Source organism: Oncorhynchus mykiss, chromosome 5 (genome assembly GCF_013265735.2).
Source record: "Oncorhynchus mykiss isolate Arlee chromosome 5, USDA_OmykA_1.1, whole genome shotgun sequence".
Classification (NCBI taxonomy): Eukaryota; Metazoa; Chordata; class Actinopteri; order Salmoniformes; family Salmonidae; genus Oncorhynchus; species Oncorhynchus mykiss.
This window is the reverse complement of record NC_048569.1, coordinates 26,174,569-26,436,548: the sequence shown is the minus strand read 5'-3', so window position 1 is coordinate 26,436,548 and position 261,980 is coordinate 26,174,569. Positions and strand designations below refer to the sequence as shown.

The following is a 261,980-nucleotide window of genomic DNA, read 5'->3' as shown; positions in this document are numbered from 1 at the left end:
GAGAAAAGGAAAAGAGACAGTTACTGTATTGGCCTCAACCATTGACCGACACCAGACCTTTCACTAAAAGCAGACATGTATGTGTCTGCCAGAGATATATGTATATCCTTTGGCCCCAAAACCACTCAGTGTTTGACTGAAGCAATTGCTGATCAATATTGGAGTCTGTGGAGTAGTTCTACCAGTCTAGTGCATGGCTGAAGTGTCGCTCTCACTTTACTCTGCCCCATTGAGTACTTTGAAATGACATCCATCCTTCCTCCTTCAACCAAGGTGATCTCAGATCTAACATGATCAGACATTATGGGGAAAATCTTGCTCTCAACCATACATCGTAATTAGATTTGGGAGAGCTGAGATGATCTCATTGCCAGTAAGAAATTATATGTCGCTCTCCGTGGTCCTGAAAAGAAAGAGCAGACGCATTTATTTACTTGATCAGATTCTGTGAGACTGGAAGAAAGAAAGTATAAGACAATTTCCCAACAAAATCCAGACAGACCCACTTGGCTATATGGTGTGTCACTCTCCATGGTGCTGAAACAACAGGTCTAACTGACTTGGGGAAAGAATGTACTGTATGTCGCTCTCTGCGTTCCCGAAACATCAGTTCAGATGTACCACCAGGATGAAATGTGTTTTTCTCTCCGTGGTCCTGAAACATCAGTTCAGATGTGCCACTAGGAGAACATGTGTCGCTCTTTCCATGGTCCTGAAACATCAAAGTCCAAACGTAATACTAGGAGAAAAGTTGTCGCTCTCTGTAGTGCTGAAACAATACATACAGGTCTGATAGCTACTCTACTGTAAGTGCATGTTGATAGCTACTCTACTGTCAGTGCATGCCTGCCACACGGTGTTCAGACAGACAGTGGCATGAGAGTCCCACAGGACTGAACAAGGACAACCTTGATCTCCTGGCAGTTTTAATAGGTTAGGATCACCAGAGCGCCACCGCTCTATTTCACTCAGAGGAGCTGCTCATGCACATTAAGGTCATTGTCTTTTAGTTAATAACAAAGCGATCCTCTAAAGAGTATTGTGTCCATATTAGGGCAGTCTCTGAAGAGTATGGTTTACATATTAGGACAGTCTCTGAAGAGTATGGATTACATATTAGGGCAGTCTCTGAAGAGTATGGTTTACATATTAGGACAGTCTCTGAAGAGTATGGTTTACATATTAGGACAGTCTGAAGAGTATGGTTTACATATTAGGACAGTCTCTGAAGAGTATGGTTTACATATTAAGACAGTCCGAAGAGTATAGATTGCATATTAGGGCAGTCTCTGAAGAGTTTGGTTTACATATTAGGACAGTCTCTGAAGAGTATGGTTTACATATTAGGACAGTCTCTGAAGAGTATGGTTTACATATTAGGACAGTCTCTGAAGAGTATGGTTTACATATTAGGACAGTCTGAAGAGTATGGTTTACATATTAGGACAGTCTCTGAAGAGTATGGTTTACATATTAAGACAGTCTGAAGAGTATGGTTTACATATTAGGACAGTCTCTGAAGAGTATGGTTTACATATTAAGACAGTCTGAAGAGTATAGATTGCATATTAGGGCAGTCTCTGAAGAGTTTGGTTTACATATTAGGACAGTCTCTGAAGAGTATGGTTTACATATTAGGGCTGTCTCTGAAGAGTATGGTTTACATATTAGGACAGTCTGAAGAGTATGGTTTACATATTAGGACAGTCTCTGAAGAGTATGGTTTACATATTAGGGCAGTCTCTGAAGAGTATGGTTTACATATTAGGACAGTCTCTGAAGAGTATGGTTTACATATTAGGACAGTCTCTGAAGAGTATGGTTTACATATTAGGGCAGTCTCTGAAGAGTATGGTTTACATATTAGGACAGTCTGAAGAGTATGGTTTACATATTAGGGCAGTCTCTGAAGAGTATGGTTTACATATTAGGGCAGTCTCTGAAGAGTATGGTTTACATATTAGGACAGTCTCTGAAGAGTATGGTTTACATATTAGGGCTGTCTCTGAAGAGTATGGTTTACATATTAGGGCAGTCTCTGAAGAGTATGGTTTACATATTAGGACAGTCTCTGAAGAGTATGGTTTACATATTAGGGCTGTCTCTGAAGAGTATGGTTTACATATTAGGACAGTCTGAAGAGTATGGTTTACATATTAGGGCTGTCTCTGAAGAGTATGGTTTACATATTAGGGCAGTCTCTGAAGAGCATGGTTTACATATTAGGACAGTCTGAAGAGTATGGTTTACATATTAGGACAGTCTCTGAAGAGTATGGTTTACATATTAGGGCAGTCTCTGAAGAGTATGGTTTACATATTTGGGCAGTCTCTGAAGAGTATGGATTACATATTAGGACAGTCTCTGAAGAGTATGGTTTACATATTAGGACAGTCTCTGAAGAGTATGGTTTACATATTAGGGCAGTCTCTGAAGAGTATGGTTTACATATTAGGACAGTCTCTGAAGAGTATGGTTTACATATTAGGACAGTCTCTGAAGAGTATGGTTTACATATTAGGGCAGTCTCTGAAGAGTATGGTTTACATATTAGGACAGTCTGAAGAGTATGGTTTACATATTAGGGCTGTCTCTGAAGAGTATGGTTTACATATTAGGACAGTCTGAAGAGTATGGTTTACATATTAGGACAGTCTGAAGAGTATGGATTACATATTAGGACAGTCTCTGAAGAGTATGGTTTACATATTAGGGCAGTCTCTGAAGAGTATGGTTTACATATTAGGACAGTCTCTGAAGAGTATGGTTTACATATTAGGACAGTCTCTGAAGAGTACGTGCTCATATTAGGACAGTCTCTGAAGAGTATGGTTTACATATTAGGACAGTCTCTGAAGAGTATGTGCTCATATTAGGACAGTCTCTGAAGAGTATGGTTTACATATTAGGACAGTCTCTGAAGAGTATGGTTTACATATTAGGACAGTCTGAAGAGTACGTGCTCATATTAGGACAGTCTCTGAAGAGTATGTGCTCATATTAGGACAGTCTCTGAAGAGTATGGATTACATATTAGGACAGTCTCTGAAGAGTACGTGCTCATATTAGGACAGTCTCTGAAGAGTATGGTTTACATATTAGGACAGTCTCTGAAGAGTATGGTTTACATATTAGGACAGTCTCTGAAGAGTACGTGCTCATATTAGGACAGTCTCTGAAGAGTATGTGCTCATATTAGGACAGTCTCTGAAGAGTATGGATTACATATTAGGACAGTCTCTGAAGAGTACGTGCTCATATTAGGACAGTCTCTGAAGAGTATGGATTACATATTAGGACAGTCTCTGAAGAGTATGGATTACATATTAGGACAGTCTCTGAAGAGTATGGATTACATATTAGGACAGTCTCTGAAGAGTATGGATTACATATTAGGACAGTCTCTGAAGAGTATGGTTTACATATTAGGACAGTCTCTGAAGAGTATGGATTGCATATTAGGACAGTCTCTGAAGAGTATGGTTTACATATTAGGACAGTCTGAAGAGTATGGTTTACATATTAGGACAGTCTCTGAAGAGTATGGATTACATATTAGGACAGTCTCTGAAGAGTATGGATTACATTATAGGACAGTCTCTGAAGAGTATGGATTACATATTAGGACAGTCTCTGAAGAGTACGTGACCATTTTAGGACAGTATCAGCAGGAGTTGTAAAATAGGGTATTTTTGAAATGCAGGTAATAAAGAGGTGGATGGAATTAGAGAAGACTGAGAAAAAGACTCAAAGGACAGACTGTGGTGTAAAGAAGCATGTGCCAGAGAGTGTGACATTAAATATGAACTGCCATGCTTACCAGCATAAGTTAGAGTTCAAATCTCTGAGGTCCTGTGGGAGTGTTGGAGAGAAACATGATATACTGTATATGTATATACTGTATATATATATACATGTGTGTATACTATATATGCCTTAGTGATGACTTGTCTGGTTTTGTTTATTGTTCAATACCTCTGTTCTGCTATTTTTCCTTATATAGAAATATCACAAAGGAATAAATAAAGGATGCAAATGAAGATATCTACCTCATCATAAATGAGGTAGAATGCAGTTAAATGGTTCTTTACCTACATGAAGAGAACGATGGATGTATTTCTCTCAGAGGGCAGAGGTCACCTGACAGGAGAAAGAGAGAGGGGATGGCCAGAGGAGATAGATGGCAGCAGGTAAAATTACAGAAAAGGAGGGATGAGATAAAAACGAAGTGTGCCCAAGGAGGAAAGATTTTCTCAGACATGATGGATAGTGCAATCGGCGGGCAGGAAGTGAGAAAGTGATTTTGTGCATGTGTACACAGTGCAATTCGGAAAGGATTCAGACCCCTGGACTTTTTCCACATTTTGTTACGTTGCAGCCTTGTTCAATCATTTTTTTCTTCATCAATTTACACACAATACCCCATAATGACAAAGCAACAAACAAAAAAACATACACATTTTTCAAATGTAAAACAAATACACAACACAATATCACATTTACATAAGTATTCAGACCCTTTGCTCAGTACTTTGTTGAAGCACCTTTGACAGTGATTACAGCCTCGAGTCTTCTTGGGTATGATGCTACAAGCTTGGCACACCTGTATTTGGGGAGTTTCTCCCATTATTCTCTGCAGATCATCTCACACTCTGTCAGGTTGGATGGGGAGCGTTGCTGCACAGCTATTTTCAGGTCTCTCCAGAGATGTTCGATCTGGTTCATGTCTGGGCTCTGACTGGGGCACTCAAGGAAAGAGACTTGTCCCGAAGCCACTCCTGGGTTGTCTTGGCTGTGTGCTTAGGGTCATTGTCCTGTTGGAAGGTAAACCTTTGCCTCAGTGTGAGGTCCTGAGTAATCTAGAGCAGGTTTTCATAAAGGATCGCTGACTATCCTGACTAGTCAGTCCCTGCCACTGAAAAACATCCCCACAGCATGATTCTGCCACCACCATGCTTCACCGTAGAGATGGTGCCAGGTTTCCTCCAGACGTGATGCTTGGTATTCAGGCCAAAGAGTTCAATCTTGGTTTCATCAGACCAGAGAATCTTATTTCTCATGGTCTGAGTGTCTTTTTGACAAACTCCAAGCGGGCTGTCATGTGCCTTTTACTGAGGAGTGGCGTCCGTCTGGCCACTCTACCATAAAGGCCTGATTGATGGAGTGCTGCAGAGATGGCTGTCCTTTTGGAAGGTTCTCCCATCTCCATAGAGGAACTCTGGAGCTCTGTCAGAGTGACCATCGTGTTATTGGTCACCTCCCTGACTAAGGCCATTCTTCCCCAATTGCTCAGTTTGGCCCGGGCGGCCAGCTCTCGGAAGAGTCTTGGTTCCAAACTTCTTCCATTTTAGAATGATGGAGGCCACTGTGTTCTTGGGGACTTTCAATTCTGCAGAAATGTTTTGGTACCCTTCCCCAGATCGGTGCCTTGACACAATCCTCTCTGAGCTCTACGGACTGTTATTTTGGACCTCATGGCTTGGTTTTTGTTCTGATATGCATTGTCAACTGTGGGACCTTATATAGACAGGTGTGTGCCTTTCCAAATCATGTCCAATCAATTGAATTTAACACGTGGACTGCAATGAAGTTGTAGAAACATCTCAAGGATGATCAATGGAAACAGGATGCACCTGAGCTTAATTTCGAGTCTCATAGAAAGGGTCTGAATACTTATGTAAATAAGGTATTTCTGGGTTTTTTTCCCCACAAATTTGCAAAAATGTCTAAAAACCTGTTTTCGTTTTGTCATTTTGTTGTTATTGTGTGTAAAATGATGTGTTTTTTTGTTATTTAATCATTTTTAGAATAAGGCTCTAAAAAATGTAGAAAACTAGAAGGGGTCTGAATACTTTCCGAATGCACTGTATGTGTGTGTGTATGTGTGTGTGTATGGAACCAGAATTCTATGCTTCCAGTTGGCCTGTCATCTGTTCAAGTATGTTTGCTCTACTTCCTCAATCAACAGTCAAAAGTATAAGGGAATGACATGCAGAAACACACACGGAAGCACGCAGTGCACACACACACACTTTCCATCTGTATTCTGTAATATGAGAAGGCATTGGTGAATGTAGAGGAGACAGGGCTGGTTGGCTGGTCTCATCTCCCTGGCTATGCCTGCTCTCCTCTCCATCGTGCCAAAGCTGCTAGAGAAAACAAACAGCTAAACCAGGTCAGCCAACAGCCTTTCATCCACTTCCCCTGATAGCATGGCCTAGACATGGCATCAATCTCACTGTAATAAGGCTGCTGTGAATGTAATTACAGTGCCCAGGCATACTGTAGATAATCAACTGCTATGAGCACATCCAGAAGCGCTGATGTGGTTTTATGCAGCATAATCTGCCAGTATCACAATGTCTCTCAGTGCTCTGTCTTTCTCTGGGCTGGACCAGATGTCAACCTTCTGATATTTACGCTACCAACTGAGTCAGACAAGCTGCCAATAACTCCAACGAACCGTTTGATTTGCATAAGCAAATAATTGGCAATTATGTTAATGTCATCCAAACAAGCTTATGATTTAATTGAATGTGTCAGTCAGTAGTTTATTTATTCGATTTGGAATGGGATGGAGATGCCTTCTCTCAGGTGGAAATCATTTTGTCTGTGATGTACTTTATGATGAATACTAATGCTGGGGTAACCTACTCATCAACGATAGATAGGCCTGCCATAGCCTCAGCTGACCTGACCATGTGGAACTGCGGATCAGGCTTTGGTTCTTAGAGAGGTTAGCAGAGTACAATCCTACTGGACTACTGAGCCACAATTAGGACAAGAAAGTTGAACCCAAGACATGGAAAAAGAGCAGAATAAAAGAAAGAGATCAAAGAGAGGATAACTGGAAGTGAAAGAGGGAGAGAGCGACCAATCGTAGAGATAGATAGAGGACTCTACTGCCCAAAAGCCCATTTTAGTATGGGCAGTGCCATTTAGGACTGTAACTATTTTGAAGTAGTCAATTGGGTGGGACTTCCTATGGCTTCCATCCAGGTTATCAGGAGGGATCAGTCTATGAATTATACTTGTGAACAAACATTCCATAACTGCAGGTGGTAGTAAATTGCCAACCTCTAACTATCTCAATGGGACAGACTGAAATCGAGACAGGTGGAGAAAGAGGGAGAGAGGAACAGGTGGAAAGAAAGATAGGGAATAGAGAAATGCTTAAAGGGGTTAAAGGTATTTTATAGATAAAGGAGTGTGTGGTGTGCCCGCTGTTCACATGCCCCATTCAGCCGTGTCGTGATGTGGTGCCAGAATGTGATTCCCACATTGGGACAGACAGGTTAATTTATTTATGACTCATGGACAGCCACCTCATTAGAAGGCTAAGCACTGCCACTGACCAGGCCAATCCCACCCCAGCCCCATGTCCTTCTTCTGGGTGAGTCATCCCCCTACGCCCCCTCTACACCCTCCACCCAGCAATCCTCTCCCTCTCTCCTTTAATCCCTCATGCTTTTACGCAGAATGCCAAGGTGGTGGGCAGATAATTGTAAATCTGGGTGGGTTAACAGGAATCCTCCTCTCGCCCCTGTCGTGACATGACTTTAACATTCATCTGAAGACTGTTATTTATCTAATTAACTAACTATGTTTAATTGTGACCCGATTAAATTAATTATGTAACAATTAACTCATTAGGATCTGGGGCACCACAATAGCGTTTTTTTAAAGAGTTACCTTCTCCCGAATTACACTTGGAAAGGTCTTTACTTATCACATCTATAAACAGTCAATTTATTAATCATAACCTTGTATCATATCATCATTCTGAACAGTCGTAACTTCCTTGCCACTGCAAAAACCCAAGCCTTACTTATGATTAAGTACTACACAAATTGGTTTAATTATTTATTTACTAGCTAATTAAATGGGACCACAGGATAAACATACATTCTGCATCGGTTATTGACTGTAGACTTAATACGCTGAAAACAGGTCCCTAGCGGAATGACAACAACATGGCTGCTTATTACAAAAGAGATGGAGAGGGAGAAAGAGAGGGACAGAAACACTTAGCATTGGTACATTCAGAAACTACTCTCACCTACAGTAACCATATACTTTGCAACCGAACCGCCGCCTGCTTTGAGTAAGAAATCATGAATGTATTTACGTGAAATGCCTGGGTTTGCTGGGGATCTCTCGGTGAACAGGGCAGCCTTGGAAAGGGTGTTGGGCCGTTTCGCGGCACGCTTGTAAGGCTTTGATTGTCCCAAATGGTTCCAACAACTCTTCTACTGTTGTTCTTCTTTGTGGTTGTCCGGTATCCGGTGACTTGATGTGTAGTCCTGAACAGAACTACAGAGTTGACTTTCCTTCCATTCACTCTTCTTTGAAGATAGGCTAGCCAGCCGTATGGATAGTTTGAGCAGAGTAACAGGATAGTGCTACTTAAATTCGCTTTCGAAGATACTTTACTTAGGACAGCTAATCAGCCATACCAGTGATCGTCCTGGAGATGAGTTTAACTTCTCCACCTCGTGTTGAGATTAAAAGTTAAAAGTTCAAACCACTGTAAACCTGCAGCTACAGCTTCACGGCTTTCTGGTCAGATGTATTTTTTTCTTAACCCATCATTTATACATTTTTCTCAAAAGGGATGGTTCCAGCAGGCTGACACGCTCCTTCACCTCACACCAGGCGGTAACTACTCACTGTGCAAAGTTAGGTAAAACAATCATCTCTTATAGCTTCTTAAATCACATCCCTCTCTTAACAAAAACACTTTCATAATTGTTTATTTTATATGCACAACACGGAGTATGTAAACTTCATATATGTAGTGTGTATACTTTCCAAGTTACAGTATTTGCTTTATAACATTTTTAACGTCATCACAAAATAACAAACAAAATGGCATTAGTGCTCTATAGATTGCTTCTGACCATTCCCCATGTTCTATGTTAGAAGTATTGTTCCAGTATTCGCTTTTGAACATGTTAGAGTTTCAGCAGGAAAAAGTCTGTTGAAACAAGCACTTTGGTGAATCATGAGAGCGCACACTTGAATCTTCTCCCTTGATTTACAACAGGGTGGGATTTGTTGACCCCCACTAGTTCTTTACTTCCCTCTCTCTAGGGTGAGAGGGGATCTGATTGAAGTTATTCATTGCAAACCTGATCTGACCCATTTGGATTCTCGTGGACAGTCATGACAACCCCTGTCCTTCCGCCTCCCTGTGATATTCTCCAGTGTGACAGTGGTGGATGGGCTGGAGGTCCTGGAGATGATGAGGGTGGTTAAAGGTCTAAATTGCTTCTCATGATGAGAGAGAAAAGCCCACAGCCCCGCTGAGCACTGACAAAGCCCAGGATTCCCCTCCTCACCACGCCAGCTGGAACTCTGTCTTTGTCTGTATCCCTATATAATGGCCTACTTTTGAGCACAGCCCATAGGGCTCTGGTCAGAAGTAGGGTGCCATTTTGGATACAGCCTGTATTTTTATCACATACTGTAGAATCAAGATCCCTTTAAATTGGGATTTGCTTTAAACCGGATAAAACTCAGAGTAGAGGCTAAGCTCCTTGAGGTAATGTCAAACATTCATATCCCCACTCAGACTTCTCCTCGCCCCAACACTCGTATTCCCACTGTCTTCTCCGTGCCTCCAAATCAAGTGACATAGACACTGGCGCAGTGCACCACGTCGGCAGGCAGAAACACACACATTCACACACAGACCCCTAGATTATTAACAGCACAACACCTATCAATACCTGTGTGTGTGTGTGTGTGTGTGTGTGTGTGTGGATTTGTGGCTGTGCTTGGAGGGGTTCAATTACATGGATGTGTCAGGTCCAGTAATGGAGAGGCCCTGCAGGACAATATCAGCTGTTACTCACTGAGGCTACGTTCTAAATGGCACCCTGTTCCTTATGTTTGAGGGTATGTCAAAGACTATACGGCCCTGATCAAAATCAGAGCATTATATAGGTAATAGGTTGCCATTTGGGACGTACACTGGATGTATGGCTAGGCCAGGGAGAAGGGCTGATTGAATCTTTAGCTACCATAGTTACTCATGACCACCTCCCATTGACACACATTGTACCAAATAAGCCTTTCTCCCATCTACTGTCTATAACATCACACACACACAATTAGATTCTGTCTCATATCAAATACTATCTCTCAATAGAACAGATAGCGTTCTACAACTGTGTTTATGTCTGTGTGTATGTGTTTTCTAGACGATTATGACACTGTGCATACATGAGCATACATGAGCATACATGAGAATAGAGGTGACATCATTAACACACAAACTGTATAGAGGAACTTTGGTTCACATCACCAAGACATACACACCTGTCTACATAGCAAAGGTTTTTAACTCATCCTTTCCATACGAAACAAATTATACATTTAAATATATTTAATGTAATGCAAAATGTATTTCAGATACATGTAAATACATTTGCATCTTTACTAATATTGCATGTGATGCCTGACAATGTTCCAGAAATGCATGGCTATGAAATCTAGTCTACAGGGTGGCCAAAGTGGTTCCTAATTCAGCTACTTAAATTATTATTTACATATTGGTCAATGGAGATACTATTTTGAGCCACAAAGCCAAAACTTTGGCAGTGATTTTAAATTGTGATGGTGAGTAAAAAAACAACTTTGATTTCACCTAATTTTAACATTGAGATAAAGAGCACATGTTCAACTTCATAAAAAAAATATTTTTCTCTTCAGCCTAATAAAATAATGAACAAATCTATGAGTGGTATTATATGGCTACAGTGGATGGTTAGCCATGTCATGGTGCGTTCGTAACTAAGTGGGAAGTGAGAATTTACCACATCTGGGGATTTTTCCCAGATTTTGAAAGGCACTCCAACTGGTAATTACTAGTTAAATCATCCGTGATCCCTTGAGACAGGGTGAATGGAAGCTTGTTGTGTGCAGTGGGGATGCGCAATTGAATGCAAGATTCACAAAAATTGTTGAATTGTTAAAACATTTCTAGCCTGTCTATCTATGGGTAACAGGGTGTTAGCCTGTCTATCTAGGCTAACAAACACCCTGTTACCCATGTCTATCTATGGGTAACAGGGTGTTATTCTCAACTCGCTCAGTTTTCTCTCAGTTTTCACCACAAAACACACGGAAATTGCCAAAAAGAGTAGAACCAGCTCATCTACTTTTACACTATGATTTGACTATTAGACTCATGTTTATATTGAAATAAATATTTTAAAAGGAATAGTTTCACCATATTAAAACGAGAGTTCAGTTCATGTAACAGTGTTGACCTTAAATAGTGAGTTTAGTGAGTTAGAATATTCCTAGAGGTCACAGAGGGTGCACGTCAAAATGTTGAATTTTGACACTTTAGCATGTTTTTTTTTTCATATTGAAAATCAGATTGATTAAAATGGGGACATGTCGAAAAGCATTAAACATTTATGGCAATTTAGCATTATACATTTATGGCGCACGCACGCAGACGGTTTGGGTTCCAATAATGTATCATGTTTGCAGTCATTTTTGTAGTAATTTAAAAGCATTTAAATGCATGTTAGTGATTTTGGTATGTGTCAAGCACAATAAAAATGCATTTCGACAAAATATATTGTAGCCACGGCAGCCTATTACAAGACTTGGAGGCCTGTCTTGTTGGGGGGCGTGGCTTTGTCTTACTTTTTGGCTTGATTGTGACACCAGTTAATGTGTTATGTTGTGTTCTGTGATTAAAGGTTAACCTGTTCTGCAGTCTTAATGAGACTGACATAAGAGCATGTGATACCAAAGTTCTTTACAATATGATTTGGCCAATATTTTATATTTACCATACATTTTAATAAATAAAATATATTTCTTACAAATACATTTAAATGCAGACAATATTCACACCCCTTGACTTATTCTAAATTTTGTGACAAACCTAATTGACAGAGTGAAAAAAAGGAAGCAGTAAAGTAATACTGCAAAACATTTTTTTACATACGCTTATAAATACATTCGAACATATATTATGCAATGTTTTTAACATGTATATACAGTATACTATATAAATGTATGTAAAATGTATATCACAATATATGTTAAATGCAGTGGATTTTTTTTTAATACATTCTGAAATACAACATTTTGTTTATTTTAGAGAATATTTTCACATGTATTTAAATACATTTTGAAATCAATAAAAAAATCATTTTTTTGGCCAATTTCTAATATTTCATGTATTTCCCCCAAAAATGTATCTAAAAATATATTTTTTATTAATTTTTTCCCCGTATGAGTTAAGTATGCCAAAAAATATTTGCATGGCTCTAATGCATGGGTGTCAAACTCTGGCCCGTGGGCCACATTTGGCCCGCGGGGTAATTATATTTGGCCCGCGAGACAATACCAAATTACTACTAGAGCTGGCCCGCCGGTATTATACAGCGCATTCACCACTAATACTACAAATCCCATAATGCTCTGCTGTTTTCGCGCGCCAATCAGGACAGGACCCAGAAACGCTCTCTCCTCTGTGACAGTAGTCATAGCAACATAGACACTACAACTGTCAGCGAGCTAACCCTTCCCAAAAATGGCGAAAAGAAAGGCAGAAAACAGGAGCTTTCTGGACAAGTGGGAGGCAGAATATCTGTTTACATATGTAAAAGACAAACCTGTTTGTCTTGTTTGTGGAGTCAACGTGGCTGTAAGTAAGGAGTACAACATTAGACGACACTATGAAACGAAACACCATGACAAATACAAGGACCTGGACATGACTCAAAGGAGCCAGAAAGTAGAGGAGATGAAAAAAAAGAAGTTTCACAACAGAATATGTTTAAAAAAGCCACATCACAAAGTGAGGCTGCTGTAAAGGCTAGTTATATAGTGGCAGCAGAGATCGCAAAATCAGCCCGGCCCTTTAATGAGGGAGAGTTCATGAAAAAGTGCATGATGAAGGTTTGTGACCTCGTATGCCCAGAGAAAAAACAAGCATTTTCAAACGTGAGCCTGAGCAGGAACACAGTAGCTGATCGCACATGTGATCTTGCCACCAATCTGTATGACCAGCTGATGGAAAAGGGAAAAGATTTTGTTGCGTTCTCCCTCGCTGTGGATGAGAGCTGCGACGCATCTGATACTGCTCAGCTGTCAGTCTTCATCCGTGGAGTGGACTCAAATCTGTGTGTTACGGAGGAGCTATTAGGATTCAAATCAATGCATGGCACAACCACAGGAAAGGAAATCTTTGAGGAGGTTTCCAAATGTGTAACTGAAATAAAGCTGCCGTGGGATAAACTCGTTGGATTAACGACAGATGGTGCGCCAGCGATGTGCGGTAAAAAGAGTGGACTGGTGGGCATGGTTCGGGAGAAGATGCAGGAAGAGAACTGTGCAGGTGAGCTAACTGTTTACCACTGCATCATACATCAGGAAGCACTGTGTGCCAAAGCCCTAAAGATGGAACATGTTATGACCACAGTAACACAGGTAGTTAACTTTATAAGAGCCAAAGGTCTAAATCACCGCCAGTTTAAATCTTTTCTGGAGGAGTGTGGTTCGGAATACGCAGACGTGCCGTATCACACAGAGGTGAGATGGCTAAGCAGAGGAAAAGTACTGAACAGATGTTTCGAGCTGCGTGAGGAAATATGTCAATTCCTGGAAACCAAAGGGAAGGATACAGCAGAGCTCCGGGAGCAAAAGTTCCTGTGTGAGCTGGCCTTTCTCTGTGACATCTCGAGCCATCTCGATGCGCTGAACCTGCAGCTTCAGGGGCGGTGGCGCATCATCACAGACATGTACGCTGCAGTGAGGGCCTTCAAAACTAAACTGTGCCTGTGGGAGAATCAGATGCTGCAAGGAAACCCTTGCCATTTTCCCTGCTGCCAATCCATAAAAGCGCAGATCTCTACCGCCGTGTTCCCATGCGCACAGTTTGCTGAAAAACTCAGTGTTCTCGCCACTGAGTTTAGCCGGCAATTTGCCGACTTCGATGCCCAGAAATGCAAGTTTGAACTGCTTAGTAATCCCTTCGCAGTTGATGTGGAAAATGCACCAACCAACATCCAAATGGAGCTGATTGAACTCCAGTGCAACGACACGCTGAAGTCAAAGTATGATGCTGTGGGCGCCGCACAGTTTCCACGGTTCATCCCTGACACAATGCCTCAGCTCCGCACCCAAGCTGCTCAGATGCTCTCCATGTTCGGCAGCACTTATCTATGCGAGCAACTTTTCTCCTCGATGAAGATGACCAAAACAACTCACAGGAGACGTCTGACTGATGAACATCTTCGCTCGATACTGAGGATTTCTTCAGCTCAGAGCTTGAGCCCAGACATTGATGAACTAGCATCCAAGAAGAGATGCCAGGTATCTGGCTTGGGCACATCAGATTAGACCAGTGTGCAATAATTAACGTTTTCTTTATGCACTTTTTCTTGCTACAAGGCATGGGCTTGAATGGTTGATTGATTTATTATCATTTTATTTGTAAAATTATTAGCCAGTGGAAAAAGTTTATTTTGGTATTTAAATCAGAAGGCTGCAAATAGAAAAGAGGCATACAATTTTTATTTAAATTTTATTTATTTAATAAATGAATGCCATTGATGTGTTTTTTCATTTGAAATTCGATTTTGCATGTCTCCACTATTAAATTATATATTGTATGGTAATAAGCGATGCTTGTTCCATATTCAATGTTAAAGCAAAACTTGTTTGGGTCCATATTAAAAGGTTAATTTGTTCAATGTTGGCCCGTGACTTTGTTCAGGTTTTACATTTTGGCCCACTGGGTATTTGAGTTTGACACCCCTGCTCTAATGCATGCATTTCCTTTATGGCCCTCAGTCATTATATTCTGCGATGTAGAATAAGTTATAAGGTCTGTGAACATAGATAAAACATCCTCATCTGAATAAGCTACATTTACAGCATTGTTAGCAGCATAACTCTAAGGCAGTCCACCAATCTCATTACTGCCATCACTTGGGATTAATGACATTCCCGCCGAGGATTTAGGTTCAGCGTGTGTGAGAGGGAGGCCTTCACAATACGTGACGTCCATGCCTTTCCCCACCTTGTCTCACCTTGCCACTGCAGCGCCCAGCCTTCCTTCCTCCTCCCCCAATTCCCACTAAATCTCTCCCAACATTGGCTCTCCAGTGAGGATTCCCGCTCCCTCTCTTATTAGATTCTACTGCTCACCGGTTGGCTGGGAAGAAATGGCCTGATTCTCCAAGAGGTGAACTAGAGCGAAAAGGAACAGTCAGGGGAGGGAAGGAGAGAGGACTGTGGATGGAGAGGCATAGTAAAGAGATAGAGAGGAGGGGTAGATGATGATGGTGATAGTGATAAGTGAATTTAGCTGTCTTTGAACAGTTTGGGTGAAGATTAGGTGAACTATAATTTCTCTAGTTCCAGTCTTTCTCTCCTTTATAAGGACAAACCCTCTCTAAGCATCTTCACTGCCAGTGCTGTGTCCTGACTGTTAATTGGTAAAGGACGACAGTGATTAGTTTGCTATTGGATGGTCCTGCCCAGTGTGAATGGGCCCAGCCACAGTGTGGAGTCTTGCTGGGGCTGTGTGACTGTGGCTGGCTGTCCTCCCATGTTGACAGATTTATTATGGTCTGTTTGCCTCTGTTTACCCAGACAAACATTCACTCTGACTGGAACCGAAGTAAACACATTTCCTTGTGTGTGAGTAGCTGGCAGCTAAGGCTGAAATGGAGCTTGATGACATCATCAGATATCGGCTATACATTGAGTCTGAAAAACTCACACACACAAACACACACACACACACACACACACACACACACACACACTTTTTGCCCTGGGCACATAGAGCTGGGGACTCTGGGTCCAGCAGTACAGGGTCCATTAGAGCTGGGTCCAGCAGTACAGGGTCCATTAAGAACAGCATGTTCTTTTGGGGATAATGTTGTTGGGAGCAACAGGTCTACTATGAGACAGGTCCAGAACCAAAGGAGCACAAAGGAAGTCTGTGCTGACCCAGATGTGTCCTCCAGGCAGAGGGGCGGACAGGGAGGACAGGGAAATGACAAAGGGCACGGTGATCCGATTAAACCTGGCCTCAACGCTCCACTCACCGGTAAAGGCCAGTTCTGTCTACAGTGTCTCGCTCTGTACATTGACTCCCTGTGACCGAATGTGTCTCTCTCCTGCTAAGCAGCAGACAGAAAGAGTGGCACGAGAGAGAGGTAGAATGGGAGAGAGAGAAGGAGAGAAAGTAAAGCGTAAGAAAGAAAGAGGGACATGGTCCAGTCAGCTGAAGAGCGGGATATACAGCATAGAGAAATGACAGGCCATCCAGAGTGGAGATGAATGGAGAAGCATATTAAATGAGGGATGAAAGAGAGCGAGAGAGATAGATAGATTAATGAGTGGTCGTTGTGCTGTCAGGAGCATGAGATATGGGAGATTCTGGGGGTGACTGGTTGTACGGTCCCATAGACCCTGAAGGCTTGGCCTGGCTGCACACAGATGGCACCCTATTACCTATATAGTGCACTGCTTTAGACCAAGGCCCAAAGGGAATAGGAATATGGGTGACAATTGGGACACAGACATACAGTATACAGTACCTGTCTACAGGCATAGAGAGAGACAACTCCCTACAGAAAGCCATGTCTGACAGTGACACATACTGTACAACAGAACTGGGTTCAAATACTATTAGGGTTTGCTCTAACATGCCTGGAGAGCCAAATGGGCAGGTTTTGCTGGTTTTGGCACTATTCTATTGATACATTATCTAGGCAAGCATAATCACGCAAAGATAAAGTATTTAAAATGATTTAAAATAGTACTTGAATCCAGGTCTGCAGTACAAAGGTTATCATATTGACCTGACATGTCGAACTACATACATGGCATATTCATTAGTGTAGTTTATTTGCATTATACAGGCCATGACATGTCCCAGACATGCATATTAATACATCTAACTCATTCTTCAATCATATCAACCTTTTAATATTGTTATTGGAAAAGTGCTTCAGCTACAGTGCCTTGCGAAAGTATTCGGCCCCCTTGAACTTTGCGACCTTTTGCCACATTTCAGGCTTCAAACATAAAGATATAAAACTGTATTTTTTTGTGAAGAATCAACAACAAGTGGGACACAATCATGAAGTGGAATGACATTTATTGGATATTTCAAACTTTTTTAACAAATCAAAAACTGAAAAATTGGGCGTGCAAAATTATTCAGCCCCCTTAAGTTAATACTTTGTAGCGCCACCTTTTGCTGCGATTACAGCTGTAAGTCGCTTGGGGTATGTCTCTATCAGTTTTGCACATCGAGAGACTGAATTTTTTTCCCATTCCTCCTTGCAAAACAGCTCGAGCTCAGTGAGGTTGGATGGAGAGCATTTGTGAACAGCAGTTTTCAGTTCTTTCCACAGATTCTCGATTGGATTCAGGTCTGGACTTTGACTTGGCCATTCTAACACCTGGATATGTTTATTTTTGAACCATTCCATTGTAGATTTTGCTTTATGTTTTGGATCATTGTCTTGTTGGAAGACAAATCTCCGTCCCAGTCTCAGGTCTTTTGCAGACTCCATCAGGTTTTCTTCCAGAATGGTCCTGTATTTGGCTCCATCCATCTTCCCATCAATTTTAACCATCTTCCCTGTCCCTACTGAAGAAAAGCAGGCCCAAACCATGATGCTGCCACCACCATGTTTGACAGTGGGGATGGTGTGTTCAGCTGTGTTGCTTTTACGCCAAACATAACGTTTCGCATTGTTGCCAAAAAGTTCAATTTTGGTTTCATCTGACCAGAGCACCTTCTTCCACATGTTTGGTGTGTCTCCCAGGTGGCTTGTGGCAAACTTTAAACGACACTTTTTATGGATATCTTTAAGAAATGGCTTTCTTCTTGCCACTCTTCCATAAAGGCCAGATTTGTGCAATATACGACTGATTGTTGTCCTATGGACAGAGTCTCCCACCTCAGCTGTAGATCTCTGCAGTTCATCCAGAGTGATCATGGGCCTCTTGGCTGCATCTCTGATCAGTCTTCTCCTTGTATGAGCTGAAAGTTTAGAGGGACGGCCAGGTCTTGGTAGATTTGCAGTGGTCTGATACTCCTTCCATTTCAATATTATCACTTGCACAGTGCTCCTTGGGATGTTTAAAGCTTGGGAAATCTTTGTGTATCCAAATCCGGCTTTAAACTTCTTCACAACAGAATCTCGGACCTGCCTGGTGTGTTCCTTGTTCTTCATGATGCTCTCTGCGCTTTTAACGGACCTCTGAGACTATCACAGTGCAGGTGCATTTATACGGAGACTTGATTACACACAGGTGGATTGTATTTATCATCATTAGTCATTTAGGTCAACATTGGATCATTCAGAGATCCTCACTGAACTTCTGGAGAGAGTTTGCTGCACTGAAAGTAAAGGGGCTGAATAATTTTGCACGCCCAATTTTTCAGTTTTTGATTTGTTAAAAAAGTTTGAAATATCCAATAAATGTCGTTCCACTTCATGATTGTGTCCCACTTGTTGTTGATTCTTCACAAAAAAATACAGTTTTATATCTTTATGTTTGAAGCCTGAAATGTGGCAAAAGGTCGCAAAGTTCAAGGGGGCCGAATACTTTCGCAAGGCACTGTATTTACAATAAACTCCATGAGCTGTGCAAGCAAAAGTCAAATAAGAAAGTCAAAATGATGAGTGTAGGCCTTAGTGCACATGGCTCAGTGTGTGTGTGTGTGTGTCTGGGCCTATGCTGTGTTCCTGACAGAGTTCAATGCTATGTTTATCTGTGCTTGTGTATATCAGTGAGTGTGTGTGTCTGGGCCTATGCTGTGTTCCTGACAGAGTTCAATGCTATGTTTGTCTGTGCTTGTGTATATCAGTGAGTGTGTGTCTGGGTCTATGCTGTGTTCCTGACAGAGTTCAATGCTATGTTTGTCTGTGCTTGTGTATATCAGGGAGTGTGTGTCTGGGCCTATGCTGTGTTCCTGACAGAGTTCAATGCTATGTTTGTCTGTGCTTGTGTATATCAGTGTGTGTGTGTCTGGGCCTATGCTGTGTTCCTGACAGAGTTCAATGCTATGTTTGTCTGTGCTTGTGTATATCCGTGTGTGTGTGTCTGGGCCTATGCTGTGTTCCTGACAGAGTTCAATGCTATGTTTGTCTGTGCTTGTGTATATCAGTGAGTGTGTCCTACATGGCACCCTATTTACCATACGGCTCTGGTCAAAAGTAATGTACTATATAGGGAATAAGGTGCCTTATGTGTAATAGAAAGAGATTCCGTATTTAGAAGCTCCTGAACCCCAGTGACGCACTTGGACAAGGACGAGCTCCCACCCACCTCCCGTCTTCACTCAGCAACACCAGTGGGTATAAATAACCAACCAGGAGCTTTGTTTAGTCGCCCAGCACCACACACTCTTCCACCAGCTCTAATTCCGGATCAATCAGTAACTCTGACTCTCATCTAGCTTTAATTTTCCAAACACTCCCACTCTCTTTCTCTCCCTTCCTCCCTCCTCATTTCTATCACCTTCCCTTTCATCACTATTAAATGGGTGGTGAAAGTTGTTCGACCAGACCAAAAGTTTATAGACTCACTGTGGAGTCAGAACCGCTCCATGGGTGTTAGCAGAACCTCTGTGCAAGGTGTTCTACTGGTCTCTATGGAGACATCAGACAACTTGTCTTCATCACATCTCCACAGGGGACCAGGCATTATTCATTGCAACATTGATTTGAAGAAACCACTTTGGAAAAGATGCCAAAAGAAATAGGTCTCTCTCTTACTGCTGTGCTGTGTATGCAACCAGCCAGAGCCGACTGTACCAAATGATTTAACCTATCAAAGTGTCACAAAGAGGTCACACAGAGATGGGGTTAAAATGGTACTGAAACCTTCAAAGACCCATGACATAAATCCCAGTGTCATCAAGTTTACACTGTTAACGGAAAAGGTTGCTCAAGATATGTCAGTTGAAATACTTGCTGTCCATATCTAACAAAGAAAATACTGACATGAGGGGATGCAGTGGTATTATATAAAACGATAATGTGGGATACTACATGAAGGAGACATAAGCAACAAACAACAAACTGGACGCGATCAAGGCAGCCATTTTGAGCTCAATGCTGAGTCACTTTGTTTTTTCTGAGGTCAACTCTGTCATTTTCTACTCTCCATGGCTCTAAATCTGTCTCCCTCCTTCTCCCCTCTAACTCTCCCCTCTCCCTCGTTCTTTCTCGCTCTCTACTCAACGAGAGTTGATTTAGAATTTTTTTACTTCTAATCTACTCCCATAAGGGAGAACATTGCATCGTTAGCTCTCTGAATACTGTTGGTCATTGCCTAGGGTGAAATAAGATGACTGAATAAAGAGGAAATGAAATGCGAGAATACATAGTTTCACCACTCATCTGGCTGTATACCACATACTGAAAGAATTCATTTTAAGCAAAAACAATATATAAATACAGACCTTGCAGAGCAACAGTTTCTTAACTGACCCGTCATCTGTTGTATATTACTTTGACCTGCAAAATATTTTACAATTCATCAATGGGTGATCAATAAATCAATAGCAATACCATTACCACTTGGATTTGACGTACAGACAGACATAAAACACAGAACGTGAATAAGACAGGCTGTTTATGAGGGGGAAATGATTGCTTGACCTGGGAGTCAAGGTTCCTGACACTGGCTGCTTTACTGCACAGTTGCTTCAGGTCAGGGTCAAACAATAGAATCTCTGGGTCTTCTTTATTATGATGACTCAGTGCCCTGTCACATCATCTAGAGAGAGGAGGGATATACCCAGAGTATACCAAATATTAGGAACTCCTTCCTAATATTGAACACACAATTCGTAGGGGCATGAACTCTACAAGGTGTCGAAAGCATTCCACAGGGATGCTGGCCCATGTTGACTACAATGCTTGTTGTGTCAAGTTTGCTGGATGTCCTTTGGGTGGTGGACCATTCTTGATACACACGGGAAGCTGCTGAGCCTGAAAAACCCAGCAGCATTGCAGTTTTGACACAAACCAGTGTGCCTGGGAGCTACTACCATACCCCGTGCAAAGGCACTTAAATCTATTGTCTTACCCATTCACCCTCTGAATGGCACACATACACAATCCATGTCTCAATCGTATCAAGGCTTAAAAATCCTTCTTTAACTTGTGTCCTCCTCTTCATCTACACTGATTGAAGTGGATTTAACAAGTGACACCAATAAGGGATTATAGCTTTCACCTGGATTCACCTGGTTAGTCTATGGTATGGAACGAGCAGTTGTTCTTAATATTTTGTGTACTCAGTGTATTAGGTGACTTGTCCAGTAATGACCTAATCACACCTCTGAGCTCAGACTGAGCCAGGTTTGCTCTGGGGTTGATTTAATCTTTGTGCGAACAATGCAATGCTCTCTCTAGCTCGCCAGCCAGCCCATAGAGAGAGTGGATTTTGTAGTCGACTTGAGTTGCAACAGATTTCCACAACTATTTCCACAAGGATTTTCCACGTTGCCTTATGACCATCTAACCTTATGAAACATTCATTCACAAAAAATATTGTTATCACATAGTGTTATTTAAGACGGCAAATTAAAGAAATTAGTGGTTTTGGGTGAATTACTCCTTTAAGATTTTGGCGTTAATGCCTAAACTTAACCCTAACCTTAAAAATGTGGACTTAATGCCTAAACGTAACCTTAAACACTTTGGAATTTGACATTTGAGAAACGTCTAATTCTGACTTGAGATTGTAAGAGCTTGTTGGGACTATGTGCATTGACCCTTTTTTAACCTAACTCTCTTGCACTGACTCTATCCACACACACACACTGGACTCTACTCACACACACTGTACTTACAGTGACATCCCAACACACATATACTACATATGCCCACATATACATAGCACACACACGCATACTGACGCCAGACAGACACACACACACACACACACACACACACTGCTTCTACTGTCTATTATCTATCCTGCTTATTTAAGCCTCACTTAAATAAACAAACAGATCTGAATCCAGTCAAAAATGTAAGTCAATTTGAATTACCTGCAGCACAACAAATCCATGGAGCAGACAGAGCAGGCTGCTAGGCCTCATAATGGACAACAGCAAAAGTCTGGTGGTAAGTTGTAACAAATCTTATAGTGCTTTGGCCTGGGCCATAATGCTAGAAAATAATAATAATAAATAAAATAAGCTATAAAAATAGCTATAAAACAAGAAATTATACAAACAACTATCTGTATCTCATGAAAGAGAAAATAATCAGTTATGATTTTAAAGCGGATGTTGTAATATATATACAGATATGGCCGCTGCCAACTAATCTAATCTCAGTGCTTAACTTGGACTGAAATAGGTTATGGAAATCATTTTGGGTGCCAGTACTGTTTATATTTAGTAGCTCCACAATACGTTTGAACTAATATTCTGAGATGAACAGGAGCTCAAGCAGTAGAACATTTGAGGTGCCGGTACTCAGCTCCGGTGAGCTCCTGCCACAAGTCAAGCACTGTCTAATCCACAACATGTTCATCTAATGAAGTGAAGTATTGAACTCTGCAGACAAATGGGAACCTCAACAGCAGCAGAACAAGCTACACCCGTCTACAGAACCATGCACTATTATAGATGAATGGACTCTGTCTTGAGGCAAACAGGCAAATCAATACACCCATCCTCTCAGAAGAAAACATTGCAATCAGCTTTTGTCACAACACTGATTCCTTCTGGTATCTGTCAAGTGATGGGATATTGGTGTCATGTTATCACTAATACAGACAATAAGACTGTGTCCCAAATGGCATCCTATTCCCTGCATAGTGCACTACTTTGGAATAGGGTGCTATTTGGGACACAACGAGACACTGGGAGAGAGAGTCTTACTGCACAGAAGTCTGCAGGCAAATTGCCAGATGAACTGTCAGAGGACAATGTTTACATCTTACAGATGAGATGAAGTGACTTTCCCAGCCGACCTTAACTCTGGGCCTAGGCTCAATTTCACTCAAAGCTCCTTGAAGAGACGCGGTCAGTCTGCATCTTTTGAAATGTCACATCTAATCCTCCCCTGAGTAAGTGTGCAACAAACACGTGCAGGCAAGCGCATACGCCAAGGTTTTTATAGTTTTGGGGTTTTATATTATTTACTAGAATGTATATCTATTTTTTACCCCCTTTTTCTCTCCAATTGCGATCTTGTCTCATCGCTACAACTCCCCAACGGGTTCGGGAGAGACAAAGGTCGAGTCATGAGTCCTCCAAAACATGACCCGCAATGCGCCGCTTCTTAACACCCGCCCGCTTATCCCGGAAGCCAGCTGCACCAATGTGTCGGAGTAAACACTGTTCAACTGATGACCGAGGTCAGCCTGCAGGCACCCGGCCCGCCACTAGGAGTTGCTAGAGCGTGTAAAGCCAAGTAAAGCCCCACCAGCCAAACCCTCCCCTAACCTGGACGACACTGGGCCAATTGTGTGCCACCCTATGGGACTCTGGGATCAAACCCCAGGCTGCGATGCAGTGCCTTAGACCGCTGCACCACTCTGTGGTTTTCTTTCTACTATTTTGTTTCTTTCTTTTTTCTTTGAAATTCAGTTTAGTTTCTTTCAGGTTTCAGGTATGACCCAGATGTGTCGAAGAAACAAAAGTTTATTTCTAGTACAGGGGCAGGCAAACGACAGGTCAAAGGCAGGCAGAGGTCAGTTATCCAGGGAGGCTGCAAAAGGTCCAGAGCGGAAGGCAGTCTCAGGGTCAGGGCAGGAAGAGGTCAATCATCCAGTGAGGTGGGGCAAGGTATAGAACGGCAGGCAGGTTCAAGGTCAGGGCAGGCAGAAAGGTCAAAACCGGGAAGGACTAGAAAACAGGAGCAAGAACAGACAGGAGCAGGGGAGCAAACACTGGTAGGTTTCACTAAACAAAACAAACTGGCAACAGAAAAACAGAGAACACAGGTATAAATACACAGGGGATAATAGGGAAGATGGGCGACACCTGGAGGGGGTGGAGACAAGCACAAAGACAGGTGAAACAGACCAGGGTGTGACAGTCTCAGTTTGTTTTTAGACCTGATTTGCTCATTTTTATATTGTTTTAGTTGTATACAAATATTTCTGTTTCATTTTTATATTATTGAGTTACATGTTTAGTTTAGTGTTATGGACAGAAAGCGTAGGAGGCTAGGAGACAATCAAGTTAGTTACCTAGATTATTTTTCCCCTTTTAGTGATAGCTAGTTTCAGAAAACTCAGACTCTTGGCAAAAGCAGTGACTGGGGTCTGGGATTAATGACAGACTTTCTTGGTAACTTCGAAAAGGGGAAGAAAAGCATTTCCGGAGAGGGTCCACTTCAGACAGACAACTCCCCCTACAAATCATGAGGCAGACATGCCAGAACATCACGACTCAAAAAAAGTTTGCAGGCAAAACCTGAGGTGGTTTAAGTGAAGATAGCTGATGCAACTAGGCACTTGCAAAATGCACAATTTTAAAATAACCTCCATGATCACCATCTTGCTAGCTACTATTTTGTGTCTGGGGGATGTGGGAAACAAGGTAGTGACGTAGGCAGTGACATAGTTCCTCTATGCCAAACTGTATCTGTACAGACGTGTACGCCGGAACATTGGCACATTGTTTAATCAAAAGTCATTTTGTTAGGAAAAATACTTTCCCCATTCAAACTCCTGAGAAGGGGAACTGCAGTAGGACATAGAACAGATAAAAACTAATTACACACAAACAATGGCTGTGATTAAACGAGAAAGATTGAAGCACATAATAGTAAAATACTTAATACCCCAATTAAACCAAGAAAAATGACCAACATTTAGACTGAAATGAAAAACCTATTAATTACCTTCAAAACAAAAATGGTTTGGTTTAAACTGAACAGAATATGGTGCGGTGCGTAGGCGATTATGTGAGTAAGACTAATATAGAGAAGGAGGTGTGTGGGAGTTTACCTGCATGTAAACATATGGACATACTGTAAGTGACAATGTCTGTGTAGGAGGTGAGTGATTGAGGGAGAATGGGTCTGTGTTTTGATATTTGTCTTCATGCGTCAGAATGAGGTATTAAAATACCTGAAGCATTGAAAGGGACCCACCTACCTGTTTAAGTCATCTGTGTCCCAGTTCAAAAAGTCTCTGCCTGAGAGAGAAATGTCTGACCATGAACCATGACCTTCCAAAAATCATGGACCCCCAAACCCCCATTTTCCCATAACTGACTGTTCATTTGGCTGTTTTAATACCTTCACGTTTCACCCTCTGATTTCTTTGCTCTGACATATTGATCCTGTCTAGGTCATCCGCTCTGCTTGCTCTCCATCTCTTCTCCTCCCCTTTTCTCTCCCTCTCTCTTCTTTCTGGCCCAATTTCCCCATCAGATCCTCATCAAATTCCCTTGTCCCTGGGGAGGCGAGTGTGAAAAACCTCATTACCACACATCAATAATACTGTGACATCATGTGATACATGTGTGAAACCTCTCCCTCGGCAGTGCCCGATTTATCCTCACATTACACCAACTTGCTTGTGTCCACTATGATAGGAAAAAAACAAGCTCTTTACACATCCTCATCTCGTTCTCTTTCTCTCTCCCCGTCCCTCCCCCCACTCAGGACTATCACTATGTGGCACAATGTCTCCCCCTAAAGGGAAACGGAGAAGAAGTCTGTAACTGGAGGAATGGAATCGCAGCCTACATTGCATTACAGATGTAAGAGATAGGAGACACTGATTTCAAAACTGAATCGAGACTAAGAAAGGCTCGAACTGTCTGATCCAAATTGAGCCTCCTGTCAATCATGTCTGCCTACCCAACCAACAGTAGATACTATCAGTAGAACTGAAATGGACAAGAACAATACAAACCGCTTAGTTGAATCTTGATTGCCCAGTGCAGTCAGAAATGTGATTTTCCTGTGTTTTCAATATATTTCCACACTCTAAAAGGTTGGAATAATACTGTGAAATTGTGAATAATGACCTTTTAATGTAAGAGCTGTTTGAAAAGACTGCATGAAATTTCAGCCTGTTTTGGTGGGACGGAGTTTAATCCTGCCTGAATAGATCAATAAGAAAGAGTTCCAAACCTAATTTATGAGACCACTCCCAGACAGTCCTAGCAAAATTATTGCTTGAGAAAGCAATCACAGTAAGGTACTTAATTGTTACCCAGAAAGTATTTCATAACAGCTGCATTGGACCTATTTCATAACAGCTGCATTGGACCTATTTCATAACAGCTGCATTGGACCTATTTCATAACAGCTGCATTGGACCTATTTCATAACAGCTGCATTGGACCTATTTCATAACAGCTGCATTGGACCTATAAAGTGGTTTCAGTGTGTTTTTGAAGTCTACCCAGGCCAAATCAGGGGAGACATATTTTTCCAGTACACTTGATGAGAAATGCAGCATCTCCAATCCCAGTGAATCCCTCACTATTACGGAGGAACCCAGACATACAGGGCAGCCCACTCAGCATGCAAGTGTGTGTGTGTGTGTGTGTGTGTGTGTGTGTGTGTGTGTGTGAGGGGTGTTCAATGGTATCCCTGTCTGTAGTGAGGGAAGTCTTTCATGTTTAAGGTGTGTTTTCAGCAGTCTGAGGACATCGGTGTGCTGGTTCCAGCTTTTCAGTTGACAGTCAGGGCTCTTCCTCACTCAGTTCTGACAGAAAGGCCTCTCTGTATTGCCCCATCAGATATAATCACAGGTCCCACCAACCAGAGAACAGAGCATGTGTACACACACAATGGGGAGGTTTGATTAAACTGAACTGTGGTGCACCAGACTATGGCCCGCCACGTGACCGGTCTAAACCAGTGATGGCGTAACGTCTTGCTCAAATCAAACTAGTATCTGCGCCACCACAGATAGTCATGCAAGGCACCATGACGGCTCTTTTAGAAACATATATCATATGGTTGGGAGGGAGGGAGAAGGACAGATCATTCAGAAAAATATAACATATGGCTGATACGGAGGCAGAAGGACGGATCATTCAGAAACATATAGCATATGGCTGGGAGGGAGGCAGAAGGACAGCTCATTCAGAAACATATAGCATATGGCTGGGAGGGAGGCAGAAGGACGGATCATTCAGAAACATATAGCACATGGCTGGGAGGGAAGGAGGCAGAAGGTTGGATCATTCAGAAACATATATCATATGGCTGGGAGGGAGGGAGGCAGAAGGTTGGATCATTCAGAAACATATATCATATGGCTGGGAGGGAGGGAGGCAGAAGGCCGGATCATTCAGAAACATATAGCATATGGCTGGGAGGGAGGGAGGCAGAAGGTCAGCAGAAGTTTTATATGCATGTTTATCAATGGCATGTGAAAACCTTTGAATTCTAACTCATTTCTCCACTTGCGTGAACATACCTCTCTTTGTTTTGAGCCGACATCACCATCGGCTTTGAACAGGGCAGCCGGCTCATGCCAGGGAGGCAACCAGGTTACCAAAAGAATGGAATCACTTTGAACCTGGTGCAAACTTCACCCACCCAGTGCCACGGACCAGCTTAAACAAATCAGGACAAAGATCAAATCAAATCAAATGTTATTTGTAGACCTTACAGTGAAATGCTTACTTACAAGACCTCAACCAACAATGCAGTTAATAAACATGTGTGTTAAAGTATTGTTGAAATGGTCAAGTTGTCCAGTTTAGTTCAGTAAGTCACAAAAAGCGTTGTTGCATTCACTGAGCATATATGTATGCATTTTGTAAAACGTGGTACCACATTCATATATCTTTAATTGTTTCACTGTAGTCAATCATTATCCAACAGCACTTTCCATGTAGCTAATTCATTCAATATGCCCTTGTTTATTGTACCACATGAATTGTGCCTTTGAATCGGACCCTATCCAGAACTGTGAGGTTGACCATACATTGACCCTACAGTAGTATCAACTTCGCCAACCGTTAGAGAAATGCCACACTAACACAGTCATGATACATCCTCCTTCCGGTTCTGACATGCTCTCACACACAACACATGCTGCCTCTTTGCTTCTTTCAGACTTTAGACAGGTTGCGTCTCTTGTGGCATCCTATCCCCTACATAATGCACTGAAGTGAATAGGGTGCTATTTAGGACACACTCCTACAACCACATGGGATCTGTACGATAGAGACGTTCCATTTACTACAACACAATGCAAGGCTTTTGGTGGTAGCATCAACATTAGCTGCGATAAAGGCACTGCTTTATACTGCACTGTATGGATAAACACACATGCAAAAATATATACTGCATTGATTGGCTTAATGTCATGTCAGTACATCTTTTAAGCTAGTTCTAGAGGTAAGTAAAGGCTAATGATTCATTAGTCAAATCAGCTGTGTTTTACAGCTGTCTTGGATGTGCCTGCACATAAGCACCATATAGAATCAGTTCACATTTTACCCCTCCCCCCACGAATGCCTCGGAGAGGATGGCGACGTCCAGCAGATCTTCATCCTGAGGAAGAGGTGGAGCTACAGTGGTTAGGTCATAAGGCTGATCTCAGGCTTTAGTCTCAAAGGAGAGAGAAAGTGATGCAATACCGAGATAAACCAAGAAGAAACATCGACATTCAAAGCTTCACTGCACTGTGTCAGCAGTCTCCTCCCCCTTAGTGGTGTGTTCGCTGTAGTGATTGGATAGCTCAATGTCTGAGTAGGCACTCCCCACCGCCTCCTGCTATTAGTCTGTGGGGTAGTCGGACTGCTCTGACATATGGAAGAATGGAAAGAGGGAAGGGAAGAAAGAAAGGTAGTGAGAAGAAGAGTTGATAGGGGTAATAAAAGAGTGAGGTACAAGTACAACCGGAGGGAGGAAGGAAGGAGAAAGAGAGGGAAGGAGAAGTGTAAGTAGAGGAACTGTAACAAAATGCCACTCTAGTCATAGCTGCATATTCATCATCATTTAACCAACCACTTCCGTGGCTCTGCTCTGTGGCAGCATAAACACAACCCATCTCAGAGCCCAAACAATGTTCAACAATAACAAGGAAGGAGGAAGACAAATAAAATGATATTTTATTTTCCCCAGGACAGCAATGTACTGGAGGCAGCGAGCCAATCCCATGAAAGAGAGACGAGAGGGGGGTCAAAAGCTAGCAGAGCGGCACTAAAAACATAAATATTCAACTACTCCAGCTGTGATGGCAACAGAAAAGTAAACAGCTAACTAGCTACTGGCTCGCAGCCTCTTCCCAGCTGGCAAAATAAAATACTTTTTACAAAGTGGTGAAAATGTTGCAGTGAGGTTGTGAAAAGAGGATGGCACTTTTGTTGCCAAATAGCTTAGGTCTCAGAGGTCATTTGGTATTGTGGTCTTGTTGTTGCCTACACCTTGATGCCTGTTGGACCTCCATGACCTCCACAGCACTCTGCTGCTCTATGTGCAGATAAGATAGGATCAGCAGCCTCACCGTCTACCAGAGCAGGTTTGGCCAGCTCGATGCGGGACGCGATCTCAGCCAGGTCAGTGAAGGAGGCGTTGGGACAGGTCACAGGTCTCTGCCTGCAGGACACATGGGACAGACAGTGCACAGGTATATTTGAATAGGGGCTTCATACAGAAATCATTCAGAGCAATTGCATTAAAATACACAATTTTACAATGTCTAGTCATATACAGGTATGGAGCACTCCGTTAAAAACAGTATCATCAAAACTCTGTAAATGTCTGCCATTCCATCTCTAATAGTGAGTAAGGCTTTTCTTCATTTTAATACTCCCTCCCTGATCCTCTCCCTCACTCCCTCACTCCCTGATCCTCTTCCTCACTCACTCCCTGATCCTCTCCATCACTCCCTGATACTCCCTCCCTGATCCTCCCCTCACTCCCTGATACTCTCTCCCTCCCTGATACTCTCTCCCTCCCTGATACTCCCTCCCTCCCTGATACTCCCTCCCTCACATTGTTGTTGCTGTGTGTGTTACGAGACTCCTCCTGATGGTGGTCCTACAGCATGATCTCCACCACTCCACTGCGAATCCACACATCGAACACAGTGTTGCCATGCTGGTAACCCACCTCCTGCACACACACATCATTCTCACACACAAACAAAGGCTGAATCTAATGTAGCTAATCTCCGGCAATCCTTTAAATCCTTTTCACACTTTTGACTAAGGAGGAGGAAAGATAGATGAATGGCGAAGTGTGAAGAAGTGAGGTCTAGAGTAAGAGGAAGCAAAAAAGACACTGAATGACAGACCTACTCTCCATGTCGAAGACAAAGAGTGAGACTCACAAGGATCGTTTTTAGCAGTTTATGGGCGGTCTGATGTACTCGCAGTAGTCACTGCTCTTCACTGATGCACACAACACACGTAGGGCAGCCACATCTACAGGAGTCAAAGGTCAAATACCACCCTGACAGCTGAACTGTGCTCATACCTCCAGTGTCCTGTTGTTGCGTCCCAAATGACACCCTATTCCTTACAGTGCACTACTTTTGAAAAGAGCAAAAACAGTGCACTAAATAGGAAACAGGGTACAATATGACACATCCTAAGTAATCCTATACATTTCAAGTAATTATTTAAAAAATGGCTTGTATATTCTTAGTAACCAAAAACAAACTTTCACTCCGATATGAACCCAATATCAAGTCATAGAAATTAATTGCAAATTAGCACAAGCCATTAAAGGTGTATTAATAAAATATATTTTGGTTTACACAGCACCTGAGGCTGTGGAGGAGTGCTATACAGTGCTGTGAGAGAGGCTCACATTCACTTTCTCTGCCAGTTAGTCCCAAGACTAACTCCAGCTGTGCTGTGAAGATGTCTCGTCCTCACCAATCTGCTTGCCCTTGAACACTGTAAATGCTGGAGTTGAAGTCAGCGCCAGAGAACGTAGAAGTGATGGGGTAGGTCAGGTCCAACACCTTTTTAAAATCTGATGTCATCTCCTGCAACATACCATCAAAAAGACTGCGAACAAATCGATGAGAGCCCTTATAATTCACCTTTAATTTTATCACTTTGTCCCATTGAGGTCACAAGACTTCTTAGACCATCCTGGCCAAAATGTAAACACTTGTGTCACGTTCTGACCTTTATTTCCTTTGTTTTGTTGTTATTTAGTATGGTCAGGGCGTGAGTTGGGGTGGGCAGTCTATGTTTGTTTTTCTATGATTTTGGGATTTCTATGTTTCCGCCTAGTATGGTTCTCAATCAGAGGCAGGTGTCATTAGTTGTCTCTGATTGAGAATTATACTTAGGTAGCCTGGGTTTCACTGTTTGTTTGTGGGTGATTGTCTATGTTAGTTGCTTGTGTCAAGCACAGTCCTTATGATAGCTTCACGGTCGTTATTTGTTTATTGTTTTTGTACAGTTTACTTCGTGTTTTTTGTCATCTATTAAATGATGCATTCACACCACACTGCGCTTTGGTCCGCTTCTTACGACGATCGTGACAACTTGCCAATAGGCGACAGTTAAAGGTTGAGTGAAGATCAAATTAATATTTCTACATTTGTCTTTCCTAAATTTCTTGCGTCCTCTCTCCTTGCCTCCTTCTCAAGGTAATTTGGACAAAAATATCCAATCTCCCTCCCCTTTGACTTTTTCTTCCAATGCATTTTGAGAAGGAGGCGAGGACGGAGGACGCAACGAATTGAGGAAAGAAACTGAGAAAGAGACTAGATGAGGTGTTGTGGTTCTTCTCACCATGGCCCACTCTCATGCCCTCTTTCACATGCGGCTGTGGTCCTCTGTGTACAGCGCCCCCATCAGGGAGCCAATGGAAACGCCACCCACCAGGTCCACAGGGATCCCTGCCTCATTCAGAGCAGAGCGAGAGAGACTCCCTCATCAAACTTAAAGGAATGTCGATTGACGTAATGTCTCGGCTTTCATCATGTTGGTGGTTCTGATGACAAAACTAGTACCACATCACTTCACAGGGGGAACAAGACACATAGTTCAAGGCATTTAACAAAACACAAGAGAGAGACGAGGAACCAACCTTGAAACATCTCCTGAACAAAACATAAAAACAGCACAAACAGAAGGAGAAGAGAGAGGAGAGACATGAGAACAAGATCAAATTAAAAGAGTGAGAAATTACATGTGGAAGCAGTCAGTGATTTGAGTGTATCATGGTATGACTTCACAGAAATGACTAGTGACTATATATAGTGCTTAGTGATGTAGAAGTCAGAGATCAGGTGTCATTGGGTCGTACCTGTCGCCCCCTCCCTCATCTGAGGGCGATGGCATTTCCGGTCAGCACCCTGGGCAGACGTGAAAAGCCTGAATGGCTGTCAGCTGTCTTTTGGAACACAAGCGGGTACATCTCTATCTGCAGAGGAGAGACAGACACTCAGAAGAACTTAACACACTACTTCCTGAGTGGTTGGACACTAGAAATAACAGCGGGGTTATCTGGCAATTCTACCTTGGTTATGGTTGGTGTCTGATTGTGCAGTTTTGGCAGATCAGATGTGTGTGTTTGCGTGCGTGTGCATACCAGTTTGGGCAGGCTCCTCTTGGAGTAGACCCTGCATGGGCAGGAGAGGTGCAGGTGTCTGGAGATCCAGCTCCTCATGTTGAGCCACTCCACAGTGCCTTGGATCCTCCCTGTGTAACAACACCAGCTGCTTCTGGGCCCTCACCGCACTGCCCTCCAGCATCTGCTCCAACTACAGGGTCAAAAAGAAAAGGTCAACTAGAGAATAAAAGGTCATCGAGAGGTCAGACAAAGGGAAGTAGGGCACAGTTTGTCTAAAACTAAACAAACAGACGTATAATGCATACAACAGCCTGTATGCCCATTTCTGTATATGAGAATAACATTCAACAAGCATGGTGGTGGCAGCATCATGTTGTGGTGATGTTTTTCAGAGGCAGGGACTGAGAAACTAGTCAGGATAGAGAGAAAGATGAACAGAGCAAAGTACACAGAGAGCCTTGGTGAAAACCTGCTCCTGAGTGCTTAGGACCTCTGTGTCTAAGGTTTACCTTCCAACAGGACAACAACCATAAGCACACATCCATTCACACATCCATTCTAGTTCCGACAATGCAGTAATAACCAACAAGTAATCTAACCTAACAATTCCACAACTACTACCTTATACACACAAGTGTAAAGGGATAAATAATATGTACATACAAATATATGAATGAGTGATGGTACAGAACGGCATAGGCAAGATGCAGTAGATGGTATAGAGTACAGTACATACATATGAGATGAGTAATGTAGGGTATATAAACATAAAGTGGCATAGTTTAAAGTGGCTAGTGATAAATGTATTACATAAAGATGGCAAGATGCAGTAGATGATATAGAGTACAGTATATACATATGAAATGAGTAGGGTACAAAGGGTATGTAAACATTATATTAAGTGGCATTGTTTAAGTGGCTAGTGAAACATTTTTACTTCAATTCCCATCCATTTCCATTATTAAAGTGGCTGGAGTTGAGTCAGTGTGTTGGCAGCAGCCACTCAATATTAGTGGGGCTGTTTAACAGTCTGCTGGCCTTGAGATAGAAGCTGTTTTTCAGTCTCTCGGTCCCTGCTTTGATGCACCTGTACTGACCTCGCCTTCTGGATGATAGCGGGGTGAACAGGCAGTGGCTCGGGTGGTTGTTGTCCTTGATAATCTTTATAGCCTTCCTGTGACATCGGGTGGTGTAGGTGTCCTGGAGGGCAGGTAGTTTGCCTCCGGTGATGCGTTGTACAGACCTCACTACCCTCTGGAGAGCCTTACGGTTGTGGGCGGAGCAGTTGCCGTACCAGGTGGTGATACAGCCCGCCTGACTGGATGCTCTCAATTGTGCATCTGTAGAAGTTTGTGAGTGCTTTTGGTGACAAGCCAAATTTCTTCAGCCTCCTGAGGTTGAAGAGGCGCTGCTGCGCCTTCTTCACAACGCTGTCTGTGTGGGGGAACCAATTCAGTTTGTCCGTGATGTGTACGCCGAGGAACTTAAAACTTACTACACTCTCCACTCCCGTCGATGTGGATAGGGGGGTGCTCCCTCTGCTGTTTCCTGAAGTCCACAATCATCTCCTTTGTTTTGTTGACATTGAGTGTGAGGTTATTTTCCTGACACCACACTCCGAGGGCCCTCACCTCCTCCCTGTAGGCTGTCTCATCGTTGTTGGTAATCAAGCCTACCACTGTAGTGTCGTCCGCAAACTTTTTTATTTATTTTTTATTTAACCTTTATTTAACCTTTATTTAACCAGGCAAGTCAGTTAAGAACAAATTCTTATTTTCAATGACGGCCTGGGAACAGTGGATTAACTGCCTGTTCAGGGGCAGAACGACAAATTTGTACCTTGTCAGCTCCACTTGCGGTTACTAGTCCAACGCTCTAACCACTAGGCTACCCTGCCGCCCCGGTGATTGAGTTGGAGGCGTGCATGGCCACGCAGTTGTGGGTGAACAGGGAGTACAGGAGAGGGCTCAGAACGCACTCTTGTTGGGGCGGTAAGCAAATTGGAGTGGGTCTAGGGTGTCAGGTAGGGTGGAGGTGATATGGTCCTTGACTAGTCTCTCAAAGCACTTCATGATGACGGAAGTGAGTGCTACGGGGCGGTAGTCGTTTAGCTCAGTTACCTTAGCTTTCTTGGGAACAGCAACAATGGTGACCCTCTTGAAGCATGTGGGAACAGCAGACTGGGATAAGGATTGATTGAATAAACACACCCGCCAGCTGGTCTACGCATGCTCTGAGGACGTGGCTGGGGATGCCGTCTGGGCCTGCAGCCTTGCGAGGGTTAACACGTTTAAATGTTTTACTCAAGTAGGCTGCAGTGAAGGAGAGTCCACAGGTTTTGGTAGCAGGCCGTGTCAGTGGCACTGTATTGTTCTTAAAGCGGGCAAAAAAGTTATTTAGTCTGTCTGGGAGCAAGACATTCTGGTCTGCGACGGGGCTGATTTTCTTTTCGTAATCCGTGATTGACTGTAGACCCTGCCACATACCTGTTGTGTCTGAGCCGTTGAATTGTGACTCTACTTTGTCTCTATACTGACGCTTAGTTTGTTTGATTGCCTTGCGGAGGGAATAGCTACACTGTTTGTATTCGGTCATGTTTCCGGTCACCTTGTCCTGGTTAAAAGCAGTGGTTCGCGCTTTCAGTTTCGGGAATTCTGACATCAATCCACGGTTTCTGGTTTGGGAATGTTTTAATCGTTGCTGTGGGTATAACATAGTCAATGCACTTTCTAATGAACTCGCTCACCGAATCAGGGTATTCGTCTATGTTGTTGTTGGACGCAATGCGGAACATATCCCAATCCACGTGATCGAAGCAGTCTTGAAGCGTGGAATCAGATTGGTCGGACCAGCATTGAACAGACCTGAGCGCGGGAGCTTCTTGTTTTAGTCTGTCTGTAGGCTGGAAGCAACAAAATGGAGTTGTGGTCAGCTTTTCCGGAAGGAGGGCGGAAGAGGGCCTTATATGCGTCACGGACGTTAGAATAACAATGATCCAGGGTTTTACCAGCCCTGGTTGCGCAATCGATATGCTGATAGAATTTAGGGAGTCACAGTCTCTGAATGTCCTTGAGTGGCCCAGCCAGAGCCCGGACTTGAACCCGATCGAACATCTCTGCAGATACCTGAAAATAGCTCTGCAGCAACTCTCCCCATCCAACCTGACAGAGCTTGAGAGGATCTGCAGAGAAGAATGGGAGAAACTCCTCAAATACAGGTGTACCAATTATGTGGTGTCATACCCAAGAACACTCAAGGCTGTAATCACTGCCAATGGTGCTTCAACAAAGTACTGAGCGAAGGGTCTGAATACTTATGTAAATCTGATATAAACCTGTTTTTGCTTTGTCATTATGGGTTATTGTGTGTAGATTGAGAGGGAAAAAAACAATTTAATCAATTTTAGAATAAGGCTGTAACGTAACAAAATGTGGAAAAATTCAAGGGGTCTGAATACTTTACGAATGTACTGTTTATAGGCACACTTTATGCAGAAAAACAACCTTTTGAACCACAGTAAAAGCTACAGTAGCAGTTAGGTAGAGAAGAGACTATTACACAATAATATCGAGCCACTTGAGTCTGTCTGTGTGTGGTTGGTATTTTTCTCCATCTCAGTCGATATCATAATCAGGAATAAGTGGTCAGTGAGGTCGACCCTGCCACCAAGCCCCAAGCCCCACACTGTATGATCGGTTCTTTAAGGTTCTTTAGCACAAGGTCTCAATCTGTGTCTCAAATTACACCCTATTCCCTACATAGTGAACTACTTTTGACCAGTGCCTTTAGGGTTCTGGTGAAAAGTAGTACACTATGTGGAAAATAGGGTGCCATTTGGGATGGAAACCCAGTGTTTGAGCTGATGAGGGAGGGTGAAGAAATACAATCAACCAGAAGCTATGACTCATTCTGCTGCTTGAGCAAATATTGATCGAACTCTCTCCAGTTCAGTCTACACTTCCATTCTTTTCCTTTTTTCTTTCAATACTTTTTCCCCTTTGCCAATTATTTATCATCCACCTGACCGATTTAGACCCTTTTTCCCTTCCCCCCACAACCCACTCTACCTTTTCATTCTCTCCCTTTCACCACCCCCACTTCTCTGAGGTTGAGGAACATACCATGCATTGTAGGTTTGGCCATTGAGCCTGTTGAAACCCACATCAAACACATGATTAAAAAACCTAATGATCTGCACTAAACTTAATCCCACATCAGGGGCTTTCTCTGCCAAGCTCCATGCTAACCTCTCCCCAAGCACCATGCTAGCACGCTAAGCTAGCTAACCTCTCCCCAAGCACCATGCTAATACGCTAAGCTATCTAACCTCTCCCCAAGCACCATGCTAATACGCTAAGCTAGCTAATCTCTCCCCAAGCACCATGCTTACATGCTAAGCTAGCTAACCTCTTCTAAAGCCAATGCTAGTTTTGCAATGAAAACTATTGTTTCTATTGGACAAATTCAGGTAGGTTATTTCCTGTTTTGTTTGTTTGTCTGTCTCTTGCTCACTGTCTGCCATTATGTCCGTCTCTGTCAGTCTGCTGATGTACGAAGGGCTATATAAATAAATTTGATTTGATTTGAATTTTGAGGATCATAGCAAAGGGTCTGAATACTTCTGTAAATAAGGTATTTCTGTTTTTTATCTTAAAAATTTGCTCAAATTTAAAAAAAAAAAACTTTCACTTTATCATTATGGGGTGTTCTTTGTAGATTGATGAGGATACATTTAATTTAATCAATTTTAGGCTGTAACGTAACAAAATGTGGAAAAAGTCAATTGCACTGTACACTCTTCCTCCCTTCCTCACACACTCTCTGTCTCCCTCTCTCTCATAATCACACACCACTCTCTCCTACAAACATACATACACTGCTCCCAACATTTAAACAGTTAGGTATCAAACAACATTTAAGGAGCACCAGAAATAAATACATGTATATAGTTTAGGTTTACTTTAGGCCTATATGAATCCTGCGTTTGAAGAACATCTCAATCAAATTTGCCTCGATTTACCGTCAAGTTACCAGGTTGTTAGCTGGCTATGTATCATGATTGAACAAGTTTTTTGGTTATCAAAACAAGAATTAGCCGCCCAGGATTGGTTTAAAATGGCCCGCGACATTGTTTGTGAAATTACATCAAATGTGCGGGAATCCCGATAGAATGAAAAAAAAAAAAGTATCTCCGGTAATATGGGTCATATGTTTTTAACCATTTAGGCTAGAAACAAGACATTTTCTTTGCTGGAAAGCTGCAAGCATGGCTGTCGCAAAGTGGTGCTCCCTTTTCCCTCTCTCGCACTCAGAGGCTGCATGACAGTAAACTGGCAAAGTCTACACAGGCTGGTCTGTGCTCTTGGTTATAACAGGCGAAGAAATAATACAAGTGAGCGCTGTGGGGGATGCGGAGAGAACCAGGTGAGTGAGGGCCGGTAGGGGATGCGGAGAGAACCAGGTGAGTGAGGGCCGGTAGGGGATGCGGAGAGAACCAGGTGAGTGAGGGCCGGTAGGGGATGCGGAGAGAACCAGGTGAGTGAGGGCCGGTAGGGAATCCGGAGAGAACCAGGTGAGTGAGCGCCGGTAGGGAATCCGAAGAGAACCAGGTGAGTGAGGGCCGGTAGGGAATCCGGAGAGAACCAGGTGAGTGAGGGCCGGTAGGGGATGCGAAGAGAACCAGGTGAGTGAGGGCCGGTAGGGGATGCGGAGAGAACCAGGTGAGTGAGGGCCGGTAGGGGATGCGGAGAGAACCAGGTGAGTGAGGGCTGGTAGTGGATGTGGCTGGCTGATTACAGCTGCCACATGTAAAATGCGCGAAGTGCATGAAAGTGAAGTTAATATTATTGGATCTGCTTAAATTCAACAGAACTTTTAAACAAAACTGACTTTATAAACATTTTATAACAGGCGCCAGAAGATTCATACGGTGTTCTAAAATGTTGCTATCATGACGTTTGGCACCGTGATATTACCGTTGTCCCGATATACCGTGCAACACTAATTCGATTACCATATATACTACGTACATATTACTGTATATTATACGTCTTTATGGTACTCCCTGTCCGAAACTGCTCACCTGCAGCTTGATGATGCCCCGCAGGTCTGGACGATGGCACTGACCTTGCTGGGGTGGACGTTGTCAGAGCATCCCTCACTGTCTGTGTAGTGGAACACTGCCAAGGGTGTGTGCTGCATGGTCACACTCTTCTTCAGGATGGACTGGAGGACAGATGGGAGGACAGAGAGGGAAGGGGGGTGATTCAGACATTAGTGAGGCAGACGCAGGCCCAGAGGCAAAGCTATTGGTGACCCAAATGGCACCCTATTCCCTATATGGCATGTAGGGTATAGTGTTTCATCTGGGTCACACAGAGAGGTGTAAAGGAGAGGGAATGGAGGAAGAACGGAGGCTCACCTTAGAAATGACAGGGCTGGAGGGGTGTTCGTCTACGGTGACTCTGGCCCGCTGGTACGGGGGGGGGGGGGGGGGGGGGGGGTGTGACAGGGTCCTCCTGAAAGCGGGGTCTGCGTGGGATCCTGACCAGACCCCCACTCATACAACCCTGTGTGAGGCGTGTGTGAGGCGTGTCAGATGGAGCGGAGAAAAAGTCTTATCCAAAATGACAGCCAAATCCCTATATAGTGCACTACTTTTGACAACAGCCCTATGGCCAAATGTATTGCACTATAAAGGGAATAGGGTGCCATTTGGGATGAGACTATATTTCCACTCCATCTGATGTCCAGAATACTGAGTAGGCTATGAACACTGTCCCCCGGGAGCACGTCCTTTCACAACTGGCTCTGTACCATCCTGTACCGCACACAGAAAGCTAAATTCCCCTATGTGCACGGAATGACTCATAAAAATGTCAGTGGATGCTGGTGTTAGGGTTAAGGCTAGCTCTGAGCATGTGTACACTGGGTTTATTGGTGTATTCCCAGCAGGTATTCTAGCATGGTCTTCTGTCTTTGTGGATACAGTTACAGACGTCCGTCCTGGACCACGTAGATTCTATTGTAATCATCTCCCAGCCGGAACAGCCCCTCCCCTTCATGTAGCTCCACAAGACCATGTGACAACACAGCTCCAGGAACTTTTCAAAGTGGCCAAGCACCCTGAGAGCAGAGGGAGACAACATAGAGTTAGACAGAGAACACACACACTGCTACTGGTGTGTGAGAGTGGAGAGTGGAGTTGTGCACGTCAAACTCAGTCAGGTCGGCCTCCAGTGGGGATGGAGGGGGCTCCTTGGCCTGAAGGGTGGGGAGCTCCTTACGGATACGCAGGATCCTAGAACATACACACACATTAGATGGTATAGACTAGTGCGCCCTTCTTAAATGTAATTTCCTCTTTTCTGAGTAGTGGTGTGACAGCCTCTAAAGATGGTAGCCTACCTGTGAGCTATACTCAGGACTTTGGGTCTCTTCCGAGGGCACTGCTTGGACACTCGAGGTAGAGGACAGAGGGGAGGACAGGGTCTGGACCTGTAAGTAACCGAGAGAGACAGAGAGGGAATCCATGGAAGGAAGGGGATGAAGGGATGAGTTACGAAAGGTACAAAATGCTACTTTGCTCTGCGTTCTAGATGGGAAACACGTAACATTTCTTATCATCAGAAGACAAATCACAGGAGATTCACACTCAATTCCAAGAATTGGTATGTAATATTCTGAAATTATAACGGCGTCAGAAATTCATTTCAATTCAAAAGAATGGGAATAAGGATTGGCATGCTAAACTCCAGTGCCTCTTTTCATAAAGTGTTTCATAAAATAAATAATTGCTGATTTAGGATCAGGTCCCCCCTGACCATATAATCTTATTCGTTTGAATTGAAATGTTTAACTAACCCTAAATCAGCCCTCCTACTCTGAGGCACTTTATGAGTACGGGCCCTGATAAATAATGCATGCAATGGAGATGAGTGACTTGGTGAAGAGTCTCTTCCATTTCCCAAGTAAAAGGTAGTATTCTAGTGAATTCAGGAGGAAACCCCGACTGGGACTCAATCCTAGGTCCAGTGACTGTCAACCTAACACCTTGTGCCAGGAGATCTGACCCTCTTGACGAGCTCGCTGGGTCTTGGGTTAAGGTCGCTACAGTATGCATGCCTTTCTGTCAGTAGGTTGGTAAGTAGGAGAGTGAACAGATTTGTATCCCAAATGGCACCCTATTCATTGGTGCACTACTTTTGACCAGAGCCTTATGGGACCAGGTCAAAAGTAGTGGCACTATAAAGGGACTAGGGTGCCATATTGAACACATTTTAAGAATTACTAACCTTCCTCGTTATCTTCCTGCCGTAGAAGAGCACCTTGTCTCTCTTCCTGAAGAGACAGCGGGGAACAGCCTGCTGTCCACCTTCCAACACAGACAAAACAGGCTATCAACATAGATAACATCGTTTTTGTGAGCAATAGTGGCTAGTAAACAGAGTGCAAAATACAACTAGGCCTATATTGTATACAGCACAGATGTAATGAATGTCCTGTGAACAAGGGTTCTCTGTTCAGGACCAACAGTTATTATTCGCCAATGCTGGTGTGGTCAAATTTCGCTCATTGTCCCAATATGTTTTCAGTGTATAATGTCAAGTTCAATATCAACTGTGTTCTTGGTCCACATGCTTGTCCCATGAAGCAAGGAGGAAGAGGATGGATGACTGTATATTCTATAGATAAAGAGCACTACAATGCCAATTAAAGACTGCCACCACAACCCCGATCAGCACGACAGACAACTGGACAACAAAACAGGGTAATTACCATGAAGCTACATTCAATTACAGTGTTCTATTCAATTCGCTTTTGCGCAATTTCTTGTCCAATATGAACCAGTTGAAAAAAACGTTTCCTCCTGGCTGTCCCACCACCAATTTACATCACTAGCCAATCAATGTGTCCCTGATCTGTTTCACCTGTCCTCGTTATTGTCTCCACCCCCTCTAGGTGTCTCTTGTTTTCCCCAGTGTATTTATCCCTGTGTTTCCTGTCTCTCTGTACCAGTGTATTTATCCCTGTGTTTCCTGTCTCTCTGTACCAGTGTATGTATCCCTGTGTTTCCTGTCTCTCTGTACCAGTTCGTCTTGTATGTTTCCAAGTCAACCAGCGGTTTTCCCCGTTCTCCTGCTATTTGCATTCTCCTTTTTCTAGTCCTCCCGGGTTTGACCCTTGCCTGTTTCTGGACTTTGTACCCGCCTGCCTGACCATTCTGCCGGCCTTGACCACGAGCCTGTCTGCCACTCTGTACCTCCTGGACTCTGATCTGGTTTTGCCCTTTTTGCCTGTCCACGACGATTCTCTTGTCCTACCCCTTTGGATTAATAAACATTGTAAGACTCCAACCATCTGCCTTCTGTGTCTGTAGTTGTGTCTCGCCTTGTGCCTTGATACAATGCTGCTTCAAGGAAGGGATTTGATTATCTGGCCCGGATTAACGTGGTGGGATCAGTTTGCGCCAGGTGAAAGGTGATTGGACACTACCCTGGTGTCAGAGTTGGGTATCACCACTCAACCACTTAACCCCTTTCCATTCCCATGGACGTCAGAGCGCTGGATGGGCACTCTATAGGCAGTCACCCACAATATAGTTCCTATCAACCTACGAGTGTCAGGGAGACACAGTGAGTCTTTGCAGTTTATGCTCATCAAGTCTCCTCAGGTACCCATGGTGTTGGGGTTTCCATGGCTCCAGCAACACAATGCCCTTATCGACTGGACTGCTGGTGCTATCATGGGCTGGAGCCCGTTCTGCCACACTCATTGCCTGAAGTCGGAGCAGCCTGCCCCGGGATGTCTTCCTACCCTACGATTGCAGGATCGACCTTCGCCCGGGCACTACTCCACCCCGGGGGCGGCTGTATTCTCTGTCGGGTCCGGAGGCCACGGTGATGGAAACGTACATCAAGGACTCCCTGGTTGCAGGGTGTATGCGTCCGTGTATCGACTACCGGGGCCTTAATGACATCACGATTAAAAAATGTTACCCGCTACCACTCATCGTCTCAGGGTTAGACCCGCTTCAGGGGGCTACTATTTTCTCTAAGTTGGACCTTCGGAACGCCTACCATCTGGTGCGGATACGGGAAGGAGACGAGCGGAAGACAGCCTTCAACACTCCAAATACCTGGTGACACCATTCGGACTGACCAATGCCCCTGCTGTGTTCCAGGCCCTGTTTAACGGCGTTCTCCGACATGTTGAATCGGTTCGTGAATCGGTTGAGAGCATGCTGGATTGACCTCAACCCACTTCCCGAGTGTAGCTGCAACACTTCCTGGGGTTTGCCAATTTCTATCGCCCTTTTATCCAGGGTTACAGCACACTGGCTTCCCCCCTTTCAGCACTCACCTCTCCCAAGGTCCTGTTCGTGTAGTCTCCAGCTGCTGACCGGGCGTTCCTGGACCTAAAGCATCGATTCACTACAGCTCCCATATGAATCCATCCTGCTCTGTCCCATCAGTTCGTGGTGGAGTTCGACACCTCGAACATCAGAGTGGGGGCTGTCCTGTCCCAGAGTTCTTCCCAGGACCAAAAGCTGTATCCCTGCGTCTGCTTTTCCCAGTGGCTTAAAACTACTATCTGATGATGATGATGTGGGAAATCGAGAACTTCTCACGGTGAAGATGGCGTTGGAGGTGTGGAGGCACTGGTTAGAGGGGGCGGAACATCCAATCATTGTGTGGACTGATCACAAGAACCTGGAATATCTCCGCACAACCAAGCATCTCAACTCCCGGCAAGCTCAATCGGCCCTGTTATTCACTTGTATTAACTTTATCATCTCCTACCGCGTGGGGTCCAAGAATGTTAAACCGGATGCGTTTTCGCTAACTGGATGTTTGTCCCAGATGCTGCCCTTTCCCCGGTCCTGAAATGGGCTCATTCCTCCAGACCTGCTACCCTGGGTCTAGTTGGACCCTGGCCTTTGTGCAACAGCGTTTTTGGTGGCCCACCATGGTTCCTGATGTCTCCGCGTTCCCCGCCGCCTGCACTGTTATTCTATGCTCAGAATAAGAATCCGCGGTAAGCTCCAGCTGGCCTCCTTCAACCACTTCCTGTCCCTCACCGCCCCTGGTCTCATATCTCTGGACTTCGTCACTGGTCTCCCCCCATCTGATGGCAACACCACTATCCTTACGGTGGTGGATAGGATTTCCAAAGCCGCCCATTTCATTCCCCTTCCCGAGTTACCCTCAGCCAAGAAGACGGCCCAGCTCATGGTGCAGCAGTCTTCCGGCTCCATGGACTTCCAGTGGACATGGTCTACGACCGCGGTCCTCAGTTCTCGTCCCGGTTCTGGAAGGCGTTCTGCACACTCATTGGGTCGTCGGCTAGCCTGTCCTCCGGTGTTCACCCTCAGTCTAACCTAACGGCCAGTCGAAGAGAGCCAATCAGGACCTGGAGACGACTCTTCGTTGCCTTGTCTTCACCAACTCCACCATCTGGAGCCAGCAACTTGTGTGGGTGGAATACACCCACAACACCCTTCCCTGCTCGGCCACTGGTCTCTTGCCTTTTGAGTGTTCCATGGGATATCAGCCTCCGCTCTCGCTGAGCAATTGGAAGGGGTCAGCATACCCTCGGCCCAGATGTTCATCCGCCGCTGTCTCTGTACCTGGAAGAGTCTTCCCAGTTCTGACATTTTCTGATTGTCCTGACTCTGATCCTGCCTGCCGTCCTGTACCTGCCTGATTCTGACTTGGATTACAACCCCTTGCCTGCCTTGACTTGCCTTTTGCCTGCCCCTTGTACTATAATAAACTCTGAGATTCGTACTATCCGCCTCCTGTGTCTGCATCTGGGTCTTAGTCTGATAAAAGATCTCATTAACCAGGAGTTAAATCTCTTTCCAATTTTCGCTACAATAGAAGAACAATTTAAGTTGGCCCTTTCTTTCTGATCTTTTCTAACTTTAATATGTGATAACAACTTTTACAGGGATATTACATATTGAGTTTAAGTCACATCTTTTCAAAGCAAATAATTCACATTTCCTAATATTCAGTGATAAACCAGAGACATGTGAGAAGACATTAAAACACTCAATAGCTTTCCTGACTTCATTATGATCTTCCAAAAATGGTGGTGTCGTCAGCCAATTGTGAACATTTTATATCTATCTTGTATTTGAATACCCCTGTAACGGTTTTCTTCTGGTGAAAGAGAGGAGGACCAAAATACAGCATGGTTATCTTTATACATCTTTAATAAAGATGAAAATAGAACAATATACAAAACAAGAACCGTGACAAACCGAAACAGCCCTATCTGGTGCAACAAACACAAAGACAGGAAACAACCACCCACAAAACCCAACACAAAACAGGCTACCTAAATATGGTTCCCAATCACAGACAATGACTAACACCTGCCTCTGATTGAGAACCATATCAGGCCAAACACAGAAACAGACAAACTAGACACACAACATAGAATGCCCACTCAGATCACACCCTGACCAAACAAAACATAGAAACATACAAAGCAAACTATGGTCAGGGTGTGACAACCACAAAAACGATCCTTATTGATGTGAAGTGCCATAACTTGTGTGACCAATAAAAATAATAAAGGAGAAATTGGGCATCCTTGTTTAATTTCGCGTCTAATATCGAATCTCTGAAGTTCCATGGGATAATTTAACAGAGCTGTTACTATTATTGTAAAGTGTCTTAATTACACTTTGAAAATATTGACCAAATAATCAGTCTCAAAGAAAATTATCAAAAGCCTTGTAAAAGTCTACAAATAAAATAAAGCTATCTTCCATAATGTGCTCATTGTTGTCTATCAAGTCCAATACTAGTCGAATGTTATTACATATATGTGTGACCTTCATAAAACCAGACTGGGTATCATCATTGATTTGGTCAAGACCTTTAAGTCTTTTTGCAAAGGTGGATGCAAGTAGCTTTCCATCATTGTTCATCAATGTGATTGGTCTCCAATTTTCTAACATCGTATGATCTTTGTTTGGGGATTACAGAAATGAGGCCTTGTTGTCGTAGAAACAGGTAGGACCCCTAAATCAATTGCCTCCTTAAAAACATCAGATATAAGTTCAACAATATCCTCCTGAAGATATTGAAATCCCTGGAGATTTGTTCTATTTTAACTTGCTGATACATGTTTTTATTTCATTGAGAGAAGTAAATTCATTCCAATACCTTTGGAAGTCTTCATCTATGAATTTTGTATAGTCTTTGACAGAGTCTAGAAAGGCAGACATGTCACTAGCAGGACAGGCATTACTGGTGTAAAGATTACCATAGAATTCTGAAACATATTTTGAAATGTCTTTGTGTTTTTCATATGTTAAGTTATATTATTTTTCTCTCTAAATTTGAAAAGTATTTTGTATTTTTTTCACTTTCCTCCGATCACCTCCTTCTTGCTCTCTCTTCATACATTCATTCAATTTCTATTTGTAAAGAAAATAAATGACCCTTATCTTCTTCATCAAGGTCCTCCATAGAAATTTCGTTAACAAGTTTCTCTTCCCTCAATCTTTGAAGTTCAGCAATTTATTTACCTCTCTTCATGGCTGTTTGTCTTATTTCATACTTCATTCATTCCCAATATTTTCCATAAGCCTTAAATAGTTGGACTTTCCTCCAGTTTTCTTGTATAATATCTTTGGCATCATCTTCCAACAGTCTGCTATTGAGTTTCCAATAACTCCGATTCGGTTTATTAACTTCAGAGCCATTCATATTTAAAGATAAGAGTACAACTTTATGATCCATAAGATTTATGGTTTGATGGATACCTGGAATACATTGTTATCTAATTAATTAAAAATCAACCAGAAGTCAATTCTTGACTGTCTGAACAGTCCTTTTCATCAGGATATTTAGATCTCCAAATATCGAATAATCCAAGACCAAGACATAGATTATTAAACTCAGGATTAACAATGCTGGATCTGGTAGGAGGAGGACATCTGTCAATCATTATATTAGATACATCATTTAAATTTCCACCTGAGATCATTTTGATATCCTGAAATACACCTTTAACTCTATAAATCTCTTCTTCTAATTCTTGAAATAGTATCCTGTTGTTTTGTTTGTTGTTGGATGGATAGATATTCCCTAATAAAAACATTTCACTTTTCAAATTCGGTTAAATTTAACCAAAGCCAAGAGTGTTGAGTCGTACTACTGATGACCTTCCCTTTAAATGCACCTCTTAAAACTGCTAAAACTGCTACACCTGCAGAGTGGCTGTTGTCAGATATCGTTACCCCATTGATTTTTCCAAAAAGATAGATCGGAAGAACAAGTATGAGTCTTTTGTAGAAAGTAAAAGGCTGCATTAAACCGTTTGCAATACAGGGCAATAGCCTGAGGTTTGAGTAAATTACGAATGCCCCTGACATTAATTGAACAAAGAGATAAAGTCAAACTTCAACCAACAACCTTGTTATGCTAATATAAGCTTTTCCTAAGGATATGTAACTCAGAAGGATGTCCATCTCATTATTAAACCCTCCAACAAAAAACAAACACAGGTCATAAAGTAACCAAATTATTCTTATTCCCACAAGGGGGAGACATTGTGTAGACATTACAATAAGCAGTAATTCACCCATAGTTAGTGTTCAGTTTACCAGTTTTCAGGTGAGCCTTTTCTCTTTCAAGTGGTTGTATAAATTCTTTACAATAAAAGGCTGCTTCTCACCTGACAATTAGGCCGTTTCTAGGCCTGCCAGTTCTGGCTGAGTCAGACTCTGGCTGTCTCTCAAATGTTTGGATTTTGCCACATTTCTTTCTCATCAATGATCACTCTTGCACTGACAAAATAATGCAGTTTTCCCTTCCTTTGGAGCTGCAGCCACCATCGGTCACAGTTTCTCCTGTGCCACTTTGTCCGCAGAGATGAGATCCTCCGTGAACCTCAATTTGTGCTTGATGAAGAACTCACGTGTAGATCTGTTGGTGAACCAGATGATGGTTGTCCTTGGTCTCTTGTCTTGATCCTTGACTCGTCCGAAACGATGAACGATGTCCACATTTTCCTGAAGTTTGGCTTTTGATTCGGGAATGACAGCTCCACAGATGTCAACAAAGTACTGAGTAAAGGGTCTGAATACTTATGTAAATGAGATATTTCGGCAAAAGTCTATAAAAACCGGTTTTTGCTTTAACATTATGGAGAATTGTGTGTAAATTGATGAGTGGAAAAATGTATTTAATCCATTTTAGAATAAGGCTAAATGTGAAAAAAGTCAAGGGGTCTGACTACTTTCTGAATGCACTGTGTATTATCACCTTCCTCCCTCTCCCTCTGAAAGGTCCTCTCAGTTTTTGTTGGTATCTTTCTTTGACCTTAGTATTTCCCCAGTTGAAGATTCACCTCCTGATACTTTTGTCTGTCTTGTTCTTTTCTTCAATGATGTTTCCAACGACATCTTCCTCATCAGTCGCTTCTGTCCTCATCTCCTCTTTTGTCTCTCTCCACTTCTTTACTCTCTTCTCTTTCAATCTCTCACAGTCTTTCTTCCTTCTTCTCTATCTATTTGTTTCTGGCCCTCAGTTTCTTTCCACGTTCTTTATTTTCTTGCTCAAATGCTGTTTTTCTACCTTTGCTTGTTTTGCCTTACTGTACTGCTTTTCCATTTCTTTGCACCAGAAGTGCTCTCTATCTTTCTATCTCTGACTCATTTTGTTTCTTTCTCTCTCATTTCTCTTCATCAATTTCCTGTTTTGCTACCTTCCTACTCTCATTCTTTTTGTCTTGTAGGTCTACTCTCTTTTGTCCTCTTCATTGCTTTTTCTATCTCCTCTGTCTTTTCATTCGATCAATCCTCTCTTCGTCTTTCCTTCTTTTGCTCCTGTCTAAGTTTTTTTTCTCCTCTCCATCGCTCTCTATCTCCGACTGGTTTGGTATTGACAATCTCTGTTTTTCCTCCTTTTTCCTCTCCATCTCCCTCTATGATAAAAGTGATTCTCTTACAAAATATATGTCACGACTTCCGCCGAAGTCGGTCCCTCTCCTTGTTCGGGCAGCGTTCGGTGGACGACGTCACCGGCCTTCTAGCCATCGCCGATCCACTTTTCATTTTCCATTTGTTTTGTCTTTGTCTTACACACCTGGTTTCAATTCCCCAATTACTTGTTCGTTATTTAACCCTCTGTTCCCCCATGTCTGTTTGTGAGTAATTGTTTGTATTTAGTACGGTCCGTTAATGTGGGCTCTCTTTTTGTATTGCATTTGTATATGTTGAGTAAAGTACGTTTATTTACTCATATCTGCTGTCCTGCGCCTGACTCCTCTACACCAGCTACACACAGACCACATTACAATATAAGAGAAGTTCAGTGTTTCTTCCACTGAATTGACTATCTGAATCATAGATAATATATCTATGGACTGTATTCTGTTCGAACCAAAACCAGGGTTGGGTAGGTAAGTTTCTTTCTAAATGTAATCTGTTACAGTTAAAAGTGACCTGTCCAAAATTGTAATTAGCAACATAACTTTTGGATTACCCAAACACAATAAATTCTCTGATTTTCTTCCGTTAATTTTGGATTACTTTCCCCTCAAGAGGCATTAGAAGAAGACAAAAAGGATCCATCAAATGCATTTGGTGTGTCATCACAGTGGTCTCTGACTTGTGATTATTCCACCCATAGAATTGATCATTCTCATTTTATGATTCCACCCACAGCAATGAAAACAAGTTGCAAGGCAAACACTTTTAGATAAACCAATTCAAATGAGGTTTAGGCCGACTAATATTTATCTGGGCCTAGCTATGATAGTCATTTCAATATGGCACATTTCATAAATGAAAAACCTATCAATCCACATACAATAGTACCACAATTATCTTTGTTTACTTGGCATTTGACATCATGCTTTCTCTTTGTCTCTCAGGGATAGAACATCCAGATCCTTACAATTGCCAGACAAAGTCTGCACATTGCTAGGTTTTTAAAGTGAGCATAAAATACATTGAAAGATTATTAAAATTAATGTTTTAACAGTTGAGTATAATTCAAGGAAAGCAAATATCTACAGAAACTAAACAAGCAGCACATAATTGTATTGCACACACATTGTAACTGTACATATACGAGCAGACCTTCACCCTGTACACACAGCGTTATACACAAATATGTTACTGACAGAAGACAGATATGCCTCATTCTGAGGCACAGGCAGCAGGCTTATTTTTCTGCTCCTCTACACATAAATCATAAATCATGGCTTCATAGCCCTCTTTCCCTTTTTACATTTATTCTCTTGTCTAAACATACCTTCTTCAACTCCTCTTTTACCCTGTCTGCCCCCCCCCCCCCCCCCCCTCTCTATCTCTCATTGCCCTCCTCTCTCCCCCTCCTTCTCTCCTGATCTACTTGTTGAGGTATTTGGCTACCGAGTGGTAGGCCAGCAGGATCTCGGAATCCTTGTGGCAGGTATTGCGGAACTCGTCCTGCTGGTAGGCCTTGGTCAGGTAGCAGGTCAGACCGGTCAGAGCCGCAGGCATCTCAAAGTCACAGTACTTCCTACACACCACCTGTGGTGAGCAAGAGAGGGGGAAAGGGAGTCAACATGACAGACACACACTGAACCACACTGAACAACATGTTCATCTGTTTACGAGTAGCACAGGGGTGCTAGTGGTACTTGCAATCATACAGACTAATAAAAGGCACAATATTACCATTGCTTAAACCATAGCTACACATCTGAGTGCACCTTTAAATACTGTAAAAGGAATAGACGTTCGCCCTTCTTGATTGAGATTGAGATGGTTCCAACAAAGAGGAGCAGACTAGAGGAAAGTACAATAGATGACACTGGCAAAGGTAATGTAATCTAGGACTTCCTGGAATGCTTGATCTGATAACCTTGACTATATTGAGCTTGGGCAGCAGGTTACAGTCAGCCAGACTGAGGGAGTTCCCGTCCAGATAGTGCCGTGATGACTGGGGGACGTCTGGGTTTTGGTCCAGCTCGTGTAGGAGTGGCGTCAGCAGGTACTGATCCAACTTCATCAGGCTCTTCAGAAACTTCTTCTCAAGCACTCAAGCACTAAAAAAACAGAACTACTGTTTCAATGACTGATACATCAATTTCTAACAAGGAGGGGCTCTTACTATCGTTGAGTCCAGGGTTAGGGTTCTTGATGTATGCAGAGAACGTGGAAGATGTCATCTCCAGCACCATTCGACTCCTTGTAGCGACAGCACAGCTTGGGGTACCTGGAAAGGTATTGCCATTAGCTCTCAGCTTTCTGAGTTAGTAGAGCCAGTGGAGGATACGTTTGACTGCAAAGATGTTAATTGCCCTGTAATAAACTTTTATTAATTAATGACTTGTCTCTTTTGGCGTGTGTGTGTGTGTGTGTGTGTGTGTGTGTGTGTGTGTGTGTGTGTGTGTGTGTGTGTGTGTCCGTGCATTTATGCCTGTTGATGTTCATCACACACTCACTGTGGCGGAGCCAGTGCCTCCTCTAGAAACTCCTCGATCTTGTTGGTGTCGGTGCGCACCTCGCCGCCGAAGATGAGGAACGGGGGCTGAGAGCCCGGGGCAAGGTCCTTCAGCACTTCTGGAGCCCTGACAGCAAGGGGACCCGATAAAACACATGGGGGAGAAAAGCCTTTAATTGCACACTTCATCTATCACACACAATTCTCTAGTTATTCTATCAGTGTTAGCAGTTCATAAGTAGTTGTTACCTGGACATGTATGGACAAGTGCTTCGATTCATGCCTGGCTTGGATGGATTGAACTGTGGCATTAAGTGCATCATTGTGGAGACTGTATGTGCGTGAGAGTAAAAAGCCACATTTATAGCTTTTCATGTCTACTGTGGTGAGGGTGAAGTTGGCCCTTTCAGCCAGAGGATCATAAAGAGTCGCTGACAGAAGGGACAGTTCCCCACACTCTCCCCATCATCACTGGCCTATCGGGTGGATGGGTGGAGGTTGGAGGGGTGTGCGATAGAGAAGGAAAATGGACAGAATAAAAATGTGGTCTCTTCAATCAGTCAGTAATTTGTTTTGTTCAACTGTTTCATAATGTAAGTACAGTGTAAGAAAGACGATTAATTGCTATAGTACTTTCTACACTTTACTTGTTTAATAATAATAATTACACAGATGTTGAGAAAAGGATGGACGGTACATTATGACCGTTGGTGAAGAAAAATTATAAAAGGAGACGATAAAAATAAAACAAAATCGATACCTACCAAGTTTCAAAGGGAAATATCATTTTTATTTTATAAGAGAGTTGTTATAATTTTGATAAGAAAGACTTAGTAAAGACTGAAGCTACCGTCTCATTGTATTTGGGTATTTGACAGCCTTGAGGTTAGCCTAGCATCGTGTGACGCCGAGAGAGAATTGCTTGGGAAAAGTTAACGAGGTCATGTTCCCATGGGATATTGGTTACTGCTAAAGAGTACTCTCTGAATTGACAGCTGTGCTTGCTGTGGATCTTGTCAGGAAACCTGCAAGGAACTGCCATACTTCCCTGAGGCAATATCCACGAGTAGTGAGTAACCACAACGGTGGGGAGCTTCGGGACTTCATGTGTGTCGTCATTTTATTTTAGCTCCAACGCGCGCCTCCGGGTTATTAAAACAAGCTTGAAATCGTTTGGACATGGGTTGTGCACGACTCATTGGGGTTTATTATTTGTATTTCTTTTGATGTGGTGCTTTGAAAATGTAAATAATACACAACTTGTTGCCTTGGTGGAGTCATTTACTGTTTCAATTTAATTGAATGCATGGGAAAGTATATCCTTATACAATAACAAAAATCTATAATCATTCCATCTGAAGTTGATACCCTATTTGTCATCACCCTAGATAGTTTACAATAGGGATTCTTATTGGAGATGTCCTTCTCAGTCAAATTCGAGCCTGGTGAGATGGTTACACTACAATGTAGAAAAATAGAAAAAATGAAGAAAAATCCTTGAATGAGTGTTGTAAAACCTTTGACTGGTAGTGTAGCAGAATGCCCTGGAACATGTATGAGTGTTGTAAAACGCCCTGGAACATGTATGAGTGTTGTAAAACGCCCTGGAACATGTATGGTGTACTAATGGCAGCTGACCACGTGCTAATTTTCTTGTAGTTAAAGCAACTAGCCATGTGATTTACAAATACACCTGGACTCACATATAATAAAACGTTTGCTTTTCTATTAGGTTTATTTACAGATGTAAGGATCACGCTGTTGCAGGTGAACTTTCCTGCAATGCAGGACATTGAAAATATGTAGTGTATTTGAGGTTTAAAAAGGCTTCTGACGTTTGCGATTTCCACTTTGACATTTTTGACTTTATTTCCCATACAGCCTTTTTTATCAACCCCTACAAAAATGTCCATTAATTATAATCCACATCATAATTCCCATTTCCTGTTGCTTCAGGATCATTTTCCTGCTGTAGCAAACTGGCTCAATTTAAGATCCTAAATTTGTATGAACAAATATTTATTCCTTCCTTGCTATAAGCTGTCTCTGTAACTAAAATGTACAACCTGTTGTTCTAAAACAGGACTAAAGTTTCAAATACAGTAGGCCTAACACAGGCTCCATTGGATTCTGACTCTTACCTTGATGAAGAGTTCCTGTTTAGGTATTCGTGATTTGAATTTGTCTCTGTTAGATACTCTTGAACTGTATTGTTATTCTCTCTATAGTTCATGGGCCCTTGATATGGAATCACGTTTTAAGCTAATGTCACAGCTTTAACAAGTGACCTGATCTCTCAAGCTTTCTAAACTAAACTCATTCTCTACATGAATGTTTGCTTTTGTAATAGAATGATTGTCTTTGAAGTCAAGGTAAGCAATAGGTGCTTTCCAACACACTGTTTCTTGGCATACAGAAGTGTATGCCTGGGCCCCTCTTGGTTTCCTGTTTTTTTAGAAGAGTTTAGAGAAGTGTAGCATTACATTCTGCGGCTTTAGTTCTGTTGGAAGACACTATTGTATTGGGAAATCAGGGAGAGATGGATGGTCAGTTTCCTCTGTCTGACATTGGCCCTTTCTGAACAGTACAGAACTTGATCTCTTCCCTTCTGATAAACTGATAAACCTATTTTATCATACAATTTGTGTTTAAAAAAAGTGTGACTTTCCCCAAAGTCTCTTTAGGGAGATTTCTCCCCTTCTTAGTGGTCTATCTCAGCCTCCTGGTTTCAGTCAATCGGTGTGCACAAATGGACATTTGGATTCTGGCCCTACCCACTTCAGAGTGGTTATCGTCTTCAGCTGATGAGGATGCAAAGTTAGGCTGGGGACCAGGTTTTCAGTGTGTTTTCTAGAAAGCTGTGAGTGCATCGACATAACCACAACAAGTAAGATCACAAGTCTTTCGGATTCAAATTCCTTCATAAAAACATCTTCAAATGGAAACAACTGTGCTGAGCTCCAGCTAGCCATTTTTACAAATTGACTCTAGAAAGGCTGGCTAAAACTTTTACATGTGCAACTTTTGAAAAGTCCTCTGACTTAACCGAAAAAGCTACTGTATCTGAAAACAATCTTCCCTACTAATAAGGTATGTGTTAGGTCAGTTGTGTAAAGTACTTAAGTAGTATTTTAATGTATTTTTACTTACATAGTTTTTTGGGGGTATGTGCATTTTACTTTACTATTTATATTTTTGACAACTTTTACTTTTACTTCCTAAAGGAAATATTGTACTTTTTACTCCATACAATTTCCCTGACACCCAAAAGTACTCGTTACATTTTGAATGCTTAGCAGGACAGGAAAATGTCAAGAGAACATCCCTGGTCATCCCTACTGCCTCTCATCTGGAGGACTCACTAAACACAAATGCATCATTTTTAAATTATGTCTTAGTGTTGGAGATAGCCCCTGGCTATACGTAAAATTAAAAAACAAGAAAATGGTTCCAATCTGGCTTGCTTAATATAAGGAATGTTAAATAATGTATACTTTTACTTCTGATACTTAAGTATATTTGAGCAATTACATTTACTTTTGATACTTAATTATATTTCAAACCGAGTACTTTTAGACTTTCACTCAAGTCATATTTTTCTGTTGGGGTAATCATCATGTACAATGAAATACAGTCTCTGCTAACCTATTTGTCTTCATCACCAATATGGCCACAGCAGAGCATGGTAAACACCAGCTCAATGTTAACCACTGTAAACACACAATGTATTACCACCAACACTGTAGATGGTAGAGATACTGTGTCCTAACAGCCCTCTGACTAACACGTCAAATCATTTTTTTACACTAACTTGCACTATGATGGTCCCAACAATCTCCTCCTGCTTAGTAATAGAGAGAGAGAGAGAGAGAGAGAGAGAGAGAGAGAGAGAGAGGGAGAGCATAGTGCTGCTGTGCACACTGAGTACGTACATCCCGTTAAAGTTATCTTTCAATCATCAACACAGAGCATCACAACCCTTTTCACCTCTGCCTTCTGTGGACACTTAAAGCAGGGTCCGCATCAACAGGAGCAGACAAGACAGGGACTTCACATCCACGGACCCACAGCCCACCTCCCAGGTTAGTGGATAGAGAGGGACACAACTATTGTGCTGTCCATGGCATGTTGGAGAGGGAGGGAGTTTTTTAAACTATTTATTTTACTCTGTATTGTGAATTGGTTAGATTCCAGTTAATCACGTTAAGATTCTCCTAATCTCAAGAGTGAGTGTGTCACTCTGGTCCTGTGTCTCTCTGTTCCTGCTACTTTCAGTTACTCAGACTGCTCGTATCTGAGTCTTGTGGTCGGAACTACACAGACTTCTTGTCAGAGAGGTTGCATGTGTTACTTCTTGTCACTCTAATCTACTGTGCAACGATCTAAAAACTCAATTAATCCTTTACACTTGTGAGAATTGGCCTTTATTGATAGGGCTAAATTGAAATGTTTCTTACACAAGAAATATGAATTAGATAACCATGGTATAGCAGCAATTGAAAGGGAACAGTTTCAAGAGTAAGGGGAATTATTAGTCAACAGTTCACCTGACACAAGGCTGAATCCAAACGTGAAACTGTTTATTTGTTGATAACAACATCTGAAAATACTCTGACAAACAGAAAGTGTTTTTTGTTTAAAATCTATTAATTATTTTAAATTAATGGCTATAAATAGATCTCTGAATGTGCTACCGTGTTGAAACCACTCCCTCATGCTGCACTACGATGTAATGATTTTTAGTGCCCAGATTCAAATACTTTCAGATTTCACATCCTACATCAGACAGGCCCAGAAAAAAATACTACTTTGTCCTTGGGTACCAGGGCTATCAATCAATCAATGCAAGCCATTTCGATCTGCGGTATCCACAGATCAATTTATAAGCAAAAAAGGACGGTAGGACCCGATACCAGAACCACGCAGGCCTCCTAAAAGCAAGCTGTCGGGCACGGTTTTCTCCAGTACACGGGAGGTGTAGGCAACACTGTGTGCTAGCTAGCTAACTAGCAACACCGGTAGATAGTGTCCTTCGCCCCCGCCTGTCGGCCCAATTTTCTCTCCAGTACACAGCAAACGGAAGGTGAGGCCTACACCATGTGCTATCTAAAAAGCAAGCTAGCACACGGTGTCGCTAACTAACTAGCTAGCTAGTTAGCACATGGTGTCGTACCAGCCTCTTGCCACTGACCAACAAGGTACAGTGGGGCAAAAAAGTATTTAGTCAGCCACCAATTGTGCAAGTTCTCCCACTTAAAAAGATGAGAGAGGCCTGTAATTTTCATCATAGGTACACTTCAACTATGACAGACAAAATGAGAATAAAAATCCAGAAAATCACATTGTAGGATTTTTAATGAATTTATTTGCAAATTATGGTGGAAAATAAGTATTTGGTCAATAACAAAAGTTTATATCAATACTTTGTTATATACCCTTTGTTGGTGTTGGATTCTGTATTTTACATTATAGGCATTAGCATATATATGATTACATATTATCTGATGTTGGTTGTGTGAGGTGTCTGCATTTGTGCACTGGAGCATCATTATGAGATTAAACAACTGCTTGCTACTGGCCTGTTTGTGTGTGACAAGAACTGAGTAACATGGTGTGACCTGCATGTTGCAAAACTGTAGATAACAGCCCAGCAGATGCTTTGTCCTTGTTGCGTCCATCAATGTAATTGTCTGCATCATTTCCAATCCCCCATATATTTTTGGGGTAAACATACATACATACATACATACATACACACACACATACATACACACACACAGTTGAAGTCGAAAGTTTACAAAAAGCCAAATACATTTAAACTCAGTTTTTCACAATTCCTTACATTTAACCATAGAACAATTCCCTGTTTTAGGTCAGTTAGGATCACCACTTTATTTTAAGAATGTGAAGTGTCAGATCAATAGTAGAGAGAATGATTGATTTCATATTTTATTTATATCATCACATTCCCAGTGGGTCTGAAGTTGACATACACTCAATTAGTATTTCGTAGCATTGCCTTAAACAATTTAAACTTGGGTCAAATGTTTCAGGTAGCCTTCCACAAGCTTCCCACAATCAGTTGGGGGAATTTTGGCCCATTCCTCCTGACAGAGCTGGTGTAACTGAGTCAGGTTTGTAGGGCTCCTTGCTCTCACACGCTTTTTCAGTTCTGCCCACAAATTTTCTATAGGATTGAGGTCAGGGCTTTGTGATGGCCACTGCAATACCTTGACTTTGTTGTCCTTAAGCCATTCTGCCACAACTTTGTAAGTATGCTTGGGGTCATTGTCCATTTGGAAGACCCATTTGCGACCAAACTTTAACTGACTGATGTCTTCAGATGTTGCTTCAATAAATCCACATAATTGTCCTCCCTCATGATGCCGTCTATTTTGTGAAGTGCACCGGTATCTCTTGCAGCAATGCACCCCCACAACATGATGCTGCCACCCCCGTGCTTCACAGTTGGGATGGTGTTCTTTGGCTTGCAAGCATCCCCCTTTTTCCTCCAAACATAACGATGGTCATTATGGCCAAACAGTTCTATTTTTGTTTCATCAGACCAGAGGACATTTCTCCAAAAAGTACGATCTTTGTCCCCATGTGCAGTTGCAAACCGTAGTCTGGCTTTTTTTATGGCAGTTTTGGATCAGTGGCTTCTTCCTTGCTGAGCAGCCTTTCAGGTTATGTCGATATAGGACTTGTTTTACTGTGGATATAGATACTTTTGTACCTGTTTCCTCCAGCATCTTCACAAGGTCCTTTGCTGTTGTTCTGGGATTAATTTGCACTTTTCGCACCAAGGTACGTTAATCTGAGCAATATGGCTGCTGCGTGGTCCCATGGTGTTTATACTTGCGTACTATTGTTTATACAGATGAACGTGGTACCTTCAGGCGTTTGGAAATTGCTCCCAAGGTTGAACCAGACTTGTGGAGGTCTACAATATTTCTTTTGAGGTCTTGGCTGATTTCTTTTGATTTTCCCATGATGCCAAGCAATGAGTCACTGAGTTTGAAGGTAGGTCTTGAAATACATCCACAGGTACACCTCCAATTGACACAAATCATGTCAATTAGCCAATCAGAAGCTTCTAAAGACATGACATCATTTTCTGGAATTTTCCAAGCTGTTTAAAGGCACAGTCAACTTGTGTATGTAAACTTCCGACCCACTGGAATTGTGATACAGTGAATTATAAGTGAAATAATCTGTCTGTAAACAATTGTTGGAAAGATTACTGGTGTCATGCACAAAGTAGATGTCCTAACTGAAATGGCAAAACTATAGTTTGTTGAAATGTGTGTAGTGGTTGAAAAACGAGTTTAATGACTCCAACCTAAGTGTATGTAAACTTCAAATTCAATTGTATGTATACATAAACATTCATACATATACATACTTTCCTTAGAATATACCTTTATTATTCCCTACCACCCCTCCCCAATTGGAGTAAACTAATAAACAATAGCACTTATGCTTCTACCTTCAGTTTATACCAATTAAATACATTTTACAGACAAGTTTTTTTAGTCCTTCCTCTATTTCTATTTTCCATCCAGTTTGGTTTCTATTTCACAACATTTCTGAACCTATATACATTTTACAAACCCTGTATGTTTTTACATTGGTTATCTTGTTGTTATTAGTCCCATCATTCAGCTCCATTCAGCCCCTCCTATCTATCTCTTAACACCATCTATTTTGGATTTCTATTTGCCATATATTTTTCAACTGTGCTGTGATGCTTCACAAAAGTACTGAACCTTTTATTCTCATGACTTCTACAGATTGTAAATTAAAAAAGCAATAATAATTATTGATTGTCTATGACTTTCCAGATCACCCAGTATTGCTATCTGCAGAGTTAGTTCTAGGTAAATGTTGCAGTTCTTTAGCTGTTCCTGGACCTGTGACCAAAAACAAGCTACATGTGGACAGTACCAAAATAAATGATCTAATGACTCTGCCTCCTCACAGCAAAATCTGCAGAGCTGATGTTCTGACTTTATACACTGCACTCTTTGAGAGAGGTAGTTAGCAAACCAGGCCAAAGACCCCTCAGAGACACCAACACTCCTTAGCCAGCCCACAAGAATGGAATTGTCTACCGTATCAAAAGCTTTGGCCAAGTCAAAAAAAAAATAGCAGCACAACATTGCTTAGAATCAAGGGCAATGGTGACATCATTTAGGACCTTTAAGGTTGCAGTGACACATCCATAACCTGAGCGGAAACCAGGTTGCATACCCGAGAGGATACAATAGACATCAAGAAAGCCAGTGTGGAAGATGATGCAATGTAACTAGGTGCAGTTGCTATACTGAGAAAACAACATCAAGCCAATAATTCCATTGGCCGGACGCAGAAATGATGTCATCAAGTGCATGACTCCAATATTAGAAGGCAGTATTTAGACTGTCCACTTTGAAGAGCTAAGACAGAATGGCTATATAAAGAATGGAACATATAGGACCAGGGCCCCGCTACCATTATAACCTATACAGCTGTAAGATGTGGGCGTTAACAAATCAAATGTATTTATATATCCCTTCTTACATCAGCTGATATATCAAAGTGCTGTACAGAAACCCAGCCTAAAACCCCAAACAGCAAGCAATGCAGGTGTAGAAGCACGGTGGCTAGAAAAAACTCCCTAGAAAGGACAAAACCTCAGAAGAAACCTAGAGAGGAACTAGGCTATGGGGGGTGGCCAGTCCTCTTCTGGCTGTGCCGGGTGGAGATTATAACAGAACATGGCCAAGATGTTAAAATATTCATAAATGACCAGCATGGTCAAATAATAATAATCACAGTAGTTGTCGAGGGTGCAACAAGTCAGCACCTCAGGAGTAAATGTCAATGTCGCTCCTGCTGTCTCTAGAGAGTTGCAAACAGCAGGTCTGGGACAGGTAGCACGTCCAGTGAACAGGTCAGGGTTCCATAGCCGCAGGCAGAACAGTTGAAACTGGAGCAGCAGCACGGCCAGGTGGACTGGGGACAGCAAGGAGTCATCATGCCAGGTAGTCCTGAGGCATGGTCCTAGGGCTCAGGTCCTCTGAGAGAGAGAAAGAAAGAAAGAGAGAATTAGAGAGAGCATACTTAAATTCACACAGGACACCGGATAAGACAGGAGAAATACTCCAGATATAACAGACTGACCCTAGCCCCCCCAACACAAACTACTGCAGCATAAATACTGGAGGCTGAGACAGGAGGGGTCAGGAGACACTGTGGCCCCATCCGATGATACCCTTGAACAGGGCCAAACAGGCAGGATATAACAAGCAAGAAGTGAGGTGGAAAGATAATGGTGGAGAAAGGTTAAGGGAAGCTATTTTCATATAGAGGGAGGGGACTCTATACGCTATGCAAAGACAGAATACTATAAAGGCAGGACTCTGTAATATGAGAATTTAGTATTTTCCATGGAGGGGCTCAGCTTTGTTACATTTGTAATTAAGTCTTTTTTGAATTCACAAGTTCTAGTAAGAGTGTTATATTTTTGAGTCAATATTCCACCACACCAGTCAGTTGATTATTGACAAGTTTTTCCAACACTTTTGATGAACAGGTCAAAATAGAAATAGGCCTGTAACAGTTAGGATCCGCTTGATCTCCACCTTTAAATAAAGGACCCACTGTGGCTGCCTTCCAAGCAATGGGAATCTGCCCAGAGAGGAGAAACAGGTTAAAAAGGTCAGAGATAGGCTTGGTGATGATAGGGGCAGCAACCTTAAAGAAGAAAGGGCCTAAACCATCTGAACCAGATGTTTTTTGGGGGTCAAGTTTAAGGAGCTCCTTTATCACCTCGGACTGAGTGACCGCCTGCAGGAAAAACTTTGTAGCGGGATAGGGGGAAAAGTGGGAGGAGCATCGGGGATAGTCGTATTAGAAGGGGTGGAAGATGAAGAAATGTTGGACATGCAAGGAGGCATGGCAAAGTCAAAAAGGAATCTTGACTTAAAGAGCTCAGCCATGTGCTACTTGTCCCTTAATGTGGTTGTTACTGACATGGGAAGCTGTGAGGAGGAGGGTTTGTACTCCAGGTCTTTAACCGTTTTCCAGAACTTCTTGGGGTTAGACCCACAGAGTGAGAACTGGTCCTTAAAGTAACTAACTTTGTCCTCCCGGATTGCCTGAGTGCATTTATTTATAATTTGCCTGAATGAGAGCCAATCAGTCTGAGTATGTGTGTGCCGAGCGATTTGCCAAATGGAATTATTGAGGTGGAGTCACTACCAGATCACAGTCGAACCAGGGGCAGAACGTGTTTTCAATTCTCATTTTCTTTACAGGTGTGTATTTGTTAACGATAATAATAAATGGAACAAACGGAACATCATTTACTTTAATGTTTACATATCTTGCATTACTCATCTCATATGTTTCTACTGTATTCTATACTATCTACTGTTTTTTAATCTATGCTGCTCTGACATTGCTCATCCATATATTTATATATTCTTAATTACATTCCTTTACTGAGATTTGTGTGTATTGGGTATATGTTGTGAAATTGTAAGATATTACTGCACTGTCAGCGCTAGAAACATAAGCATTTCGCTACACCCACAATCTGCTAAACACGTGTATGTGACTAATAACATTTGTTTTCATAACACTGAAAATATTTTTTAAAAGTCAGAGCGTCTTCGACAGAGGGGATCAAGCTGATTCTATACCAATTAGAGGCCAGGTCATGGAGGAAGGCTTGCACATTAAAGTCAGCACAGGTCGTTTCACTGAGCAGCCATTATTAATACAGGCACATAATACTAAGACAATACAAAACGCATAAAGATGTCTCTCTTCACAGTCTCCGTCTTGCCGTAAGGTGTTATTTTATTGCTAGCTTGAGTTACCTGGAGTGCATGGCAGTTACATTTAGTCATGGCTCTATTTTAATAGTGTTTTTCCCAGCCTCTGTTCTGCACCTAATGACATTGAAGAGACCTCTGGTCGCATGTCTTGTGTGATACTGATGAGTGTCTGAACAGTTTGCCAACCTCTTGAACAGACAGTTCAGTACCTTCAACACCTTGCACAAAGATCAATAGCGATGCAGTCAATCTCTCATCAACTTTGAGCCAGAGAGATTGACATGCATGGCATTGACATTCGCACTCCTTGTACATCTAAGTGCAATATATGTGCTGCTCCATTTTGGACAAACGCAATTTGCCCTTTTTTGCCACACCTGACCACGCAACTGGACAGAAGTTCAGGTGTGACAAAACTATGGCCTGTGGGACCTGATTGATTGACTGAGATATCAATAAATCAGAGCAACGCCGTATCATGGACAGACCTCTTCCCATTACAGTAACCATTGAGTCTATATGTTTTCACAATGATAGCTTGCTATCTAAGGTGACACCCAGCAGTTTAGTCTCTTCAAATGACTCAATAGCCACATTCAATAATAGATCCAGATGAGGCTTAGGGTTGAGCGAGTGACTTGTCCCTAGAGATGCTTTTCATCTTTGAGATATTTAGCAGCAGCCTATTGCTAGTTACTCATTCTAAAACTGACTGGAGATCTATGTTAAAGGTGTCAGTTATTTATTTTACTGTTGCAGTGGGAGGTTATTAGTAAAAAATAATGGCCCAAGCCGGCTGCCCTGCAGTACATCATACTCAACAAAATAATTTGCATGGAAGAAAACCCTCTGTGTTCTATTGGATAGGTAACTGCCCATCCATGATAAGGCAGAGGATATTAATCCATAGTACAAAAGAAGTCTAACAAAACAGCTCCCACAATCTTATCAATTTCTTTCAGCCAATCAGTCATTTGTGCCAGTAACGAGCATGTTGAGTGCCCTTCCCTAAGCATGCTGAAAGTTTCGTTAATTTGTTTTCTGTAAAATAACATTGTATTTGGTGACATGGGGACAAGCACAGAGTTGGGAAGGATAGACAACCACAATACAGGAAGTCAAATGTAACACGCAACACAACCAAAATAAGAATGACAAAGCATGTTTAGCAGTAGCAAACAAATTCAATCTCCAACTGATCAGTCCTATCTTTGACCAAACTACTCCCAACATGTAAATTGAGATGGTAGAGATGGTGACAAACAAACATGTACATCAACCTGTTACAAGGAGATGCATACCGTAGCCATTATCATTCAGCCATTTATCAACCGCTCCCTGGGTGTCTAATAATACCATGGGATGGATGGTGTTCCAATAAAATAAGTGATAAGGCCAGTGGGCTACTGGGTACAGATACAGGCTGGTCTAATAGCCTAGAAGTAACATAGTAAACGATAATCCTGGACACTCAAATCAGTATGATATGTTACGTTTGGTATGAATACATAAGACAAAAGGAGGGTGGTTGGTAGGGTGTATGATATGAACGTCTAGCAACCAAAAGGTTGTGCATTCTAATCTCAAGGACAACTTTAGCATTTTAGCAACTACTTACATTTGAGCTACTTTGCAACTACTTAGCATGTTAGTTAACCCTTCCCCTAACTCCTAACCCAGCTAACATTAGTCCAAAAAAAAAATGTAATTCGTAACATACGTATTGCAAATTTGTAATTGTATGAATTGTAATTTGTAACATAGCCTATCATACAAATTAATACGAAATGTAACAATTTGAATGTCTCAGATTTGTTTACCATGTTATGTTTACCCCTGAGTCAAGGTTAACAGAAACTCAATCCTGTTTTCTCTGCTCATTTCCCTGCAGTGACAGAACCCTGATGACAAACAAGGGTCCAGCTCTACCATGAAATCCCCCTCATTTTGCCTCAGGCTCTTCCTCCTCATCTGCCTGGCCCCTCTACTGTTCTTTCTGGTGGGACAGGGGAGTGGGGGTGGGTGGGGTCCAAACTCTGACAGAAGCCACAACAACATCACCATCCTGCTGTGGCACTGGCCCTTTGGCCCCTCCTACAATTTGGAGGGAGACGTGTGCTGGAACCGGTACCGTATCCCTGACTGCCGCCTGGTGGACCAGCGCTCTCTCTACCCCAGTGCTGACCTGGTGGTCTTCCACCACAGAGAGCTGATGAACGGCCAGGAGCGGCTGCCCCTCCACCTTCACCGGCCAAGGCACCAGAAGTGGGTCTGGCTCTCTCTGGAGTCGCCTGACAACAGCAGATACCTGAAGCCCTTCAATAACGTGTTCAACTGGACCATGTCCTACCGCCGCGATGCCGATATCACCATGCCCTATGGTAAGCTGCTGCCGAAGGACTGTGATACTGGTAATGATAGCAGCACAGAAGACATTCCCAAAAATAAGTCCATTCTGGCCTGCTGGGTTGTTAGTCACTATGAGCCTCAGCACAGAAGGAGCTTGGTGTACAAGAGCCTGAAAAGAAGCATCCCCGTGGAGGTGTATGGTCGCTTGAGAGGGAGTGTTTTGGCCTCCATCGACCTGCTGCCCACCATCTCAAGCTGCTACTTCTACCTGTCCTTCGAGAACTCCATCTCCAAGGATTACATCACTGAGAAGCTCTGGCGGAACGCTTACCAGGCAGGGGCGGTGCCTGTGGTTCTGGGTCCACCTCCAGATGACTACATAGCCGTGGCGCCGCCCAACTCCTTCATCCACGTTGAGGACTTTCCATCCACCAAGGAGCTGGGGAACTATCTCCGGCAGCTGCAACTGGACAAGGAGAGATATGCTGGGTACTTTGCGTGGCGGCATAGCTATCAGGTGAAAGTGTATACAGACTGGAGGGAGAGGCTGTGTAGCATCTGCCCCCAGTATCACAGCCTGCCTGCTCAGAAGGTTTACCATGACCTGGAAGCCTGGGTCAGGAAGTGAAACCACACCCATGGTTCACTTTGGCAGCTCCTCAGACTTCTGCATCCTAAATAGCACCCTTTTCCCTATGCAGGTCCTTACATTTGACCAGGGCTCATAGGGTCTGGTCAAAAGTAGTGCACTATACAAGGGGAGTGACATTTAGGACACCTTTTAAAAATGTGAAGGTGGTCTTCTCTAGGACCAGCTCTTTTCACATACATGGACACTTCAGCAATAAACCACCTCCCCACACAACTAATGTGTGAGAAACAGGGAAAGTGGTTGAGCATTTATGGGTGATCTGTGTTACACATGCTGCATTTCTGTACACAATAGCATATTCACTAATTGTTGTTACGACACAGGTTGGCATGGAAAATAAAAAATATTTAATTGTGTGGTGCAAAAGTTACAAGTAACATCTTAAGGTTGCACCAGAGAAATAGCCAGAGTTTCAATAAAATTATCAAATATGCTTTTATTTATAAACATGGGATTGTGTAAAATCTTTAGCCAAGAGATTTGAGTCACATAGAAGATGAAATGACTTCAACTACACAAGGCACTAGATTGTGCCTGCGCTGGATGGCCATTTCAGATTTGTTTTGATCAAGTCTTTGTATAAGAGTGGTGATGTAATCAGCTCTGTAACAGTGACAACCATTAACAACACAGGTCCCTGATCATGTTAACATAAGTACCACTTTGGTTAATCCCTTTACCGCAATGGCTACCATTAGATTAAAAACAGCTAGTCAACATATGCAATACAGGCATGGATAACAAACATAGCAAGATTTTTTTAAGACAAATCAAAAATTGTATCATACTTCCACTATGAGAGTATACCTTCTGGACAAGACTGCAAAGAATATTTAAAGAAATTGTATGTAAGACCTAATAGATAACCTCTGGACGAACTGCAACAAGACAAGGATATTCAAGATAAAGGGGAAAAAATCTCATTTTTAAAATATCAAAAAAAGGTCAGACAACTTTGTGCAAAAACAATCTCACCGCAGATATTCAGAGCCAAGGGACTGGTGGAATGAAGAGGTAGAAAATAGCTAGTGGGGAGAACAAGTATTTGATAACCTGCAAAATCGGCAGTGTTTCCTACTTACAAAGCATGTAGAGGTCTGTTTTTTATCATAGGTACACTTTAACTGTGAGAGACGAAATCTTAACCAGAAATCCAGAAAATCACATTGTATGATTTTTAAGTAATTAATTTGCATCACCTACCAACCAGTAAGAACTCCGGCTCTCACAGACCTGTTAGTTTTTCTTTAAGAATCCCTCCTGTTCTCCACTCACTGCACCTGTTTGAACTCATTACCTGTATAAAAGACACCTGTCCACACACTCAAACAGACTCCAACCGCTCCACAATGGCCAAGACCAGGGAGCAGTGTAAGGACATCAGGGATAAAATTGTAGACCTGCACACGGCTGGGATGGGCTACAGGACAATAGGCAAGTAGCTCGGTGAGAAGGCAACAACTGTTGGCGCAATTACTAGAAAATGGAAGAAGTTCAAGATGACAGTCAATCACCCTCGGCCTTCCCTCAGTAAGAGCATTGAAGATGGGTCGTGGCTGGGTCTTCCAGCATGACAACGAGCCGAAACACACAGCCAGGGCAACTAAGGAGTGGCTCCGTAAGAAGCAACTCAAGGTTCTGGAGTGGCCTGGCCAGTCTCCAGACCTCAACCCAATAGAACATCTTTGGAGGGAGCTGAAAGTCCGTATTGCCCAGCGACAGCCCTGAAACCTGAAGGATCTGGATAAGGTCTGTATGGAGGAGTGTGCCAAAATCCCTGCTGCAGTGTGCGCAAACCTGGTCAAGAACTACAGGAAATGTATGATCTCTGTAATTGCAAACAAATGTTTCTGTACCAAATATTAAGTTCTGCTTTTCTGATATCAAATACTTATGTCACGCAATAAAATGCAAATTAATTATTTAAAAATCATACAATGTGATTTTCTGGATTTTGGATTTAGATCCCGTCTCTCACAGTTGAAGTGTACCTATAATAAAAATGACAGGCCTCTACATGCTTTGTAAGTAGGAAAGCCTGCAAAATCGGCAGTGTATCAAATACTTGTTCTCCCCACTGTATGTTGGGTGGGAATGGGAGGCCATATGGCCAGAGCTGGTTTAGAGAACTGGAACACATTTAGCTGGTCAGGTGACCCACCAGTCCAGGGTGCAGGGCCTGCTTAAAGACTTCTGGCCTCTGGAGGGGGGGCATGTAGAAAGTGGGGGCCCCGGTGTGGCTGGATAGGTGGTACCCCTGCCCAGGGAGGGGGGATTGGGTCATATGCGGGGGAGGTGGACTCTGTTCGTAGTACTGTTCTTCACACTCCTCGTCGAAAGGGAGGGCCAGGCGCTTGCCCTTCTGTCTGCGGTTACAGAACCACACACGCACCACCTGCCAAACACAAGTCACATGCTGTCCAGAAAACACCACATTTCCCCACTTCCTTAATTTTAAAAATATAGAACCTGGCAGTGTCAGACGAGTCATCACATACAGCACTGAGATACAAACCATGGCAACACGGGAAAAGCATATTTACCATAAATGAATTTAGGGTCCATTTCATTTAAGAGCCAATTAGACTAAACAGCCATGCATGGTTGGGGAAATAAAGGCCAGTAGGCGACAAAGGAATTGAGGAAAGGCTGTATCAGTGTGGGACTCACATCTCTCTCCAGACACAGGTCATCTGCAATGTGTGTGATGTCCTGGGTGTTGGGCTTGGGGCACTTGACAAAGTAGGACTCTAGAGCCGTGCGCACCGAACCCTCCAGACTGGTCCGCCGCTTCCTCTTCCTGGTGTCCACAAACACCCGCTCGATCTTGTACATCTGGGGATACAAGTATACTCACATTCAGACTGGGACATTACAGTGTACTTTGGTCCATTGCAGAGGACATAACTATATTGGTCCCCCCCAAAAGGGCCTCCCCTCAAATACCAAATGCAAAAGTTGAATAGATAACATTTGGTGAACATTTTCTAATAAATGTTACTCTGGTTGGCCATGGGAAGTTCATGGCCAACAAGATGGAATCCTAGACACGTTGTGCAAACCTGATGCTGCTCTGTACCAGCTGTGATTCTAAGCAAAACAAAGATATCTGATAAAAAGTTCGATTAGAAGAGTACTCACATCCTGGGGGTTGTCAGAGGTCTCAGCCTCATTCAGCCATCTCCGAAGCAGGGGCTTCAGCTTGCACATATTCTTGAAGCTGAGCTGGAGGGCTTCGAAACGACAGATTGTAGTCTGGCTGAACATCTTGCCTAAACAGAGAACGAGTCATTGTCAGCAGTTGACACTAGGGATTAATATTTTCCCAAAAATCTACCAAATCGCAATACCAGGAATAATTCATATGTATCCTGGGAAATACGCAAAAATCGGAGCGTTTAAAACCAAGATATGGTCGCTCAGGATTCTCCCTAAATAAGATTGTCGCTGAGCCAAATTGGAGTCTTGGCTGCAACACTATTGAAAGATTTCACAACCAAGAGAAACTAATATTTTGTAATGATAGAGTAACAGTTCCCCAATAACATTATTGCGAATTAGGTAGTTGATCAGTTAAGAGCATTATCATGTTCCGCAATTAATTCAGCGCATTTCATCAGTATGCCTAGGCTACCTCGACACAGACATGTACTAACAGCAGCCAAACAAAGTCAATGATCAAAGTGATTAAGCTTGCTAGATAAACGAATACCAAAACTTTATTTGGCAAAATCGAGTGGATTATACAGATGGCAGGTCAGCTCATGAATAACGGGAGATGAAGAGGAACTTGTTTAGATATCAAGGCATCTTAACCGGGACCGACTGTGTTGTTTACACACTCTACCGAAGCTCTCATAGAGGCAGCAATACGAGACAGCGCAGAGAAGAGGGGGAAACTTTTTTATTTTATTTACATTCGTATGCGAGAAGTGATTTGGTAATTCCACCTATGGATTACAGAAAAAAGTTAGAGGGACGTTTTGGAAAAAAACCTAAACTCTATATAGGGCTACTACGTGAGTAAATAGAGCAATTACACTTGATTTAGGCTACATTATTGCATGCTAAATGTTTGATCAGTGAGAGGAGCAAACGAATAAATGAGCTACCATTTCCACTTGTCCAGCCAGATATAATTGAACCAAATATACAGACCTTGGCTTTTGGTCGGGTGTAGAACAGGCTACTTACTACGCGAGTGAAGGGCAAAATCCACTTGTATAACATTCTAGCAAAATGTTCTGATCAGCTAATATATGAGCAAACTATCAAAAATATGTTCATTAGCACAGACTCCAATTTAGCTAACATTTCCCCAGTTTGAATTGTTACCAAATATCTAAACGGAGATTCAGTGAAAACAAAGATCTGACATTGACTAGTCCCCCACTCTTCTCAAATCAGCGACATGGCGCTGTCCCAATGAAAACGGTGCTGAAATCATAATTTAGTTGACCACACACGAGTATAGCTTAAAACATTTTGTATAACAGTTTTATATCACTTTGGGAGTTTCAGTATGAGCAAGAATTTGACAAACGCCTTCAATTGCATTAGCCTACTTAATTCCAATATTTTCATCATTCGGCTGAACATAAGGTGAGTTTCCTCTGCACTTTTTCTTGGCCCAATGGCTGTTTCCTGTCTCCCCACTCAGCTGCCGCCCGCCACATTGTTTTCATCACCAGTTCGAATCAATATAGTGTATGGTTGTCCGGTTAGGGCTCATTTAATTTATGTGATGTTGAACCAGTCCTGGGCTTCAGCTCACTGGTCTTGGTTCAGAACGGGATCGAATGTTCAGTTCTGATGAGAGGTCTAAAGTGCATTCGGATCTGGTGTGCGGTCATTTGCCGGGATCCAAGTTAATCCCTAGTTGACACTGCAACAACTACAGTAGATTTCAAACACAAGGACCATAGTATTCTATGCCAATTTAACGGAACACTCAGTAAGTTCAAAGACCAAGCATGCATTAATATTCACCAGCTCACATTGGCAAGGTTAGGCTGTGACATAGGTTAATGGTAGTTTTAGTGTACGCCTAATCCAAACTCACCATAAAGGTTGCCTAGAGCCATTCCTACATCTGCTTGTGTGAAACCCAGTGTTATACGCGTGTGCTTCAGCTCCTTGGCGAACTGTTCCAGCTCCTCAGTTGAAGGGTTCTCCTGTTAAAAAGAGGCACACTTACCAAAGACTTTAGGAAACATTGTCCATCCCTTCACTTTTTTAAAATTAATAGGCAGGCTCCAGGGTAAACACAAGCTAATGGGACATCATGGGGATAACGGTACATAGGCCTATTTTCAGACTCACCTCTTCCTCCGAGTCGCTGCACCCACCGCTGGCGCTGGAGGATCCATTGCTTTGAGTTTGCGCCTGGGGCGCTTGGGCACCTTGGCTTGCGCTCCCGTTGAACGTGATCCCGGGTAACCCATTGCTGGGGGGTGACGGCGAGAGCGATGGGGATGTTGAAGACGATGTTGAGGGTATGGAGTTGAGGTTTTGAATATTGGAACTCTCAGCAGTGATGTGGGGAAGGCCGGGCCAAAACGAGGGGTTCCATGGGGTCGAGTAGTAAACCCCGTGAGCCACAGCGGACGACGGAGTTGGATACTGTTGAATCTTTACCTCATACTCGTCATTGACATCCTTCTCAATCTTTATATCAGGCATTTTGATTTGTTCCCTGTCTTCGGCAATGGGTGGGCTCAGGTTTGTGGCCTGCGTAGTCACTGCAACCCTCGGTACTTGGCCGGTGTATTCGGGAGCGGCGATGGGATACCAGTGTTTGGGTTGGCAAAAGTCACCGGTTTGTAAATCTGAGGCCCTATAGTCACCACCGACTGGTGGGAATTGGAAAAAGGTTTGAGGTGTTGGAGGCAACCCATTGTATGCAGTCTTGTTGAATATAAGACTGTGGTGCTGTAGAACGCCGTGAGGGATCTGGAGCGACGTGCCTCCAAACGCTTCTTGACTCAAGGCCTGGGCGTACATGGGTCGGCTGAAGTCATCCGTCCGGCTGTTGCAATCCGAAAGAGGGCTCTGAGATCGCTCCGACATTCTCCTTTATTTGAATCTCAGACAATGTGGTTCAGGCACTTGGTTATAGTCAATGACACGCTTGTAGTCTATACCGTCTATATACCCATTACGCAAGATAGAACATCGTTTCTGAACGGCCTGTCCTGAACACTTGAGGGTGGCAAGAAAATGTCCAAACGCCAGCGTTCTTTGAGCAATTCCTTAAAGGGTAAAAATCAATCCCGAAAGTTTCTCTTCGAGCTGTGTGGAAACAAACCTGTACAGAAATAGAAGCCTGTGTGCGAGAGACCCATCAACTGTAGTCCATTGAGTCTCGAGTTCACCACCTACTTCACCTTCAAATGGCCGTCTCACAACACCCCAGCTCCACAGTTTTTTTTAATCAATCGGTGTTGGGATGTTAATTGCCTCGCCTCCCATTGGCCGAGAGAGACAATCAAACACAGCTGATAGTGAATTTGCGAACGAACTTGATTTTTTCCTTCACAGCGAGATAACGGTCTATGCTATCCGGGATCATTGGGACGTCCCTACCTCCCACTGAAGTTGAAATGTAAATGGTTAGGTAAGGGTTGTTTAAGGTTAGGTTAAGGGTAGGGGTTAAAGTTTGTTGTAGGGACGTCCCAAAGATCCCTGATAACACTGACCGTGAGATAACAGGTAACGTGCTTTCCCATTGAAAACTTGACTGAAAAAAATTGATACTAAATATTCGTCTTCCTGAGAATTTAAATAACATATCTAATATGCATGTAGCGTTGTGGACATTGTTTAAATAATTTACCTTGACTAGCTTTCATCGATATTAAAAGTGATTTGGGATAGCCTACATGCAGGCAGATGTATTTAAATACATACCAGAATTACATTTTGACTATCACTCATTATAAAATGTTGGCCTATAGGCCAAGAAAGTATACGCAAAATTGTGTTCAAATCAACAATAATATTTAATGTAACAACATTTGGGCAACCTTGCTGATCATGCTCAACTTATCCATTTTATATTACACTATAAAACAATAGGCTATATAAAGATTTTTTTTCATAGCCTAAAAAGCCAATTTTGTGCAAAAATAATTATCGAGTAAGTGACATTCCATTCGATCAAAATGTAAATAGCATAGACCCATATATTCGCTTGCTGAATTTTCTGGCTAATTGTTAGAATTTAAAATGTAAAAAAAAAAGTTTGGGAAAAATCTTTCAATTTGTTAAATGGAAATTATAACCGACTCAATGCATTTCCATTGAGGTTTAGACTTATACACAAACCACATTTGCCTCATGTGACCCACAATCATTAATGAAGTTAAACAAAGAATTAGGTTCATGTTTTGTCATATTTCACAATGTTTGGACCATCCTTTTGGCCGAGAGACAATGCCTATAATGTGATGGCGCTGTAGCCTAATTACATGGATATCAGTAAACTGAGAAGGTCTCCTGTTTCAGAAATACATGTGAAAGGGTCAGTAAGTCTAGAAATTAAAAGCAGTCTTATGACATTTCAAAATAGACAATTAACTCAACGAATGATGCACATAATGGTTGAACTTTTCTGAAGTGACAACTTTACGCTCAATTTTACATACAGAAACCAATTTTTGCCCATGTAAAATCAGGACAACGCAGAGGAAATTACTAAAACTAAAAGCATCCAGTCGAATTTATACTAGCCTTGATGGGTGTATTGAAAAGAGTGGATGGCCGTCGCACCGATACAGATACGCACCCCCATAGCGAGTCGTTTGCTTCAGATTGTGGCAGGAAGACGCGCCGCGGGAGGAGTGGGGGTGTCATTGTGCGACTTGGCCCGGGGGCACCCCGCGGCTTTTAGTCCTTGAGTAGCGATGGCCGACCATTAGCTCCTTTTCAGACACGAACAATAAGTCGAAACCCTTTGATTCCGGCCCACACACACCTACCCCCTACCCTGAATGAAACACTCATGTCCAGAGAGTGACTTATTTGAGTAGGTGGTTGATGATGTTATTATGAAAGTTATAGCATTTGTACATTGCTATGTGCAGTGTGAATAGGAGATGAATGAACATGGTGTCGGGGCATCTCTACACCCCCCCCCCCCTCAGAGCATGTGCAGACCAGGTGGTTGGATTGTTTAAAGACATATTCAATCTTTCCCCATCCCAGTCTGCTGTTCCCTCTTGCTTCAAGTTGTCCACCATTGTTCTTGTACCCAAGAAAGCAGAAGTAACTGAACTAAATGACTATCACCCCCTTCTGCCACTATGAAGTGCTTTGAGAGGTTAGTGAAGGATCACATCACTTCCAACTTACCTGACACCCTAGACCAGGGGTGGGCAACTCCAGTCCTTGATGGTCTGATTGGTGTCACACTTTTTCTCCATCCCTAGCAAACACAGCTGATTAATCTAATTGCATTCTAAACTGAAGATCATGATTAGGTGATTATTGGATTAAGGTGTGTTAGCTGGGGCTGGGGAAAAGCTGACACCAATCAGGCCCTCTGAGGACTGGAACTGCCACCCCCCCAGACCTACTGCAATTTGCATACCGCCCTAATAGATCCACGGATGACACAATCGCCATTGCACTGCCCTATCCCATCTGGACAAGAGGAATACTTATGTAGGAATGTTGTTCATTGACTACAGCTCAGCCTTCAACACCATATCACCCTCCAAGCTCAGGGCCCTGGGTCTGAGCCCCACCCTTTGCTTTTGGGTCCTGGACTTCCTGATGGTCCGCTCCCAGGTGGCAAAGGTAGGTAACAACACCTCCACTACGCTGATCCTCAATACGGGGGCCCGCCAGGGGTGTGTGCTCAACCATGACTGCGCGGCCACGCACAACTCCAACTCAATATCCAAATTTGCAGAAGACACAACAGTGGTAGGCCTGATTACCAACAATAATGAGAACCTACAGTGAGCAGATTAAAGCCCTGGCACAGTGGTGCCAGGAAAATAACCTCTTCCTCAAAGTCAACAAAATCAAATCGTATTTGTCACTTGCACTGAATACAACAGGTGTAGTAGACCTTACAGTGAAATGCTTACTTACAAGCCCATAACCAACAATGCAGTTAAGAAAAATGCCTACAAAATAACAAATAAAAGTATAAAATATTAAAGAGCAGCAGTAAATAATTGAGGTAATATGTACATGTAGGTCGAGTTCTTAAAGTGACTATGCATAGCTAATAAACAGAGACTAGCAGCAGCATAAAATAGGAGGGAGTGGGAATGCAAATAGTCTGGGTAGCCACTTGATTAGATGTTCAGGAGTCTTAGGGCTTGGGGTAGAAGCTGTTTAGAAGCCTCTTGGACCTAGACTTGGTGCTCCGGTACCGCTTGCCGCAGGAGCTGATCGTGTACTTCAGCAGAGAGCAGAGGGAGCACACCCCATCCACATCTACGGGGTCGCAGAGGAGAAGGTGAAAAGCTTCAAGTTCCTTGCAGTACACATCAGTGGCTATCTTAAATGGTCCAACTACACAGACAGTGCAACAGCGCCTCTTCAACCTCAGGAGGCTGAAAACATTTGTCTTGCCCTCTAAGACCCAAACTTTTGCAGATGCCCCATTGAGAGCATCCTGTCAGGCTGTATCACCACCTGGTACAGCAACTGCCCCCTCCGCAACCGCAGGGTACAATGTCGGCCCTCCAGGACATCTACAGCACCTGGAGTCACAAGAAGACCAAGAAAATCATCAAGGACTTCAGCCACCCGAGCCACGGCCTGTTCACCCTGCTACCATCTAGAAGGAGGAAACAGTACAGGTGCATCAAAGCTGGGAACAAGAGAATGAAAAACAGCTTCAATCTCAAGGCCATCAGACTGTTAAACAGTCACCACTAGCCGGCCTCTGCCCAGTACCTTGCCCTGAACTTTAGTCACTGGTCACTTCAATGTTTAAACTGTTTTACCCATTTCATATGTACACTACCGTTCAAACGTTTGGGGTCAATTAGAAATGTTCTTGCTTTTTAAAGAAAAGCACATTTGTCCATTTAAAATAACATCAAATTGATCAGAAATACAATGTAGACATTCTTAATGTTTTAAATGACTATTGTAGCTGGAAACGGCTGATCGTTTATTAATGGAATAGGTACATACAGTGGGGCAAAAAAGTATTTAGTCAGCCACCAATTGTGCAAGTTCTCCCACTTAAAAAGACGAGAGGCCTGTAATTGTCATCATAGGTACACTTCAACTATGACAGACCAAAATGAGAAAAAAAATCCAGAAAATCACATTTAAGGATTTTTTATGAATTTATTTGCAAATTATGGTGGAAAATAAGTATTTGGTCAATAACAAAAGTTTATCTCAATACTTTGTTATATACCCTTTGTTGGCAATGGCAGAGGTCAAATGTTTTCTGTAAGTCTTCACAAAGTTTTCACACTGTTGCTGGTATTTTGGCCCATTCCTCCATGCAGATCTCCTCTAGAGCAGTGATGTTTTGGGGCTGTTGCTGGGCAATACGGACTTTCAACTCCCCCCAAAGATTTTCTATGGGGTTGCGATCTGGAGACTGGCTAGACCACTCCAGGACCTTGAAATGCTTCTTACGAAGCCACTCCTTTGTTGCCCGGGCGGTGTGTTTGGGATCATTGTCATGCTGAAAGACCCAGCCACGTTTCACCTTCAATGCCCTTGCTGATGGTAGGCTTTGTTACTTTGGTCCCAGCTCTCTGCAGGTCATTCACTAGGTCCCCCCGTGTGGTTCTGGGATTTTTGCTCACCGTTCTTGTGATAATTTTGACCCCACGGGGTGAGATTTTGCGTGGAGCCCCAGATCGAGGGAGATGGTCTTGTATGTCTTCCATTTCCTAATAATTGATCCCACAGTTGATTTCCTCAAACCAAGCTATTACCTATTGCAGATTCAGTCTTCCCAGCCTGGTGCAGGTCTACAATTTTGTTTCTGGTGTCCTTTGACAGCTCTTTGGTCTTTGCCATAGTGGAGTTTGGAGTGTGACAGTTTGAGGTTGTGGACAGGTGTCTTTTATACTGATAACAAGTTCAAACAGGTAACGAGTGGAGGACAGAGGAGCCTGTTAAAGAAGAAGTTACAGGTCTGTGAGAGCCAGAAATCTTGCTTGTTTGTAGGTGACCAAATACTTATTTTCCACCATATTTGCAAATAAATTCATAAAAAATCCTACAATGTGATTTTCTGGATTTTTTTCCCCTCATTTTGTCTTTCATAGTTGAGGTGTACCTATGACGAAATTTACAGGCATCTCTCATCTTTTTAAGTGGGATAACTTGCACAATTGGTGGCGACTAAATACTTGTTTGCCCCTCTATATACATACATTCTGTACCAAATATTAAGTTCTGCTTTTCTGATGTATCAAATACTTATGTCATGCAATAAAATGCAAATTAATTACTTAAAAATCATGTGATTTTCTGGATTTTTGTTTTAGATTCCGTCTCTCACAGTTGAAGTGTATCTATGATAAAAATTACAGACCTCTACATGCTTTGTAAGTAGGAAAACCTGTAAAATCGGCAGTGTATCAATACTTGTTCTCTCCACTATATACAGTGCCTTGCGAAAGTATTCGGCCCCCTTGAACTTTGCGACCTTTTGCCACATTTCAGGCTTCAAACATAAAGATATACAACTGTATTTTTTTGTGAAGAATCAACAACAAGTGGGACACAATCATGAAGTGGAACAACATTTATTGGATATTTCAAACTTTTTTAACAAATCAAAAACTGAAAAATTGGGCGTGCAAAATTATTCAGCCCCCTTAAGTTAATACTTTGTAGCGCCATCTTTTGCTGCGATTACAGCTGTAAGTCGCTTGGGGTATGTCTCTATCAGTTTTGCACATCGAGAGACTGACATTTTTTCCCATTCCTCCTTGCAAAACAGCTCGAGCTCTGAGGTTGGATGGAGAGCATTTGTGAACAGCAGTTTTCAGTTCTTTCCACAGATTCTCGATTGGATTCAGGTCTGGACTTTGACTTGGCCATTCTAACACCTGGATATGTTTATTTTTGAACCATTCCATTGTAGATTTTGCTTTATGTTTTGGATCATTGTCTTGTTGGAAGACAAATCTCCGTCCCAGTCTCAGGTCTTTTGCAGACTCCATCAGGTTTTCTTCCAGAATTGTCCTGTATTTGGCTCCATCCATCTTCCCATCAATTTTAACCATCTTCCCTGTCCCTGCTGAAGAAAAGCAGGCCCAAACCATGATGCTGCCACCAGGGTGATGAGCTGTGTTGCTTTTATGCCAAACATAACGTCTTGCATTGTTGCCAAAAAGTTAAATTTTGGTTTCATCTGACCAGAGCACCTTCTTCCACATGTTTGGTGTGTCTCCCAGGTGGCTTGTGGCAAACTTTAAACAACACTTTTTATGGATATCTTTAAGAAATGGCTTTCTTCTTGCCACTCTTCCATAAAGGCCAGATTTGTGCAATATACGACTGATTGTTGTCCTATGGACAGAGTCTCCCACCTCAGCTGTAGATCTCTGCAGTTCATCCAGAGTGATCATGGGCCTCTTGGCTGCATCTCTGATCAGTCTTCTCCTTGTATGAGCTGAAAGTTTAGAGGGACGGCCAGGTCTTGGTAGATTTGCAGTGGTCTGATACTCCTTCCATTTCAATATTATCGCTTGCACAGTGCTCCTTGGGATGTTTAAAGCTTGGGACATCTTTTTGTATCCATATCCGGCTTTAAACTTCTTCACAACAGTATCTCGGACCTGCCTGGTGTGTTCCTTGTTCTTCATGATGCTCTCTGCGCTTTTAACGGACCTCTGAGACTATCACAGTGCAGGTGCATTTATACGGAGACTTGATTACACACAGGTGGATTGTATTTATCATCATTAGTCATTTAGGTCAACATTGGATCATTCAGAGATCCTCACTGAACTTCTGGAGAGAGTTTGCTGCACTGAAAGTAAAGGGGCTGAATAATTTTGCACGCCCAATTTTTCAGTTTTTGATTTGTTAAAAAAGTTTGAAATATCCAATAAATGTCGTTCCACTTCATGATTGTGTCCCACTTGTTGTTGATTCTTCACAAAAAAATACAGTTTTATATCTTTGTTTGAAGCCTGAAATGTGGCAAAAGGTCGCAAAGTTCAAGGGGGCCGAATACTTTCGCAATGCACTGTATATATACACACACATACATATGTATGTATGTATGTATGTGTATATACACACCTATACACATATATATATATATATATATATATTATACGCACACACACACACACATATATTTTTTCTTTACATAGTTGAATGTGCTGACAACAAAATCACACAAAAATGATAAATGGAAATCAAATGTATCTACCCATGGAGGTCTGGATTTGGAGTCACACTCAAAATTAAAGTGGAAAACCACACTACAGGCTGATCCAACTTTGATGTACTGTCCTTAAAACAAGTCAAAATGAGGCTCAGTAGTGTGTGTGGCCTCCACGTGCCTGTATGAACTCCCTACAATGCCTGGGCATGCTCCTGATGAGGTGGCGGATGGTCTCCTGAGGGATCTCCTCCCAGACCTGGACTAAAGCATCTGCCAACTCCTGGACAGTCTGTGGTGCAACGTGGCGTTGGTGGATGGAGCGAGACATGATGTCCCAGTCATGCTGGAGCATGTTGCAGGCAGCAGAACGTTCTCCACGGCGTCTCCAGACTCTGTCATGTCTGTAACATGTGCTCAGTGTGAACCTGCTTTCATCTGTGAAGAGCACAGGGCGCCAGTGGCAAATTTGCCAATCTTGGTGTTCTCTGGCAAATGCAAACGTCCTGCACGGTGTTGGGCTGTTAGCACAACCCCCACCTGTGGACGTCGGGCCCTCATACCACCCTCATGGAGTCTGTTTCTGACCGTTTGAGCAGACACATGCACATTTGTGGCATGCTGGAGATCATTTTGCAGGGCTCTGGCAGTGTTCCTCCTTGCACAAAGGCGGAGGTAGCGGTCCTGCTGCTAGGTTGTTGCCCTCCTACGGCCTCCTCCACGTCTCCTGATGTACTGGCCTGTCTCCTGCTAGCGCCTCCATGCTCTGGACACTACACTGACAGACACAGCAAACATTTTTGCCACAGCTAGCATTGATGTTCCATCCTGGATGAGCTGCACTACCTGAGCCACTTGTGTTGGTTGTAGACTCCGTCTCATGCTACCACTAGAGTGAAAGCACCGCCAGCATTCAAAAGTGACCAAAACATCAGCCAGGAAGCATAGGAACTGAGAAGTGGTCTGTGGTCACCACCTGCAGAACCACTCCTTTATTGGGGGTGTCTTGCTAATTGCCTATAATTTCCACCGGTTGTCTATTCCATTTGCACAACAGCATGTGAAATTTATTGTCAATCAGTGTTGCTTCCTAAGTGGACAGTTTGATTTCACAGAAGTGTGATTGACTTGGAGTTACATTGTGTTGTTTAAGTGTTCCCTTTATTTTTTTGAGCAGTGTATATATGTGCATATACACAATAATATTTGTATGTGATCAAAATTGGATTTGTACTCATTTTTCTTTCCATTTCTAAACCCCCACCCCACTCAACACTCCCTTTACAGATGACTGTTTCCCCTCTCCATTCAGCCTGCCCATTTTCAAACGCAATGACCAAGCAGATTTAACCAGGAGAGCTGTGCTCTCGCTCTCCCCATTACAAAGCCAGGGAGAGGGGACCTTGGAGGCCACAGAAGCCAGTCAAAGGCTTAAAAGACATCAAACTCAAGCTACATGCATTGTCCTGTGCCATGGACTTGGGAGGGAATTGTCATGCTAAACACACAGGGAGAAAGTAGAACCAGGCAGGGATTCCAAGAGGACAGGGGTCCGGGGGCAGGAGGGATCCAGTGGGGACCTGTATGGGCTGGACAGTGAGGGGGTAGTAGGTACAGTCAGGGTGGGAGGGAGGGTGCTTGGGGATTAGGCTGAAAATCCTCCAGATGTCTTTTTTTAGATCTTGTCTAACCTCTTTTAAGTGGCCTCTTCATCGTTCATAGTCCCCTTCCTCAAGGGAGCTCTGTATTTCTCTATAGGAGAAGAATCTATCTGATCCCACTGTGGACTGGGTGAGGGGCTTTGCCCTCCTTTCGCTGAGCTTTAAATAAGAGAGGAGGTAGTGGAGACGGTAATGGTATCACAGCACAATGTAATACCGATTTTGTAATAAAGTCAAAGCTGAGACAACTCGCACATATCAAGTCTGTCTAGCACCATGTCCAAATAAGCTCCCTGTACTACAGTGTGAAAGTAGTGTGGTATCAGCCATGAGGAAGTGTGAGGGGTGTGAGGGAAAGTCACACATAGCTGTGTGGGTAAACAATGTAGTTCAGACACACGGTCACCACTCACCCACCCGGGTGACTGAGATAGGCATAGGAGGACTGCCTAGTTTCAATCATTTAAGTCTTTTTTTAAATTCCATTGCCATAATAACATTTATCTTGCCCTTCTGACTCTGTCAGTGGAGAGATTTCATACAGATTGACTTGCCCAGAAACATTTGTTCATTTGTCTTGAGAGGCCATGATAGGGGGGTGGTGTAGTTTATATACCCATAAATTCTTATTTTAACTAGGCAAGTCAGTTAAGAACAAGTTCTTATTTTCAATGACAACCCACTGTTCCTAGGCTAACTACCTTGTTCAGGGGCAGAACGACAGATTTTTTTTGCCTTGTCAGCTCGGGGATTTGAACGTGCAACCTTTCAGTTATTAGTCCAACGCTTTAACCACGAGGCTACCTGCCACCCCGATTATTCAGGCCAACTCTAAAAACACTAAGCCTTAGTTATAGCCTATATACACAACCTCTAGGGCTCATAGTTTTTTCTGACCCTTCTCCCCCTAGCATCCAAGGTAGGCTCACAGTCTGCACCTTTTTTTCTCCCTGACTACCTTCCCCCACAAATGAGTCTGATGGCTTTTTGATTTTCTCCCTAACAGCCCTGCCTTTGACAGTCAACACCATCCCTCTACCCATCGCAAACCTTCAGCAGCAGACCAATACCGTCCTCCCTACCACCATTCACAGGGACAATGGGCCTTAACAGCCCTAGGCAGGCAGCTCAATAGCGTGAGTTACAAGAGCCCCCACCCCCACATACGTTTGTTTTACTACCCTTGTGGGGACCAAGCAATTGATTCCCATTCAAAATCCTATTTTCCCAAACCCTTAACTTAACCCCTAACCCTAATTGTAACCCTAACCCTGATTGTAACCCTAAAACTAACCTCTAAGCCTAAAATAGCCTTTTTCATTGTGGAGACCGGTAAAATGTTCCCTTATTTTACTATCCTTGTGATGACTTCTGGTTCCCCACAAGGATAGTAAAACCAAACACACACACACACACACACACACACGGATGTAGGCCTGATAACCAACAATGATGAGTCAGCCTGTAGGGAGGAGGTAAGTGAACTAGCATTGTGGTGCCAGGACAACAACTTTTCCCTTAACGTCAGCAAAACAGAGGAGTAGATTGTTGACTTCAGGAAGCAGAGGGAACATGCCCTGATCCACATCAACAGGACTGCAGTCGAGAGAGCAGAAGTTTTAAGATCTTCAGCGTCCACAGCCCGAGGACTTGACATGGACCAGCACCACCACTGTTGCCAATAAAGGCACAACAGCGCCTCTACTTCCTAAGGCCGCTGAAGAAATTTGGCGTGCCACCCCGGGTCATCTCCAAATACTACTGCTGCATCATTGAGAGCGCCCTGACCAGTTGCATCACGGCCTGGTATGGGAATTGCTCCGTCCACGACCGCAAGGCCCTCCAGCGGATGGAAGATGAAGACGGCCCAGTACATCACCCATCCAGGACATCTACTTTAAACGGTGCCTGAGGAAGGCCCATTAAAGACCCCACACACAAGCTGTTCACTCCCTTACGGTCTGGCAGACGGTATTGGAGCAGGAGGTCTGATAGAAACGGTCTCTGAGCCTGTTGGTATCTACAAGCCCTTAGACTGCTGAACACTTGAACTGGACTGACCACTTGCTCTAATCCTCCACACCTTAGCACCCAGACGCACACAACACAACACACACACATTAATGCTGCACACCCATCACAAATGGTTGCTACCAGACTCTTATTGTGATTGCTAAATACTGCACAATTTAAATACTTGCCCCCCAATCCCCCCTTCCCCTAAACACATGTAAATGGACATTAAATTGTGCCTTCCTGTATTATACTTGTGCTAAACAGTTTATTCTATTCTACTGAACCATTTACTTTATGTTCGTGTTGATATATTTTATTATTTCTTAATGTTGTTGCTTTGTCCAGAATCATTTAGTTGTGCGGTGTATACCATGTGTATTCCCTACATATGACTAATACAACTTGTAACACACAAACAGAAAGGTTAAGGAGGGAGGAGAGCAAAAATGACTCCAGTCCAGTCCACCAAAGACACTTGAGAAATGTCATAGAAAGTGTGATTCAATAGGCGATGAAAGTTGAAAACGAATGAAACGGTCTTTTATTTGGTGTTGGTGTGTGATGCGAAACCGACAACACGGCACGTCATAGAGAGCTGGATAACAGAGTCAGGAATGGATATTTCCAGTACCTACTCCAAGCCCCCTCCCCCACACACCTCCCCATTAAGGATCAACTAATAAAACTGATCCCCAGCACCCGCTCCAGCCACTCCTATAGCTTCATTTACTTCATTTCAGGGTCAAAAGTCATGTAAAGAGCAACATCCTTTCGAGAGAGAGGGAGATAAAGAGAGCGTGAAATCCTTTAGAGAGAAAGAGAGAGACAGAGCGACAACAATGTGCATGGTCATTTTGCACATCTCACTTGAGTTAACAACATTTAGTTCAGATGGCCTGCATGTGCAAATATATAACAGAGAACACTCACTCTTTGTATGTTCATTTTGCAACACCAGAGTTGGAACAGAGGGATATATCTTCTTTTTAAATTTTTATTTCACTAGGCAAGTCAGTTAAGAACAATTTTTTTTTATTACAATGACGGCCTAGGAACAGTGGGTGCATTGTTCAGGGACAGAACGACAGTTTTTTTCCTTGGCAGCTCGGGGATTCGATCTAGCAACCTTTCAGTTACTGGCCCAACGTTCTAACCACTAGGCTTCCTGCCGCCCCAAACAGAGGATAAAACAGAGACAATACTAAATAGTGATATTTACCATACATCCACCACAAATCCTATAGATATTCAAGTGCATATATATCACTTTACATGTCTCCTTCAGTTACAGGATCCTTACACATATGAGACTGAATCAAAGTCAAACATGTCGAAATCACACAATTTCCGTGGGCATAAAATAGTACTTTAAAGATTATATCACAGTATATCATGACAGTGTCCCCTTGTGTTCCTCTCGCTCCTTAACCCAATACTAAGCACATTTCATGAAAACCCCTTTATATGTACCTATAATGAACTGGGTTTAGCTACTAGATATGCATGACAAATACAGTAAGGGACTTTTTTATTATATGTTATATTATAAAAACTGCACATCTCTGTTCTGTATGCAATCTATACATGTTTGCTCATTGTAACATTCAAACAGAGGCTTTGGGAGATCACTGCACAAAATAATGAGCTTTACAAAGGCAAGCAAAGGAAACATTGATTCTAAGAGGGGGGGTAATAATATCCAGTTGACACAAAAGGGGCTATATAGTGCACTACTTTTGACCAGGACCCATAGGGCTTTGGTCAAAAGTAGTGCACTATATAGTGTCCCATTTGGGACACACAATGAGTTTTACACATGGCTGTAGTTCCCATAGAAGAAGTCCACAATGGCTGTGAGTGATCCAGAGTTTATCTGTCAATCAACATCCCTCTTCATTTTCTTCCAAAAAAATATTTGATTCTACTACAGATGTTGGATCTTAACTTGATTACTCTTGTTGCGGAACATTTTCCTGATTCAGTCATTCAAATGAGCCTTGTGATTGGCTAAAAATGAGCAGTAATTTCTCTCTCCATTCGTGGACAGTCGAGTTATTGGGATCAGAACTCGCTACCTTAAACAAAAATTCTCTCCAGCTCGCTCAAATGCTATAGGCCTAGGTCCTGTCACTGCAACATTCAAATATACAAAAATGTATCTGAAATTCAACCATATACATCAACAACGTTTGTTTTATATAGCTTAACACAAGATAGTTATTGATCTCCACTAGGGTACGACATACAAGTGTCTAGTGCTAGTGTATCCTAAGGTTACAAATAAACCAGGGGCGCAACTTTGGTTTTAGAAGTGGGGGGGGGGGGACATAATTATTCTTATTATATATATATTTTTTATCCAGTCAGATAAACACTCCGAACAGGATACCCGACCGCACGGAGGTGTCCGCATGGTCCTAGAGCCCACCACTGCCTCGTTTTTTTTTTTGGGGGGGGGGGGGGTGGAATAAACTATCCAAATTGAGTTCAATTGTGGTCTAGTGGTTAGCGCCACTGCCTTCAGCTTGCACATATAGGCCTACCGTGTTGGAGTGCGTTCGATTCCAGCCCAAATAATGCAATCTCCAGATTGCCTTGATGTAGTTAGACATTACAAATATGGACAGTCCAGGGTAATTTCTTGATTAGAAATGACCATACCAGACACTTTTGCATAACAAAAATAGTAAATAAATAAAATAACCATAATACACCAACATTAGTTTCCATTCATACAAAGTGTTGGGGGAATTGCCACAGTAGATTTGCCATAATAAACGAGGAAATACTTTATTTCTATTGTACAGAATTGGTTGTAAAATAGATAAATCACCCGTAGTCTGATCAAAAAGGACTAAATTGTTCCGATCACAATACAAACCAGATGGCGAACATATCTTGAAAGACTTTGGTTGAAAGCAAGGACTAAGGTAGAGAGGAAGAGGTGAATATATTCTGCATATTCTTAATATGCAGACCTAAGCTTGTCGTCTGCCTTTGGGATGACTCCCATTGTTAGGGCGGAGACATGAGCATCTCGTCATTATATACAGATCTCTGACTAAGGTAACACCGCCATCATCTTTTTGCGGGCCTTAGAGGTAATGGTTGGAATTGAGATCAGCTGTGTGGGTAAATTTAGCGCATATTGATAGTTTAACGAGACCTGTAGCCGTGTTCACATTGGCAGTTTGAAATTACTAAAATCCTATTTATTTGCATTTTCAATTCGATCTGTTATTTTCCCTGCTGTCTGCAGAGCCAAAAAAACACATGGAATCTGATATTTCAATCCGCATTTCAAACCACCTTCCTGGCCATGTGACTTGTCTGAACGGTCAAATCTGATTTATTTGCCCTCAAGTGGTTTTTAAACTGTTATATCTTATTGCTTGCTAGCTACTCTGTTGACAGTTTGACAAGAACATGTGGGAGCTACCTAGCTTGTTCATTGTTTACAAACAAACTAGTGAATATGCTAGAAAGCTAAACAGCTACCCAGCTAGCTAGTTGACTGCTGTGGCTAGCCAAAAATGACTCGTTTTGAAAGTGGGATCATCTTGTCCTTTGAGGCTTTAAAAGTGTTCTTACCCTAATGATTTTAAACATTCAAAGCAACTGGGACACGTCCATGGAAGGCATTGTTGTCACCTTAGCTTACTACATAACGTCTGAGTGATAGGAAGCACAAGCACCACCACCAATCAGCCTACACCACTGTGCACACACACCTGTCATTACTATGACAACTAGCGTAGCCTTGCCAGCAAATGACTGCTGTCTGAACACACAAAATCCGATTTGGTCACCTTTAGCTTGCTGTCTGGACAGTCAGTAGCCCAAAACAGATTTGATAACCCAAACTGATTTGCGCATTAAGGCCTGCAGTGTGAACAAGGCTTTAGTTGGCGATAATCTAGTGCCATCAATGGTTGCAATAGGCCCCTTGTTATTTGATTATATTTCTATAGGCTACATTTTGTAGGCTAGCCGTTAGCCAATCAATAGTCACTAAATAAAAACCGATAATCTACTGTTTGTGTTTCCCTGGCTAAATTGATGAGCTGATTTGGAGCATCAATTGATTGACAGATGTAGGCCTACTGTAGAACGATAAACTTTCCTCCAGTGTGTATGCTCACCCATGTTTTTTTAGTTAGGCTATGTATAATTTGCAGCGGTGGGTAGAGTACTGAAAATCTGTATTTAAGCACAAGTACTGTTACTTAGATGAATGAATTACAAAGTAAAATTTGCCTTCTTGAGAAACTACTCATGAATGAGTAAAAAAGTATCCGGTCAGAAAACATTCATTTATAATTAAAGCCTGCCAGCACCATCTTGCAGACGTCCCCCAGCACAGGTACTCTCCAATGAAGAGTAACATCAAACAAAGTCGGTAGGCTGTATAGTTTCAATTAGGGTCATGCAATGTTGACTTAATATCTAGCAATGTGCACAATTTCATAAAAAGGTATGTGGTACTCGAGGCATTGGAATAATTGCACAATTTCAATAGCATTAATGACAATCATATCATTTCAAGTACATGTGAATATGCATACAAAAATATTTACACCAAGTGTGATGTTCAATTTCCCACTCAGAATGGACAGGTGTTACAACAGTAAAACAATCAATACCGAAATGTCATTATCCAATCGTGTTGCTAGTCTGCAAATCAGACACATTTTACCATGGAATTAAATTTATGTCAAAAGTCTATTTTTGTTGTTGTTGCCTTTTAGCTATTCCTAACACTTTTACTAACCTTAACTTATTCCTCCTAACCTGTTATGAAAAATGTATATTTTTGACAAAAGCTTTATCCCTTCTAGACAAAACAGTATTTATACTCCATCCCTTCCGAACCTGTCCTTTCCACTTTCAAGAGTATTTTCTTCTCTTGGCTGGCTCATTCTCCTATCGCCTCGGTTCTGCCGCTACAAGCTTTAAATAAAAAGACAATCTATATGATTTCTATAGGGCACAAAAAGCTTACTGAGATGATACACTGACTGTATGAAAGAGGTGCTTATAGGCATTTTCATAAAAACAGAATGACACACACACAAACAGGGAGAAAAATGTGTGGGAGGATGCTGCGGTGGACTGACCTGTTGATCTTGCTAATGTTAGCTAGCTACATCGTTGACGCTGCATCTAGTTTAGACAGCTTGTCTTGTAATGGCGACCTAATGTGATAGCTATACTGAGCAAAAATATGAACGCAACATGTAAACTGTTGGTCTCATGTTTCATGAGCTGAAATAAAAGATCCCAGACATTTTCCAGACAGACAAAAAAAGTCTACATAATCTACATTTTCTTCCACAAATGTATTTACATCCCTGTTAGTGATAATAATCCATCCACCTGACAGGTGTGTCTTTACCAACAAGCTGATTCAACAGCATGATCATTACACAGGTGCACCTTGTGCTGGGGACAATAAAAGGCCACTAAAATGTGCAGTTGTGTCACACAACACAATGCCACAGATGTCTCAAGTTGAGGGGGTGTGCTGACTGCAGGAATGTCTACCAGAGGTCATATGGGGAGCTAAAAACATGAGATTAAACTTTTTCTGTCACAGTCTGGGTCAGCCAATGCTAGCTAGTTAGCTAATATATTCATATATTAGAAATATAGAAATGAATTAGAAATGATTTATCTTACTTCAGAAATATATAATATTACAAAGGCAGAAGGTAATTAAAGTGCAACTTACCTCTGATCGAGTCTGGCTAAGAACCCAAGAACAAAAATATGAAGACGTGCGCTTCCCTTAGAGCCGTGGTGGAGATAAAACTGGGTTTGATGGACAACTTTGAGAGACAACGGACTAAAGAGTTTTGATGACAACCTATTTTGAATACATTTCATTGGTCAAGTGGTTGTGAAACGTTCATACAGACGTATCGAGTCATGTAAAAAATGTCATCCGACAGCGACAATATTATATTAAAAATCTATGTAACTAAAGTAATTGGGTCAAATGTAATGGAGTAAAAAATAAGTTACTTCCTCCAGAAATTACCTGAGTAAGAGTAAATGTACAGCCCACAGAGATTAACTAGAAATGTACTAGTTTCTCAAAGGACATTAGTGGACCAGATTCAAACCCATGCCTACTCTAGCATATGTTTACCGTTGTCAGCGGCTGTACCCACTGGACCACACAGGCTCTGTGATAACCACCAATTTATTTTGCTTATTGTTTGCCTTGAACATATAATACAACAATTAGTCAGTGGACCTACAGTCTAAATGATTGTATAGCCTACAAAACACTGCTTCAAGCTGCCCCCTGGTATTGATTATCAATATTAAATAGACATTCAATTCCTCCTGCTGCAGATAATTTTCCTTCTGCAACAAAATGCATCAAATTAAGATCCAACATCTGTAGAAGCCTGTCCAGTTTTGAGAGAGCAACCTGATTGGAGAATTAAGGTGATCTTTTCCAGAGTAAAGAAATTGCGTGTGTGTGTGTAGGTTTGTATTATGTTTTAATTGGGTGTATGTTTCTGTGTGTGTGGTGTCTGCGTGTTCCAGCATGCATTAAAGCCTATGGAATTCCCTTGGGATTCCCTTGGTAGTATAGGGTAGAGTCGTCAAACAAAGGATTTTTCACTTCCATCTCTCCAGTCTGCAATGAAATAAAAACTGTTGTTAAAAGCCAAACAAATACAGTCATCAGCAATATGAATATTGTGTGTAAACAAGGACAGAATTTGTAAGAATATATTATGTGTGTGTGTGTGTGTGTGTGTGTGTGTGTGTGTGTGTGTGTGTGTGTGTGTGTGTGTGTGTGTGTGTGTGTGTGTGTGTGTGCGCATGTCTGAGTGTGAGTGCATGTGTGTGTGTGTCCTAGCACACCCACCGGTGCAAGGCCAGGGCACTCGTACACAGTGAAGTCTCCGCCCACTTCTTCCTCATCTGTTGTGACTTCTGAGTCAGTGACTTTCGTCTCCGATTTATGTCTGAAAAACAACAGAATGCACCAAGATGAATATGTGTGTGTGTGTGTATTCATATTTGAATGAAACTGAATTGTCGGACAGGTAGGGAGAGAGAAAGGACGCGAGACCGAAAAGGGCAAGAGGAGGAGTAGAACTCACTTTTCCATGGAGAGCATCTGCTGTTTCTGATGCTGGTAGTGGTACATCTGAGCACTCTGGGCCAACTTCTTATCCCCCGACTGAGGAGAAAAGGGAGAAGGAGAGGAGAGACCCATGAAAACCACCCTCAGCGGGGAGGAAAAGCAAAGAAGAGGCAAAGCCTGAAAATCAGATGCTTACGTCACAGACATCCTGTGGTCAAATCACATTGACAGAAGGAAATTAATCATACAAAAAAATAGTCTAGTCCCTTATTTACACACATGTTTTGAGCAAAACTTTGTTTTGGGACACAATTGCAAACTTCAAGAGTTGGCCATTCAAGGAGCTGGTCTGATGGGTTTACTCTGATGTCATCAGCCTCCCCACTTGATTGTGGAAACAACAGAGAACCAAAGAGAACAGGGTCTAATCTGGGTAATTTGGAAAAGACACCTAACGTATTTAGCTGAGGTGGATGTATTGTGCCCCATGCGGAACAATGCACTTACTGAAGTCCTGTTGGCTGTTCCATTTCCATTGCTTCCAAATGCAGGGTAATCTACCTTCTGGGCCAGACGTGATTCCTTCTGCAACCTGTAGGGGGCAACATTATTCTGAGCCATTAGAGACTAGGGAAACTGGAGCAGGAACAGTAGGTAAAATAAAATAAAAATTAAATCTGCATTTTGGACACTTCCCAATAGCGCGATATTCCCTATATAGTGCACAACTTTGACCAAAGCTTTATGGATCCTGGTCCAAAGTGCACCATAGGCAGTAGGGTGCCATTTGGGATGCATCATAACAGTGCAGTGCTTAAATTGATCCTTTATAAAATGTGTTGGAAAATTATTTAACATGCTCTAACAAAAACACTTGACAGTAAAACAATAGAAGGGAGTCTAGCACATCTAAGTTGTCAAATTCAATAATAACATATTGATATTGTTACTGTCTGATGTCTTACCTTACCCAGCAAACTGTAGCCAAGATCAGGGCCACAGTGCCAAAGATGATACACACAGAGATCATAACTGCAGAGGTCAAAACAAACAGAGAAGAGGATAGAGTGAAGACAAGATACCCATAAAAGGAGGAGAAATTATGAAATTGTGTGTGACTGCAGATGAAATCTAACCACTTTCAAATCTATTCCCTTCGGAAAGTATTCAGACCCCTTCACTTTTTCCTCATTTTGTAATGTTACAGCCGTGGTAAATTCAATTGATTGGACATGATTTGGAAAGGCACACACCTGTCTATATAAGGTCCCACAGTTGACAGTGCATGTCAGAGCAAAAACCAAGCCATGAGGTGGAAGGAATTGTCCGTTGAGCTCCGAGACAGGATTGTGTCGAGGCACAGATCTGGGGAAGGGTATCAAAACATTTCTGCAGCATTGAAGATCCCCAAGAACACAGTGGCCTCCATCATTCTTAAATGGAAGAAGTTTCGAACCACCAAGACTCTTCCTAGAGCTGTCCGTCCGGCCAAACTGAGCAATCGGGGTAGAAGGGCCTTGGTCAGGAAGGTGACCCAGAACCCGATGGTCACTCTGACAAAGCTCCAGAGTTCCTCTGTGGAGATGGGAGAACCTTCCAGAAGGACAACCATCTCTGCAGCACTCCACCAATCAGGCCTTTAGTGGCCAGACGGAAGCCACTCCTCAGTGACGGCACATGTCAGCCCCATGACATCTCCTTTTGGAGTTTGCCAAAAGGCACCTAAAGGACTCTCAGACCATGAGAAACAAGATTCTCTGGTCTAATGAAACCAAGATTGAACTCTTTGGACTGAATACCAAGCGTCACGTCTGGAGAAAACCCGGCACCACTTATCACCTAGCCAATACCATCCCTAGGCTGCATCATGGTGTGGGGATGTTTTTCAGCAGCAGGGAATGGGAGACTAGTCAGGATTGAGGGAAAGATGAAAGGGTGCAAAGTACAGAGAGATTTTTGATGAAAACCTGCTCCAGAGCACTCAGGACCTCAGACTGGGGCAAAGGTTCACCTTCCAACAGGACAACAACCCTAAGCGCACTTAGTAGAGCTGGCCTGGTCTTACGCCATAAACGTGTCACTACTTTCAACTAATAAAGACACTTACTGACAAGGAGACTGTCCTTGGAGGGGTATGGGATGGCTATGGGGCCTCCAGGTCCCCCCGGTCCCACCCTCTCCAGAGCCCCAGTGGCAGGCTGCGGGGTCCGGGTAGAGGGGTGGGCGGTAGTGGGCTGCTCCGCAGAAGGTTGGGCCTTGCCTCTCTGTCTGGGAAACTTTGTCTGAGTCATAGGAACTGCCTTGGAGGGGGTGTCTGGGAGAGAGAGAGAATAAGAGAGCAGAAGAGAGAGACAGACATTGTTATTATTGTGGTGTAGATAACGTTTTATATATAGCGACACACATCTATGGAAAAGTAACTGAAATTTAATAAAATTCATAGGCTCACTTGATTGTTTGACCTCTGACACTTCCTGTTTGGCAATGACTGAGTGAAGGAAGTCAATCTCTTCATCTAGATCAGAGAAGGCTGTCACTTGACCTGAGGAGAAAGACATTGGCAGATTTAAGAATGAGTCCATATGCACATCATGCCTTTGTTCAGATTAAGATTAAGTTGAGATTTAGAGTTTAGTGAAGGATTTGTCCCAAATACAATACTACATTTTTGAAATAATTAGGACTAACTTATTTCTTGCAACCCATTCTGAAACTAACTGCCGCTCTTTGTCACTCGCTTTAGTAGCTGAAGTGTATAGTGTTGAGTCATCCGCATACATAGACACACTGGCTTTCAGTGGTATGTCATTGGTAAAAATAGAAAAAAAGTAAAGGGCCTAGACAGCTGCCCTGGGGAATTAATTATTCTACCTGGATTATGTTGGAGAGGCTTCAATTAAAGAACACCCTCTGTGTTCTGTTAGACAGGTACCTCTATCTACAATATAGCAGGGGATGTAAGGCCAAAACACACAAGTTTTTCCAGCAGCAGACTATGATCGATAATGTCAAAAGCCACAATGAAGTCTAACAAAACAGCTCACACAATCTTTTATCATCAATTTCTCTCAGCCAATCAGTCATTTGTGTGTATCAATGATGTTGCTCTTGCTGCAGGGGCGATTCCCTGATCCACCTCTACGCAGACGACACCATTCTATATACTTCCAGCCCGTCCTTGGACACTGTGCTATCTAACCTCCAAACGAGCTTCAATGCCATACAACACTCCTTCCGTGGCCTCCAACTGCTCTTAAATGCTAGTAAAACCAAATGCATGCTTTTCAACCGTTCGCTGCCTGCACCCGCACGCCTGACCAGCATCACCACCCTGGATGGTTCCGACCTTGAATATGTGGACATCTATAAGTACCTAGGTGTCTGGCTAGACTGCAAACTCTCCTTCCAGACTCATATCAAACATCTCCAATCGAAAATCAAATCAAGAATCGGCTTTCTATTCCGCAACAAAGCCTCCTTCACTCACGCCGCCAAACTTACCCTAGTAAAACTGACTATCCTACCGATCCTCAACTTCGGCGATGTCATCTACAAAATTGCTTCCAACACTCTACTCAGCAAACTGGATGCAGTTTATCACAGTGCCATCCGTTTTGTCACTAAAGCACCTTATACCACCCACCACTGCAACTTGTATGCTCTTGTCGGCTGGCCCTCGCTACATATTCGTCGCCAGACCCACTGGCTCCAGGTCATCTACAAGTCCATGCTAGGTAAAGCTCCGCCTTATCTCAGTTCACTGGTCACGATGGCAACACCCATCCGTAGCACGCGCTCCAGCAGGTGTATCTCACTGATCATCCCTAAAGCCAACACCTCATTCGGCCGCCTTTCGTTCCAGTTCTCTGCTGTCTGTGACTGGAACGAATTTCAAAAATCGCTGAAGTTGGAGACTTATCTCCCTCACCAACTTCAAACATCTGCTATCTGAGCAGTTAACCGATCGCTGCAGCTGTACATAGTCTATCGGTAAATAGCCCACCCATTTTTACCTACCTCATCCCCATACTGTTTTTATTTATTTACTCTTCTGCTCTTTTGCACACCAATATCTCTACCTGTACATGACCATCTGATCATTTATCACTCCAGTGTTATTAACCTGCAAAATTGTAATTATTCGCCTACCTCCTCATGCCTTTTGCACACAATGTATATAGACTCCCCTTTTTTTTTCTTTTTTTTTTTTTCTACTGTGTTACTGACTTGTTAATTGTTTACTTACTCCATGTGTAACTTTGTGTTGTCTGTTCACACTGCTATGCTTTATCTTGGCCAGGTCGCAGTTGCAAATGATAACTTGTTCTCAACTAGCCTACCTGGTTAAATAAAGGTGGGAAAAAAAGAAAAAAAGAAAAAAAAAGTGCCATGCATGTTGAATGCCTTTCCCTAGAAGCGTGCTGAAAGTCTTTTGTCAATTTGTTTACTGTAAAATAACATTGAATCTGGTTCAACAGAATTATTTCCAAAAGTTTACTAAGGGTTGGTAACAGGATGATCGGTCTGCTATTTGAGCCAGTAAAGGGGGCTTTACTATTCTTGGTTAGCGGAATGACTTTTGCTTCACTCCAGGCCTGAGGGCACACACTTTCTTGTAGGCTTAGAATGAAGATATGGTAAATAGGAGTGGCAATATCGTCTGCTATTATCCTCAGAAATGTTCCATCCAAGTTGTCACCCAGGTGGCTTGTCATTGTTGATAAACAAAAATATATTTTCACCTCTTCCACACTCACTTTTCGGAATTCAAAGTTACAATGCTTGTCTTTCATAATTTGGTCAGTTAGTGTTTACCTATTTAGTAGTGTTTGTTGCTGGCATTTCATGCCTAAATTTGCTAATCTTGCAGATGAAAAAAATCATTAAAGTAGTTGGCAATATCAGTGGGTTTTGTGATGAATGTCACCTGATTCAATGAATGATGGAGGGGAGTTTGCCTTTTTGCCCAAAAATGTAATTTAAGGTGGTAACCATATGACAGAACAGAGTGTGGGCGCGTGTGAGCAAGCATTAGAAGAAACAGGACATCCTGTTGTGTGACTGCAAGTGCATGAAACAACCCATGAGAGAGCCAGAGAGCCAGTGAGTGTGTGTGTGCGCGTGTGTATAAATGTGTTTGTGTGTGTGTGATAGAGAGTGTGCCGGTGTGTTGTTTGTTTGGGCAACAGTGAAAGAGAGACAAAGCCAGGGTGTTGTTTAACAGCTCTTTTGGCCAGACAGTAGGCCACATTCCAGGACTAGGGCACAGTTCTCCCTGGTTACCGGTATACATAGTGTGTGTGTGTGGCCAGGGGTTGAAGCACCGCAGGGGGCTTGTGCAATCACCCCGCCCCTCTGTCTCGGCCCTGCTCCCTCTCACACACAAGTCCCTAAATCTCACTCAGCTGAGTGCTAATGGTGATAATCTCTCCCTCCCCAAGGTTACTCTAAAAGACCAGGTAATTCTACACTGTTTACGTGATAAGCTAAATATGATTCAGATTCAATATTTAATTACTATAGTGAGACATCATGAGCCATATCACCAACTAAGCCACTTCTTTGAAAATGCTTAGTAATGTCTCATTGTGTTTGTATTAACGTGAGCGCCATGTTATTAATGATTAAGGTGTTGTCCTCTACAGAAGGGTGGCCATCTGGCGGTGGTAATGTGCGTGATATGATGTGACGGCACTTTCAGTCTGTGCTTTGTTACTTTCTCACCCCATTCTATCCCATTTAGTGTGATCCACAGCAGGTGTCAGTGGGGGTGGGTCATGCCATCTGTACTTTGCAGGTGGTGGAGTGCTCCAAGTGTGCCAGTGTACCTGGCACTTTATACCCTACTTTGTTAGCTAACTTAAACAACATTTGAGGAAAATTTCAACATTTGAAAGAAAAAGAGAACATTCCTGAGATTTTGTGTCGGCATGAGTACTTGAGTGAGAGGGTACATAGAAGAATCAGTGAGCATGAACCACAAAAAAGGGAGCATAAGGGTATGTATTTATATATGTTTGTTTGAGTGGGAGTGTGTAGTAGATAGAGAAAATAAGAACGGGGAAATTGGTGTGTGTGTGTGTCAGTAAACCCTCACACACTGACTAAGCATACACCTCTCCATGCATCAGAGAGGAGGTTTTGGCACCAGGTTGATAATTAACCATAACCCAAGAGGTGCCAAGAGGGATGTAAGGTGCACTAGCCTTGAGCGTGGGTAAGAGAGGACTTGACAACGGGCTGGGTTGGAAATGACAGCGATTAGTGTGGACAAAATGGAGAAAAAGGTGGGGGGTTAGTAGTACAGAACTAGGCAGACCATGATTGATTGCACACTCCAGCACAGTAGGTGGCGGCATGCACCTTAAACGTTTGTTTGCGGACTGCCATGATATCATAGAAATAGAAGAAGAGGGATGTAAGTTTATGAAAACAAACACTAAACAGTCAGACTCTTTTATTCCTATCATCTCTATCCACCCTTTTCCCACCCTGGCTGGGCCTTAGTTATACATCAGTACAACACATTCAGTTACCTATCATTTCCCATCACAACATAACGACCAAATTTGTCATTTGTATTTACAGTCAAAGGGGCTGCCCTGCTCTTGTTTGTGAACTGAAGGAATGGGTCTTGAAGGTGAATAAAAGTATCTAATGGATATGTAAATTAAACTTATTGACACTTTTTTCTAATTGTTTACCAGATTGAATGAGTATAATGCCTGACTGAATAGTTGAATTCAGACCCACACATAACCAATCAGTATGCATTATTTCATCAATACATAGCTTGCAATAGTACAAAAAGATATTAGTCTCACTAGCTAGGTTTCCATCCAATTGGAGACAGATTTTCATGCAAATATTTTAGGGTCGGCATTAAAAAAAAAAAGAGCAATATTTTACCATTAAATGTCAAATGTGCCTACTCTGGTCCTGGCACCTGCGCTCTAGCCAACAGCTCACAGATACAGTGTGGGTAGGCTGTGCTAGTCTACACAATGAAATTATTATGGATAAGAGCAAGAATTTTTTTTTGTTGTCAAATGGCAGTCAAGCATCGATCACCATGTCAGCGGAATAAGACCCTCGAGATTTATTGGAAATCAGCATCAAGCGAATCATAGTGCTCTTTCACCACGCTGTGAAGTGCATCATAATTTATTTCATTTGTAGCCTAATAAACTGCATGGATTCCCGAGTCGTAGTGGTAGGATCACACCCCATATCATCGCGTGACTCCAAATTTACTTCGATATGATGGTTATTATATCAGTATTTGAGCATAAAGGCATTTCCACCGCCATTTCCTGCATAATTAATTTTACAGAAACAAAAAGATCCCATTTCGAACAAACAAATTCTGTCTAAACTTATAAAATGACACCGAAACTGCCTGTTTCCGTCACAGCTGTCATTACTTTTTTTTATATATAAGATATGACTTCTCACATAAAAACTGGACGGAAATGTGGTTTCCTGACTAATATTTCTCAGGGGGTGGGGAATTTCTCAGGGGTTCATTCTTAGGGTCTACTGCTGCCCTCTTGTGGCTATGAGAACAATGTGCCGGTGAGTATTTTCAATTGGACCTCTTCCATATTTATTTTTAAGGCAAGTCAGTTAAGAACAAATTCTTATTTACAATGACGACCTAGGAACAGTGGGTTAACTCCCTTGTTCAGGGGCAGAATGACAGATTTCTACCTTGTCAGCTGGGGATTCAATCTAGCAACCTTTCTTTCTAGCAACCAACTGGCTCAATGCTCTAACCACTAGGCTACCTCCATACAGTGCACTAGGTTAGATGGGCAATCATTTTCACCGGAATGTTAGCAGCTATAGCTTCTTCTTGACCACAAAGCTTGTAAAGCTTGTTGACCCAAGCCTATATTTGGGTCAGAGGTACTTGGTCAACATCCATAACATGTCTTGGTTAACTATTCCATCCTCAACATTGCAACAACCCATTTTTCTCTCCATGGTGACACTCATCGTAGCTACATAAAACACATTTTCAAGTGAATAATTCCTGAACACCAAACTCCCAAGAGTATTGTCCCTTGTACAGGTGTCTATCAAATTCCATCAACCCTAGTAGTCACCATGTTAAACAGAATATTGAAATAAAGGACTGCACTATTTTTAAATGAACATCACTACCCCTCAACGACACCTCGACCCATTTCCCATCAGGACTAACATAGTCAGAGCTCCACACTGAATCAACCAATAGCATGGCATTGAATAACATCCCTGATTCCTAATGGATTGTCAACAGCTGTCATTAGGCTCCATTAGAGAGCTTCATTAGCTTTGCTTAGCCCCTTATGCATCATCCCTCCCCGCACCCCATCTCTAGAGGGTCTCCCTGTTCCCCATGTCCAGCTCCTGATCTATTATTAGCCTCTATGTCTGACTATGGAGGGGTCAGTTTGACCACAGCTTTACCTGCTGTTGATGACCACACGTCCCTGTTTCTGAGTAGAGCTCTGCCCTCAGTACATACGGTGTGTATACATATCCACTTCTCCTGACTGGTTGCCAGCCTTATTACCAGACAGGGCCCATAGCTCCAGTGTTTACCTATGGAAGTGTATGCCTTGATGTCAAACACAGGCTTGTCTTACACACACAAAGAGTACTGTTCACTAACTGTACTGACTTAGCTATTGTAATTGACCTACCCTCTCGCCTCTGCTCCTCATGGCGGCCACTGTAAAACCAGTGAATAACAGTACTACTCTTCCCATTCTGAGAAGATACATATTGTACCTACCACCGGTGGCTGGTGGCACCTTAATTGGGGAGGGTGGCTTATAGTAATGGCCGGAACAGAGTTAATTGAATGGTATCAAACACAGTTTCAAGTGCTTAATACCATTCCATTCACTCCATTCCAGCCATTATTATAAGCCGTCCTCCCCTCACCAGACTCCTGTGGAACCTACCCATGACAACTTTACCTACAAAGCATGGCACCTACACTCAAATATCTGTGTATTAGTGTGTGTGTGTGTGCGTGCACGTGTGAAAGAGAAAACAAGAGAGTGTATGCTCATGTATGCGAGTGTGTTTGCGTTTGTGTCAATTTGTAAATGTGTGTATTACATGTTGCTGTGGAGAGTGTATTTGCTTATTTTGTGTATACCAGTGGAGGCTTCTGAGGGGAGAACGGCTCTTAATGACTGGAACGGAGCCAATGGAATGGCATCAAACCATGTGATTGATTTATTTGATACCATTCCACCTATTCCCCTCCAGACATTATCACAAGCCCGTCCTTCCCAATTAAGGTGCCACCAACCTCCTGTGGTGTATACTGATGTGCATCCTGTTGCTCTCTCATACATAATCTATAACATCCGAGTTGCTAGATTTAATAATGTATCCGTTTCGGCTCCACTGGGTCACATAAGCCTCTCCCTGGTCCTGCTGTGTCTGGATGGGTTCATCTCTCCATGGACAACAGCCTCTGTCTACATGTGTACTGGAAAAAACATCCATAAGCTTCCTCAATAGACACAGCCTATGGAGATAAGATCATGCAAAAAAATAAGCACAAATATGTTTAGCACATAAAAGGAACATAAAAGGTAAGGCTTTGGATGGTGACGTGTCCAGGTTGCTCTGATTAGGAGCACATCTCCATTGATGTACACCTCATCCTGTACATAGGGGCTGCATCCCAAATGGCACCATATGGGCCCTGGTCAAAAACAGTGGGCTATATACAGGTTGTCCTGGATGCAGAACTGAGCGATTTCCCGTTAGATAGGCCAGTCAAAAAAAAAAAGTCCAAATTGGCTATATTTTAAAGATTCATGAAAAAGTGGTCTTAATTTAAGGTTAGGGTTAGGCATTAGGCTTACCAGTGTGGTTAAGTTTAGGGTTCAGGTGAGGGTAAGGTAAAAAAATTCTGAATGTATAATTTTGTGGTTGTGCCAGCTAGTGACCACTCTGCAGAGCTGCTTCCAGAACAAGATTCATGACAAAAAACACTAACTTGTGCACGATATAGGAAATAGGGTAGTATTTCAGACATAGCCAGCAGTCTCTGACCACAAGGTAGGCTCCCCACAGGGTCAGTTTGTTCTAGCCAGCCCTCACAGGTTTATGTAACCTAGCCCAGTGGTCTGTAGCACTCATACCACACCACCACAACGACCTAGCCTTCACAGTACACACTTCACAGACATCGCTTCTGCTTTGTGTCAGAAGTTCTGCGAATTAGATGCTCCTAGGTTGATAAACTCCCTCCACAAAGTTCTCGCTCTCCTTTTCATCTGCTCTTATTTTTCTTTCTCTCATATCTCTCTGTGTGATGCCGTGACCCCTAATCTAATGTCCTCATATCTCTCTGTGTGATGCCGTGACCCCTAATCGAATGTCCTCATATCTCTCTGTGTGATGCCGTGACCCCTAATCTAATGTCCTCATATCTCTCTGTGTGATGCCGTGACCCCTAATCTAATGTCCTCATATCTCTCTGTGTGATGCCGTGACCCCTAATCTAATGTCCTCTGCTGCAGACCCAACTAAATTATTAATCCTGGAGAGAAACACACACAGAGAGAGAAACACACACACACACACAGAGACAAGGTAGAGGTGGCAGGGTAAGAGATAATATCTCCCTCTTCCTCTCTATTTCTCCTCTCCCTCAATATCTTTCACAAACCATGGCATGCCTTGTAAAATCACTGGGCAATAAAAAAATGTTATTTATTTCCACGGAGCAACGCTTTTACAGAATGAAATTAGATTGTATGAAGGAGCCAGAGAGAGTGAAAGAGGGAGAGATGGAAGGGGAGAGTAACAGAGAGAAAGGGAGAGGGAGAGAGATAGAGAGAGAGTGAGATATGCAGGAGAGAGAGATGCATGCAGTAATCTGGGTGATTAAATGCGGTGGTCATCTGTCTGTGGGCAGCAGGAGCAGGGATTAGAGAAACACAGGATCAAACTACAGCGCACAGAGAGAGGGAGAAATAAGGACAGATTGATGCAGAGAGCTGAAGAGATCGAGGGAGAGAGAAGAATGGAGAGATCAATAGGGAGAAGGAGGGAGAGGAATTGATAAGGAAGGCGATAGAGTAAAAAAAAAAGGGGTATCAAATAAATATAGAAGAGGGAGATTGAGAGTGAATGCTGCAAGCAAGGAGGGGGACTGGGAGAGTGAGGGAGGAGGAGAAAGAGGAGCAGTGAGGGTTTCCTGTCTGTGTCACTGTGGCTCACTCTTAAAGCACAGAGTTAGTTACTCATGGCTACGCCACGAACAAAGGCACACGTACACACACGCATCCAATTAAACGGCAGCCTCTCTGCATCAGCTCATGAACCACTGCGTTTGACCTAACCCCATAACCCATGTCTGGATGCTCAGAGATCTGTAGCTTAACACAGGTTGTGTCCCAAACAGCACTCTATTCCCTACATAGTAAACTACAAAGGGGTCAACGTAGTGCATTATGTAGGGAATAGTGTGCCATTTGGGATGCAGTCACAACCAGGGAAAGGATGATGATGGATGTTCATTGAACATACGTAGAAAATGACCCTGTGCTGTTGAAGCAGCTTCATCAAATAAATTTAATAACATATTTCGTAAATTACCCAAATCCCCTTGATTTCCTACATTATAATGGAGATTGTGTTTTTTTTTGAGTGTGCATAATGTGTGTGTAATATCTAGACCAACATACCATGGTGATGGCGCCTCTTCCTTGCTACACACTGTCCTTCCTCGTTCTCTTCCAATGGGGTGAGGCAGGGGCCGCAGTAGGAGGTGCCAGGTTTGCAGAAGTGCCGCCCCTCACGGGCACAGTCTATGTGGTATGGGCACTTACCCCCAGCTAAATAGAAAAAGAGAGCCAGGCGTTAGATAACACTTTTGCTCACCTCCTCTAACAGGACATACTGAATTATGGTCATCATGATTCTTATGAAGTGTGTGTGAGAGGACAGGAACATGAGTGTGTCACATCATCCCCCAGGTGTCATGACAAAAGAGGCTGCTTGGAGATGACAAGATGCCATGTAGTCATGACAACTGATTGAATTAAAGATGAATTGACGCACCAGTGGCAAACAACATTTTATTATGTACAATGTAGAGGGATTTCGAATAGCAAAACCTTCTGACTGTGCTATTGTCTTCATTGCATGAACATAATGTATTGGTTAGAACTCTGTTTTCAGACACAGACCCAAGCTATTGTATTCACATTGTGCTGAATTTAAAAACAGTTACCAGGGAACTGAGGAGACCTGCTGAGGGGAGGACGGCTCATAATAATGGCTGGAACGGAGCGAATGGTATTTCATACCATTCCACTTATTGCAGTCCAGCCATTACCATGAGCCCATCCTCTCCAACTAAGGTGCCACCAACCTCCTGTGACACTCAAACATCTTCACCTGTTCCCTGGCTCAATTGACCTTAGAAAAGGTTGTCCTTCCAACCTGCAGTGTCATCTATCAAAATGATTGAAAGAATATACAATTATACCTTCAAGGCCTAGATCATGATGTTCTGATGATCAGGATTATAAACCAGGTTGACAGCATGAATGCTTGAATAATTCTCCAATCTGTGATTATCAACATCCCTATCTAGCCATACAATAGATATCTAAAGTGTAAGCATTGGCTTACACGCTTACACACACACACACACACACACACACACACACACACACACACACACACACACAGAGAGAGAGAAAGTGGGTCACAAAGTGCATTTTGTTGTAGAGGGTAGGCAAGGACATAGCAATAGACTTAGCAGCCTATCAGGGCTTAAAGAGGCAGAGATTAACAATAAAAAAAAAAAACTTTATTTAACTAGGCAAGTCAGTTAAGAACAAATTCTTATTTACAATGACGGCCTACCGGGGAAGAGTGGGTTAACTGCCATTCATGGGCAGAATGACAGCTTTTTAACTTGTCAGCTCAGGGATTCGATCCAGAAACCTTTTGGTTACTGCCTCAATGCTCTAACCACTAGGCTCCCTGCCGCCCCAGAGTGGTACAGTAACCATGGGCTTTTACAAGTGCACAGTACAGAAGGAGGGTATTCATAGAAACGCATGCCCCCTAGGCTGCTGCAGAACTACATCTGTTGCCATAATGACCTCCATGGCAACAGGATCTCTGACATCAGGAGGTGTTAGTCACAGTAGTGTTTATGTTAGTGTGTATTGTATGTCAGTGGAGGCTGCTACGGGGAGGACAGCTCATTAGAATGGCTATATAATGAGTTCCACTTATACCGCTCCAGCCATTAACATGAGCCCGTCCTCCCCAATTAAGGTGCCACCAACCTCCTGTGCTGTATGTGGGTATGTCATAGGCTGTGTCCAAAATCTGGATTGCCCACTACTTACTGCATACTGTGTACTAATCTTACAACATATTATTTAGAACATACTGTTTAGTAAAAATGAATGCAGTAAGAAACAAATATCAGCATACTAGGCTCATCCTACTGACAATGTGTCATCTAATCCGCAATCGCCTTGATTCCCGCCATTCGTTCATTTTGGTATAGCGGGTCCCCTCAGCTGATTGTCAGCCGTTGTCTCGAAAGACGATTCTATTCCTTAATAGTGTGTAGCGAATTCTGCTAGATGTGTACGACATCCTGGCATTTATATCACTTAGATCGCTCATGTTCATGCATAGGCTATTTAGAATGCAAGTACGGGTTTTCGGACACGGCCTGCGTATTACGTGTGTGTATAAAATAATTGGTGTTTTCACTTAAGGAGTGCACCACTAAGCCACCCACCTCCAGCTTGCCTGTCTTCCCTACTCACTGGCCTGTCCTTCTGAAGGTGGCAGTGCTTATGTTATCCAGGCCACACTGGGATCATGCACTGTTGACTGCTCCCACATGTGATGTGGCTTTGGAGGCCACATATCCTGCCCTTTGAAGGATTTTAATCCCAACTTCCCTCCATGTATATATATCTCTGTCTGTCCACTTCTCTCCATCCATGGTTCTTTTCATCAAATTGTACCAGATCATTTTTTTATTATTCTCTGACTCTGATTGCTCTTCCTTGATCTGAGGATTTGTTCAGAGTGCCAAGGTCACCTGGATCATTCACACAATGGGACCCAGATCAGGACAAAAAAATGCAGTGCGTCTTCAGACAAGGAACTATTTACTTTATAAAATGACACCCATCTCTCTTTACTGCTCCATATCACATCTTTCTGTCTGGCTTGACTGATGTCATTATGGCAGCATGTAGTGATTCTACTGAGAATAGACTAAGAATACACTGAGTATACAAAACATTAAGAACACCTGCTCCTCCCATGACATAGGCTGATCAAGTGGATCCAGGTGAAAGCTATGATCCCTTATTGATGTCACCTGTTAAATCCACTTCAGTGTAGATGAAGGGGAGGAGACAGGTTAAAGAAGGATTTTTAAGCCTTGAGACAATTGAGACATGGATTGTGTATGTGTGCCATTCAGAGGGTGAATGGGCGAGACAAAAGGTGTTCCTAATGTTTGGTATACTTAGTGCAGTACCAAATAAATATATCTGAAAGCATTGTTCAGATCATTATATCTGTGTTGCCTCTGTATGTTCTGTGGTGTAAGTATCATTAGCCTGCAGTTCTGCTGTAGTTTTTTTTTAAGCAGGAAGTTCATGGTTGCACAGAAAATTGCAGCCCTGAATACGGATCTTTAAGCTTTACTAACACACACACACACACACACACCAAGTGCATCTTTCCCAGCTGAAGCACCACTTCTTCGCTGTGGGTCATAATGGTAGTGAATTAAGAGGTAAGTGCATCATCAGCCCAAGATACCACAGCATGAAGCAATTAAAGGAGAATAGTCTGAGTCACACCTAAGGCACTTCATTAAACCTGCGACTGAGGTGGGTGGAAAGAAAGAATGGTGAGAGAAAGAGAGGAGGGAGAGGCTTAATACAGAAGAGCTCATTGCTAGAGCATCGCTAATGAGGCATGTGTGGAGACACTGAAAGGCTCTAGTCAAAAGAAGTGCACTATGTAAGGGAAAAATATGCACTGTCTATAGGGTCTTCATGACACCATCACCATTGTGAGACAGCGTCCTATACACTTTCCCTTTTTGTCCTCATCTTGTCGATCGCCACAAACACAATGTGATTACAGAAGGAGAGAATATCAATAAACCATAGGCCAGGTTGTCACCTCACCATGCCTCATACACCACTCACTAATTAGGAAACATGAAGATCTCTGAGAGAGAGAGGCAGAGAGAGAGAGGCAGAGAGAGACAGAGAGAGGCAGAGAGAGAGACAGAGAGGTAGAGAGAGGCAGAGAGAGAGGCAGAGAGAGAGAGAGGCAGAGAGAGAGAGGCAGAGAGAGAGAGAGGCAGAGAGAGAGAGGCAGAGAGAGAGAGAGAGGCAGAGAGAGACAGACACAGAGAGAGAGAGAGAGAGAGAGGCAGAGAGAGAGAGAGAGAGAGAGAGAAGCAGATAGAGACACAGAGAGAGAGAGAGAACCATTCGGTCAGGTGGGACCAGAGGTGTAAATACAGTTATGTAACGCCAGAATAAGTCGATATGAGACATGAAAAATGACTATTCTAGCCATCTGCTGCCTGCCAGGCTGTGCAATCATAAACAGTTCCAAGAAGGGCAGACCAGCAAACAGTGCCATGACATGTGTACCACAGATGGTGAAAAACACTGATGTGGCAATGTTGACCGTTTATTGGCTTAAGGTGGTATCATCAGAAGTCACGAGAAACGCTGGCAAATTACACCAATCAATGCATAGGAGGAGTGGAGTGGGCCTCCTATACAATTACATTTTTGTCATTTAGCAGAAGCTCTTATCCAGATGAAGTGAGACATACTGTATCAGTCATAGTAAGTTTTTGGAGGAAAATGTGCTATCTATCGGCAAACTCAGTGCTACTGTAACGGATGTGAAACGGCTAGCTTAGTTAGCGGTGGTGCGCACTAAATAGCGTTTCAATCGGTGACGTTTCAATCGGTGACGTCACTTGACTGAGAACTTGAAGTAGTGGTTCCCCTTGCTCTGCATGGCCCGCGGCTTTTGTGGAGCGATGGGTAACAATGCTTCTTGGGTGACTGTTGTTGATGTGTGCAGAGGGTCCCTGGTTTGAGCCCGGGTATGGGCGAGGGGACGGTCTAAAGTTATACTGTTACATTGATGCTGGTGACCCGGATCATTGGTTGCTGCGGAAAAGGAGGAGGAGGTCAGACTCCAGTCACCCAAGTCATAGACAGTTGTCTGTGCTACCGCACGGCAAGCGGTACCGGAGCGCAAAGTCTAGAACCAAAAGGCTCCTTAACAGCTTCTACCCCCATGCCATAAGACTGCTGAACGATTAATGGCCACCGGACTATTTACAGTGGCTTGCGAAACTCCCTTGGCATTTTTCCTATTTTGTTGCCTTACAACCTGGAATTAAATCTGAGGTGAAAGATCTACAGCGGTGTTTATCAGTCCATGAGACATCTCAAAAAACAGTCTTCTCACGGTTTGGCCTAGAAAACTGTTATGACCTTCTGTGGAAAGACGAGACTCATGAACAAGATGGTGTTCTCCGTTTTGCTCTACGACCCCCACAAGCGTCTTGGACTTGTCTGAAGTCAGAACAGCCGATCTGCCAACTTCTGTCTGTAGCGTCCGAACAGTTTGGACTACACACTAATATGACCCCTCTGCGTAAAGGTGAGACTCTCACAAACATGTACATGTCGGTTAGCTTGCACTAGAACGCCCACACATTTTTTTACGGAAGTATAGTATATATGGAGATGGTTTAGTGACACAAATAAGGTGTTTAATACATGTAAAAAAATATATATTAAAAATCATGATCTTTCTTGTATCTCAGATATAGGACAGACACTTCTGAACATTTGGGGGGACCATCTGTTGTTCCATGTAGTGAATATGTTATTCAATGCATTTGTATGGGCTAATATCTATAAGGCCAAAAATGTTTGATACTTCAAGGGGTTTTACAATTCCAAATCAAATAGTAAAATGATCCTTGGTATGATCTTCTTAAAACAATTACATATAGCTTAGTAGTACACCTCTGACATAGACAGGGCTTAGACTCTTGCATGATCACTACAGAGGTGCACCATGTGCTGGGTACAATAAAAGGACACTAAAATCAGCAGTTTGTCACACAACACAATGCCACAGATGTCTCAAGTTTTGTGGGAGTGTGCAATTGGCATGCTGACTGCAGGAATGTCCACCAGAGTTGTTGCCAGATAATTTAATGTTAATTTCTCTACCATAGAGAATTTGGCAGTATGTCCGACCGGCATCACAACTGCAGGCCATGTGTAACAACGCCAGCCAAGGACCTCCACAGCCGGCAACTTCACCTGCTGGATCGTCTGAGACCAGCCACCAACTGTGGGTTTGCACAACTGAAGAATTTCTGTACAAACTGTCAGAAACTGTCTCAGGGAAGCTCATCTACGTGCTCGTCATCCTCACCAGGGTTTTGACCTGACTGCAGTTCGACGTCATAACCAACTTCGGTGGGCAAATGCTCACATTCGATGGCCAATGGCATGCTAGAGAAGTGTGCTCTTCAGGGATGAATCCCGGTTTCAACTGTACCGGGCAAATGGCAGACAGCGCGTTTGGATGTTTTCTGACGTCAACGTTGTGAACAGAGTGCCCCCATGGTGGGGTTATGGTATGGGCAGGTATAAGCTACGGACATTGTTGTGCCATTCATCCACCGCATAACCTCATGTTTCAGCATGATAATTCACGACACCATGTCACATGGATTTGTACACAATTCATGGAAGCTGAAAATTGTACAGTTCTTCCATGGCCTGCATACTCACCAGACATGTCACCCATTGAGCATGTTTGGGATGCTCTAGATCGACTTGTATGACAGCGTGTTCTAGTTCCCGCCAATATCCAGCAACTTCGCACAGCCATTGACAAGTAGTGGGACAACATTCCACAATCAACAGCCTGATCAACTCTATGCGAAGATGTCGCGCTGCATGAAGCAAATGGTGGTCACACCAGATACTGACTGGTTTTCTGATTCACACCACTACCTTTTTTTTCTTCCAAAGGTACTCGTGACAAATAGATACATATCTGCATTACCAGTCATGTGAAATCCATAGATTAGGGCCAAATACATTTATTTAAAATGGACTGATTTCCTTATATGAACTGTAACTCAAATCTTCGAAATTGTTGCATGTTGTGATTATATTTTTGTTCAGTGTAGTTTTGCTTGTTTCTATAAACGTCAGCTAGAATTGGACTTGTAGGGACTTGGGAGTGTTCAGAATCGTTTTTTTTTTTCAGACTACAAAAGCAATACTTTTGCTTTAACTGTCACCCTGGCCTGATATTATCAACAATATCTAGCTACTTCCCTCTACAGTAAGTTACTGCAGGAGAGCAGTGCCCGGCAAGCGGGACTGATAGGCACATTGTTCCATGTTGTTTTGCTGGCTTGCAGCGCAAACTCTTCCCATTGAGCAGTAGACTGTATCACGGTGACATCCAGGTGGTTACTACCAATATTACAAGTTATTTCTTGTGATATTTCTGTAATCTTACTCGAAATAAAATCAAGTGGGATGGAACAACATTTCCACATTAGCAACCTACAGCGACACAGCTGCCCGGTGAAGCAACTGCTACCGAGTGGAAAGCAGCAGTGAGAAGCACCTCGATACAACACCGTTACACTTGTCATTACATTAGCTAATTGGCATGTAACTACAAGTTATTTCTCCCTTGTCCATTGAAATAAACTACTTTCTTTTACCCGTTTTAACTAATGCCATGCTAATGTTGTTGCCAGTTAGCCAGCATAAACTAGCTATGCAGCTGGGAGGGCTCTTCAGGACGACTAACAGAACCGAATCCATTCGTCTCCACTCGACTCTCAGTTGCGCGACATACGTCATCAATTTGGGCACCGGGGGTGCCCGTATAGCCCTTCCCAGTAAGGAATGTCCAGAACTCTATGTGCCCTGGTCAAAAGTATTGCGCTATACAGGGACCCATTTTGGACAGACGCCTACTGTAACTGTACTTTCCCCCCCACCTGGTCTCAGAGCACTTCTTATTATGTACTCTACCAGTGTGTGGGGGTTGAGTATAGACTGGTGCAGTGGCGTGAGAGGGGGTGCAGGAAGCTGAAAGGGCAGCAGGGTTATGCTGTCCCATTGTGTGGAATTCCTGTCTCTAGTTAAACAGGAACTGAGCCATGCACGTCAAGTGGCTACAGCCAGCAGCCTCATGACGAACTGAAGATACCTTTGAAATGGATATGATTATCTGTTTCAGACAGTCTCTTGGATACACACTGTATGATTACATCTGTATATGAAGTGTCACTTTTATATTTTACACAGCAAGGACGATCAAGTCGTTGATCGCAGCCCAATTTAAATTGATTAAGAAAATATAGATAGCCCATGTAACAAACAGCCAGTACTCAGAGTATTATTTATTTATTTAAATTCTATAACAATGGTCATGTCAAAGACATGTTTCAACCAGAAAGACAAAAAAATGCTATGAAATAGAACATAAGAACTACCCACATAAAAATACTAGTTTACTATAGTACTTATACATTTGCATAAACACTGCCCATTCCCCTTCCCATATTACAATTTGTGTCACCTATGAGTGAGAAACCTACATGCCAAGCATATACCAAATACTGTGTTCCCTAACTTTTGACTTCTATGTTAAAGATAATAAAACAAAAACACTATAGTAAACACTACAGTAATGTCAGCGAAAAAAACACTACAGTAAATACTACCATATATTACCGTAAAGTCAGCAAAAACACTACAATGAATACTGTAGTATATAAATATAGTAATACTACAGTATTTATACCCTTGCATACTATAGTATTTTTTCATGAAGGTAGGCCTAGCTGTATTTGTTAAAGCTGACCGTCATTACACATTATAGTCCTAGAAGGCCGGACAATTTCGCTTGGTTTACTGGGGGGTTTCAAAACTCAGTGCAAAAAAGTCCCTATCAGACCAAGCTGTTCCTATTTTCATGATTTAGGTTCAGTCTGGTGATTCAACCATGACCCTGAAAAGGCCTGACAAGAGTCTGTAGCAATGGCACTTTCTTGTTAAGTCCTTCAAATGTGTCAAAGAAGCAAAGATAGCCCTTGAGGCTCACACAGCACCTGTTTAAATACATTTACAGTGCAAGCACATACTCACGGTCACACATAATCTTACAACATGACTAAAAACGACAAGAAAGTGAAAGAATTTGTTCCTGAATAGTGGCCTTTTCACAATTTTATTCCAACCCCATAGTGTGGAAATAAACAGTACCAGTCAGAAGGTTGGACACACCTACTCATTCAATTGTTATTTTTTTTTATTTTTATTTTTTTACAATTTTCTACATTGTAGAATAACAGTGAAGACATCAGAACTAAAACTCAGCAAAAAAAAGAAGCCACCCTTTTTCCGGACCCTGTCTTTCAGAGATAATTACTAAAAATCGAAATAACTTCACAGATCTTTATTGTAAAAGGTTTAAACACTGTTTTCCATGCTTGTCCAACGACCCATAAACTATCAATGAACATGCACCTGTGGAACGGTCGTTAAGACACTACCAGCTTACAGACGGTAGGCAATTAAGGTCACAGTTATGAAAACTTAGGACACTAAAGAGGCCTTTCTACTGACTCTGAAAAACACCAAAAGAAAGATGCCCAGGGTCCCTCCTCATCTGTGTGAACGTGCCTTTGGCATGCTGCTAGGAGGAATGAGGATTGCAGATGTGGCCAGGGCAATAAATTGCAATGTCCGTACTGTGAGATGCCTAAGACAGCGCTACAGGGAGACAGGATGGACAGCTGATTGTCCTTGCAGTGGCAGACCACGTGTAACAAGACCTGCACAGGATCGGTACATCCAAACATCACACCTGCAGGACAGGTACAGGATGGCAACAACAACTGCCCAAGTTACACCAGGAATGCACAATCCCTCCATCAGTGCTCAGACTGTCCGCAATAGGCTGAGAGAGGCTGGACTGAGGGCTTGTAGGCCTGTTGTAAGGCAGGTCCTCACCAGATATCACCGGCAACAATGGCGCCTGTGGGCACAAACCCACCATTGCTGGACCAGACAGGACTGGCAAAATGTGGACCAGACAGGACTGGCAAAAAGTGCTCTTCACTGACGAGTCGCGGTTTTGTCTCACCAGGGGTGATGGTCGGATTCGTGTTTATCATCGAGGGAATGAGCGTTACACCGAGGCATGTACTCTGGAGCGGGATTGATTTGGAGGTGGAGGGTCCATCACGGTCTGGGGCAGTGTGCCACAGCATCATCAGACTGAGCTTGTTGTCATTGCAAGACATCCTCTTCCCTCATGTGGTACCCTTCCTGCAGGCTCATCCTGACATGACCCTTCAGCATTACAATGCCACCAGCAATGCTGCTCGTTCTGTGCGTGATTTCCTGCAAGACAGGAATGTCAGTGTTCTGCCATGGCCCGCGAAGAGCCCAGATCTCAATCCCATTGAGAACGTCTGGGACCTGTTGGATCGGAGGGTGAGGGCTAGGGCCATTCATGTCCGGGAACTTGCAGGTGTCTTGGTGGAAGAGTGGGGTAACATCTCACAGCAAGAACTGGCAAGTCTGGTGCAGTTCTGGTGCAGAACTGGCAAATCTGGTGCAATGCCAAGAGTGTGCAAAGCTGTCACCAAGGCAAAGGGTGGCTACTTTGAAGAATCTCAATTATAAAATATATTTTGATTTGTTTAACACTTTTTTGGTTACTACATGATTCCATGTGTTATTTCATAGTTTTAATGTCTTCACTATTATTCTACAATGTAGAAAACAGTAAAAATTAAGAAAAAGCCTGGAGTGAGTAGGTGTGTCCAAACTTTTGACTGGTTCTGTATATACTGTAAAACACATGGGAATCAAGATTTTTACTGCACTGGGCCTTTAAACCTCAAATAGACAGCAAGTTTTACATTTCCTGCATAACTCACTCACTCACTCAAATTAGTAGAAATCATACAGCACAATATAGACAGCATTGAATTAAGATGCAGTGGGTTGAGTCTGGTTAAATGTCTCTGGATCAATATTAGGCATCCCATTGCCAGCTACACTACTGTTTTCCCTTGGGCTGGCTGGGAGAAACTGGCTTGCTTCATCTGAGGCTTCAGAGTTGTCATGGCAACAAGTCCCTGCCAGACCAATTGTGTTGTGAAAAAAAACATCCTTTCTTCCTCCTTGCCCCTTAGTCCTATCAAACAACATCTGTTCAGGAGGATTGGAATCAGGAAAAGGAATCAAGGAAAACAGATCATTATTAACTCCTTTCTGAGTGCTACTTAAGAGATTTTGAAAGCCTTTTTTTCAAAGGAATCTTTCTGAGAGCAACACCCTCCAGTGTATACTATAGACCATTTTAATTTCTCTCTGCATCTATAGACTTGTACTACCATTAGTATACCTAATCTCGAAAAGGTATGACATTTATAGCTCACATTTGGCCAGGTTAATAATTATCTATGAGTTCTGGCTTATAGTTGAAACATCACATTGAAGCACTTACAATTTCAGAATACAGATGTAGGATCTTCATTTTATCACCCTGTAGCAGGAAAACTTTTCTGCAATACAGGATAATTCAAATTTGTAGTGTATTGTTTAAAGGCCCAGTGCAGTCAAAAACTAGATTTTATTGTGTTATATATATATATATATCCTCATTGAGGTTGGAATCATATTGTGAAATTGTGAAAATTATGATAATGTAGTGTAAGAGCTGTTTGAAAAGACCACCTAAAATGTCAACTTGTTTTGGTGATATTGAGTTTTGGCCTGCCTGGTGACATCACCTGGGGGTAAATTAGTTAATAGACCAATAAGAAAGAGTGCCAAAACTCTCAGTTGGATTGCAGAGTGAAGGACAACAGCCAACAAGTGCTCAGCGTATGTGGAAACTCCTTCAAGACTGTTGGAAAAGCATTCCAGGTGAAGCTGGTTGAGAGAATACCAAGAGTGTGCAAAGCTGCCAATAACAGTAATTAACTCAGACCACTCCCAGACAGATCTAGAACATTATTGTTTGAGAAATTGCTCTTTGCTAAGAAGCTATTTTTGTTCTTTATGACCACCAAGCAATCACAGTAAGGTACTTACTTGTTACCCAGAAATTATTTGATGTTGAGATTAAATAAACAAAAACAGCTGCCTTGCTGTAGCAAACTGGCTAAAGTTAAGCGTAAGGTTTGCTCCCAGCTGCCATGTGGGTTCAAGACCAGGATTTGAGTAATTTCACTGCCAAGTTCCTCATTCCATCTTTTTACTGTAATTACATATTCTTCTGACCCCTCCTGAACCTGTAACTGATCTCAGAGCATAGAACAGCATGTGGCCACTTATAGTCCTTGTATGGAGTACACATACAGTGCCTTGCGAAAGTATTCGGCCCCCTTGAACTTTGCGACCTTTTGCCACATTTCAGGCTTCAAACATAAAGATATAAAACTGTATTTTTTTGTGAAGAATCAACAACAAGTGGGACACAATCATGAAGTGGAACGACATTTATTGGATATTTCAAACTTTTTTAACAAATCAAAAACTGAAAAATTGTGCGTGCAAAATTATTCAGCCCCTTTACTTTCAGTGCAGCAAACTCTCTCCAGAAGTTCAGTGAGGATCTCTGAATGATCCAATGTTGACCTAAATGACTAATGATGATAAATACAATCCACCTGTGTGTAATCAAGACTCCGTATAAATGCACCTGCACTGTGATAGTCTCAGAGGTCCGTTAAAAGCGCAGAGAGCATCATGAAGAACAAGGAACACACCAGGCAGGTCCGAGATACTGTTGTGAAGACGTTTAAAGCCGGATTTGGATACAAAAAGATTTCCCAAGCTTTAAACATCCCAAGGAGCACTGTGCAAGCGATAATATTGAAATGGAAGGAGTATCAGACCACTGCAAATCTACCAAGACCTGGGCCTCCCTCTAAACTTTCAGCTCATACAAGGAGAAGACTGATCAGAGATGCAGCCAAGAGGCCCATGATCACTCTGGATGAACTGCAGAGATCTACAGCTGAGGTGGGAGACTCTGTCCATAGGACAACAATCAGTCGTATATTGCACAAATCTGGCCTTTATGGAAGAGTGGCAAGAAGAAAGCCATTTCTTAAAGATATCCATAAAAAGTGTTGTTTAAAGTTTGCCACAAGCCACCTGGGAGACACACCAAACATGTGGAAGAAGGTGCTCTGGTCAGATGAAACCAAAATTGAACTTTTTGGCAACAATGCAAAACGTTATGTTTGGCGTAAAAGCAACACAGCTGAACACACCATCCCCACTGTCAAACATGGCGGTGGCAGCATCATAGTTTGGGCCTGCTTTTCTTCAGCAGGGACAGGAAAGATGGTTAAAATTGATGGGAAGATGGATGGAGCCAAATACAGGACCATTCTGGAAGAAAACCTGATGGAGTCTGCAAAAGACCTGAGACTGGGATGGAGATTTGTCTTCCAACAAGACAATGATCCAAAACATAAAGCAAAATCTACAATGGAATGGTTCAAAAATAAACATATCCAGGTGTTAGAATGGCCAAGTCAAAGTCCAGACCTGAATCCAATCGAGAATCTGTGGAAAGAACTGAAAACTGCTGTTCACAAATGCTCTCCATCCAACCTCACTGAGCTCGAGCTGTTTTGCAAGGAGGAATGGGAAAAAATGTCAGTCTCTCGATGTGCAAAACTGATAGAGACATACCCCAAGCGACTTACAGCTGTAATCGCAGCAAAAGGTGGCGCTACAAAGTATTAACTTAAGGCGGCTGAATAATTTTGCACGCCCAATTTTTCAGTTTTTGATTTGTTAAAAAAGTTTGAAATATACAATAAATGTCGTTCCACTTCAAGATTGTGTCCCACTTGTTGTTGATTCTTCACAAAAAAATACAGTTTTATATCTTTATGTTTGAAGCCTGAAATGTGGCAAAAGGTCGCAAAGTTCAAGGGGGCCGAATACTTTCGCAAGGCACTGTAACTGAATCTTATAAAAATGGTCAAGCCCCAAGACACACTTAAAAAAAACAGACATGGATAAGAGACCTGAAGAAGAGGAGTACATTATTGTCCATTTTCCTTTCCAAAATGTGTCTTATTTGGTTTCAAGCCAACCTCCTGAGAAACACGCACATACACCCAAGGGGTTGGAAGCTAGGGTCAGCCACAGTGCAGGGCCCCTGGAGAAGATTGCATTGTCCGTACTCTTCTAAAAATACTCATAAGTATCTATCTAGGTTTCCATCGAACTGGGAACAGATTTTCATGCGTATAAAATGTATATGCGCATTTTCCCACCAGATGTGTGTTTCAATCAAACTGACTTTTTGTGGGTAAAATGCTGTGCGTGATGATGTAGTGCACATCAAATAAATGTTTAACCTTTGTAACGATTGTCCTTATGTTCAGTGGTGGAAAAAGTAAATAATTGTCATACTTGAGTAAAAGTAAAGATACATTAATAGAAAATGACTCAAGTAAAAGTCACCCAGTAAAATACTACTAGAGTAAAGCTAAAATGATTTGGTTTAAAATATACTTAAGTATCAAAAGTAAATATAATTGATCAAATGTACTTAAGTAACAAAAGAAAAATGACAAATAATTTCTAATTGCTTAAATTAAGCAAACCAGACATCACCATTTTCTTGTTTTTTACATTTACGGATAGTCAGGGGCACACTCCAACCAAACCTCAGACATAATTTCAGAACTAAGCATTTGTTTAGTGAGTCCTCCAGATCAGAGGCAGTAGGGATGACCAGGGATGTTCTCTGTTTAGTGAGTCCTCCAGATCAGAGGCAGTAGGGATGACCAGGGATGTTCTCTGTTTAGTGAGTCCTCCAGATCAGAGGCAGTAGGGATGACCAGGGATGTTCTCTGTTTAGTGAGTCCTCCAGATCAGAGGCAGTAGGGATGACCAGGGATGTTCTCTGTTTAGTGAGTCCTCCAGATCAGAGGCAGTAGGGATGACCAGGGATGTTCTCTGTTTAGTGAGTCCTCCAGATCAGAGGCAGTAGGGATGACCAGGGATGTTCTCTGTTTAGTGAGTCCTCCAGATCAGATGCAGTAGGGATGACCAGGGATGTTCTCTGTTTAGTGAGTCCTCCAGATCAGAGGCAGTAGGGATGACCAGGGATGTTCTCTTCATAAGTGAGTGAAAAAAAACTAAAATAGTGCCGGAGCAGACGTTTTACGTGCCCACAACCGATTGTGTTATTTTGTTAGTTTATCTGCGTTGTTTGTAACTTAGTTTTTTACTATTTTTGTACATAATGTTGCCTCTACCGTCTCTTATGACCGAAAATAACTTCTAGACATCAGGACTGTGATTACACACCATGGACTAGCAGAATCCTTTTTCTTCTTTCACGACTCTGACGAGCCTGAGGATATAGGGCTCCATCGGGAACAGGCCGCGACCCCAGTGATCTGCGTGAAGAGGAGGCGGAGAAAGAGAGTCTGGAGGGCGGGCTGCCTTCTGAGGAGTAGGAGGTGAGCGAATAAACCCCCACTCCCCTCAATTCCGCTCGCAAACATGCTATCTTTGGACAATAAAATGGATGAGTTATTGGTAAGATTAAACTACCAACGGGACATTAAAAACTAACATCTTATGCTTCACAGAGTCGTGGCTGAACAACGACAATCTCAACATACAACTGGCTGGTTACACAATGTACCGGCAGGATAGAACAGCGGCGTCTGGTAAGACAAGGGTCGGCGGTCTATGCATTTTTGTAAACAACAGCTGGTGCACGATATCTAAGGAAGTCTTGAGCCATTGCTCACCTGAGGTAGAGTTTCTCATGATAAGCTGCAGACCACATTACCTACCGAGAGATTGTGTCTATATTCTTTGTAACTGTTTACATACCACCACAGTCAGAGGCTGGCACCAAGATAGCAGTGAATGAGCTGTATTCCGCCATAAGCAAACAAGAAAACACTCACCCAGAGGCAGCATGTCTAGTAGCTGGGGACTTTAATGCAGGGAAACTTAAATCAGTTTTACCTCATTTCTATCAACATGTTAAATGTGCAACCAGAGGGAAAATAACTCTGGACCACCTATACTCCACACACAGAGATGCATACAAAGCTCTCCATTTGGCAAACGTGAGCATAATTCTATCCTCCTGATTCCTGCTTAGATCAATAAATAGTGACTAGATCAATAAAAAAGTGGTCAGACGAAGCAGATGCTAAGCTACAGGACTGTTTTGCTAGCACAGACTGGAATATGTTCCGGAATTCCGCCAATGGCATTGAGGAGTACACCACATCTGTCGTTGGCTTCATCAATAAGTGCATTGATGACGTCGTCCCCACAGTGACAATACATACCCCAACCAGAAACCATGGATTACAGGCAGCATCCGCACTGAGCTAAAGCTGCCACTTTCAAGGAGCGTGACTAACTGAGAAGCATAAGAAATCCCGCTATGCCCTCCGACGAACCATCAAACAGGCAAAGCTTCAATACAGGACTAAGATCGAGTCGTACTACACCGGCTCTGATGCTCATCGGATGTGGCAGGACCTGCAAACTATTACAGACTACATACGGAAGCACAGCCAAGAGCTGCCCAGTGACACGAGCCAACCAGATGAGGTAAACTACTTCTATGCTTGTGTGATCACGCTCTTCACAGCCGATGTGAGTAAGACCTTTAGACAGGTCAACATTCACAAGGCCGCAGGGCCAAACAAATTACCAGGATGTGTACTGCGAGCATGCACTGACCAACTAGCAAGTGTCTTCACTGACATTTTCAACCTCTCCCTGTCCGAGTCTGTAATATCAACATGTTTTAAGCAGACCACAGTAGTGCCTGTGCCCAAGAAAACTAAGGTTACCTGCCTAAATAAATACCGACCCGTAGCACTCACGTATGTAGCCATGAAGTGCTTTGAAAGGCTGGTCATGGCTCACATCAACACCATCATCCCAGAAAGACCCACCCTAGACCCACTCCAATTTGCATACCGCTCCAACAGATCCACAGATGATGCAGTCTATTGCACTCCACACTGCCCTTTCCCACCTGGACAGAAGGAACACCCATGTGAGAATGCTATTCATTGACTACAGCTCAGTGTTCAACACCATAGTGCCCTCAAAGCTCATCAATAAGCTAAGGAACCTGGGACTAAACACCTCCATCTGCAACTGGATCCTGGAATTCCTGACGGGCCTCCACCAGGTAGTAAGGGTAGGTACTACACATCCGCCACACTGATCCTCAACACAGGGGCCCCTCAGGGGTGCGTGCTCAGCCCCCTTATGTACTCCCTGTTCACTCATGACTGCACGGCTAGGCACGACTCCAACCCCATCATTACATTTGCCGACGACACAACAGTGGTAGGCCTGATCACCGACAACGATGAAACAGCCTATAGGGAGGTGGTGAGAGACCTGGCCATGTGGTGCCAGGACAACAACCTCTCCCTCAACGTGATCAAGACAAAGGAGATGATTGTGGACTACAGGAAAAAGGAGGACCGAGCACGCCTCCATTCTCATTGACGGGGCTGCAGAGTGGAGCAGGTTGAGAGCTTCAAGTTCCTTGGTGTCCACATCAACAACAAACTGTCATGATCCAAGCACACCATGACAGGCGTGAAGCGGGCACGACAAAACCTATTCCCCCTCAGGAGACTGAAAAGATTTGGCATGGGTCCTCAGATCCTCAAAAGGTTCTACAGCTGCAACATCGAGAGCATCCTGACTGGTTGCGTCACTGCCTGGTATGGCAACTGCCTGGCCTCCGACCGCAAAGCACTACAGAGGGTAGTGCGAACGGCCCAGTACATCAGTGGGGCCAAGCTTCCTGCCATCCAGGACCTCTATACCAGGCGGTGTCAGAGGAAGTCCATGAAAATTGTCAAAGGCTCCAGCCACCCTAGTCATAGACTGTTCTCTCTGCTACCACATGGCAAGCAGTACCATAGCACCAAGTCTAGGTCCAAGAGGCTTCTAAACAGCTTCTACCCCCAAACCATAAGACTCCTGAACATCTAGTCAAATGGCTACCCAAACTATTCACATTGCGCCTCCCCCACCCCTCTCCACAACACTGCCACTTTGTTGTCATCTATGCATAGTCACTTTAATGAACTCTACCTACATGTACATACTACCTCAACTAACCGGTGCCCCGCACATTGACTCAGAACCGCCACCCCCCTGTATATATTGTTATTTTTACTGCTTCCCTTTAATTACTTGTTACTTTTATCTCTTATTCTTATCCGTATTTTTTGAACTGCACTATCAGTTAGGGGCTCGTAAGTAAACATTTCACTGTAAGGTTGTATCTGGCGCATGTGAATAATAAAATTGGATTTGAATTGGACCATTTTCCTGTCCTGCTAAGCATTCAAAATGTAATGAGTACTTGTAGGTGTCAGGGAAAATGTATGGAGTAAAATGTACATTATTTTCTTTAGGAATGTAGTGGAACAAAAGTAGTCAAAAATAAAAAATAGTAAAGTACAGATACCAAACAAAACTACTTAAGTAGTACTTGAAAGTAGTTTTACTTAAGTACTTTACACCACTGATTATGTCCTTGTCACCTAAGCTAAAGTTAGGCCTGATTATCAATAACCAGACAATGTTTATGAAACTGTTTATGAGAGGCACATGTATTTATTGAATATAATGTGGGATTAGGGATGTATTTCGACGTCTTGATTGTTGATCGCCTGCAATTGAGAGGAGACTTGTGTGAGAGTTGGTGGTCGCATGCCGTCAATGGGTTTGTGCGCGCAAAACCTATAGTTGTGCATCGCCCACTATATAACTTAATGCTCATGTATTTATGACTCGGAAGTACAACTGTGATGTAATCATGTTTGAAGATGAAATCATGAGCGTTAAGCTTAAATTTAGATTCTTAACTTGTTATCCTCGTTTATTGAAGAGAGTTCCGGTTATTTCCTGGTCTGAGAATTGACGGCCAAACGGTGCTCGGTTGAGCACAGTTAATGAATGGTACATGTAAAGCTTACCCCGGGGGATGTACATGTTTATATCCCAGGTTGTATTTATGCTTAAAGCAAGTGGAGCAGCTTTATTGGCATGTGTGCTGGCATGAAAACATGTTTATGAACTTATTAACATGTTCTATTGAATTTCCTGCATTGTTAATGTTAATTGATCATGATGTGATACGGTTCATCCTATTGGCTGATACCCACAATGCATGTGTATCTAAACCCTGTCATTTTCATTGTTTGGGATTGGACAGGGAACTGGTTGGCATGCTGCTGGGTTACAGTACATTTGGGGCCTGGGTTTTGTTTGAAGCGCTCTATTAGGTTGAGTTTGTATTCCTGTTGCAACATCCAGTTTGTTATTTTCTTATGTAAATATTTGTAGAGTTCCCTGGCTATCTTCACTTTTGCTAATAAAAGCCTCACTTGGGGCAAGAAAAGTAAAGACCTGCTGTTTCCGCCTTACTGTTAAAAATTGAACAGAATGGTCAATCTCACAGCCTTAAAGGAGAATTTTGGTTTTCTTCAACCAAATCTCAATTTTTTATGTAAATGGGGTGTTAGACATTTCTTTTTGCAATTTCACTTGTTTTTGAGAAACTTACCCCAAATACGTCCTTTTAGAAATGGACAACATACAATATACAAAATTACAAAACATATTAAGAAAAATTAATTTATCAACATAGGAGGTATCCAATCATTACTCTGAACTGATCAAGGGGGACCAGAACATCTCATATCAGAGAGCTCTGGAAGTTGTTCCACATAACGGGCACAAAAAACTAAAAGCAACTTTACCCAACTGTGTGGAGACCAAAGGGGCCTCCAGTGTTATCCAAGCCTGGTTGTGGTCAGTTTCTCAAAAACAAGTAAAATCGTAAAGAAAATGTGTCTGGACACTTCTATAACATTTCATTTACATAATTAAAAAAAAAGATTTGGTTGTAAAAAAAAGCTAAATTCTCATGAAAGTTTCCATGTACCGAATTAAAAGCAAACTTTCCCTATCTGGTTTCGGCACATGTTCTCTAGACAACAGTTTGCTGACAAAGTGGACAGGGTAGGTTATATGGTGAATTATAAATAAGAGCAATATCATTTGTATTTGATAATTGCCAGCCAAGCGTCGATCATCATGTCACCAGCATTCATATAAAACCCTCAATAGTTATAGAACATTTGCATTAAGCTCATCACCATCCAGCACTTAACCGCCATGAAGTTCATCATAACTTATTTCATCTACCTATAAACGCATAACGCTTTTCCACGTCGTGGTAGTACAATGTATAGCATATCACTGCGTGACTCCAAGTTCACTTCAACATGATGGTTTATAATATAAATATTTGAACATGAGTTCCCACCGCCATTGTTGCATAACTGATTATACCGACACAAAAAGATCCCACCATGTCGAATGAACAACTTGTCTGTTGACATTTCTGAAATTGTACCAACACTTCATGTTTCCACCAAACCTGTCATGGTCATTTTTCATACAGCATGACTTTACTGTCATAAAACCTTCAATGGAAACATGGTTAGAGAGAGAGAAACAAAGAGAGAGAGAAAGAGACACCCCTTCAGTAGTGCAAGTCAGTGGTCTATGTGGGCCTGTCACAGTGTCAGTTCAGACCCTTAACTATTTCCATCTGCTCTCTCTGCCTGGCCCCAAAGGTGCTGCAAAATCTGGACAGTATCTGGGTCACAAAAGTGTGCGTGCGTGCGTGCATGTTATTTGTGACTAGCAATAACAGTTAAACTGTAATCTCTCCCTCTAACACAAGCAAGCCTCCAGGCGACTGATCACTGAATAGTGACAAGATTGCCAGAGAACCACACAAAGGCACTGCCTTTGCAATGACAAACCTGACATTTGAAAATAAAACACTGATGACAACATGGAGAATCAGCTAAAAGTAGGGCCTGAGAGAGAATATGCTTTTTATGTGGTGTTGTTCATCAACAGAAGCCAGTTGAATAAGACAGCCGGCATTTTTACAGTGGAGAAGCCATCAGAAGACAAAAGTGGTGCCAATGCAAATACAGTTTGATTTATATGATGCATTTCCATCCCTGGCTTTCATTCTCTTTGACAGTACTTGGCTTACATAACATGAACATGTTAGCAATTCAACAGCCTGCTTATAGTCAATCAGGATGATGATACATCCATAACAACACCTAATGGTAAACATTGTCCGAATGCCTGAAGCCTTACTCGGAAACTTCAATAAGCAGTACAGGCCAACATACAGGAGGTCTGTGTGCACATGTATTGTAGAGATATACATCCCACCATTTTGGGATTATACTGTATATGCCAGAGTAGAGTTACACTACACTAAAGAGTGTATGAGTGTATTTGAGTTATTGTGTGGAACTGCATGAGTGTATAAGATTTAAAGAGTGGATGCATGCCACTGCTAATGGAGGGATGTGTGTGATTAGTCCAGCAAGATAAAGAGATTGTGTGTGTTAGTGTCCAGCTTTTGTGTTGCTCATAGGGCCTCAGTGTGAATAGCTCTCTCATCACCAGTCAGTCAGTCAGGTCCTCTCATCATCAGATAATATTCATTCTCCAATTCATCCTTTTCAACCTCATCTGTCTCTTATAAAAAGGTGTCTTTATGTCAGTAAAATAAGGCCTACATGTTCAATATTTTCATGGAAATTACAGTTAAATTCCATTTGATTAATTTGATTATATTTACTAAATTAAGTGTCTCCCCCCAATTACAACCTGCAATATAGGCCAAGACTACACAATGATTTACTTAAAATGTATACATAGTTATATGAATTACATCAAATAATATAATAATAATATAGACCCAATAATATAGACACATCCATTTTTTTATTTATTTAACCCTTATTTAACTAGGCAAGTCAGTTAAGAACAAACTCTTATTTACAATGATGGCCGGCCAAACCTGGACGAAGCTGGGCCAATAGTGCGCCACACTATGGAACTCCCAAACACGGCCGTTTGTGACACAGCCTGGAATCGAACAAGGGTCTGTAGTGACGCCTCTAGCACTGAGATGCAGTGCCTTAGACCGCTGCGTCACTCGGGAACACCATTTGCTAGGGCAAACTGTAGAGCGGAAACGCTTTGAGAAATTTAAATTACGAGTTAGGGAATTAGTGGGGAATTCTTGAGAATGTATTTTTCTCGATCCCTTTTGCTAGTTTGCGTAGAGACATATCTAGACTTAGTAAACCTGACTAAAAGTAGACTGTTGTCTTGGTAGAGAGCAGCAGCACCCTGTTGCATATCAGATGTCAACTCTTAGTGAAGCAAAATGTTACCGTCACGCACTAAGTAGTAAAGTACAGTGAGCGTTAAACACAGTTCATTGATTCAACTCACAATTAGAAATAAACATTTACATTTCAGTGGCCCTTGGACAATTTTCTCCATAAAATGACCAAATAATGTCATGTTTTTAATGTTATGTTTGTTGTTTTTAAATTGGATGCGGGCTGTTTTTAAAATGTGAAGACATTAATAGGGCATAGGCTAATCATCATTCTATACGGGACAAAAGAAAATATAAATCTGCCTTAAAAAAAAGAATCTGTTTAATTTGTCCTAGAAGTAAACTATATGCTTACCTGGCATGCTGGCACTGACAGTGGCGAGAATGAAACATAGGAGAACCACGGGCAGGAGCGAGGGCCGGGGTTGTCGTTCGATCCGCTTCGAAAGCAGCATCCTTGAAAATGCTTCTCTAGGAAAAAAAAGCCAGAAACGGGTACATGGGGTTTGTCATCATTCCCCCCACTCGATTTCCGAATCCGTGCCAAGTGGTTTCCGTGACAAGTAACTCACCGAATGCACCGATACCGAGCGAGGTCCTACATACAATGCTTATGGACAGTCCGGTTCACGGTCTCTGCGCCACTTTACATTAATCCGTGGCAGTGCTAAAAATAGCGGTGCGCTCGTTGAAAAGTGGGGAGGCGGGGAATTCAGCATACACAGAGAGGCGAGATTAGATGGAGGGGCACTGGTGAACCGTGGAGGTAGGCTACGTCAAATCTTGGTGTTGGCGTCATAACGCGTTTACAAAACAGGCTTGGGCACTTTGACAGACAGCGCAGGCAGGTAAGCGAACGCCAGGTGTGTGTCTTGTGTAGCCTGTGGTCTGACCAAAGACGGTGTATTCCTTTGTCTCTGGTTTGACCACTACCAGTCACACAAAAACGTAGGCTAACTATTTTTTTCCTTTTCGTTTCACTTCACCAATGTAAATCACTGTACACTGTAAATTATATACTCTGGGAACCATATATACAGCAAAGTATGAGGATATAGCCTTATCAGAATTAGGAGGGAAAATATTTACAAAGCTTCCTGATGCATATTTGTTGGTAAGATATGCAATGTAAAGTCCATGTTTATGCCAGAGACAACGTGTAGGCCTAAGCAGCTCCTTTGAGTTTCCACTATTACCCTGGTTTTACCCCTTTATTTAATAAGTCAATTAACGTGCTATCACAATATCAATATAACCCAACCTCTCTATTTTCTGAGAAAATAACATTGTTAATAACAATAGCCTATTTTTGTGCTATAAAAGTGTTGCCCAAAATACCAGAAAGTGAGTACAGCATCGGGTGAATGTTAGTGTCAACACCGGTGAGGAAGGTGACATCTGTCTCATAAGGGTCCCAGTTGGAGCACTGCACATCTAGAGTTCCACTGTCAGGGCTGATACAGCTGAAAGGCTTCAGGCCTTCTATCTGATGGCAGCCAATGGGAATAGTTTTACTTCAGCCAGCAATAGTGCCTTGCGAAAGTATTCGGCCCCCTTGAACTTTGCGACCTTTTGCCACATTTCAGGCTTCAAACATAAAGATATAAAACTGTATTTTTTTGTGAAGAATCAACAACAAGTGGGACACAATCATGAAGTGGAACGACATTTATTGGATATTTCAAACTTTTTTAACAAATCAAAAACTTTGGGCGTGCAAAATTATTCAGCCCCTTTACTTTCAGTGCAGCAAACTCTCTCCAGAAGTTCAGTGAGGATCTCTGAATGATCCAATGTTGACCTAAATGACTAATGATGATAAATACAATCCACCTGTGTGTAATCAAGTCTCCGTATAAATGCACCTGCACTGTGATAGTCTCAGAGGTCCGTTAAAAGCGCAGAGAGCATCATGAAGAACAAGGAACACACCAGGCAGGTCCGAGATACTGTTGTGAAGAAGTTTAAAGCCGGATTTGGATACAAAAAGATTTCCCAAGCTTTAAACATCCCAAGGAGCACTGTGCAAGCGATAATATTGAAATGGAAGGAGTATCAGACCACTGCAAATCTACCAAGACCTGGTCGTCCCTCTAAACTTTCAGCTCATACAAGGAGAAGACTGATCAGAGATGCAGCCAAGAGGCCCATGATCACTCTGGATGAACTGCAGAGATCTACAGCTGAGGTGGGAGACTCTGTCCATAGGACAAGAATCAGTCGTATATTGCACAAATCTGGCCTTTATGGAAGAGTGGCAAGAAGAAAGCCATTTCTTAAAGATATCCATAAAAAGTGTTGTTTAAAGTTTGCCACAAGCCACCTGGGAGACACACCAAACATGTGGAAGAAGGTGCTCTGGTCAGATGAAACCAAAATTGAACTTTTTGGCAACAATGCAAAACGTTATGTTTGGCGTAAAAGCAACACAGCTCATCACCCTGAACACACCATCCCCACTGTCAAACATGGTGGTGGCAGCATCATGGTTTGGGCCTGCTTTTCTTCAGCAGGGACAGGGAAGATGGTTAAAATTGATGGGAAGATGGATGGAACCAAATACAGGACCATTCTGGAAGAAAACCTGATGGAGTCTGCAAAATACCTGAGACTGGGACGGGGATTTGTCTTCCAACAAGACAATGATCCAAAACATAAAGCAAAATCTACAATGGAATGGTTCAAAAATGAACATATCCAGGTGTTAGAATGGCCAAGTCAAAGTCCAGACCTGAATCCAATCGAGAATCTGTGGAAAGAACTGAAAACTGATGTTCACAAATGCTCTCCATCCAACCTCACTAAACTCGAGCTGTTTTGCAAGGAGGAATGGGAAAACATTTCAGTCTCTCGATGTGCAAAACTGATAGAGACATACCCCAAGCGACTTACAGCTGTAATCGCAGCAAAAGGTGGCAAAGTTCAAGGGGGCCGAATACTTTCGCAAGGCACTGTTCTCTAGTTTTTGTAGCTGTATGGATCATAGGGTGTGAGAACCATTACCAAAACACTACAATAACCCCTATCACATGGCTACATATGACCTCCAAAGCGTTACCCCTCTTATCTCAGAACACTTTTCTGATACAGGGGCAGATTCCCGGACACAGATTATGCCCCGTCCTCGACTAAAATCATTTTCAATGGAGAATCTCCACTGAACTTACTTTTTAGTCCGGGGCTATGTTTTACCTGTCTCTGGGAAACTGCTCCATACACTCTTAGAAAAAAAGGAGAACCCTTGGAATAACTCCTTTTGGTTCCAGGTAGAACCCTTTCCACAGAGGGTTCTACATGGTACCCCAAATAGTTCTATCTTATAGGACAGCCGTAGAACTCTTTTCGAACCCTTTTTTCTATAACATAGAGTGACTACTGGCCTACTTCATGGCTTGGAGGACTGTTCTGCTGTTTCTGTGCTTTCATCTTAGTAGGGTTCCTCTGGGAGTGACGGGAACGCTCAGACTGGCCCGACGTGCAATCATTGGAAAACAAACTGGACGATCTACGATTAAGATTGATAGGACAACGGGACATTAAAATGGTAATATCTTGTTTCACCGAGACTTTGCTGAACGAAGACATGGATAATATAGTGCTGGCTGGCTTCTCCGTGCTTCGGCAGGACAGAGTAACTATGTCTGGTAAGGGGTGTCTATTTGATAATAACTGCTGGTGTGCAATGTCTAATATAAAAGACGTCTCGAGATGTTGCTCACCTGAGGTAGAATTCCTTATGATAAGCTGTAGACTACATTACCTACCAAGAGAGTTCTCATCTATATTACTCGCAGCTGTCTATTTACCACCACAAACCGATGCTGGCACTAAGACCGCACTCAACAAGCAGTATAAGGCCATTTAAAAAAAAATGTAACCTTTATTTAACTAGGCCTTTATATACCGATTTCCGATTCTTATGAAAACTTGAAATCGCCCCGATTTATCGGCCATTCCGATTACTCGGTCAACCTCTAGTTTGGAGTGGCCCAGACTGGGCAAGGAGAACGCGTGGGTCTGGGAGGACATCTGTGATTGTGAGAGAGGGCGCAGCCTGCTGACCATTGTAGGAAGCATAAGCTGCAATACAGATGTATTACTAAAACTATCACCAGAGTAATAATAGGAGTAGCAGTTTACATAACCTGGACCCAGGGGTAAACATAACATAGTAAAACTAAATCCAGGACTATCCATTTAGTATATGTTACGTTTCGTATAGTATATTAATTTGTGGATATCCATCATCCATTTTGTATGATACTTTACAAATAGCATTTTTTTGTGGCTAACGTTAGCTAGGCTATGAGTTAGAGGATAAGGTAGGGTTAATGTTAGCTAACATGCTAAGTAGTTGCAAAGCAGCAAAAAAGTTATGTATTTGAGATGTTCCTAACTTTCTAAAACGCTGAAGTTGTCCATGAGATTTGAACACTCAGCCTTTGGGTTGATAGACGTTCGCATTATATGCCCACCCATCCACTCTCCCCTGAAAGAAAAGGATTTTATCAGTCTCCAAACCTCACAATAAAGCAGTAAAACAAGTAGGCTACTGAACTTAAATGAAAAACTGAGATCATGATTCTTAATTTATTGACAAGATCAAGTTGCTTCAGCTCTCAAAGAATCTTCACAAAATACAAAGTACATTAGAATCTGATACCATGTTACCAGCATTAATCACTTTGGCACTTTTAGGAGCTTCAGCTATTCCTATCAACATTTCCAAAAGGCAAATAATATTTCCAGAATAAATATAAAAAGTCAACTTATGTTTAATGTCTCATGGCGCTTTCCTCTCTGAGTGGAGAGTAATGGTCATAGATGCCATAGATGTATACAGGTAGACTTTGCCTTGAATACACATGTATATAGATGGCAATGTTGGAATAAGATTTAAAATGTGAGCAGCAACAATGACCGGTCTACTACACTGTTAACTGTTTGGAATACACTCATGACAAAACACTGTTTTTCTTTACAAACCATTCCCATGTTCACACAGGGATCCTTGGAATATAACCCACTTTTACACCTTAAAATTATATATTACACATGAAACCCATGCAAAAATTATTCAACATCTGGCAGATAAAATTGAGACTCAGGAATGAATGATAAAATACGCAGATGTGAGTGACTGCATTTGACCATACAAATATAAACGTTATGGCTGTTATGGCTGTATGGTACACACAGACACATTCATGCCTAGGTAATCTCACACTGCAAAAATAAAGATAGAAAGAGAAAAAGAAAACAATGGAACAGTCTGATGTTTTTAAACGGTCCACACAGACATTCATACAAAGGCTGTTTGCAATGAGACACCAAACAGACAAAACACAGACATACACTGTTTAGTGTGCTGTGAGCTGTTTGAGGAGCAGTCCCTGGGTGTGGCCCCACCATGACAATAGCTCTAGTAGGAAGATGCACAGTACCAAAGTGCATGGCATTATAAGACTCTGGTGGCAGTGGTGAAGACAGGAAGAGTACAAACCTAGAGCTAAAACCATCCGATAAAGACCTAGAAGAGGCATTGGTGTGAACTTAAAGGTAGACTCAGCGTTTTAAAGTTGCAACGAGCAGCTTCGCAGATATTGAGTTAACTGCAATGCAAGACCTTCTTCTCACACAGTATCTGCATATCATGCGCTGGTGTGCTTCACACTGCTACAACATGGTAGCTACGGGTCCAAAACAGCAGAGAAGTTTAGTTTGGCACTTAAACGGTCTTAGTTGTTACGGATATCGGCCAGATATGATGTTTACTTCGTGTATCGCCGAGTCTACCTTTAATAATAACCAATTGACATTTGAAAAATGGAATATGCAAGACTAAGGTCGATACAAGGTCTTGATTCGGTAGTGTAGTAACGATCACACACATTCAAGTATTTTTCACTCTTAAAATTCCCTGATTTACCAGTACAAAATAAATAAGACTGAAGTCATCAGTTCACCGAAATTGGCCCCTTATCGAAAATCATTATAGTTTGTTATTCTTGTGAGAGATAACGCATCCCTTCAAACAGCACTACTTGCCACAATGTGGAAATTAACACACATCATTGTATTGACAGGACACCATCTTGGTACAGGGGACAATAAAGAAATCCCCTCATCATTGCAGTAGCTCAACACATTCTAGCCTACAGTACAGAGACTCAAACACAAGGCTTCAGACAAAGGTGCCCTATATCAGCCTAATATCCCCTCCTCTGCTTACCTCAGCTATTTCTCTGAAATGTGCACATCATGAATTCTCTTACAAGCATCTGACTAAATCTATGTCATCACCACAATACAACTGGGGATGAGGCTACAGTAGCAAGGTAAGACTAACAAGCTGTTTGTGTAGCACTACCCCTGCCCAATGCCCATCCCTTCCTATACATGAATACATACTGCAGTCCCAATAACGATTAACTATAAGAGAAGGGAGAGTGAGTGAGTCAGTGGGATTGACTGTCATACTAAGCTCCCCTCTTGGTTAAAACGATCAATTCAGTCCAGTCCCGAGCGTGCGGCAAGGCAGTGAGGGCTCTCTCTTGGCACAGCAACATGCCTGTAGACACTGACCAGGGATCAGTGCTGGGGAGCCCAGGGCTTGTGGTCAGTGGGAGGGGGTTGAGGAACCCGACTGTCCTGAGATCCGGGGTCTGTATTGGGGTCGTTGGGGCTGTGGGAGGGGGACGAGGCAGCAGTCTGTCCATAAGAACACAGCACATCGCCTCCAGGTGTTAAGCAGCTGTCTCCTTGCTGTCTGTACTCCTCTTCCTCCAACACCACCTCTCCCTTCTCCAGGACAAACTTCAGGGTGGGGCCTCTGGCGTCCCCCTCCTCTAGCTCCCCCTCTTCTGCCAGGCGGAACTTGATGTTCATCTTCCCCAGGGGCTTATCTGCTTTGTCTGGAGTAGTGATCAGAGAGAGAACAAGAAAGAGAAAGATGAGGACAGAGGGAGCGAAGAAGACAGTGTAATCTGTTACACCTCAAACATGTAGCATTTAAGTTACAGAAGTGTTTTTGTCATTGAACCCCAAAAAACGATACTAAAGTTCAGAATGAAACATGAGTGAGGTTTTTGGGCTGTTTGACCTTTGCTAAATTTAGAACCCTTCATCCTCATAATGAACCCCCATATCCAGGCCGCCACTTTTTACATTTTATTTATTACATTTTACTCTTTATTTAGACTGTTGGCGACAGATGAGGAGACAAGCAAATTGGAGAACAGCAGGAAGCATAGATGCGGTAATTGAACCCTGGTCTTCGGTGGGGAGCATTATATTTGACTGACCGCTAGACCACAGGCCCCCTCTCTTACCTAGCTGTCTCTCCTTGGGCAGCATCAGTACATCTACGTTGCTGTGATCCTCCAGAGCAGAGGTGAGCAGCGCCCCCTCCTGGCTGAACAGGAAAACCAGAGGGATGGTGATGTCAGCCGTGGGCCCTCCATCTCCCACCATCTGGAACAGGGGCGTCTCTGCACTGTTACTCCCTTCCCGGTGGTCTAGGAGGGACGGTGAAACATGGGAAATTGAGTTTTGTATCGATGCAATCCAATGTTAATTGTTGCCTAGACTTTACTACACTCAATTCTTGAGAAAACCCCCCACTAATATTGCAGTTAGCCATGACAGCATTTATAATAGAATGCTTGTGACCACACACATAAATATTGCACTTGGGGAAAAGACATCTGTAAGTAGAAATAGAATTAAACAAACAGGCATTCTATTTTTGCTCTATTATAGTGGCCACTATGGTAGACATCGATCAAGTGCACAAGGCTACATGTGTGCAAAAATAACGTTCAATGAGTAAAAAAAATGACAATCACCCTCACTCACACATACTGTCAAGTTCAACACAACATTGAACAATATCTTTGGGCTACACAGTACATTATTACATTGTACACTTTCTGCCTGTGGACATCTGTTCTACAATGTGCCAGCAGAGCATGATACCCGTTGGCATAATGGATCTCTTTCAGGCAGAGAGTACACCTGGCATACCCCTTTTATCCACTGTATTGAGAAAGAGGGAAAGTGTTGTGTTCCTTTTTATTTATTTAACTAGGCAAGTCAGTTAAGAACAAATTCTTATTTACAATGACGGTCTACCAATAGGCAAAAGGCATCCTGCTGTGACTGGGATAAAAAAAGATCTATCTATAAATAAATACTATATAAATATAGGACGAAACACACATCACAACAAGAGAGACAACACAACACTACATAAAGAGAGACCTAAGGTAACAACATACCAAGGCAGCAACACAGCATGGTAGCAACAACATGGTAGCACCGAGGTAAAGACAGTTTCAAGTTGGATATTCAACGGATATTCGCGCTTTCAAACCTTAATAGCTTTCAAACCACTTGAGCCACAGACTCCAAATAAGTGTCATTATGTTGGAACACAATATTGCACAGGTCTTATTTTCACGATTTGGACATTAATTCACTTTCCAAAGCTAATAAACATATGGAAATGTGAGCAGCATTTTGTATTCCTAGTTGAATTAGTTAGGGAGCGTAAACTAAGCACAAACTCTAATTTCATGTGACCTAATGACTTCAAACAAGGTTCAGAATGTCCACTGACTACCCTTCTATATTGCACACCTTTTTGTTTGTCCATTTTCATCTCACAAGATTTTACATTAATTTTTCAAAATGTAAAATTTCAATAGCTCCTTGGTCATGTGACCTAGTGACTTCAAACATGGTGCAGAATGTACCCTTCTATAGTACACTCTTGTTTGTGTACTGTAAAATCACACGGTGTAATGTACATTTTTCATAGTTTTAAATTTCAATAGCTCCTTGGTCATGTCAATTACACACCTAATTAGCGTGCAGTGGATATACACCCATATTGCATAACCTCTAGTTATGCCTCTTCTATATTGTTGTAAATTAATATTAGTTTGACAATTAGGGGGTTCAGTCCAGTGTTGTGTGTACCCCTTTCTTTAATATTTATCTATAATAAATTGGTAGTTCTAAGTACTTATTTTCCCATTTTTTATTTTTCCCACAGTATTTAACTGCAGTACACAATAGGAGAGAGACAGGTATCTCCTTTCGTCATTAATATCAACCACTATAATCTAGTAGTAGAGTTAATTTCCTTTATGCCCCATTCTACACATAGCCTAAATTATAGGCACTGAACCATTTACAGGACAATAATAAAAGTAGCATATAGGATCCAACCCTATCGCAGAGTGAATAAATGTAGAGCGTGTGTAGACTAAGGAAAAAACAATTAAGTGACAGTTTCATCAGTACGTGCTGAAAGAAAGTCATATCACAAAGATCACAGATGACAGTGCCCACCAAAATCTATGACAATGGAGAATGAATTGTAAGCACCAAAGTGTGTTTGTCAAAATAATATCTGAAAATGTCAGTTGTTGAACATAATACTTCTATTTGCAATAACAATTTATGATATATGCAGTTGAGGAATATTCCATGTACCAACACTACATGTAGGATGGACATTCCCACAGACAGTATTTTTTACATTTATTTGATTTTTTATTTCACCTTTATTTAACCAGGTAGGCCAGTTGAGAACAAGTTCTCATTTACAACTGCGACGTGGCCAAGATAAAGCAAAGCAGTGTGACAAACAACAACACAGAGTTACACATGGAGTAAACATGCAAATTAAGTAAGATTAGGGAGGTAAGGCAATAAATAGGCCATAGAGGCGAAATAATTACAATTTCGCAAATAAACACTGGAGTGATAGATGTGCAAGTAGAGATACTGTGCAAACCAGACACCTAGGTATTTGTAGTTGTCCACATATTCTAAGTCAGAACCGTCCAGAGTAGTGATGCTAGGCAGGCGGGCAGGTGAGGGCAGGGATCGGTTGAAGAGCATGCATTTAGTTTTACTTGCATTTAAGAGCAGTTGCAGTATTTTTATTTTTGGGAAAAATAACATTCCCGTTGTTAGGACAAGATGCTAGAATATACATATAATTGACAGCTTAGGATAGAAAACACTAAAGTTTCCAAAACGGTTAAAATATTGTGAGAATAACAGAACTGATATTGCAGGCGAAAGCCTGAGAAAAAGCCAATCCAGAAGTGCCTCATGTTTTGAAAGCGCTGCATTCCAATGCGTCCCTATTGAGCAGTGAATGGGCTATCAACCAGATTACTTTTTCTCCGTATTCCCCAAGGTGTCTACAGCATTGTGACGTAGTTTTACGCATTTATGTTGAAGAATACCCGTAAGCGGCTACATTGCGCAACTGGTCACCTGATGGCTCCCAGAGGGATTCTCGTGTAAAATACAGAGGTAGCCATTATTCCAATCGGTCCTACTGAAAAACCAATTGTCCCGGTGGAAATATTATCGAATAGATATTTGAAAAACACTGAGGATTGATTCTAAACAACGTTTGCCATGTTTCTGTCGATATTATGGAGCTAATTTTGAATATTTTTCGCCGTTTCCGTGAACTTGAAGAACAAACGGAGCTATTTCGCCTACAAAAATAATATTTTTGGAAAAAAGGAACATTGGCTATCTAACTGGGAGTCTCGTGAGTGAAAACATCCGAAGCTCATCAAAGGTAAATTATTTAATTTGATTGCTTTTCTGATTTCCGTGACCAAGTTACCTGCTGCTAGCTGGACAAAATGCTATACTAGGCTATCGATAAACTTATACAAATGCTTGTATAATGGGGATGGGGAGTTACTCGAGATTTTAAGAGCAGTTGGAGGCCAAGGAAGGAGAGTTGAATGGTTAGTTAACACAGTGTCCAAAGAAGGGCCAGAAGTATACAGAATGGTGTCGTCTTCATAGAAGTGGATCAGAGAACCACCAGACACAAGAGCGACATTGATGTATACAGAGAAAAGAGTCGACCCGAGAATTGAACCTTGTGGCACCCCCATAGAGACTGCCGAAGGTCCGGACAACAGGCCCTCCGATTTGACACAATGAACTATCTGAGAAGTAGTTGGTGAACCAGGCGAGGCAGTCTTTTGAGAAACCAAGGCTGTTGAGTCTGCCGATAAGTTTTTAACTTCCCTGAAAAGTTGCATATCGCGGGGGCTTTTCGATGCTAATGCAATACGCCACAGGATGTTTTTGTGCTGGTCAAGGGCAGTCAGGTCTGGAGTGAACCAATGACTATATCTGTTCCTGGTTCTACATTTTTTGAACGGGGCATGCTTATTTAAGATTGTGAGGAAAGCACTTTTAAAGAATAACCAGGCATACTCTACTGACGGAATCTGCTCGCTGAAGTGTTTTAGGGAGCGTTTGACTATAAAAGGGGTGGTCGTTTGACCGCGGACCCATTACGGACGCAGGCAATGATCGCTGAGATCCTGGTTGAAGACAGCAGAGGTGTATTTAGAGGACAGATTGGTCAGGATGATATCTATGAGGGTGCCCGAGTTTACGGATTTGGGGTTGTACCTGGTAGGTTCCCTGATTATTTGGGTGAGATTGAGGGCATCTAGCTTAGATTGTAGGATGGCCGGGGTGTTAAGCATAACCCAGTTTAGGTCACCTAACAGTACAAACTCTGAAGATAAATGGGGGGCAATTAATTCACATATGGTGTCCAGGGCGCAGCTGGGGGCTGAGGGGGGTCTGTAACAAGTGGCAACAGTGAGAGACTTATTTCTGGAAAGGTGGATTTTTAAAAGTAGAAGCTCGAACTGTTTGGGCACAGACCTGGATAGCATTACAGAACTCTGCAGTAGATTGCAACTCCACCCCCTTTGGGAGTTCTGTCTTGGGAGAAAATGTATACACATACATAAGAGGCATTTTTCAGCTATGATTTTACCATTCAGAATCCAGAATGGATATGACAATGGGGCCAGCACAAGACGTAATACACCTTTACAACAATCTACTTTTTGATCTTCACTTCTTATCAGGTAAACTGCTACTATGTGTCAAGAAAATATCCCCTGTTAGGACTTAATGTACTCCAGTAAAAAAAGGGCTGATTTAGATTAAAAACTATTGCCCCAGGCCTCCCGGGTGGCGCAGTGGTCTAGGGCACTGCATCGCAGTGCTAGCTGTGCCACCAGAGACTGGGTTCGAGCCCAGGCTCTGTCGCAGCCGGCCGCGACCAGGAGGTCCATGGGGCGACCCACAAATGGCCTAGCGTCGTCCGGGTTAGGGAGGGTTTGGCTGGTAGGGATATCCTTGTCTCATCTTGCACTAGCGACTCCTGTGGCAGGCCGGGCGCAGTGCACACAGGTTGAGACCTGAATTTGAATGCAGCGTGTTCCGATTCCTCCTTCTCTTTCTGTCCAGCAGGGTCAACCAAAAACACTTGGCCTGATGGTTCATGCAGATACTGGGGAAGCAATATAGAAATGTATTGATCCCTTAAATGATTTTACATCAGCTGATGTAAGAAGGGCTTTATAAATATATGTGATTTGATACAAACATTATTGGGCACAGTCAACAGCAAAGGTCAAGAAGGTAGGGACAACAATACATCACACAAAGCAGCCACAAGTGTCTCAGTGATTGAGTCTTTGAATGAAGAGATGGAGAAAAAACTGTTCAGTTTGAGTGTTTTTTGCAGCTCGTTCCAGTCGCTAGCTGCAGCGAACTGAAAAGAGGAGCCATTCACATTTTGAAAAACAACCACATACTGTAGAGGGAAAAAATAGTTAACAGATCGTGGTTAGTTCGTTAGCTAGTTAACTAGTTTCACACAGATTGCCAGGGTCCAGTAAGCAACTAACGCGTTATAACTTGAGGAACGACAAAGAGCCGTATACCAGTTAATACTAGAGCGAATTGGTTAGGTTAATAATGATAGCTAATCTGATGTTGTAACGTTAGCTAGCTAATGTTGGCTGTCACACGATAAACTCAATTATTTGATCAGTTAAATTGGCTAATATTGCTCAACATTACTCTGGCTAACGGAGACTTCGATCCAGCTAGCAAGATACTTAACAATGCTAATACTTGTTCCACCACACGTTCTCTCCCTCACCAAACTTTCCAAATGTTTTTCACTTGACCACCACTGATGCTGTAACTAGTCAATTGGCCGTCTCCTCTTTCTTCAGTCATGGTGCGCTGCATTCTGTCGTTATGTGAACGATTGGCTGAGCCTACGGCCACTAGTATTGCTCCAAACGCGCATCTCTCGTTCGCTTACAGTCAGTAGTGATCCAACCCCCCCTCTCCAAAACTTTTGTCATCAGATCTACACGTAGGTCACCTATTTTGGATTCAAAACGAAAGGTGACTAGTTTGCATCCCTGAGGGAAGGCTTGTGAGTGACATGAATGAAAAAAGGAATGGCATATCAATCAAAGCCTGTTAGGGGACTAACTTAGAAGGGTAAACACAGAACTACTGTAAACTCACACAAAAAAGCGAGTGATTGTAAGTAGTTACAGTAGACAGTAGTGCACTAACAATGCAGACCAACATGGCCTTCTCAAACTAGGTTAAGCCCCACTAAACTCTTTCCCTAAGCTCCTGACTCTTACAGCATAGTAACAGGCTGTGTCCTGATATTATGGACTGTGTAGGTGTAATATGAGAGAGAGAGGCAGAATTGGTGTGTCTTTTTCCCTCACCTATGAAGATGACTCCGATAGCCCCCGCCTCCTGTAGCCTACGGGCCTTGGCAGCAAACATGCAGTCGCCACGCAGTGCAAGGGCAATGTGCCCACTCAGCTCCTGAGCATTCTCTATGGGCCCACACGCTGTGTAGGGAGAGGTCTTCACGATGCTGCCCTTCACCTGGGAGAGGAACATGGCGTGTGTGAGAGAGAAGGGAGGAGAGATTCCTGTAAATATACATACAGTAGTGACACATGCAGACATCCAAAGAGCTCCAGAAATATACAAAACGAATGCTGACATGGGTAAATATTTAAATTTGAGTCTTTGGGTGATACATTTAAGAGGATTAGGAGGTGCATGCCTGTCTTTTATCAATATTCTGAGTGACATATAAAGCAAATACAAATAAATGCAAGATTCAAGAAAGCTCACCCCGTGCTCCTGCTTGATTAGGTCCATTCCAAACTTGGCTGGTCCAGCAGTCAGGACCATTCTACCCAGATACGGGGGGGATATGAGCTGAACGATGAGGGGCACTACTTCCTCCTCTGGGGTCTGGGTCACCTCTGCCACCAGTTTCACCCTGTAAACACCTTCATGTGCCTCATTAAAAGAAAGACATTGGTGAAATGAATTACACAGGAGCATGAGGGAAACAGGGTAATGTTGCCCTGCTAAGCAAGAGGGACAATAGAATGCTAGGTCACATCCCAAATTGCACCCTATTCCCTATATTGTGCACTATTTTTGACCATGGCCCATAGGGTTCTGGTCACAAGTAGTGCACTGCATAGGAAAAAGGGTGCCATTTGGGATGCACACTTAGAGGCAATAGAGTGCTATAGATAAATAAGCTGCTCAATCATCTTACCCCATGTGTCTCTGTTGCCCCAGCTTCATTCAGTGGGGTGAGGGAGATGCCCATGCTCCTCAAAAACTCCACTGGCTCCATACCGTGGTCGTGAAGTGGCAGCTCGATGCCCCTGCAAACACACACACACACACAATCATCAGATAGGGAGTTTGATTAAGATTAACATGGGTAGACCCCGGGCAAAAGCGGTGAGGGAGGCCCCTCTCAAATCAAATAGTCATATGTGCTGCCTGGTCATATTGTCAACAAGGCAGCATGGTGCAATGTTCAGAAACATACAAAATGTATTTTACATAAGGTATGTTAGAATTTTCCAAACTAGTTTTCCTCAAGGCGGCAGATAAAGCACACATGTTTTTTTTAATCAGGGGAGCATGTGAAAACTCGGAATCCTTAGTCATTACTCCACATTAGGGTTGGATAGGTTACTTTCTAAAATGTAATCCGTTAGTTCCTAGTTACCTGTCCAGAATTGTAATCAGTAACGTAACTTTTGGATTACCCAAACTCTAATCTAATCTGATTACTTTCAGTTACTTTCCCCTTAAAAATGAAAGATTCACCCATTTTTAACATTATATTGTTTTTTTCCCATCTCTTAGCAATGTATCGATTTCCGGGATCATTACTCTGTATCTGAGCTATTGCCGTTGAAGAAGGCCGACATTTGGCTGGTATGATGCATTTATAACTAACTCAAGATGGTTCATCTGTGTCGTTTACAGTGGGAGCAAATGAAGCAGTGGGCAGAACAAGCACGAGCTAGTGATATCCTATTGGCGCGTTGTAGAATTTATTTGCATATTTCCATTAGCGAACGTCTCCTCTGAAGTGCGCATGTGCACAAACTTAATTCAACCTTGCACTCCTAAACAATGTCATTTTCTACAAAGTCTATAAAAAACAAAAAACTTAGTGCACTGTGTTCAGATTCTAGCTTTGGGAACAGAAATGTATTGAGATTTTGCACTGAATCGTCCCAGTTTCACCTAGTTCCATCCTCTCCTACTACTGGACTTCCTCTCACTACCATATTTGGTGGTGATAAAACGTTCTAAACGGACGCTTCAGTTTTATAGCCCCTGTGACGTGTCTGGATTACCCAGCCTGTGACGTGTCTGGATTACCCAGCCTGTGACGTGTCTGGATTACCCAGCCTGTGACGTGTCTGGATTACCCAGCCTGTGACGTGTCTGGATTACCCAGCCTGTGACGTGTCTGGATTACCCAGCCTGTGACGTGTCTGGATTACCCAGCCTGTGACGTGTCTGGATTACCCAGCCTGTGACGTGTCTGGATTACCCAGCCTGTGACGTGTCTGGATTACCCAGCCTGTGACGTGTCTGGATTACCCAGCCTGTGACGTGTCTGGATTACCCAGCCTGTTACGTGTCTGGATTATAATAACAACAACATTAATCATTTGTTCACAGAAGATATTGTGGTCACATAATGTTATTTAACACTGTAAATTGTAGGAATGTGTGGTTTTGGGTGGAATTTTCCTTTAAGAGGTAATAAAGCCAAAAATGAATATTACCAATTGAACTTCATCTATAGTAGGATAAATCAATGTTAGAGTTTACATAGCTGGCCATAAATGGATGTTTCATTTTCCTTTATGTGTTGGTTATGTAGGCTTCTTAACCCATAATTTTCTACTACATATGATAATGCCATATCTTTACATTTCCAGTCCTCAATTTAATATCCCTTGATCCACAAAAAAGGACTTGGAAATATGAAATATAGATTACCCAAATTGTTTTACCTGAGCATAACCCAACAACTAAGGATTTATAAGCCTACTCTGTTGTTTATGATTTTGTTGTCATGGAGGATTGATTGGGCTCATTGCTTAGAGTAAAAAAAAGAAAAAGCTGCTCTCACGGAATGGCTCGCTTTGAGAACTACAGAAAAGTGCCATTTGCATGTGAAAATGTAATGCCATATGTTGCATTTGCTATTGGCCTTTTGTCTGTTTTTTATGGTGACACTTTCATATCTCGATAATATGTTTAAAGTCTATCAAAAGTGTGAGAGTTTAATCATGTGTCTGTTAGGTCTTTGGATTGTTTTTATCAGCACAAATTAGATTGAGCAATAAAAGCCCCACTCTTCTTAAATAAAACTACTTTAACATTATGGACTGGAGCACAATATACCAGGGAGAAGTATAGAACAGAGGAACTCCCTCAAACTTCTATTCCAAAGGCTGTAAAGCACACTATGAAGCTGTTGCAAGAGAGCATTTTTCATTGGCTGTCCACTGGTTGCAAAAACAATGATTGATAGGTAGTTAAACTCATTCAATTCATCCATTATACGTGTTAAAATACACATGGCCTACACATTTGTGAACAGCCATCCACATCAACCACAATCCATCCGTAAGGTGCAAATAGCTAAATGAGAGAGCAGCAGTGTGATTCACATCAATGCTCTATGTACAGTAGATATCAATAATAAGTGATATCAGTATCGCCAGTAGGCTACACCACTGATGTCATCCTTACCTCCAAGCGTTTATTCAAGTTGTATAATTTTTGGATGCCGGGGTTAACACAAAGGATGTAACAGAAGGAAAATTGAAAGAAGAAAAAAATCTATCTTCGTGAATGTGCAGCTACAGTGCCTTGCGAAAGTATTCGGCCCCCTTGAACTTTGCGACCTTTTGTCACATTTCAGGCTTCAAATATAAAGATATAAAACTGTATTTTTTTGTGAAGAATCAACAACAAGTGGGACACAAGCATGAAGTGGAACGACATTTATTGGATATCTCAAACTTTTTTAACAAATCAAAAACTGAAAAATTGGGCGTGCAAAATTTTTCAGCCCCCTTTACTTTCAGTGCAGCAAACTCTCTCCAGAAGTTCAGTGAGGATCTCTGAATGATCCAATGTTGACCTAAATGACTAATGATGATAAATACAATCCACCTGTGTGTAATCAAGTCTCCGTATAAATGCACCTGCACTGTGATAGTCTCAGAGGTCCGTAAAATGCGCAGAGAGCATCATGAAGAACAAGGAACACACCAGGCAGGTCCGAGATACTGTTGTGAAGACGTTTAAAGCCGGATTTGGATACAAAAAGATTTCCCAAGCTTTAAACATCCCAAGGAGCACTGTGCAAGCGATAATATTGAAATGGAAGGAGTATCAGACCACTGCAAATCTACCAAGACCTGGCCGTCCCTCTAAACTTTCAGCTCATACCAGGAGAAGACTGATCAGAGATGCAGCCAAGAGGCCCATGATCACTCTTTTATGAACTGCAGAGATCTACAGCTGAGGTGGGAGACTCTGTCCATAGGACAACAATCAGTCATATATTGCACAAATCTGGCCTTTATGGAAGAGTGGCAAGAAGAAAGGAATTTCTTAAAGATATCCATAAAAAGTGTTGTTTAAAGTTTGCCACAAGCCACCTGGGAGACACACCAAACATGTGGAAGAAGGTGCTCTGGTCAGATGAAACCAAAATTTAAATTTTTGGCAACAATGCAAAACGTTATGTTTGGCGTAAAAGCAACACAGCTCATCACGCTGAACACACGCTCATCACACCATCCCCACTGTCAAACATGGTGGTGGCAGCATCATGGTTTGGGCCTGCTTTTCTTCAGCAGGGACAGGGAAGATGGTTAAAATTGATGGGAAGATGGATGGAGCCAAATACAGGACCATTCTGGAAGAAAACCTGATGGAGTCTGCAAAAGACCTGAGACTCTGACGGAGATTTGTCTTCCAACAAGACAATGATCCAAAACATAAAGCAAAATCTACAATGGAATGGTTCAATAATAAACATATCCAGGTGTTAGAATGGCCAAGTCAAAGTCCAGACCTGAATCCAATCGAGAATCTTTGGAAAGAACTGAAAACTGCTGTTCACAAATGCTCTCCATCCAACCTCACTGAGCTCGAGCTGTTTTGCAAGGAGGAATGGGAAAAAATTTCAGTCTCTCGATGTGCAAAACTGATAGAGACATACCCCAAGCGACTTACAGCTGTAATCGCAGCAAAAGGTGGCGCTACAAAGTATTAACTTAAGGGGGCTGAATAATTTTGCACGCCCAATTTTTCAGTTTTTGATTTGTTAAAAAAGTTTGAAATATCCAATAAATGTCGTTCCACTTCATGATTGTGTCCCACTTGTTGTTGATTCTTCACAAAAAAATACAGTTTTATATCTTTATGTTTGAAGCTTGAAAAGTGGCAAAAGGTCGCAAAGTTCAAGGGGGCCGAATACTTTCGCAAGGCACTGTATTTACAACACACAGACACACCTGTCAGGTGACGCATGGAAAGCCCGGCCCACCCCAGTCAGGTACTTGTAGCTGTCCCTTATGGTCTTGGCAAAGGAGGGGTTGTTGGGGAACAGGGTCTGGGTGCTGGGGCACGAGTAGGTGAACAGGTCCTCCTCCACGGCAGTGGGCGCTTCCTAGACACAAAATGGCGGATCAGTTTCAGCTCTTCTGACCATAACACACGTTCATAACTGGACAGCTGGTTCAAATAGACACCATATGGCAAATCAGTTTCAGCTCCTCTGACCATAACACAACTGTTGGTAACTGACTGAGCCTCACCGTGTTGTTGCCCCGACAGGGGGGCTGTGAAGTGGACAGGGAGACAGGCAGCAGGTGGGCCTCGGTGGTGAAGATGTAGTCGTCGATGTCGAAGTGAAGCTGATTCTTCTCAGAGAACAGAAGGTACAGGTACTTAAACATCTCCGCTAGGAAGAATGAGTCCATCCTAAAGAGAAAGGGAATGTTTGAAATCACTTGAACAGAACAAATAATGGGTCACGTGACACTGTCATTTGAGCTCTCTTGCTAAAGACCAACATATCCATTAGTAATATTGGAAATAGCACAGTTGAAGGCTGTAGTGAAAAGGAATCAGTGGAGATGACCTGAGGTTTCAGATTTGAACCCATATGTTTCACTGTGTTCCCCTACCTATCCTCATGGGTCCCTGTGCGGACATCCTGCACAGCTGCAAACCCACAAGGCACCCTGGCATGAGCGTTGAGCTTCTCCACTATGGACTGGCCCACTCTGAGGTAGTAGGGGTCACCTGTAGCCTGTGGAAGGGAAAACGTGGTTTATCCCATTCCCAACCCCTCTCTCAAACAGTTCAGGATACACCATTACTATGCACGTTGGCTTTTCACAGCGGGAACAGCATTACCTTGTAGAGGTAGTAGGTGCTTTCTGCAAACTCTGGCCTCAGAGGGTGTTGACCCCAATGAACTCTGAACTCCGTGGTGAAAGCCTGCAACGTGAGGAATACCACGCAGTCAAGCAGAGCTGAGAGCAGATATTATCCTCTTGACTCAAATTTCAAAATGTCCCTTTTTCTGACCTCAGGGAGAAACTTGTGTTGCTTGGTGACCTGGTAGAGCATTTCATGGGTCTCTATGGCTGGTTTCAGGTCTCCTCTCAAAACCTATAGTGAAGAGGTTGATAAGGCAGTCTTTACTATGAACGATTCCCTTTCAGAGTGTATACTTGATCATACAACCCACTTAAACTATAGAAACTCAACCTACAAACCAGAGAACGTTCTTCTGCTGTAGTGGAAAGAGATGTGGTCATGATGATGTCATGATACAAACAGAGGGTCTCATTGTTCACTTATGTCATATTTGCATTCCAAATAGCACCATATGGGCCCATAAAAAAAAGTTGTGCACTGTTTAGGGAATAGGATGCCATTTGGGATGCATCCTATGTCATATTATTAGAGGCAGGGGGGGCTAACCATAACCCTGACAAGTGGCGATGATAGAGGTTGTGTTATGGGAATCACCTGCAGGCCGGGGAAGAAGGCGAGTAGGGAGTCCATCCAGCTGCGGACGCTCACCGTGGGGTTGTGCATGTGCACGTTGAGCAGCAGCGGAGGCTGGCTGATGTACTTCATGATGGCGCTGTAATGCTGTAGGAGACAACAGACAGCCGGGGTCACTAAAGATACCTACATTATGCATGATGTGTTAGATCAGTGATGTGACTGAGACCCCGTTTACACGTCATACTAATGTACATCTTGTTTTATCTGATTTCTATCTGACCACAGTTAATCTGAACTCAGAGCATTTGATATGAACATGTATTTTTTGTTGTCTGGTTCTGCAATCTGGATGCAGGTAGCATTTTAAATTCAAATGTAAATGGTGTCTGAGAATTTGGAGTGTTATCTACAAGCATAGAGCAATTCATTGCAATACATCTGCAGCTGGTGATAGTACAGTAGAGTCTCACAGTGTTGAACCTCTCCAGGTAAACGTTGTCTCCCAATAGAATGTAGGCCTTCATTAGGTACTCATAGTAGGAGTCAATGCCAGCACCCACACCACTGTCTGAAGATACACAGAGGAAGGGAGAGGGGGGAGATACTGTTAATATAGGGCCTGACTGAGCTAATGTAAATAACAAAACATGCAGAGACACGTATTCAAAACCAAACTAGTAGTATTGGAAGTGACTAAATGGTATATAAAGGAACTGAGTGGGACGATGCGTCATCACATGATGCGAGATGATAAAATGTTTGTTCCTACTGCTAAATTTTGACTTTAAATGAGAGAGTGGTTGACTATGTGTGAAGGTGAGGGCGAGTGTGCTTTCTGCTAGAGGTCGACCGATTATGATTTTTCAACGCCGATACCGATTATTGGTGGACCAAAAAAGGCCGATACCGATTAAATCGGACGAGATATATATATATACATATACAGTGCCTTGCGAAAGTATTCGGCCCCCTTGAACTTTGCGACCTTTTGCCACATTTCAAGCTTCAAACATAAAGATATAAAACTGTATTTTTTTGTGAAGAATCAACAACAAGTGGGACACAATCATGAAGTGGAACGACATTTATTGGATATTTCAAACTTTTTTAACAAATCAAAAACTGAAAAATTGGGCGTGCAAAATTATTCAGCCCCTTTACTTTCAGTGCAGCAAACTCTCTCCAGAAGTTCAGTGAGGATCTCTGAATGATTCAATGTTGACCTAAATGACTAATGATGATAAATACAATCCACCTGTGTGTAATCAAGTCTCCGTATAAAGGCACCTGCACTGTGATAGTCTCAGAGGTCCGTTAAAAGCGCAGAGAGCATCATGAAGAACAAGGAACACACCAGGCAGGTCCGAGATACTGTTGTGAAGAAGTTTAAAGCCGGATTTGGATACAAAAAGATTTCCCAAGCTTTAAACATCCCAAGGAGCACTGTGCAAGCGATAATATTGAAATGGAAGGAGTATCAGACCACTGCAAATCTACCAAGACCTGGCCGTCCCTCTAAACTTTCAGCTCATACAAGGAGAAGACTGATCAGAGATGCAGCCAAGAGGCCCATGATCACTCTGGATGAACTGCAGAGATCTACAGCTGAGGTGGGAGACTCTGTCCATAGGACAACAATCAGTCCTATATTGCACAAATCTGGCCTTTATGGAAGAGTGGCAAGAAGAAAGCCATTTCTTAAAGATATCCATAAAAAGTGTTGTTTAAAGTTTGCCACAAGCCACCTGGGAGACACACCAAACATGTGGAAGAAGGTGCTCTGGTCAGATGAAACCAAAATTCAACTTTTTGGCAACAATGCAAAACGTTATGTTTGGCGTAAAAGCAACGCAGCTGAACACACCATCCCCACTGTCAAACATGGTGGTGGCAGCATCATGGTTTGGGCCTGCTTTTCTTCAGCAGGGACAGGGAAGATGGTTAAAATTGATGGGAAGATGGATGGAGCCAAATACAGGACCATTCTGGAAGAAAACCTGATGGAGTCTGCAAAAGACCTGAGACTGGGACGGAGATTTGTCTTCCAACAAGACAATGATCCAAAACATAAAGCAAAATCTACAATGGAATGGTTCAAAAATAAACATATCCAGGTGTTAGAATGGGCAAGTCAAAGTCCAGACCTGAATCCAATCGAGAATATGTGGAAAGAACTGAAAACTGCTGTTCACAAATGCTCTCCATCCAACCTCACTGAGCTCAAGCTGTTTTGCAAGGAGGAATGGGAAAAAATGTCAGTCTCTCGATGTGCAAAACTGATAGAGACATACCCCAAACGACTTACAGCTGTAATCGCAGCAAAAGGTGGCGCTACAAAGTATTAACTTAAGGGGGCTGAATAGTTTTATATCTTTATGTTTGAAGCCTGAAATGTGGCAAAAGGTCACAAAGTTCAAGGGGGCCGAATACTTTCGCAAGGCACTGTATATATTTTTAATAATGACAATTACAAAAACTGAATGAACACTTATTTTAACTTAATATAATACATCAATAAAATCTATTTAGTCTCAAATTATGAAACATGTTACATTTGGTTTAAATAATGCAAAAACAAAGTGTTGGAGAAGAAAGGAAAAAGTGCAATATGTGCCACGTAAAAAAGCTCACGTTTAAGTTCCTTGCTCAGAACATGAGAACATATGAAAGCTGGTGGTTCCTTTTAACATGAGTCTTCAATATTCCCAGGTAAGAAGTTTTAGGTTGTAGTTATTATAGGACTATTTCTCTCTATACCATTTGCATTTCATATACCTTTGACTATTGGATGTTCTAACAGGTACTTTAGTATTGCCAGCCTAATCTCAGGAGTTGATAGGCTTGGAGTAATAAACAGCGCAATGCTTGAAGCATTGCGAAGAGCTGCTGGCAAACGCAGTAAAGTGCTGTTTGAATGAATGCTTACGATCCTGCTGCTGCCTTCCACTGCTCAATCAAATCATAGACTTAATTATAATAATACACAGAAATACGAGCCTTCGATCATTAATATGGTCAGATCCGGAAACTATCATTTTGAAAACAAAACATTTATTCTTTCAGTGAAATACGGAACCGTTCCATATTTTATCTAACGGGTAGCATCCATAAGTCTAAATATTGCTGTTATATTGCACAACCTTCAATGTTATGTCATAATTACGTAAAATGGTGGCAAATTAGTTGGCGGCCCAAACTGTTGCATATACCCTGACTCTGCGTGCAATGAACGCAAGAGAAGTGACACAATTTCCCTAGTTTAATATTGCCTGCGAACATTAATTTATTTTAACTAAATATGCAGGTTTAAAAAAAATATACTTCTGTGTATTGATTTTAAGAAAGGCATTGATGTTTATGGTTAGGTACATTCGTGCAACGATTGTGGTTTTTTCGCAAATGCGCTTTTGTTAAATCATCCCCCGTTTGGTGAAGTTGGCTGTCTTTGTTAGGAAGAACTAGTCTTCACACAGTTCGCAATGAGCCAGGCAGCCAAACTGCTGCATATACCCTGACTCTGTTGCACAGAACGCAAGAGAAGTGACACAATTTCCCTAGTTAAAAAAAATTCATATTAGCAGGCAATATTAACTAAATATGCAGGTTTAAAAATATATACTTCTGTGTATTGATTTTAAGAAAGGCGTTGATGTTTATGGTTAGGTACACATTGGTGCAACGACAGTGCTTTTTTCGCAAATGCGCTTGTTAAATCACCCGTTTGGCAAAGTAGGCTGTGATTCAATGATAAATTAACAGGCACCGCATCAATTATATGCAACGCAGGACAAGCTAGATAAACTAGTAATATCAACCATGTGTAGTTAACTAGTGATTATGTTAAGATTGATTGTTTTTTATAAGATATGTTTAATGCTAGCTAACACCTTACCTTGGCTCCTTGCTGCACTCGCAATGCAGTCTCCTCGTGTAATGCAATGTAATCGGTGTCCAAAAATGCTGATTACCGATTGTTATGAAAACTTGAAATCGGCCTTAATTAATCGGCCATTCCGATTAATCGGTTGACCTCTACTTTCTGCATGGCTGAGTGTGTGACAGTGGATCTTTGGCTCACCCCTGCGGACCCAGTCTCCATTGTGGATATTGATGACGGTGCCCACGAGGTCACTTCCTCTCTGTCTCTTCTCCCACAGGACGTCCAATGCTTTCCTAGCATGCTCCTGTGGGACACAGAAACACAGGGTTATCATCTTCATACACACTGGCCAATAAATACAAGACACTATCGATTATTACTGGAATTACTAATGTACCTCGAACACAGCCTCCCCAGACAGCCGACTGAGAGCAGCAAACTCCAGAATCATGGTCCCTGCACAGGCTGTACAGGTGTCCGACTCAGTGCCTGTGCGTGACAGGGGGTTAAGGACCCCATACCTCAGGTTTACCTGGAAACAAACAGACAAGAAGTAAGTGTATTGAATGTACTACATGCATATTGTCAGATAGCTTTGTAGTCTTATTACTATCTTGAATCACTTTTAATCCTCTATTCATATTCGACTGGACAGTCCGGTCAGACCTGCATCTGGTACTTTTCCGTTCATGTGACATTGTGGAAGTTCTGATAAACAAGGCGTTGTGCACCCAGGGGTCCCGAGAAAACCAGAAGCGTGGAGACTGAGTGAGGTGTGTTACCCTGGGGTAGGGAAGGCCACTGGAGGTGTTGAAGGCAGGCAGCAGTCTGTGGCCCAGCTCCTTGGCCATGTGGAGCAGCTCATCTCTGTACCACTGCATCCTCTCCCCCCGCTGACGGAGCATGTCAGCCATCACATGCGCCCCCAGCAAGCCTCTGTAGGGAGAGCAAGATGATGGTGTGGTGAGCAAGATGATGGTGTGGTGAGCAAGATGATGGTGTGGTGAGCACGTGGCAATGCCCAGACAATTTACTATTCATCTCAATATAAAAATACTGTCAGCCCTATATTATGAAGTTATTAGTTATTTTATCATAAAGTCAGTAAGACATTTGGACCAGTATCGTACACAATCTTGGTGAAGCTCTGTGTAGTAGTGAGACAATGCATTGTATAAGTTCGTACCCCAGGACTCGGATGTTGGTCTCAAACACAGACACCACCACATCATTGTCCAGCCTGACATCCCTCAAAGTCCTCCTAACTGCATCCTCAAATTCATCCAGCTTGTTCAACACCTGGACACATGCACAAAACAAATGCGTTAATAGGGTAATAGACAGAATAAATAAGTGTTTCTATAGTTAGGCAAAAAAAAGACTTACCTAAAAACACATAGCTATTTGAATAATTCCTATGAATTACTACATTTCAATTATTTTTTGCTAATGTTTCCAGAACCGCAAGAAAGAAGGACCAATAATTTAATATACTGCCATTGACTGTATGTGTGTGGCTCTGAGGGGTTGTCAGGACAACGGATCCCATTTGCTCATTGATTTCTCTATAGACATCAGTGTTCCTATAGCTGATTCAAAAACTTATAGCCAGACAGACAGGATAAGACACTCACCACTAAAGTATCCAGGGTGTCGACCAGTGTGAGGGAGAACCTAAGAGAGAAAACAGGGCTATATTCATTAAGGAAAGGGGGATACCTAGTCAGTTGTACAACTGAATGCATTCAAAATGTACCTTTGAAATGTGTCTTCCACATTTAACCAACCCCCTCTGAATCAGAGCACACCATAGCAAATACTTGCAACAGTTTCAGTCATTTTCTTCCATTTGGTGCTTAATAAATATGACCCAGGTCAGGAGGATGGCATACTGCAGTGCACAGCAGAGGAACTGGATGCTGCGCCATGTCAGCTTCACCATGTAGTCTCATCGTCTATTGTGTTTCCAAGTTAAGTGTGTTTTACAAGGTCTTAAGGAAGAATCAGAGAGAGGTCGGATTCCCTTGATGTGTTCCTTCCTTGTATTTTCATAATATAGGCTAGATTTTCCCCACATGATTTCACAACACACCTCAATTAATTTCCTTTTCCTATGAAAATTACTTATTGAAAAACATGGGACATCTTTCTCTACTTAGCCCCCCATCCCTCCATCAGTGCAGGGGATGACATAACAGACACATAATGAATCCATTGTGAGACTGAGTTGGCTGAGTGGCTGTCTCTCTCTATACATCAAGAGACCCCTTTGAGTACAAAAGTAAGCCGATAAACAGCTAAAATCACCACAAAGGCTAAACGCAGAGAAACCACATGTTGTGAGGAGGCTTTCCATGCAGTTATACTCACTTCCCCAGAGAGTCATCGATGTCTCCCCTGTTGGGCTCCAGGCCACGCACCCTCCCCCTGCAGCTCAGAGGCATCAGCTCATCCGCTGGGTACGCATATTTCTATGGCAGAATCAGGGCACGGGGCTACAGTCAGGGTACGGTACACATACTCAATAGGAGGAACATTTGTTTAAATGTTTGAATCAGTGGAGGCTGGCTCATAGTAATGGCTTGAATGCAGTCAATGGAACGGTATCAACCAATGGAAACCACATTTGATACCATTCCATACCAACCATTATTATGAGCCGTCCTCCCCTCAGCAGTCTCCACTGGTTTCAACTTAGAAGTATAGGCCGAGTGTATGGCACACAGTCAAGTTAGAGAGGCTGTTTGAGCAGTAACATAATATTAACTAGGGCCTGGGACGATACCAGTATTGCGATATTTGTTAGAATCGTGGCAAGGAAACAAAACAGCAAGCGGATTTGACTTCTTCAGGAAAACAGCCATAATGTTAGAAACAAACAGCATTATGATGTCATCCAGAGTCACATTTATATATTTTCCAATCTCTAGCACACAATATTTAACATAACATTAAAGGACCAAAAAGTTATTTACTTTGTGTTTTCATTTTGCCATGAAAAAAATATTGCAATACTGGAAACCATAAACAGCAGCATGCCCTGACATGGTCAGTAATACAGATGGACAACAATAGCTACGGGTTGAAACATTCAACTTTGCTTAGTGTAGTTGAAAGTGGCAATTATGTGGTCAGACACAGACTTACCATATAGCTGCCATAGGCATGATCAAACATCTCAACAATCTGGTCCCTGTAACAGAAAGAAATACACAAAATCAACATAACCAAGTAATTTCTAACAGACAAGTGGACAGATAGATAGTGATGGTGTGTTTAATGATTTAGTCCCTTCATCTTTATAGTATTGACTTTGCCACTCAGTAGAGGTGGGCATTGGGTAATACTGGAGTGTGTGATCATACACGGTTTTTTATCTCACCTGATTTTGGACTTTTCTTCAGGTAACATGGTCAGACCTTCTTGGCCATTGGCCCAGCTAAGAAGGCTTGTGAGGAGTAGGGCTCTCAGCATCATGGAAATGCCAGGAGAACCCTGTGGCGGGCAAAACAGTTTTTGTCCCATTTAATCTTTGACAGGTCTGTACACAAGTAGGTGTTCCTGTGCTCTCAATGACACCCCAGAAATATCAAATAATCCAATGCATTCCCTCTGCATGGTGCGGCCTTATGGACAAGCAACAAGAGTTCATAAAGTTGACAACTGGCTGTCTCCACTACAGTTGATGGGTTTAGCTGTCAAGCTAGTTGTCAAAATGGCTAATTGACAACAATTTCACATTAACCCATACCTTACAAAAAAAGATTGCAGTTTTGAAACGGCAGTAAACGTGCAGTAACTGCAGTCGACTGTGGTATTTTGGACGTAGTAACTGCAGAATAACTGCAGTGTAATTCACTGTAACAGTAGTTACTGCAACGTTTTTTCGTAAGCGATAGCAACTGTCAACAACTAACAGGTTACTTGATATGTACACAATGACAAGGCATGTTACCCCTGGCAGCTCAGGATAATTAATTAGCTAGCTGGCTTAACAAGTGAACCAGTTGACATCTGTACAGTAGACGTGTACCTAGCCAACTTGCTAGCTAGATAGTAGCTATGTCCATATACTTCGAATCACACACGAAGCTCCTCGTGTTCACTACTAATGAGAGTTCCCAGTCTATAATCAGGCGTATACTCCAAAGAACAGGGAGGATCGCCATTAGGTTAGCTTGCTTGCTGGCTAGCAGCTCGTTAGCTAGCTAATTAACAAACAAGACTGAACGCCGGTGATGATGTGTCTTCTTTCGTATTGCAACACAAATATCCCTATTCTTCCGTGTCAGTCCCAGTCTCACGAACAACGCCGGGTATCCCGACCCGAAAGTGGTATTTCAACCAAACCGTCGATGAAACCCCAGCGACAGTACTATTTTCGGAAATCAGACTGTTCTCAATTTTTTTTTTGCTTCTTTAGCTAGCTAACGTTGCTTTCCTAGCTAGCTACTCAAAAACCCTTGACAAGCTGGATTCTGAGAGTGCCTCTTGATTCTATTGGTTAAGGCGGCGGAAGTAAAATGAAAACATTATTACGTTTGTATCACGATAAAATGGCGAGTGATATTGTTTTTTAAAGTTACATTCTTACTAGTTATGAGCATAAAATATTGAATTGCAATGTATCCGATCCGTAGTTTTTAACTTGAAGAAACATTACTTCCTCCAGTCTTTTAAAAACAACACTGCATTGTACCTATCTTTTTATATATGCATTATTACTTGATTATACCTGAAATGTAGTGTATATACAGATACTGCACAAGCATAGTTGCCTCCAGCACGTAATTGTATAATGTACACGAGACTCCATTTACCATCTGCCCTTGCGATATTTAACGTCACATGGGGGCGGACTCATGCTGTTGATGGTAGCCTACAGCCCTGCGATCAAAACAAGTATAAGTTGAACGCAGCTAAAGTACTGAAAAAAAAATGTCTGCAGTTCGCTGTCTTCTGTGATGGGGAGTCGAAGGACCTGAGGATTCCCCCATAAAATTCTTATTTGTCTGCTCAAGTTGATAAATCATGTCGGTAAGTAGTTTCTTCGCCTAGACCTCTGTGTTACCTTTGATTTGTCCCCCCTAAAATACATTTTTTTTTTAAAGAAACTCAGCCCGGCTTTAAATTTACTCTTGAAAGTTGCAATGGTAGAATGCAAAAGGTGCAATTTAGAAATTGGGTAGTGCATCATCAGTTCTTCTTGTCATGTTAATAGTCATTGCATACCTTGGAGAGCTATTTATACTAGCCCATGTCAGCTAACGTTTTTTAAATACCCCCCCCCCATATATATTGTTGTAATGTTTCACTCAAATATAACATGAATACACATTAGACATGGCAAAATGTATAGAATTGCCATAAAATAATCTTTAAAACTGCAAAATGTTCTTTGCGCCCTGTGACAAGATGTGTAGAATTTCAGAAAATAAGGTTTAAACCTGCAATATTCTCTCCACCAACAAGAGGGGTGTGAACAGTTTGTATCATGAACAGTGCTTGGAAAAGTTAAGAGTCCACCCACCGATTTAAGGAAATATAATTTTCATAGTCATGGCATGCTGTGTGGATTATTCTCCATCCACCCGAGCTATTGAAGATTTTTAAAACCAGAATAAAAAAATGAAATACATTTCAAAAACAAAAAAAGCTGTGGATTTTTGTCCATCCTCCCCGATTCAGAATATATCATTATCATATTCATGGCACACTTTCTGTAAGAACTATCAAATATTGAAATCCGAAATCGTATTGATTAAAAAATAAAATTAATTAAGGTTTGGTTTATTCTCCATCCACCCGATTCAGAATATACGGTCTTCATAGTCATGCTTGTTTCAATAGCGAGTCACGAGAGAGAACCGAATATCCTGTATAACACTAATTTTACCTCGTAATTAAACCGTCTGATATTAGCTCATGAGGGAACGCTGGGCTGTTTTTCCATAGTAGCCTAATGCTGTGTCCGTGAAATGAGCATGTTTGCTCCAAGCATTACGTGGCCTCTGTCATTAATTGCCACAAACGATTTAGTCTATTGGATTAGATTGGAAGACAGAGACAGGTAATGAAAGGTTTTGAGATTGTACGGGGCTGTTTCCCCAAAAGTAATTTAAGGCTACGTTACTCGCTTACTAAGTAAGAGCAATGACGGACTAGGAACAGTGGGTTAACTGCCTGTTCAGGGGTAGAACGACAGATTTGTACCATGTCAGTTTGGGGATTTTGAATTTTGCAAACCTCTAACCACTAGGCTACCTTGCCGCTGGTTATTTAACGATTGCCTCAAACCAGTTCACTCGTAAACAGCTACATCGTTAGATGCTTTCCATGACCCATTCAGGCAAATTGCGCATTAATATGTTGGCGACAGCCTGTAATGACCTCCCACCTATCGGTTTCATGGCTCAGGTAGCCCGCGAAAGCCATCAAATAATTTGCCACTTTCGAATAATTATGTGCCAATGTATCCCCACGGTTCGTGCCATGGTGAAACTTGCAGTTTGACAAAAGAAAAATACACCCCTGTCGAATGGATAAACATGTTGATCTTTAGAACATTTCTGCTGTAGACTGTCATTTCCATTACACATGTCCCAATTTATTTATGCCAAATAAACCTGGGTCAATGGAAACCTGCCTAGAAACTAAAAATGCTAAATTGCAATTTTCTTTGCATAACAAAGGATATAAACCCGAGAACTGTATTAAAATATAAATACAGTATAGGCTACATAGACCTATATATTTCAATAGTTTTATTTAGCTATTTGTACGTTTTTGTCTTTAGGCAAATGTTTTGCCTCAATATTGTAATGAAATAGGCAGGGAGCAGGTCTCGAGCCCTCGACCGAGGTCCGGCGCGCTATCGACTGTGCCGCAAAAGCATGCTCGTGCTGCACGGTCGATTTCCGCGCTTGTGAACCCAGGTTCGCTACATCTAACGATGTAGCTGTTTACGAGTGAACTGGTTTGAGGCAATCGTTAAATAACCAGCGGCAGGGTAGCCTTTCAAAGAGCGCGTCCTCGCGCTAGCTTGCGACTCTACGTCTTTCAGGAACGCGCTCACACGCACTGTCGTGGATGCAAGGTCCGATCACCTCTGACACCAGTGTAGTGAAACAGCAGGGAGCAGGTCTCGAACCCTCGACCTTCAAACCCGAGGTCCGGGGCGCTATCGACTGTGCCGCAAAACAATGCTCGTGCGGCAGGGTCGAGTTCTGCGCTTATAAACCCAGGGTCATTGCAATATATTTAATGATGTGTAACGTGCAGAATGATGTGCCAGTTAAGCCAGTTAAGAACAAATTCTTATTTTCAATGACGACCTACCCCGGCCAAAGCCTAACTTCGCTGGACCAATTGTGCACCGCCCTATGGGACTCTCGATCACGGCTGGTTGTGATACCTCTTACACTAAGATGCAGTGCCTTAGACCACAGCACCACTCGGGAGCCCCCAAAATGTTGTGCATTATTATAGGTGGTTAGAATATGCCGCCACAATACTTGATATGTCTCTAGGAGATGATTCGTTGTCACTATTGTGGAATAATTTGAATATTAAGGTAAGATTTAAAAGGGAGAGCGCTGATCCGAGAGCAGTGCTTCCATTCTTTCTAGGATCGACACATGCCTCTACGATGAACTTAACAAACGTTGTCTCTGCTTGGTGTGTTGGGAAATGCATGTTACATCTTGGGCTGTTGTTGGAAAGAAAGATGCATCATAAACCAATCGTAAACCTAAATTCCAGATCTATGCATCAGGAAACCGGGCCCAACTTTTGTATACTTCCCCAAGATGTAAGGAGAGAATGAGTTTGATTTCCTCTTACCAGAGCTACAGCTAATTGCTTTCACGTGGTACAATAATAAGTCCACATCATGGCCTCACATACAGTACATTCTTTATTGTGCATGATCAGGTCCTATGATTAGGCTTTTCAATGGAGGACTATTGGACAGGTGACATTAACAGGACTGCATCTGTCTGGCAGAGTTTGGGTAACACTGACAAAGCACGTTCCTGTGTTGTCATTATCTACCTGACTAAGCAAAAAATATTTTTTACATTTATATATTTGACATTTTGTTGATGTAACCACTGTTCATTGGTTAAGGATTTGCTGCACAGGTCCCAGATCTGGTTGCCTGTATATTGCTGTTCTTTATTGTAGTTATATGGCTCTCTTTTCTCATACAGATGACCTTCGAGGCAGGGAGTAGAGTGACGCTGCTGTTTGACTTCTGGGATGTGCACGGACCCGCAGGTAGGCTAACATTGATGACAGGCCTGTGCCCTCAGGAGAATCTACACAGTAAAACATATAGTTCAGAACCTGTTTGTCTGGCAGTCAAAGTACACTATAACTGCAGTATGCTGCAAATACTGCATCCCAAAAAAGTTATTTTTTACTGCAGTTCAACTGCAGTACACTGCAGTTATTCTGTACTTACTGTGTCCAAAATATTGCAGTTACTGCACTTTTACTACAGTTTTAAAACTTAAATATTTTTTTGTAAGGGTGACCTCATTGTAATGTGAATGCACAGTTTACCCCCTTCACCCTGCAGTGTGGTTCAGGTACAACAAATGAACTTCTTGCAAATGAGATATTTTAGATCTGTTTCAATCGGGCCCCAAGTGATGGATGTACTGATTTCTTACATTCTTAGATTAGGTCACTGTTGTAGTCTGTACAGTACTACACTTAGGTTGTAGTCATTAACTTGTTTTTCAACCACTCCACACATTTCTTGTTAACAAACTATAGTTTTGGCAAGTCGGTTAGGACATCTACTTTGTGCATGACACAAGTAATTTTTCCAACAATTTTTTACAGACAGATTATTTCACTTTTATAATTCACTGTATCACAATTCCAGGGTCAGAAGTTTACATACACTAAATTGACTGTGCCTTTAAACAGCTTAGAAAATTGTCATGGCTTTAGAAGCTTCTGATAGGCTAATTGACATAATTTGAGTCAATTGGTGGTGTACCTGTGGATGTATTTCAAGGCCTACCTTCAAACTGTGTCTCTCTGCTTGACATCATGGGAAAATCAAAAGAAATCAGCCACGACCTTAGAAAAAAAAATGTAGACCTCCACAAGTCTGGTTTATCCTTGGGAGCAATTTCCAAATGCCTGAAAGTACCACTTTCATCTGTACAAACAATAGGACTCAAGTATAAACACCATGGGACCACGCAGCCGTCATACCACTCAGGATGAAGACGCGTTCTGTCTCCTAGAGATGAACGTACTTTGGTGTGAAAAGGGCAAATCAATCCCAGAACAACAGCAAAGGACCTTGTGAAGATGCTGGAGGAAACAGGTACAAAAGTATCTATCCACAGTAAAACAAGCTCTATATCGACATAACCTGAAAGGCCGCTCAGCAAGGAAGATGCCACTGCTCCAAAACCACCATTAAAAAAAGTCAGACTACGGTTTGCAACTGTACATGGGGACAAAGATCGTACTTTTTGGAGAAATGTCCACTGGTCTGGTGATACAAAAATATAACTGTTTGGCAATAATGACCATCGTTATGTTTGGAGGAAAAAGGGGGAGGCTTGCAAGCCGAAGAACACTATCCCAACCGTGATGCATGGGGTGGGCAGCCACATGTTGTGGGGGTGCTTTGCTGTAGGAGGGACTGGTGCACGTCACAAAATAGATGGCATCATGCAGCAGGAAAATTATGTGGATATATTGAAGCAACATCTCAAGACACCAAGTTAAATCTTGGTCGCAAATGGGTCTTCCAAATGGACAATGACCCCAACCATACTTCCAAAGTTGTGGCAAAATGGCTTAAACACAACAAGATCAAGGTATTGGAGTGGCCATCGCAAAGCCCTGACCTCAATCCTATAGAAAATTTGCCCCAAATTTGTAGGCAGAACTGAAAAACGTGTGCGAGCAAGGAGGCCTACAAACCTGACTCCGTTACACCAGCTCTGTCAGGAGGAATGGGCCGAAATTCCCCCAACTTATTGTGGGAAGCTTGTGAAAGGCTACCCAAAACGTTTGACCCAAGTTAAACAATTTAAAGGCAATGCTACCAAAGACTAATTGAGTGTATGTAAACTTGTGACCCACTGGGAATGTGATGAAAGAAATAGTTCTCTACTGTTATTCTGACATTTCACATTCTTAAAATAAAGTGGTGATCCTAACTGACCTAAGACAGGGAATTTTTACTAGGATTAAATGTCAGGAATTGTGAAAAACCGAGTTTAAATGTATTTTGCTAAATTGTATGTAAACTTCCAACTTCAACTTTATAGTTCCAGACCGAGCTGTGGTCTCTGATGAACATTATTGCTGTCAGCCATGATAAGCTCTGTTGTCAATGTGTTTGCAGGGATGGTGCTGTCTGTGTTTGTGGTCCTCCTGTTGACGGTGTTCTACGAGCTGCTGAAGGTGTGGAAGGTCCAGCTGGGAAAGCCCTTAGAGCAGCCCACTCAGCCAGCCTTCCCACGGCCTTTCCCCCCTCCCCTCCACTCCTCAGACTGCCAGGGAAGCAGCGCTGTGTTTGCCAGTAGCCTCTCAGAGTCTTCTCTGGCCCCCACGGAACAGGCTGTTCCCACTCCCTCCCCCATGAACAGGTAGGATTCACACTGGAGCCCATGTCGTTCTCTGTAACATGTTCCAGGGATGCTGGCTTAAATCTACTGCTTCACAAATTGTCAAGAGTGCGCATGTGTAACAGTATTGCTTCCATCCATCTCCTTGCCCCAACTTGGGCTAGAACAACAGACAACAGTCACCCACAAAGCATCGTTACTTATTGCTCCACAAAAGCCACCGCCCTTGCAGAGCAACGGAAACTACTACTTCAAGTGACATCACAGATTGAAAAAAATCCACCGCTAACTAGCTAGCCATTTCACTCCCTTCCCTCCTGGAGGACCTGAGCCCTGGGACCATGCCTCAGGACTAACTGGCCTGATGACTCCTTGCTGTCCCCAGTCCACCTGGTCGTGCTCCTGCTTCAGTTTAAACTGTTGTCTGCAGCTATGGAACAGCCAGAAGAGGACTGGCCACTCCTCAGAGCCTGGTTCCTCTCTAGGTTTCTTCCTTAGTTCCTTTCTTTCTAGGGAGTTTTTCCTAGCCACAATGCTTCTACTTCTGCATTGCTTGCTGTTTGGGGTTTTAGGCTGATGTAAAAGGGCTTTATAAATACATTTGATTGATTTACACATGCACCTGGTTTCCCATGCCTACATAATGTACTGATAAATTATGAATAAATAACAGCTGATAATTAGACCCATGAGAACCTGAACTGTGCACCTCTATATAATGACTCCAGAGAGAGTACTGCAGCAGTCCCAGTTGTATTAGATGGACTGTTGTGGCCCCGTCCGCCTGTGTGGAAAACAACCTGTGGTTACCTAGGTTATCCCATTAGCTCACAGCAAAACATTGCCTGCTCCCGCGCATTCTCACTACTTAGAAAAACGTAATGTTAGGACTTCCCTCATGCCCCTTTTCATGATGGCGCTAGCAACCACAAGAGTGCTAGCTACCAACTGAAACATTAAGCTAGCCAAGAACAACACAAGCAAACGGTCTACACAGCTACAAGTAGTGAGTGGAGTTAGTTTAGACTAAACAAGTTAAATGTCTTGCCTGTGATGAAATGTTTCACACACACATAGCTATGTGTAGCCTACTTGGACACCGGGTCCCCACATTTCCCACTGAATATCCCGAAGCAACAGGGCTCTTCTAGCAGGCTACATTTCCCTACATGGAAGCATTGCAACCTGTAGGTCGCATTGTTTTTAACCTAATTACATGTACATTGAACAACACAGAAGCTTTTCGGCATGTTTTGTTATTTCTGTATAACAACTTTGACAGTTGGCTCTTTTACAGTGGGGGTCAATGTTTTCCCCAATTTATTGGTGATTGTCGAGGGGAAAATTCCTTATGACCTGAATACCAACTTGGATTATATTACTCTTCTGTCTCCTCTCCACCAGATGGCGTCTCCATGGTATCCAGACAGCCATGCACATCCTGCAGGTGACTCTGGGCTACATACTGATGCTGTGTGTCATGTCCTACAACACCTGGATCTTCCTAGGGGTCATCTTGGGCTCGGTCCTGGGATACTTCATATGGTTCCCACTACTGAGTCAAATCTGATCAAACAATGGAATCCAAAGTTCTTTTCCTGGACTATAGAGCTACAGGGACTAGCTATCCCATACCTGTTGGTCAAAGATTTGATCTGAAGAGCATATCGTAGAAACTCCAATGGTGTATGTCATTCTGACTGTTGTGCACTGATGCGCAATAGATCTCCCTGTGACTGTGTCGCTTATCAAGTTACCTGAAGTGGAAGGTTGTACCAGTATTTCTTCCCTACTTATACATGATCTTAATTAAAAAGCAAGATGGAGACTTCCATATAGTGACACAGATGTACACAGAGTACAGCATAGTAGGAGTGATTGAGCCATGATACCTTTTTATCAAAGTTTTATGAAGTTTTACATTGTTCAAGCAAGGCAACTGTTACTATGTACTACACATCCACAGTCATCATTGTGACCAGGGCCCGTGAGTAGCTACAGGGCTTGAGTTCAATGTTGTCAACCTGTGGTTACTTGACTTAAGGCAGGGCTGCCAAACCCTCTTCCTGGAGATCTACTGTCCTGTAGGTTTTCAGTCCAACCTTTATAAAGAGTATCTGATTCAGCTGGTTAAGGTCTTGTTGAGCAGCTAATTAGTAGAATCAGGTGTGTTAAATTAGGGTTGGACTGAAAACCCACAGGACTGTAGATCTCCAGGAAGAGGGTTGGGCAGCCCTGACCTAAGGTTTGTCATTCTACCATTTCACTCCAAGGTCAGACTTCCAGCCAGCACTCTAGTCACAAGACAACATTGAGGAATTGCCACCTTGACAGCACAGAAGCATGTGATGGAGTATTGTAAACTCCATAGATACTGCATGCCAGGCTCATTGGGAAACAGATTGTTCTATTGCTCTGAAATACAGAGGAGAACAGAATCTGGGTCATGTTGTGTTTTTTAATCTCTTGCAAGAGAGCCACTGTAGAGAAACCAACCATTTGGTGCCTTTTATATCAGATGAATATTTTAATTTTAATTAGCTATTTTCTGTTGAGTTATCCAGTAGCCTAGTTTGAAAACATGGATGAATGCAACACTTTTTTTTCAATGCCCAATTGATAAAGTCAACTGAAAGTAGATAACGGACTACTCATACAAGGCTTCTAAAGTGGTATTGTTTAAAAAGTCCCTATTGAGAAATACCCATGTAGACATGTGCTTACTGTTGTTTTAGTGTCATTTTATTCTAATTATCAATAAATACCATCAACTAAGAATTTTCAGAAAATCAAATATGATCTAATTGATTTGAAAATGCATTTTAGTGTAGAGATACAGATGCTCAATAGGAAAACCATAAAATCAACTTATTTATTAATCCATACAACTATACCCAGTCATACATATAGCTAAACACAATCAATAAAAGGTCTTGCATGGAGCTTTACATATAAAATAAGAATATAGCAGAGGCTGGTGCATTGATCACCACACAGTATGTGTCATAAATAAGAAGAAGGAAACTGAAGCACTTTGAGTGAACTAACCCTTTAAGTCCTGGAATTACATGGAAATATTCTCAAGGCCACAAACGGATTAAGTCTGATTTAAGAACAATGTGCCTCAAATATACAGTTTCCATAAACATAGCATTGATAGTTTAGGAAATAATACATTTGATTTCCCTCATTTAAAAGAGTGGGGGAAATTACTTGGTTATTTTCCCATGATTCCCTTTGTTTGGCCAGAAGAGACTGACAAGAGGCCTCTTCATGACAAGGTGCATAGCCTGCTGTCAGTCATCCAGACCTCCCACACGCAGACTGAGCATTCTATCTCAATGAGATTCTGCTGATGCGTCACAGTCAATAAAAGTTATCAGCAGAGAAAGTCCCTTTAGTAACAACTGTCATCATAATTATGACGGTGGCATTTCAGTAGCACTGTAGCCGACATGGGACCTCTAGCATCTATAATACGACTGTAGTGACTGCTACCATTTGAGCAGCTCCCCTCACACTAAAGGGTTGGACTAACATACATAGAAAATAAGTCCATAAGCAAGTGCCATTTCATGCTCAAGTCATGCACTGTAAAAAGATAGTGTTGAAACAATAAGGCCACTTGTGAAAATAATAAAATAATGGTTGAAAAGGAGGCCCAACATACAATTATTCAAGACAAAATGTCTGCCTGGTTTTATACACGTTTTTAAGTCAATGTAAAAACATGTTAAAAAGCAGTGCTCCCAGACCCTGAATACAATGACAGCTACATCTCTATAATGATATGTTATACACAACAATGTCCATTTCAGTAGGATGACATGCCAGACTGTTTGCGTCAACCGCCTGCCTACAGTGCCCCCTACTGCTGAATAAAAGGACATGTAACACCAGTGGGTGTGTGACTGCCCATGAACCATAGTTATGCATCTCTGAACATATCCTTAGGGCCCTTGCAGATAGGCCTCTGTAGTGTAATGTGTATCTTCTGCATCCACAATTCTCCCCACATCCCGTATCCAATTCTGACTTAAATTATTTAAATTCCTTAGTGACCACACAATCTAAGGATAATGCAGCAGATACCTGGGGTTCAGTGTCTCACACACAAGCTTGAGGAATAGAGTAAAATAAAATGTACAATTAAGAGAAATTAAACTTGAACAAACATGACTCCAGATGAGAGGTTGGAAGTCACAGTTAAATAGGCCACTGTTGTAGATGTGACTGTACGGAATATAAACCAGAAAAACAATGCTGAGGGGTCAGGAATGATCAGTTAACACAGACTAAAATGAAAGGTTTTTTGCTCCCTTGTCCTCCCATTCAAAATCTTATATACAATTTCTGTCTCGCCTTCTGCTGTTTTCCCAGTGAAGTCCTCCCCGGTCTCACTTGTTGTGAAGTGCAGTGTCTCCCGGCTCTAAAACCACCACCACCTCTCCTGGGTCGACTACAGTGTCCTCTGTTTTCAGAGCATCCAGGATTGGCTGAGCTTTGCCCTCATTCAAGGCCTCATTGGTAGGCGGCTGGAAGCCTCCGTCATCATGCCCCGAGGGGCTGGAGTCGACCAATGGCGGGGCCAGCTCTGCGTCAGAGTCTACGGCACACTGAGTTATCCTCTCTCCATCCTCTTCCTGTACCGCTATCTCTATTTCCTGTATGGCGTTCTTGATGGCCGCCTCGTCTTCCTCCCCTTTGCCTTCAATAGCTGCCTCCCCCTTTTCCTGAAGCCCCCCCTCAGCTTCCTGGTATGGACTTCCTGTTTCTACCAGCTGCTCGTTCACTTCCTGTGGGGCGCTCATCCACTGTGGTGACTTCCTGTGCATCTCCTCCACCACGGTGGTGATGAGTGTCACCTCCTCCTCCTTCCCATCCTCCAGCGTCAGCGTCCCTGTCCCATTGGTGAGAAGAGCTAAGTCCTCCTCTGAAGCTGAGACCATCATCTCCACCACTGGTTTGCTGTGGTAACAGATCTCCTGCACGCTGTCTGGAGAATCAGGTTCCGTGGGGGTCTTTTGCTCCTTGGGCTCCTTAGCTTTAACCTCCACCTCCTCAATCTCTCCCTCCTCGGGGATGAAGTCCACCCCCGGCACCTCCAGGCATGACTCGTAGGGCAGTGGACCCATCTCGTCCAGCTGGATCATGGAGACCACTTGCCTACGCCTCCTGCTGGACTGGCCGCCTCCTCCCAGGGCCCCCTCAGGCTCCTCATTCCCACCCCTGAACTGGGTGGCCCAGTCCACCGAGGGGTTCTCCCCCAGCAGGTGGAGGTTGGGGTCGCTGTTGGTTAGGATCATGCTGTCTCTATACAGGTTGTGTTTCTTCTGGACCGCCGCCTCTTTCACAGCTGTAGGCAAACATAGAATCACTACCATGCTAACAGTCCATTTGTATCACATTTACATCAGGGCCATATCAACAGTCACCTCAGAATAGCACTGCTGATCTAAGATGACCATATAATCTTGTTCAGTACTCTGAGATGCTTTGTGAATATGGGCATAGAAGGACTCTCCAATTATCTAGTCTATGCCAGGCCAGTGTCTCCATGAGTGTCCACCACTCACCCATCATGATGTCCTTGGTGACAGACTGCAGCACCACCTCCTCAAACACGTTCTCCACCAGGATGAACTGGGAGAAGTCCTCAAAGATCAACTCCTGGAAGCGAGGGAGGTCCTGAGAGGTAGGAGATGAGGTTACAGACGAATGCACTTAACATAGACAACGTCCCAAGTGGCACCCCAGTCCCTATATAGTGCACTACTCTTGACCAGAGGTTATAGGGTTCCATACAGGTGGCTAAAGACTGAGGGGTATCACTATATTCAGTGACCCTCACCAGATGGAAGGAGGGAGAGAGCTGCTTCAGCATGTAGGGGATGATGATCTGTAGCAGGGCCTCTTTGAAGAACTTCTTACGCACCGTGCTACTGTCATAGTCATATTTCTGACAGGGACAGAGAGGGATAAAGACACAAGACCTTAGACTCTTTGATCTGTGATGGCAAGGGTTGCAAAATTCCATAACCTTTCCCAAATTCCCAGGTTTTCCAGCCTCCTGATAGGAATATTCCCGGTATCAGGTGGGAAATATTGAATCCTCCAACCAGAATTTCGGGAAAACCTTGGAATTTTTGGAAAGTAACTGGAATTTTGCAACCGTATTGAGGGCGAATCTATTCATCCATTCAATCAATCCAGTCATTCGCCTTCATCCTAATCCACCCTCAGACTAACTAACGAACCTTAAGAACTCTGTCTTGACAGCAGTGGATGGTCTTACACAGGTCCTCTCCTCCCTGGACCTTTCCCTCCAGACTCTGGTGGAGCAGATGCTCAAACGTGTACACAGCATTATCCATTTGCTGTTACAGAGGAGAGAGGACATAAGTGATGAGGGGGGGGGAATAATATTTTTATTTTATGGTTGACACACTTTTTTGCCATTAGCCAATTAGCATTTCTCAACAAGTTCAAAACACGTGAATGCATACAACTCGTATTTACTACTTCACAACTAGAAATTACCACCTTCCCACTTTGTTATGAACACAGCATCAGAGCTTCAGAAAACTAAAGTGTTGGTAGTCTGGTGTGGCAGGGCACATCCATGCCCACTATGCCTACTAGATGGTGGGATTTGTGGGTTAAGGTCTCACCTCTCTCATGAGGATTTGAGCCCTTTGGATGAACACGGAGGGGCTTGACACATCAAACCTCTGCTGCAGTCCCTCCAGATTCAGCTGCTCCACCTTCTCATAGCAGCTCTGCATCTTCACCGGGTGGAACGCCAGCATAGAGATCTTCTCCATGTGCTGAGAGAGGGGCGAGGGGAAAGACGGAGAGAGAGGGAACGAATGAGAAAGAGGTGGGGGTAGGTAGTGAGAGAAAGGGTAGGGGAGCGAGAGAAAGAGTGGGGGTGAAAGACAGACAGACAGAGAGATGAGGACTTGGCACCAAAGACAATCCCCCAGGGTCCCTGCGAACCCCTCTGGTGTGTCCAGTCCGGTGGTCCACTCACCTCCGCCAGTTTGTCCTTGCCCCCTCCGTTGAGCGTGTTCTTGCTGACCTCCACCAGCTCTCTGAAGAAGACGTCTCGGACCTCGGAAAAGCCTCGGCTGGTGGGCTCCATCAGGGCCTCCAGGATGGAGCTGAGGAAGGGCTGGACGCTGCCCCGCAGGAGCTGCCCTGCCCTGGGCAACACCAGAGCTACAGAGTGGGGAGACATTGGGGAGTACTGTTAGTCACCCTGGTGGTCTGTAGACAGTAAACACCCACACTTCCAGACCACAGTATTACCCAGAGCATTACCTAGCAGCCTAAACTCCACACACAATGGAGTGGATCCGAGACCAGGCTTTGTGGAATCTAGCTCTGACTGCATCGTTTCGCCCAAGGTCAATACTTTAAAAAAATACAAATTATGAAATGGCCCCCTTTGTAGTTACGTGCCTCTGCTGAAACCATACCTTTCTAATAAACGTTAATCAAATACAACCACCAACTGTTTGCTCATTGGTGTTGCTCTAAGATTTCAACTCAGCGCAAATGCGCATGTGGCAATTGAATCTCAACAAGGAAAAAGTCAGTGGCGGTATTTGATTAACGTTTAATGAAAAAGTATGTATTTCTGCAAACAAAGAAAGGCATGCAACTCCAGAGGACGAACAAAGGTACGCGGTTGGCGTTTCATAATTTAAAGTTAGATTCCACAAAGCCTTGTCTCGGCTTACCCAAAAGCATCAGACTGAAAAGTCCGGAGGAAAGCAAGGGTGGGAACAGGCTCAGGGAACAGAACACTAAAAATAATGACATTATTTGAGGAACAGAACTCGAACCGAAAACGAAAGTGATCTATACTGTTCCGGAACAAAGCTGTTATTTTATAAGCATGGAAACTGGTTAATAACGTTATTTTATAAGCATGGAAACTGGTTAATAACGTTATTTTATAAGCATGGAAACTGGTTAATAACGTTATTTTATAAGCATGGAAACTGGTTAATAACGTTATTTTATAAGCATGGAAACTGGTTAATAACGTTATTTTATAAGCATGGAAACTGGTTAATAACGTTATTTTATAAGCATGGAAACTGGTTAATAACGTTATTTTATAAGCATGGAAACTGGTTAATAACGTTATTTTATAAGCATGGAAACTGGTTAATAACGTTATTTTATAAGCATGGAAACTGGTTAATAACGTTATTTTATAAGCATGGAAACTGGTTAATAACGTTATTTTATAAGCATGGAAACTGGTTAATAACGTTATTTTATAAGCATGGAAACTGGTTGATAACGTTATTTTATAAGCATGGAAACTGGTTAATAACGTTATTTTCTAAGCATGGAAACTGGTTAATAACGTTATTTTATAAGCATGGAAACTGGTTAATAACGTTATTTTATAAGCATGGTAACTGGTTAATAACGTTATTTTATAAGCATGGTAACTGGTTAATAACGTTATTTTACGTTCCGGGCATTTTTTTCCCAGTCACACAAAAATTTTAACAAAGCGCCTACGCAAAGCCCTCACTCCGTCACTCAGAAACGTATTCCAGCGTCTGCCTGCCAGCTGGAAATCTTTGCTACTGTGTGTGTGTGTGTGTGTGTGTAGGTTACCTGCCCCTCCACACTGAAGCATAGGTTACTGTAGTCTCCTGACAACGTTACATAGATTACAGTACCCTCCTGACAACGTCACATAGATTACAGTACCCTCCTGACAACGTTACAGATTACAGTACCCTCCTGACAACATTACATAGATTACAGTACCCTCCTGACAACGTCACATAGATTACAGTACCCTCCTGCCAACGTTACATAGATTACAGTACCCTCCTGACAACGTTACATAGATTACAGTACCCTCCTGCCAACGTTACATAGATTACAGTACCCTCCTGCCAACATTACATAGATTACTGTAGCCTCCTGACAACGTTACATAGATTACAGTACCCTCCTGACAACGTTACATAGATTACTGTAGCCTCCTGACAACATTACATAGATTACAGTACCCTCCTGACAACGTTACATAGATTACTGTAGCCTCCTGACAACGTTACATAGATTACAGTACCCTCCTGACAACGTTACATAGATTACTGTAGCCTCCTGACAACGTTGCAAGCCTGATTCAGAAATTAGGGAGAGATGTTTAAAAGAATGTATTAACTTTTTTCAATGCTAGTTAAGGATACTATAGTTATCACGTTTCACATTGGATTTATGAACTACAAAAAGGTAAGACGTGTTTTTAATTTTAGTGCTGCTCTGCACACACAAGCCTGTTAGCTAGCTCTGGTTAGTTTGCTCTGGTCCAAAGTTAAACCAAATCGAAAGTTGAAAGACATTTAAAGTTCCTCAATAGATGCCGCTCCTCCATCACATAGTGGACCTGTGAGCCCTGAGCCCGGTCTGAAGTGTACTAGTGGTATAAAGTGAACATTGGACTCCAGTGACATCTAAGGAATGCAGTCCTTCAACACTGGCTCCATGGGAAACAAATCACAAGAAAGAAAAAAAAGTGCCCTTTTTCTTTTCAGGTGGAATGGTGACGCTGCTAGAATAAAATAGTGAAAGATGCTTTAGGGTTAAAACAAGCAGGCAGACAAGAGCATGAGAGAGAGAGAGAGCTAAGATGAGGTAAAGAAAGAGATGGGAGTAAGGGAAGAGAGAGAGAAAGTGGGAGAGAGTAAAGAAACAGAGTCGACGTTTGAAATGTGAGAGGGAAAGGGAGGGTCAGTTACAGTACAGGATCCCTCTGGTGGCAATTGTCCATAGAAATTCACTAGTAACATGATGCCATAGTCTAATACTGTAGTGTTACTCAATGTGTGCATCCCAAATGCCACCCTATTCCCTATATAGTGCACTACTTTTGACCAGGGCCCATAAGGCTCTGGTCAAAAGTAGTACACTATGTAGAGAATAGGGTGCCATTTGGGATGTAGCCAGTAACTGGTCTTACTGCTTTACTGTGCCAATAAGCCCTTCGCTCTGTACACAACAAACCAAAACCACTACAAATGACAAATAGTAGGCACTCTAACAATGGACATTACAGACGCTAAGACTGCAGAAGTACAATTGTTGAGAGAACTAACACAGTGTGATTTGATTAGGGTCTCTTTTAGTCCCGATTGGGATGAAGTCTACATATCAGTAAGGAGTGTTTTCTATGGGTTCCGTGTGTGCATGTCTCTCACCGCGGATCTTGCCGCTGACGTGTTCCTTGGAGGTGATTATCTGGTCCATATCTGTGCGTAACACTGTGTCTAGACGGGATGTCTGAACCTCACAGGCCTGGACTAAAGCCTCATACTGAGCCTGGGTCTGAGACAACACCTGCTTATACACCGCCTCAGAGATCTGTAGAGGGGGAGAGAGAGAGGTTGAACACACACACTGCATCCCAAATGGCACCCTATTCCCTACATAGTGCACTACTTTTGACTGTGGCCCATAACTAGTGCACTATGTAGGCATGTCAAATGTAATGCACTATTTAGGGTGCCATTTGGGATGAGGACCATTTGACCCGGGCCCGTGACATTAGCTGAACCATACAGTGGCAAGAAAAGGTATGTGAACCCTTTGGAAATACCTGGATTTCTGCATAAATTGGTCATTACATTTGATCTGATCTTCATCTAAGTCACAACAATAGACAAACAGTCTGCATAAACTAATACTACACAAACAATGATACATTTTTATGTCTTTATTGAACACACTGTGTAAACATTCACACTGCAGGGTGAGAAAAGTATGTGAACCCTTGGATTTAATAACTGGTTGACCTTCCTTTTGGCAGCAATAACCTCAACCAAACGTTGTCTGTAGTTGTGGATCAGACCTGTACAACGGTCAGGAGGAATTTTGAACCATTCCTCTTCACAAAACTTTCAGATCAGCAATATTCTAGGGATGTCTGGTGTGAACTGCTCTCGAGGTCATGCCACAGCACAGCATCTCAATCGGTTGAGGTCAGGACTCTGACTGAGCCACTCCAGAAGGCATATTTTCTTCTGTTGAAGCCATTCTGTTGATTTAATTCTGTGTTTTGGGTTGTTGTCCTGTTGCATCACCCAACTTCTGTTGAGCTTCAATTGGTGGACAGATAGCCTAACATTCTCCTGCAAAATGTCTTGATCAAAGGAAAAATGAATTGCCAAGTTTATGATAGCAAGCTGTCCAGGCCCTGAGGCAGCAAAGCAGCCCAAACCATGATGCTCCTTCAACCATACTTTACAGTTGGGATGGTTTTGATGTTGGTGTGTGACTTTTTTTCTCCACAGCAAGTGTTTAATGTGTTTCTTTCAAACAACTCAACTGTAGTTTCATCTGTCCACAGACTATTTTGCCAATAGCGCTGTGGAACATTCACGTGCACTTTTGCAAACTTCAGATGTGCAGCAATGTTTTTTTTGGACAGCAGTGGCTTCTTCTGTGGTGTCCTCCCATGAACACCATTCTTGTTTAGTGTTTTATGTATCGTAGACTTGTCAACAGAGATGTTAGCATCTTCCAGAGATTTATGTAAGTCTTTAGCTGACACTAGGATTACTCTTAACCTCATTGATCATTCTGCGCTGTGCTCTTGCAGTCATCTTTGCAGGACGGCCACTCATAGGGAGAGTAGCAACAGTGCTGAACTTTTTCCATTTATAGACAATTTGTCTTATCGTGGTCTGATGAACATCAAGGCTTTTGGAGATACTATTGTAAACCCTTTCCAGCTTTATGCAAGTCAACAATTCTTAATCTTAGGTCTTCTGAGATCTCTTATGTTGGAGGCATGGTTCACATCAGGCAATGCTTCTTGTGAATAGCAAACTAAAACTTTGAGTGTTTTTTATAGGGCAGGGCAGCTCTAAACAACATTCTCCAATCTCGTCTCATTGTTTGGATGAAGAGCAGATCAAATTTGATGACCAATTTATGTAGAAATCCCTGTAGTTCCAAAGGGTTCACATACTTTTTCTTGCCACTGTAGATAGATATCTTTTAGGCTTACATTAGCTACAACTTTAGCGTATTGAAGTTAACTTACAACAAACCAGGCTTCATTTGACCAATATCATGCAAATCATTACATGAAAAATGTTTCATTGTGCCTGAAAATGTTGGTAATTCACTGGGGAGTTGCTGCTTGCAGTTCCTGCTTGCCGTGTTCTGAGATTCCCTTAAAGCTACAGCGACCAATTTGAGAGTAACAGGCTATTACAGCAATTCCAGGTAAAATATCTATAAAACAAGTCTCAAGTATAAGGTGAATGTCTATACATTTCAGCTGTTTCAAAAACATTGCTCTGCTATTAAGATTTTTACTATAGGAGCAAACATTTCTCTTGGATACTATTTTGTTTACATTAACTGCTTGGCGGGAGCAGTCTCACACGCGGAGGTGGCGTAAGAGATGTGAAAAATTAATCAAGATTCTAGTCTTTACACTATTGTAATACATCTAGCCGCGGGTAGTTTTTCCGATTGCTCTCGGGAATCTATCATAGTGTAAATTCACTCTGTAGGGAATAGGGTGCCATTTGGGACGCCGGCTCAATCAGCAATGTGGTTAGGAATGGTAGGTTCAGGAGTTTTCCTGACTATGTGACCTGAATGGGAAAAACTGAATGGGAAACTCCAGGTTCTAGGAAAGAACACAGTGCAGAATGTAGGAGGGACAACAACTCACCAGCATCCAGTTCCTCTGTCGCTGTTGAATCTTCCCCTTTAGACGAGGACCAATCAGATTCCTCAACTCTGGATGGAGGGTCTCCATCACTAGGTTGGCTAGGATCTACACACACACACACACACACACACAAAAGCAAACACTTTATGCATTATCACTTAAACACTCTTTAAAGTGTGTGTAGGAGGTGTCTCTATAAATAACCCAGAGGAGTAACTAGTGGTTGGCAAAACTTGGCATTAATTAAAAGAATAAGACTTCAGAGAAGCCTTGTTGTTTGAGTCAGGTGTTTCCACAACAGAGAAAATGACATGGTGTTGTGTCAGTTGTGACACTTCAAACGGCAACAAACACACAACTCAACCTATGGAGTGCAGGAACAGCTTCTGAGTCACCCATATGAATGGGTTGAGTGGTGTGTGATTCTGAGGATTTAGTACACGAGTCCATGGAAGTGGGAAAGAGGGCAGTGATGTTGAACCACTACAATGAGAAACAGCATTATGTGGCTCCTCTACAAAACATAATAATAACTAAATGTATGAGTAAGGTGCCGTTCCCAATACAAGGTACCATACAATACAACACCAAATAGTTTAAAGGCGTGTAATAGACTGTTCTGTGAAAAGTCAACTGAATTAAAAACTGGAATATCATATGTATTCAGTGCTATGGTATTGTCTCCCTAATCTCAGCACCCACAACTCCATGAAATACTATTTTCTCTCTAAAATGCAGTAAAATACTCACACACTCCAAAGAAGCCCAACATGCATAAATCTGCTGGGAGTGGGTTTGTCAGAGGGCCAGTTCTCCATTTCCATTAAATGGAAAATAATACAGGGTATAAATAAGATCTAAATATTAAAAACACAGCATTCAGTCAGTATCATCTAAACGTGCAGTGGTCTTGGCTGCAGATTACAAAACCATAACCATGTGTTTTAATTGAATATGCTTGGACCAGGGCTTGACTTGGACCACTCTGCTTTAGACCTAATTGAATAACCGTCTCAATGCGGTCCAGACAGCATATTGGAGCTGAACAAAGTGGCTAGATATACATGACATGCAGAAGATGTTTTCCTGGAGCATAGATGTCCATATAAAACTACTGTGTTGGTGAGGTACAGTTCATATTTTAGGATGCCTGTGATGCTCTGGTGCATGAAACACACTACTAAGTCCTTCCAGGACAGCTGTTATTATACTGAGCAAACATAAAACGCAACATGCAACAATTTCTAATTTTACTGAGTTACAGATCATATAATGAAATCATTCAACTGAAATAAATTATTTAGGCCCTAATCTGTGGATTTCACATGATATAGATATGCATCTGTTAGTCACAGATACCTTTAAAAAAAGGTAGGGGAGTGGACCATAAAACAAGTCAGTATCTAGTGTGACCACCATTTGCCTCATGCATCTCCTTCGCATAGAGTTGATCAGGCTGTTGATTGTGGCCTGTGGAATGTTGTCCCACTCCTCTTCAATGGCAAAGTTGTGCGAAATTGCTGGATAATGGCGGAATCTGGAACACACTGTCATACGCGTCGATCCAGAGCATCCAAAACATGCTAAATGGGTGACATGTCTGAGTATGCAGGCCACGACAATGGGCCTCAGGATCTCGTCGCAGTATCTCTGTGCATTCAAATTGCCTTCGATAAAATGCAATTAAAGTTCGTTGTCTGGAGCTTATGCCTTCCCATGCCATATCCTCACCGCCACCATGGGGCACTCTGTTCACAATGTTGCCATACATGTGGTCTGCGGTTGTAAGTCCGGATGGACGTACTGCCAAATTCTCTAAAACGACATTGGAGGCAGCTTATGGTAGAGAAATTAACATTAAATTATCTGTCAACAACTCAGTGGGACATTCCTGCAGTCAGCATGTCAATTGCACACTCCCTCAAAACTTGAGACATCTGTGGCATTGTGTTGTGTGACAGAACTGCACATTTTAGAGTGGTCTTTAATTGTCCCCAGCACAAGGTGCACCTGTGTAATGATCATGCTGTTTAATCAGCTTCTTGATATGCCACACCTGTCAGGTGGAGTGGATGGATTATCTTGGCAAAGGAGAAATGCTCACTAACAGGGATGTGAACAAATTTGTTCCCAAAACTTGAGAGAAATAAGCTTTTTGTGCTTATGGGACATTTCTGGGGTCTTTTATTTCAGCTCATGAAACCAACAATTTACATCTTGCATTCATATTTTTGTTCAGTATACACAGGGCCATGATATTGACATGATAAGTCTTGGGTGCCTGTCCGAATAGCACCCTATTCCCTATAGTGGACTAATTTTGTCCAGGGCCAGTTTAGGGTGCACTATAGAGGGAATACGGTGCCATTTCAGATGCAGACCTACTGTCTAATGCCCAACACTTGGACCCCTTTAAAGTTTAGTGTCTCATTTCTACTGAGTAAGTGTGATCACTTCAGAACTTCACAGAGTAACAGTGTCCCGTCCCAAATGGCACCCTATTTCCTTTACACTGAGGTACAACATGTTCTCTACACTGTTTTCTCAGGGGAAGAGTATTTTCTCCTTCCACATGTACTCTCAGATAAACAGTCAATCCTCAACAAACAGCTGTGAAATAAAGACCGGCTGCCTGACTGACATCCATCATGGCCACTGACCACTCAAGAGGTTTGGCTAAGGCCGGGAATGACCTGCTGTAAGATTGCTCCTGAACTTTGGTTAGCAATCTTGAATACAGTACATATACTGTAAGGTGTTAGCATCACTAATTCAGAATACATTCAAATGAAACGAGATTGACTAAATGTAACAAAGTCCTCAAGAGCTAGAGCCAGCTCCATAGTGTTCCTCTCACCTGTGGTGGCCCTCCACACATCATGTCCCAGGTGCCGTAGTGTCCCTGAGCTTGCCTGTGGAGTCGCATCGCATCTGTGAAGGCCGGGGTCTGCACCCTGCACTCCTCTGACAGACCTGGAGGGGGCACCAGAGAGCACACATTTTGGATAGGTTGGAGCTTCTGCAGTGGTGGTGTTTGACATGTGTCTGTCCAAAAGGTGATAGAGAAATTTGAAAAATCTATTCCCTTTCACTTTCAGGAAGTAGGCACTCACCGTGTGGGTTGGTTTATGTGGTGAAAATACACCAGCACTCAAAATCAGGGGATCCTGAAATGAGGATCTGTTTCTATTAAGGTCTCTGTATTGTGACACCGTCTAAAAGTGAGTGTGTTGAGAAGTGTGGCCATGAACTGAACAGCCACAAGCGGATGTGCCTGCCTCGGTCTGCCATATGGATTGACGGATGAGACAGAGTGCCACAGCATGTATACAAAGAATACACAACACGCAAACACACAAGCCAGTTGATTAGGTACATCCATCTAAAACCAGGGCAGACCCCCACCACCCACCCACCCAACCCCCACTTGCCTTACATGTGTTGGAAATGTTTGTTACGCAATTGGTATTAAGGGACCTAACAAGTGCCAGAAAAACATTTCCCACACACCAGTACACCAGGCTGGATGGGCCATGGACTCCTGCTGCTTACACCAAGTCCTGACTGCCACCAGCCTGTACCATAGACACCAGGCTGGATGGGCCATGGACCCATGCTGCTTACACCAAGTCTTTACTGCCACCAGCCTGTACCATTGACACCAGGCTGGATGGGCCATGGACCCATGCTGCTTACACCAAGTCTTTACTGCCACCAGCCTGTACCATAGACACCAGGCTGGATGGGCCATGGACTCCTGCTGCTTACATCAAGTCCTGACTGCCACCAGCCTGTACCATAGACACCAGACTGGATGGGCCATGGACTCCTGCTGCTTACACCAAGTCCTGACTGCCACCAGCCTGTACCATAGACACCAGGCTGGATGGGCCATGGACTCCTGCTGCTTACACCAAGTCTTTACTGCCACCAGCCTGTACCATAGACACCAGGCTGGATGGGCCATGGACTCCTGCTGCTTACATCAAGTCCTGACTGCCACCAGCCTGTACCATAGACACCAGGCAGGTTTGGGCCATGGACTCCTGCTGCTTACACCAAATCCTGACTCTGCCATCAGCTTGATTCAACAGGACCCGGGATTCGTCGGACCAGGCAATATTTTTCCCCTCCTCAATTGTCCAGTGTTAGTGATCGCATGCCCACCACGCTTCTTCTTGATTTTAGTTGATAGGAGTGGAACCTGGTGTGGTCATCTTCTGCAATAGTCCATCTGTGACAAGGACAGATGAGTTGTGCATTCCGAGATGCCGTTCTGCACACCACTTGTTGTACTGCGCCGTTATTTGTCTGTTTGTGGCCCGCCTGTTAGCTTGCACGATTCTTGCCTTTCTCCTTCGACCGCTCTCATCAACGAGCTGTTTTCACCCACAGGACTGCCACTGTTTTTTGTTTGTTGCACCCTTCTCGGTAAACCCTAGACACAGTGCACAAATGTGACAGGTGGGATCGAACTACTACAACCCTTCACGGAATCAGTAGAGGATGGCTCTCAGCTTAGTAGAAGCCAAGCTACCTACTGGGAAAGGACTGCATAAAGGAGACCCCTGCTAAATATAACCAAGAGGTATAGCCATACATGGGAATAAATTATGTCTGGCATAAGCTCCAAAACCAGCATCACATATCACTTCATGACTCCACAATAGTCAAGCATACAGGAAAGGCTCAACTTGAGTGTGAGTGTCATTGATGTCGTGTAGTCATGTAGCAACAGTGGTGGAAAAAGTAACCAATTGTCATACTTGAGTAAAGGGAAAGATACCTTAATAAAAAATTACTCAAGTAAAAGTCACCCAGTAAAATACTACTTGAGTAAAAGTCTAAAAGTACTTGGTTTTACATCTACTTAAGTGTCAACTGTAAATGGAATTGCAAAAATATACTTACATATCGAAAGTAAAAAATAATTTCAAATTGCTAAACAGTGCTTTCAGAAACTATTCAGACCCCTTGATTTTTTTCTCCACATTGTCAGGTTACAGCCTTATTCTAAAATGGATTCAATTGTTTGTTTTTTCTCTCAATCTACACACAATACCCCATAATGACAAAGCAAAAACAGGTTTTTAGAATTTTTTGCAAATGTATTAAAAATAGAAAACTGAAATATGACATTTAGATAAGCATTCAGACCCTTTACTCAGTACTTTGTTGAAGCACCTTTGGCAGCGATTACAGCCTCGAGTCTCCTTGGGTATGACGCTATAAGCTTGGCACACCTTTATTTGGGAAGTTTCTCCCATTCTTCTCTGCAGATCCTCTCAGCTCTGTCAGCTATTTTCAGGTCTCTCCAGAGATGTTCGACAAGGTTCAAATCCGGGCTCTGGCTGGGCCCCTCAATGACATTCAGAGACTTGTCCCGAAGCCACTCCTGCGTTGTCTTGGCTGTGTGCTTAGGGTCGTTGTCCTGTTGGAAGGTGAACCTTTACCCCAGTCTGAGGTCCTGAGCACTCTGGAGCAGGTTTTCATCATGGACCTCTCTGTACTTTGCTTCATTTATCTTTGCCTCGATCCTGACTAGTCTCCCAGTCCCTGCCACTGAAAAACATCCCCACAGCATGATGCTGCCACCACCACGCTTCACCTTAGGGATGGTGCCAGGTTTCCTCCAGACATGACGCTTGGCATTCAGGCCCAGTTTAATCTTGGTTTCAGGTCTGAGAGACCTTTAGGTGCCTTTCGGCAAACTCCAAGCGGGCTGTCATGGGCCTTTTACTGAGGAGTGGCTTCCATCTGGAAACTCTACCACAAAGGCCTGATTGGTGGAGTGCTGCAGAGATGGTTGTCCTTCTGGAAGGTTCTCCCATCTCCACAGAGGAACTCTGGAGCTCTGTCAGAGTGACCATCGGGTTCTTGGTCACCACCCTGATCAAGGCCCTTCTCCCCGTTTGCTCAGTTTGGCCGGGCGGCCAGCTCTAGGAAGAGTCTTGGTGGTTCCAAACTTCCAGTTAAGAATGATGGAGGCCATTGTATTCTTGGGGACCTTCAATACTGCAGAATTTCTTTGGTACCCTTCCCCAGATCTGTGCCTCGACACAATCTTGTCTTGGAGCTCTACGGACAATTCCTTCGACCTCATGGCTTGGTTTTTGCTCTGACATGCACTGTCAATTGTGGGACCTTATATAGACAGGTGCGTGCCTTTCCAAATTATGTCCTTTCAATTGAATTTACCACAGATGGACTCCAATCAAGTTGTAGAAACATTTCAAGGATGATCAATGGAAACAGGATACACCTGAGTTCAATTTTGTGTCTCATAGCAAAGGGTCTGAATACCTATGAAAATAATTTCAAAAAACCTGTTTTCGCTTTGTTATTATAGGGTATTGTGTGTAGATTGCTGAGATTTTTTATTTTGGATAAATGAGGGGTCTGAATACTTTCCGAAGGCACAGTATTAAGCAAACCGGACAGCACAATTTTCTTATTTATGTATTTACGGATAGCCAGGGGCACACTACAACATGCAGACATAATTTACAAACAAACAAAGCATTTGTGTGTAGTGAGTCCGCCAGATCAAAGGCAGTAGGGACGACCAGGGATGTTCTCTGTTTAGTGAGTCCGCCAGATCAGAGGCAGTAGGGATGACCAGGGATGTTCTCTGTTTAGTGAGTCCGCCAGATCAGAGGCAGTAGGGATGACCAGGGATGTTCTCTGTTTAGTGAGTCCGCCAGATCAGAGGCAGTAGGGATGACCAGGGATGTTCTCTTGATAAGTGCATGAATTGGACCCTTTCCTGATAGCATTCAAAATGTAACGATTACTTTTGGGTCTCAGGGAAAATGTGTGGAGTAAAAAGTACATTATTTTCTTTAGGAATGTAGTGAAGTAAAAGTAAAATAGTAACGTACAGACACCCCAAATAACTACTTAAGTCGCACTTTAAAGTATTTTTACACCACTGTGTAGCAAATGTGTGATTTTGATTATTTTACCCTACTCTTACAATACGTGCCATGGAATCTTTAGTGACCACAGAGAGTCAGGAAACCCGTTTAACATCCTATCCTACACAGGGCAATGTCCCCAATCACTGCCCTGGGGCATTGGGATATTTAATTTTAGACCAGAGGAAAGAGTGCCTCCTACTGGCCCTCCAACGCCACTTCCGGCAGCATCTCCCATCCAGGGACCGACCAGGACCAACCCTGCTTAGCTTCAGAGGCAAGCCACTAGTGGGATGCAGGGTGGTATGCTGCTCATGTGAGAGTCTATCTCGTATGCTTTGGCTGTGGGTTAGACAAAGACAGGAAATAAATGGAGAGAGTTGGGGAGGGGTTGACAGAGACAGGAAGCCCTCTCTCTGCCCCCAGTGCCCGCTGTGCCAACTCTGGGCTGATGGGTGAGGGTGAAACAGGGCTAGATTGTCTAGGCATTGGCTCTCATGAGAACACACTGGACATATAGATCAGCTGACCAAGGGTGCATCCCAAATGGCACCCTATTCCCTATATAGTGTCCTACCCGTGTCTTATAAAGTGCACTCAAAACTAATGCACTATATAGGGAATAGGGCATCACTTCGGATGCACACCAAGAGAAATGTGTCGCTAGGGATGTAGTTTGAACCCCTTTTAAAACAGGACTGCTATGAATTCCTTTCTTCATAAAACTGTATCATACCATGTTCCTCTACTAAGTTACATGTATTGACACGGAGTATACAAAACAATAAGGACACCTGCTCTTTCCATGACAGATGAATCCAGGTGAAAGCTATCATCCCTTATTGATGTCACATGTTAAATCCACTTCAATCAGTGTAGATGAAGGGGAGGACACAGGTTAAAGAAGGAATTTTAAGCCTGGATACTTATTGAGATTGAATGGCACACATGCACAGAGGGTGAATGGGCAAGACAACATATTTAACAATGGTCCACCCCTCAAAGGACATCCAACAACATGGGCCAGTATCCCTGTGGAATGCTTTCGACACCTTATTATGTAGTCCATGCCCTGACAAATTGAGGCTGTTCTGATGGCAAAAGGGGAGGGGGAATCCTGGAATGTTTGATTCACAATATGTCACAATGTTGGAAACCATTACTTATACCAAGATCAGGGAGCAGATTGCATCCAGAGTAGCATAAAAAAAGTGTGTGTGTGTGTGTGTGTGTCTGTGTAAAAAATATGTGGTAGCATTTACCATGGTCTCTTTATTTGAGACATTTCCCTGTCCATCTTTGCACTACTGCAGTTGGTGTGACTCCTGCCACAGCCAGCTCCCTGTTCCCTTCACATCTAGGCTGTGCGTGTGTATTGTTTACAGGAGTCTGCGAGACAGTACCATCAACCGTCTCTCCGTTAGCTTAGAGGCAAGATGGGTTCAGAGTTCAAGTGTATACCATGATAGCACCTCATGGTAAGATACTGAAACGTACTATAGCCTTCAGCTCTATTCTCTACAACCAAGCTCTGACAGCATTACAAAACTCCTTCCCATGCTGTCTGTCACAGCCTGGGTGTGTACCAGCCTCACTACGATAAACACACTAGGACAAACAGAACCCATTCTACAGTCAGCCAACACATTATGAAAACATACAATGAACGGTAAACATGGTAAACATATGCCCCACTCAGTCTGCTAAGGGTTAAAGCAGTGATGTGGAGGTGTGATGCTTAGACCAGAGGGGTATAATACTACAATGCTAGCTATATCTATTCAGGAGTTTAGAAAGCTAGCCAGCTTCATGTAGCTTCACATTCCAGCTCAGGCTTTATCCATGTTACGAAGGTGGGTTTTGATCCTGCACCTGCCGCTTATTTAAGCCAGGCTTGTAACTGCACGTGGCTAGTGGAACGCCGAACTCTTCATTAAGACAATGCTGATACAGCAATTGATGGCTCCCTGGTGGCAGCCCAGGGACTCTGACTGCCAATGAGATGCACCGCCCTGCAGGAAATACAACTGGTATGGTGATAGACCATGGCTTAGACTGACAGACAGGCTGACTAATCATGAGAGATCATCTCGATCACATACCACAAGCCGACCATAAGCATAGGACTATGAAAAGTTCAACCAAAAAGGAGAAAGCGTGCTGGAGAAACAGTGTGGAAATAGTCTGATCTTATAGAGAAGAGACAATTAATTATATCTGCACGGCATTGATATATTACATTGATTGACGTCAGCGTTTGCACAAAAGACAAAATCCCTCATGAGTTACTATTCTAAAAGTGTGGGAGAATTGGTAATGAAGATGTCATCAAGTGACAACAATACCATCACCTGCCACAGGTAAGGCCACAGGAACGAGTGGGCGTTTTTTGTTGTTGAGTGGTTATCATGGACACCAGGTATAACAGCCAATAACAGCAACATGGCAATTATCCCCCACAGTGACAAGCGCCTGAGTCTTCCCTATATGCTTTAACTCTCTACGAAAGGGAAAATAGAGAAATCAGCCATTTCCTTCCATGCACTCCACTAGCTTTGTGCTAAGGCCTCAGCTTTTAGTGTGGTATTACATTTCTCAAAGAAGGCTTGTGTTCAAATAGGACTCAGGCATTTCATACAACAGGACACTGAGCCACAAGCACAAAACCAGCCTGAGTCTGCATCCCAAATGGCACCCTATTTTGAAAAAGCTGCACACTATTAAAGGTGCCATTTGGGACTCAGCCCAACCCAGTCCTACCCCAGCAAACAATAGATCCTCTGAACGTGATGCAAAACACTGTTGGTAACACTTTTACTGGACTGTACTTCATGATAACCAATTCCGCTGCGAGTATGCAGCAAGCCACACAATGTGTGTGTGTTGGTGGTTAGACTTATCAGGTTGTTTCAGATTATATCACAAGGCAGTATCTCCACTGACACACGGCTCTAGACCGTCGCCTCTCCCGAGTCCGTACGGGAGTTGCAGCGATGAGACAGGACCGTAACTACCAATTGGATACCATGAAATTGGGGAGAAAATAGACAAAATATATATATAGACAAAATATATATATATATATATATATATATATATATATATATTTCCAACTGAGCGTTTTTAACAGCCATGATTGAGTGTAGTCTGGCCCAGGGGTGTGAAGGTGAACGGAAAGGCACTGGAGCAACGAACCGTCCTTGCTGTCTCTGCCTGGCCGGTTCCCCTCTCTCCACTGGGATTCTCTGTCTCCAACCCTATTACAGGGGCTGAGTCACTGGCTTACTAGTGGTCTTCCATGCCGTCCCTTGGAGGGGTGCGTCACTTGAGTGGGTTGAGTCACTGACGTAATCTTCCTGTCCAGCGTGGCGCCCCCCTCGGGTTCGTGCCGTGGGGGAGATCTTCGTGGGCTATACTCGGCCTTGTCTCAGAGTACTAAGTTGGTGGTTTGAAGATATCATTAAAACTTGTTTTTCAACCACTCCACAAATTTCTTATTTACAAACTATAGTTTTGGCAAGTCGGTTAGGACATCTACTTTGTGCATGTAATTTTACCAACAATTGTTTACAGACAGATTATTTAACTGTATCACAATTCCAGTGGATCAGTAGTTTACAAACACTAAGTTGACTGTGCCTTTAAACAGCTTGGAAAATTACAGAAAATTATGTCATGCCTTTAGAAGCTTCTGATAGGCTAATTGACATCATTTGAGTCAAATGAAGGTGTACCTGTGGATATATTTCAAGGCCTACCTTCAAACTCAGTGCCTCTTTACTTGACATCATGGGAAAATCAAAATAAATCAGCCAAGACCCCAGAAAAAAAATTGTAGACCTCAACAAGTCTGATTTATCCTTGAGAGCAATTTCCAAATGCCTGAAGTTACCACGTTCATCTGTACAAACAATAGTACGCAGTAATAAACACCATGGGACCACGCAGCTGTCATACCGCTCAGGAAGGAGACGCGTTCTGTCTCCTAGAGATTAACGTACTTTGTGAAAAGTGCACCATCCCAACCGTGAAGCATGGGGGGGGGGGGGGCAGCATCATGTTGTGGGGGTGGTTTTCTGCAGGAGGGACTGGTGCACTTCACAAAATAGATGGCATCATGAGGCAGGACAATTATGTGGATATATTGAAGCAACATCTCAAGACATCAGTCAGGAAGTTAAGGAAGTCTTGGTCGCAAATGGGTATTCAAAATGGACAATGACCCCAAGCATACTTCCAAAGTTGTGGCAAAAAGTCAAGGTATTGGAGTGGCCATCACAAAGCCCTGACCTCAACCCTATAGAACATTTGTGGGCAGAACTGAAAAAGCATGTGTGAGCAAGGAGGCCTTACAAACCTTACTCAGTTACACCAGTGTGATGAAAGAAATAAAAGCTGAAAAAAATCCTTCTCTCTACTATTATTCTCACATGTTACATTCTTAAAATAAAGTGGTGATCCTAACTGACCTAAAACAGGGAATTTTTACTTGGATTAAATGTCAAGAATTGTGAAAACTTCCGACTTCAACTGTATATCTGGAGTATTTCTCCTGTATGAATTCTCTCTCTCATCGGCTATGAAAAGCCAACTGACATTTTCTCCTGAGGTGCTGACCTGTTGCACCCTCTACAACCACTGATTATTATTATTTGACCCTGCTGATCATCTATGAACATTTGAACATCTTGGCCATGTACTGTTATAATCTCCACCCGGCACAGCCAGAAGAGGACTTGCCACCCCTCAGAGCCTGGTTTCTCTCTTGGTTTCTTCTTAGGTTCCTGCCTTTCTAGGGAGTTTTTCCTTGCCACCGTGCTTCTGCATTGCTTGCTGTTTGGACAGCTGGCAGGCCTGGGCATGTAGGGGGAGTACTATGACTTTGATTGGCTCCAGGCCTGGACAGGTAAGGGGAGTACTATGACTTTGATTGGCTCCAGGCCTGGACAGGTAAGGGGAGTACCATGGCTCTGATTGGCTCCAGAGGGGCCAACAAGGGTTGAAGATTCTGGAGCTTCTTATTGTTCGTACAAAGAGTCAGAGACAATAGTCAATGTGCAGCTGAAGTGGATGTCTTAAGCTCACCCAATGTGGTCTAGGTGTTAAAAAATATATATATCCTATTTATGAGAATGTTTTAGTAACCAGAGCAGATTACAGGAGCAATTCGGTTTAAGTGCCTTGCTCAAGGGCACAGACAGATGTTTAACCTAGTAGTCGGCTAGGGGATTCGAACCAGCGACCTTTCAGTTTCTGGCCAAACACTCTTAACCGCTAGGCGCCACCATAAAAATAGGCAAATGATGAGTCCATGAGAAAAAAGTATGTACTTATAGTTCTACTAACTATATAATGCATGGAAATGACTATATAGGATGCTTTAAATCAATCAGCAGAAGACATCTTCAAAGGTTGAAGTCAAAATGGACACAAACACTGTCAGCACCTTATCATTGTGTGTGTGTGTGTGTGCCTGCATGTGTGTATGCACGTGTGTATGCATGTGCGCTTTGATCCCAAGTGAACCCGGCTCAGATCCTCCCAGGGCGTGGAGTGTTAGTGGTCGAGACATGCGAGTGTGTTTATTTAAAGTGCATTATGGGAAGGTGCTGACGTGATGTCAGAGGACCATCAGTGGATCAGTGCAGTGATCACCATTTTATTGTTGAGCTGCTTCTGCAACCTGTTGGATCCTAGCAAGTCTGTTCATGTGATTTCATCGGCCCACTTTGTCACTCAATGAATAATCACATATTGTTTCACCTTCCTGTGAAATCCTCCCTAAGGGGATTTCTCACTTCTCCAAGTTTCACTGAAAATGTGTGTGTGTGTTTGATGAGGTACAGGAATACACACAAGCACATTTACGATTGACATGGAAAGGGGGGGGCTCACCTCATCCTATATCAATTTGTCGCCCATTAGGCCTCTGGACAGAAATAATGCACCATATAGTAAATAGCGGGCCATTTGGGATGTTGCCCAAGACAATAACTTCAATAACACATTCCTGCCCTGCTGCATTTCACTGTCACTGATAGACCAGCTCATTGTGATGGTATGCAAACTTTCACAAGACACACACAGGTCTGTGTTGTGAACAATGGCAGTGAGGCAGAAGAGCAGTAATTTGTCAGGGTGGAGCTGATGGAGAGTCTCTATGTTGTTCTCTATCTGAGATGGGTAATCCTCTGTCATGCAGAACCACCAATGGGCTTGAGGTGATATTCTTGCTGTAAATGTGTAGTGTAGAATTTTGAATGGAAATCAATTTTAGGTCCCGACAAGGAGAGTATTTGCTGTTTGTGTGCGTTATTATGACAGTGTGTGGTGTGTGTGTTCAGACAGCTCCTCACCATTGTTGCTGTGTCTGACACAGTCCTGAAGCACAGCGTGCCACTTCTTCTGCTCCTTCTCTGTCAGCACACAGAAGTAGTGGTGGCGGGCGTACGGGTGCCACAGGATCAGGGGGAATTGGGTGGCACACTTCACAAACTGACCACTGCCCACCTTGGCCTTTATACCTAAAACACAAGCACACATTCAGGTGTATCGGTGTTCATAGCCTCCTCAACGGGGAACCAAAACAAAGAAAACATATTGAATCAGAAAAGGAATTCCAGAACTTGTCCAATAGGAAACACTCATTGCTAAATGTTTTGCTACAGTATTCCCTAATGAATATGGCCCAGCTAGTCACAGTACTTTAGTACTTGATCTCACATTGGGGAAAGTGCTGGTTATTCCAAAATCCAACAGTGTCTAATGATCAGCTGTTTATTATACACAAATCAGCTAGTCAAGTGTAACCAAATCATATCTCTCACCTGGCAGGCTGGTGTTGATCAGTTCAAGATACTCCTCCATGGAAGTTAGAGCTTTGTATCCAGCACAGTTGATGGTTCCTTTAGGGCGCAAGCTCCTCTCGTGAGCCTATCAGAGAGTATAGATTTCAAGGAGAGGGTGAAAAATGTACAAACAGTTCAGAACCATCAAATCACAGTTAAAGCTGTGACCTAAACGATTCAGACTAGCTGGCATGTAAATCTGTCTGATTATGAAAGTAAAAACAAATCTAGCAACAACAATCTAGCGACCACCCTCACCACTTTGTTTTCGTAGAAGCTGATGTTGTAGGTGTCGGCCACGAAGACAAAGCGGTTCCTCCATCTCTTGTTTTCCTCCAGGTACTGGAACAGACCCCCAGAGAAGATGGAGCGGTCCTCCAGAGGGTTCTACCACACCAGACAGTTAGCATTAGAGCTGCTGTCACTTGTATTATCGTACTACATGAGTTTTGGTTTGATTAGAGAACAAATTGATACAATTCGGTTCGATGCACTAACAACTGTTGCATAAACACATTCATTTTCCATTCTAAATGAAACTGAGCTGGGCCTGTCTGAGCTGGGCCTGTCTGAGCTGGGCCTGTCTGAGCTGGGCCTGTCTGAGCTGACTTCTGTGTGTGTGTGTAAATGATGTATGTCTATGGTGTATGTATTATGTAGGCACTTGAGCTGAGCCATAAGGGAGACTAGGCATCTACCACCTCACTCCGACTATCAGATCATTTTTTTTACCTACGCAAAAACAAAAGTATTTTTCATTCTATAGCTTGTTCTCCATCTTCTTAAATACTAATCCAACATGTTTTCAGCACTTATTTCCATGACTGATCTAGCCGATTAAACTCAACTCCACGATTTACGATGGAGTTGATTGGCGACTAGTGTGGGCAGACAGGAGCTCCGACAACAAAATGTTTTCCAAAAAAACTACTGATTTCAGCACCCAATGAATAGTGCGCAATTACACAGGACAATGTCATACTGTATCGGCATCTAAGCATCGTGATAATATCATGTCGAGGTCCCTGGCAATTCCCAACCCTAGTTAGTTAGTACCAGCAAAAGCAGTAATGATGGGCTTTGTCCCGAATGGCACCCTATTCCCTATATAGTGCACTACTTTTTTTTTTTTTTTACCAGGTCTGGTCAAACATAATGCACTATAAAGGGTATAGGGTGCAATTTGGGACACAACCGTGGTGTTTGCAGTTGTACAAGCGATGCAGATCTGCATGGTCAGTTAGTTACCAAGTCAATTACAGAGCAATCAATATAATTCAGACACTATTTAAAAAGGACTGAAAACCACACACTAATGCTGTTCAGGAAATACATTGGAAACCATTGGTCTAAACATGTCTTGTAACATACAGAGAAGGCATCACGTGTGTGGAACAACAAGGTCCTGACACAGGCAGGCTGTGTCTCAAATAGCACCATAGGGCTCTGGTCAAAAGCAGTGCACTATATAGGGAATAGCGTGCCATTTGAGACTCATACATACAGTAAATGTCAGGCCTGATCTCATTTGACACGCTGGTGGAGGTTGAGACTGGATGGCTAAAGTGAGAACACACAGGGGTGGCATATTGTTTACACCACCACTTTGTTTTTAGATTTCCTGTTGTAGATCAAATACTGTAACTCAAACAGCATAATCCCAGCTGAGGAAGAAAGGAGGGGGGGGGGGGGGGGGTGGAGCTGGAGAAGAAAGGTTATGTGTGCTTGGAAGGTGCTAACTGGCAATGCTTGGTTAAAGGTGCCTATGAGTGCCTCTGTTTTAATCTGAAAGAGTTTTGTGCTGTTTCCTTGTGTGAATGTAAGTATGTGCATGTGTCGATGCGTGTGTGTCCCTACACAGAGCATCAGTTCGGTACTGAAGAGAATAGACAAGGAAAGCAGTCACAAGACTCTTAGCACCATCACTGTTTGTTCACGTATAAAATCGGCTTTATTTCCCTCCAGTGACTCGATGGTGGAGACCAACACAGAACTCAACAGTATTACAGTGGAGATAGCTACAGTACACGTTAAATATCTGTGTCCATAGCAGTGTAAACACTCACGACCTAACAATGAGATAAAATCTTAAGGGAGACTCAGAGAAGGATGGTGAGGTAGATAAAAAAAACAGAGGATGAGGAGCGGAGGAGGATGAGTAGGAGAGACACAGATGGCGTGGGAATACTGTGATAGAGGAAAATGAAATAACTGAATAAACGGAAGAGGGCTTAATGTGTACATTAATGTATAGAATTGATTATAAAAGGAGAGAAAATTCACGAGGGTGCAGTGAGATACCCAATGGGTTGGCTGATACTTTTACCAATCAATCATCTAAAAATATATATACTTAAAAAGAGGAAATCAACCACCATTAACACAATGGAAAGGTCAAATGCATTATTATCTAAATGTTGAAAGTGCGTGGGTGACAGAGAGAAACAAAATGGTGCAGTTTGAGGCCATGTGGAGGAGGGTAATGTGGGCGCTGGAGATGGGGGTGTGAGCAGGTGCGTCTGGGCAGGTGTGATGTAGTTGATGTTTGTGTATGTTTTTTATTGTTATATATATACACATACACACAGTGCCTTGCGAAAGTATTCGGCCCCCTTGAACTTTGCGACCTTTTGCCACATTTCAGGCTTCAAAACATAAAGATATAAAACTGTATTTTTTTGTGAAGAATCAACAACAAGTGGGACACAATCATGAAGTGGAACGACATTTATTGGATATTTCAAACTTTTTTAACAAATCAAAAACTGAAAAATTGGGCGTGCAAAATTATTCAGCCCCTTTACTTTCAGTGCAGCAAACTCTCTCCAGAAGTTCAGTGAGGATCTCTGAATGATCCAATGTTGACCTAAATGACTAATGATGATAAATACAATCCACCTGTGTGTAATCAAGTCTCCGTATAAATGCACCTGCACTGTGATAGTCTCAGAGGTCCGTTAAAAGCGCAGAGAGCATCATGAAGAACAAGGAACACACCAGGCAGGTCCGAGATACTGTTGTGAAGAAATTTAAAGCCGGATTTGGATACAAAAAGATTTCCCAAGCTTTAAACATCCCAAGGAGCACTGTGCAAGCGATAATATTGAAATGGAAGGAGTATCAGACCACTGCAAATCTACCAAGACCTGGCCGTCCCTCTAAACTTTCAGCTCATACAAGGAGAAGACTGATCAGAGATGCAGCCAAGAGGCCCATGATCACTCTGGATGAACTGCAGAGATCTACAGCTGAGGTGGGAGACTCTGTCCATAGGACAACAATCAGTCGTATATTGCACAAATCTGGCCTTTATGGAAGAGTGGCAAGAAGAAAGCCATTTCTTAAAGATATCCATAAAAAGTGTCGTTTAAAGTTTGCCACAAGCCACCTGGGAGACACACCAAACATGTGGAAGAAGGTGCTCTGGTCAGATGAAACCAAAATTGAACTTTTTGGCAACAATGCAAAACGTTATATTTGGCGTAGAAGCAACACAGCTCATCACACTGAACACACCATCCCCACTGTCAAACATGGTGGTGGCAGCGTCATGGTTTGGGCCTGCTTTTCTTCAGCAGGGACAGAGAAGATGGTTAAAATTGATGGGAAGATGGATGGAGCCAAATACAGGACCATTCTGGAAGAAAACCTGATGGAGTCTGCAAAAGACCTGAGACTGGGACGGAGATTTGTCTTCCAACAAGACAATGATCCATCACATACAGCAAAATCTACAATGGAATGGTTCAAAAATAAACATATCCAGGTGTTAGAATGGCCAAGTCAAAGTCCAGACCTGAATCCAATCGAGAATCTGTGGAAAGAACTGAAAACTGCTGTTCACAAATGCTCTCCATCCAACCTCACTGAGCTCGAGCTGTTTTGCAAGGAGGAATGGGAAAAAATGTCAGTCTCTCGATGTGCAAAAATGATAGAGACATACCCCAAGCGACTTACAGCTGTAATCGCAGCAAAAGGTGGCGCTACAAAGTATTAACTTAAGGGGGCTGAATAATTTTGCACGCCCAATTTTTCAGTTTTTGATTTGTTAAAAAAGTTTGAAATATCCAATAAATGTCGTTCCACTTCATGATTGTGTCCCACTTGTTGTTGATTCTTCACAAAAAAATACAGTTTTATATCTTTATGTTTGAAGCCTGAAATGTGGCAAAAGGTCGCAAAGTTCAAGGGGGCCGAATACTTTCGCAAGGCACTGTATATATATATATAAACTCAGCAAAAAAAGAAACGTCCTCTCACTGTCAATTGCATTTATTTTCAGCAAGTTTAACATGTGTAAATATTAGTATGAACATAACAAGATTCAACAACAGACATAAACTGATCAAGTTCCACAGACATGTGACTAACAGAAATTGAATAATGTGTCCCTGAACAAAGGGGGGGGGTCAGAATAACTCAAAAGTAACAGTCAGTATCTGAGGTGGCCACCAGCTGCATTAAGTACTGCAGTGCATCTCCTCCTCATGGACTGCACCAGATTTGCCAGTTCTTGCCCCCCCTGTTCAGCGACACATTATTCCATTTATGTTAGTCACGTCTGTAGAACTTGTTCAGTTTGTGGGTCAGTTGTTGAATATTGTTATGTTCATTTAAATATGTTCATTTAAATATTTACACATGTTTTCTGAAAATAAACGCACTTGACAGTGAGAGGACGTTTCTTTTTTGCTGAGTTTATATATAAATAAAAAAATGGAAGAGGGACAGATGGAGCAAGAGAAGAACAGAGGAAGACACAAAAACAGCAATAGGGGGTAAACGAGTGCGACAGACAGTCGTTTCCGGGCCGGCCTCTTGCCTTGCGGTGCAGGAGTTGTGACTGGGGCCCTCCTCCTCCCTCGATCTCAAAGCGGACACTGTTGAAGAGGGCCACTGCATACTGCTGCTCGTACACATGGCCAAACTCCCCCGTCACCTGCCTGGTACGAGCTGTGGGCAGAGATAGATGACAGTTAGAGACACATTCACAGAACGCACACAACACAGCTGCAGAGCGACACAGTCTGAATAATCCAGTATGTAGCGTAAATGACAACAGGTGCCAAGTTACTCAAACATCAATGTCAAAACAGACATGTCAATCTGGAAAAACACACACACAGAGAGAGAGAGAGACAGAGAGACAGAGACAGAGAGAGACAGAGACAGAGACGAGACATGCTAGACAGTCACAGAAAAACAGCCACAGACAGAGAGAGAGAGAGTGAAGAGTGAGAGCAGCAAAGAATGTGGGAGAGCGGGAGAGAATGTGGGAGAGCGGGAGAGAGAGCACAGCTAGGCCACACAGTCCCAGAAACTTCAGCTGGCAGCAGGGCCAGAGCATGACACATCAGTAATGTGACTCTTCAGATCACAGAGTACTTGGTCTTGAAGAGAAGCTGTGAGACTACCGAAGGTGGCATAGACGACAGGCTTGTGGAGAGGCTATACTATAGGGTGACTCGTAACGAAAGGTGGACTGGACTCAGACAGGTAAAGCAGAGAGAGACTGTGGATGAGAGGGCATTAACCCTCCAGTATTTTTACCACCTTTCTATCAGCCGTATATGAAAAGACAAGCAGTAAAATTAAAATTACTCTCACATGTCACTATAAGGAATTATACCAAATCATGAGTTATAGTATGTTTAAACAGAGACATCATTAATTGAGAAAGGGCTAAACACACCGAGTGTACAAAACATTAAAAACACTTTCCTAATATTAATATTGAGGTGCAACCACCTTTTGCCCTCAGAACAGGGCATGGACTCTACAAGGTGTCGAAAGCACACAGGAAACTGTTGAGCGTGAAAAACCCAGCAGCGTTGCAGTTCTTGACACACTGAAACCAGTGTGCCTGGCACCTACTGCCACACCCTGTTCAAAAGGCCTTTAAATATTTTGTCTTACCCATTCACCCTTGTTTCAAGGCTTAAAAATCCTTCTTTAAATCTGTCTCCCTTCCTTCATCTCTAATGATTGAAGTGAATTTAACAAGTTACATCAACAAGGGATCAAATCTTTCACCTGGATTCACCTAGTCAGTCTATGTCATGGAAAAATGTCCTAATGTGTTTTACACTCAGTTCATAAAATGTAGTACAATAAATGAATTCTAAATTGGAACAGATAATGAAGACTTCTACAGTCAAGGCACATTAGAGCCTACAATAACATTGTACCTACTGAATTTGTACCACACTACAGACTATATGGAGATACAAGCATCAGGATGTTGAATGGTAAAATACCATCGTCTAACCAGCAATAAAGACCATCTTTTTTATTATAAAAACAAGTTATTTTTGGTAGGACTTTTCCTAACTATAGCCCTTTTCCTAAAGATCCCTTAGAGTTCACAGGCTTAGCTTGTGGTGGCTCCGTGTTCTCAGCTCAACTCATGACACAGTAATCTGTGAGATGTTTATGGTAGGGGCGCCACAGGAAAGAGAGAACAGTCTTTGAGTAGGAGGGCAGGAAGGAAAGACCTGACAAGATAGGAAAGAGGGGAGAGAAGTAATCTCAAAGTAACACTCAAACACACGTTCCGTGTATTGTATTGCACTGTATAAAAAAACATACTTGGTTCAATCCTGGGTTTCAGAACCCAAAAAATAAATACTGAGAAGGATCTAGACATAGATACTAAAAAGGGTGTTCCCCTCAGTTCCACCTGTATAATATATTACACGCTGGTCTAATTCATCATGACACCACCCTCAGTGTGTATTTGTATAACAGTGGAAACAGGCCAGCAGGGCTTGGATGTTGTTTGAGTCATCATGAGGGTACCAGATATCTCCTGCTACATCTGTGAGCACTTTGATCCATTATTTCCCACACATCCTCTGTACCGTGCCTGTGACCTCTGACTGAGAACAATACACTAGACACCCATGTGTGTTCTCTGAGGACCAGAGCTAGCCCCATTCACAACCAGAGGCTAGAGTTGCTATTTCATTCACATGCTGCACTTTCCACAAGCTGGGTTAGTGTGCCAAAGCCTGCAGACTGGCCACAGGGAGAGTTAGGTCAAATGACACACTTCCCCACAGGAATGAAGGCATGGCTTGAACGACAGTCTGCAGCAAACTAAACTGATGGGAGATTTGATTGCACTTAAGGGCTAAATTAGGAAAGTGTGTGTGTGTGTGTGTGTGTGTGTCTACTTAGTGCCCCGTCATCCCAAATACAAGGAGCAGGCAGTCCCAGTGCCGGGGATTAGAGACTGACAGCACAACCACCTACTTCTAACCTGTGTTTGAGAAAGAAAGACAGAAAGAAAGGTAGAAAGGCAGACAGAGTGAGTGTACAGTAGTCAGAGTGCACTGATCATTTCCCTTCCTGTTTCCATTGGGTGCAGATGATCTAAAGAGCTGGAAAACTCTAAGAATTAGCAGACATCCTGTAGCTTGAATGGTACACTGTCACACTGGGATGTAGGCTAGGCCTACTGTGCCATATTGTATAATATAATGTCTTAACCCTCCTACTGTGTTCCGGTTGAATTGGACCGATTTATAAGTTCTCTCTGAAAAATGTAGTTAATTTAATCTGATTGTTAAAAGGTTCCATGACTTTGTCCACACAGGGCATCTGAACACACAAAATACAATTTGTCAAAGAGGAGTTCAGCTGCTGAGAATGTGCCTTGATAGCAAATGTGGAGATGTTGACCAGTACAGCCAACTACTCCAAACAGTATACTCCCAAAGGAAAAGAGCTGACTAACCACTCCTCCCACAGGCACAAACATGTGTGCAGACACACACACACACACACACACACACACACACACACACACACACACACACACACACACACACACACACTGCTCTCACCTTATGCAGTGGGTTGGGTAGTGACTGTGAAATAGACAAAAGGTTTAAGATGAAACAATAGGAATATGACAAGTAGAACGAAGCTGCAGAGAGAAAGATGGATTTTTAGGCCAAAAGAACTACATTGTGAAAGAGCGAGAGAGAGCCAGAGAGGGAGGACAAAATAGGGCAGTGTGTGAGAACCAAACTGGCTTTCTGCTCAGTAATCCCAAGGCATGTTCCTACCTGTTTCTTCTTCTGTACACACACTCACTTCCCTCTCTTTCTTTCTTAATCTGCAGCTTTAGACATCGTTGGAAGCTATACAGGGACAGAATCCTGAATCTCTCAGCCTCATGGCAAATTATGTAGACTAGATTGAAATGAGCTAAAAAACAGCACATTTTTCATCACACCCATGACAAAAAATTTAGTATTGCAGGAAATGATCTTTAAAACTGCAACATTTTCTCTTAGCCTCATGACAAAGTGTGTAGAATAGCATTATAAAAAAAATCAGTTTTCCCAAAAATATGAAACGAGTGTACGAAACATAAGAAACACCTTCCATAATATTGTGTTGTGCACCCCCTTGTTGCCCTCAGAACAGCCTCAATTCATTGGGGCATGGACTCTACAAGGACTCTACAAGCATTCCACAGGGATTCAGGCCCATGTTGACGCCAATGCTTCCCACAGTTGTATCAAGTTGGCTGGATGTCCTCTGGGTGTTAGATCATTCTTGCTTTGTACACTCAGTATATATAATAGAAAACCGAGAGTCATCAGTTATTTCGACCATTCGATTGGTTGAAATTTTAAAACGTGTATTTTTCAATATGTAGACACACCCATGTTAGAATAAAATCAACTATATGTAGGCTACATTGTCTGATGCTTTAAGCGCTGTGACTTAAAAATGAAGACACAAATTACTAAAGAGGAAGCCAGAGATCAATAAAACCAGAAGTAAAAACCTGTTCCCAACCCCCCTCCTCCCGCTGCTGGCCTTGGCAGATTCTGCCATTTTGCTCCCGAAGTTGCCGGTAATAGGGTACACCAGCATTCTGCAACTTTTTCCATTTGTAGTGCCAAGTTATTATACCATTTCTACTGATCTGCTTGCCAGTTATGATTTTCATATGCACATTTTCATGGAATAGTTTAATTTAATTTATAATAAAGTCTTCATATCTCAAAATCAATATAATGTGGTTAATCAAAATTCTATCTAAATGAAAATGATACAAACCTAAAAGTAACTTCTATTGCCAATACGTAAAAAATAGCCTACATAAAGCCAACAAATAAAAACATTGCAGCCCGCAGGTTGGAAATATCCTGATAAAAATCCTATAAATCACATTGGCTCTGTATGGCCTGTCTGCAAGGAACTTGAAACATTGTATTAACTATTAACTTGGGTCAGGCCTGCAAACTTGCAACATTGTATACAGTATTCTGGGCCCTCAGGGGTTTAACATGCCAGCGAGCTCCAGACTAAAAGCTGTATGGTATTTGCACAAGGGATAAGAAGTAATCAGGTTGGCCTATTTTATGACATTTGCATCGGATCAGAGCATGAACTACTGTCTTTCTCAATGGATGTAAAAACAGACTTTGTTCACTTGCTTTTTGAGGTGAAGAAAAAATTACTTTGAGAAGCTCCACAGTGATAGTGAGTTAAGACAAATCAGAAACAGTATCAGATTCCCAAATGGGCACATTTATAAGCCTACATTTGCGCACAGGCCAGGCAGGAGCGCTCCAAACAAAAGGAGCGCTCCAAACAAAAGACAATGAATAAATTGACTACTCGTAAACGGAATCAAATAAATAACTTGTCCACTCCTACAATGACAAGACTATATTATTATTACTACATTGAATGCATTAACAGAAATGACCTTGTCCAAACAAACATTGTAGATCAGAAATGGTAAACCATCCCCGCGGCCTACACAATGGATTAGACCACTCAGACAGGCGTGAATCAGACAGGTGTCTCGTGTGCCATAACATTTATTTTGATATATTTGCCACAGCTCGACAAAAAAAAATATATTGGTTGACCAACAGCTTATCGACCAGTTGACTAAATGGGGTCAGCCCTGATAATAACCATCAAATCCATGATATAACAACCATCATATCGAAGTAAACTTGAAGTCATGCGATGACATGTTGTGTGGTCCTCCCACTACAACTCGGGAAACCATGCCGTTTATTAGGCTACAATAAGTTACGATGAACTTCACAGGGTGGTGGAAGTGCACTGTGATGAGTTTGATGCGCCTTAAATCGAGGGTCTTATTCTGGTGACATGATGATCGATGCTTGGCTGCCATTTGACAAAAAAAAAATGATCTTGCTCTTATCCAAAATAATAATTTGGTCAAACAGAAAAGTACATTATCTTCATGATTCCTGTAATGAAAGTGTCTGCCTGCCCCTGTACCCATTTAGTTGGGGCCTGTTGCTGTGTCAAGCGAACCACTCTCTCTTTCCCAGGGGGAAAAAAATGCTCTGGGAGAAAGAAAAGGTTTTCTGATTGTATAACATTTAAAAATCATATTGTGGGGAAAACGCAGCCATTCTGTTGCCACAGTTGAATAAATGAGGTTATCAGCGTTCTATAGCTATACTTTTTATTTCACAGCTCTCAATTTTGAGCTCAATAGCAACTATTTTTACAACCAAAATATTTGATATGGTTTTGAGCCGAACTTCCCAACACTGAGTATCATATTTAGAGTTAGCAATCTAGCTAATGTGTTTTGAGTTTCTAATATAAACTAGCCTTTGGTATTAGTGCACATTAAGACGTAGGCAAATTCATGCAATTGGAGAATTTTTTTATTTTTTATTCTGGAGCCCTATTTTAAAATGTAAAATAAAACAGCCTAATTGTCAACCCATAATGAATGACAATCACTGGATTAGGTTGCACATAAGTAAGGCCCGGAAAAAGCACCTGCCCCTACACCTCCATCACTCCAGTATCCCTGCACATTGTAAATATTGCATTGGAACTGACCCTGTATAGTATGCTTACTTAGTTCTGATTCAGAGGGGTTGGGTTAAATGCCAAAGACACATTTCAGATGAATGCATTCAGTTGTACAACTGACTAGGTATCCCACTTTCCCTTCATATTTTTCGTTTTTTTTTCTTCTAGTATTACATAGTTATTGATTATCGCAATGTTGGGTTTCGAGATATCAAGAAAGGAATTTCACTGTACTTATGCATGTGACATTAACTTGAATCACAACATGAAACAATGTATTTCTTGAATACGATCTCATTTTTGAATAAAGCACTGAATTACTTTATAAGATATATATACATACAGTATATATTATGTGACGGGGTGGTGTGACCAAATCATGGGCTGGTGCAACTGAAAAACTTAGTGGCACCAGGGGAAAATGTTAGTCTGGAGCCCTGTGAGGGTGAGTCTGGGGGGAAAGTGGCATACAGTGTTTCCAGCCACAACCACACACACACACACACACACACATATCCTGGATTCTGAGGTTGGAACCCCAGACAGTGTGGCTAGCCATGGAAAATATAGGTCTGGAGTAGCCTGATCAGACCACACTTCACCCAAGCAAACTCATATAATCAATTCAACGCGACTGAATTGAGAAATGGTTCAGTGAAACACACCCCAGCAAACATGACCCCATTGGCCTCATGTGGGTTTTCATGCCAGTCCGACATGGGCTAGTCGTTCCAATAAGTGTTCTGTTGTGTGATGACCAATCTCTCTTTCTTGTACACTGCCAATGATGAAGTCTTTAAACATACTTCAATACCTAAGTGCATGTGACATATGAGAAACGTAAAGGGAAATTTCACTGCTGCTCTATTTCACTATATATGTCCATTAATATGTGTTATATGTTATATGTTATTAAAATCAAGAATTTATTCACTACACGGAAATCAAGGGTTTCTGCATTTCACCGGTAGAAAACGGGCCATCTACATTTGCTGGTTGTAAACCAACCACCATATCCAGAATTCATAATTTCAGGATGTAGTACCGTCCTGGTGGAGGTAGATCCAGTTGATGTGAATACTCCCATGGAGAAATAAAAATGTCTGTTTGTAGCCAACACTTTCAGACAGCGGATTTTGAAACGGATCGGAAGTCTCAACTCATGGTGTTGCCAGGTCGAACGTTGAAACGTGACGCTATTCCATCGATTTTCCACTTCACGTCAAAGAATAAGGCATCCGATCAGCCAACATCAGCGCAGCAGAAAAGAAGAAGTCGAGCTGACGTTACCTAGCCAACTAGCTAGAGAACTACATTTGTTTATCTAAACCAACATTTCCCCAGCTTTCATAATACGCTGGCTATTCCAAAAAAATATTTTTTTACATTTTTTTCTTCTTCATTCCACACTAGGAAGAGCTGGGTAGAGCTGGCCGCATTGCCAAACTTCTTCCATTTTAGAATGGAGGCCACTGTGTTCTTGGAGACCTTTAATGCGGCAGACATTTTTTGGTACCCTTCCCCAGATCTGTGCCTCGACACAATCCTGTCTCGGAGCTCTACGGACAATTCCATCGACCTCAGTCTGAGGTCCTGAGCGCTTTGGAACAGGTTTTCATCATGGATCTCTCTGTACTTTGCCCTGTTCATCTTTCCCCCGATCCTGACTAGTCCTCCAGTCCCTGCTGCTGAAAAACATCCCCATAGCATGATGCTGCCACCACCATGCTTCGCCGTGGGGATGGTGCCAGGTTTCCTCCAGACGTCGCACTTGGCATTCAGGCCAGAGTTCAATTTTGGTTTCATCAGACCAGAGAATCGTGTTTCTCATGGTCTGAGTCTTTTAGGTGCCTTTTTGGCAAACTCCAAGCGGGCTGTAATGTGCCTTTTACTGAGGAGTGGCTTCCCTCTGGCCACTCTACCTACCATAAAGGCCTGATTGATGGAGTGCTGCATAGATGGTAGTCATTCTGGAAGGTTATTCCATCTCCACAGAGGAATTCTGGAGCTCTGTCAGAGTGACAATCGTGTTCTTTGTCATCTCCCTGACCAAGACCCTTCTCCCTCGATTTCTCAGTTTGGCCGGGTGGCCCGCTCTAGTAAGAGTCTTGGTGGTTCCAAACGTCCTCCATTTAAGAATAATGGAGCCCAATGTGTTCTTGGGGACCTTCAATGCTGCAGGCATTTTTTGGTACCCTTCCCCAGACCTATGCTTCGACACAATCCTGTCGCGGTGCTCTACAGACAATTAATTTGACCTCATGGCTTGGTTTTTACTCTGACATGCACTGTCAACATATGACCTTATACAGACAGGTGTGTGCCTTAAAGAAATCATGTCCAATCAATTGAATTTACCACAGGTGGATTCCAATCAAGTTGTAGAAACATATCAAGGATTCATTTCGATTCTCATAGCAAAGATTCTGAATATTTATGTAAATAAGGTATTTGTTTTTTCATTTTTAGTACATTTGAAAACATTTCTAAAAACCTGTTTTTGCTTTGTCATTATGGGGTATTGTGTGTAGAAAGATGGATATTTTTTTAAAATCAATTTTAGAATAAGGCTGTAACGTAACAAAATGTGGAAAAAGTATTATTTATTTTTTTACAAGTGTACAGACAAGTGACTAGATGATTCCTGCTGCATCACCAATAAAGTGTTGACTTCAACATCTGGATCATTTCATTGTGGTATTCATGAAATTAAACCAAATACTTTTAGACTTCTACACTGGGCGACTTTCACTTTTACTTCAGTCATTTTCTCTTAAAGTATAAAAAAAAAAAAAACTTTGACCCCTTTTTCTCCCCAGCTTTGTGTTATCCAATTGGTAGTTACAGTCTTGTCCCATTGCTGCAACACCCGTACGGAGAGTCGAAGGTCGAGAGCCATGACTCCTCCGAAACACGACCCTGCCAAGCCGCGCTGCTTCTTGGCGTACTGTTCGCTTAACCCAGAAGCCAGACGCACCAATGTGCCGGAGGAAACACCGAAGTCAGCTTGCAGGCACCCCGCACGCCAATTGGAGGACGACGCTGGGCCAATTGTGCACGGGTCTCAAGCTGGCTGTGACACAGACTGGGATCGAACCCGGGGCTGTAGTGACTTCTCAAGCACTGTGATGCAGTACCTTAGACCGCTGCCCTGTATCTTTACTTTTTTTTTTTGAATTTTACCCCTTTTTCTCCCCAATTTCATGGTATCCAATTGTTGTCTCATCGCTACAACTCCCGTACGGGCTCGGGAGAGACGAAGGTTGAAAGTCATGCGTCCTCCGATACACAACCAACCAAGCCGCTGCTTCTTTAACACAGCGCACATCCAACCTGGAAGCCAGCCGCACCAACCCGGAAGCCACCCGCCGGAGGAAACACCGTGCACCTGGCCACCTTGGTACACTGCGCCACAGAAGTCGCTGGTGCGCGATGAGACACCCCTACCGACCAAGCCCTCCCTAACCCGGGCGACGCTAGGCCAATTGTGCGTCGCCGGTTATGACAGAGCCTGGGCGCGAACCCAGATGGACTCTGATGGCACAGCTGGCGCCCTTAACCACTGCGCCACCCGGGAGGCCCTGTATCTTCACTTTTACTCAAGTATGACAATTGGGTACCTTTTCCACCGCTGCTTGTTTACGGAAAACATACGGAAGACAGAGTGGACTACCTGTGTTTATTAGCTATCTGCTTCGCCGTACACCGGTGTGTGTCTCAAGCTGAGAGTGTTTGTCCAGGAAGACAGACACCACAAACGTGTTGTCAGTGAAAAATACTGTTGGCTGCAACTGTGTAAAAAAACAGTTAAAACAGCATACAGTAAATGTGTATTATGCATTTGTGAAATTATTTTGTGATATGAAAGTAGAGGGATTTCTGGTTCTAGAACAATACCACAATGGAGAATCAATTCACGTTTAGATGAAGTATTTGGCTGTTTTGACTTCCAGAGACAATTCACCCTTTAAACAGAACGTATAATGAATGTTCTTGGACAAAGGAGTACCATTAGGCTCTTTTTGAGCGACCTAACCTGTAACTCCCAGTAATGGATACCAGAAATATTGGGTTAAATCACATTATTTTGTGTAACAATCTGTAGCTATTATCATCTCTGAGAAATAAGGTCTTTCAGATTGGGTTTGATTCAAGTTGGGAGTGTTTGTCCGTTTAGAATGTAATTCGGCTGAGTTTTAGGCGAGGAAATTTGACATTATGTAGTATTCTAATTTATTGCAACAATGTACATTTTAAAACGTGTAACTTTCAAGTGATGCTGACTGTCGAGTAATTTTCCTGTGCGGGAATAGAAAAAAACAGTGGGTAAGGAGCCCATATCCTTTAAAATGAATTGTCTTGTATCTCTCTTCACATTTTACGCAAATATATTAAGCAGCAATTCAAGATGTAAATTGGAGGGAAAGTGAAGGAGGAGCTTACCGGTAATCATCTCTCGCTTGCCTTCGTCCAGGTGAGTGGAAATTACATCCCCCATCGTTACAGCCCCGCTGGTTAACCAACAAACCCCAAGAGAAGGGGCAAAAAGGCGCGTTGGCCAATGTCAAGGACAGTATCTCAACCTAGGAGAGGAAAAAATACACTATGACTTCGCCTTTCCCCGAAACTACGCCACATACAATGTTTCAAAAGCAAGTTGATTGCTTATCCGCCAGAAAATCTGCGTCGACATAAAGTGGTGGAAGAGCGTGTCCTGTTGTACCTTTTCTGGATCGTGAGTAAAATCAAATGAAAAGTTAGAAAAGTCGGCTAAGTTAGTTCATTCTGACAAGACACACCCTCTCAAAATCATCACTCCATCGTGTTCAGCCTGGGTGTGGCTTTTAAAGGAATATTCTGGGTATAAAATTACCAGACTGTGGAGTGCATAAAGTACCCTTTTGTGATTTACAGAAATTATATCTGGCCCAAATTTCAACTTCATTATTGACGTGCGGATATGTTGCTTTTAGTTTTTGCAAAAAAAATGTAGGCTAATAACCGTTTTTCAACACTAATATAGCGTAGGCTACAATACAGCCATCTATCATGTCATGAGTGATGATGTTATTCTGTAAAGTTTCTGTTTTTGTAAGAAAGTAGTCTTTGACAGGAAACAAAATGCCATGTCTAGGGAGAGGATGATGAGCTAGGGATGGGGATGAGACTGCTCAGGAGGAGGTATACTGCCCCCGTGTGGACCATCAACATTGGCAAAAGTGAAAGGACCACCACGGACCATTTTCATCCAGTTTTGGCTGAAGATTCTTGACCAATACTAATTTAAATTTTTAAATTTAAATATTTTAAAAACGTTACAAGCGGATGTAGCCTGTTGTTGTGGTGGGCCGGACCTGTGTTGGGGACTTTTGTCATGTCCCTGTCACTGTGGAGAGGGTTCCCTGCTCTGCCCTGGTGGACACTGGGTCCACAGTAACTCTGGGGAGGCCAGATATTGTGCCAGGTTGGACTCAGTGTGAGCCCACAACCGTGCAGCTCCGCACAGTCACAGGTGAGCTGGCACCTATGAAAGGGAAGGGATTAATGACTCTGACAGTAGGGGGCAGGTCCTGTGTGGGTGGCGGCTGTGCAGGACCCTTGTATACTGGGGTTGGACTTTCTTAGGAGCACAGGCTGCCAGTTAGACCTAAATGGGGGCACACTGAGCTTCCAGGGATGGCCGGCAGTCACCATGGTCCCCCCTAATGTCACATTCACTCAACCCAACAAACCCTTTACTCCAACAGTTAAAGCAGCAGAGACTCATGGCTGCCCCCCCTCCCCCACATCTGTGTTTGACTTTTCACCAGCCCCTCTGTCACCTACGGCTGTGTGTTACATTCCCCCAGCTACCTTCACGACACAGCCCTCTGTGAGCCCAGGCCGCACCCCCCCCCCCCCCCCCCCCAGCACAGCTACCCCAGATGGGAGAGGAGAGGACACTGTGCAGTGAGGGAGATATGGGGGAGGAACTGTGTTGGTCTTGACCCCGAGCAGCAGGAACGGTTGTGCCAGTTGCTGTTTGAATTCAGAGACAGCTTTGCGCTGAGTGAGGAAGAGGTGGGTCAGACTCATCTGGTGCAGCATGAGATCGACACAGGTGATGCTGGACCCATCAAGATGCGTCCCCGCCGTATCCCGCTGGTACGCCAGGAGGCGGCAGACAAGGCTGTGTTGGAGATGCAGCGGGCAGACTTCATCGAGCCCTCAGACAGCCCCTGGGCAGCGCCAGTCATCATGGTTCCGAAGAGGGGGGGGGGGGGGGGGGGGGGGGGCAAGCTGAAGAAGGGGGGGCAAACAGTAGCCTGTGTAAAGTTGGTTTAATAAACCGTCAATTCGTAAACTAAATCCTCTGTCTGGACAATTGTTCCTTTATGATCTAGTCAGGTCATTACAATATTTTTGCCATCGTGGGCCAGAATCATATTACAGGATTATACATCATGTGTATGACTGTGTTGGCAGATATATCTACTGTAAATCACATCCAGATATGCTACTTATTTTACTTTTTTAACATGCATAGAAATAAACCACATCAATGTTCTCCTTATGGTTGGTATTTTCATTATTAAACATCAATGAACTACACGGAGGGAGAAGTACACTGTGCATTCACCACCACGGCCAGAACTCTTGATAATGTGTATGCACAAAAACACAAGAAAGAGAGAGCTCAACATTACATTTAAACTAGCCAATCAGTGTGTGGAGTGAAGTCTCTGATGGGCATTGACTAGAGCAGTGAAGTCAGGTATAGTTTCTGACGTCGCTATGCGCAGGATTGCTGAGAGATGAGAGTCGGTAAGAGATGATCTGTGCCTTGACTTGTTATATTCCATCACTGAAAATGTCTGTTCACATACATAGGTTGACCCAAACAGTACATACACCTTCTGAGCATGACTCCTAATCTTTGGAAAGTTTTGTTCATCGAGAGATGCATAGAACCTCGTCAGTGACATTGTTTTGAATCACTGCATCAGACTGAAGATCGACGAGCTCAAGTTGCAGGTCAGTGGGAACGTTATCCACATTGAAGGTGAAAGGAGAGGAAACCAACAGCATTTTCAGTAATTTTCCAACACTTTGAAATCCTCAAAACGACGAGAAAACTCACCTTTCAAAGCACGCATCCGCAATGTATACTTCTCCCGCTGGTCATCTGATAAGGAACAGACTAGTAGTGTCGGAAGGTTGGTGAGATTGTTGGCTTCTACTTGGCGGGTCAGGAGGAGCAATTTTCCCTTGAAAGCTTTGACAAGGCTGTACATCTGATGTGCAAAAAGGCCTTTCCCCTGTAGTTTGGAATTCAGTTCATTCATGAAGGCCATGATGTCCATGGTGAATGCCAAATCATCCAACCATTCTTTATCTTGCAGTTGAAGGAAATCCATATTTTCCTTTCATTTGCAAAAACTCAGCAATCTCCAACTTCAGGTCCCACACCGTTTTAAGCACTTCCCCAAACTCTGCCATCTCACGTTTGTGTGGTAGGGGAGATCTCCATGACCTGACTCTGTCTCTTCCAACAGTGAGACAAACTGCCTGTGGTTTAAAGATTTTGCTCTTATGAAGTTTACCACTTTAGTGACTGGATCCACAACATGGCTCTTTTTCAGAACACATTTTTTTACAGAGCACCTCCTGATGAATAATGCAATGCAGGAAAATAATTTTCTGATCTGGGTTCAGCTCAGCTATTTCATCTTGTATCCTTTACAAAAGGCCAACGTTTTTTCCTGTCAAGTTTGTTCTCATCCAGGGCCAAGGAGAAATAGATGAAATCCTTTACCTTGTCTTTCAAATATTGTTCCATATCCTCTGCGATGTCCTCGACACGATGTGTCACTGTTCGTCTTGACAGGGAAACATTTTCAAACAGCTGTTTCTTGTCGGGGCAAAGTATTGTTGCAGAGTCAATTAAACATTATTTAATGCATTCGCCCTCAGCGAATGGCTTGCTATGTTTAGCAATTCCGTCATTTGCTGAATGCAGTTTCGTGAAAAGTCCTTGCTGCTTTTGCAAATGAGAAAGCAACTCTTTTGATGCACTTGTCCTCTGCTCAGAAGACATATTGCTATATTTCTCTACATGCTTCGTCTGGTAGTGTCGGGACAAGTTGTAGTCTTTCAACACAACGATGCTCTCTTTGCACACTAAGCCCACAGCTTTCCCTGATACCTCAATAGATACATGTTTCGATGTCCACTCTTGCTGGAACACCCTACATTCATTGTCTACTTTCCTTTTCTTTGAAATCTTTGAAAAACTAATTTTTGCACAATTTCTAGCTAACTATTATTCATAACTGTGACGTGTGTCAGTCTGCCAGTCACTGTCTGTCCTCGTGCAGTTGTTATTTATATGTGCCTTCAAAGTAAATGTCCCACAAGCGATGGGAGTTAAATCATTACACAAAGGCTGGCATTCATTGGGCTTTTAATTTGAATAACAAATACGTTTTTCAAAACTTTACCATTGTAAATTCTTTACGTGATCTGAGCATGATTCCGCGTACCGTATTGAATCAGGTCATGGGCCGCATCCGGTCCCCGGGCCGTCCTTTGCCCAGGCCTGCATTAATTGCACTATAACTGTGACACACCGTGCCCACAAACTGTTAGGGCCTACATAACGCTCTCCCAACAGCAGAGCTTTATTTTCAGCACCATGGAGTGAATCCTTACCGCTGCTACACCTGGCTGTCAGCGGAGCATTGACTGGCAGCGAAACAGTACATTTAGCCTAATTTACTGCCTTTTAAAAAAAACTTGCTGATATGGCTGACTTGCTTAAACAAATGTTTGTTCAGCACCTTTGAAATGTTCAGCGACAGAATTCAGAACATGGGCGTTCTTACAGTATTCTCCCTGTACACCAAGTCAGAACCGTAAGATAAATATAGAGGGCATATAAGCAGAAAATGAAAGCTCTTACAATATTCAATGATTACATTTCTATAAAACAGGCTATAGGCTACATGTGCACCACCAAGTCAGAACACTAGGCTAAGTTATGAAGGGGAAAGGGACTACATTATTAGGGTTAGGCACATGGGCTACTAACAGCTTACTACACAACATACACTTAGCATTAATTTCTTCGCTCAGTATACAACATCTCCCTGGCATATTACATCATTATGCAGCAACATACAATACATTTTTGGACTCACCTTGTTGTTTTGTGCTCACTTGAACAGGAAGGTGGCGCGGTGGTCACTGTGGACATTTCAAAATGTATTTTCCCAGTCGGAGCTAGTTTTTTTCAGAGTTCTCAGTTGTCTTAAACTCATTGAAGTCTGAGATTCCCCAGTTCCGAGTTTCCAGTTGTTTTGAATGCCGCCCGAAGTCATGCTGCATTGATAGCATGGCCAATGTATTCAACTTTTTCTGGCCCATGACATGTGAATGTTTATCCTTTTAAGCCTGGGAATAGACACTTAACCCCAGACTTGGACTACACACCCACACCACTGAATAGCAGGCTAGTGATTGCTTTGCAACGCTTGCAGTTAGCCACTGATTCCTTCCAAACCACTCATTGTTGACTTTGCAATTCCTAACTTGTTGTGTAATGTTTATCTGTTGTGTAATGTTTTATCTATAATTTATCTCCATATGACAAGGATTGAAAAGTATTTGCCAGTAGATTGTCGACGTGAAACATGATGATGACTGCTTGTCTAGCTTGCTAGCTAAGATTTTTAAAGTATGATGTTGACATGATCAGTCCAATCAAAGCTACGGTAGAATAATGTGATTTGATGTCATTTTATGACCTTTATGACCTTGAGCCTTCTTGGATGGGCACTTCTAATAAAACTCTATGGCAGCACCCAAGTGGCTTGAATTTTCGAGCTCTCCCCATAGATTTTGAAGTGACATTGGGTCCCCATGAGTGACAGAACACTGAGCCAATCACTGCACAACTAGAGAATATTACCAACCCCTACACTCTGTATTTTCTGCTGGCTGCCCCACCACCATAAAAAGCAGTGAGCTAGACTGAAACACCTGCATTTTGTTGCTGCCTTACTCAAGAAAGCAAAAAGGAGAACATGTTTGTATGCAACTGTATAAACTCAACAATAATTTCATTTTTTACATTGTTTGCAAACTGAAATGTTTGCAAATGTATTCATGTAAAAATAACATGCTAAAAAATGTGGTTCTGACCCACCTGCCCTGAATGACGGGTCTCCACTAAAACATATAATAATGACATTTTTATAAATGTAATTGGCTAATGTAGCCACTGATATGGGGGTGGAGAGATAAGCAGTGACGTCTCCATTCGAAGCTCTGCAGCGATGTGAGGTGTGCACATTCGGTCGAGCAGAGAAACGAGAGGAATACTGCGAGGGAGAAAGAGGGAGTCAAAGGGAGAGATTGAGAATACGGTCAAACACACAAGAGCATCATGGCACCCATAGGACTCAAGGCGGTGGTTGGTGAAAGTAAGAATACCTTATTATATTTAGCCTATTGACAATTTTATATAAATTGAACATCCATTGATACACATCGATGGGATGCACTGTGCGTTTTTCTCGGACAGAGTGGTGATGTGCATGAGCCAAGGACCCATAGCATGAGCCAGGGAGCTATAGCATTAGCCAGGGACCTATAAATGTGCAATTTCTCTGCTACAGCGATGCTGATGCGCATTACAATTTCGACGGATTAGGCTATAATCTGAACGCGCCGCGGCCAATTATCAACTATGAAAAATCGAACTCTGCATAAAAAGGTGCTTTGATCGAGAAAGACACAGATACGCCCATACTACGAATCTGAAATTAAAATACAAACTGTGCGGCAGTAGAGTGACATTACACAACGTTTAAAACCATATGCTATTCCAGGCCATTGATTTTTTAAATTGAGGCACAATGTTAACTGCACAGTAGAACGTTGTAGGCCGATAAATTACATAATTTCATGTAATTGATGATTAGATGGATCGTAAATGAATATTCTCCACCCAGGAGAGCTGCGTCTAGAGCGTTTATGAGATTCCCGTGTTTCAGAAATGCCTCACCCCTATGATGGATCACCAGTGCAATACGCTGCATAGAGCATGAACGGTTCAAACAATAAAATGAAGGTTAAACATCATGATATTATTGGTCTGCAGTATTAGAGTAATGGCGGAGGGTGAGCTGTCCTCTATATGGAGGACAGGAATGAAATAGACAGTAAAAACAGAAAAAATCCGCATTCCGTATGTTAACACACCTTTTCGAATACGGATATTACGGTGTTTTTATCCGCGTATAATAAGAGGCAATGCGCCTTGACTCATAGGCCTACTTGCTCACGATCTACAAGCATCATTTGCGCAGTTTAAGTAGCAGTTGAAGCCTAATGAAACAGCATCGGTGTATGGTTTCAAAATAAGCATCGATGGTTGTTTTCAGACAGTGCTGTCACTAGGCCTATTGCCCAATCCCCTGGAGGTTGAAGTCCATGAATGTTGCAGGCCATGGTCATGTAGGGTCTTTTGAGACATCTCTCTAACTGTTCAAACGAAATATTATGTACACCCATAGGAAAAAAGGTTCTGGATAAAAACCAAAAATGGTTATATTGCTTGCTTCATATAGCGTATTGCACCACTAAAGGTTCAATATAGAACCCTTGTGTAGGAATCTCAGGTGTTATTCTTGACTGAACCAAAATGGATTCATATTGAACCAATGGGTTCCATATGGAACGTTTACGGGTGCCATATACAAAGCAAGTTTAGAACACTTTTTGGTTCAATCCAGAACCCTTTTTTAAAGAGTGTAGCATCACAAATCATCTGGCAAAATGTGTGGACTAGTGGTGCGCAGGTCAGCCGTTTGTTCACCCGCCCGCAATTGTTAACCCATCCGCAACCGTCCGACTATATGTTGTAAAGTGAAAATCTGAGTCCGAACACGACCCTAATCCGCTAATATATAAAATGCGCAGTAGGCTAGTCAGAGAAGGCGTAACGTTTTTTTGCCTGATTTAGATATGTTTCTACTTATCATTTCCTACATTTTGGTAGGTTATTTGTTAGTCAACTTGTCTATAATTAGATACATGCAGCTTTTCTTTAGTCATTGGACTAAATAAACCTCTGCTCACCGGAATTATGTCATAAATCGATAGAATGGATCAAGTTTTCACTGTCACAGATTTTCAGTGCAAAATTTCCAAATGACATCAGTTTGACCGGTTGTAAAGAAATATAACGATTTGAAAACGACACTACATGTTTCTGATACGATTTCAGTTCTGCATGGATGCATATTTTATTGGTTGAAATACTATTATCAACTTTCATGATTCTGCTATAGATAGCACCAGACGGTAGCCCATCTAACGCATTCGCATTCTCTCAAAATGCTGAAATAAATAAATCATATTTATCTACTGCTGTTCCCAAATCAAAATTGTGCCTACGTTTGGTGTATCATTATACTGCAAGAAATTATTAATTATGCTGGAGTTAATATTAAGGCTATGTGAGCGATTATAGACCTACAGTCATTGTCCAAATTTAAGTTTCCATTTAAGCCATCTGAACAGTAGGCTACAGTTCCATTGACGTGTAATAGGCCTATTTGAAGTCCTTGTCATATTTGTATAACGCCTCACAATCATCACGCAAAACATAACAGGTGTTGTGCCGAATATCTCCCCCCTGCCAGAACCCCCCCCCCCCTTCTAATTTCCTTAATGTTGTGGCTAGTGTGACACACAGTTATGTGACACACAGAGTCAAATACTTTCTATAGAATAAACTTCACGTAGGCAACATAAATTAATAATTAATGCATGTGTGTTATATTAAACATAGAGGGAGTAAAATGTAGGCAAGCAATAAACATTTCAGAACAACTATGGCTGAATTATTATCCTTACACTTTAAAAAAATACTAGTCGAATAAGACATGGGAGAGATTACGAATTTTGGCAAAGATATTTATATATTCACTAATACAAAAATCAATAGCGGATTTAGGTACGGGCGACATGGCAGCAGCCCAGGGCGGGCGGCATCTTGCCGGGGGAGTCACGGGGCGCCACCGGGTGCGGGTAGGGGCGAGCGTTGAAGGGGTGGTTCGCTCAGACAAATAGCCAAACCGAAAACTGCAGACAAAAACAAGTGTGCGCATCTTAAACACAAACCAGATTTATTACGGGGTGAGGCATTGTCCTAAAGGCTCACCAAATGTATGTTTTTTAAAAAGATTAAACATGTTCTTATCAGATAATGGTGACATCAACAGCAACGGATTTATATCCAGAGGTTATTGTGGATGTGTAGGCATAGCCCACAAGCCTACTTACTATCAGTAATGGTAGTGCAATTAGATATGCAAAGAATATTCAACAAACGAACCCAATAGCTTGATTCTCAAGAGATAGCCTATTGATCACGTTAGCCTACCAAATTACCAACCTGGACAGAGAGGCAGACGTATTACGTTTGGTATGTTATGTATCAATTTGTGGATGTCCATCATCCATTTCATATGATATGTTACGAATTACAATTCGCATGATATGTTACGAATTGCAATTTGTACATTATGTTATGCATTTGCAGTACCTATGATATGTTACAAATTCCAATTTGTTGTGGCTAACATGAGGTAGGTGGCTAGGTGGCAAACGCTAATGTTAAGCTAACATTAGCGAGGCTAGGAGTTAGGGTTAGGGGTTAAGCTTAGGTTAAGGTTAGGGCAAGGGTTAGCTAACATGCTAAGTAGTTGCAAAGTAGATAAAAAAGTATTAGGTACTGTAGATTCGTATAACAGAGAAATTGGCAGAAATCTTTTTTTTAAATCATCTTAACAGGACCATGGGCTGCCAGCCATGTCACCTTTTTCATTGTTTTATTTTTATATAAAAACATAGTTTTTTTGTGTGTCAAATTCGATCAGCCCACACAACTAAAAAATGGTCCAGCCCATCTGACATTTCCCAGAATTGCCAGATGGTCAATCTGCCCCTGCCTAATCCCTGCCTACATGTGCATATCTACCTCAAATAGTCCAGTATCCCTGCACATTATACATTAGGTACTGACACTGTATATAGCTTCTTCTCTTATTTCATACTTATTGTTATTTTGTGTGTTTTTTTTTCTTATTAATTATACTTTTTATATTGAATACTGCACTGTTGTTTGGTAGAGCCTGCGAGTTAAGCATGTCGATAAAGGCAGGGAGGGATGCATCGAGCACCTGCGTGCTATTTAACTGGGTTGATGGTGAGGAGATTGGCTCGGATTGGTTTACAACGGGAATGTACGCAGTAAAACGCGATACACCACGGGTCCTCTGCAGCACGCGCAGTAGCAACCTCTGTTGAAGGGGGATGGGCAGCGTATAGCGTTTATATCTCTCTCCCTCCGCCTTCATGATCGTGAGCATCAATTCCATGAAGCAGCAGACTACAAAATAGGGCCAGCGATAGGAATGAAAGGCCAAAGTCCATAGATGTGTCAATTACATTTTGACATTCATTTGTAGGCTGCCTACACCTCTAAACGAAATGAGAGAGAATACGTGATTCTAGTTGCATTACCTGCCCTTAAAATGAATTTATTTAAAAATAATTGAGAATGCATGGTAGCCTATATTTTTATCATTCAACAAAATAATGTATTTTTTCAGCAGCATTCTGCAACAGAAAACCATCTCTTTGTTCTCTTTTTTATTGCCACTATAGTGAATCAGTGGTATTGCAGGGGTTAGAGTGCTGTCTGTGCCCAGTCTCATCTGTGCTTCATACAGTATGAAAATGTATGCACTCACTACTCTAAGTCGTTCTGTATAAGAGCATCTGCTAAATGACTCAAATGTAAAATGTAATACGTTTATGTTTGACTTTATATGGATCAGACAAGAAGGATGTCACACATCTTGCTCTCAATTCTGTCATGTCTTGATCTTTTACTTGTTGGAAATACTTAGCCTAAAACATGCATTTCAGTTTTATCACAATGGCCCTGTCTTACATTCTAGCCTTTCTGTCAGACTGAGGTCCACAGGGTGTGATATGAGGCTTGTGTAGGTAGCTTGACAGTACATGGGCTGTGAGAAGAGACTAGCCTGACAGTACAGAGGAGGAAACCGGGAGTAGTGTGATCATGACTGTAAATCCAGTGTGACACATGCCAGATAGAGACACAGTAGCCCAACTGACCCAAGCGACTGCATCCTACCCAATGACTCATAGTATTTCTCCCACTTCATTGTCCCTGCTGCTTGAGTGGGTGGTTTTAATAGTCTGCAGTGGACATCACTCAGTTTCTTAATAACATGGTTCAAGAGCACCCCACATCCCCATGTGGGCTGTGACTGCTGCTAAGATCTTGCGGCTCCATCCTTCCAAAACTACAACAGAACGCGAGAAGCCTGGGTTTTCCGAGGCTTGCTAAGATGTGATTCCAAAGTGAATCAGAAGGACAGAGAGATGACCATGCAGGGAGAGGAGAGGGATGGAAGGAGGGAGGGAGGATGCTCACCACCATGTAGGACTTCAGGGTTGACCAGGCTCCGCAGTATAGGGAGAGAGGGAGTTACTGTACATCTCATTGACCCATCCCAAGCACTCATCAGCTGCACAGCCCAGGCCAACACCAGGATGGACACACACACACACACACACACACACACACACACACACACACACACACACACACACACACACACACACACACACACACACACACACACACACACACACACACACACACACACACACACTCACACACTCACACACACACTGACCTTGACAGGGATACAGCCTCACACACACCTGCTGGGTTCATTGTGTGACGCAGTGCCCTCAGCCTGCCACTGTAAACACACAGACAGACCCAACATTTAATATATTTTCTAATGACTTTCTAGACACAGACTAGCCCTCTTTATATGCTAGATTAGAATAGTCTTGATTATGAACATTAATAATTACATCCCATTTTCTTTGATTAAGAAGCACTGCTGCTGTGTCAGCACTGGCAGGGACTATTCCTCCTTCCTCCCACTCAACTCTCCAGCAGACCTCACTCACACACAGCAAAGACAGACTTGTATTTAGATTTGAGATTCCTCTGCAGCGAAAAGCACCATACAAATTAAATGGCAGTATTGGCCGATGCTACTTGGCCCTGCAACAGCAAGCCTCTTGATGGTCTCTGGTGCATTTTGATGTTTATTTTATTATATATTTTCATACTTAACATAGAAACATCCAAATGCACCAGAGACCATCAAGAGGCTTGCTGTAGCAGGGCCAAGTAGCATCGGCCAATACTGCCATTGCTGCGGAAGAAAGAGAGGAACAACATCACAGAATGCAGATTAGGCTGCCAGTGGGAGAGATGGATAATGACAGAAGGAAGAGGAGGAGAGCGAGTGATGGAGGAGAAGTGATGTGGAAAGTAGTATTATTGCTTTATGGGAAGGGATTTCATCAAGATGGTGATGTGCAGAGTCATTAAGCCCTCGTACCTCAGACCTCATGAGATTGCAGAGCTCCTTCACCTATCACAGCCCCCCTCCCCTCCTGACTCAGACACCAGACACTTACGCATGCACACAATCCGCTCAGACTTCAGACAGAGAGAGAGAAACCTTGTTTTAACTGATCTTGCCAGGACATAGCAGCCTGCGGCATTGCAATGCATCACTTGCTTCTCCATTGACATTTCTTACTGCCTGCCATTTTCAGCACTAGACTAGGCATTTTGTAAATTGCTTCAACGTTGCACTTGACTGCAGTCAGTAAATACAGCTTTCAAATAAGGGGGAAAATGAACTCAAACATAGAGGGAAATGTATCTGCAGGTGAATTTATCAAGTATTTTTTTTTGTGCTAAAACCTCGCCCGGGCTAGATCCAATAGGCTTGCATGTTGCCCAACCCTGCTCTAGTCTGTCATTACACTGTGTTGTAGGAAAATGAAGAAATAGATGGAATATAACTCCCAGACACCAGGAGAGATTTTTGTGGCAGACAAATACTTTACCTCAACACAATAAGAATACAGTATTTATGTGAGGGATTGTTCGTGGTCTTCATCTTGTCTGTGTTCGTTAGAATGTTAGAATTCTTTTTCCTCTCACAATACCCTGTCCCTTTCCCACTGGCTGTGGCTACAGCAAAGAGTCACACTCACATCCATCCATTTCCTGCTCTGAGAAAGTGGTCATGACCGGCAGCCAGCCTCTGACAGCACAACCTTTGACCCAGTCTGAGATGGGGATGAGAGTAGTCGCTGCTTGCTTGTTATTCCTGTTCAGTTCTCCTGAGATGTCTCTTAGCTGATCTGGAATCTGTTTTGCGGTGACGCTGTGAGAGACAAGAGGTTGCGTAACGGCAGGCTGGCCTCACAGAGCTGACTGAGGTACTGTCGACTCATGGCTGCCTGTGATTGGCTAAGTCTGTGGAAGGGCACTCTGAGACACTCTGCTCCTTCTGTTACTGAGGATCATACCAGGGAGAGCAGTAGTCAATATCTACATCTGAGAATCCATTCTCCTCTGTTTTTTATTTGTGTCGTATCCACACTATTACATACATGTTAGAACTGTGTTTAGTATTGTTAATGTAGTATGAACAGGGCAAAATTAAACCAAATATGACTATTTTACCAAATGTGTCTATTCTCTTCTTGTCTTTTCAAGAGCCATCCGAAATGTCAGAGGACCAAATCAGTCAAGATCCTAATCTTTTTAACTGAGATAATTAAGAGTGAATGTACCTCCTGCTGTGTGCCCTCCAGGACTAGAGTATGGTTCTGATGATGAGAGGGAGATGAGAGGGGCTGTGTCCTGCTAAAATGGCCACCTTTCCCTTCAAGAGCAGGGATGTTACATTCCCTGGGGACTAATGCTGATATCCAGAGAAAATGGGTCACTCAATCGTAGTCGCCAACCCCCAAGGGAGAATAGGAAGGTAAAGGGGGAAAGTCTCAGTGTTGAGTAGCGAAAGCTGTGTGTTTGTTGGGGTCAATGTTGAGGATTCTACAGGAGTGGATGACATAATGCACAACCATGACAAAACCAATGCACAACCATGACAAAACCAATACACATCAATGACACAACATACAGCCAGCCAGCCTCTCAGTGAGACTAATTGTTCCTGTGTGGATAAAAGGCTTATCCTGTGCTAAGCACACTTACGACCTACAATAAAGGCTGAGAAATAACAGGCAATGCCCCAGTCTGTCTATGAATGATTATACTGCTTCAATTTACTATACTGCTTAGAAGCAATAGCATACTTTGTTTTACCATATTTATATCTATTTTGATGGGGGTTAATGTTTCATACCAAAACATATGGAAGTGGAAAGGATAGTGGTCTGATATTCTGCTAGTTATGTTACGCTGTTTTGGTTATCTGTATGAAGAGTGTGTTGAGTGACTCCTGCTGGAGCCTACCATTACAGTATGGGTTATGGATTAATGTTAGCCTAGCAGTGTGGTATGGGTTGATGTTAATGTTATTGTTGATGTTAATGCTAGGCTGCTAAAGCGACAGCTGTTCAGTATGCTGTGAACACAGAGTACTGCCTTCCTGTGTGAGGTGAATGGTTGGGGATCATCTGTATGTGTCTAACCCATTCCAATTCTCTCTGCTCTACTTTGGAAGACAAAAGTCAGTATCAAGATTCAGGTGAGGGTTATGTATCCCCCTAATTTGAACAACTCTGAGATGTCAAATAGATTTCGTATTTACAGTGACACACAGATCAGGCTGAGGACAGCTATGCCTGATTCACCTAGAAAGAGCTCTGGTTCCAACCCATCCCACAATGGACAATTTCATACACTGGTCTGGTCACAGACACAGACTGATTTTTTACACAAATATATTTTTTAATTGAACCTTTATTTAATTAGACAAGTCAGTTAAGAACAAATTCTTATTTACAATGACAGCCTAGAAACAGTGGGTTAACTGCCTTGTTCAGGGGCAGAACGCTTGCATACTGTATAACTCTACTATTTATGTTTGGTAGCATATGACCAGACCTATCTGAAGGAGACTCCTGCGTGTCTCCGGTTAGCCTCTCTACTCTGCTAGTTGACACAGCTGCTCCACTGTGTTTGTTCAGGTTCCTTCCCTCCTCTCAGTCTGCCTGCTATGGGACTGCATTGTTATGCCACACAGGGGTCAAGGAAGAGCCAGAACAATCTCAGAACAGCCTCCACTTCCACTTCCTCCTATGTGCTTTGTTAATCTTGGTGTTTGTCTTTTGGCTATCCCTCAGTCTCTTTGTCATTTACATACACATACCTCAGCTCAGGAGAAGGGAGTCAGAGAGAGTATACATGTATGTACCCCATGCCCTTAAAAAAACAGCCATTTTGGTTCTAACTTAATTGTATGTCTATGTGCAGTCATGTGGACTGGCAGTTTTTGTTTCTGTATGACGGAGAGAGAGGGGGAAGATAGGAGGGCAAAGAGAACCACACAGGACACAGGAAAAGGGAAAGTGAGAGAAGGATATCCCTTGTGCTCCTACAGTTCTGTCATCCTGTTTGCTGACAGTTTCTTGTGACATAGCCTAGAAAGAGCTGGAAATAGACAAGCTGAATCAAGGATTCACTTTGGATTCACTCTCTGCCATTCCCCACAAAGATTGCAAGATTAGACTATTTCCCTACCGAGGTCACATCATGATGACATCAGTGCATCTACGGTTGGAGTGCTGTATTATGTACAGACCTAACCCCCTGGCTTTGAGTGGTCTGTGCTTAAAGGGAAAGTCCACCCAAATGACCTTGTCCTTTGACTGTGTACAGGGTTCAAGGAAACCAATATGTCATGTAGTAAATTGGGTAAGCTATCCCTTTAGTCATCATGTGAGTGTTGTCCTTACAAATTACTATCGGCAGCAATTAACCAACAAATCCCCCTCATTCTCTGAATGGCCCGGTAGTCTCCACATAGCACATTCACACACACAGCCTGTTTAATCTGTGATAATCCATCTGTATCTCTGTGTATGCCCAGATGTTGGGCACTACTGCGCCAAAGGGCTTAGCGGTTTTTATATGGGGATACCGCAAAATGTTAAAGAGAGTCATCCTAAATGGATTTATCCCAATACTGCAGCCAGATGGCCAACAACAGCGATCAGGCTAATAATGGCTCCGCCACACACACACACATGGCCCTACTTGGCCTGATCCACAGATGACCAATGGAATGAGTTTATTCATACTGCAGCAGAGAAGAACTAGAGCCAATTTGTAGTTTTTTTAAGTTCAGAGAATGAATTTAGCATCTAGCAAAAATGTGTCTTTTCTTTTGGATAATACATTTGATTCTTTATTTACTTGTAATGGAGTCAAAATAGATTCAGTCCATTTTGGAATGGAATTGCATGAGAAGGCAATAGACAAGCTGTATTTCATCATGCATTTTGACTCATTGGTGGAGGCAGCCCTCCATTTTGCTAGCTACAGTGTAAGATAGAGTAGACATGATGCTTTCAGAGACCTTCCCTCCAGTGACAGCATTTAATACACAGGCAGTGATCTGCGTAGCATTGTGGATTTGCTCGTCTCTTGTGGCTTTTAGCTCCGTGTCCAATTACTTCTTTATCTGATACTGTGGGTACCTTTGTATACCACTAAAAGCACTTGGCACATAACATAAATATGAAAGAAAATGGTGTCCAATACAGTGCCTTTAGAAAGTATTCATACCCCTTGACTTATTCCAACATTATTTTTTGTGTTACAGCCTGAATTCAAAATGGATATATTTTATAAAATACATTCTCACCCATCTACACAGAATAACCCATAATGACAAAGTGAAAACATGTTTTTAGAAATGTGTGCAAGTTTATTGGAAATGGAATACAGAAATGTCTAATTTACATAAGTATTCACACCCCTTTGCTATGACACTCCAAATTGAGCTCAGGTGCATCCAATTTCCTTCGATCATCCTTGACGTCACTACAACTTGATTGGAGTCCAATTGTGGCCAATTCAAATGTTTGGACGTGATTTAGAAAGAAGGTCCAGTTGACAGTGCATGTCAGAGCAGAAACTATACCATGAAATCCAAAGAACTGCCCATAGATCTCTGAGATAAAATTGTTATGAGACATATCTGGGGAAGGGTATAAAACTATTTCTAGAGTGTTGAAAGTTTCCAAGAGCACAGTGGTCTCCATCATTGGGAAATTTAAACTAGAATTGGCCATCCGACCAAACTGGGCAACCGGGCAAGAAGGACCTTGGTCAAGAAAGAAGGTGACCAAGAACTCAGTGACCACTCAGACAGAACTACATAGTTCCTTGGCTGAGATGGGAGAACCTGCCAGAAGGACAACAGTCTCTACAGCACTTCACCAATCTGGGCTTTATGGGACAGTGGCCAGACGGAAGCCAGTCCTAAAGGAAAAGGCACATGTTAGCGCCTAGATTTTGCAAAAAGGCACGTGAAAAACTCCTTGGTCTGAACGCCAAGCGCTATGTCTGAAGAAAAACAAGGGCACAACTCATAACCTGCCTAACACCATCCTTACCGTGAAGCTTGGTGATGGCAGCATCATGGGGATGCTTTTCAGCAGCAGGGACTGGGAGACTGGTAAGGATAGAGGGAACAATGAATTGAGCCAAATACAGGCAAATCCTTGATGATAACCTGCTTCAGAGTGCAATCGACCTTAGACTGGGGCAAAGATTTACATTCCAAAAGGACAATGACTCCAAGCATACAGCCAAAGCAATGCTGGAATGACTTCAGAATAGGAATGTCAAAGTCCTTGAGTGGCCCAGCTAAAGCCCAGACTTGAATCCCATTGAACATCTGTGGAAAGACTTGAAGATTGCTATTCACCGCCACTCCCCATCTAACTTAACAGAGCTTGAGAAAATCTGCAAGGAAGAATGGAAGAAAATCCCAAATCCAGATGTGCAAAGCTGATACAGACATACCCAAGACAACTCAAAGCTGTAATCACCGCCAAAGGTGCTCCTACAAAGTATTGACTCAGGGTTGTGAATACTTATGTAAATTAGACATTTCTGTATTTAATTTTCAATACATTTGCTAAAATTTCTAAAAACATGTTTTCACTTTGTCATTAAGGGGTATTGTGTGTAGGTGGGTGAGAAAAAAAGTATCCATTTGGAATTCAGGCTGTAACGCAACAAATGTGGAATAAGTCAAGGGGTATGAATACTTTCTGAAGCTATACATACCTATAGGTATGGACCTAGCAGAACAGACAATGTTAGGTATGGACCTAGCAGAACAGACAATGTTAGGTATGGACCTAGCAGAACAGACAATGTTAGGTATGGACCTAGCAGAACAGACAATGTTAGGTATGGACCTAGCAGAATAGACAATGTAGGTGCTGACGTTTGTCCTATTTCACACATGTACAACTGTGTATTATACCTGAATTGGAAATGAGCTTTTTGCAAATCCCATTCCCCCTGAGACACCCTTGGAGAGTGTAGTTACGGATCAGCCATTATTGACAGCAACCCTGGAACATTTAGGGTTAACTGCCTTCCTCAAGTGCAAATCGACAGATTTTTTTAACTAGTCGGCTCGGGGTGTTGAATCAGAGACCTTGGGTTCTGGCCCAATGTTCTTAACTGCTAGACTACCTGCCAAATTGTACCCACAGTCATACCCAGAGTCACAGACACATGAACTCTAACAAATAGAGCGTATACCCTCCCTATGAGCCATATGTTCACAATGATGTGAGTATTTCATTACGGTCGGCAATGCATACATGAATAAACACACACACATGAACACACAACCCATTCACTTAATATAGAACAGAACCCTTGCCAGCATGCTGATGTATTCTTAAAGGGGTCAGATGACCAACAATTATACATGACAGCTACGAGGAAGGCTGTCAAGAGCATATAGTAGCAATGTGGTCCAATAGAACCATATATAAGGTTCAGTGTGCTCTGTGGCTGATCTGGGAGTGGAGCTCACTGCAGGGAGGTACTATTCACCTGGCCTTACTGACATTCTCAACATATTCTCACTCGTAACTTATCTCACAAGCGTGTGTGTGTGTATCTGTTTGTGAGCTTGGGGCTCTCTGGGCACAGCCTGACTTAGGTGTGTTTGGCACAGCAGGATGCTGATAGATTCCTGACAGGGTTGGGGCTTTGGAGCAAGCAAAGGGCTGTGTTAGATGTCATGAAGTTGGTGCAGGGAAAGTTGTGTGTGTGTGGGTGGGGGGAGGGGGTGCATACGTGTGTGTGTCTTCCATAGAGGAATGACTCTTCTCACGGGCCTTGTTCCCAGATGCGAGTGTGAGAGTGTTTTTTTGTCTCCTGTGCTCCACTGTCACTCATCACTTTGGAAACAGTGTCTGTCAAGGAAATTAAATCAGACAGAGAAAATGACTGTATATTATGAACCTGTACTGTACACTCAAATCTATATGCTAGGGGTTTTGACATTGAAAATAACAAAAATAGAATTGTATCAACTGAAATTGGTCAGATGCACACACAGTGAAGAAGCATGTGAAGAAAATAATACTGTTCTGACCTGTGCATCTCCTCTCTTCTCGTTCACAGAGATTATGAATGATGTCATCAAGAAGGTGAAGAAGAAGGGGGAATGGAAGGTGAGAGTTTATTTTTGCAGTCCACCTTGTATTCCTTTTTTCCCCTTTTTTTTACACTTTGACACTTAGCAACAAACTGGTGTGGTTATTCTACTGTGGTCCCTGCAGTGTACTCTCAAACTGGTGTGGTCATTCTACTGTGGTCCCCGCAGTGTACTCTCAAACTGGTGTGGTCATTCTACTGTGGTCCCTGCAGTGTACTCTCAAACTGGTGTGGTCATTCTACTGTGGTCCCCGCAGTGTACTCTCAAACTGGTGTGGTCATTCTACTGTGGTCCCCGCAGTGTACTCTCAAACTGGTGTGGTCATTCTACTGTGGTCCCCGCAGTGTACTCTCAAACTGGTGTGATCATTCTACTGTGGTCCCTGCAGTGTACTCTCAAACTGGTGTGGTCATTCTACTGTGGTCCCTGCAGTGTACTCTCAAACTGGTGTGGTCATTCTACTGTGGTCCCTGCAGTGTACTCTCAAACTGGTGTGGTCATTCTACTGTGGTCCCTGCAGTGTACTCTCAAACTGGTGTGGTCATTCTACTGTGGTCCCTGCAGTGTACTCTCAAACTGGTGTGGTCATTCTACTGTGGTCCCTGCAGTGTACTCTCAAACTGGTGTGGTCATTCTACTGTGGTCCCTGCAGTGTACTCTCAAACTGGTGTGGTCATTCTACTGTGGTCCCTGCAGTGTACTCTCAAACTGGTGTGGTTATTCTACTGTGGTCCCTGCAGTGTACTCTCAAACTGGTGTGGTCATTCTACTGTGGTCCCTGCAGTGTACTCTCAAACTGGTGTGATTAGAACGTCCAGTTTCGATTGACGCAACAGTCAGCGTTTGAGCTGGTCACAGTTTTTTTCATTGAAACATTTTGCACAAACACAGTCCTTACAAAGTTATGTCCTGAATGTGGCCAGTTTGTTTTTGGACCCAATGTCCAGATATTCACAAAAGTACAGTGGGTCCTCATTTAAAAGTTGCAGCATACAGCTTGCACAATGTTATGGCATGTTGGAGTGCATGACGTGCATGACGTATTTATTTTCCTGTCATTGTTGCCGTTGATGCTAGTTTGACCATCAGAGGGCGTCTTTATGAAGCTTGTTGGTGCTTGCTTACTTTTACAAATAATCCTACAGAGGTCCATGCAGGCCAGATGTTTTGATTGCCAAACCCTATCTGAAAGGTTTTTAATTAACCTAGTTTTTCCAAGCAACACAAAATGTTTTACAGATGGTCTCTCTGTCAGAGTGAAACGGTGCTGAAATAGTTGACCACACTCCAGTTGACCACACACTTCAAATCCTATCATAACAATTGGATGACTTTGGGTGTTTCAGTATGCAACAATTTCATGCCATCATTTGCATTAGCCTACTTTATTCCACTATTTCTCTCATTCAGTGATTTATTCCCATAGTAATCCGTTATGGATCCATCCAGATGTGGTTAGAAAACAGTGCATGTGGTGGGCTATGCAAAGAGATGGGTGAAGTGACATGCTGCGCAAACATCCATTAATACATGTAAAGTCCCTAAACTCGGCAAGAGTCTATTGTCCTGCTAAACCATTTACACCTGGCCCACAGCCTTGTTGAGTACTTCCAGTACGGTGCACTTTCACTCCATTCTCCGCATGACTCTCTGCCACCAGATGCTTCTTCCTATTGTTGATATCTATTCGGTAACATTCCACAGGTAAATTTAATAAATTAAACACATAGGTCTGGTCTGGAAAACATGTTAAACCTGTTGGGGGGGTTTTATTAATCTGTGTTTAGTAGCTGAGGCTTTATGGCTTCGTCATCAACTTGTTAATTTAGCAGACATCACTTGCAGTAAACCATATATTTTATGAATATAACAGAATATAACATAACATTTGAGTTTCTCTTAGAATAAAAACCTTATAGTGTAACAACAGTTGTAGTAAGTAACAGCTACAGAGGAAGAGCAATTCTTACACTATTGTTCTAAATTCAATCACCCTCTTCTTCTTCATCTTCCTCATTCCGTTCACTCAAATGAAATTGTAATACATTTTGTCACTCCTGTTCAACAACTCCAAATCGCTTTTGCATGTGCTCCAAAGGGATAACATGATATAGGTTCATTAAACAATCCAAAGGAAAATGTGACTATTTATTAGCCTAGTGTATATAAGTATTTTAGGCATATCATGTGAATTAGGCCTCATGTCAAATCATTGTCAAAGTGCAAGAGATACTGTTGCATGACAAACAGGGGCTGTTAGATTACAATATAATTGTTCTGCCCATTAAATACATTATAAGTAACAACAGAGAGTCTGTCTAATGAAAATAAATGTAAAGCCTTTCATATACAGCATAGAAAAGTTTAAAAACAGACTTGTGAAATGGATTTACCTGACATGTTGCATTGCGTGAGGCTCGGTGATCCCAGCATCACTAGGATATTAAACAAACACTCAAATAGGCAACAGAAGCAGGAACATATGCATAGGGCTGAGTGACTCACTCATTTCTGGCTTTTGTTCATATCATAATGCAGGGTTAAAGACACATTCTTTCTGATTGTCTTTAGCGTATGTAGTCTCTCTCCTCTTGCTACATCTAATTTCATTTGAATTATTATGTGATTATAAGAAATGTATATATTTGCAAGGGTTGATGCATTTTGTTGTTAGGGCAAATCAGGTCTGTGATATTGAAAGGAAAGTAAAGGAGTTTGAAATGTAAAATGTCAGAGGACTTAAGCATCAAATACATTGCAAGTTTGTCCTTTTTGGCCATTAGGCTATACTTTACAATAGGACTCAACTCTGACTGACGTCATTATCTATGGGTAGTCTAAACTGTGCACAAATTGGGGGATTTTTCACACCTAGCTGAGCTATTGGTAAATTAATTGTCGTGTGAATATTTCAGTCTGAGAGTCTCTCTCCTACATCGGGCAAAAAAAAATCAGCTGACAGGTGGTCCCTGAGTTGAGAGAGAACTTGGGTAAACACAAGGGCACAATAATAAGCTACTGTCTGTAGTCATAAAACAATTAGGCAAAATAAATGTATGTTATTTTGTTGAGTAACGAATCGGCTCTCGGGAACTCGTTAAGAGGCGGCTTCTATCTTCAATATAATCATTCATTCAGAAGGTTCGACCCATAGGAGTGAGGCCTGCAGTAGATTAAATTAGATTATCAGGTTCATTTTTCATTAGGTTATAATGATCCATGCCTTCTGGGAATGTTAGAAAGTCCAAAAGTTGGTGGTGGCGTTACGAAATTGTCTGTCAGAGGTATTACAATGGAAATAAATCAAATATCCGTCTGTCTGCATATTTCAAGACATGACATGTAAGGGTGCAATGAGATACCCTATGGGCTGGACAATACTTTGGTAGTCAATCAACTTGAAAAAACGTATCCTTAAAAACTGAAAATCAACCAATGTCAGCCTTTCAATGCCTTATTATCCAAGTATTGAAAGTGTGTGGGCGACGGAGAGAAACAAAATGGTGCATTTTGAGGCCTTGTACCCTGTGTAGCTCAGTTGGTAGAACATGGTGCTTGCAATGCCAGGGTTGTGGGTTTGAATCCCATGGAGGACCAATATGAAGATGTATGTCAGAATGGGGTGTTACAAACTGATCTGTAGCCACAGCCTTTTTTTCACAAATATGCGGGTCACATTTGACTATTTCATAAACCATGTCACGGGCTGTATTAAACTACTCGGGCTGCAGACTTGTTTGGTAACCAACAACCTGGTAACTTGATGAGTTTGGTTTAAGATGGCCCTGGAAGAAAGGAAAGTGGCTCCTGGATAGCTACTTCAGGACATGTTTTTCAAAAGCAGTCACTTTGGCCTAATGTAGGCTATCTAAACGAATTTATATCAATTTATTTTTCTGGTGCTCCTGAATCCTGTTTAGTCAGGTGCTTCTGACTTTTAAAAGTTGGGTGCACCAGTGCTACCAATGTTAAAAGTCAACATGTTTAGAGACTTTGCTTTCTGAAGCCTCTGACTAACCCTTTCGTGTATCTCACTCTCCCTGGTTTCTCATTGGTTTCTCTTCCTGTCTCAGGCGCTGATTGTGGACCAGCTGAGCATGAGGATGCTGTCCTCCTGCTGCAAGATGACAGACATCATGTCAGATGGCATCACCAGTAAGCCATTGTTAGCACTGCAGCAAAGATACTGTATATGATGACGAAATGGTCTGGTCTCCGCCTTAATGAGAGTTGTTGTTCCAAAGGCCGGAAGACAGGCAGTCTGCTTATCGGTTTACTTATTGTGGACAGATTATGATGAGATTGAACCCTCTTGCTTTGCCTCTTCATCTCTGACTGTAGCTACCATTTGGTAAACATGGCTCAGCATTCAGTAAACATGATATAACCACATCTCTCCCTTCTGTTTATTTTCTCTCTCTCTCTAGTTGTGGAGGACATAAACAAACGGCGAGAGCCTCTTCCCACCCTGGAGGCCATTTACCTGATTACCCCCACGGACAAGGTACACGCACGCATGCACGCACGCACGCACACACACACACACACACACACACACACACACACACACACACACACACACACACACACACACACACACACACACACACACAAACACACAAACACACAAACACCTCACTATCTTGTATCCTTAATTTTCCAGTCTGTGCAGACCCTGATTGGCGATTTCAAAGACCCCCATTCAGCCAAATACAAAGCAGCCCACGTCTTCTTCACTGACTGTGAGTAGATACCTGATACCTGAGCCTTTCCACTACACAGATTCACTACACAGGTCATTAAATGCAACCACAGACGCAGCCGCAGCCAATCATTGAATACTCTCACAGCCATTCATTCTTAGTGGAGAGGGCTGTGATGTTGGTTCAATTTATTACAAAACGGAGTTGATCTAGCCTGTTACGGATGTTGGTTCCTGCACAGGAACCAAATCAGCAGAAATTTCAGAGCGCCACCTATAGTACTCGATAAAACTCAAACTTTCGTTAAAACACACACGCAAGATACTCAATTAAAGCTACACTCATTGTGAATCTAGCCAACATGTCAGATTTGTAAAATGCTTTTCGGCGAAAGCATGAGAAGCTATTATCTGATAGCATGCACCCCCCAAAATACCTGAACGAGACCTAAACAAAAGATTTAGCGGTAGCCGGCGCTACACAAAACGCATAAATAAAATATAAAACATTCATTTCCTTTGACGAGCTTCTTTGTTGGCACTCCTATATGTCCAATAAACATCACAATTGGGTCTTTTTCCCGATTAAATCCGTCAAAGTATGCCCAAAATGTCCATTTATGAAGGCCGTCTGATCCAAGGAAAATTCACCTTTACAAGACGCAACGTCACTTTTTAAAATTAAAAAGTTACCTATAAACTTTGACAAAACACTTCAAACTACTTTTGTAATCCAACTTTAGGTATTAGTAAACGTTAATAATCGATCAAATTGATCACGGGGCGATCTGTATTCAATAGCAGCACGTTTTGAAATCATGGTCCACATTCTCTCTTTCATTACTTCCTGTGGTGTGGTTGACGACAGGAAGTGCCTATTCCTCATGTTACCAAGGATTCATTTAAAATCAATTGACAGTACTGGCGACATCGTGTGGAAGCTGTAGGCCCTATCTATTTTCCCTTGCCATAGACAATACAGAGACTGGCGGAGGGATATTATTTAGGGTTTTTTTGTGAACAGTTTTCCTTGGGATTTTTCCTGCTAAACGCGTTCTGTTATAGTCACAGACATGATTTAACCAGTTGTATAAACTTCAGAGTGTTTTCTATCCACACATACTAATCATATGCATATACTATATTCCTGGCATGAGTAGCAGGACGTTGAAATGTTGCGCGATTTTTAACAAAAAGCTGCAAAAATTCGCAGCCTCTTTAACAGGCTCTAGACATCCAAATTAGAAAATCGCTCTGAATTTCACCAACATAATCCTATGAAAAGCCTCTTACAGTAAGTAGTGTGTGCATACATTTTCATATGGGTGGCCCCAGCAGGAATCAAACTCACAATCCTGATGTTGCAGGTGCCATGCTCTACCAGATGAGCCACACAGAACCAGCACTGAAACTCACATCAACCTCTCCCTGTTTCAGCCTGCCCCGACCCACTGTTCAACGAGTTAGTAAAGAGCCGTGCTTCCAAATCCATCAAGACCCTGACTGAGATCAACATCGCCTTCCTGCCCTACGAATCACAGGTACTAAACAGAGGGAGGGAGAGAAACAGAGGGAGGGAGAGAAACAGAGGGAGGGAAAGAGAGAGAAACAGAGAGAGGGAGAGAAACAGAGGGAGGGAAAGAGAGAGAGAAACAGAGGGAGAGAAACAGAGGGAGGGAAAGAGAGAGAGAAACAGAGGGAGGGAGAGAAACAGAGGGAGGGAGAGAAACAGAGGGAGGGAGAGAAACAGAGGGAGGGAGAGAAATAGAGGGAGAGAGAGAAACAGAGGGAGAGAGAGAAACAGAGGGAGAGAGAGAAACAGAGGGAGAGAGAGAAAAACAGAGGGAGAGAGAGAAACAGGGGGAGGGAAAGAAACAGAGGGAGGGAGAAAAACAGAGGGAGGGAGAGAAACAGAGGGAGGGAGAGAAACAGAGGGAGAGAGACAGAGGGAGAGAGACAGAGGGAGGAGGGAGAGAAACAGAGGGAGGGAGAGAAACAGAGGGAGGGAAAGAGAGAGAAACAGAGGGAGAGAAACAGAGGGGGGGAAGAGAGAGAGAAACAGAGGGAGGGAGAGAAACAGAGGGAGGGAGAAAACAGAGGGAGGGAAAGAGCGAGAAACAGAGGGAAGGAGAGAAACAGCGGGAGGGAGAGAAACAGCGGGAGGGAGAGAAACAGAGGGAGAGAGAGAAACAGAGGGAGGGAGAGAAACAGAGGGAGGGAGACAGAGGGAGAGAGAAACAGATGGACGGAGAGAGAAACAGACGGAGGGAGAGAAACAGAGAGATATGGAGATGGAGGGAGATTGATCAATCCAGAAAGAGCTAAGCAGAGAAAATCGAATCACATTGTATTTGTCACATGCTTCGTAAATAACAGGTGTAGACTAACAGTGAAATGTTCCCAACAATGCAGAATTTAAATAGTAGAAAAAATACAACCGCAAGATACAGAGATCCTAGAATAGTCAGAGAGATCGATTGAGATGGAGAAAGGTTGGAGGCAGAGAGAGATTGTGAAATGCTGTAAGTGAAGAGAGAGGATCAGAAAGAGATGGAGACAGACAGAAATAGGTATGGAGGGATATCAGTAAAGAGAATCATATATCAAATCAAATCAAATTTTATTTGTCACATACACATGGTTAGCAGATGTTATTGTGAGTGTAGCGAAATGCTTGTGCTTCTAGTTCCGACAATGCAGTAATAACAAGTAATCTAACTAACAATTCCAAAACTACTGTCTTGTACACAGTGTAAGGGGATAAAGAATATGTACATAAGGATATATGAATGAGTGATGGTACAGAGCAGCATAGGCAAGATACAGTAGATGTATCGAGTACATTATATACATATGAGATGAGTATGTAAACAAAGTGGCATAGTTAAAGTGGCTAGTGATACATGTATTACATAAGAATACAGTCGATGATATAGAGTACAGTATATACGTATGCATATGAGATGAATAATGTAGGGTAAGTAACATTATATAAGGTAGCATTGTTTAAAGTGGCTAGTGATATATTTACATCATTTCCCATCAATTCCCATTATTAAAGTGGCTGGAGTTGAGTCAGTGTCAGTGTGTTGGCAGCAGCCACTCAATGTTAGTGGTGGCTGTTTAACAGTCTAATGGCCTTGAGATAGAAGCTGTTTTTCAGTCTCTCGGTCCCAGCTTTGATGCACCTGTACTGACCTCGCCTTCTGGATGATAGCGGGGTGAACAGGCAGTGGCTCGGGTGGTTGATGTCCTTGATGATCTTTATGGCCTTCCTGTGACATCGGGTGGTGTAGGTGTCCTGGAGGGCAGGTAGTTTGCCCCCGGTGATGCGTTGTGCAGACCTCACTACCCTCTGGAGAGCCTTACGGTTGAGGGCGGAGCAGTTGCCGTACCAGGCGGTGATACAGCCCGACAGGATGCTCTCGATTGTGCATCTGTAGAAGTTTGTGAGTGCTTTTGGTGACAAGCCGAATTTCTTCAGCCTCCTGAGGTTGAAGAGGCGCTGCTGCGCCTTCTTCACAATGCTGTCTGTGTGAGTGGACCAATTCAGTTTGTCTGTGATGTGTATGCCGAGGAACTTAAAACTTGCTACCCTCTCCACTACTGTTCCATCGATGTGGATAAGGGGGGTGTTCCCTCTGCTGTTTCCTGAAGTCCACAATCATCTCCTTAGTTTTGTTGACGTTGAGTGTGAGGTATTTTCCTGACACCACACTCCGAGGGCCCTCACCTCCTCCCTGTAGGCCGTCTCGTCGTTGTTGGTAATCAAGCCTACCACTGTTGTGTCGTCCGCAAACTTGATGATTGAGTTGGAGGCGTGCGTGGCCACGCAGTCGTGGGTGAACAGGGAGTACAGGAGAGGGCTCAGAACGCACCCTTGTGGGGCCCCAGTGTTGAGGATCAGCGGGGAGGAGATGTTGTTGCCTACCCTCACCACCTGGGGGCGGCCCGTCAGGAAGTCCAGTACCCAGTTGCACAGGGCGGGGTCGAGACCCAGGGTCTCGAGCTTGATGACGAGCTTGGAGGGTACTATGGTGTTGAATGCCGAGCTGTAGTCGATGAACAGCACTCTCACATAGGTATTCCTCTTGTCCAGATGGGTTAGGGCAGTGTGCAGTGTGGTTGAGATTGCATCGTCTGTGGACCTATTTGGGCGGTAAGCAAATTGGAGTGGGTCTAGGGTGTCAGGTAGGGTGGAGGTGATATGGTCCTTGACTAGTCTCTCAAAGCACTTCATGATGACGGAAGTGAGTGCTACGGGGCGGTAGTCGTTTAGCTCAGTTACCTTAGCTTTCTTGGGAACAGGAACAATGGTGGCCCTCTTGAAGCATGTGGGAACAGCAGACTGGTATAGGGATTGATTGAATATGTCCGTAAACACACCGGCCAGCTGGTCTGCGCATGCTCTGAGGGCGCGGCTGGGGATGCCGTCTGGGCCTGCAGCCTTGCGAGGGTTAACACGTTTAAATGTCTTACTCACCTCGGCTGCAGTGAAGGAGAGACCGCATGTTTTCGTTGCAGGCCGTGTCAGTGGCACTGTATTGTCCTCAAAGCGGGCAAAAAAGTTATTTAGTCTGCCTGGGAGCAGGACATCCTGGTCCGTGACTGGGCTGGATTTCTTCCTGTAGTCCGTGATTGACTGTAGACCCTGCCACATGCCTCTTGTGTCTGAGCCGTTGAATTGAGATTCTACTTTGTCTCTGTACTGACGCTTAGCTTGTTTGATAGCCTTGCGGAGGGAATAGCTGCACTGTTTGTATTCGGTCATGTTACCAGACACCTTGCCCTGATTAAAAGCAGTTGTTCGCGCTTTCAGTTTCACGCGAATGCTGCCATCAATCCACGGTTTCTGGTTAGGGAATGTTTTAATCGTTGCTATGGGAACGACATCTTCAACGCACGTTCTAATGAACTCACACACCGAATCAGCGTATTCGTCAATGTTGTTATCTGACGCAATACGAAACATGTCCCAGTCCACGTGATGGAAGCAGTCTTGGAGTGTGGAGTCAGCTTGGTCGGACCAGCGTTGGACAGACCTCAGCGTGGGAGCCTCTTGTTTTAGTTTCTGTCTGTAGGCAGGGATCAACAAAATGGAGTCGTGGTCAGCTTTTCCGAAAGGGGCGCGGGGCAGGGCCTTATATGCATCGCGGAAGTTAGAGTAACAATGATCCAAGGTCTTTCCACCCCTGGTTGCGCAATTGATATGCTGATAAAATTTAGGGAGTCTTGTTTTCAGATTAGCTTTGTTAAAATCCCCAGCTACAATGAATGCAGCCTCCGGATAAATGGTTTCCAGTTTGCAAAGAGTCAAATAAAGTTCATTCAGAGCCATCGATGTGTCTGCTTGGGGGGGGATATATACGGCTGTGATTATAATCGAAGAGAATTCTCTTGGTAGATAATGCGGTCTACATTTGATTGTGAGGAATTCTAAATCAGGTGAACAGAAGGATTTGAGTTCCTGTATGTTTCTTTCATCACACCATGTCACGTTAGCCATAAGGCATACGCCCCCGCCCCTCTTCTTACCAGAAAGATGTTTGTTTCTGTCTGCGCGATGCGTGGAGAAACCCTTTGGCTGCACCGCCTCGGATAGCGTCTCTCCAGTGAGCCACGTTTCCGTGAAGCAAAGAACGTTACAGTCTCTGATGTCCCTCTGGAATGCTACCCTTGCTCGGATTTCATCAACCTTGTTGTCAAGAGACTGGACATTGGCAAGAAGAATGCTAGGGAGTGGTGCACGGTGTGCCCGTCTCCGGAGTCTGACCAGAAGACCGCCTCGTTTCCCTCTTTTTCGGAGTCGTTTTTTTGGGTCGCTGCTTGGGATCCGCTCCGTTGTCCTGTTTGTAAGGCAGAACACAGGATCCGCGTCGCGAAAAACATATTCTTGGTCGTACTGATGGTGAGTTGACGCTGATCTTATATTCAGTAGTTCTTCTCGACTGTATGTAATGAAACCTAAGATGACCTGGGGTACTAATGTAAGAAATAACACGTAAAAAAACAAAAAACTGCATAGTTTCCTAGGAACGCGAAGCGAGGCGGCCATCTCTGTCGGCGCCGGAAGTAACAAGGTAGTGATGGGGAGAAAAATCATGCAGTTACATATCGGGATATTATTTTTCATTATATGTCGTATCGTTTGTACAATATCATTTTTGTGCTACTTGACTGTACCTCCACCAAAACTCCAGTATCTTCTATTTAAATAGGGAGCCAATTTGTTTTCAGCTCTTTGATTTCCATGACTGATCTAAAACCCATCTTCTCATGGCTCTCCATGGGAGGCAATATATTTGGAACATCAAATCGCAATAAAATCACTGTATCGAATCACAATTCATATAGAATAGTGAGAATGGTAATACATATCGTATCGCCACCGAAGAGAGAATTTGCTGCACTGAAAGTAAAGGGGCTGAATAATTTTGCACGCCTAATTTTTCAGTTTTTGATTTGTTAAAAAAGTTTGAAATATCCAATAAATGTCGTTCCACTTCATGATTGTGTCCCACTTGTTGTTGATTCTTCACAAAAAAAATACAGTTTTATATCTTTATGTTTGAAGCCTGAAATGTGGCAAAAGGTCGCAAAGTTCAAGGGGGCCGAATACTTTCGCAAGGCACTGTAGATGGATAGATAACAAGGAAAGCACAGGGATAGGAAGAAAAAGGGAGCGATGAAAACAAGAAAGAGAGAAGAGAGAAAGACATATCCAGCCACCTAGGTCCCTTTATCCCCAGAGCCACGGCAGCTTTAACACACAGCTGACGGAGTCTGCCAAATGGTACACACTATTCCCTTTATAGTGCACTACTTTTGACCAGGGCACACTATATCGGGAATAGGGTGCTACTTGGGATGTAGACTGACTGTGTGAGTCACCAGTGAGCTAAGGGTTGTTTACTGATAGACTGTTTACTGATAGACTACTCCAGAACTACTCACAGCTCTCTGGCTGGCTGACGATGCTTTGCCCATCCTGTCTCAGATGATTATTTCAGAGCCATAGGTTTTTGCTCCTGGCGAAATGCTGCCTCATAAGCATGTCTAAGGACCCCGCCTCATTGGCTCCCTCAGCCTCCCCGCACCATACGGCAGCCAATAGGAGTGGGGCAAGGAGAGGGACCCATATGCACAGCAGAAGGGTGGTCATGTGACCTTGGGCAGATGGGGCCACAGGGTGGGTGGTTGTGTTCTATAGGAAGGGGGGAGGAGAGGAGAAGGAGAGGTAAAGGAGGGGAAATAGAAAAGTAGAGTGGAGGAGGGGAGAGAAGAGGAATGGTAGAGGAATGGAGAAGGAGAGGAGAGAGAAAGGACAGAAGAGAGGAGACACAGTGAGAGATTCAGACAGTGAATGTGATGAAGGGTGGGGGAGGAGAGGAGAGGAGAAGAGAGGACTGCAGCAGAGACAAAGGCAGGAAGGAAAGGCCACAGTCTAGGCACTGTCACTGAATATCAGCTCATACACACATACAGAAGCTAGGAGGCCTGATTTTGCCCTCAGAAAGACCCAGAGTAGGCAAGTAGTACAAGACAGGAAACCTAGATAGAAAATACTCTGTTGTTGCTATCAAATGATTACACCATCACAATCCTTACATAATATACAGTGTAACTGTGGATCAACATGGTATAGAACTTAGCCTTGTAGAAAAATGATAACACACACACACATACATTTGACCTCTGTACATTTATTGAGGTCGACGTTTCGGTATGATACTGTACCCCTTTCAAGACAATGTTAGATGCATTTTCTGGGGCAGTAACTCCCACTACCATTAACTGTGGTAAGCTTGGTAGTGTGCATGATAACTATCTTCTATAAAACTGAGCTTACCAACAATGCAGTTGGCTAGAGAATGATGCTCTTTTCCCTGCCAATGTCTGCTCTGCTTACATAAAGCACTATACAAATATATATTTTTTAAATTAAATTTGATTGTGCGTGCGCGTGTGTGTGCATGCGTGCGTGTGTGTGTGTGTGTGTGTGTGTGTGCAGGTGTACTCTTTGGACAACCCGGATGCCTTCCAGAGTTTCTACAGCCCCCATAAGACCCAGCTGAAGAACCCAGTGATGGAGAGGCTGGCAGACCAGCTGGCCACCCTGTGTGCCACCCTGAAGGAGTACCCCGCTGTTAGATACCGAGGGTGAGCCACAGACACAAACATGACTGTGTCCCAAATGTCACCCGATTTTCTGGGCACTGGTCAAAAGTAGTACACTATGTAAATAATAGGGTGCCATCCTTTCATTTAACTAAGCAAGTCAGTTAAGAACAAATTCATATTTACACTGACGGCATAGGAACAGTGGGTTAACTGCCTGTTCAGGGGCAGAAAGACAGATTTTTACCTTATCAGCTCAGGGATTCGATCTTGCAACCTTTCGGTTACTGGCGCTAACCACTAGCCTACCTGCCGCCCATATCATTGACAGAAGGGAGAAAACCTCTCATTGACAGGAGGTAGGAAACCTCTCATTTTATTTTTCTATTTTTTATTTTTTTTGTTTGAATTTTACCCCTTTTTCTCCCCAATTTCGTGGTATCCAATTGTTTTAGTAGCTCCTCGCTACAACTGCCGTACGGGCTCGGGAGAGACAAAGGTTGAAAGTCATGCATCCTCCGATACACAACCCAACCAGCCGCACTGCTTCTTAACACAGCGCGCATCCAACCCGGAAGCCAGCCGCACCAATGTGTCGGAGGAAACACCGTGCACCTGGCAACCTTGGTTAGCGCGCACTGCGCCCGGCCCGCCACAGGAGTCGCTGGTGCGCGATGAGACAAGGACATCCCTACCGACCAAGCCCTCCCTAACCCGGACAACGCTAGGCCAATTGTGCGTCGCCCCACGGACCTCCCGGTCGCGGCCGGTTACGACAGAGCCTGGGCTCGAACCTAGGGACTCTGATGGCACAGCTGGCGCTGCAGTACAGCGCCCTTAACCACTGCGCCACCCGGGAGGCCAGGAAACCTCTCATTGACAGGAGGTAGGTAAAATCTCATTGACAGAAGGGAGGTAACCTCTCATTGACAGGAGGGAGGCAACTCTCATTGACAGGAGGGAGGTAACCTCTCATTGACAGAAGGGAGGTATTGACAGGAGGGAGGTAACCTCTCATTGACAGAAGGGAGGTATTGACAGGAGGGAGATAACCTCTCATTGACAGGAGGGAGGTAACCTCTCGTTGACAGGAGGGAAGGTAACCTCTCGTTGACAGGAGGGAGGTAACCTCTCATATTTTCAGTTTTCAGTATCTGTCTGTGTCTGTCTGTCTGTATCTCTCTCTATCAGTGAGTACAAAGACAATGCCACCCTGGCCCAGCTGTTGCAGGACAAACTGGATGCCTACAAGGCTGATGACCCCACCATGGGAGAGGTGAGGCAGGGATGGAACGAGGGAAGGAGGGGAGAGTGCTTATTAGATAACAAAATGAGAGGCAGAAGGAAATGTTTTAGCAGTGAAAAAATGAGAACATAGAAGAAGTTACCTAACTGAAATATATTGTTATCGTGTGCTACTTTAACAAGCATCATGCTACAAAGGATTCCACCTTGCACTCACTGTGGCACTTTGTAATTGTCTTTCAATGAAAAACGTGTTATAAATTAAATGTATTACTATTATTATTAGTAGTATTTATACTACATATAACTTTCATGTAGGAGCTATCAGGACACAGAGTGAATCTGTACCTCTCTCCTCTACCCCTCCTCCGTCTCTCCATCTCTCCATCCTACTTTCTCTGCAGGGTCCTGATAAGGCTCGTTCTCAGCTGATCATCCTGGACAGGGCATTTGACCCCGTCTCCCCTGTCCTGCATGAGCTCACCTTCCAGGCCATGGGCTACGACCTGCTGCCCATCGAAAACGACGTCTACAGGTACGTGTGTGCATGTGTTTGTGTGTGTATGTGTGTATGTGTGTGAGTTTTCCACTGTGTGTGTGTCTCTGTATTCACATCGTCTTCAGCTGTCTCCAAGGAAACAGACAGGCTGAGGCCTAGCTAGCTGCTAAGGTTTAGGTGTAACTACTGTAAATAGAAGAACACAAACAGTTCAGGGAGGGCTGCTGTAGCGCCCACAAAACGTTCACTACAAGGTAATCAATCGTCTGTGGTGTTTTAGATCACTAGAGACTTTGATCAGAGTACCTTTCTCATCCACACACATTCAGGACTCGAGCATCTGTGCCAGGTTCGAAGAATAGCTGGTTTGGTTTGGTTTTGTGTTGAAATCCTTGGCTGTGCTGGAAATCCTATGTGCTAGAGTTTCTGTAGTCTAGAATGTAACATAATGTTGCTAAAGTTGATTACAGTAAATATACCTGAAGTGCTTTTGCCTGTTTTTATGTATAGATCCAATTTATCTTTGTCTCTTCCCCTGTCTGTCTGTCTGTCTGTCTGTCTGTCTGTCTCTCCCCCTGTCTGTCTGTCTCTCCCCCTGTCTGTCTCTCCCCCTGTCTGTCTCTCCCCCTGTCTGTCTCTCCCCCTGTCTGTGTGTCTGTCCATTCATGTCTGTCTGTCTGTCTGTCTGTCTGTCTATCTATCTGTCTGACCATTCATTTCCGTCTGGCTGTCTCTGTGTGTCTTTCTGTCTGTCTGTGTGTGTGTATCAGATATGATTCCCCTGGGATGGGAGACACTTCTCAGAAGGAGGTCCTGCTGCATGAGGATGATGACCTGTGGGTGGGGCTCAGACACAAACATATCGCTGAGGTGTCCACGTAAGTCATCACACACCCATTTCTCTCTCTCCTCTCTGTCTCTCCCTCTCCCTCTCTTTCTCTCTGCTTCTCTCTCTCCATCTCTTTCTCTCCTTCTCTTTCTCTCCGCTTCTCTCTCTCCCCCCTCTTTCTCTCTGCTTCTCTCTCTGTCTCTCTTTCTCCCTCTCCCTCTCTTTCTCTCTCTCTCCCTCTCCCTTTCTTTCTCTCTCTCTCTCCCTCTCCCTCTCGTTCTCTCTGTTTCTCTCTCTCCCTCTCCCTTTCTTTCTCTCTCGCTCGCTCTTTATCTCCCTTTCTCTCTCTCCCTCTCCCTTTCTTTCTCTCTCTCTCTCCCTCTCCCTCTCTTTCTCTCTGTTTCTCTTTCTCCATCTCCCTCTCTTTCTCTCTGTTTCTCTTTCTCCCTCTCTTTCTCTCTCTCTCTCTCTCCCTCTCCCTTTCTTTCTCTCTCTCTCCCTCTCCCTCTCTTTCTCTCTGTTACTCGCTCTCCCTCTCCCTCTCTTTCTCTCTGTTTCTCTTTCTCCCTCTCCCGTTCTTTCTCTCTCTCGCTCTCCCTCTCTTTCTCTCTCTCTCTCTCTCCCTCTCCCTTTCTTTCTCTCTCTCTCCCTCTCCCTCTCTTTCTCTCTGTTACTTGCTCTCCCTCTCTTTCTCTCTGTCTCTCCCTCTCTCTCTGTTTCTCTCTGTCTCTGTCTCTCCCTCTCTTTCTCTCTGTCTCTCCCTCTCTCTCCCTCTCCCTCTCTCTGTCTCTGTCTCTCTCTCTCTCTGTCTCTCCCTCTCCCTCTCTTTCTCTCTGTCTCTCCCTCTCTCTCTGTTTCTCTCTGTCTCTGTCTCTCCCTCTCTTTCTCTCTGTCTCTCCCTCTCTCTCCCTCTCCCCCTCTCCCTCTCCCTCTCTCTGTCTCTCCCTCTCTCTGTCTCTGTCCCTCCCTCTCTCTGTCTCTGTCTCTCCCTCTCCCTCTCTTTCTCTCTGTCTCTCCCTATCTCTGTTTCTCTCTGTCTCTGTCTCCCTCTCTTTCTCTCTGTCTCTCCCTCCCTCTCCCTCTCTTTCTCTCTGTCTCTCCCTCTCTCTCTGTTTCTCTCTGTCTCTGTCTCTCCCTCTCTTTCTCTCTGTCTCTCCCTCTCTCTCCCTCTCCCCCTCTCCCTCTCTCTCTCTCTCTCTCTCTCTCTCTCTCTCTCTCTCTCTCCCCCTCTCCCTCCCTCTCCCTCTCCCTCTCTCTCTCTCTCTCTCTCTCTCTTTCTCTCTCTCTCTCCCCCTCTCCCTCTCTCTCTCTCTCTCTCTCTCTCTCTCTCTCTCTCTCTCGTGTATGTCACTGCCACTGGTTGATATTAACTCAATAAAGTCAGAACAAAGTCGAGCTCTACTACTTACATGTTCTCTAATGCTATCTATCTTCGCTAACTGCCATCAGGGAGGTGACACGCCAACTGAAGGACTTTTCTGCTAGCAAGAGGATGAACACTGCTGGAGAGAAGGTAAGGAGGTAGAGATGCTTTCAGAAGCCTCCCTGTCAGTACGTTTTTATGGCTGAGTAGAGAGCAAACGTGACCATGTTCTGTGTTCCAACAGACCACCATGAGGGACCTCTCTCAGATGCTGAAGAAGATGCCTCAGTACCAGAAGGAGCTGAGCAAGGTTAGAGTGTGTGTGCATGTTTGTGTGTGTGTGTGTGTGTGTGTATGTGCGTGCATGTGACGTGTGTTTGTGTGTATGTGCGTGCATGTGACGTGTGTGTGTGTGTATACTGACCTCTCTCTGTGTATTGCAGTACTCCACTCACCTGCAGCTGGCTGAGGACTGCATGAAGCACTACCAGGGCACAGTGGACAAGTTGTGTCGTGTGGAGCAGGTAAAGGAGAGGAACGGGGGAGGAGGGGAGAGCAGGGAAGGGAGAGGAACGGGGGAGGAGGGGAGGAGGGGAGAGTAGTGAAGAAGAGGAGGGGAGGAGGGGAGAGCAGGGAAGGAGAGGAGGGGAGGAGGGGAGAGCAGGGAAGGAGAGGAGGGGAGAGCACGGAAGGAGAGGAGGGGAGGAGGGGAGAGCAGGGAAGGAGAGGAGGGGAGAGCAGGGAAGGAGAGGAGGGGAGAGCAGGGAAGGAGAGGAGGGGAGGAGGGGAGAGCAGGGAAGGGGCAGAGGGATGTAAGAGGTGGAAAGGGATGAGAGGATGAGAGAAGAGACTCATTCTAGGGCACTATAATGAACTCAGTGGTTAGTGTCCGCCCTGATGTTTGAAGGTTGGGAGTTCGATCCCAAACCGAGCCATACCTGTAAAAAATAGGACCTGATGAATCCTCTACTTGGCACTCAGCATTAAGGAGATTGGGGGTAGCGTCCTGTCCAGGGAGTGTACTTGTACATCAAGCTGCCTCACGCTACAGAAACAGGAGATAGGCTCCTGGTCCTATGAGCCATTCTGACTCTACTTATTACTTCCTTATATAGGGCACTATATATTGAATAGGGTGCTATGGGATATATCGCTAATCTCCTCTCTGTCTCTGGCACGTAGGACCTGGCCATGGGTACAGACGCTGAGGGGGAGAAGATCAAGGACCCCATGAGGGCCATCGTGCCCATCCTGCTGGATGCCAATGTCACCACGCACGACAAGATCCGCATCATCCTCCTTTACATCTTCCTCAAGAACGGTGAGATTGAGAGACGCTTGACCTTTAACCCTAACATTTACCCTAACCCTGTCCACATCCCAGTTCAACCCTAGCCTCAAACACAACCTTAACCCTAACAACTGATCTAGGATCAGATTTTCTTGTTTATTCCTGAAGCTTATTTTAAACCCTACATACAAATGTAATGCAAGCTGCGCAAATTGGCAGTAGTTGCGTATCAATATACAAATGTGTGCAGCGACGCAATTTGTAATTCATCCAACGATGCAGGATCGCCATTTTGCGTGGTAAACAAAGGGTATAAATGATGGTTTAATGGTAACCTATAAGAGCTTAACAACCTGTGGTGTGTTGTGGGGTAGGCATCACGGAGGAGAACCTGAACAAGCTCATCCAGCATGCTCAGATCCCACCTGAGGACAGTGAGATCATCACCAACATGGCCCACCTGGGTGTGCCCATCATCACAGATGTGAGTCAGCACTTCCACCTTCTGTCTATCCAGCCTCCTCTTCCATCCCTCCTGGAGCTGCAATCAACACCTTTTCAACACCTACTACATACCATCTCTCACCCCTGCCCATACTCTTTCTCTCTCTCTCTCTCTCTCTTTCTCTCTCTTTCTCTCTCTCTCTTTCTGTCTCTCTCCCTGTCTCTCTCTCTGTCTCTTTCTCTCTCTCTCTCTCTGTCTCTCTTTCTGTCTCTCTTTCTCTCTCTCTTTCTCTCTCTCTTTCTCTCTATCCATTTGTTCTTTTCACCCCATGTTCCTCCTCCCTCCTCTAGTCCACCCTTCGCAGAGGAAAGAAGCTGGACAGGAAGGAACGTGTGAGTGCGCAGACCTATCAGCTGTCTCGCTGGACACCACTGGTCAAGGACATCATGGAGGTCAGTTACTGGACATTCACATAGTCTGTGTGTGTGTGTGTGTGTGTGTGTGTGGGGGGGGGGGGGGGGGGGGGCATCCCAGCTTGTCTTTAGTGTGTATTTTCTAACCGTTCTCTTGCTCTGCCTCTCTCCTTGTCATCCCTATAGGATGTTATTGAAGATAAGCTGGACACCAAGCACTACCCCTACATCTCTACCCGCTCCTCTGCCTCCTTCAGCAGCACTGCAGTCAGGTACACACACACACACACACACACACACACACACACACACACACACACACACACACACACACACACACACACACACACACACACACACACACACACACACACACACACACACACAACATGTTATTTGTATAGTGCTTTATGTAAGCAGAGCAGACATTGGCAGGGAAAAGAGCATCATTCTCTAGCCAACTGCATTGTTGGTAAGCTCAGTTTTATAGAAGATAGTTATCATGCACACTACCAAGCTTACCACAGTTGTGGTACTGGGAGTTGGAATGTATTGCAGTATAGTCACTGGAATGTATTGCAGTATAGTCACTGGAATGTATTGCAGTATAGTCACTGGAATGTATTGCAGTATAGTCACTGGAATGTATTGCACTATAGTCACTGGAATGTATTGCACTATAGTCACTGGAATGTATTGCAGTATAGTCACTGGAATGTATTGCAGTATAGTCACTGGAATGTATTGCAGTATAGTCACTGGAATGTATTGCACTATAGTCACTGGAATGTATTGCACTATAGTCACTGGAATGTATTGCACTATAGTCACTGGAATGTATTGCACTATAGTCACTGGAATGTATTGCAGTATAGTCACTGGAATGTATTGCACTATAGTCACTGGAATGTATTGCAGTATAGTCACTGGAATGTATTGCAGTATAGTCACTGGAATGTATTGCACTATAGTCACTGGAATGTATTGCAGTATAGTCACTGGAATGTATTGCACTATAGTCACTGGAATGTATTGCACTATAGTCACTGGAATGTATTGGACTATAGTCACTGGAATGTATTGCACTATAGTCACTGGAATGTATTGCACTATAGTCACTGGAATGTATTGCACTATAGTCACTGGAATGTATTGCACTATAGTCACTGGAATGTATTGCACTATAGTCACTGGAATGTATTGCAGTATAGTCACTGGAATGTATTGCAGTATAGTCACTGGAATGTGTTGCACTATAGTCACTGGAATGTATTGCAGTATAGTCACTGGAATGTATTGCAGTATAATCACTGGAATGTATTGCAGTATAGTAGCACTATTGAGATTACAAAGAATGGAGGGTCGTAGATTAATAGTAATTTGAGCTCCGAGTGGGAGAGGAGATCAATACTCTGATTGGCTGTAGAAGAGAAAAAGGGCGGGACTAAGAGCAGTGAAACTAAACAAATATTCTGTTACGGAGAAGAGGGCATTTAATGAAACAAACAGTACTGCAACAGAGGGTTCTGTTCAAACGTAATGCACAAAATAAGGAATAAGGTGCCATTTGGGACACAGCCAAGGTATCTGACCCTCACACTACTACCACAGGGAGAGAGGATTGATGGTGTTGTGGGCACTGGGGAATGATGAGAGGGTGCTGACACATTGACCCCTGCATCCTGCATATCCCTCTCCCCTCTTGACCTTCATTGTGTGCGCATTGATCAGATCTGTGCTGCTGAAAATGTGAGCCACATCCACCAGTCATTTCCCCCTCCAATGTTATTGACTTATTGGGAAAGAAGCTCTGGGAATCCAAAGGCAGGCTCAGTTACATGAGCACATTTCACATCCATGTGCGAGGTGGGGTGAAACACCTCCCACAGCCAAACACGCTCACACACACTGGTTGCAATCCAGACGGACTACATTACAGACGTTAGACTGTGTGGTTTGCTGATACATTATAACACTTGCGCATGACTCCCCCCTAGCTATTTTAAAATGAATGCACAAACTGTAAGTCACTCAGGATAAGAGTGTCTCCTAAATGAGATCTGGCATATGTCTGCGTTGTGAGATCTGGCATATGTCTGCAATGTATTCGGCCTGGAAGGTGGCGGTGTGTGTTATTGACTCAGTTGGAGACAGACCCTGGAACAAATACAGGTGGGTCAGATTAGCCAGGTCTCTCCACCTATCTTCCTAGTTAGATAGACTCATTCCTAACCCAGTACAGCAGTGTTGAAATAGTAAGACTGTGATGTTCCACCCTTGTGATTGTGCTTCTCCCTCCCTGGCAGTGCCCGTTATGGCCACTGGCACAAGAATAAGACCCCAGGCGAGTACCGCACCGGGCCGCGCGTCATGGTCTTCATCATCGGAGGCGCGTCCTTCAGCGAGATGCGCTCTGCCTACGAGGTCACGCAGGCCAACGGGAAGTGGGAGGCTATCATTGGTGAGTCTGACACCGGGGGGCGCCACTGGGCGCAGGCCGAGGGGGGATACGAGGGACTCCTCCGTAGGGAGTGTGACATTAGTGGTACATTAACACACGGATTCCTTTCATTTATGGAAGAACGCAGATTCATTTCAAATGGACACATAGCCCCCCCCTCTGGGTACTTGTAGGTCTGAAAAGTCTGGATAGGTAGCCACAATATGGTAATATGTCCACAATGCCCTCTGATAGGCTAGGTGGAATGGCTGATATCTACACACTTCTTTTCAAGATCTACACAAGGTGCTTTAGGGATGGGGGCTAGGACGTAGATTGTGAAATGGGCGTCCTTCACTAACTGACTGACTCTCGTACATTAACTACTTCTGTTTTGTCCCCATTCATTGTGGTCAGCACAGCAGAACATGAATACACATGTGTCTGCCATCATCAGTGCCAATGTAACTGTATTCTGTTCCCACTGTGTTGACCACAAGTGAATAAAGAAGAACGAAGCAGAGAAGTCACCCGGATAATCTTTCTCTCTTTTGAGCGTCTACCGCACTCGACCGTACTTCATGAACATTTTGACTCATCCACACACCAACATAGTTGACCTCAATTCGCTTTCCGACTCCCATACACCCACACCATGAATCCCAGTCAGTAAAGGTTAATTAAGCGTAAGCTTATGTCATGACCCTAGTTTGCCTATTGAAGCAATCAACACTTTTTTTAAGTGCTAGACTTAGTGCTAGACTTAGTGCTAGACTTAGTGCTAGACTTAGTGCTAGACTTAGTGCTAGACTTAGTGCTAGACTTAGTGCTAGACTTAGTGCTAGACTTAGTGCTATATATAGAAACTTAGATGGAGGAAAACATTATGTTTCTGATGAACACTTACCTGGAATGCCACCTGTGATATGTTTAAACCCCTTTTGGGTGACATGTGTTCCCTGTTCATTGAATGTTGTCTGTCGAGTCAGCCAGTCCTAAGGGAGGGGGTGTCTCCTATGTTGTTTTTGCTGTGCTATGCTTTTGCTTTTGGATTCAGTCTTGTTCTGTCTAAAAACACTGTTGTCTTTGAATTGCAGCTACACCCTGTCTTTTTCTGTGCATCTGGGTTTTGTGTGTGTGTGTGCGTGTGCGTGTGTATGTGTGTGTATGTACAGTATGTGGGTGGTGCTGTGCAGTGGTGTGTTTAACCCCTTCTTTTGGAGATGGCAAGGAAGGGGCAGAAGAGAGAAAGTGGCATGGGAGGCATGGCATGTGATGAGAAATGAGCGTGAAGCGCCCTCTGTTCCTCCACAGGTTCCACCCACACCATCACCCCCATCAAATTCTTAACGGACCTGCAGCACCCTGACTTCCGAGAGTCCACTAGGGTGTCCTTTGAGGAGCCAGACGCAGGCTCAGACGAGTGAGACAGACAGAGAGAGGGAGGGAGGGAGAGAGAAATCACACTCTGACAAAGTAAAGGCAGCCGCGCAAAGAAGCCCTTTCTGAACCCCCACAGCACAAGGGCTTTTTTCCCCTCCGTACTCCTCTTACTACACTCAGTACTGTTTAAACTCCGCCCCCCTACCCTCAGGGATGGCTGTCTGGTCCCTGGCTCACTGCATTTCCCAGTTACCTCAAGCTCCACCTCCTGCAGGCCAACACCCAATCACAGCGTGATACAGTGTGATACAGTGTGATTGGTGACCCCCACAGCCAATAGCGATTGGCCATGCCATGCTGCTGACCGATAGAATGGGCATGTGTTGCAGTATCTGTTTGTTGGGCCTTCAGGTAGTGAAGCCTGTGTGAGCTGGCCTTGCTACAGGCGTCCTGACCTCATCCCTGCTGCCCCTCTCCACCTCCACATCATCTCAGCTGGGTGGATTAAATCGCCCTCTCTGCCCTCAGGGCCCCCTCGGCCTGTTTCATACCCTACTTCCCAGAATTAATCCTTTTTTGGTGCAGATTTAATCTACCCCCGAGATCCATCTTTTTCTACTTTATTATTACGATCTAATTATTTTTTATAATTAACACCTTCAAGACAATCAACTTGATTTAGTGGTTTCTTACAGGATAGGTCCTTGAGTTGATGTTGGATTTCAAGAAAGGATTCTCGTTCTTTTCGTTCTCTCTTTTTTTTCCAACTTTCTCCCCCTCTCCTCCACTTCACGCTCTCTCAGTCCACCAGACATCACATGCATGCTTACATGGCCCACGAGTCATCTGCAGAGAACACCAATGTATGTCCCTACTGCTATCTCCAGTTCCCCCCTAGCAACACCACATGTTGCCCATACAGCATAGTCAACCAATAGTAGACCAATATGGGTTTTGGGACATAAAGACAGGAATATAAAAGCACATCATAGGTCTACTTTTCGAACACCAATATGATCAATTACCACATCACTGCCTAATTTTGGGATTTTGTTTAATTAAGTAAGTAAGATTTTCCCCACACTGTCAACGATATTTTCCTGCACACTTTGTTAAAGGGATAGTGTGAGATTCTGACAATGAAGTCATTTCTTTCTACTTCCCCAGAGTCAAATGAACTAGTGGATAGAATTTGTATGTCTTTGTGTCCAGTATGAAGGAAGTTAGAGGTAGTTTCGCAAGCCAATGCTAACTAGTGTTGGCACAACGACTGAAAGTCAACAGGTACGCCAGCGGTATCCACAAGTTCATCTGACTCTGGGTAAGTAGAAAAACGTCTTAATTGCCAGTCTCGCACTGTCCCTTTAAAGCTGTCTCCTGAGTGAGTTTCCCTCAACACATTAGCAAAGGACATCCATTTCGTTCTTGCTTATCTGCTAAAGCTATATCCTTTTCAAACAACTTTTGGTTTTATGGTTTTGGTGTTTTCTTAGTATCGATCACCGTGCAGTATGGACTCTTTACCACATACTGCCACATTCAACACTTCCAGAACAAAATGACCATTGTTTATTTACAAAAAAACAGTTTGTTTCTGTTATCTGGTATTTGGATATGTAGTGAGTGTTGGGGAGCAACATGTATCAAAGTGTTTCTGGCCAGAGGCCTGCAAAGCTGTGTGTTTCAGATGCTGAGAGACAGGAGAGAACCAGGCAAGGCCAGTCCAAAGTTGATCTGTGACTAGTGCTCACCCCAACCCAACCCCACCCCACCCCACCCCACCCCACGCTCCCTTACACGCATGATGCCTGCATCCCCATGGTGACCCAACTTAAGATGGACTTGCCTCTTCCTCTCCTGTCTCTGTCTATTGATGCTGGGATAAACCACTCCTGATTGGCGATCATGCCACAGCTAAAGGCCTAACTGCCAGGGCCAATTAGATTTACTGAACTTTAATTGAATTCTACCTAGCAACAGGTAAACCTATGCGTCTTCCTTGTTGAGCCAATATGACAGAAACATGCAGCTTTCCTTTAGAAACAAACCGATGAAGAATAACAATACTACTGATTAAACTGTTGAGTAGGTATGGGGAGTAAATCAAAACTTTGGTCCAGCGGTCTGCTTTATGAAGGCCTTGGTTTGTCCAAGATGGAGGGTAAGCCATTGATACACTCAACATCTTAGTGACAAAGTGATAAACTAGATGGACAAATGTTTGGTTGACTCCAATCCTATACCTTCTGAGTTATACTGTGTCCGAAATGTGTCTTCAGCTATGAAAAAGTCAGCTCATTCATATTTTGGTGGTGCTATTGTGTTTAGCTTTCAATTTCACATTTTCATTCACAAGCGTAGGCAAAATTACTTCCCTGATGTCATCCAATCAGAGAACGGTTGGACTGAAATCTGCTTTTCTTTTTTTTGCAGTGTTTTGACCAGGTTTTTCATATTGCTGATGTTTGCATGCTCTGTGATAAAAGCTTCTTAGGTCACATGCACAAGCTTACAGCTGGTTGGCTGCACTCTCCTATAGGTGTGGTCACAGGGTTCTACCACCAGTGCTTTGCAGCTCACAGAATCCTGCCTGCTCTGTGATGTCTGTGCATGTGCGTTTTTGGCAGGCAGTCCATTACCCCACCAATCTTCTTTCAATCTCTAAAATGTGTGAATAGCCCACACATCGTATGATAACCAATAATGATAACCAATACATTCTCCAAATGCTGACTATCAACTATGATTTCAAGTTTTTTGGTTGTACGTATATGTTTATCTTATTTCCAACATTTTTTTTCTCAAGAATACAGTGGTTTCATCTAAGCATTCAGAGCAAGAGCTGAAAACACATTTTCCTAGCAGGCTTATGTTTGGGCAGCTCTAATATAATGCTCTGTCTGTGTGCTTCCTCTGCTGCGTATCTGTCCACCTCTCTAGGATCAACCCACGTCTTCACCCCCACCGCCCTCCTGGAACAGCTCAAGACCATGAACAAACCAGATGAGGAACCAGCAAGCTAAAACCACCCAGCCCCATCTATCTATCTCCTTTCCTCTACCCTACACACCCCCCAGTCATCCTCCCAGTCATCCTTCATGAATTGTGGAAACATCTCATCTTGCACGAGAAGAATAAGAATATAAAACAATGATAGCATTGGTGAAAAAAATATATGTTGAAACAGAAATAAAATCATGTTGCAAGTATTCTCATGTTTTACAATGGATGCAAATAACAGAACTTATTTAAAAAATGTTTAAATATCAACTAAGGTAATTTGAAACTGAAAGTACCAAATGTAATATTGTATGCTATGAAACCTGCTAGAATGTGTAAAACGTAGAGGTTCTCTCTGTTTGTTCCCTCAGTTTATCTTATTGGTGTGATTTCTATTGGTAGTGGGTGGAGGAGGGATGCCTTACTTGAGTTGGTTGGCACTAGGAAAGTCAATGCAGTAAGATCATATCACTCAACATGCAATATAACTCATCCCTGTCCTATTAGGGGGAGAATCCTAGCTGGTCAAGACATTTGTATCAGTAGCATACAGGGATGGAACCTAAGGATTTTGGGCACTGACCAGCCAGGCTAGAAGACCGCAATTTTTACTAGTCCAAAATCTGTGCCATGCGATATTTGAAAATACAACATTTCACTAGCCGTTGGACTAGTTGGGCACATTTTCTACTAGCCCGGTCTGAAAAGTACTAGCCATAGGCTAGCAGGCTAGCTTAATTTCCATCCCTGATAGCATGCCTGAACATTGTGTGGACTGTTACTGTATATCCTTTAGTATGGCAATACTGAGAACAAGCCACCCAAGAGATCCTTCAGTGCTCTCTGTGAGTTAGACAGTAACAAACAGCCAAACTGACCCTAGGTCTGAGGATAGAGAAAAACGGGACTCTGTAAATAGCTACAGAATGGTAGAAGCATCCTTCCTCCAGCCATAAGACTGGAACTATTTACTCACCACATCCTTTTCCTTTTCTCTGGAGAGATTTCACGGTTGAGTGTCAAAAGGCCATTGCTTGCAGATGTTTAAAGAATAATCATAAAGGGCCGATTTGTATTTCAGTATTGTATCCTGTCACATTGTAAGTCTTATCATTGGTTAGTATCAAAATGTTTAACCGGGTCATTCACTGAGTAGTGTGTTGTGTATATGCCATATGTTGATGTTTTAGTGTCCCACTGTTGACTGGTGATGTTTCTGACTGTGCAGTAGTAAAAGATTTCCTTTAAAAAATGCCAATGTGAAGTCACGTGTTTGTGATGTTTTAGCTGTAGCTGTAGTGGTCAACAGGGAAAAGAACTAATATCTATATTTTGTTTGTCTGTCCGTTTTATCTTCTGGTGCATTTTAACTCTTCCAATGGTGAATGGCTTTGCAAAAGAAAATGTAACCCCGATATTTCTATCATTTTATTTCTCCATTTTTCCTCTCTATTGCCTGGCAAAACAGGTTGTATATTGATAGCACTATGCGTTTTCTGTTATGCCAACAATTATATATATTTTTTTTATTATCAGTTGCTGTTGTAAAGGTTTCACTGTCTATTCAATTAATTTATATCCAAGTTATTTGTCAGAGGGAAGAAATATTAATAAATGAAACATAAGTCTGTCCTAAACCGGTTTAACTTATTGGGATTCTATATTTGCAAGTGTTGAAGCACAAACAAAAGTATACTTCATGTGTACCAATGTACTAAGGCTGTCTAATAAATTGGCTTCCATTACAAGGACTAAAGACTCATCACATTCTTTAGTCCAGGTAGCCATTTGATTATCTGTTCAGGAGTCTTATGGCTTGGGGGTAAAAACTGTTGAGAAGCCTTTTTGTCCTAGACTTGGCACTCTGGTACCGCTTGCCATGCGGTAGTAGGGAGAACAGTCCATGACTGGGGTGACTGGGGTCTTTGACCATTTTTAGGGCCTTCCTCTGACACTGCCTGGTATAGAGGTCCTGGATGGCAGGCAGCTTAGCCCCAGTGATGTGCTGGGCCGTACGCACTACCCTCTGTAGTGCCTTGCGGTCGGAGGCCGAGCAGTTGCCGTACCAGGCAGTGATGCAACCAGTCTGGATACTCTCGATGTTGCAGCTGTAGAACCTTTTGAGGATCTCAGGACCCATGCCAAATCTTTTTAGTTTCCTGAGGGGGAATAGGCTTTGTTGTGTCCTCTTCACGACTGTTTTGGTGTGTTTGGACCATTCTAGTTTGTTGTTGATGTGGATACCAAGGAACTTGAAGCTCTCAACCTGCTCCACTACAGACCCGTCGTGGAGAATGGGGCCGTGCTCGGTCCTCCTTTTCCTGTAGTCCGCAATAATCTCCTTAGTCTTGATTACGTTGAGGGATAGGTTGTTATTCTGGCACCACCCGGCCAGGTCTCTGACTTCCTCCCTATAGGCTGTCTCATCCTTGTCTGTGATCAGGCCTACCACTGTTGTGTCGTCTGCAAACTTAATGATGGTGTTGGAGTCGTGCCTGGCCATGCATTCGTGGGTGAACAGGGAGTACAGGAGGGGACTGAGCATGCACCCCTGGGGAGCTCCAGTGTTAAGGATCAGCGTGGCAGATGTGTTGCTACCTACCCTCACCACCTGGGGGCGGCCCGTCAGGAAGTCCAGGATCCAGTTGCAGAGGGTGTTCAGTCTCAGGATCCTTGGCTTAGTGATGAGCTTTGAGGGCACTATGGTGTAGAACGCTGAGCTGTAGTCAATGAATAGCATTCTCACATAGGTGTTCCTTTTGTCCAGGTGGGAAAGGGCAGTGTGGGAGTGCAATAGAGATTGCATCATCTGTGGATCTGTTTGGGCGGTATGCAAATTAAGTGAGTCTAGGGTTTCTGGGATAATGGTGTTGATGTGAGCCATTACCAACCTTTCAAAGCACTTCATGGCTACAGACGTGAGTGCTACACTTCTGTAGTCATTTAGACAGGTTGCCTTTGTGTTCTTGGCCACAGGGACTATGGTGGTCTGCTTGAAACATGTTGGTATTACAGACTTAATCAGGGACATGTTGAAAATATCAGTGAAGACACCTGCCAGTTGGTCAGCACATGCCCAGAGCACACGTCCTGGTAATCCATCTGGCCCCGCAGCCTTGTGTATGTTGACCTGTTTAACCTCTCTAGGATATGTGGGATGCTAGCGTCCCATCTGGCCAACATCCAGTGAGATCGCAGAGCGCCAAATTCAAATACAGGAATACTCATTGTAAAAATGTAGAAAACAAAACATATTTTACATAGGTTTAAAGATTAACTTCTTGTGAATCCTACCACAGTGTCAGATTTTTAAAATGCTTTACGGCGAAAGCATACCTTAAGACTATTTGAGAACATAGCCCAGTTAACAAATTATTACAAACAGTAACCAGCCAAGCAGAAGCGTTACAAAACTCAGAAATAGAGATAAAATGAATCCCTTACCTTTGATGATCTTCATATGGTTGCACTCAGAAGACATTCATTTACTCAATAAATGTTCCTTTTGTTCGATAAAGTCTCGTTATATCCAAAAACCCCAAAATTTTGTTCGCGCATTTTCTTCAGTAATCCACAGGCTCAAACGCAGTCAAAACAGGCAGACAAAAAAATCCAAATTGTATCCGTAAAGTTCATAGGAACATGTCAAACGATGTTTATATTCAATCCTCAGGTTGTTTTTAGCCTAAATGATCTATAATATTTAAACAGGACAATAATGTCGTCAATATAAAAGGTAAACAAGAAATGCACTCTCTCGGGATTGCGCATGAAAAAAAGCACTGTGACACGTCTTACTCCCTCATTTATAAGAATACAAGCCTGAAACAATTTCTAAAAACTGTTGACATCTAGTGGAAGGCATAAGAACTGCAAATTGAGTCCTAAGCCAATGGATACTGTAATGGCATTGAATAGAAAACTACAAAACCAACAACAACAAAAAACTTCCTGAATGGATTTTCCTCAGGTTTTCGCCTGCCAAATCAGTTTTGTTATACTCACAGACACTATTTTAACAGTTTTGGAAACGTTAGAGTATTTTCTATCCAAATGTACCAGTTATATGCATATCATATCTTCTGGGCCCGAGTAGCAGGCCGTTTAATTTGGACATACTTTTCATCCAAAATTCTGAATGCTGCCCCCTACCCTAGAGACGTTAAAGGTCTTACTCACGTCGGCTACGGAGATCCTGATCACACAGTCGCCTGGAACAGCTGATGCTCTCATGCATGCCTCATTGTTGCTTGCATCGAAGCGAGCATAGAAGTGATTTAGCTCGTCTGGTAGGCTCTTGTCACTGGGCAGCTCGCCGCAGTGCTTCCCTTTGTTGTCTGTAATAGTTTGCAAGCCCTGCCACATAAGACGAGCATCGGAGCCGGTGTAGTGTGATTCAATCTTAGCCCTGTATTGACGCTTTGCCTGTTTGATGGTTCGTCGCAGGGCGTAGCGGGATTTCTTGTAAGCTTCCCGCACCTTGAAAGCGGCAGCTCTACCCTTTAGCTCAGTGCGAATGTTCCCTGTAATCCATGGCTTCTGGTTGGTATGTACGTACAGTCACTGTGGGGACGACGTCCTTGATGCACTTATTGATAAAGCCAGTGACTGATGTGGTGTACTCCTCAATGCCATTCTAAGAATCCCGGAACATGTTCCAGTCTGTGATAGCAAAACAGTCCTGTAGTTTAGCATCTGCTTCATCTGACCACTTTTTTATAGACTGAGTCACTGGTGCTTCCTGCTTTACTTTTTGCTTGTAAGCAGGAATCAGGAGGATAGAGTTGTGGTCGGATTTACCAAATGGAGAGCAAGGGAGAGCTTTGTACGTGTCTCTGTGTGTGGAGGACAGGTGATCTAGAATTTTTTTCCCCTCTGGTTGCACATTTAACATGTTGATGGAAATTTGGTAGAACTGGTTTAAGTTTCCCTGCATTAAAGTCTCCGGCCACTAGGAGCGCCGCCTCTGGGTGAGTGGTTTCCTGTTTGCTTATTTCTTTATACTGCTGACTGAGTGCGGTCTTCTGTCTGTTGTGGTAAATAAACAGCCACGAAAAATATAGCCGAAAACTCTCTAGGCAAGTAGTGTTGCCTGCAATTTATCACAATATACTCTACTTCAGGTGAGCAAAATCGAGAGACTTCCTTAGATTTCGTGCACCAGCTGTTGTTTACAAATATGCACAGACCGCCCCCCCTCGTGTGCTGTTCTATCTTGCCAGTGCAGCGTGTATCCCACTAGCTGAATATCCATGTCGTCATTCAGCCACGATTCCGTGAAACATAGGATATTACAGTTTTTAATGTCCCGTTGGTAGGATATTCGTGTTCGTACCTCATCTAGTTTAATGTCCAATGATTGCACGTTGGCGAGTAGTATTGACGGTAACGGCAGCTTTCCCACTCGCCTTTTTCGGGTCCTGACCAGGCATCCGGCTCTTTGTCCTCTGTACCTGCGTCGCTTCCTCTTGCAAATAACGTGGATGTCGGCCCTGCCGGGTGTTTGGAGAATGTCTTGTGCGTCGTCTTTGTTGTAGAAAAAATATTTGACTAATCTGAGGTGAGTGATCGCTGTCCTGATATCCAGAAGCTCTTTTTTGCCGTAAGATACGGTTGCAGAAACATTATGTACAAAATAATTTACAAATAACGCGAAAAAAATAACACATAGCACAATTGGTTGGGCGCCCGTAAAACTGCTGCCATTTCTTCCGGCGCCACGTTGTTTGTGATACAAATGATATTTTTGTGATACAACAGAGTTGTGTGGTGTCTCCACAACACGTGTGTAATTGTTTTTGAACAGAGAATCTCTGCATTGTATCAAAAGGGTTGTGTCAAATGCATAATACGCCAGTTGTACAACTTCAGTGTGTATGGGTCTCTGACAGTGTGACACCCAGGTGACTCATCCATACCTGCAGTTCATGGCCAAGAGTAACAAGCTGGTTATAACCAACTTGACCTGACTTAATAACAACTATTAGTACAACTTTGCAACCCATTAGAGACAGGTGCATACTGTAATGTACTCAGTATTACAAGAGCAATATAGAAAACGGTTTCAAGAATGTGACGCTATAAAGTGTTCTGTCTTAACATCAACATTTATTTGGCTTCAAATCGGAAATACAAATGTTTTACTACAAAATATTTGAACAAAAATCATTTGATAATCAATCACAGTACAAAGGTACAACAGATACCAGAATCTAGATTTCCAAATCTGCATTTCTGAAATCCCATTTTTGTGTTCAATCTTCGGATAAAATATTTTCCTGATGTGTACAAGTTTACACTACAGTAACACTGACACCAATTATTAACCTTATTAACTAAATATTTCACACAATACACAAATGATCAAGAACAAAATACAAAACAAATCATTTAGAATCAATCAATTAGGGTAAACAAATGGAAGAAATCAATGTGTGAATAGTTAATCTCCTCACCTGAAGATCCATACCAGTCATTGTTCAAATGTAACAAAACAAATGTAAAAAGAATATTCCAGGTTTCAAAGCAAATTAAACAAACAATGAGCATATGTCCGTTATTTTGAAACGTAAATCATTCATATATAAATTATTCAGATTCTAGTGCATTTCATGAGTAAGAGATGAATTTGTGTTGTTTCTATATGATACTTGATATTGCAATATTGGCACTCCACCTTTGACCCCTGAACCCAGAGGCCACACCCCCACTCAGAGACACATAGATGAACTGGGGGTGGGATTGAGCTGCCTTTATCACTGGGCTGGAGTAGTACCTGCAGGGAACAGGACAGATTCAGAACTACACTTACTTACTACTGCTCTTACTACGTAGGGGGAGAAAGTGGAATGTTAAACGATGATGAAATCACAACAAATACTTATGTGTGATTCAAATATTCACACTATTAAAACTATTAGAGGATTAATGCAAAACGTAAGCACCTCCAGGATTTTGCACCTGGAGGAGTTCCTCCACATAAGTGAGCTGATTACTCGTGTTGTCACCACTTAAGTGGTGAGTTTGTGTGTGTGTGTGTGTGTGTGAGTGAGTGAGTGAGTGAGTGAGAGAGAGAGAGAAGGGTACTCACAGAACTGGTGGGCACACTGGCACAGCGGCACACTGCCCAGCATGGAGGGGGCGGCGCTACAAAGGACATGCCTCTCACATCTCTGTGGGGATGTGGCCGGGTGCCTCTGTCTCTCTCTCCGTCCTTCGGTCTGCAAGTCAGAAATCAACACAGGCTTGTTGTCAATTAAAATGACAAAGCGTTTACACACAACGGAAAACAAGAATTGAATCAAATCAAATACAATTGTATTTGTCATGCTTCGTAAACAACAGATGTAGACTAACAGTGAAATGCTTACATACGGGCCATGCAAAGAAAAGAGAAATAGTAGAAAAAACCTTTTACATATTTGCCACATTACAGCCTTATTCTAAAATGGATTAAACAAAATGTCCCTCAGCAATCTAAACACAATACCCATAATGACAAAGGAAAAAACGTTTTTTATTTATTTTTGCTATTTTTTTTAATACTTTTTAAAACTGAAACATCACATTTACATAAGTACTCAGACCCTTTACTCAGTGCTTTGCTGAAGCACCTTTGACATTGATTACAGCCTCGAGTCTTATTGGGTATGACGCTACAAGTTTGGAACACCTGTATTTGGGGAGTTTCTCCCATTCTTCTCTGCAGATCCTCTCAGCTCTGTCAGGTTGGATGGGGAACATTGCTGCACAGCTATTTTCCGGTCTCTCCAGAGATGTTCGATCAGGTTCAAGTCCGGGCTCTGGCTGGGCCACTCAAGGACATTCAGGCTCTGGCTGGGCCACTCAAGGACATCCTGCGTTGTCTTAGCTGTGTGCTTAGGGGTTGTCCTGTTGGAAGGTGACACTTCGCCCAAGTTCGAGGTCCTGAGCACTCTGGAGCAGATTTTCATCAAGGATCTCTCTGTACTTTGCACTGTTCATCTTTCCATAGATCTTCCCCTAGATCCTGTTTCCCAGTCCCTGCCGCTGAAAAACATCCCCACAGCATGATGCTGCCACCCCATGCCTCACCGTAGGGATGGTGCCAGGTTTCCTCCAGATGTGACACTTGGCATTCAGGCCAAAGATGTCAATCTTGGTTTCATCAGACCAGAGAATCTTGTTACTCATGGTCTGAGAGATATTTAGGTGCCTTTTGGCAATCTCCAAGCAGGCTGTCATGTGCCTTTTACTGAAGAATGGCTTCCGTCTGGCCTGGTGGGTGGAGTGCTGCAGAGATGTATGGGTTTCTGGAAGGTTCTCCCATCTCCAAAGAGAAACTCTGGAGCTCTTTCAGAGTGACCATTGGTTTCTTGGTCACCTCCCTGACCATGGCCCTTCTCCCCCGATGGCTCAGTTTGGCCGGGAGGCTAGTTCTAGGAAGAGTCTTGATGGTTCCAAACTTGTTCCATTTAAGAATGATGGAGGCCACTGTGTTCCTGTTGACCTTCAATGCTGCAGACATTTTTTGGTACCCTTCCCCAGAGCTGTGCCTCGACACAATCCTGTTTCATAGCAAAGGGTCTGAATACTTATGTAAATAAGGTATTTCTGTTGTTTATTTTTTATAAGCTCTCGACCTATAAGCTCTCGACCTGTTCCATAACAGGAGGTGTATCTGTGGATGAATTTCAAGGTCTACCTTCAAACTCAGTGCCTCTTTGCTTGACATCATGGGAAAATCAAAATAAATCAGCTAAGACCTCCGAAAAAAATGTAGACCTCCACTAGTCTGGTTCATCCTTGGGAGCAATTTTCAAACGCCTGAAGATGAAATCTCACTTAAAAAACAAACAAATGGCCAACCTAATGCAATGTGTTGAGCTGAGAGGATGTGTGTGGTCGTTCTGGGCTGAGGGGGTTGGTCTGTCTCAGACTGCCCTCTAGTCACACTTTCAGTCTGCTCACTTCCACTTTTAGAGACTGGATGGCTTCACTGGGACAAAATGAAGACAAAGACTTCATCCAACTACCTATCACTCTCACTCACTCACTCACACACACACACACACACACACACACACACACACACACACACACACACACACACACACACACACACACACACACACACACACACACACACAGACACACAGACACACAGACACACAGACACACACACACACACACACACACACACAGACACACAGACACACACACACACACACAGACACACACACACACACACACACACACACACAGAGTAGAATGAGTACATATAAAGTGGGGATGCTCTGTCTACCTCACAACTCTGTTCAAACTCGATCAGTAATGGTACTTGTTCCAAATATTGTAGTTAGTAATATTGAAGTAATATCGACCACAAGTGTGTTATAGGTGTTAAAACGTATAATTGGCCCAGCTAACCAAATTGATTTGACATTCCAAGCCAAACCATATGTGAGTCAACAAGCAGGGTCCACTCATGCAGTGTCACACCATGCAAGAGTCAACATTGGGTATGTATTTACCCCCCGAGTCTCCACATTTACTAGCTTTCAAGTCTGTAAAGAAATCAAATCACACATAATGTATAAATGACTCAGGTTGTTTGGCATTTCACTTGATGTATCAAACTCTACCTGGCCATGGGAGGCCACACATTAGAAACACCAGCCAACACTGAAGGATCCAGATATTGAGAATAAATATAAATATATTATATAATACATAATAAATATATGGCTCTGGTAGGATCCAATGCAATAACCCCTTTTCCCAGATAGAAGCAAGACGCCAACCAGCCAACAATCTCAGCATAAAAGGAAATTAAAAATCAAATGTCTAATAATTCCCCCTCCTAGATTCTGTTGGGAATTGGAAGAGCTGTCCCCATGGCAGTTTCGATAGATAGATAGATAGATAGATAGAGAGAGAGAGAGAAAGAGGGAGACTCACTTGCGATTAGTCAACTGACCAGAGCTCAGGGCCCGAGGGGGATCGCCATGGTGATAGGGTGCAGTGGTGGAGTGGCTTGGCTGGTAGCAGTGCTGGGGATAGGGTGTTCAGGTGGAACGGTCACTCTGTCCCCCTGACACAGTGTGGACTGAGTAAAGATGGAGGAGAGATGGAGGAGAGAAGGAGGAGAGATGGTTTTAAAGGAGGGCAGGGGAGGGGTGAAGGATCAAATAAACTGACACTGATAAAGAAACAGCCAAACAGCTAGCGGCCTCCTTGCTTGATCTCAGGAGGGTACATGCTTCTGACACAGAGTAGACTGTGTGGTTACTAGACAGACAGATATTAGTGCTTCATTACAAAATGTTTTCATGTGTTCTTAAGTAGGGTTAGAACCGGTTCAGGGAACAGAATCGAAAACCAGAAAATAACAAAATGATTTGAGGGATCTGAAGTGATCTATACTGTTCTAGAACAGAACCTTTCTTTTAAAAGAATGGGAATTGGTTAATAGCTTTATTTTACGTTTCAGGCATTTGTTTCCAGTCCCACAAATATCCTAACAAAGCGCCTTTGCAAAGCCCTCACTCCGTCACTCAGAAACTTATTCCAGCTGGATATCTTTGCCACTGGGTGTGTGTGTGTGTGTGTGTGTGTGTGTGTGTGTGGGCTACCTGCCCCTCCACTCTGAAGCATAGGTTACTGTAGCCTCCTGACAACGTTACATAGATTATTGTAGCCTCTTGACAACGTTACATAGATTACTGTAACCTCCTGACAACGTTACATAGATTACTGTAGCCTCTTGACAATGTTACATAGATTACTGTAGCCTCCTGACAACATTACATAGATTACTGTAGCCTCCTGACAATGTTACATAGATTACTGTAGCCTCCTGACAACGTTACATAGATTACTGTAGCCTCCTGACAACGTTACATAGATTACTGTAGCCTCCTGACAACGTTACAAAGATTACTGTAGCCTCTTGACAACTTTACATAGATTACTCTAGCCTCCTGACAACGTTACATAGATTACTGTAACCTCTTGACAACGTTACATAGTTTACTGTAGCCTCCTGACAATGTTACATAGATTACTGTAACCTCCTGACAACGTTACATAGATTACTGTAACCTCCTGACAACGCTACAAGCATGATTCCGAAATTAGGGAGAGATGTTTAAAATAATGTATTAAGGATACCATAGTTATCACGTTTCACATTGGATTTATGAACTTTAACGTTTCATATTGGATTTATGAGCTACAAAAAGGTAAGACATGTTTTTAATTCTACTGCTCATCTGCACTACGGTCCAACGTTAAACCAACTCTGAAGTTCAAAGACATTCAAAGTTCCTCCATAGAAGCCCCTCCTCCGTAGGTATAACTCTGTGGGCCTAATTCAGATAATGCATGTCATAACAAGATGCCCAGCACTTCCTGGCAAGCTTCATCCATCCTCTCTCGCTCTCTCCTCACCCGCAAAATGTCAGTTGCATCTTGCTACCTACAGTATGACTGGCATCACAGTGTATGTTTGTCTTTCATTATGATTAAACCATGCTGTTGCGGCAAAATAAAATGTGCTCTTAACGGATTTTCTATACAGATTCAATCGCTTACCTGCTCCATTGCAAGCTGCTCTATCCACACTGATTGGTGAAGCAATTTTTAAAATATTTTTAAAAATATATATTTATACATTTTTTATCCCCTTTTCTCTCAAATTTCGATCTTGTCTCATCGCTGCAACTCCCCAACGGGCTCGGTAGAGGAGAAGGTCGAGTCATGAGTCCTCCAAAACATGACCGGCCAAACCGTGCTTCTTAACACCCACTCGCTTAACCCAGAAGCCAGCTGCACCAACGCGTTGGAGGAAACACTGTTCAACTGATGACCGAAGTCAGCCTGCAGGCGCCCGGCCCGTCACAAGGAGTCCCTAGAGCGTGATGAGCCAAGTAAAGCCCCCAATGCCAAACCCTCCCCTAACCCGGATGACACTGGGCCAGTTGTGCGCCACTCTATGGGACTCCCGGGCACTGCCTGGGAACGAACCAGGGGGGGCTGTAGTGACGCGTCAAGCACTGCGATGCAGTGCCTTAGACTGCTTCGCCACTCAGGAGCCCATGGTTAAGTAATTTAATGAGCTAAATGTAAAATGTTGATTTCAGAGGTTGAAAAGGAACACAAAGGCACAATATAAACCAGAGCTTTTTCTTTGGTTCGAACCGGTTCAGAACTTTATTTCGCTGGTCGGAACAGTGAAACTGAACAAATAAATTAATGGTTCTGTTCAGAACAACACCATCAGGAAACAATTTAGGTTTCAACCACTGGTTCTAAGTCACTTCATGTAAGAACACATTTTGCAACATAACATATAATAACATATATATATATATATGATGGTTATATCAGAACAGCATGGACTCACTATGGTCATTGCCTTGTCCAAACTCACTGGTACCACTGCCAGCCCAGGGCTGGGGGAATATTGATGCTGAGGTTCTCAGCCCAGGTCTGGGGAAAGCTGGATGCTGAGGCCCCCCCCCCCCCCCTAGTTCTCCCTGAAGACTCTCGTACCCACCTTGTGGTGCTGAGAGGAGAGCCTCCACTGTGCTCCAGCGAGGGGGGTCTCTGAGGTCTTTGTGAGGGGGAGGAGGAGGGGAGAGGGGGTGTGTGTTGGGGCTTCCCTGAGTTCTGCTCCTCTGGAACTGACAGGCTACACAGACTGGAGGGAGGAAGGGAACACAAAGACAGGAACACAAACTGATAAGATTACAAGGGAACCCATAAGCTGTCTGTTTAAAAGTAATGGCGCAGGAATAGATGGCTGCCATTTTAAGGGGGCCTAACCAATTGTGCTATTGTGTGTGTTTTTCTGTGTTATTTGTAACTTATTTTGTGCATAATGTTTCTGCCACCGTCTCTTATGACCGAAAAGAGATTCTGAATATCAGGACAGTGATTACTCACCTCATACTAGACAACGTTTTTTTCTTTACAGAGTCGGACGCGAAGGATTTACTTCAGACACCGGACAAGGCCCAAATCCCCGTCATTCGCTTGAAGAAGAGACAGAGATATCGGGGACATAGGTTGGGTTGCCTTGTAAGGATTCGCCTCTACCATCAGTCCTATTAGCCAACATGCAATCATTGGATAATAAAATGGATGAGGTTCGATCAAGACTAATCTACCAACAGGACATTAAAAACTGTAATATCTTATGTTTCACAGAGTTGTGGCTGCACAACGACATGGATAACATACAGCTGTTTGGGTTTTCTGTGCATCGACAAGATAGAACAGCTGCCTCCGGTAAGACAAGGGGTGGCTGTCTGTGTCTATTTGTAAATAACAGCTGGTGCACGGAATCGAATGTTTAGGAAGTCTGAGGTAGAGTATCTCATGATAAGCTGTAGACCACACTATTTACCAAGAGAGTTTTCTATATTTTTCGTAGCTGTCTACTTACCACCACAAACTGATGCTGGCACTAAGACCACAGTCAATGAGCTGTATACATTTAAGGCCAGACGGATTACCAGGACGTGTACTGACGTGTACGCACTGACCAAGTGTCTTCACTGACATTTTCAACCTGCCCCTGACCGAGTCTGTAATGTTTCAAGCAGACCACTATAGCCCCTGCGCCCAAGAACACCAAAGCAACCTGCCTAAATGACTACCGACCCATAACACTCACGTCTGTAGCCATGAAGTGCTTTGAAAAGCTGGCCATGGCTCACATCAACACTCCAATTTGCATACCGCCCCAACATATCCACAGATGACGCAATCTCTATTGCACTCCAAACCGCCCTTTCCCATATGGATGAAAGGAACACCTACGTGAGAATGCTATTCATTGGCTACAGCTCAGCGTTCTACACCATAGTGCCCTCAAAGAACCATGGGACTAAACACCTCCTTCTGCAACTGGATCCTGGACTACCTGACGGGCCACACCTAGACACAACAATCCTCAACACAGGGGCCCCTCAGGGGTGCGTGCTCAGTCCCCTCCTGTACTCCCTGTTCAACCATGACTGCATGTTCAAGCACGACTCCAACACCATTATTAAGTTTGCCGATGACACAACAGTGGTAGGACAGCCTATAGGGAGGAGGTCAGATACCTGGCAGTGCGGTGCCAGGATATCAACCTCTCCCTCAACCTGATCAAGACAAAGGAGATGATTGCGGACTACAGGAAAAGGATGGCTGAGCACGTGCCCATTCTCATCGACGGGGCTATACTGGAGCAGGTTGAGAGCTTCAAGTTCCTTGGGGTCCACAACACCAACGAACTATCATGGTCCAAACACATCAAGACAGTCGTGAAGAGGGCACGACAACGCCTATTCCCCCTCAGGAGAGTGAAAAGATTTGGCATGGGTCCTTAGATCTTCAAAATGTTCTACTGCTGCACCATCGAGAGCATCCTGGCTGGTTGCATCACCGCCTGGCATGGCAACTGCTCGGCCTCCGACCGCAAGGCACTACAGAGGGTTGTGCGTATAGCCCAGTAGATCATTGGGGCCAAGCTTCCTGCCATCCAGTAACTCTATACCAGGCTGTGTTAGATGAAGGCCCTAAAAATTGCCAAAGACTCCAGCCACCCTATTCATAGACTGTTTCCTCTGCTACCACACGGAAAGTGGTACCGGAGCGCCATGTCTAGGTCCAAAAGGTATCTTACAAGGTTTTACACCCAAGACTCCTGAACAGCTAATTAAATGGCTACCTGGACTATTTGCATTGACCCCCCTCATGTACCTACATGTACATATTACCTTAATTACCTCGACTAACCTGTGCCCCGCACATTGACTCTGTACTGGTACCCCCTGTATATAGCCTGGTTAATGTTATTTTATTGTTGCTCTTTAATTATTATTATTTTTTATTTTTTTACTTCATTTTATATTTGTATGTACTTTCTTAACACTTACTTTTCTTAAAACTGCATTGTTGGTTAAGGGCATGTAAGTAAGCATTTCACTGTAAGGTCTATTACACCTGTTGTATTCGGTGCACGTGACAAATACAATTTGATTTGATTTAGGCAACTATAATTAGGAATTAAACAGGGAAGGAGTTTAGATAGGCAACTAGGGATAATGTAAGGGCACGGTACAGAGCTGTGTGTGTGTGTGAGAGAGAGAGTGAGGAATGTGATGTGAGGTTCGGTGAGAATTACAGCCAAGTCACTGACTGGAGAGAGAGGGAAGGAGTAGGAGAGTAGCTCACCTCGCTGTGGCCATCTGGTGGAAGAGACTGGGTGCTGCAGGAGTCAGGTGACCGCTCTCAGAGCCCACATCTCGGGTGAGATGATCCTATCCTATCCTATCACACAGAGGGTTTGAGAGACAATTTACTGCTGGTTTAGAAGATATTGCTGAATTGTCAAGATAAATGAACAACATTCTTATTATTCAACATTATTTTTCACATGCATAGACCTAGACACTTTTTCCTCACTTACTAGCTCTGACTTTACTGATAGCTACTTTACTGAAAAATGTACTTACTATGCCTATGATATGTGGTTGTCCCACCTAGCTATGGATACGAGTGTCAGATATTTATTTGTTGGTTGAACATGTTTTGGAAACAAGTTAGATGCAATTACATTGTGTTTTCAGTCATGAACAGGAAATGGGTGGATAGTGTGCAAAAAGTAATGACATTTTTTCTTTCACAGCAGACACCAGGTAGGTGAATAAGCAGTCAAAAATGTAATGGAAGCTTGATCCAGTCTCTCAGGTAATTGACCTGAGATTACACTCTCCTGGTCCCAGGCTGCAGTTTGGAGCCCCTCCTCTCTGACGCAGTACTTTCCCCCAGACTGGTGAGACTGCTGCCTCGAGACTTCCTGAACTCTGACTTCTTGCTGTCACTGGCAGACGAGCCATGAAATGCAGGGGATTGGCTGAGGTCTTTAGGGGAACAAAGAACTGATTTGCTGGTCCTTGGTCTTGCCATTGGAATGAATGTAGCGTCCTTCTCACCTAGCATTGGCTATCTGAAAACACATAATAGAATTTAGAGTATTAAAAAAATAATGCAATTTAGGAGCTGGTCAGAGTTTATGATCAGCATTTAGAGAAATTGATGTCCTGGGTCAAATTCATTAGTGCACAGTCTGCACACCGTAGCAAAAGGTTTGAAACGTAAAACGACAACAAGTTCAGATAGTCACTCTCTGTTTCAGCCAGTTTGCTTCCGTTTGGTTCAGTTTGGTTCCTAGTGAATACAACCCCGGTGCAGTGAGTTCAGACTCACCTCCGAGGGAGACTTGTGTGGCCCTCCTCCCTCCTGGTCCCTGGGTGTGGTCCCTCTCTTGTCCGCTCACCGCCTGCATGTGTGGCTTCTTCTCCTGCATCAGGAAAGTCATGGTCTCCCTCTGTTAGATCCAGGTCTAGCAGTCGTGGCACCTCCCTGAAACTCTGGTAGCTGGAAGAGACAGAGCCTTTGGATGTGGTATTTACAAGCAAACTGATATTGACATTACTACTACATTGATCAATTGGCTGCTTTTGAATAGTGCTGTACTACATATACAGACTAGACTTCTTAAAAGGATTCACCCAAATTACAAAATGACATATTTCCTTACTCTGTAAGTGGTCTATGGACAAGGTAAGACAAGGTTTACCTCTGGCCACTGTCTCCAAATTATACTTTCTTAAAATTTTTGTCCAAAAACAAATGCAAGTCCATATCCCAAATGTTTTGTTTTTCTGAATCTCAAAGTGTCTAAAATTGATGGAGTCTTACTGGTACATCAGCAAGCTGAAGTCTCTCTCTACACGTTTGTGTTTGTGACCTAAAGGATGGAGGAGAAGGGACGGCAGTGCCTCCTCCTCTCCCATCCCTCCCCTCACTCCCTCGCTCTCTCCGCTAGCCGAGCTAATCTCCACCCTCATCACCCCCCCCGAGACTCCCCAGGCAGAGGTAACACTGGGCTCTGGAGAGAGAGCTAGTGAGAGAGAGAAAGAGAGAGATAGTGAGAGAGAAAGAGAGATAGTGAGAGAGAGAAAGAGAGATAGTGAGAGAAAGACAGAGTAAGCAAGACAGAGGTTAACACTCTTTGAAAGGCAGGCCTCCATTCTGTGAGATAGTATAGAATAGTGAATAATCTAATGTAGTTTATTCAGTAGCTAGGTTGTCATGGTACCTCAGGGAGTGGCATGTGCTCTCTGCCCCCTTCTGGCATGGAGTAGGGGGTGGGGTAAGGCGTTAGAGTGGGAGGGGCCTCTGAGGTGGGTCGGTCCTGTTCAGTCTGCTCCACCTGCTCTTTGAGCTCCTCCAAGCGCATCCCACACTGGATATACGTCCCTCCAACTCCCTATCACACACACACACACACACACACACACACACACACACACAAAGACAAAACATACACACAACGCACACTTGAATGTTCTCATTCCCACCATATGGAACAGCATGTTCTAATAGACCCTTTCTATAACAGTTTAAACACAGTATTGTAGATATCCTGCAGTGTGGTCTCACCTACCTGGGTCAGAGGGGCTCAGCCACTCTCTGCAGTTGGACTCTGTGTTCATCTCGTGCTGCTAGATAACCTCTTTCCAGAGAATCCGGCCCCTGGAGAAGCTAGGGGCAGAGAAGCTAAGGGATACATCACATCATTACTAATACAAAATGGTGGCTATTTAGCACTGGAAGATGCTCCTCTATTTGCAAGACTCAAGGGAGATAAATATCAGAACAATACCTTCATCTGCTCAAACGGTTTGAGTTTCCCTCTCCTCAGGAGTTCTTCAAATGTCTGCACCTGGTGGAGGATTCTGTGAGTCTGCTTTGAGAGAGCCCTCTCCAACTCCAGGGCCCAGGCTTCTCTTTTTTAACAAATCAAAAACTGAAAAATTGGGCGTGCAAAATTATTCAGCCCCTTTACTTTCAGTGCAGCAAACTCTCTCCAGAAGTTCAGTGAGGATCTCTGAATGATCCAATGTTGACCTAAATGACTAATGATGATAAATACAATCCACCTGTGTGTAATCAAGTCTCAGTATAAATGCACCTGCACTGTGATAGTCTCAGAGGTCCGTAAAAAGCGCAGAGAGCATCATGAAGAACAAGGAACACACCAGGCAGGTCCGAGATACTGTTGTGAAGAAGTTTAAAGCCGGATTTGGATACAAAAAGATTTCCCAAGCTTTAAGCATCCCAAGGAGCACTGTGCAAGCGATAATATTGAAATGGAAGGAGTATCAGACCAC

The 261,980-nt window shown here is 43.0% G+C and overlaps 8 protein-coding genes, 1 long non-coding RNA gene and 1 pseudogene across 21 annotated transcripts; 3 read left to right on the top strand and 7 right to left on the bottom strand.

Annotated features, from left to right (window-relative positions):
- Positions 1 to 39,095: 39,095 nt before the first annotated feature.
- Positions 39,096 to 42,711, bottom strand: pnpla7a (patatin-like phospholipase domain containing 7a). The gene is given in 12 exon segments (XM_036976545.1): positions 39,096 to 39,299; positions 39,301 to 39,340; positions 39,496 to 39,577; positions 39,580 to 39,648; positions 39,683 to 39,801; positions 39,909 to 39,964; positions 39,966 to 39,998; positions 40,796 to 40,875; positions 41,122 to 41,127; positions 41,178 to 41,218; positions 41,220 to 41,254; positions 42,640 to 42,711. Coding segments are annotated over 12 exon segments (837 nt in total).
- A 7,167-nt stretch (positions 42,712 to 49,878) lies between these two features.
- Positions 49,879 to 51,420, bottom strand: LOC110522858 (annotated as a pseudogene).
- Positions 51,421 to 54,872: 3,452 nt separating this feature from the next.
- fut7 (fucosyltransferase 7 (alpha (1,3) fucosyltransferase)) lies at positions 54,873 to 65,931 on the top strand. Its single transcript, XM_021602263.2, has 2 exons — positions 54,873 to 55,041; positions 63,677 to 65,931. The coding sequence occupies exon 2, from the start codon at positions 63,716 to 63,718 to the stop codon at positions 64,760 to 64,762; it is 1,047 nt and encodes a 348-aa protein (XP_021457938.2). The 5' UTR covers positions 54,873 to 55,041; positions 63,677 to 63,715; the 3' UTR covers positions 64,763 to 65,931.
- An 816-nt stretch (positions 65,932 to 66,747) lies between these two features.
- Positions 66,748 to 71,268, bottom strand: LOC110523509 (POU domain, class 5, transcription factor 1). Of its 2 annotated transcripts, none has more exons than XM_021602262.2 (5): positions 70,109 to 71,268; positions 69,849 to 69,957; positions 67,928 to 68,058; positions 67,457 to 67,621; positions 66,748 to 67,181 (listed from the first exon to the last, which is right to left on the bottom strand). In XM_021602262.2, the coding sequence occupies exons 1-5, from the start codon at positions 70,853 to 70,855 to the stop codon at positions 66,927 to 66,929; spliced, it is 1,407 nt and encodes a 468-aa protein (XP_021457937.1). In that variant the 5' UTR covers positions 70,856 to 71,268; the 3' UTR covers positions 66,748 to 66,926. The 2 variants fall into 2 exon arrangements, with proteins under 2 accessions (XP_021457937.1, XP_021457936.1); XM_021602261.2 differs by having other exon boundaries at positions 69,849 to 69,960; positions 70,109 to 71,261.
- A 13,332-nt stretch (positions 71,269 to 84,600) lies between these two features.
- Positions 84,601 to 123,051, bottom strand: LOC110523508 (neural proliferation differentiation and control protein 1). The gene is made up of 9 exons (XM_021602260.2): positions 122,668 to 123,051; positions 100,610 to 100,759; positions 91,354 to 91,446; positions 91,012 to 91,218; positions 89,870 to 89,936; positions 89,412 to 89,496; positions 88,921 to 89,000; positions 88,683 to 88,782; positions 84,601 to 88,448 (listed from the first exon to the last, which is right to left on the bottom strand). The coding sequence occupies exons 1-9, from the start codon at positions 122,765 to 122,767 to the stop codon at positions 88,368 to 88,370; spliced, it is 963 nt and encodes a 320-aa protein (XP_021457935.1). The 5' UTR covers positions 122,768 to 123,051; the 3' UTR covers positions 84,601 to 88,367.
- A 3,826-nt stretch (positions 123,052 to 126,877) lies between these two features.
- On the bottom strand, positions 126,878 to 151,342 carry LOC110523505 (ER degradation-enhancing alpha-mannosidase-like protein 3). Of its 2 annotated transcripts, XM_036977144.1 has the most exons (21): positions 151,214 to 151,342; positions 149,861 to 149,973; positions 149,626 to 149,671; positions 148,849 to 148,949; positions 148,113 to 148,152; positions 147,665 to 147,777; positions 147,261 to 147,414; positions 146,876 to 147,010; positions 146,677 to 146,782; positions 143,069 to 143,166; positions 142,617 to 142,742; positions 142,170 to 142,253; positions 141,996 to 142,079; positions 141,764 to 141,888; positions 141,392 to 141,557; positions 141,089 to 141,243; positions 136,792 to 136,903; positions 136,353 to 136,523; positions 135,932 to 136,097; positions 129,644 to 129,829; positions 126,889 to 129,226 (listed from the first exon to the last, which is right to left on the bottom strand). In XM_036977144.1, exons 1-21 carry the CDS (start codon positions 151,292 to 151,294, stop codon positions 128,904 to 128,906), a joined length of 2,685 nt encoding a protein of 894 aa, XP_036833039.1. In that variant the 5' UTR covers positions 151,295 to 151,342; the 3' UTR covers positions 126,889 to 128,903. The 2 variants fall into 2 exon arrangements, with proteins under 2 accessions (XP_021457930.2, XP_036833039.1); XM_021602255.2 differs by lacking the exon at positions 151,214 to 151,342 and having other exon boundaries at positions 126,878 to 129,226; positions 149,861 to 150,983.
- Positions 151,325 to 159,858, top strand: LOC110523507 (probable low affinity copper uptake protein 2). Of its 2 annotated transcripts, none has more exons than XM_021602259.2 (4): positions 151,325 to 151,515; positions 154,689 to 154,755; positions 156,860 to 157,103; positions 158,487 to 159,858. In XM_021602259.2, the coding sequence occupies exons 1-4, from the start codon at positions 151,510 to 151,512 to the stop codon at positions 158,650 to 158,652; spliced, it is 483 nt and encodes a 160-aa protein (XP_021457934.1). In that variant the 5' UTR covers positions 151,325 to 151,509; the 3' UTR covers positions 158,653 to 159,858. The 2 variants fall into 2 exon arrangements, with proteins under 2 accessions (XP_021457934.1, XP_036833040.1); XM_036977145.1 differs by lacking the exon at positions 151,325 to 151,515 and adding an exon at positions 152,394 to 152,548.
- Positions 159,859 to 159,935: 77 nt separating this feature from the next.
- On the bottom strand, positions 159,936 to 199,245 carry LOC110523506 (protein Niban 2). The gene is made up of 15 exons (XM_021602258.2): positions 199,134 to 199,245; positions 198,854 to 198,993; positions 188,397 to 188,527; positions 183,833 to 183,961; positions 183,554 to 183,659; positions 183,083 to 183,250; positions 172,667 to 172,782; positions 169,810 to 169,914; positions 167,321 to 167,483; positions 164,116 to 164,303; positions 163,754 to 163,909; positions 163,340 to 163,459; positions 162,934 to 163,041; positions 162,659 to 162,770; positions 159,936 to 162,438 (listed from the first exon to the last, which is right to left on the bottom strand). Exons 2-15 carry the CDS (start codon positions 198,906 to 198,908, stop codon positions 161,480 to 161,482), a joined length of 2,616 nt encoding a protein of 871 aa, XP_021457933.2. The 5' UTR covers positions 198,909 to 198,993; positions 199,134 to 199,245; the 3' UTR covers positions 159,936 to 161,479.
- A 5,470-nt stretch (positions 199,246 to 204,715) lies between these two features.
- Positions 204,716 to 245,519, top strand: LOC110523504 (syntaxin-binding protein 1). Of its 2 annotated transcripts, XM_036977142.1 has the most exons (20): positions 204,716 to 204,873; positions 218,007 to 218,056; positions 222,114 to 222,195; positions 222,468 to 222,544; positions 222,704 to 222,782; positions 224,180 to 224,283; positions 230,754 to 230,902; positions 232,052 to 232,136; positions 232,510 to 232,640; positions 233,375 to 233,482; positions 234,883 to 234,946; positions 235,041 to 235,106; positions 235,240 to 235,320; positions 235,979 to 236,117; positions 236,462 to 236,571; positions 236,883 to 236,984; positions 237,132 to 237,217; positions 239,252 to 239,406; positions 240,700 to 240,861; positions 243,709 to 245,519. In XM_036977142.1, the coding sequence occupies exons 1-19, from the start codon at positions 204,837 to 204,839 to the stop codon at positions 240,810 to 240,812; spliced, it is 1,818 nt and encodes a 605-aa protein (XP_036833037.1). In that variant the 5' UTR covers positions 204,716 to 204,836; the 3' UTR covers positions 240,813 to 240,861; positions 243,709 to 245,519. The 2 variants fall into 2 exon arrangements, with proteins under 2 accessions (XP_036833037.1, XP_036833038.1); XM_036977143.1 differs by lacking the exon at positions 240,700 to 240,861.
- Positions 245,520 to 249,838: 4,319 nt separating this feature from the next.
- Positions 249,839 to 261,665, bottom strand: LOC110523503. 9 transcript variants are annotated; one of them, XR_005051695.1, is made up of 11 exons: positions 261,254 to 261,665; positions 260,906 to 261,076; positions 260,506 to 260,707; positions 260,011 to 260,181; positions 258,976 to 259,750; positions 256,696 to 256,784; positions 256,307 to 256,450; positions 253,708 to 253,855; positions 252,616 to 252,745; positions 250,859 to 250,988; positions 249,839 to 250,543 (listed from the first exon to the last, which is right to left on the bottom strand). It is a non-coding gene; the product is annotated as an uncharacterized LOC110523503 (long non-coding RNA). The 9 variants fall into 9 exon arrangements; XR_005051697.1 differs by lacking the exon at positions 260,506 to 260,707 and having other exon boundaries at positions 258,976 to 259,071; positions 259,257 to 259,750; XR_005051700.1 differs by lacking the exon at positions 260,506 to 260,707 and having other exon boundaries at positions 258,976 to 259,071; positions 259,358 to 259,750.
- Positions 261,666 to 261,980: the final 315 nt, after the last annotated feature.

Excerpts from the sequence above, each read along its gene's own strand:
- fut7 (XM_021602263.2), top strand. The coding sequence starts at position 63,716 with ATGAAATCCCCCTCATTTTGCCTCAGGCTCTTCCTCCTCATCTGCCTG.
- LOC110523509 (XM_021602261.2), bottom strand. The coding sequence starts at position 70,855 with ATGTCGGAGCGATCTCAGAGCCCTCTTTCGGATTGCAACAGCCGGACG. Across the intron at positions 69,961-70,108 it reads GCAGCGACTCGGAGGAAGAG|GAGAACCCTTCAACTGAGGA; the intron begins GTGAGTCTGAAA and ends TCTTTTTAACAG. Across the intron at positions 67,182-67,456 it reads ACCTGTGTCTGGAGAGAGAT|GTGGTGCGTGTGTGGTTCTG; the intron begins GTGAGTCCCACA and ends TGTGTTTGGCAG.
- LOC110523508 (XM_021602260.2), bottom strand. The coding sequence starts at position 122,767 with ATGCTGCTTTCGAAGCGGATCGAACGACAACCCCGGCCCTCGCTCCTG. Across the intron at positions 89,937-91,011 it reads CAAGGACAGTCTCCTTGTCA|TTATGATCTCTGTGTGTATC; the intron begins GTAAGTGTCTTT and ends TGACCTCTGCAG. Across the intron at positions 88,783-88,920 it reads CAGATGCTCTCCATGGAAAA|ACATAAATCGGAGACGAAAG; the intron begins GTGAGTTCTACT and ends GTTGTTTTTCAG.
- LOC110523505 (XM_036977144.1), bottom strand. The coding sequence starts at position 151,294 with ATGGAGTCTCGTGTACATTATACAATTACGTGCTGGAGGCAACTATGC. Across the intron at positions 147,011-147,260 it reads GTGGCCTTCCCTACCCCAGG|GTAAACCTGAGGTATGGGGT; the intron begins GTAACACACCTC and ends GTTTGTTTCCAG. Across the intron at positions 136,098-136,352 it reads TAATCAAGCAGGAGCACGGG|GTGAAGGGCAGCATCGTGAA; the intron begins GTGAGCTTTCTT and ends TTCCTCTCCCAG.
- LOC110523507 (XM_021602259.2), top strand. Across the intron at positions 154,756-156,859 it reads GGATGTGCACGGACCCGCAG|GGATGGTGCTGTCTGTGTTT; the intron begins GTAGGCTAACAT and ends ATGTGTTTGCAG. Across the intron at positions 157,104-158,486 it reads ACTCCCTCCCCCATGAACAG|ATGGCGTCTCCATGGTATCC; the intron begins GTAGGATTCACA and ends CCTCTCCACCAG.
- LOC110523506 (XM_021602258.2), bottom strand. The coding sequence starts at position 198,908 with ATGGGGGATGTAATTTCCACTCACCTGGACGAAGGCAAGCGAGAGATG. Across the intron at positions 167,484-169,809 it reads GACAGAGGAACTGGATGCTG|ATCTCTGAGGCGGTGTATAA; the intron begins GTGAGTTGTTGT and ends CCCCCTCTACAG. Across the intron at positions 164,304-167,320 it reads CGTCAGCGGCAAGATCCGCG|CTCTGGTGTTGCCCAGGGCA; the intron begins GTGAGAGACATG and ends CCCACTCTGTAG.
- LOC110523504 (XM_036977142.1), top strand. The coding sequence starts at position 204,837 with ATGGCACCCATAGGACTCAAGGCGGTGGTTGGTGAAA. Across the intron at positions 222,545-222,703 it reads TGATTACCCCCACGGACAAG|TCTGTGCAGACCCTGATTGG; the intron begins GTACACGCACGC and ends TTAATTTTCCAG. Across the intron at positions 224,284-230,753 it reads TCCTGCCCTACGAATCACAG|GTGTACTCTTTGGACAACCC; the intron begins GTACTAAACAGA and ends GTGTGTGTGCAG.